At 45.9% G+C, this 268,809-nt stretch overlaps 5 protein-coding genes across 11 annotated transcripts; 3 read left to right on the forward strand and 2 right to left on the reverse strand.

Moving 5' to 3' along the window:
• The first annotated feature begins 709 nt into the window (after nucleotides 1-709).
• Nucleotides 710-55,262, forward strand: LOC119170472 (transmembrane protease serine 9-like). The gene is made up of 12 exons (XM_075888140.1): nucleotides 710-843; nucleotides 4,578-4,905; nucleotides 7,441-7,555; nucleotides 11,226-11,361; nucleotides 13,119-13,258; nucleotides 15,142-15,375; nucleotides 15,724-15,816; nucleotides 40,116-40,552; nucleotides 45,770-45,902; nucleotides 53,082-53,223; nucleotides 54,409-54,551; nucleotides 54,983-55,262. Exons 2-12 carry the CDS (start codon nucleotides 4,631-4,633, stop codon nucleotides 55,214-55,216), a joined length of 2,082 nt encoding a protein of 693 aa, XP_075744255.1. The 5' UTR covers nucleotides 710-843; nucleotides 4,578-4,630; the 3' UTR covers nucleotides 55,217-55,262.
• A 2,675-nt stretch (nucleotides 55,263-57,937) lies between these two features.
• Nucleotides 57,938-113,590, forward strand: LOC119181193 (short transient receptor potential channel 3). 2 transcript variants are annotated; one of them, XM_075890411.1, is made up of 13 exons: nucleotides 57,938-58,108; nucleotides 60,890-61,162; nucleotides 67,427-67,684; nucleotides 79,932-80,128; nucleotides 86,207-86,340; nucleotides 88,352-88,548; nucleotides 96,901-97,074; nucleotides 99,454-99,988; nucleotides 101,650-101,905; nucleotides 102,916-103,147; nucleotides 107,396-107,575; nucleotides 108,747-108,815; nucleotides 111,578-113,590. In XM_075890411.1, the coding sequence occupies exons 3-13, from the start codon at nucleotides 67,523-67,525 to the stop codon at nucleotides 111,764-111,766; spliced, it is 2,325 nt and encodes a 774-aa protein (XP_075746526.1). In that variant the 5' UTR covers nucleotides 57,938-58,108; nucleotides 60,890-61,162; nucleotides 67,427-67,522; the 3' UTR covers nucleotides 111,767-113,590. The 2 variants fall into 2 exon arrangements, with proteins under 2 accessions (XP_075746526.1, XP_075746527.1); XM_075890412.1 differs by lacking the exon at nucleotides 60,890-61,162.
• A 25,918-nt stretch (nucleotides 113,591-139,508) lies between these two features.
• On the forward strand, nucleotides 139,509-185,765 carry LOC142761614 (monocarboxylate transporter 14-like). 6 transcript variants are annotated; one of them, XM_075890413.1, is made up of 8 exons: nucleotides 139,509-139,740; nucleotides 142,330-142,565; nucleotides 150,692-150,742; nucleotides 152,342-152,436; nucleotides 158,103-158,342; nucleotides 159,289-159,432; nucleotides 167,657-168,649; nucleotides 185,327-185,765. In XM_075890413.1, the coding sequence occupies exons 5-8, from the start codon at nucleotides 158,114-158,116 to the stop codon at nucleotides 185,464-185,466; spliced, it is 1,506 nt and encodes a 501-aa protein (XP_075746528.1). In that variant the 5' UTR covers nucleotides 139,509-139,740; nucleotides 142,330-142,565; nucleotides 150,692-150,742; nucleotides 152,342-152,436; nucleotides 158,103-158,113; the 3' UTR covers nucleotides 185,467-185,765. The 6 variants fall into 6 exon arrangements, with proteins under 6 accessions (XP_075746528.1, XP_037277578.2, XP_075746530.1 ...); XM_037421681.2 differs by lacking the exon at nucleotides 159,289-159,432; XM_075890415.1 differs by lacking the exon at nucleotides 152,342-152,436.
• A 9,014-nt stretch (nucleotides 185,766-194,779) lies between these two features.
• On the reverse strand, nucleotides 194,780-209,196 carry LOC119159922 (monocarboxylate transporter 3). The gene is made up of 4 exons (XM_037412719.2): nucleotides 209,059-209,196; nucleotides 207,763-208,099; nucleotides 197,947-198,482; nucleotides 194,780-194,957 (listed from the first exon to the last, which is right to left on the reverse strand). Exons 1-4 carry the CDS (start codon nucleotides 209,171-209,173, stop codon nucleotides 194,800-194,802), a joined length of 1,146 nt encoding a protein of 381 aa, XP_037268616.2. The 5' UTR covers nucleotides 209,174-209,196; the 3' UTR covers nucleotides 194,780-194,799.
• A 21,414-nt stretch (nucleotides 209,197-230,610) lies between these two features.
• Nucleotides 230,611-243,467, reverse strand: LOC119181277 (monocarboxylate transporter 12). Its single transcript, XM_037432514.2, has 7 exons — nucleotides 243,336-243,467; nucleotides 242,146-242,283; nucleotides 241,004-241,198; nucleotides 240,105-240,248; nucleotides 238,218-238,560; nucleotides 234,698-235,227; nucleotides 230,611-230,851 (listed from the first exon to the last, which is right to left on the reverse strand). Exons 2-7 carry the CDS (start codon nucleotides 242,246-242,248, stop codon nucleotides 230,685-230,687), a joined length of 1,482 nt encoding a protein of 493 aa, XP_037288411.2. The 5' UTR covers nucleotides 242,249-242,283; nucleotides 243,336-243,467; the 3' UTR covers nucleotides 230,611-230,684.
• Between the last annotated feature and the right edge of the window lie 25,342 nt (nucleotides 243,468-268,809).

A 268,809-nucleotide genomic window follows, 5' to 3' on the forward strand; every position in this document is an offset into this window, starting at 1 on the left:
CGAAATGTAATAATGGTAACAAATGCTAGGCTTAATAGCAATGATTACGATGTATTTACAAACCATACAGTAGTGTGTACTAATTTCAACCCCGTGGCGTTCTTTACCATTCACCTAAGTCTAAAGCCAAGCATGTTCTTTGAATTTCAGCACCTTCAAAACGGCGCCTTCGTGAGTGGAAATGAAATCCATGCCTTTTAACTACTTTGACTCATAAAATCCACCGTGGACTCCTTTAATAGGCACGGGCGTCAGCGTAAGCGAAAGTACTACTAACTGTTTAGACGATATGATAGTCTGCATATGCCCCAACACGTGTTTTGGAGCACAAAATTTTCTTTTCCTTCTATCGTGCCAACAACAGAGCGTGAACAAAAAGGGGTCACTAGGGCAATCGATAGCAGCAGAGTGTTGCAAGGGCTTGCCAGTTCCCGACGTTATCGTTGGCAGGAATGCATAGAATCCTAATGCGAATCAGTTTCCAAATGGCAGCATGTGTGACTTATCTGCGATGTACGTTCCAGTGAAAAGGGATAAAAAAAAAGAAATCACTGAGACAATACCTGCATGACTTATATCTTCTGAAGCCGTTAACGTCATCAGCATCAAATTCCGGCGATAAGTGGGAATGTGCTTATGGCAGGTGGGCTCCTAATTGTGCTTTACGTAGCCTATCATCTCATCATAAAAGAATTGCGCAATTGCTATTGTCACTAGGATATAAAGGTGTCCGAAGAAATATTGCAGTTAGGTAAAAAGCCTTCGATAAAATCTATACGCAGCAAAGAAAGGTCTCTTCTTTCAAACACCAGTTCATACTGTGCCGGTGTAGTCAGACGTACGGTAAGTGGTACTCAAACTGAAAAAATTGGCATGCTTGATTTCCTTGTCCGCATTATTTGGCTTGGTAACTGAGCTCTGAGACAGAATAGCTTAAGAAAGTATTTGTTATTTAGTGGTACAATAAATGTAGGGTGTACCAGCCTGTTATATATGTTTGTTTATGCATATGGCAGGTCATGCTAAATAAGAGCATTACTCTGCGATATGCTGTTTGCATAAGTGTAAATACAACAATGCACTGTCGTTTGGTTTGTTCCCACGCTAACGCTGCTTCCTGGGTTATACTGAGTAATTTTGCTTCATACTTAATCACATGATTTCTTTTTGTCACGCTTATCAGGAACTGCAGTGCCACTTGCAACGTAAGTTCCTAAGTAAAGGAATCGCTTTCGTAATGTTTGGTTTCGAACTAGCACCCGTGTGGGCTCTGTTGTTCATTATCGGTGCACTAGAGTGCTTTGCCCTATTTTTGTATGTCCACTATTCTGAGCGCAAATATCATCAAAGGACAAACTTCCGGCATCACATGTAACAATATCTGAAGACACACAGTTGATCTTCATTTGATCTTTAAGCTCAGTGAATATGTCATGTACAATGGTTTTAGTAGTTCCAGGCCGACGTGTGTGTGTTCGGACAACTCACTCTGCATTCGGGGCATTACCGGCGCGCTGACAAGTATAGGTTGCCAGAGAAAGTCAGTTTATATGCAATTTTAAAGAGGGCGAATTGAACTACCCCAGGGAGTTTCACAAATTCATCGACAAAATAATGCGTCAGATTCAACACAGCGAGATTCACTGCAGCTGCAGGGTCTGAAAGCGACACTGTTTATCGACGGACACCATGAGATACGGGATGTTGGAACAATACTAGCGTTGTAGGATCTGTGGCTTCTTTTCCGATAACTTATTTGTATGTCCACCAGGATCAAGAATGGACAAGATGACCACTCAATATTAATTTGATATGGCGGCACCCAGATCGACGTAGCGAATTACGGAAAGCACAAGAGCATGCGATGATAATTGCAAAGTGTTGGATGTTTTTCCTGTTGTCAGGAAGGCTAGTGGCAGTATACTTGTAAGACGAATACCTTTTTTAAGGACGTCTTGTTGGTAAGAAATACTGATAGTGCAAGTCATGACACATTTTAGTCTGCGAAGGCGTAAATGTGCAATAAGCTAATGTAAAATAGTTGTAAAAGATATAGCGACCAACATTTGCCCAGTGGTAACCTTTCTGGCACAATGAACTTTACTTAGGTCATATCAGTGGAGTGCGAAATTAAGATAAAGGTGTAAGAGAGAAGGAGAGAGAGAGGGAGAAAAATACAGAGAAAACGCAGAATAGTGAAAAAGAAATAGATAAATAGTCAGCTTGAGATTACACAGCACCGTCCCGCACTGTTCTTTCACCAGCGCTCGGGAAGTGTGGTTGTCCTTAAAGCACAAGAGAGCTTTCGTGGTCTTCCGCGTATGCGAGACCACCGGCCAAGGTTCCAGGACCTTTTTTCTGAGAGTTGTCGTGAATCCAGGTGACGGAGCTTGGCTTCTATAGTGCGTCGTTGAGATTGGTACGATGTGCAGTGGCATACAATGTTTTCAAGCGTTTCCTCGCAGGCACTGTTTTGCATGCTGCTCTGCTGGCCAATCGAATGAGACAGGAATACGCATTCGTAAATGCCACGCCCAACAACAGTGACACAGCAAAGTTTCATGGTGTCGTCAGAGCCCGAATGGCAGAAGAAGTTGCCGATACGGGTGACTTGAATACAGGTGCGCGTTGGACAAACCCTGCGTATTCCATTGTGCAAGCGTGATACGATGAGCAAGTGATTGTAGTAGCCACGCAGCGTCCATTCTCAAGGGTGGTATGGGCGTCCGCAGCTCTTGTTCATCAGCCGATCGAGCATCTCCATCCGCGCGGTCATTGCCGGCAATTCTGCAATGACTCGGCAGTCAATGAAAAACAATATCGTGTCCATCCTCGAGCGCTTGGTGATAGTCGTGCGTTATCGGATACTCTCATCGCTAGTGTAATCCGTGCCCTAAAGCAAACCGTAGTGTCTGTAGGGCTGACCTCGAGTCACACAAGATGGCCCGTTGATTAAGTTGCCGCTGGTCACTGTACATGACCGCATCTTGAAGCACTGTGAGTTCTGCTGCTGTCGGTGTCATGATATGAGAGATCCTATATTGTAGCGATACGTTACCAGATAAAACATTCGATGCTCCTGTAAAGCTGTTAGAATTAGTGGAGCCATCGGTGCAAACATGCGTGTGGTCGATGTAAGTTTCGTCCAACAAACACAAAGTCAACTGCTTTAGGTCTAGCGATCACATACGTGCCTTCTTAGCGATTTCAGGAACCAGTAAGCGCAGGTCAGGTTTATGGATTCACCACAATGCAGATGCTGGATGCATCGCAGGTTGGAAGCCAGACGGTAATAAGTCCGTGTCGTTTCGTCTAAATATCGCAGAATGAAGGATGGGGCCTCCTCGATAGCAAACTTGCTTAAACTATGTGATTGAAACCTTGATAAAGGCTCAATGAGCGCTCTCAGCGCCTCAACAATGGTATTCTTTGTGACCCACTCTTCTTGTGTGATCGCGATATTTTCAACAGTCGATCAGCATCTTAGAAGGCCAAGACATGTCTGAGGTGCTCAGGTCTGAACGTTCTGTAGTGCACAGATGTTAGTCTTGCACGTGTTGGACAGGGAATAAAGGCTGTACCTGAGAATTCTGAGAAAGAGGGTTGTATGAAGCTGCAGCGTTGAGCACATGGAGGGGCCCCATGATCTCACGGCAATGAACCTAAATACACTCTCGATGCCAATCAGCTTTTTCTTCAGATATGCGACATGCGGACGGCAGATTTGGTCACGATCTACGATGGCACCTAGCAGTTATAGGCTGCTCCTATATACAATTCACTGGTCATTGTACACGGGGTAGAAGGACAACGGTTTGCGTGTAAACGCCCCCGCTGCACATTTGTTTTTGCAGTTGTAGTCAAATGTTGCTAACAAAGGTATGCCAGTTTCAATGTCACCACCTTCTGTATTCTTGGGCTGACTTGAGGCCGTGTCAGGCCGTACGCCCAGATGCAGATATCATCAGCGTAGAGAGAAAATTTGGTCAAGACTTTGTCATGTAGCTAAGAATGATAAATGTATATGTTAAGAATCTGAAACACGTTTTGTACCTGTGCTCGTAAGAGAATACTTAAGGCAGTCCTGACGCGCAGTACATTGTTAGAGAGGCCGTCTGTCTAGTGACAAAAGCAATGAAAACAAACGTTTTGTGCTTTCGCCCTCAGAACACCAATCAAAAAGGGCTAGCTTGAAGCTGCTGTTAATCGAAACGCCATACGTCAAGCTTGCATGTTATGCATATGCATTTTGACCTGTTCAGTGCCCCAGAGAAGCCTACAGTTTACCCACCAGCAGTGGAAAACTTGCTGTGGCTTATTTTTCTTATAAAGGAAATAGTTGTGCGCCCGATGGTTCCATTGTCAAAGTGCAAGTTACGGGCATTATGCTAAGGCTGATCTTAGACATAGTGACATGAGCATTATCAATAAAGCAGAAAACTGCCCCCCCCCCCCCTTCTCAGACTGAACACTGTGAAATGATATTATTTCTCTTATATGAGATTTTTAGTAAAAAAAAAACTCACTGTTTCTTTTCTAAACGTACTGTTTTCGTAATAAACGTGCATTTCATTTAGAGCAAGAGAAATCTTCTGCAGCCCCTTCAGCAGCCCACAGGGCCACTGGAAAGATGAGTCCTGTCACAGTAGTACTCGCTATCTTGGCCGTCGCCTGCTCCAACATGAAGGCGTCGGCATGGATCAATCCTGATGGCTGCGGCCAGACGCCTATAGCCCCACAGCTTGAAAACCGCGAAGACAGGGTGGTGGACGGCCAGGAAGCCGTGCCCGGCAGCTGGCCTTGGCACGCGGGACTCCACAGCAGCCCTTTCTTCGAGAGCTACTACTTTTGCGGTGGTACCCTAATTTCGGACCGTCACGTTGTCACCGCCGCCCACTGCCTCGAGTGAGTGTAGCTGATAGCTGAAACTTTCATTGATGGAGTTGTTGGCACGGAGCCATGATGAAAATTACAACATTAAACATGCCAGAGAAATCAACTTAGAAGAGTGGCAGTTTGGGCTAGTTGGTACGAGATGACAATAGTTGTAGCGCGAGAATAGAACGACGTCAAAGAGTAGTGTCCTTCTTGTCGCTTTGTCGTCATTCTGTTCTCGCGCTATTACTATCGTTAAGAGAAAACAAGCCGACAGACACGAATCCAAGATAGTTTACACGTGCCACAAGAATTTCATTGCTGTAAACGGTAATTGCTATAAATGGGTCGCACGAAAAAAAGTAGTACAGGTTAGGCTGTTGGGCAAAAACTGTAACCTCGGATTTCATAGACATCAGACACTAGTTACAAGAATGGCAAATCTGCTGATTTTTCGGACATGTTCTAGAATTCGGATGCTTTCGTGGCCCCTCTACAAGCCCCATAAAGCCAATGTATGACAATGTCTTTAGCTTGTGATGATGAAACTCTCCGAATTGGGAACTTTTTACTGATGTTGCATGTTTTAACGGAAGCCACCGCTGCACCGACCCCGTAGTGTATTTGAATAGATAGCTTTGCCGCTAAGTCGCGGTACTAAGCGGCGAAGCATATTGCAAGTCCGATGGGACGCTGGGGTACATTGAAGCTGTGACTGAAGTGGCACAATTTGAGTTTCTCGGTTTTTCTTCGTTCTTTTAAAGGCTTTCGCGTTCAGTTGCCTTCAATAATGAACACCCAATAGCTGGTATCCATCGTTATAACAGATAATGGCACACGCAGGCATTGTTATAAACAGGCTATTTCACCACAGAGAACATGCAAAAGTTCACGGTGCAGTGGCTTCTCAGCGCTATAAAAGAAAAGACGTATTGTCAAAAGCACTATCGTTATAAGTGGGTCTGACTTAGTGCAATGCTGCCGGTAATACTACTACTTGTACCACTACCACTGCTGCTACTGATACCACTACTGCTACCACAGCTACTGCTGCTGCAACTACTTCTACTGTGGTGAAACACAGTCACTGATCAAGTCTGATATGAATCTAGCGTTTCGAAAAGCTATAAGGGTTCCTTGTTGACTAAGTCAGTTAGCAAGTAACCCATGTTAGGTTGTTCCGAAACGTTGGATCATCACCAGACATGGTCAATGACCGTGTTTCATCACATCCAATGCCTGACCAGGCATACCTTCATCGAACTCTCTACTACTACTACTACTACTACTACTACTACTACTACTAATACTAATAATAATAATTCTTTGTACGTTTATGAAATTTCCATGTCGTCCTTGTTAAATCTCATTCTCCTAGCCCAGGTATCGGCGTACAGGCCCGTAGCTTTCTATTGAACATTCCGAGTATAGTCAGAGCCCCAGTCTTCCAAAGAAGACTGATGCATTTACACCTCATATGCGGATGCACCAACGTACCAACAATGCACAATGAACGTGCTCTGCAGAATGACTCCATCAGCCGGGCGACCGGTGATGCCGTGTTCGGAGAGTGTTGTCGCGTGTGCGATCTTTTCAGCTCCCCAGGCTTTCAGTTCCCCTGTGGTGCTTCGGTCACCTAGAAGGGGCTTCTGTGCACTTCTTAAATTGTATTTGGCTGTGCATTTGTGATTTTGGAAAGGGAGTTTGAGCGCACTGCAGAATGTAATTAAAATGACCTCGTGCGAAAAAAAAAAGACGACGTGGCCTCATGCATGCAAAAGAAATCTCAGTTCCCTTTTGAATGTTCTTGCAATCTGCTTGTCTTCAGTCTTTTCAGTGAAGGGCTTGATGCCCAGGCTAGGACAAGTAAGGAAATGCGCTTTGTTCAAATCCACTTGAAGAAACTCTACATTTACAAACTTTACAAAGAAGTGTTTACCTAAGGGTTCGTCTTTCCGCGTTTTGACACAATATTTATGAGATCTAACTGGCAATAAGGCCAATGAATATATCGGTGAAGTTATTAAAACTAATGTATTTAAATAAGAAGAAAGAAAAGTCGGCGAAAAATAACTAGCCGTGAGCAGGAATCGAACCTTCGACCTTCGAATAACGCGTTCGAAGCTCTACCACTGAGTCATCACGGCGGCTATGCACCCAGCCACTTTATTGGGTTTATATGTGAATTTCAAACGTGAAAGTGTCAGTCAGCGCCACCTGTAGCCATGGCGGCGAGTGTGGCACACTCTTTTTATGAGCCTGTATGGCGTCACACGGAACGTGAACCTATTACGAGCTGGCAGCTGACCAATAGTTCCTCGTATACAACCTAAGGGCACCAAGTATGCCAGTGCAAGACCCTCGTTTATGAATAAGGGAAAGAAGTGTATACCTAAGGCCTCGTTTTTCAGTGTTTTGATACTATATTAATCAGATCTAACAGACAATAATGCCAAGGATTGTACAGGGGAAGGTATTAGCTTGAACAGCAAGCTAAGTAGTTGCAAGCTAAGTATTTTTGATATTAGGTGAATTGATAATCCTCGTCTTGGTCACGTGTTGCAGGCACCATGCAGCCGCAAACACATTTGTTCACGTGGGATCACACAGTCGCAGCAGCCGTGACGTCACAGAGCAGTATGTGGGGGCCGAGCACCTCTGCATGCACGTTGATCCAGAGGTCAGTGCTTTTCTAGGAGGCGCATTCTGCTATTAGAAGTTTTTTCGTGTGCGCAGTCTCTCTGATGATATGATGATAATCTGTTTTTTTTTCTTCTGTTACCTCGACTGTTCCACTGTGCTGGATTGTACTGGATTTGCTAGCATTTATAGCTATTGCCAAGATTCATATCCATCCAGCTGAAGCCTGCAAGAACTAACGGTACATATCACGTTGCTCTTGGCGCGTTGTCATGCTTCGGCATTAAGCTTCAACAGCTAGGTCGTGCCTTAGTGCATCGGCATATCTGTGCAAAACGTTTTTCTGAACAGAATCGCACTGAGGGGAGGCCTCTGAGCGAGTCTGTGTGTTATCTGCATTATGATATTCAGTCTGTACTCTTCACTTCAACTTTCTTGGCCTCTGACTGTGTTTGCGGTCAGTTATGGGGCACCGTAAGTGGTTGATTATCAGGGTTTACCTTAGGAGGGGCGTATACCTTGATCCGTTAGGAATTTTTTATTGTGCCAGCAATTATATGGACACTCTCGGCTAGATTTTGCGCTGGCGTCGGCTTTCTTGTCATGCACCGTATGTGTATGCTTATTTATATATATGAAAATGCAAGAAAGAAATAATATCTAGAAAGAACACTTCCGCGCACAAAATCGAACATGGCACCTCAACGTCGTGAATGCGAGGCGTTGACCACTGATCCACCGAGAGGTACCTGCTAGGACGCTTAAATGGCAAGCTATTTATATCTACCAATTACAGCTGCTGGCAGGCGTCTCGGGGGTGGGGACTATCGTGTTTTCAGCATTATCAGCAAGATGGCGCAGTGGCGTTTCTCATCTCTCACGCGTACTTTAGCCCGCGGACATGAGGCGAGTGGACGATCTTTTGCGCGCCCTTATTTTCCCGGTGAGGAGGATCATACGTCTTGGCTGGCCTCGGGCTTCACTTGGAACGATTCTGTTGTGGTCACTGGGTGCACAAAGGTCACTGAAATTCTCGCACAGCCTTCGTTTGCGAACAGGGCGCGCTTTTCAGACACAGCGAAGTAACAACTGAGACGCTTATTCGCGTTCATGTGTACCTGTGTGTACGTTTCGTGCGTCATTTTTGCGTGAGAAACGCGGGGAACGTTTCTATCTGCTTGCCAGTCTGCGCATGACCTTCCAATTTGTTGCTATCGAGTTCATTGATTCGTCTTTGTGGCAGAGCTGCGACGTTCTTATTTTTTGTATGTCACCCTCCATCAGACGTACGACTTGGGAACCATCTGCTGGAGTGATCCAAGGGTGGTAAGACCACATTGTCTTTCAGAAAAATGGTGCCAAGTATACAATATGGGTCATACTTGGCTCTTTTTACTCTATCTAGGGCCGACATTGAATCCAGCGTATAGTGTGGAGGCCATCCTACCCTTGTTTTCTTCCAGATTAGGATCTCGTACGTTTCTCGGTTGAGAGACAGACCACAGCTGTGTGGGCACAGCTCACGTTTGTCATACACTTGTTGTGTAATAAATCTGAAGTTTAACATCCCGAAAACGACGATGTAATTATGGAAGATGCCGCAGTGAAAGTCCCCGGAAATTTCAACCTCTTGCGAATTTGCGATTCTTTAGGGTGCACCTAAATCTAAGTACACAAACATCAAACATTTTCGTGTTCATCGAAAATGCAGTTACCGTAACCGGGATTTGATCCAGCGACCTTCTAATTCGTGGTAGAGCGCCATAACCACTACACAGCTTCGCCGGGGCAACGCTTCTTCATTACTGGGAAGTGCACAAGTTGATAAGACACAAAGAAGGGAATAAGACAGCGCACATCTTGTTTCCTCTTTTGTGTTTTATCAACTTCTGTGCTACCTAACGATGAATAAGTTCCAACTCGCTTGCCTATCAGTCAAACCCTTTTTGTAGGACATCTTGTTGTTCTCCAATAAATCATGTGTAAGTGCACGATGTCAGCTCATCTGCTCATCTGCCGTGTCGATACCATTCATGGTGTTTAAGAGGAACACTCTCCTCATCGTTCTATCGAACAATATCGAAGGGATTGCAGAAACTCTGGGGTGTGTCTTTTCGCGGTAACTTGTTCACAGGTCCCGAGATTCCCCACGCCTATGGTGGGCGTTAGATCTGTCAAAACTTGAAGACATAGATGTACGTCCGGTGCCAGCAGCTGGTGTGAGCTTGCACGTTTTTAGCATCCCCTTCATTAAATCTGTAGTTCAGTGTACCTTTTTCATCTAGTCCTGGACTAGCACTCTTATTGATGATGTTGAGCCTAACAGTGACTGGTTGCCGAAGCGGCCCAATGCCATCTTTGGCCTACTGATGATGCCTCAAATCCAACATAGTGCTCCGTAGGTGAATTCCTTCATCCACGTAGGAAGCGAGACGAGTGCGCACCATGTGTTCGAAGTGTTCTCCGGTACACGACACTACTGAGATAAACTATAAGATCAACAATTCTGTACTGCGTATAAATTAGGAATTGCGAATCTATGACAACCTAAATGGTTCTGATACGTTATTTGAATGTTACGACATTGAAGAGTAATGTGCGTCATGGCGAAATGTCTTCGACGATTCGAGGAATGCTCGGTGAGGTTATATGTTATCGTTACGATAAAATATAGCTCTGTGGCAAATTCAAATAAACAACTTTCCAACGAACGATTCTTTTAAGAAGCGTGAGTAGTAAACACGCGGCACCTTGAAGTCACAGCACGCAGGTGAGTGTGCATCCCACAGCACTGGAGGGCAAATATTTCCAGGCCGCAACAGGTGCCTAAAGAGCTTCCTTCTAAAATAATACAAGAAGGCATTTCTGACACAAATTAATGCCAGTACCATTTCAAGAAATGTACACCGTTTATAAAAATCAGCATACTCGTGAAAGTAGATAATGCTTGGTTGTTCAATGAGGCATGAACAGAAGTAACCACGGGATACATAAGGGCTGGTCGGCTATAACGGTGTGGCCACCACTTGCGGTGAAGCACGACCACTATACGCGGGGACAACTTTTTGTTGCAATGATGGCAAAGCTAAAGGCGCGGAGCTACAGCACATGTAGTCCTCCGTGAAGAAGTCCGGCTCAACTCGCTTTTCCAATGCCAGCCATGTTAGAATAATACCGCTGCATAAAATTTGCTACGTCTTCTTACACAGCTATCTGTGAGGGAAATTAAACACAAGCTCCTTCGGCGAGTCCTCGGAATAACTGGCGGGCGACGAGCTGTAACCTAAAAAGAAAAATACTATGTTGTCTGCCAGGTGCACCTAAAACGTGCGACATCTACAGACGTACAAAAACGAGAAATGGCACTTCATGAAGCAAAACAAATAATATTATCTCCTTGGTTTGTGCAGCGTTTCTTTATAAACAGCACCCATTGGAAAATGAGGTAATGTTATTTTTCACTATCTTCACACGGGAAACACAGGCGCATTTGTGGAACTATGTTCTTCAGTGGTGGAAAATGCCCACTATAGTTTTATAGCCTTTCTTTTATTGCCACAGCAAGTTGTCTCCAAGTATAACCGAGCTGCGATTGGTGGCGTGACCTCGTCATAAACCCGGCTTCGAGTAAATATTCCGCTAAGGAAATACATGCTATTGCTTCGGTCGAGTGCTCGAAAACTTACCCCTTTCTCTATATGAACTTGCAGAAGGACATTGGGATCATCAAGCTTACCAGCAGCGTGAACTTCACGCACACAGTTCGACCAGCATGCCTGCCTGAGCCCGGGTCCGAACTGGCTGACGGCACGACGCTATTCGTTACCGGCTGGGGACAGACAGACGGTGAGCGTCTCTTCACGCAGTTTGACGTTGCAAACGCCTTGATATCACAAAGCGAGCTTTCTAGAATAGCGTTCTGCAGGTAAACGTCAACACACTACGTTCCCAGGGAAAGAGTTGTAGTCGCCACGCACGTCATGTGACACTGTGGCACCATGTTTTTCAGGCGCAGCTTTTTGTGTCTCATATGTTTTCAGTGGCGGCGTTATATGCAGCAGACTCTGCGCCGGCTAGCGCATATAAGGCTCGTTCGTTTCACCTGCACTTCATGAAATGGTTCACAGAAGCGCTGCACGCCGACATTCGTTACACGAGTTCGAAAAAGTGCAGCTGTTGCGCAAGGCAAGTTAAAAAATCCCCTGCACCTTCTCGCGAGGTAGTGACAAACCTGTGCAGCCCAAGATGGCGGTATATGCAGCATATGACACAGCCGATTGCATTCGTGTCTGTTTTAGTGACGTACAATAAGTACAACAGTGAAATTTTTCTGGTTGTTGCACATGTGACCCAAGGCGAGCGGGGTCATATTTTACGAATCACAACCTCCACAATCCGCGAGACAGCGGCCAGTATCACGGCTTACACAACATCTGAACGATTGTACTCGTTTTGGCAGCTCTTTGCTGCTGCACTTGCCGAAACATCCCTTGCACGAAGATGGTACCCAGACAGCACCGCGATGAACCAGTACAGAAAGTGCAGCGTGAATTGAATGGACCTATATATGCCGTCTTTGAAGGTGCACTGGTCGTATGTGCAGTTCTATGGGCCGTTTTCCAATAATCGATTCCACCTAGATCTAGGACCTGTCAGCAATCAGCCGTTTCTCGTTTTTCAGTCTTATCTTTCATTGAGATGATTAAATTCACGTTGTCACGTTTAGTCGTTACTTGGATATGAACGCATGCATGATCATTGTTGACTGCAGCGACCGAAGCTTTGCGCCACTAAACAGGTGATTCAGGGTCTGACACCCGCCATAGAGGAAGAAAAAGGTTAGGACAGAGCATTGCGCATTGCGATGGAAAGAAAGAAAGAATGCAAGAAAAAAAATGAAAGAAATGAAGAAGTAAGTATGTACCATCACCCCCAAGGGACCCTGATGGGATGCGAAGCAGCAGAGTGCGCACGGCGTCGACCCGGTTTAAACAGACGTTGACAGCGTGTTGGAAGAACGGTTTGAAGCGAAACTTGGTGTTGCGTTTGTTCAAGTAAACGTTTGTTTGAAACTCAAAGACATGGGAGGCAGCTTGGGTTTCGTGTATCGATGAACGACCCGAAAGAGTGTTTCCACTCGACTTGCGATAGACTGTTGCGGGCGGTGGAGAGGGTGAAGTGGCAGAAAAGTGTGTTGCGAGTGGAGGGAGGAGCCGGCAGCTGTGGGCGTTGCGGCGAGCATGCTGCTAGTGAGAGAGAGAGTGACATCGGCGCGCCCCTGCGAGGGAAGTGTACATGGTGAGCGTGATGTCAACGCGCAGCTGCCGTGTGACCTACTTGACGCCACTCCAACAGCTGCGGTGAGAAGAACGCGTTATGGCGTGTTCGTGCAGACGCACGTACGCGCGGGGTTGCATGCGTGAGTCAAAGAGCTGCTTCACATCTAAAAGTATACGTGAGGCAGGCCCACACCATTTCCCTATTCCCCTGCCAGTGTCCTCGTCTTATGTGAGCCTCTACAAGATATGATTTGGGGAGGGGGTGAGCACCTCTACGCCGTTTCATTCACTGTTTGCCGTACTTGAGCCACACTTCTTTTGCAGAGACGGATCCGTCATCACGAGCGGAGAGGCTGCAGCAGTTAATGACCAAGAGCATCGCCAACGAGCGCTGTGTCAAGGAATTCCACGAAGTACCGGATTATCTTCTTTGCGGCTCTTACGACTACGGTACACCGTGTCAGGTGCGATAGCGCAGATTCCCATCACATGCAGTTATCTTTCACATGCATCTGCTTTTTGTATTGTTTTGATACTTCAAAAGTTTTGCCATAGTAAAAGCTGGAATTACAAAAACACTGTAATGAATAAAGTTGTTAAACTGGTTTTTTTGAACGTCAGTGGGGTGGCGCCTCCCCGTCAGTCTGCTGGACCAATTTAAAGTAAATGTTTTCCTGCTACTAAACACGAAAATGAAGTTTACATGTCTCTAGTCAAAAATAAGGCTACCACAGCCTACGGCAACATAAAATGCAAAAGGAGGTGTACTATGTGGGCCGTGGCCGGCTCAATTCTAAAAGCCGCTTTACAGTAGCGCCATAATTTTTTGAATATTGTCGTTCTAGGCTACATGACGCAGGTGGCACTAAGTTGCTAAGAAAATGTACTAAACGCGTATTTTTCATGGAAACGCTCAATCTTCACAAGGGAATATCCAGAACGGGTGCTTTTTTGCCTATACACGCATTTTATGTAGCTCGAACTAACACGAGACATTATTACGATTGAATTAGTTCATGCACTGAGTTCAGGCTTTTGTCTTCCAATTTAGCGGTGCAAAATTATTAAGTGGTGCAATGGCAGGCTGAATTGCTCAGAAAAAAAAAGGCCAGAGTCTGAGCTTTTTCAAACACTAAATGTTTCCAAGTCTAAAATGAAAAAAAAAAGCAATATTGCAGTATCTCCCACTAAAAGGAATCATGTGTGGATGCCCAGCTGAGGGCGCTAACGCCTACACGGGTGGTGGTATTGGCGATAAATTTCATCGCAGTGTTGCGCAGGAGATAAAAAGCCGAAGTTGTGCGAAACACACCGTGATGAACCAGTGTTTTCTGCTGGAGCCTGACAATTGCTGCTAATGGGAAATGACAGGAAGGCGACTCCGATTCCACACAGAGAACCGCCGTCCGCTTTTAGTCACCGCGCACGCTGAGAATTTTTATTCGAAAATGCATAGGAGACATCTCCCACCAGCACTGCCTTGGAGGTCCAGATCCAGTGGCCAGTGAACGGTTGTGCAGCGTGAGCAGTCGTTTTTTTTTTCATTAAAAAAACTCGATAGCAGACGCTGCCTGCATCAGCTCTACGAGGTGAGAGAGGGGAAGGGGACGTGCATGCGCGATAACGCAATGAGTGTGTAAACGCCGCGGAGACAGATGCCTAGAAAACAACTAGGGGAGAGCGTGCGTAGGCTAGCAGACGCTGCCTGTGTCCGCGTCACAATGCAACGGAGGGTAGAGCTAGGAGAGGAGAACGCGGGAGGGCACTCCCCCTTTCTTCTCTCCTAGGCTCTACCCTAGGGATGCCTAGAAAGAGAGAGGGGGACGCGAGCGTAGCACAGAGGAGAGGGCGAGGAGCATGCATGCGCAGTAATGGTGGTTACGCCACACACCGGATTTAGTTCGATCATAAAAAGCTTTGCATTTAAAGGTCTGTGCGCACATTCTGTCGCTGCTCGCTGTCACTGCGTGCTCTTTCTGCAGCTGCAACACGCACCGATTCGGACGCTCCTCTTAGCTTTCACGAAATGAACTATACGGTTCATTGTTGCACCAGAGTTTTATTGCAATAACAAAATAAATGTCCTAATATATTTTGGAATTTTTTGGCCATCAGTGGCCCTTGTGCCACAAAGCACAATTCATCATCATCATCTATATAATTCTCTGTAGAGTGAGCTGTTGTGACAACAGAATTGACCACAACAAACTGATATTTTAGCGGGGGTGGCAATACTGGAAATACTACGATTGTGAAGCTCCATGCTTCGAGTGATGAACGTTTATAAATAATGTTGTGTATGCTTCATCTTTTGTAACGATTGTTTCCTCTCTATTCTCCTACCTAGGGTGACAGCGGGGGACCACTAGTGCGCAAGGGTGATGACGGTGCCTGGGTTCTCGAAGGAATCGTCCACAAGGGTGGCCAGCTGTGCAAGTCCTTTCATCACAGGGCCATGCGCTACATTAAGGTCTCGCACTTTGTCAACTGGATTGACGATTACATGCGAGCCGATGCCGAGGGGCGTGCCGATAGTTTCTGTGACATGGCGCCAAACTTTAAGCTTGACAGGGGTGTCGAATGATTGGTCGCGAAACATCAGAGATGAGCCTTATACACGATCCAATGAAAGAAGATACATCACAGCTCGATGGGAATATCTTGGATTGCTGCAAAGACCGCATTTGTACATAAGTAAACAGTCATTTCGTACACAGTTTTCTTGGCTTGTTTGTCCGCTTAGCTTGATTACACGGTAGCATGTCATGAAAGGCATACTATACCAACATTGATGCACCTCAACCCAATCTCTTTAACGTCTTGCCTGGGCAAACTGTTCGAGCATGTCATCCTGGCCCGCCTCCAAACCTATCTTGATGACCATGTCCTATATCGGGACTTAATGTTCCACTTTCGTCTGCACTTGTAGACCCAGGATGTCATGCTCCAGATCTCCGAGGATGTCTTCCACCTATCGCACCAAAAACGCACTCGAGCTACCATGGGTATAAGCGTAGCAGTTGTGAGTTTGCAGTGGCTGTAAATAGTGTTGGTGTAGATGCTTCAATGTCTAGTTTCATTTCAGATTTACGTTCCCCCACAGGGGCGCCTGCGCAAGTAGGCGTTTGGTGTGTAGCGACACCACGGACCCGAGCTAACGGGGGAGTTTTTACTCCCTCCCACGCCCAGCCGTGCGTGTCTTTGCCGTGTCCGGGGAAAAGGGGATCCTGGGGGTTGAGCCGACGCTGGGTGATTGGACCTTTAAGGCCCGCCGGCAGAGGCAACAAACCCCTTTGGCCCCGGCTTCACATAGACAGCACCCCTGGGCTGACCCACCCAGGGAAAATCGGCAGTCGCCTTTTCCTATCTCTTTCGCCCTACATCTTTGTCTTTCTTACTTTTTTAGTTTTCCTGTCTACTGCTCTCTTCTGCTTACTTCCAATTTTCTCGACGGCAAGGGTTAACCCTGTGCAAATAGCCTACCTTGGCCTAGGCGCATTGGGTTAGAGCAGAGTTGTACGGCTGACGTCTGCAAGCTTTCAGCATCCGCAAACTTGCAGCGTCCCCTCGTTGGGCTCCGTGGTGGGTGGCCGCCAACGCTGCTGAACAACATACAATTAGCATGCACAAAGCATTCCCTTTACTTAGTGATCGTGCCTCCTCAAAGCGGGTACGCACCGAAGATATAAATTTTTTCATCCGGCCAAGACAAATCTTTCCTCATTACCACGTTATACACTGCGAAAAAACTAACAAGCAAGCCAGAACTGTATCCCCCTTCGTAGTGGCTAGGTGCTTAACCGAAACTCTCGATGCCGGGTACAAGGTTACCAAAATGGCCAGGGGAGATCTACTCCTTGAGATACGTGACAAAGACCAATTCGATAAACTGAACACCCTCAAAACGTTTGGAGACACACCCATCAGTATTACGCCACACAGGTCCATGAACTCATCGCGCGGGGTCGTATCGGACGCAGATTTGCTTGACCTGACCGAAGCTGAACTTCTGGAAGGATGGAAGAGCGAGAACGTGACAAACGTACAGCGTATTAAGATAAGAAGAGATCAAAAGGAAATACCAACCAAACACTTAGTACTGACCTTTGCTTCGAGCGATTTGCCGGAAACCATTCAGACTGGGTATACAAAGACATCCATGAGGCCATATATTCCCAACCCCCGCCGTTGCTTTCAATGTCAGAGATATGGCCACGGCTCGCAAAGCTGTAGTGGCCGGAAAACTTGTGCTCTGTGTGGAGTCGTGGCCCATGCGTCCGACAACTTGCGAAGCACCTGCACACTGTGTGAACTGTGGCGGTAATCATGCCGCGTACTCACGTTCCTGTTCTTTCTAGAAAAAACAAAAAGAGATCATCACTTTAAAGATAAAAGAAAACATTACATTTAAAGAAGCAAGAAAAAGAGTCTCGCCATTTTATGGCCCCACATATGCTGATGCGGCGCGCCAGGGGGAAGTGTCGTACCAGCCCTCACCACTCCTTCGGCCTGCGCAGAGCGAGCCATTGGCTGTGGCGCTGCCCCTAAGGTGGCAGCAGTTGAGTCTACTCCGCCTACTATTGAGCAGAGACCAGAGACTCAAGGGTCCTCGGGTCTCAAGGCCTCACCTCGCCAGGCGAGGCCCAAGCTTCGAAAAACCAGCTCGCATGAGCGGGCATCCAGTGCCTCCGAGGAGGCAATGGATACGGCGACACCCCTGGTGCCGAAAGAGCGGCGCGCCAAGAGAACTAAAAAGCTCATAACAGGGCCTGATAATAGCCCTGTTACTTGAGCTCGACCTTTCAGCTTAAACAAGTCACTCCCTTAACGTACACACAGCACTTTTTTACTTCCAATATAGAAACACAAATTATACAATGGAACGTCAGAGGACTGCTTAAAAACCTCGACGACGCCCAAGAGCTTTTATACAAACACTCACCTCAAGTGCCTTGTGTACAGGAAACACACCTAAAATCCTCCAATACAAATTTTTTACGTGCTTACGTCATATACCGAAAGGACCGAAATGATGCTGTGGTGTCATCCGGTGGCGTAGCCATAATTATTAACCAAGGAGTAGCGTGTACACATTCACCACTCCAGACATCGCTTGAGGCGGTGGCTGTTCGAGCGGTACTTTTAAACAAACTCGTCACCATCTGCTTTTTGTATTTACCTCCCCACCACCGTCTTGAAAGACGTGAATTCCAGTCTTTAATAGACGAACTGCCTGAACCTTATTTGCTTCTTGGGGACCTAAATGCACATAGTGGACTGTGGGGCGATTCTCGCTGTGATGCACGAGGTCGCCTCATTGAACAATTTCTCTTCTCTTCCGGTGCCTGTTTGTTGAATAGGAAAGAGCCAACATACTATAACGTTGCCAAAAAAACTTACTCGTCTATAGACCTCAGCATCGTATCACTTTCACTCCTACCCCTACTGAAATGGAAAATCATAAATAATCTATATGGAAGTGATCATTTTCCTGTAGTGTTGAGTTCAAAAACAACATATGAATGTTCTCTACATGTTCCCAAATGGCTGATAAACAAAGCAGACTGGTAACAGTTCCACAACACTACACGTTCGAGTTGGACAGACATATGTAGGTTAAACAGAGATGAAGCTGTGCAGTACGTCACAGCTTTTCTAACTGACGCAGCAGCCAAGTGCATACCGCAAACATCTGGAATGCCCGGCAAACGACATGTCCATGGTGGAACACAGAGTGTCGTACTGCGCGAAAGGAACAGAACAGGGCATGGAGGTTGCTTCGGAACTCACCAACAGCCGAAAATCTCGACACCTTTAAGAAAATGAAGTCTCAGGGCAGGAGAACACGTCGGCAGGCCAGAAGAGAAAGCTGGCAGAAGTTTTTGTCAGGGATCAATTCATACACACAGGAGGCTAAAGTCTGGAACATGGTCGGTAGGATAGCAGAAAAACAAGTACACACACTTCCGCTCGTAAACACTCAGGGTGATACCTTGGAAGATCAGTCAAACTTCCTCGGTGCAGACTTTGAACGGGTATCTAGTTCGTCCCACTATACTGACACGTTCCAAAAATACAGAACAAGAATAGAAAAGCAGAAACTCGAACACAAATCCACTAGATACGAGGCATATAACCAATATTTCAGTCTAGCTGAGCTCCGAACATCTCTAAACTCCTGCAGTACTTCTGCCCCGGGTTCTGACCATGTGGTGTATGAAATGTTAGAAAACCTACCAGCCGAAACACGAAAAACCTTACTTTGTTCGTACAATGCTATCGTGTTTTCTGACACAAGCCCTACCTCCTGGAAAGAGGCTATTATTATTCCCATTTTGAAAGAGGGCAAGGACCCTTCTTCAGCTTTCATCAAAACAAACAAACAAAAACATGGTGCACCTGCTCTTCACGTTTATGAGACTCGTACCAGCTAGTTCGATGGGCTAGTGTGTTGATTGATTGATTTGTGGGGTTTAACGTCCCAAAACCAACATATGATTATGAGAGACGCCGTAGTGGAGGGCTCCGGAAATTTCGACCACCTGGGGTTCTTTAACGTGCGCCCAAATCTGAGCACACGGGCCTACAACATTTCCGCCTCCATCGGAATTGCAGCCGCCGCAGCCGGGAATCGAACCCGCGACCTTCGGGTCAGCAGCCGAGTACCTTAGCCACTAGACCACCGCGGTGGGGCTGGGCTAGTGTGTTATGATTGCTAGTGTATACATCAGGTATTCCGTAAAATGAAAGTTTATCGCATCTTACTATACCTTTTATAACGCGAAAGTGCTAAAGAGGCATGTCGCAAAAACTTTGGTCTCGTCATTGCCCACGAGCCAGGGCTGGGAAACGATCAAGGTCGTGCCTGCTGAATTTCGTGCAGCGCTCACGAGTAAGACGACGAACGGAAGAAGCGCATCAAACAGGCGCTGCTTTAAACTGATGTGATTTTGGGAAAAGCTAGAAGAAAAGAAAGAAGTCCATCTAGGTGTATTGGCAGACTGGCTGCCGACCCAATGGTCGTGGGTTCCTTCACAGCCGTGGCGGTCGCTTTTCGGTGGAGGCGAAATGATAAGAGTTTTCTGTACTGTGCAATGCCAGTGCATGCTGAAGAACAAAAGAGGGTATAAATGTTCGGAGCCCTCAATTACGGTGCCCGTCAGTCATATCATGGTTTTGGGAGGTCAGATAGTAATTTTAAAGAGCTGAAGAAGGGCCCAGGGAATAATCACATCATGCAGAACATCAACACCAGCACACAATTCATTAAAAAAAAGTGAAAACTGCGCCCACAATGACAAACACTGATGTTTTCATGTCATCATCCACTAACATCGTTATACACCTCTGCCTGTGCTCAGCAGGTAGTCACACTCTTTGTCCCATAATGAAACTCACGGTTGGTCTGTTCTTAGAATGTAGGGCACTTGAATAATCCCGCGTGCTAGCTGCACTTGGATAAGGTAGCGGTGCTCGTCAGATGTGTCTAACACCAATATTATTTGCAATGGTCTGCGAAATGCGAAGACCTAGTATCTGTCAGTGAAGGCCTGTGTTCACTAAGCCTCATGGCGATGCACCTTTCATTATGGCCTATAACGGCACGGCCGCAGGAACGAGCAGTCTGGTAGACAACGCCTACAGCACTGTCAGCTAAGTCATAGGCGTGTCTCCCGTGATAGATACACAAACGGACACATGGTTATCTCGCTGAGTCGGTATAGAAATTATAACGCATTTAAAAATCCTACACATGCATCATGTAATGCGAGCAGTCGCGCTAGACAACGGGAAGTGATGCGTGGGAAAATGTAGAATTCCACCAGACGTCATACCACTTGAAACTCACTGGAAGTGGATGGTCTAGAGGCTTAGCAACAAGAAAGCGCTGTGGCATAATTGATCACCATAATCAGCCACAGTGACAAAGAGAAAGAGAGCGATAAATGTAAAGGAAAGGCAGGGAAGTCAATCAAGCTTGAGTCGATTGGCTACCCTGAACTTGGGGGGAAGGTTAATAACATGAAGAAAAGAGATAGAGAGAAAGTAAGAAGAGTAAGGAAAGAATGAATAAATAGTCAGCTCGGGACCACACAGTACGGTCTCCCGTTGTTTTGTCACCAGCGCTCGTGAAGTCTGGTGTTCCTCAAGAAGCACAAGAGAGCTTTCGTGGCTTCGCGCGTGTGCGATATCATTGGTCGAGGTCCCAGTATCTTCTTTTCTGTAAGTGGTTGTGAATCGAGGAGACAGAGCTTGACTTCCATAGCATGTCGTTCAGACCATCGTTGAACTAGTATGATGGGCAGTGGCATAGATTGTGTTCAAGCGTCTCTTCGCGGGCGCAGATTTTGCATGCCGCTCTGGTGACCTTTAGGTGCGCGTATTGCCATATGGACGCGTATTGGGTACTTCAGTACTTCGCGAAACGATTTATGAATAACTTTAGCTTAGCGTCCGCGGAAGCTCTGCGGATGCATTCTGCCAGAAATTTCGAATGACCACGTGCGTCCGCAGAAATGCTGTGGACACCCAAGGGAAACTGTATAATTATGCCGTAGTGGGATCTTCAGAACCTCACTTGCAGTAGATTTACTAGGAGTCTATAAGACGTCCAATGCATGACAATTACTTTCCACTTGTTCAGCGCGTGAGTGCCGTCTTAGCGACCAGATCCGTTCACATAGATCAGTGAGAGTGCTATGAAGGCCACCATGACGACGACGCCAATGCACATCACTCGAATCGAGGTGCGCATAATGCGGATATTGTGGCAGTCATTCAGGCCAGTTGCCGTCTACTGAAGTTGTCACGTTGTCGAAGGAAGAGCAGAAGCAAAGAGTGCTTTTGTCTTCGACTCGCTCCTAAAGCTGGAAATTGAAGGGTACTTATCTGCTCGGTTGGAGGAGGCGTCACACACAACTGGGGTTCTTGTCGTACCTGTTTCGCGGATTGCTTCTGACATTTTATCAGCGGGGATCTTTTCTGCATGTCCGTTTTTCTTGAGAGGCCTTAAGCTTTTTACAGAACGGACAATTGTTTCTTTGGTTAAGAAAATGGCAACACCACCATGATCCTTAACTGATTTATTCGGTAGCGTAACTTCATCGCTACCATTTCGGAAATCAATGTATTCGTAAGCCTCTCACGTTGATGTTCTTGCTTCGGGAATGTATATCCTGCAATACCGATTATATCTAGCTTCGGAAACCGATGTGACGAGTAAGTGGAATACTCTTCTTAATAGACATCTGTAAGCAATACGGAGATATGACTGCTCGAACTCTCTCCATCTTGCTCTTCAACCGATGAAGGTCCTTGGAGAGTCCACTTCATTTTCGTGTTAATGGCAATCGACGCTCTCTCATTAGACACCAAACAGACTTCGCTGTTGTTTGAAATTGTTTTCCATAGTCGGTCCGACCAAATCGGAAGACTTACTCCGAGTTTGTGGTGACGCTTGGGAAAACAGGCATCCGCCAGTGATTTACCTTCTGCAATGATGGTTTCGTGAAGTTTATTCGTCTTTGAAGATTCAAATATGTAGCCGTAGATGAAATAAATGACTAATGCTTCAATCTGCACTAATTGCAGCCGTAATTGCAGAAATCAAAACAATCATTTTTTAACCAGAAAAAATAGCCAGTAAAGTCAAATGGGCAAGTTGAAGTTCTTCCTACGAATAGTCTGCAGCCACTTTGAAAATATGGAAAGGCAACCACTGGTAATCACCGCAGAGCGATGAAATTTGGCTAATTTAGCTGATGAAACGGAAACTGACACACAAAATGGTGCATCTACCATACACTTTGAAAACGCCCTCGATGAAAAGGTAATTGTTTTGAATTGTGTAAAAAAGGTAAGTATTCTCAATTTCCTAATTACTGCCGTAACGTTTTTGTACATATTGGAAAATAATTGCTGCCAATGTAACGGAAACGCCGCAGGTAGCATACAAGTGCCTCCTTTCTGTAATTTTTAAATAATATTTGACACATTTCTTGAAACGACCTGTATACGAGTCACGGACCTAATACGGGCCTCACTCAGGGCCGGGCCCAAGACGAGCCCGGCCCGAGCCCATGAAGTGCTCTAATTTCTTCAACGCGTCGAAAAAGTGGCCACAAACTCTTTGGGCGTATGAGAAAATTGCTTCTTCTCAAAGCCGCCTTTTTACCGCCGGTACGGTTTTTTTTCCTGTGCAATAAGTTTAATTCCAGCAAATATTTAAAACCTCCCTGAATTAGCCACGCTCTTAAGGGTCACGCCGCTTTTTTTTTTAGTTTGGCCACTACAGTCATAGGCTTCGATGACCACAAGAACATATTTATTCATCGATCAATAAGAATGCACGTTCGTCGTCGGGATAAAGATGTCTCACTAGGCTTCAACGTGAATCAATTTGTGTTAAACGCCACTATAGCTGTCAGACGCGAGTTATATAATCTCTGTTATATCTATGTATAATAAATACCAAAGAACTTCTGTAAGGAAATGTTTTTCTGTCGGGTTATACCGACTGCTATGAGAGAGGTATCAACCATGTTTTTTTCATTATTATCATCCTTGAACACCCTTCCATTTCTTTGAAACTGGCATAAAGTTCAAAGGTATCATACAGAAATTTGCAGTATGTCTTAGGTACCTTAATTTATTTCGCCTTCGTCACCGCTGCGTTTTCTTGTGTTGGCATGTACCGTTATCTTTCGAACATGCCATCCCGCATTTATTGCTTCTTAGAAAAACTACCTGTGTAGTTGGTCCTTTATTCATATTTCTTGGTACCTACTTTATTCATTATTCTTGGTTGGTACTTGTGGAAGCGGTATTCTGTAAAATCCACTTTACCACCTGTCCAACGATGATAGGTTGCGGTTATCGCAGTCCCTGATCACCCTTGGAACCAATGTATTCCCTGTATTAATACCTGCACCTTCACGCTCTTGCAAGTATAGTCAACCTGGTTGGCGATTTTAACCTTCCCGATATCGATTGGCTCACCATGAACCATCAATCACCCTCGTCCGACATTATTATTGATACTATGCTGACATTTAATTTCTCTCAAATTGTTAAAGAGCCCACTGTGAGGGATAAGACTCGTGTAATCACGGCAACTTAAATAATCGTTGTCGAGACTGACGAAGACATTTGCAACTTGAGTTATAAGGTTTTAATGCCACAAAAAAAAAGAAAAAAACGCTAATGAAGCTTGGCGTGTTACATGGCAACAGCGAAGAACTGCCTTAGGTACGAGCACGACACACGTTCTCGAAAGACAAGGTCTGACGCTTAGCGTAGTCCCCCACTGCACTACACAAGGTTTGAAAGACTTCACCGTGTGACGTCGAAGGCAGATGAGTCGATGCGTTGCGTTGCGTCTTACGCCGACATCAGCGATGACTCAGGCATGGTCGGAGCGGAGCGTGAGGCAGAGTCGATGTGTGGCAAGCACGTCCCGGACAGCCAGTAGTAGGCCCAGGTCTGGAAAATGCCCGGATCCGAGTACAACGGACCGGCGCCGGCTGCTGGATCACACGGTAGAAGGGAGCCAGGCTCGTGCGGACCACAGGCACAGGTAGGCTTCGGGACCACGACCCGACGAGCGCTTCAGCCTGCCACTGTTTCGTTCGGATCCTCCTTCTCGAACGCCCCGTCGTCGTCCTCCTCTTCTCTCTCCCCATGGCTTGGCTTGACTTTGACGACACGATTCCGCCTTTTCCTTGTCTCATCGTCATCTTCGTCGGCGCACGGCACAGCACAAACTCACAAACATCGCGCACCAGATGAACCTACCGCGCGTATCATGACAAAAGTCCCCCCTTTCAAAAAGTTTTTTTTTAAAAAAAACTGTCCAAAGTGCGCGGGAGACAAGACTTACGACAAACAAATGTACAGAACTGTTGCACCAAGAGAATAGTCTGTATGTGAGAGTCCCTAGGCATATGGTACATTATTACATTAATGTTGTATAGCTAGCATCTACACCTGTAGCCTGCTCATATAATCAGCACCTACGTTCTCTGATCCTTTGATATGCTCAACGCGAAAGGTGTACTCTTGCAATGCGAGACTCCAGCGCAAGATCCGGCTGTTCAAATGCTTGGCTTGAGAGAGGTATCGTAGCGGTTGATGGTCAGTCTGAACGACGAAGGAGGTTCCATAAAGGAAGATATGAAATTTCGCGATCGCCCAAACTAACGCTAAACACTCTCTTTCAATTGCAGAGTATCTCTCTTCCCGGGGCATAAGTTGGCGGCTGGCATATGACACCGGGTGAAGAAGACCCTCGTGTTCCTGCATAAGCACAGCGCCTATACACCTATCAGATGCATCTGTACGTAATACGAGGGGTTTCTTTATGTCAGCAGCCTTGACTACGGGCATAGATGCTAGAGCTTGTTTGAGGGTTTCAAATGCCTCTTCTCTTTCGGTATTCCATGCTAACTTGTTCTTTTCCATCTTTCTTGTCATTTCAGTCAGTGGTTTCGCTTTCTGGGCATAGTGAGATATGAGGTCTCGGTAATATCCCGCCAAGCCGAGAAAAGAGCGAAGCTGCTTCTTCGTTTCCGGTCTTGGGGCTTTAGCGATCTTCGCTATCGTGCTTTCTACTGGGCGGATTGTACCATCGCCGAGGTGATGCCCAAGGAAGATGACAGAAGTCATTCCGATCTCACATTTTTGAGGTTTGATCCGTAGGCCTGCTTCTCGGATCCTCTGAAACAACTGTCTCAATGTCACTAGATGCTCCTCCCACGTAGCTGTGGCAATTAGAACATCGTCTATGTAATGCACTGTGTTTGGAATGCCGTGCAGTAATGTCCTCATCAATCGTGTGAATATGGCCGAGGCTGTCTTAATCCCAAAAGGCATATAGAGAAAATGGTAGGGTCCAGATTGCGTTGAAAAAGCTGTTTTCGGACGAGAACTTTCCTCTAAGGGTACTTGCCAATAGCCCTTTGTAAGATCTAACTTAGAGAAAACCGACTTCGTGCCGACTTCAGCAAACATAATGTCAGTTCTGGGTATGGGTTCAGAATCGGACACCAGAACCTCATTAATGTGACGGAAGTCAATGCACGCGTGAAAGCTGTTGTCCGGTTTCTTAACCAGGACCAAGGGTGAGTTATACGGCGAATGGGATCGTTCAATAACTCCCAACTTCAGCATATCTTGAACCTCCTTCTCTACTATTTCCTTCATTGCAAACGGCAACGGATACTGTGACGTGCTGATTGGTTTTGTTGTAGTAAGCTCTAGCCGGCACTCTAGGAGGTTCGTCTTCCCAGGAACTTCGGAAAATATGTCTCGGAATTCCTCCAAGAGATTGCACATATCATCGCGTTGTGCTTCGTCTAAATTACTTCCGAGTGTGACCGACTCAATACCTTTCCCTTCATTTACTTTAAATGTAGGGAGGGGTGAATCCGACTCTCCTTCTTCGACTACAACGAACGATGAAGCTTGACTAGTGACTTCTGGTTGACGTTCTTCGTAGCGCTTGAGCATGTTTATGTGAAACATTTTCGTGGTGTGCCCAAGGTCCAACCAATAGTCGTGGTCATTCTTTTTTCCTGTAACCGGAAATGGCCCCTTACAGTGCATAAGAAGCTTGTTTTCCCTGGTTGGGAGCAATATAAGAGCCCGGTCACCAACTTTGAGCTGTCGGGTTTTGGAGGTTCGGTCATAATACTTCTTTTGCGAGTGTTGAGCTCGGGAGAGATTCTCTTGAGCCAGCTTCAAGGTGTGTTCAAGACGTTCTCTCAGATCAAGCACGTATCCGTAAGTAGTCTTGATATCTTCCTCTAGGTCTTCCCCTGTCCAGAGTTCCTTCAATATATCCAGGGGTCCTCGGACGTGCCGGCCGTAGATCAGTTCAAACGGCGAGAAGCCCATACTGGCCTGAGGTACTTCTCGATAGGCGAATAACAGAGGCGCAAGAAATCGGTCCCATGACTTCGGCTTCTCTTGGCACAACTTGCGCAACATCTGTTTCAAAGTGCCGTTGAACCTTTCGACCAAGCCATTGCATATCGGGTGGTAAGGCGTCGAGCTCAAATGTCGAATAGCAAGCAGAGCATTCACCTCTTCCATCAGGCCTGGCGTGAAGCAGGATGCTTGATCACAGAGGATCTCCCGTGGAAATCCTATTCGAGAGAACATCTCCAGTAGTCCATCTGCTACTGTTGCCGAATCAATTGCGGGCAAAGCCACCGCGTCCGGGTACCGAGTGGCGAAATCCACAAGGGTAAGAATGTACCGATTACCCTTCTTTGAAATCGGCGTCAGAGGTCCAATGACATCAACGGCCACACGTTCGAATGGCGTGTCAATCAAAGGCATCCGTCCAAGAGGCGCCTTGCCTACTTTGCCTTTGGGATATGTCCTTTGGCATGCGTCGCATGATTTTACGAATCTTCGTACCTCCTCCTGTACACCGGGCCAATAAAACGACTCCAAAACTCGGTCCTTCGTGTTCTTGATACCCTGGTGACCAGATATCGGTGATTCATGTGCCAAGTGCAACACATGGACACGCAACGCCTTTGGAACCACCGCTTGTTGAACTGATTTACCCGGAGTCAAGTGGTAAACGCGGTACAAGATTCCTTTCTCGAACATAAATGAGTGGTTTGTGGCTCCTTTACCGCGGATGAGGGTGTCGACTTTCGCCCTACAAACATCCAGCGACCGGTCTTCCTCTTGTTTTTGGCGAAATGACTCCTGTGTCACCTCTAAGTTTCCAAATTTAGCAGCCGTGAGCTTCTGGCGATGTCCTTTGCTTGAAACACCAACCATGACTGTGCTATTCGTCCCGTATCCGTCCTTGGATTTCTCTTGAGAATTCAATGCCTGATTAGTTTCCGACTTCAGGCTCGCTGACTCCTTCCACGTTGAGTCGGGGTCATTAGCGTCACGGGCGCCGGGAACATTTCCTACGATGACATCGTAAAGTGGCGACGTCATGCATTTGACTATCGCATTTCCGGTGAAATAGGGCGATAGAATCCGTACTTCTGCTTCCGGTACCTCAATGCAACTACCATCGGCCAATAAAATAGTGGCGGTAGTACCCGTCAGCGCATCATCGGGAACGAGGGAACGTCGCACAACCAGGGTGTTGCTTCCAGTATCCCTCAAGACTGATACAGTATGTCCAAACACTTCTCCCTGTAACACCGGCAAGTTTCGTGTAGCTGTTGCGGTGCGCGTTCGGAGTGCACTAGCAACATATTCATCTTGTGATGAATCATCGGCACATCGGGGCGTCTCGGACTTCTGGTCAGTAGACACGATGCAAGATGTCATTTTCTTTGACCCGCCGTTGCTTGGGCATGCTCTTGCATCGTGGCCGGGCTTCCGACAGTGCCCACAGAAGACTCGTTGGGGTTTCGTGCGGCAATCAGATGCTCTGTGGCCGGGTCGATCACAGACGAAACATCTAAGAGGAGGCTGGGTATAAGTAAATCCTTCTTGCTCCTTGGGAATTTTGTTTGCAGACTTGGTACGAAATACCAACAAGTTTGTTTGCCGCTGGGCTTCCAAGAAGGTGTCAGCTGCTTCTGCCATTTCTTTTACCGTCCTGCATTTCTTCTCCCTTAGAAAAAGTGCCAGGCGATCGTGGCAGTTATTCAGAAACTGCTCAGCTACAATGAGGTTGCGCACGGATGCAAAGTCCTTGTCCGTTTCCGACATTTCCAGCCATCTATCGAAGTAACTCTGTAATCTCGTGGCGTACTGTTTACCAGTTTCGCCGTCTTCAGGCTGGCTTTGCCGAAACTTTTCGCGATAGCCTTCGGCTGTGAAACGAAACCTCTGGAGCAAGGCCATTTTCGTACTCTGGTAATCCATTGAGTCTTCTGGCGACAGACGACCGAAGACTTTCAATGCTTCCCCACTGAGGCATAAACTAAGCGCTGTCGCCCACTTCTCCTCAGGCCACTCTTGACCAACTGCTACGCGTTCGAACCTCTTGAGATACGCATCGAGATCGTCACGCCCCTCGTCAAACACTGGAATCAGGTTGTGAGGATCGATCAAGCACGGGCGGCTTTGACTCCTCTCAGGTTCGCGGTCCCGCGCTGTTGGCTCTCGGCTACCTTCAACCTCAGCTAGTCGAATTCGCAGTTGAAGAGTTCTCTCTTCTATCTCCAAACGTTCCTTCGCCGCCTGCTTTTCCGCGGAACGCTCTTCACGCGCTTGCACAGATTCCTCATGAGCCCGCTCTAACCGCGCGTCTACCCACGTCTTTAGCTCGGCTCCTTGAAGCCCCATGCGTTCCGCTAGCGTTATAAGCTCTTGCTCACTCATCTTCCCTACAGATTTCAACCCAGTGCAAACGGCTTCGTCCTGTCGCGCGGACGCCAATTGTGAGGGATAAGGTTCGTGTAATCACGGCAACTTAAATAATCGTTGTCGAGACTGACGAAGACATTTGCAACTTGAGTTATAAGGTTTTAATGCCACAAAAAAAGAAAAAAACGCTAATGAAGCTTGGCGTGTTACATGGCAACAGCGAAGAACTGCCTTAGGTACGAGCACGACACACGTTCTCGAAAGACAAGGTCTGACGCTTAGCGTAGTCCCCCACTGCACTACACAAGGTTTGAAACACTTCACCGTGTGACGTCGAAGGCAGATGAGTCGATGCGTTGCGTTGCGTCTTACGCCGACATCAGCGATGACTCAGGCATGGTCGGAGCGGAGCGTGAGGCAGAGTCGATGTGTGGCAAGCACGTCCCGGACAGCCAGTAGTAGGCCCAGGTCTGGAAAATGCCCGGATCCGAGTACAACGGACCGGCGCCGGCTGCTGGATCACACGGTAGAAGGGAGCCAGGCTCGTGCGGACCACAGGCACAGGTAGGCTTCGGGACCACGACCCGACGAGCGCTTCAGCCTGCCGCTGTTTCGTTCGGATCCTCCTTCTGTTGTTGTTGTTGTTGTTGCCCCTTCGCACTGGCACATACCCACTATGGGGGATTGGCCATGAAATCTAGAAGTATCCTATATGAGATATATTAAAAGGTTTATCCTTAATGAAAAAACTAATGATGTAATAGAAAATAATAATTAACTAAAAAGGAATATTAAACTAAACAAATAATTGAAGATTGAATCAAGAAGAGAAAAGGTGAGGTAATACTACAGTGGAAGACAGAAATTTTGAGTAGACCAGACAATCGAGCTTATCTCACCCGGTCACAATCAAATGAATATGCAAATTTCATTCAAAATTAGACAAGTGTCTTCAGAAATATATTTAAGCAGGCATTATTATGACATGCGCTTTGATTCTCGAATGAAATTGCATACAGCATCGAATACGCTCCTGTGGCAATGTCCCAAGCTAAAGGCACCGAAACTTAGAACATTATCTGCAGTTAAATTTAAACCTACTGCTTGAAACGGAACAATTAAAAGTCTTTTCCTAATTAATGAATAGTTTTTACATGTTATAAAGTAATGCTCTATTGTTTCCGTTTCTTCACAGAATGGACACAGGGGGGATATCGCCAGACCAGCTCTGTGCAAGTAAAAGTTTAATGGAGGGACACGACATCGAAATTTGGTTAAAATAACTTCTAACTTTTTAGATTGACTCCACTGAGGTTTCCAGGGGTATGTTAGGTGCTGATAGTCCGTATATTTAGTAATATTTTCCATAATATCCGTATAAATAGCCCATTTTCTATATCTGATCGACACTATGTGTTCCGATTCTGGTAGTACCGAGATCACAGGGCCATCAAGTGTGGCTCGAGATAGTGAATCGGCTATTTCATTCAAACGTATGCCACAGTGTCCCGGGACCCAGACTAACTTCAGGAACTTCACATGAGGTGGAACTAATGTTTGTAATGTCGCTAGAGCTCTTGATTGTTCTGAAGCTGTGAGAGTAGTACACAGCGAAAGAGAATCAGTAATTATCATTGCACTCTCTTCGTTTGAAGGAAGTTTTCGTAGCGCTAAAATAATAGCCAGGAGCTCAGCTTCGAAAACCGGAGTGAAGTCTGGTAGTCTTACCGAGAATGACCAACCGAGGTAATCTGAGACGATTCCTACTGCTGCCTTTTCTTTATTCACAGAAGCGTCTGTGGCTATTATGTTCTTTATTTCCGCATGAGCTATGTAGTCTTCTAACCTGTCATTTAAGTAACTCGAAGATTGAAACTTAGATAGTGGGGGAAAAATTTCATCACATTCTATCGTAATATTGTGATTTAATGCTTTGGTTCCAATTACCGATCTGATATCCACCTTTATGCTTTCAAGTTTCTTTTGTACAAAAATAATCTGGGGAGTACGAAAGCGTGGCCAGTGAGCGAGGAAGAAGGCGTCGGGGTCACTAATAAAGGCATATGCAGACCGTCTCGCTGATAAGCCGTAAAATTTCAAGTATGTTTGTACTGTTAAGATACGGAATCGGCAAAGAATAGTTGGTATGCGAGCTTCCTGATATAGTACATTAATAGCGACATACCTGGGGAGTCGCAAACACAACCGTAACGCTTCTCGCTCTAATAGAACTAACGGTTTAATTTTGTACGTAGGGCCACCCGAAAATAATATACACCCAAATTCGAGTATTGGGCGCATGTACATTTTATATATCATTAATAAGGTGTGTCTACGTAACCCATATTTTCTGTTGCTCAACCTTCGCAATAAGCCTGAAGCTCGTTGTGCCTTTGCCACGTTATAGTCTATGTGAGGGCTCCAGTTAAGTTTCTCGTTATAAATAATGCCCAAATATTTGATAGACTCTACTTGTGGAATCGGTTCCTGATTATAAAGTACTGAAATTTGAATAGAATCTGCTATAGGGAACACCAGGAGCGCACTTTTACTTATGTTTAGAGACAATGAAATTGAATGCAGCCAAATTTCAAGAGAATACATGTACTTTTGCAATTTTTGATGCAAAGAATAAATGTCACTATCTGCAACGAAAAATGCAATGTCGTCTGCATAAATGTAGACAGTGATATCTCGTTCAATGGGAATTGAGCTCATCAACACATTGAATAACAGCGGAGATAGGACCGCCCCTTGAGGTACTCCACGTTGCTGTTTGAATTTAGATGAGTGACATCCATCCTTTGCACAATAAAATTCTCTCGATTTTAGAAACTCTGCTACCCAATCAACAATATAACGCGGAAAGTCACATTCGTGTAAAGAATTCAATAAAATTGAGTGCTCAACGCTATCATAAGCTTTAGCTATGTCTAGTGTTACTAGTACCGCGTATTGTCGTCTTTTTCGGGCAAGCTGTATTCGGCTCTCTAAGTCGGCATGAGCACACCAAATTGAGCATTCGCTACGAAAACCTATTTGAAATGGTTTCAATATTAGCTTGTCAGCCATCCAAACTTTTATTCTATTATTGAGAACTCTCTCTATAATTTTGATCAGGTGAGATGTTAGAGAGATTGGTCTGATGTTGTCAATGTTAAAACCTGACCCTTGTTTTTTTAATATGGGAATCACTGTAGCTATTTTCCAGTCATGTGGTATCCAGGCATTGCTTAAGGAATAGTTTATAAGGTTGAGGACGTCGCCGGGTGATATCTGGAATAAAATTTTAATCATAGGAACTGTTATACCGTCAGGACCAGGAGCCGAAGAGGGTAAGTTTCTAATTACGCTTGACATTTCGGACAATGTCACTTTTTCGTAGTCAGTCTTTATAGAGGACTTTTGCCAGTTGATTGTCAAAGTCGACGAAAATCTGTTAGATAAACCTCTTCCGATTGCCTCTAACGAATTAGTCATTTCTTCCGTCGATAACCTGTCATAATCAGAGTTAGCTAGAGACGGCAGAATTTTGCGCGATCTCATATATCGGAATAACGCTTTCTTATTTCTAGGTTTGGAAAGAAAGTCGAAATGTTTTTTGTCATAGTCTTCTTTAGCTTTAGCCACGGTGCGCTTAAATGTAGCAGCAATAAACTTGTAATCTGCCCAATTTTTGGGGGACTGATTATGAATTAGCTGCTTCCAAGCCGCTTGTCGTCGTCTATGATCACGAGAGCACTCAGAATTCCACCACTGGCTACAAGGCTTTCTCGTATCAGACTCAATAGAAAATTCTGCTTTTTTGAACGTTCTTTTAATTACCGCACTTAATTTCATGGCTTTATTTTCATCGTTGTCTTCAGTGGGGGTAGTCAAAGCAACTTCTAGGTCATTTTTAAATTTGGAATAATTGATAAAGGTTCGAGCTTGGGAGTAAGATGGAATAATGGGGCAAGAAATTTCAAACAGTACTGGTAAGTGGTCACTGTTGGTGGCGCAGTCTAGAGTAGTCCAAGATACGCTAGAAATACCCGAGCTTATAAAACTCAAATCTAAGGCAGAGCGGGATCGGTCTCGGATAAATGTGGGAGTTCTAGCGTTGAGGCATGATAAATTATGGTCTATAGACCAGTCCCACAAGCGTTGTCCACATTGATCAGTCCTAAAACCCCAACTAGTGTGGTGAGAATTAAAATCTCCAACCATAATTTTTTCTGTGCACCACGAACTAACAGCCATGTCTAAACATCGCGTGTCTTGTACACCCAGAGGAAAGTAAAGATTTACCAGAGAGAAGGGAGAGCATCCAGGCAAGGTGATGTCTAAAGCGAAAATTTCACATTCGGGGGATATACTTTTGTACGAAGTTTTGATCTTTGAACTAATTTTATTATTGACAAAGAACGCTAAACCTCCACCTTTGGATGGGCGATCCAGGCGAAAAGACCGGAAATTAGGTAGGTAAAACGAATTATGTGCTGACAGCCACGTTTCTTGCAGTGCAATAATGTCTGGATTGAATTTACAAGATAAATACAATAAATCTGTACTAGCTGAATGAATAGATCGGCAGTTCCAATGAAGAATTTTGATAGAACCTATCATTTTGACAGAATTGTTTCGGCAACTACCTTATCTAAAATGCTGTCTTTAAGAAAATCGCTCTTCGATAGGTTCTCCTTCTGGTATTTTTTGTTTTTTGAATGTTTTGAAGAGCCAGTATTTTTGGAGACAGGGGATCGAGTGCGCTTTAGGGATTTGATGTCCATGTCCATATCATCATAATCCTGATCATCCTCTAGTATGTCTTCACCTATCCTCTGGTTGTCTGTACAAGAGGGCCCTGCAGCCTGTACCCCTGAAGGAGATGACTCTGCGTCTGCTTCACTTGGTGGGAGAGTTACGTTGTCTTGGGAAGTATCCTTCATATCTCTTGGTGTCCCATATATTTGCGTCAACTGAGTGGCTACAATATGAGATAAGGAGTCACAAAGGGTGGTGGCCAGGCGATCTATAGCTTTCTCCATCGCTTTTTCAATCATGTCTGCAATGGACACTGAAAGAGAAGCTTCTAAAGTTGCATTATGTCGGGCTGCAACACCAGCATATCCCTGGGTTCTTGCCTGAATTTCAGCGATGGCGTCTTTTCGTGAACAGCGTCTGCGATCAACAATTTCCATAATTTGAGTCTCCCGCGCTTTGGCTGAGCAATTAGCGTTATCTGCGCAGTGCTGCTCATGACAAAGACAACACTTTTCTTCAGTACAATTGCATTCATTTGCAGTATGTGCCTCACCACATTTTCGGCATCTGGGAGCTGACCTACATCCTTTTAAAGTGTGTCCATAGCGCCAACATTTCTGACACTGGAGGGGACGAGGTGACAGTTGTTCGACTCTGAATATTAAAGGCCACGCCTTGATTTCAGTGGGGCGAATCGACCCGGCAAATGTGACAATTACAGACTCAGTAGGGATCTTTGTCTGTTCTACAACTCGTGAGCATCTATAAACTGCAATAGCACCTGCCTCAGAGAACATCTCTAGGACCTCAGCTGGAGTCATGTTGATGTCTACGCCTCGGACAATACCTCTGACGCATGCTAGGTGAGGAGGAATGAAGGCGCTCACCGGATTGGTAGCGAACATCGAGCATTTAAGTAAGTCTTTGACACAGAGCTGGTCAGGAGAAAAGCAGACAATGCCTCCCTTGCCAAACTGCCGGACCTCTGTGATGGTGTGATAGTGAGTTGTCGCTGCTTTGAGTTCCGACTGGATCACTTTAGGGTTTTTCATCTTAATGACTCCGTCGTTGCTTGGGACTAGGGCCACAGGAACGGAAGCGACGCCATTGCGTAGGAACTGGTCCACTGGTAGCTCCTGCGGTGAAAGAGAAGCAGACCAGAGATAAGTCCCTGGTCCAGGCGAAGAAAGCGGCATCTGTCTGGATTGACTAGCCAGAAGGGTACTAGCTAATCAATGCTAAGGCTTTAGATACGCCTATCCAAGAAGAAATTCAGTAGAGGCTACTCAGATTTCAGCCAAACCCCCAGAGCAAGCAAGCGTGCGAGCCTGACTATCAGCCTGACGCTCAGTTCCTCCTTCTCGAACGCCCCGTCGTCGTCCTCCTCTTCTCTCTCCCCATGGCTTGGCTTGACTTTGACGACACGATTCCGCCTTTTCCTTGTCTCATCGTCATCTTCGTCGGCGCACGGCACAGCACAAACTCACAAACATCGCGCACCAGATGAACCTACCGCGCGTATCATGACACCCACACGTGTACAGGGGTGTTCTTCAAATGTGCTTGACCTAATTTTTATTAGTGACCACTTTCCCGCAGATAAGGCCACTATTGAACTAAAGGATGACATATCCGATCACAAGATAGTATCATGCTCGATTCCCTTACAAAAGCGCATCAGGCATTCTAACTTAATTGTGTCTTATCTCGACTTAAGCAATGTGATGACGCTAATATACTGGACCTGTTATCACACGAACTTCGTTCATTCCAACGCCTTGCCGGTCATCCGGATATTCATATGAAAACCTTATGGCAGAAATTTAAAGAAATTGATTCGTATACTGCATATATCACTACGTACCAACTAAAAAAAAGAGGGAAAGAGTTCAATCCATGGATAAATTGAGACATTATTCATGTAAAATCTAAAGTAAAGCGCCTGAGAAAGTCTTCAAAACAAACATCAAATGTCATAAATACTAAGAACTTTACGGAAGCCATTAGTTCCATGAAGTCTCAAATTAAAGCAGCCAAAAACTACTACTTTTCCTGCAATTTACCCCAGTTTATAAATGATGCACCTCAAAAGTTTGGGAACTATTCAAATTCAAAAATAAAAAAAGATAGCAAATTATCTCCAGATGAAAGCAGAGAACGAGCTAATTTGTTCAATAACTCCTTTCATGCAGTATTCACGCCAGACAACGACGTCCGACCGCCTCTCGAAATTCATAGCGCCAACCCCTTTGAACCTGTCCGCTTAAGCGAAGCAGGTATATGTGACTTTTAGCTAAAAACAAAGGTTAAGAAACAACCAGGGCCTGATAATATACCCAATCAGTTTCTCACCCGTTACGCCGAACGGATAACCAAATATCCGTTCATTTTCTCAAGATGTCCCTAAGGAAATGCTCCCTTCCCAATGACTGGAACGTGCCAAGAGTCATACCAATTCACAAATCAGGTAATGAGGTTGACGTCACTAATTATCGCCCGATATGCTTGACAAGCACTGCTTGCAAAATACTAGAGCATATTATTCTTAAGAATATCACTACTTACCTTGAAAAAGAGCACACTTTGTCACCATTTCGTAAAGTTTCGTAAAGTTTCGTAAAGGCCTATCTACCGTTACGCAACTCACTGAATTTATACATGAGCTGTCATCGGCCATTGACCATCAAAAGCAGATCGACCTTATTTCACTTGATTTTTGGTGGATCGTGCTGGGTAAACACATCGCCTACAACCTGGAACTCCGATCCCGCACCCTGCCGTCGACCATGCAAGTTGACGCTGCCCAACAAACAATACCTCTCGCGGCCGCTACTTGCCCCGGCCCGGTTCATCAGCGAGACCCCCCGATCTTTGCCGGCACCGAAGACCAGGACGTCGAGGACTGGCTGTCGTCATACGAGAAAGTCAGTGGACCCAACAGGTGGGATGATGCTGCTAAGTTAGGCACTGTAAATTTTTATCTCACCGACGTGGCCAAGCTGTGGTATACGAACCACGAAACCGAGTTCGCGAATTGGTCCGCCTTCAAGGACACAATATGTGCCGTTTTTGGTCGTCCTGCCTTACGGAAGCTACGCGCCGAACAACGTCTGCGCACACGGGCACAGCAGCCAGGCGAAACTTTCACATCATATATAGAAGATGCGATCGATCTCTGCCGGCACGTCGATGCTTCCATGAGCGAGAGTACGAAGATACAGCACATTATGAAGGGCGTCGACGATGACGTTTTCCAGATGCTTCTCGCGAAGTCTCCTAGCACTGTGGCAGAAGTAGTGGCTTTGTGCCAAACCTATGATGAATTGCGGAGGCAACGAGCTCAGACGCAACGCTCATTCCAGACAATCCAACCAGTGACCGCACTGGACGCTATGACTGACCAGACAAACCTTCTCGCACAAATGAAAGACTTCGTGCGAGAGGAAGTGGTTCGGCAGCTTTCTCTGCTGCCTTTTGCTCAACGCCAGGACCTCTCGCACCAACAGCCACTGCGACACCCACCACCATTGACTCCCATGCTCCGACATGTGGTCCAGGAGCAGATTTCCGAGGCTATGCCGGTTTCACTGGGTTTCGCATCAAAAGTTACTAATTAAACTACAGGCGACAATAAGTAAACGACCAATCATACTATGGATTACCTCATATCTGACTGAGCGAACACAGTTCGTAAAAATAAACCAACAAACAACGGAGCTATCAAAAGTTACATCAGGTGTACCGCAGGGCAGCGTCTTTGCCCCTATTTTATTCGTTATATTTATTAACCATTGGCTCCAGCCTAATGGAACGAACATCAAGCTTTTCGCCGACGATTGTATCATTTAGAAAGAAATGAACTCTCCTTCGGACCAAATTGACCGTAGCAATGCCCTATTATCACTATTTATTTGGTGCACGAAAGAGCAGATGACCCTTAACGTAAAAAAAATCAGCTTCGTTAAGAATATTGCGTAAACAAATGCTATCATATTTTGACTACACTACTGACGACACACCGCTAACTTCCCTAATACAGCATAAGTACCTAGGACTAGTAAATTCTAATGATCTTAGATGGGAGGCACACGTTAACTATGTGACATCTTCAGCCTTAAAAAAATTTTTTTAGAAATACGACTACGTTCCGCACCACCTCACACATAACTCTTAGCCTATAAAACCCTAATCCGCCCATTATTAGAATACGCGAACTTAGTCTGGTTCCCGGCACCAAAGAACCTAATTAAAAAGCTAGAAGGGGTACAAAGAAAAGCGGTTAGATTTACCTATAATAAATACAGTTTGCTCGACTCACCGTCTGAACTAATTGCAAGAGCCGGGATATTAACATTATGAAATTGCGCTACAGTCGCACGCCAGAAAATGCTCTTCCAACTTATTCACAGGCAGCTAAACATCGACAGCTCGAGATTCATATCTACTTCAGAAACCAGACAGTCACGCCATAAACATTTACTAACTTTACAGGAATACCGTTTCAGCACCAACTGCTTCAAGTATTTCTTCTTCCCACAGTCAATTAGAGAATGGGATAGATTGCCCACTTGTCTGACTAATACTAAAGATTTGAATACTTTTTTAACTTTACTTGAAGACCACATTCGTGACACTCATAGCTGAAATGATGTTTTTTTTTTCCTATGCTTCTTCTCGCTTGCACAGTTCTTGGTTGCTTTTTGAATATGTCAGTGTTATCTGTGGATTACGTAGTATATTATTTTGGTGTATATCTGCCAGACAGAGGTTGTGCTTTTTTACTCTTCTTGTATCATCATAGAATATTTGTAGTCACGCATTTTCACATGCAAGTGCATCTATTGTGTATTTGGTTGCCCTCCTGCAATTGTCCCCATAGGGAGTGGCAGTATGTAAAAATAAATAAATAAATTACTAAATAAATTAAAATTTGAAATAAATAAAGCGTTTTACTTGATTAGTACAATCCACAGTTTTTTTTTCTGATCGTCTGTCTCGTGCGTCAAGACATCTTTCGACATCTTGTCATCGCTGTGTGTTTTTACTATTGATCATGTCTTGTGAATGCATACAATGGTTCTTGTAAATATGCTAAGCATGTTTATTTTGCTTACTAACTACAGGAACTTCTATCGTACATAGAGCTGATTCATTTATTCACTGAATTAACGTTTCCTGAGTCTTGATTTCTTTCGGATCGATTCAGATTATATACATTTCAGATGCAGGCACAGGAGACTGAAGAAAACAAAACGAGCGAGTGCTAGGAAGTTTGAAGGGCAGGATTTTATTAAAGGTAATAGAAATACATAAAGAAAGACGTAATAGGAAGACACTATAACGTCACTACATTACACCACGACGTGTGCAGCATACTTTTACGTTTCTGAAGCTCCTCAGGTTATGATTGGCTTGGCCATTACTACATCACTCGGCGCATAACTCGCGTTGTAAGACTCAGGGGCGTATTTCCTCGGGGAGTTACAGAAAGACAAGGAATTTTGCCAGCCCGTTGTATTTTTATTCGGGATACTATCTCTGGAATAGCCGGAGAAAGATTAGGAACCTTTCCAGGCCGCAGATATTGATATCCGGTGAGGTGATTCCACGATGTGCTATTGATACGTCTACACGATGCGGGAGCGTGTGTTTGCACGTGAGATAGGTGGGACGTGTGCGAGCGCAAGTCAGGGTATTTCCCGATGGTGACAAAACGTAGTCGTACAAAAGGCACACTTGAGTCAATGCACATTGGGAAAAACACAAGGTTGCGAGAGCTCTATTTATCATAGCGTTTATCAATAATAGACTAGCACGGAAACAGTTAGTTAGAAACGTCCACGTGCATTTTTACACCGTTGAAAGGCCCACGTGCCCGAGTGAAGGAAGGAAGGCGGCGCAGGAAAGGAAGATAGCCGTGGCCTTAATTGAGTGATGACTTGTCTGTGAGAAGGAAGTTAAAGAGTGATGATTGAGCAAGGACACATCGGAGGTGCCAGCGAAAACGAAGAAACGTAATTGCTTACTTTTTGTATCCATATATAGCATTTCACCCATATACTAAATCATTCGCAGCCAGGCTAACATCTCGAGTTTTTAATTGACGTTTATCTCTCTCTCTCTCTCTCTATCTCTCTCTCTCTCTGTAAGGCATTGAATGAAGGTTGTTATCCGCTTGGCCTCGAAGTGCAACCTTCTGCTCGCCATGCATTTTCTATGGCTAATCAGTGGCGGGCCCGATAAGGATTCGCATTACTGCTTCGTTGGATCGGCTGATGAAAGAAGACACACATTGTAGTTTTCGAGCAGCCGGCCTCGCACCCTGCAACCTCGTCGCTGTATTTCGCCCCAGCCTATACCCACGCGTGCTGTATTCGAACAGTCTATAAGTGCTGCGCGAAGTTCCTGTCTGTGGAAGCATTGGGCTCGATCGCTGCCAGCATGACTGTGCGCTTTCGCGTCGTCGTTAGCCTAGCGGCGACACTCTGGGCTGTTGGGGAAGTCCGGGCTGCACCTGCCCTCGAACAGTGTGGTCGGCCGTCCATCGATCCTCTGCTGCAAGGTGAAGACAGGATCCTAGGCGGCAACGAAGCGGCTCCTGGAAGCTGGCCCTGGCAGGCCGGCTTTCTGCTCCACCACAACCTGCCCCTCGAACGCCACTTCTGCGCAGGCGCTTTGATTGACAGACGCCACGTCATCACTGCCTCGCACTGCGTGCGGTAAGCTTCCGTAAGCAGCAATACGGATTTGCGTCTCTAAGCGAAGTCGTACAACAAACTTAAATATACGAACATGACAGACGAAAGCGTTCGTGCGCTCGCACAATTTCTCAGTGTGTGGTGCCGCTTCGCATGGTAAACCTGTAAGATAGTGTTCTTCGTTCAACTTGTTAAAGTAGTTCTTAACTAATCGCGCAAATGTGCCAATACTTATCTAATTTCTTTTAGATGCAGGGCATCTTATACTCGCGCCTTGTAGTGCGGCGTCCGCGCCGTCCGCGCCGTCCGCACCGCTTCTCGAACATTCGACAGCTGACGCGCGCGCATGCGCCGTCGCGCCGTCGCCCACTCTTCCACCATCTGTGCATCCCTTCCTCCTCTACACACCGCGCGCGCTTCACTCCTCCACCATCTGTGCACCCTTCCTCCTCTACACACCGCGTTCGACATCTACAATTCTCCTGATTCTCCAGTGGACGCGCATGTGGCGTCGCGCTTCGAGAACATTCAACAGCTGACAGTGCATGCGCCGTCGTGCTGTATATATACTCAAGGTCGGCGCTCGCTCGCTCAGTTGCCGCTCGTTGGTTGGTTTGTACGGCGCGTCGACGTCCAAGGTCGCGGTGAAATGAATTCCAACGAATCCACAAACACAATGATCGACGTCCCTTCGACCAGCGCCGCCCTTTCGCATACGTGTGTACGTGTTCACTCATTTAACACCCCCTCCTACAACCACGTTAACCAATTTAGCCATCGACCCAAGTAAGTCGCAATTTAACACCCCATTTCACAACCACGTTAACCAATTTAGCCATCGACCCAAGTAAGTCGCACTTTAACACCCCGTTAACCAATTATATGGTCCGCATCCTCCTCAGTGTTCCCCCGAGGGAAGCTGCGGGCAATTTTTTTTCTTTGCATTTGTTGTGGGGGTTGTGTGCATAAACTCTCACTTGGAGCAGTTTAGCCATCATGCATTTTTTTGGCTGCCGGAACCACCAGTTCGGAAACAATTTAGGGATCATAATTCGAGGTGCGTCCGCAATTAGAGAATGAGGGTCCTTTTCTCTGCACTGCAATGTTTTACCCACCGTAAGTTTATCCAGCAAAACGTAAACCGCTGAAATAAATAAAAATATTTGTATGTTATTTTCGCTTTTATCGTTATTACAAATGAACACTGAGAAGACTCATATAACCGGTCCAGATCAGCAAGACATATCGATAATATATATTCAAGCAAATTGTCGTTGGGAGATTTACGTTGGGTTAACAGTGTCATTTCATTCTATTTTATGCCTTATACAGTGGCAGTTTTTGCGTTGCAGAAGGGTCAGTTACCGCTGCCGCAAAAACTGCAGTTGTATTTTTTCATGGCATTTCTTTAAACTCGTCTATGCAACAGTTTCTGGATGTAAATGTTTCCTCAATGGAGATTTCTCAATGAAAACGCTTCACTGTCGGGTATAAGATGCTACACTTATAATCCACAGAAGCATCTTTTGTGAATTGTGCGATAGGCACCCGCATACGCTTTTAGATAAAGGGCCTATATGTGACCCTTATCATGGACGTAACGTGTCGATAAGAAATGCATTCTCCGGATGGGAAGACATAAACGACTGCCCTCGAGTTCTATTATATTCTGATAGTGGTCTCCTGCTTCATCAATAATTCAGGCTAACAGTGTTATTAACGATGATGTTGAGCTCGAATATATGCCCTTCAAGCTCTTTTTTGTTTTTCTATTTTTCGGACAGCATGGAATGTAACTTAGGCCGTATACATTCAAAGAAATTCAGAAAGGTGAATTCAAATTTGAATGCGAAGTACTCATATTACATAGCAGATCCTGAAAGATGTATTCCAATTATCATCTCTTTTGAAGTCACAAGTACCGCATTTTATCAAAAACACATAGCGCGGTTATCTTTTTAAACCACCGCCACTACAATATGATGATGTGACTTATACATGTTAATCAAAATTATACTTAGCAGAATTTCTTAAAGACAAGGTCTCTGGAGGTCAATGAAGATCGCTTTGTACATGCGTTGTGCTGTCAGGAAAGAATGCAAGATGCATGATAGCGAGGCTTACGGGCATTTAATGAACATAATTTGCATAAACGAGGTTCTAAATATTTCAGTAGAGGGCAGTCGAAATTCTGCATGCAATATGGTTTTCATAGATTGCGGGTTTGGTCCCGATCGGGGCGGTCGCGTTTCAATGGAGGTGAATAGGTAGAGGCCCGTCTACTGCGTGTTCCGTGCCCTTTAAAAAAACCCTAGATGGTCAAATTATCCGGAGCCGTCATGACGTGGCTCTTGTTTGGGGCATTAAATGCTACTGTGTAGCGTTTCCTCACTCAAGTGGGGGGCATGCCATGAGTCCCACCCATTGACAGACAATAGAGAGCGGAGGCACTGCGATGAACCTTGGCATCCCTCCTCTCTTGAAAGAGAACCCTGTGGACGCTTACGTATTTCACTCCCAAACAGAGAAATAAAAGGGTGCGCGACAGGCTTTGCACGTGTCGTCAGCCGTTCTGCGCAACATAACTTGTGTATTTCGCAGAGCTAAAGTGACAGGGGAGTTGTCCACGCTGTGCCGCTGCCACTACGCGGTATGCATCGATGGAATGCCACAGTGCGCAACAACGTAGGCTGGTGTATAGGTTGCTGAAAAAGCTCGTGCCCCTCTTTGTGGTGCTACCTGCGATTTGCGAAACTGGACGCTGTGCCCCAGCCAGTTAGAAAGGAATTTAGTTTTTATTGGCTGCAGTATGCTCCGAGTCACCTCTTCAACGACGTCATTGTTACTCCGCCTCCCCTTTAAAGAGTCAAAACTGAACTGCGAGAACGTTTCGACATACACAAATTCACTGTGTGTTTGCGTACATATAAACACATTCGTTACGATGTTGAGAAGCGCGAAACTGGTTCGTCTGATTGGCCGTATTGTTTGACGAATGGTGGATAAAATTTTGGTTATGCGACATCCTTATTATTCGCTTCACCTTGCCTGTAAAATAAAGAAAAACACTGGACCACATTGAAAAAAAAAAAACGTCACTTCTTTTTGATGAAAAAAAAAGGTGGACGCTTGGCCGTTCTTAGACATTCAGAAGTTACGGCGAGATGAAATATAGGCACAATAAAATTAATACTGTGGCAAACCTGTAGGCTACAGCGCAGTTAAACTCCGCAGTAAAGTGTCGAAATGGTGTGAAGACCAAGGAGGAGGGGCAGAAATAATGAAGCGACGCATTTTCATGTTTAGAACGTGCAACCACGAAGCTAGGCATTTTATTTCGAAGTATGTAGGCCTCAGTGGCAAGGGCGCTCGACTGCTGACCGAAAATTCGCTAGTTCAACCCAGGCCGTGGCGGTCACATTTTCGATGCAGGCAAAATGATGGAGGCCCATATACTGTGCGATGTAAGTGCACGTTAAGGAACACCAGATGGTTAAAATTTGCTGAGCCCTCCACTACGGCGTCTCTCATAGCCTTAACGTGGTTATGGGACCTAAAACGCCGCATATTATCATTTTATTATTATGAAGTATGAAAACGTTCGCTGCTTCTGAGGTAGAATGACACAAGTGTTGCCATTGAGCAAACACGAGTGAGAAAAAGATATTGCACTGCTTCCCCCATCGAAATAACGCGAGCTGCAACATTCACCTTGCGCAGATCTGCCGATGTTGCGGAGGCAGCACAGTGAGTGACCAGTCCTCTCGGCTAGCAGCTTGTTCAGTGCAAGAGCTGCACAATTCTTGTCTTATAAAGTGCATGCGCCGCGTAGTCTACATAAAGCACTGTGCCTTATTTAGCGTGAATGCGTCATTGCTGCAATGAAATCAGTACAAAGAAGTATTCACTAAAAACTAAACTTTCTTTTAGTTAGCCATCGGTAACACCGGGAAAGAACAAACTGTAAGAACTTTGGTACGCTCACTGATGGGACAGACCTTCTTGAGTAGTATGCACACAACAAGTTAGTGACGTTGGATTACTATTCAGTGCCTAATGGGTTTATTTTGAGGACGTTTTACTGAATTTAGTCGAAGTAAAGTGTAAAAAAAGGCTAACGAGAAATCCACATGTTCACATTTATGAGTAATTTGCAAGATCTGCCTTTCTTCAAGCCCATTCATTTTCATCCCATGATGTACGTACGATATGTGGCCGACCTAAGCAAAAAAAAAACAAAGAAAACGATCTAATGTCAAGATAGCGTTAGAAAAGAAATGAAACATGGAAAATTCACAAGAAAAAGTATAGAATGAATTGTTTCCAAGTTTAAAGAATATCATTGAAAAAAACCATGGTGCGTCAGTCAGTATGCAAAAAAGATTAAGAATTGCAACATTGCCTTCATTGCACCCAAGTACAGCGATAGAATCGTGTCCAAGTATTCTGTACTTCCCATTTTTAGTGGGTTGTCCTGAAGGACCTAAAAGATTTAAAGAGAAGCTCCCTGGATCCCGTACTTATGGGATCATATAGCGTAGACTAATAGAGAACCAAACAAACTACTGCAAGTGACCTACGTGAGCCGTGTGATACAAATGCATGTCACTATGACCCTGTATTAAAAATAATGGGCACTTTAAGAAAAAAGCAGATGATAAACCTGACTGTCGTCAATGTTTGGTTTCTTCATATGAAGACTACGTACACTTGATCCGTATTCAGCTTAAGAAACTTCAGTCGACTTCTCGAAGCATATTCAGAAATATCCAGGGCATATTCGTTGCCAAAATAATAAATAAACGCCGGTCGTCGATTCACCGACCTTTGTGAACGTTGTCACATCAAGCATTAGATACCTACGGTTGAAACATTCTCAAATACTTTGCTGTAAAGTCGCCTCCGCCGTGTGATGTGCTTGTCGTTGTCTTGTTGCCTGTCCTGCAACCACTCAATTTCGGGAGCTCTTCAGACACTGCCGCCATGTTTGTTTCACTGCGGCATTACCGTGTCGGCTCACCAATTTTCATTGATTACTAAATTGAGTGTCGATATATATTTTCAGCGCATTCATGTTTCAATTTTTCGGGCATTCGAGTCCCGGTGATGCCAGAGCGTTGTCAAGCTTGCCACATGCACCACCCTAAAGAACGTAACGAATGCAGAAACGTACGCGGTGACCCGAGAAGTGAAGTAATAACTAAAGACAAGCTCTCTCTCTCTCTTTCTGCATCACAGGTACTTCCCATCAGTGGTCCATCCACTGATTCGTATTCACCTGGGATCTCACCAAAGGGAAACCACCGACCCAACAGAAGAGGTGTTTGCTATAGGGCACATCTGTGAGCACAGGGCTTCGTACAAGACATACGTAAGTGCACACTAACGCGTCCAAGGATTGGGTGCAAATTTTGTACGTAGCTACTCAATCGCTCTACCGAGTTATGCTGAGTTATGCATCCTTACGTTCTGTGAGGATGCATAGCTCGGCGTATTGGTGCCAAGACACTGGCAGACAGACTGTAGTACGCTTATTTATCCGTGCCTCTCCTAGTCTGTTGTCGTAATCGCGCATTTTGCCTGAGCACAAGCTATAATTTGTTTTGTTTTATTTGAATAGAAAATAAACAAAGCATTAGTTGTCACCGTTACTTGGCGACGGGTGTACTCCTTTCTCCTTTATTGGTAAAAATAAAGAATTAACAATACAAAATAGCATATATACATATACAGTCCTACATAGGTGGGTACAAAAGTTATCTTAGGGCCAGAATAAACACGTAGCCGCCACGCTCACTCTTAACTGTAGTGAGTTCAGTATAGTGGTCCCAAATATTTGTTTCTTCGAGAAGAAATTGCACAGAGCGCCTTCATTGCTTTGGGATTCATTTTAGATGACCATGGGACTAGTATTCCATTCAGCCCAGACGTTCACTCGGAAGCAAGCGTATGGTGTTCCTGTTCGAATCACCTTCTGTGTGTGTCGTGTTTCGGACAGTCGAGCAGCCGGTGATAGATATCCTCGTCGTCGTAGCCACATGAATATGCTGATGATGTTGCACGCTGAATCCGAAGTAGGAAGAGCTTGTGTAAGCAGCTCCGAGTCACTTAGGCGATGTTGTTGTTGTGGTGAGTGCGAATTATTGGTCAGGTTGAAGTATAAGGCTTATTTTCACAGAGACACCTAGAAGGTGTTGGCATAGGTATAGGTAGGTGTAAAGATTTCTTGAAATTATTGCAATTTTTTGTTTATATGCACATACCCACAAAAACACACGTGTGGGCATAATAAGTAAATGGTGACTGAACGTCCCTGAAAAAAAAATGATATATGGCTGTGCCCCTGCTGGCAAGTCTTCATGGCTGAAGCTTAGGTGATCCCGACGAGAGAGAAAGTACTACAACGAGTCGCATTAAGTAGGCAGTGAATAAAAGAGTTCATTTATTTCCACTCTGTGAACGTAGGTGCTTAATGGAGCTGAAAGAAACACAATTTTGTTTTAAAGTTTTGTAAAGAGTGCATAAGAGTGCACATTTATTGCCGGTCTCGGTCTTGATCAGAATGCTGTTTCCAGGCGGGATGGTCATGGCATCTTTTCTCTATCTTTTATGCACATTATCAGTGGCCCCATAGTATGGTGAAACATGCTTGACATGAAAGTTTAGTGACTGCTGGATTTTAACGGCAGAGCTGTTTAAGGCAGAGGTAAATTTCTTGGGACTCGTCGCCCCACATTCTAGCCCAGTTGTGCGAGCGAACAGAGTTTAAAATTACCGGTCCTGTTTTTTTTTTGCCATTATCACCGAATCTGTGTTTCAGACACAGGCATAGTATGATTACTGAACCTCCAATGGCACGAGTTTATTCCTTTTAGTATAGCTATATTTTACGTGCAAATAATGAATAAAACTTACTACCGGATACACCGGTTTTCTTTTCTTTCATTACTCCATTCTTAAAGGAGCTTCATACTCTTGCCTATTCGAGCCTTTTGACATTTCCAACTACCAATCATTGATGTCCCGCTGGGTTCCCAACAAATGTATTTTTGCTTTTGTGCTTTGTTTTCTCTTTTTTACTCTTCTTTGCATATCTCTGAAGCAAGCAGGGCTCTTGAAGTTAGGTTGACATTTATATCGCGTGTATGTTTCTTATGAAACTGTATCTGATTGTTAATACATTCATGTAGTGACCCTTCTAGGTTCAACCGTATTAACAAACAAACAAACAAACAAACAAGCAAGCAAGCAAATAACAAACAGACAAGGCATGTGCAAAGCTAAGTTGGTGAGAGGGAAGCTTATAGTAGTGACCTCAGTCAGGTAGGATAAAGGTAATGACGTGAGAGAGTCAAAGTCGGTAGAGGGATGGACAACACAGATGAAGCGGTGTCGGTATCGAATCTAGTGATGCGGCGAAATGGGATGGCTGAAAACTGCGCTCGAACTGCTGGGGATCTCGTCAATTCGTTCTGGAATGTTCGACAATTACCGGGTTACAACTGACGCCACCTGTTCGACTGATTTGTCTGCCTTCGTGAAGTTAAGTCAGTAGAACCTGCGCCCAATTTTCCTGGTGTGTAGAAGTCGCCATGGCAGCTTTATTTGTTAGCCTACAGACTGCTTTTATTTTACCACCACAAAAGCGGTGATGATTGTTTGGTGATGCAAACATTTCATCATCATCATCATCATCATCATCTTCATCATCTTTATCATCATCATCATCCCCCGCGTGCGTTTGCCTTCTTTGAAAATTCAGTCAGTTACCCTTAACGACCACCGGTTATCCTGCCTACGGGCTACGTGTCTGGCCCATGCCCATTTCCTTTTCTTGATTTCAACTATGATGTACTTAAGCCCGGCTTGTTCTCTTATCATCTATGCTCTCCTCTTGTCTCTTAAGTTTACACCTATCATTTTCCTTTCCATCGCTAGCTCCGTCGCCCTCATTTAGGCTGAACCCCCTTTGCAAGCCTCCAGGTTTCTGCTCAGTATGTAAGTACTGGCAAGATGCAACTGTTATATACCTTCCTCTTTAATGATAGTGGCAAGCTACCAGTCATGATTTCAGAGTGCTTGCTAATTGTGCTCCACTCATTCGCATTCTTCTACTTGCTTCAATCTTGTAGTTCGGCTCCCGGTTATTACCTGTGCAAAGTAGACATATTCCTTAACAACTTCCAGCGCCTCTCCACGTATCACAAAGTGCTGTTTTGTTCCAGAATTGCTTCACATTGCTTTAGTTTTGTCCATATTAATTTTTGACCTATTTATCTGCTTTCAGTGTTCAGTTCAATAATAATGAACTGTAATTCGTCCCGTGAGTTACTCATTGGAGGGTACTAAGGTACTCTTCATCAACTCTTATCTCTAACTCTTCCCAGACTACTGTAAACACGCGGTGAATAGCATTGGAGAGATTGTGTCTCCCTGCCTTATACCCTTCATTGTTTGGATTCTTTCGCTTTTTTATGGAGAACTGTAGTGGCTGTGCATTCTCTGTAGATTCCTTCCAGTGTGTTTATGTAAAGTTATTCGATGCCCTGATTTCGTAGTGCCTTCACTACTGCTAATGTCTCGACTGAGTCAAACGCCTCTATAAAAGCTACGTATAGGGGTTCGTTGTATTCAGCAATTTTCTCTATTACCTGATTGATAGTATGAAAATGGTATATCATTAAGTAGCCAGTACAAAATCCTGCTTGGTCCTTTGGCTGAATGAACTATAATATCGTCTTGATTCTATGAGCTATTATTTTTTATATATAGTTCGTAGACAACGAAGAGTGAGCTAATCGTCCTGTATTTTTTCAAGCCTTTGACCTCTTCTTTCTTGTGGATTAGGATGATGTTGGCGTTCTTCCAAGATTTTGGTACTCTTCCCGTCAGGAGACACTTTGTATATAAGGTGGCTAATTTTTCTTAGACAATTTTTCTGCCATCTTTCAGGAGATTCGTTGTTAATTCCTCCTCACCGGCGGCTTTGCCTCTTTGCATTTTTTCTAGGGTTTTCCTTACTTCCCCTCTCACTTCTCATGTTGGTAGGATGTCGTTTTTTGAACTATTATAGTTTGTCTCAATACCATCCTGGTTCTTTTGACTTCTGTACAGTTCTCTGTAGAAGCCCTCCGTCATCACGACTATCCTATCCATAATTGTTATGACATTTTCTTTCTTGTTTCTCAATGCATATATCCTATTTTTGCCTATGCACAAGTCTGCATTCGCAGCTTTTAGGCGTCTGCCGCTTTTTACAGCCTGCTCAGTTCTTTCCGTGTTATACCTCCTGTTGTCGGCTACTTCATGGCTATTGATTAACTTCGAAAGCTTCAGTAGCTATATTTGTCAGTTCCATTTGAGGCCTTATACGTTTTTCGTCTCTTATTAGGATTTTAGCCTCCTGAAATAGTTTGCGAATTTCCATTCCAGTGACTGAGCCTCCAACATCAGTTGCACACTCTTTGATGGCGCGAGTAATAGTATCGTTCATTGGGTCAACGCTAACGTCGATTATCTCAATTAGCACCTCGAATCGATTCTGAAAGAAAACTCTGAATTCCTGTATTTTTACTCTCACCGCCAGTTCAATAATTGGCTTCTTGTGTATCAGTTTTTGTCTTTGCTTTTTTAAATCTAGGTGTATACGAGCTCTTACCGTTCCATGGTCACAGCTTCCAATCTTACCAACTACTTCTACTACCTGTAAATTGTGTGAGTGTACACGCAGAATGAAGTCGATTTCATTTTTAGTTTCGCCATTGAGACTTTGCCACACCCACTTACAGTTAGCCCGTTTTCTGAAGAAGGTATTCATAATCCGTAAATAATTGTGTTCTGTGAACTCTGCTAATAACTCCCCTCTGGCATTTCTAGAGCCGATGCCATATTTTCCGGCAGCCCCGCCACGGGGGTCTAGTGGCTAAAGTACTCGGCTGTTAACCCGCAGGTCACGGGATTGAATACCGGCTGTGGCAGCTGCATTTCCGATGGAGGTGGAAACGCTGTAGAGCTGTGTACTCAGATTTTGGTGCACGTTAAAGAACCCCAGGTGGTCGAAATTTCCGGAGCCCTGCACTACAGCGTCTCTCATATTGATATGGTGTCTTTGGGACGTTAATTTCCACATATACATCAATCATATTACCCCACTGCGTGGTCTCCGGCCTGTTTTTTGCCTACTTTGGCATTAAAGTCGCTTATAAGAAGAGTAGACTGTGTATTTACTTTATTAATGGCTGACTCTACGTCTTCATAAAAGCATTCAACCGTATGATCATCATGGCTCGATGTAGGTGCACAGGCCTCTACCACCTTCATCTTGTACCTTTTGTTTAACTTAATTATGATGCTTGCCACCCTCTCCCTGATACTAAAGTATTCTTCTATGTTGCCAGCGGCCCCGCCGCGGTGGTCTAGTGGCTAAGGTACTCGGCTGCAGACCCGCAGGGCGCGGGTTCGAATCCCGGCTGCGGCGGCTGCATTTCCGATGGAGGTGGAATTGTTGTAGGCTCGTGTGCTCAGATTTGGGTGCACGTTAAAGAACCCCAGGTGGTCTGAATTTCCAGAGCCCTCCACTACGGCGTCTCTCATAATCATATAGTGGTTTTGGGACGTTAAACCCCACATATCAATCAATTATGTTGCCAGCGATATTCTTGTGTATGAGAAACCTCAATCCTAGTTATTTTCTGTCAATTAATCCACGGTAGCACAGGACGTGTCCATTCTTCAGCACTGTATAAGCCTCACGTGTCTTCCTAACTTCGCTGAGCCCCATTACATCCCATTTAACACCATCTAATTCTTCGAATATCACAGCTAGACTATTCTCACTAGATAGCGTTCTAGTGTTGAAGGTAGCCATGTTCAGATTCCAATGGCGGCCTGTCCATACTCAGGGATTCTTAGCACCCTCCGCCACGTCACTGGTCTGACCACCGCCTTGGACAGTTGCTTCGCAGTTGCTGGTGACTGAAGGCCAAGGGTTAATTGATGTGTTCATGGGAGGTTGCGGCCAGGTACTGCGCCAGGGTGGCCAATCCTGCTCTGAGGAGGGAATGCATTGCTGGCAGCTGGTCGCCAGTGCGGCTGCACTCCAGACCTCTCTTTTATTATTTTTTAGCGATTCCTTTCTGTCGCATTAAAAAAAATACGATTGGGAATGGTTTGACATCTCTATTTGAACCAAATTGTGTCATGGCATGCTTAGCTGCGGCGCCATCTCGAGTAGATGGTCTGTTGCGCTTTATTAAGCAATGAAGAAAACCACCTGATCGTCTATAAGCTCCCAAATTCACCTAGCTCGTAGCTCGCCTCACCATTTTTTCTCTAATTGTCTGAAAATATGATTTCCCCATTAAAAAAAACCTGTGTGGTTTCGAACTTCTGACCTTGCGAGCTTGTGCCGGATTAGTGCCTTGAACGACCCTTCTTTCCACGTGTTTGTTCTCTCTTAACTTCTTCCTGTCATGCTCGATATTGACATTGTGGTTTTCAAAGGACCCGCAATGTCGGAGTTTTGCTGATTTTGAGTGGTCGCATTCCTACTTTGATGTTATCTGTAAACTGACCAGTTGCGCGCACCTCTTTTTCGACTAATGAGCTACTTCCATGTCATTCTTATGTTGAGCGTATACGTCGCGGGCGGTCGGAGTGCATGAAAATTAAACGCGGAAAGTTTGTATCTGCTAAAGAATGGACTGACACTGCCTTTAAGGCTATATGCTATTTTGCTGACGTTTAAGGGTAGTGGAAAAAAAACACTCTGGCAAATAGACATAGAAGAAAATAGTTGCCCTCAGACGGCAGTCAGCTATGCGTATTAGTAATTACATCAATGGTGAGCCTAATAACGTAAAATAAAAAGGAAGGTAAGGAGCGAATTATTTCTAGTTCTAGACAAACATTTACTTGACGGTTAATGCGTATGCCAAAGATTTGTGGGTAGTGAAGCCGCGTTTCAGTCATTTGCATGGTAATGAATGATTTTTCGTTATTCGAGATATATCGTTGTAGGTATTCTGTTTTTATATACACATTCGAATACTCACTCTTTCCTTGTAGCTGAGACGAAGTATTTAGCTGAGACTCATGACAATGTGCTTTCATTGAAGGGGCCACAAACAATACTAATGTCACTTCACTTAAGAATGCGTCTTTTAATGCTCAGTTACTTTTTATATAAACACTAGAGCACACAGCAAAGTAGAGACGTAAGTGCCAAAATGAATGTGCAAATATTATTTTAAAGAGAACATGTTATGTCTAGGAAGGATGCCGTGGGCTGTTCACCACAATTGAATAACGTCGATATAATTTGGAGCATGATCGCCGAGTGTCAACGTATAATACATATCGCGCAGAGGATAAAACTTTCTTTTCATACGAGAGTCTGGGGTGGATCCCGGGGGTGACCTCTTGTAGAGCCTTGCTGGACGTGGTGGCTCGCCGGACCTGGTTTAGGGTCGACCCCAGTATGTTCCCCACTTCCATCTCAGAAAGCCGTGCCTCCCAAAACCAAGAGTGCACACTTGGCTTTTCTGCGCAGAACGACATCGCCATTATCAAGCTCGAGAAGGACGTTTCCTTTAGCGAGTTTATCCAGCCAGTCTGCCTGCCAGAATACTCCCTCAATGACACCTTGCCCGAAAACACCGAGTTGTACGCTACAGGCTGGGGCAAAATTGACCGTGAGTATACAACAAGGAGGTTTAACCTCCTTGAATTTTTTTAAACCTCCTTGGCATACAGTCATGAAAACGTTATGCGTTGTATAGAATGGCACGCTTCATGGCAAATGTACATGCTTTACCTATTTACAGAGTCGTCAGAAAAATAGCAAAGCTGGCTAAGCGATAATGTAGATGATGTCTCACGTGCAACGTAAATTCTTAGTTAGGCATCACAAATACGGCGTTACAACGTTCGAATGCTCCTACTGAAGAAGGTTCGATAAACACGACACAATTTTGTTACCTTCTACATGCAATTATAAAGGATTCTCCAACACTTTATCAGCATGGTCTTGAAAAACGCTGCCGAACCATAGTCAATGATCCGGAGAACACGGGAACTAAGCAATATAGCCGAGCAGGCAGCCTCAAAATTACAAATTCAACCAAAAATCACTCGCTCTTCTCAAATAATCATCCCATAATTCAAAACGACTGCACCATCAGCCCAAAGTCAGAGGCTATCGCCTGATTTGAGTGTCGTGAGCTGCACTGCATGGTACCAAAGCCACCGCGGGATGCCGCAATGTTCCCGTGCTCTCTCGCGAAGCCACGCTTTCGAAGGAAAAAAAAAGTGGTTAAAGGCATGAAGCGTGCTGACGAATGAACGTAGATTCTTGCCCTCATCTCGTACCACCTTCCCCCTTCCCGTGTACATATAGCTTCCGGTGGGCTCATTGATGCGGCGTAAGGAAAGGAACCAGAGGGAGAAGAAAGTCGGGGATGTAAACCAGTACACAAGGACCGATAATCTTTCTATACGCTGGCGAAAGAGATGGAGGACTCTTAAATGTGGAAAAAGAGAGTGGAGAGGTGCTTGAAGCGTGTCAGAACGGCAGTATTATTTGAATGACTCAAAAATCTTTTTTGCGGAAGTCGATTCTTGAAGCAGTAGGATCGTTTATTATAGACAAATGGTGGTAGCCCGGTGAATTTTGGGACGTTAAACCGCACAAATCAATCAAGCCTGGTGAATTGCTGCAGAAATTCTTTAAGAAGACTTTGCGGTAGTAGTTATATTGTGCATGTAATACATCATTTATTTTGTTTGTAAAGATCTTACAGGAATGAAAAAAAATATTGCATTAGTGTGTGCAGCATCTTAGTGGGCTTAATCTACTTAACGGTGCATCGTACCTGCAGGAGACCAAGATGGTGACCTGGCCGACGTTCTGCGGCAGCTAGAGACACGGACATTGAGCACCGAAGAGTGCCAGAAGAGACTCACGGTCAAGCTGCTCGACACCTTAATTTGCACTGAGCACGTGGTGGGCTCCACATGCCACGTAAGAACAACCCAGCACTTAGGAGTCATTTGTGCTCTTAAATTATTATGGCATGACATTTAATATATGAAACTGTGTGAAAAACGTCAATATGTAGGCATCAAGAGTCGTGCTTTCGCACCTCTAAATGCTCCTGAAACTGTTCTCCCGGTTTTTTTGACATTCGCATTGAGTTTGTGTAAAAGACCAGTTTCCAAGTTTTTTATATAAAGGCAAAATAAGACCATAGTGCTTTCTCCAAGCTGCGTGCGACTGCATACATCTTAAAACTGAAGTGGGCTCTTCAACGCATAGCTATAGACGCGTTGAGAAGCCGTACACACGAATCATTCGTGCGTGCTGTTCACTGCATGCCCGGCGCACAAGTGGCCGTCATATTTATCAAATATTTTTCAACGTCTGTAATCTCACATCACGATTGAACGTTGTAGGGTGACAGCGGGGGGCCCCTGGTACGTCGAGACGAGAACGGCACGTGGTTCTTGGAAGGCGTCATCTCGGGCGGCCCGCGAGTGTGCGGTGACACGAAAACGCCCATGCGAGCGACGCGGGTGTCCCGCTTTGTGCGCTGGATCGAAGAGTACCGGCGTCGCGACGCCGCTGGAACGCTCGAAGACTTCTGCAAACCAAAGGACGTCAAAACGTCTGCAGAACCATCCGCGTGAGATCTGCCATCTCCACAAGTAATATTAAAGTGCGTTTTCTCCTAAACACTGTTTCCAGAGTGGCTTACTGTGTTAGTTGTAGGTATAATTGGCGGCTGGATAATATAGTTGACCGTTACCATCACCCAAGTTACGACGCAATGATAGTTACCTGATGCATAGCATTGTAGCCCGGAGACGTGCAAGGGGCACTTTGAAAAGAGAAACGTACGTCACCTAAATATAGGAATGATCTAAGGAATAATGAGATCAGTTTCATGATATCGCACGATATAGTTTAAAATATAACAACACACTCTATGACGATGCCGCCAATGCATATTGTGAACTGTGTAAACTAATCTATTTTTGCTTTGCGGTTAATTTATTTTAAGGCAAGATTACTCAACCAACTGATAGAACATACGTACTGATAAATTTTAAAATTTATCTAGAAAACGTTCGATTAGACAGCTTTAACCTTGTGCAACACTGCTGTTAGCATGCAGGAAATAAATAATAAATAAATCCTTCGCATGCACTAACGTAATGGTCTTAACAAAAAAAAAAGAAAGGTTTCTTGCTTTCTGGATTCTGATGTAAAAACACTGGCCAATAAATCACCTGCTCCTCCAGTTCCACGAATGTGTGTTGTACATGGTAATAGCACATTTGTATTAATATCAACACATACATGGCTGTCGTGTTATACGCAATAACGACGACTTTGATGGGAACAAGTAGCCTCTTTACGAGTGCTATGGGCCACTTCTGGTACTTTTCTCTGTAGAGCTCGTGCATGTGCTCAGTGAATGGAACAAAAATATATCAGGTGTTCAAAGTTATGCTTTCGTATGATTTTACTTAAAACTGAGATTCGAGAGAAACATCAAAACATCCTCTGTAGATAACTTGTACCTACAGGGAGACAAAAAGCGAGACAATAATTGTGGCTTTCAGTGGCACAATTAATTAGGATTCCATAGTTACCTTTTTTGTGACTGCAACAACGGGGCATAATCCTATTGAAAAGTTGGAGGCAGTGACACTTCTACACAGTTAAACTTGGAAGAATTGTCCTACCATGTCGATGATACCAGATATCCTACGGCAAAATTTTATTGTGCTCTGCATGATTACGCACTCAAGACAGTGAGTACTAGCGCGAAGCTCCTTCCCGATGGGCCGCAGCAGTTTAATGCGTCATTTAGTGTGATAACGAGTCGAAGGCACAGGCAAGGATGACAATGGTTGGCCTTTTACTACCGGCTGGCGAAAGCAATGCAATGACGCTTCTTCACATCGGGGAGGAGCATTGTGGCGATCTTCACCGCCTTGCATGCGTAATCAGGCACGGCAGAATTGAACTTTGTCGTAGAATATCTGGGAGCACAGACATTCCAGAAAAGTTCTTGCGCGTGCCATGGAACTGTGGAGAAGCGCAACTGCCTCAACATTTCAGTACAAATATGCCCGCTTGCCGGATTTACTGAAAGGTTAATTATTAAATTTCAGTTATTTGCGACGTTCACAGCGAATATTATTGCCTCACTTTGTGCCCCCCTGAACGCATGAGCTATCTGCAAAGGTGGTTTTCGTGATCTTCCCAGTGCTAAATTTCACTAAAACCATAAAGCCTAACTTTGAACACCTGCTATATATAGATAAACATCAGGTGCTTTGAACCCATCAGCCATGAATTGACAGGCCTGTTGCGGCTAATTTTACAGTCAATAAAATTATTGTTATAGAAGGCAAAGACATTGTGAACACCGGTGTTTGATTTTAGATTTTCGCGCAGAAACTTGAGCAAGTGAATGCGAGAGTAATATATCATTAAAATGTGCTCTCGGCATTCTGTAAGCGGTGGTTAACGTCATGTTTAATTGTTAATTTCGCGCTGAAACCTTAGACACTCAATATCACTTCGATATCACTGAAATGAGTGCCTTACATTAAGTTAATCATGTTTCTCTTTCGGAAATTTTTGTTAGACGACCATACGCTTCAGCTCTCACGGTAGCATCCAATCGTTATATGCACGTGCAGAGGGAAGTGCAACGAAGGTTGAACATGTCTGTTAATTATTTACTCCTTTGATAAATTACCAGTTTAGTAGTATTCAGGAACACAAGAGTACTTTCCGGCTAACTTAGAAGCAAAAAAAAAAGTTAACCAAAAAGCAGTAGGCCGTACAGTATAACAACTTACCGGTCCTTCCTGTTCTCTAATGTTCAAAGCTCCCACACAAATGCACGTGACAAGTGCTTTTGTTGTGTCAGCGCGCATCCTCGTCCGTCTGGCCTTGATAACCGTGACCTGTTAATCTCGGTGGCATTGAAACATGTCGAATGTCAAAAGGTGCACGCCTGAAAATTTGACCGATGTCGTGTACAAAAAAGAAAAAAATGTAAAATCATTTCAATTGGCCAATAAAAAAAGTGAGACCTGCTAAAGTTTTGACGCGTCAGCGTCACCTGAACTGGAAAGGTCAGTGCTCCGGGGCCCGCAGCCTTAAATACCCTTTCCGCTTCGGCAGATCTAACCGCACGCTACTCTGATGAGCGGCGCAGACTCGGAAGTCAACGGCTCACTCACGCGTTGCACTGACACGGGCGCGGCCGGCGATCGGTTCGGTCGGCGATTAATTAAACGCGTCGATGCGCGCCGGGATGAGGGATGTGGCCGGCAGATCCGCGCGACGCGTATTTGGGTCAATGCGCGCGATGGCGGCTCCTCGCGCTCTCGTTACGGCGCTGCGGGAAGCGCATCGTTTTGTGCACGTGTTGTTTCTCCGTTGGCGTCTACGTTAACTCATTCGCACGAACGACGCGCGAACAGATGAGACGAGTCCTTGGACAGCGCGGACGAGGTTAGGGCCGAGCCCGTCGCGGGTGTCTGCTACGACGCAAGGTAAGTAAACTAACCTTCAGGCCTGTCGACCTTGTGAGCTACCTGGGACCCTTTAGTGCTTCGGCCATATAAAGGACACCAAGAACGTGGATGAACGAAGGGGAAATAACAGGACTCGCTTCGCTTCTTTAGATGAAGTATTAATCTACTTGACGGTTAGTTTTTATTGGTATTGTATCAAGCTTATCAAAGACACCTGGAGGGTCTCTTATATAAGTAATTTGCACTCGAAGAAGTTAGTGAAGCGGTACTTTTGGATACCGAGTAATGCCGTCGGACAGAATGAGAAATCAGAGGAAGCTGCTAGCGGCACAAGTTATTGTTTCGTTTACCGCCGCAGTGTCATTTGCACATAACCAGGAAAGAATAAAAAGAAATGTTAGGTGGACTGTCCTTGGTTGCTTTTTTTCTGTTCTGACAATAAGCTCTTTACGCACCTTAACTAAGCATCTTCAGCGGGTTTGTCTAAAGGGACCCGTGCTCTTCCGCGCACACGCTACATGATAACGACGCCTCTCTGATACATTGTCACGCACGTGGATAGTGACGACCTGTGATAATAATGGCACTCTACCGTCTATGGCCTGGTGTGGCTTCGAGAACACTTTTTGGCCTTCCGTAACTGGGGGGAAGCTAGCGTCCCTTGAGACCGCGGCGACATAGTGGAGAACCATAGGAGAGTGGAGAACCATAAAACCATAGTGGAGAACCATACGCGAACCGACGGAAATCCGCGATCCATGATCTCAGTCCCCGGGCATTTCATTGAATAATCGCTGCCTTTCGGACCTCTTCTCTGAAAGACAGTGGCTGGTGAGCCATTATTTACCCAAGCACTGCGAGTACTGGACTTAAAGCGTCCAGTAATTGCAATGCACTTCTTGTTAACGTTGTGTGCATGTTGCTTAACAACAAGCGAATGGCGTTAATTAAGGGTCGCAAAAGAGCTATCACTTGCTGATCGGTGTTCCGCAAGTTCTCCATTGCAGCAGCTTGCTCTACAGAAGACGGCTTCTGCTGCGGCTCTTCTGCGCGTTGTGTACGCGTAAGTGGCGGCCACTCTTCTGTAGAGACTGGTCTGCACATTTGCTCTTTTCCAATGTCTGTGTTTGCCGTGCTGAAAACTGCAGCTGGCGATCTTTCCTGATGCGTCGACGTATTGCCCGAAGTTCACGCTGTCCGACGTGAAGACCTTGGATAGTGACGTCCTCTTCGCGGGATTTTTTCAGCAGCTTCTTGGTGGGTTGAGCTGTCTCGTACCATTTTCCTAATAGTAGATAATTCTTTCTTTATGTGCGGACATTCTTTCAAAGAAGCCTTGTGAGCACCCTGACAGTTAGGACACTTCAGTGTGGTTGCACTACGGTTGTCTTCCGCGTGTGGTTCGGCGCACCGGGGGCAAGCTGTGGAGCTCCTGCAAACACACTTTACATTTACATGGCCGATCTTCTGACGATTGAAGCACTGCACGGGTTCAGGAATAAACGGCCGAACATGTTGACAAAAGTGGCACACCTTCACGTATGCGGGAAGATAGCCACCTTTGAACGTTTCTCTCACACAGCGTGTTTCTCTCACACAGCGTGGGTAACTACTGCAAGCACACTTGCTTGATACCCAATAGGGCATTAATGATAATTTTTTTGGTAGTAGGCCAGCATTCACTATTCTATTTTCGTCATTCTTCTGAGAAGCGTAGTATCTGCTAAACACTTGCAAGGAATTTTGTGCCAATTATTCTTGCAGTGGCTCACGAAGATGAGGAATTACGGCTGAAGTGGGTATGCGCCACAGTTAATAGGCGAACAAGAACAAGCTTTTGTAATGGGTTGGAGCATTGGACGGCCAACTCGTTATACGCGGGATCATTCTCGTTATCTGGGCCGCCTATCCAGACAGTAGTCTGATTGTGTGCTCCACCCTCTTGTTAGATTGAATCCACATTCCCAGAAGCCTGTACTTCCGGTATGAGTACACCGGTCAGTGTGACTGTTAGTTTCACCCTATTGTTTTGTCTGGGCCTGCGCACCCTAAGTACTTCAGACTTTTCAGGGAGACATGACAGTCCTCTTGCTTTTGCGAACTCTTTCACACAATTGGCAGCCTCCTGTAGTCTTCCTCCTTTGAGTCCCAGTGAGCCCTTTGTCGTCCACATGGTGTCGTCATCGGCGTACATTGCATTCCGGATGCCATCTATAGCGTTAAGTTTCTCTGCCAGCTCGACCATTGCAATGTTGAGTACTATTTCGCTCTTTTCCTGCAAATTTATTGACTCTACCATCTGAGGGCTTCCTGTTAACACAGGAGTTGTAGAAAAGGAATTACAAAATATACACACACAAAAAGCAATGTCCTATGAAAATCAATGTTGCCCGTGGAATGAGCGAGTCTGGATACAACAAATTCTCTCAAGTATGCAGGTTCTTCTGGCACTTTATGCGAGCTTAGGGTGAGTTTTTGACGACGCCTGTTCATGCGTCTTCATGCAGCGCTTACTTCAAGCTGTACAGTGCGGTGAGAACACAATCGCATTGAGCACAAATTACTGAAAAAGACACTAGCGTTTACGGCTGCGAATGGGATCGGGAGAAGAATCAGCGCATGTTTCCCTCTGCCTATGCTTATTAGTACTTCGTGTGCCCTCTTTTCTTTTCCACCTCCCGTTCTTCCGGCAGGCTATAACGGTTCCTAACAACGAGTTGACTTTTGTGTGTGCACTTTAAAATCATCTTTTCGATTCTTTCTACTCTGAATCTCACTCTCTCCATTTCTCCCACTTAGTCGCAACCAGCTGCAGGTGCCACAAAAGTGAGCGGCGGGTCACCGGAACTTGTTGCGTATAACTCAGAGTGGATTTTCCATGTGCACCAGTGACTCGAGATGACGCTGTCATGGCGAACAGGTGGCAGCTGCACCTGTAGAGCACGCTTTTTTTTCACCATGTGTTCTTCACTCTACAACCACTGCATCGTCGCCGGCTGCTGCTACTTCAGCTGATTTAACTGGATGTGGCTGGCAGAGGAGGAGCTATGCTGGGCCCGACCTCATTATTCCGTAAGCATGGCGCAATCGGTTGATAGATTCTATGCCTTGGTGGATTAATATACATTTATATATATATGCATGCTTTGGGTGTGAACGAACACGCGCATATATAGATGCAGAAGTACAAGGAGCTGTTCTTGGCAATGATTTGAAATAGCTATCGACATGCTTATTGTCCGTACGGTTCTGAAATATCGAAGTTTGTGCCGACCGAATGACCACGAAAAAGCTAAGTATATCGAGAAGGCTGCTTCCAATATCAAAAAAACAATGTGAATGTTATATGTTGTGGCTTTTTCGCTGTTTCATACATATAGAATGAGCAACATGGGGACCGCAAGCTTCGAGAAAAAAAAAGCAACATGTGAACTGCGTTGAACTCTCTGATTCTGCGATAAACGATTCGCTACTTCATTGCTTGACTGCCTTTATTTATGTACGACTTTGTGCTCATCAAATACAAAAAGACGCGTATGTTCCAGTCTCGCATACTGAATGCTAAGTAATACAAAAAGTTGCGTCTACATAGACCGTTTCCTGAGCTCATGTTTTCAGCAGAACATCGTAGAGGTTGCTTGTATCAAAGAAATTTAGTTGGTCACGATTTGTCAAATTTACACTTGTTCGTTTACTCGGAAAACTCCTCTTTCGGTTCATTCAACCTTAATCAAATGTAGCGCATTTCTTTCAGACGTATAGCGTGTATTGACGCACTGTCTTTAAAAAGCGACACAAATAGCATTAGGCTCAGATTGGAGATGATATTTCGTCTGAGTGGTTGACAAATGTCGGCTTAATTGGAATATAATGAATTTCGTAGTGCTCTGTGATGGCCGCGTTGTGGATAACTTCCTCTCACGGGGTTACCAGAGTATGTCCGTATAAAAAGCGTGTGAAAGGGAAAATAATTTTTTTATGGGCAACTAAGTGCCAGCCTGCTTTAATTTGCAGGGCCAATGTTGATAAATGGAAATATTCACGAATTCAAAGACCATTGTGTGACACATATGCAGCCCGATGCACAAAATTTCATTTATTCAGTTTAGAAGTTGCTTGCTAACAACACAGCGGAGTCAAGCGTTGCCAACAATCTGGATTACGTTTCACCAAGCTGTGAAGTAGACCAAAGTGCTTTCTAAGACACACTAATATTATCATCGCTTAGACCAGCGTCATTGGAATAATTTTTATTGCACTACACGCAAAGGCACTATACAGCAAAGGCACTTCGTGTTCACTCTATACCTCGCTTAGTTTTTAGCGTGGAGTTGCTTAAGCCCTGAGCGCCATTAGGCAATAAATATCTGTATGTCCTCGTGCTCTGACTACGTGTAATAAAAACACGGCAGATCGCACATACCTTGAGAATCGATTCTTGGATTTAATAGAGTGCAAAAATATTTTGCGCTGTTTTTACACCCAAGCGTTAACCACCAACAAGCCCAACTTACGCTTCTAGAGCATTCTATATTTGAGGAATTTATTTTGTGCGAAGTATGAGGTATGAGGAAGCCAATCAATGAGCTAGCACTGAGAGGGAAAGTACAGGAATTCAGCGTGTCGCTGCAGAACAGGTACTCGGCTCTTAGTGAGGAAACCAACCTTAGCGTAGATACAATGAATGATAATCTGACGAGTATCATTATGGAGTGTGCAGTGGAAGTTGGAGGCAGGGTAGTTAGACAGGACACTGGCAAGCTTTCCCAGGAAACGAAGAACCTAATTAAGAAGCGTCAAACCATGAAAGTGTCAAGTACAACAGACGGAATAGAACTGGCAGAGCTTTCGAAGTTCATTATTAGACGTAAAGTATGCGATGTAAGAAGGTATAACATGGAGAGAATTTAAAACGCTCTGAAAAACGGAGGAAGCGTCAAAGCAGTGAAGAGGAAACTTGGGATAGGCAAAAGTGGGACGTATGCATTAAGAGACAAAGAAGGCAAAATAACTACCAATATGGATAGAATAGTTAAAATAGCGGAGGAGTTTTACAGAGATCTGTACAGTAGCCGAGACAACCACGACCTTAATACTATAAGAACTAGCAGTAACCCAGATGACACCCCACCAGTAATGATAGAAGAAGTCAGCAAAGCTTTGGAGAGCATGCAAAGAGGCAAAGCTGCTGGTGAGGATCAGGTAACATCAGATCTGCTGAAAGATGGAGGACAGATTGTGTTAGAAAAACTAGCCACCCTGTTTACGAGGTGTCTCCTGACGGGAAGGGTACCAGAGTCTTGGAAAAACGCTAACTTCATCTTAATACATAAGAAAGGAGATGACAAAGACTTGAAGAATTACAGGCCGATCAGCTTGCTCTCTGTAGTATACAAGCTATTTACAAAGGTGATTGCTAACAGAGTAAAGAAAACACTAGAATTCAATAAACCAAATGAACAAGAAGGATTTCGAACAGGCTACTCAACAATCGACCACATTCATACTATCAATCAGGTAATAGAGAAATTCTCAGAATATAACCAACCACTATACATAGCCTTGATAGATTACGAGAAGGCGTTTGATTCAGTAGAAATATCAGCCGTCATGCAGACACTGCGGAATAAGGGCGTCGATGAAGTATATATAAACATTCTGGAAGAAATCTACAGGGGATCAACTGCTACCATAGTGCTTCATAAAGAAAGCAACAGAATACCAATCAAGAAGGGTGTAAGGCAGGAGGACACAATCTCCCCAATGCTATTTACCGCGTGCTTCAGGAGGTTTTCAGAAGCCTAGAATGGGAACAGTTAGGGATAAGAGTTAATGAAGAATACCTTAGTAACCTGCGCTTCACCGATGACATTGCATTGCTGAGTAACTCAGGGGACGAATTGCAACTCATGATTACGGAGTTACACAGGGAGAGCAGAAAGGTTGGTCTTAAAATTAATCTGCAGAAAACGAAAGTAATGTACAACAACCTCGGAAAAAAACAGCGCTTCGAGATAGGTAATAGTGCACTTGAAGTTGTAAAAGACTATGTCTACTTAGGGCAGGTAATAACCGCGGAGCCGAACCACGAGATTAAAGTAACTAGAAGAATAAAAATGGGGTGGAGCACATTCGGCAAGCAGTCTCAAATTATAACAGGTAGATTGCCACTATCCCTCAAGAGGAAGGTGTATAACAGCTGTATCTTGCCGGTACTTAGCTACGGAGCAGAAACCTGGAGACTTACAAAGAGGGTTCAGCTTAAATTGAGGACGACGCAGCGAGCAATGGAAAGAAAAATGGTAGGTGTAACCTTAAGAGACAAGAAGAGAGCAGGGGACAAACGGGGGTTAAGGATATCATAGTTGAAATAAAGAAGAGGAAATGGACAAGGGCCGGGCATGTAGCGCGTAGACAGGATAACCGCTGGTCATTAAGGGTAACTAACTGGATTCCCAGAGAAGGGAAGTCGGTTAGGGGGAGACAGAATGTTAGGTGGGCAGACGAGATTAAGAAGTTTGCGGGTATAAATTGGCAGCAGCAAGCACAGGACCGGGTTAACTGGCGGAACATGGGAGAGGCCTTTGTCCTGCAGGGGACGTAGTCAGGCTGATGATGATGATGATGATGATGATGATGATGATGATGATGATGATGATGATGATGAAGTATGAGGATAGATTGCGGTTTTGTTGTCGCGTTACGAAGTGGCGCAAAAGATATGTGTAAATGCATGCACAGACATGCGTTAAGCAGCCACATATTATTTATAAAAGCAGTAGTTTATAGTTGCGTAGATGCCAACAGCAACATGGATATTAGCCACGCCAGAAGCGGTAAGCTGATCTGAAGTGCTGGTGCTCACGAGGATTGTAGCCATCAATATTGCTACATAAATAAACTTAAGCGGATGGTGCCTAAGTCAAGTTGACGTTAACTGATGTACAGCTGATGTTAACTGATGGCTGTATCATAGAAGTACATATGCAATGTTTATAAAATTGGATAGCCAGCACAGCGACAACAATTGACATTTACCGAACATGCGGGTCTATTTGAAAAGTACCTCCGAGACCCGGCGTCTGGGCTGTGTGGTAGAATAGTTGATTACCACGCAGAATGCCCGGAATTCAATTCCTGCTGGTACCTAAACATTTACGCATTGCTTTGTAGAGTCAACGCTGCCGATGTCCGTTTTTTTTAAACGCCCATGGGTTAACATTACCAATGTCCGTTCTCGTCGTTCCTGGGTTGATGTAAACTGTTGATCACCTGTGGCCCGCAAACCTGTGGCACATACCCACCCATGAGTATGTGTCACACGGTATTTTGACAATACCTATGTCATGACCAGCTAGTCATGTTTGCCAAATAATGTTAACCTCTCATACCAATTTTGGTTTACATAATGCATAAAGAGGTCAACACGACAACACGCTGACGTAGGCGGCTAAGTAGATAGAGAGACGCTCAAAGCCCCGCCGCGGTGGTCTAGTGGCTAAGGTACTCGGCTGCTGACCCGCAGGTCGTGGGATCGAATCCCGGCTGCGGCGACTGCATTTCCGATGGAGGCGGAAATGTTGTAGGCGCGTGTGCTCAGATTTGGGCGCACGTTAAAGAACCCAAGGTATGGAGGCGGAAATGTTGTAGGCCCGTGTGCTTAGATTTGGGTGCACGTTAAAGAACCCCAGGTGGTCGAAATTTCCGGAGCCCTCCACTACGGCTTCTCTCATAATCATATGGTGGTTTTGGGACGTTAAGCCCCCCATATCAATCAAATCAATTAAAGAACCCCAGGTGGTCGAAATTTCTGGAGCCCTCCACTACGGCGTCTCTCATAATGGTGGTTTTGGGACGTTAAACCCCACAAATCAATCAAAATCAGAGAGACGCTCAAATCGTCTGCCGGGCGCAAATAATTGCTTCGCACTCAATTTAAAACAAAAACAAAATGCAGAGGCTGTGTCTCGTATCGCATTCACACGTGGGGGCCGCTTTTCCGTCGATGGTATTGCCGATGGTACCATCCTACCATCGCTTGAAGTTATTCGCAGTCACCTTTAATCCGTTCAAGCAACCTTCATGTGTCAGCAGTCTTTGATTTTCAACTTACATTTGCGGGCACCATAAACCTCGCGTGTTAGGCGGCAAACACGTGTTGTTTTTTTTATTCAGCGCTCTTCTAACAACATTTGGAAAAATATTAGGCAGCGCAGTCACGTGAATACGCATTAAAATTTTATTATTTTTTGATAAACACGTGTTATTTTTTTATTTAGCGCTCTTCTAACAAAATTTGGAAAAATATTAGGCAGCGCAGTCACGCGAATACGCATTAAAATTTTATTGTTTTTTTGATAAATGCTACAAATTTTGTGTGAAAGTTTTTCTCTAGAGCCAGCATTTCAAAAGTTTATTAGGCAATTTTAGCTAATTGCTAAGCTTGGCTGACCACAAAAACATTCTGACGTGCATATGGCTCAGAATAATACAGCGCTACCCGGAAAGGCGCAGCGCTAACGTTTATTTATTCTTAATTGGTTATTTTTAGTTGATGCACCCTGTGGAAAAGGGTCTCTAAATACTAAAGGGTGTACATTCAACATTTTTCGAACGTTGGTTTGCAATGCCCTACAGATATCCTGTATACCAATACATCTCCGAGCATATGTATGTATAGGGCTCAGGAAATGCTGCTAAAATATTTCACTTTGATATTCAGGCGAATTCTCTCATGGCCCAACAACTGAAATTAACGTTAGTTTGACGTCCGGCTACAGTAGTAATTCTGGTGACTTCAAGCAGCAATCTGACAAGCTGTGATAACATCAGGCACTGATAGCATCATAATGGCTGCTTGTACATCATCAAAACATGCAAAATGGACACTTGGGCGCCACCAAAAGAACCACAGTGCGGAGCAGCTGTGTAAAGGTCCCAATATTTTGGGCGAGTACGCGACGAGAAGTAAATATCGTTTTTTTTTACGCCAGGCTACAGTAGGAACAGAAAGCTTTCAAGAACATACTCTAGTTACTTTTTCCGGGTGCTTTCAGGCTTATGAGTTAATAGATTTTGTAGGCTTTTGGGGGTTTGGCCTTTCATTTCAAGCAAAAAATACTGAAAATTTTCGTGCAAGTACACCTTTAAAGCAGGTAGTATACGCTTATTGTTTAAAATGCTCAGTGATCAGAGCTCGCATATGCAGGTATATGTCTTCAGGTGTGATGATAAATCTCGTGTTACGCGTTCCCAGCGTCTCATCTTACGATGATACGGTGATGTCATCTGCTGATCTGACCACCACCTAATAAAGTAACACTCCTGTCTTTTCAGACCAGGTGAAAAGAAAAGTAAACCTCGGAAAAAAGGCAGCTGCTTTGGTGTCCAAGCTTGCCTGATAAAAAAAGCGCACACCAACCACATTAAGAAATGGACAACGCGGCCTTCGAAGGCAGTGGTGCAGCTTTGCACGAGCCTGTAGTCCGACGGCGGGCTCTGATACAAAGAAGCTTGCGCCTGCAGCCAGAGGAGCAGCGGTTCCTGGATGCAGTGCGGGATGGCGACATACTCGGATTGAGATCCGTTATTCAGGTGAGGAAGGTATATGATCATTTCGAGAGAGGCTAAAATGGACTATGATACTGTTACAAAATTATTGCAAAAAATGGACATTACTTTTGGCAACGTCCTAAACGTCATACCATTGTCTGCAAAGAAATTTGCTAATTGAACATGTTGGAGATATTTAGATCTGTATCTCCCGTGAAATTTGGAGTAGAGCCACGCAAGCCCAGGAAGACAACCGCAATTTATATTGGTCTGGCATGCTTGTGAAAGCAGTGCCGCCATTAGCCAAATTAGAAATGTCCAAAATTCGCATTAATTAGGGATTGTAAAATATTCATTCCGGCTTAATGCAGCAGTTATAAACGGAATGACTTAGACGTTCCTACTCTTTTGCAGGTAAATTCCTCGGTACACACTTACGAAAAATTTGCCGAGTCCACCAGTCATATATATCTCTGTAGGCGTTCTGAGGGGGGGGGGGGGATGCGTGATTATTGTTGAAAGCCGATGCGTTGTTACGAATGAACCGCTATTACACCAGTTTTCTTTTCCCCCGCCTGCGTTCACGAGCGAGCGTCGTTGCTTTTTTTTATGTCGAAGCTATCTATGCGGTTTAGTCCAGCGGAGTTCAAGGAGCTACATCTTGAAAGGGTGAATGGGTGGCGAAATGTTTATGGCATTTTCTAATTACCTGTTGTGCTAAGTTATAGTAAACCTTTTACAATGTTTAAACAATTTGTGTGTAAACAAGAAATGTGTTATGTCTATACTGTTGTGAGACGCGAGCGCAGGCATTGAGTGAAACACGGCTAATACGCACCTCTCGCATCAGATGGGCGGCCTATCATCCTCAGATCAACGGTATGCTTGTAGCGCGAGAGATCGGCTGTGTGGCGGCCATCCGGATGTGTTCTATTTGTTCAGGTTGAGTAGGGCTGACAATAAGAAGTTCGTGTACGCAGACGTGGCAGAAGTCCTGACCACGTAATACCCCGTCCATAAGCCTCTGAAATCTTCAGCAGGCGTTTCCGAGTCCGAATGTCATGCGAAGTAATACGAACAAGCCAAAAGGTGTTGCTCTTATGCCACTGTTATCAGGCAATATACTCTAACAAAGTCCACCTTGAAAAATATTGTAGTGCCATGTAAATTCTAGTGATGTCATGAATGAGAGATACAGATTTGCGGTCCGGTACAGTTGCTCGGCTTAGGACCTTGTAATCTCCACATGGAAGCCAGTAATATAATATAGCCTTAAGAACCGTGTTCACTGTAGATGACCATCGGCTTAATGACGACTGATACGCAGCTCGAGCATGTGCTACAACGCTTGGCGGGCCCGGCTGACAGCTGAGAGATGAGCCTAGACTTGTATAAACCAATCCTCGAGCTCTGTGGGCCAAAATGGGGCATCTTCAATTCGACAGCAGACACAGCAGGCACAATGGAGTCACTTCGCCTGTTTAGTTTGAGTCAGCACTCTAGGACGCAAGCGCAGGCAACGAGGAATTAATTCACCAGAAAACCACGAGTCCCAAATAATAACTGTGTTTTAGGGGCGAAGCTCCTAAAGCCGTAGGTTTGTCCATGCATATCTTTTGTGACCGCTTTGTAACCACCTAGTTGTATGACTCACTCAGCAGGTGGCACTAGTGTGAGTTACAGACAGACAGACAGACAGACAGACAGACAGACAGACAGACAGACAGACAGACAGACAGACAGACAGACAGACAGACAGACAGACAGACAGACAGACAGACAGACAGACAGACAGACAGACAGACGGACGGACTGTAGGACGGACGGTCGGACGGACGGATGGACAGATGGACGGACGGATCGAGGCGTGAATGGATGCATGAATGGACGTACGGATAGACGCACGGATCGATGGAGGGACGGACGCAAGGATGGAATGTATCTCATAGCCAATGACTGCATCGTGCAACACATGCCTTCCAAATACGCACTCAGATGTATCCATATGCAACCTGCCACGATTCGAGGGACGTGTGAAAACTTTGTGTTTGCAAACTTCCCACTCCAGCCAGTACAAGAACCTCTCTCGCTTCAATTCACAGACCATAAAGCCGTAATAATGAAGGAACCTCGCAATCCAGCTGCCATGAAACGAAGAAATGAAAAGAACAAATGAAGAAACGAAACAATGAACCAACAAGAATAAAAAAAAATGCCAGGCCTGCGCAGAACGCGCAGCCCAGTCACAGCGAAAGCTGGAAGAGCAGCCTTTGAGATCCTTTTATAGACACTCTTTGGGTAACTACTACAAGCTTTCTTCTTGGTACCCACTGCGCCTTAAATAGTCATAATTTTTTCATAGTAGCCCAGCATTCACTATGCTGTCATTTGTCAATCTTTGGAGAAGCGCTTTATCCACTGCACACTTGTTAGGAATTTCATGCATTTTAGGGGCACAGCTCCTTAAAACGGCACCCGTTCGTCCCCCGTAGTATGTAACAAGTATAACATTTTGACCTCCAAGGTGGTGCCGGTGAGAGACTTCTTCTGTGCGTTGGTGAACAATAAAAAATAGTGCTCAATGTACATGTCAATGGCTGCTAATGGGGAATGAGAGACAGGAGCATTCGGATTTTAGTTAACGCGCAGGCTGCGATCACCATTAGCAGCCATTGGCATGTACATTGAGCACTATCTGACAAGAAAGGGTTGCTACGCTATGCTCGCTGGGTGTAACCTCCTTAGCTTTAGAAAGATTTAGCGAGCGTTGAGCCGCAGTGCCATGAATACAATGAACTTGTATATACCATGAATGATCTCGAGGTGGTTAAAATGAGAAGTAGATACGAAGCGCAAGCCGTAAGAAAGTAAAAGCCGAATTCTCCGCCTCTCATTTCCCAATAACAGCCATTGGCATGTACATTGAGCACTATCTGACTGAAAAAGTTTGCTACGTGATACTCGATGGGGGTAACCTTCTTGGTTTTCGAAAGGTTTAGCGAGCGTTCGGCCGCAGTGCCATGAATACAGTGTACTAGTATATACCATGAACTCGAGGTGGTTAAAAGTGGGAAGTGGACCCGAAGCGCAAGCTGTATGAAAGTGTGCGTGTGCCACCACTCGTTCCTTGGAATGTCCTTGGAATGTCCACTGAATGGTGGTGCTTCTATATGGGGAATATATGATGAAAAGACGCGAGATGGTAGTACTTGGAGTGTTGAATAGATGGATGAACGGACACACAGACAGATGCATGGATGGACGCATGAATGGACGCAGGGGCGGATGCATGGACGAACGCGGGTACAGACGCACAAACATATGCACGTATGGACGGGCGGATGGGCGAATGCACAGTCACACACAGACGGACGCATGGATAGACGGAAGCAAGAACGAATGGACGGACGAATTCTTCGCTCACTCTCCATCATTCACTCCATGGATATGCTGCCATTTTTTTTCTATGCAGTGCCTGATGACGATGAACAATTATGCCTGAAGTGTATATGCGCCACAGCTAATAGGTGATCAAGAACTAAGATTCTAATGGGTTGAAGCATTGGACGACCCACTAATTAAGCAATTCCCATTGTGTGACGCCTGGCTGTTCCTTTGATCTTCTAAAGTATTTTATTACTCATATTAACGCGATTCCTTTCCGGATATCAAGCCTGCCTAAGGCCAGTTTAGAAATGAGTTCCAAGCACTGGCGTGTCTCAGTGGTAGAATACTGGGCGGGCACGCAGAGGACCTGCGTTTGAACTCCATTGTGTCATTGGTGTTTCTTTATTTGCTGCGTTTCTTTAGGGGCAAACCTCCTTACGCCGTGGGTCGTGCGTCCCATGTATGTAATGTGTAGTAGTAGCCACCTCTCGTTTAGTGCTTAGAACGTCCAATGGATGGCGGTACTTGTATATGATGAATATATGATGAAAACATGCGAGATGGCGGTACGAGTGTTCTCTAGACATGCGGATGGATGCACAAACGGTCCCACGGACGGATGGTCACACCGACGGATTCGCGCATGGGCGGATGAACGCACAATAAAAAGCATGGATGAACGCATAGACGGTAACACAGATGGGTGCACGAGCGAACTGATGGACGCTTCGCCCCACTCATCGTCATTTACTCCGTAGATATGCTGTGATTTTTTTACTAGCAGGCGCAGCCAGCGTCGGCATTGCGAGGTGAGATTGGGGGAGGGGAGCGACAGTTTTGCGGGTGTCTTCCTGGGCTGGCACGAGACCTGAGACACGAGCATACACAGGGGGGGGGGGGGGGGGGTACGGACGGCGCCTCCACGGAGGCCGAAGCGTGACATCGTCTGCCGAAGGAATGCTCGGCATTTAATAATCGAACGAAGCTCTGCCGCCATTGGGAGCACATGCACTTATGCTAAAACTAACGGTTCACGTATAGCTTTTTTAAGTGTGAATACACTTTATAAGCGACCCCAAACCATTCACCGCCGTCGGCGGCGTCCGCAGTCTTCTCTCTATCTTTAAAAGAAAGAGGACTTGGCGGGCCGCAGTGCGACGCTCTACCAAATAAGCCACGGACGCGACGCTGATGTCGGTGTCAGTAACGCGCCTTATACCCCCTCCCCCTTCGCTCGCTCCTCCGCTCTCCTCACTCGCTGCAGCTGCGGGCGCACCCCTCTCTCTCGCGCGCCGGCCTTCTCTCTCAGTCTCCCGTCGAGAGCGGGTCGTGAGGGGGAGTAAAGTTAAAATCCGTTGGCATTCGCCAGTGAGTTAACGTAAACTACCCCGTGAGATCAAATTGTGATTCCCAGAAACCATTACACCATAAAGGCACCATCGTGTGATTAATAAATATAATAGTGCGAATTAATAAATACCCCTCATAGCATCACCTTGTGTATTCACACTTAACCATGTTCACCCTCGGGGAAATGCTTGGGAGTTTTTTAAAGGGCCACTCAATGTGAAACATGTTGCCACAAAAGTTTTGCGATTCGGTTTATTACGAACTGAGAAAACAGTTTTTTTTTAAGCGGCGCGAAACGACCCGTTTGACCCATTTTCGTGGCGCGTAAAATGGCCCATTTCCGTGGCGCGTAGCCTTGCAAATGTAGGTAGACGTGATCGTGAACGCATAATCTAAGCACTGCGCTTGTTAGCTTAAAATTATCAAACCTGGTGAGTGGCCGAGCTGACAAGCGCAATGCTCAGATGAGGCGTTCACGATCACGTCTGCAAAATTTGCAACGCTACGCGCCACGAAAATGGGTCACATTTCGAGATGAACGCTGCTCCCTCTTCCGCTTGCGGGCGTGCGCCCTGAGAATGTGGGCATGACGTGTGCGTATGAATGGAACTACGTACACGGCAATGCAGTAACGTTGGTCTTCTACGTAGACGATTATGATCTGATGTTGCCTACAGTGGTACGTGACATGGCAAAAATTATTTAACACGACTTGCGTAGTTTATGTATTTGTTGTTTGAAGGGAATAACAGATAGATAATGAGATGCAATAAATGATTGGGAGCGTTATTTTTTTCTTCATTTGTTCCGCCGTGAACTGCAACGAGATGCGGGGCTAACGTGCCGGCGTTTCGCATGCGTTCGTGTCCCCGCGGTCAGCGCATCGAGCAGACGACAGCCGTGAAACGCTCCTACGCGTTCGCGCACTGATTGTGCTGATCTATTCTACCACGTCTAAGCCAGTGTTTTGAAACCATCCCGCAGAAGTAGGCAGTAGACCTCAAAACAACGATGGTAAAAAAAAATGGCAGATCCCACGTACAGTGGGAATCGATGATATGCGAAGCATGAATAAGAATTGTTGACATGTCACTTCAAAATCAGCACAACGTTACAAGGTGGAGGTAAACTATGCCGTACATGAATTCCGTGTCATGATTATCTTGTTTGGATGTGTCGTTTACCTTCGTCAGCTATTCACGTCACCTGATACCAAATTTAGTATATGTGGAGCTCGCAAAACGGCTGCGAGCACGCTATGAGTGTGGTTTGTTGTCATATTCTTACATGACACGCGTGTTGGGATTATCATGTTTGCGCCAGTCATTATATTGTCATCCATTGATGTCACGTAACAACTAATTTGGTATATGTGCAGCTAGAAAAGCGGCTGCAAGCGCCTCATGAAGGGCCAATATACTCCTGCGTAGCATTGACGCACGCGCATGCTGGCCACAGCGACGCTACGTTAGTACATAAAACGCGAGCACTCCATAGTCTCACGCCAGGCGCGACCAGCGTCCGTCGCCGCGGCCCGACGGCAACCGGCACGAAATACGACATGCTGCATTTCGCGCCGATGTGTTACCTAGACAACACTGGGTCTCCCTCTTTTCGTGACGGAGGGACGCCGGACGCGCTGAAACGCGCATGCGGCAAAGCTACGAAGTGCGCCGCGCGCCTGCGAGTAGGTGGCAGGACCGGCGCCTGGCGTCGCAACGCCAGCGTGACGCGACGAAAATAACGCCGGCGAGCAGGCGCACCGCTTCACGTCGAAATGTATTGGCCCCATGCTGTGGCATGTAGTCATGTTCTTATATGACACGCACTCATGATTATCATGCTTGCACCAGTCACGTACCTTTGTCATCCATTGACGTCACGTAATACCAAATTTGGCATATGTGAAGCTAGCGAAACGGCCACGAGCGCATCATGAGTGTAGCATGTAGTCATGTTCTTACATAACACGCATGTCGTGATTATTATGTTTGGATGTATCATTTACCTATGTAGTCCGTTCACGTCGTATAATACCGAGTTTGGTACATGTGAACCTAGCGAAGCGGCCGTGAGCGCATCATGAGCGTAGCATGTTGTCATGTTGCTACATGACACCCATCTTATGTTTATCATGTTTGTATCAGTACCACGTCTTCGTCATTCATTCACGTCCTGTAATACCAAATTCGGTATAAGTGAAGCTAGCGAAGCGGCCCCCAGCGCATCATGAGCATGGCATGTAGTCATGTTGTTACATGACACGCATTTCATGATTATGATATTTTTCATACCTTTGTCATCCATTCACGTACTGTATTAGAAAATTTGGCATATGTGACGCTATAGCGAAACGGCCGCGAGCGCATCGTGAGCGTGGCATGTTGTCGTGTTATTACATTACGCGCATGTCATGATTTTCATGTTAGAGTCTGTCGCTTGCGTTTGCGATGCAATCATGTCATACCATATACCAGTTTTGTAACATGCCATGTGAACGAAACCACCAAAAGAGTTGCAGGACCGTGAAATGTTAATCATGACATTCATGACATCCGTGTCATGATTTTCATGTCGCGACTAGTAAAATTTGTTTTTCATGCAGTCATGGCATGCCATACCAAGATTGGTATCGTATCATTATCAAAACGGCCAGGAGAGCTAAAAGACGGGCGGCTAGATATATAGATACGGTGAATGTCGCCGAAGTTCGCTATGACATGCTTCGCATTTAAAAAAAAAAGAAAAAAAAAAGAACGCCGCTCACGTGCATGGGGGTGGGACTTGTTCGGGCACGTAAGGCGCACGTGACATCTTGGTGGGATTCCAGAGAGGGCAAGAAAGAGATTAGGCTTGCGAAGGCTACGTGAAGGAGCGGCAAGGGTTTTGAGCTAGCCTCCTGTCATTCTCCTTCAGCGCCGCTTCAAAAAAAAAAAAACAGTTTTCTCATTTCGTTAAAAAAACTGATTCACATAATTTTTGTGGCAAAATGTTTCTCATCGGACACCCAAAAACTTCCATGGTCTAACTAAAATTTGGTATGTGGCCTTGTGAGTGGCCCTTGAAGTGCCGAAACCGTGATGGGGCACCTGTCAATTTGGAATGAACCCTTTCGGAGACTGCAGGCCAGTCACATCTGATCAAACAACGCAAATGATACGTGTGACAAACGGTGTATTCTAGAATCTATTGGTGATCGTCACTAGAAAGAGTTTTAAAACTTTGACTATAAAGTTCTTCACCGCACGTAGAGAGCCATTGTTTTCAGTGTATTTGATTCAGAATTATGATTTTCTCGTTATAATATTTCTGCAATAATCTTTCAATTTCTTAGAGACGTTATAGTGGTTGTCATAAGCTAGATATTCACACATTTTTTCGAATATTCTGGAGTTCCTTTGTGTATCGCCATTGCTTTGAAGCCTCGCTACCTGTTTTTTCTTTCTCGGGACGGCTTTAAGCTCTCCCATAGTAGAGCACCCTGTGCTCTAAATCGTTACCCCCTTTTTCTAACCCCCCCTCGCTACCTGTGAGACGTACGGGATGGCTTTATGCTCTCCCATAGTAGAGCACATCGTACTATAAATCGTTAATAACTTCGCGGCCGCTGGACGGAACGAGTGATTGGCCCTCCTAGGACAAACTGTTCACCTATGTGGTGCAATAGGCACCACACACTGACTAAAGAGAGTTGCGTGGCTGACATTGCCCCATTTCAGTCCGTGATATTCGCCCTTATAAGGGCACGCAGAAGGTAATTGCGAGCGCGCGTCCCCCGTTTATCGCGACCACAATCCGCTGACAGATGCAAGGTGCGAGAGGCGCGCATCGCGTTCCATATTTACTAACGCCATCAAAAGGGTGCTCTTTTTTAAAACGCGAAGCATTTTTTAGTGAACTTCGGTGACTTTAAGCGTATCTATCTATCTATCTATCTATCTATCTATCTATCTATCTATCTATCTATCTATCTATCTATCTATCTATCTATCTATCTATCTATCTATCTATCTATCTATCTATTTGCCTGCGACTTTTAGCTCTCCTGGGCCGTTTCGATAATGGTATCGATACCAAACTTAGTATGGCATACCATGACTGTACGAAAAACATATTTGACTAGTAATTACATGAAAATCATGACCTGTATGTCATGAATGTCATGATTTACATTACATGGTGATGAAGTTTTGCGGCGATTTCGTTCACATGGCATGTTGCAAAACTGGTATGGTATGGCATGATTGCATGACGAACACAAGCGACAGGCCCTAACATGAAAATCAAGACATGCCTGTCATAGAACGACATGACTGCATGCCACGCTCATGATGCGCTCGCGGCCGTTTCGCTAGCGTCACACATACCAATTTTGGCATTACAGTACGTGAATGGATGACGGAAGTATGTGACTGGTGCAAACACGATAATCATGAGATGCGGGTTATGTAACCACATGACTACATGCCGCGCTCATTATGTGCTGGCTGCCGTTTCGCTAGCTTCACTTCTACCAAATTTGGTATTACGGGACGTGAATGGGTGGCGAAGGTATGATACTGGTGCAAACATGATAAACATGAGATGCGTGTCATGTAACAACATGACTGCAAGCTACGCTCATGATGCGCTCGCGGCCGTTTAGCTAGCTTTAAATGTACCAAACTCGGTATTACGCGACGTGAACGGATGACTTAGATAAATGACACATCCGAACATGATAATCATGGCATGCGTGTCATGTAACAACATGACTAAATACCACACTGATGATGCGCTCGTGGCCGTTTCGCTCGCTTCACATATGCCGAAATAGGTTTTGGATGACAAAGGATGACAAATGGATGACAAAGCTATGTGACTGGTGTAAACATGATAATCATCAGATGCATGCCATGTGAGAACATCACTACATGCAACAATCAAGGCGCCAATACATTTCGACGTGATGCGGTGCGCGTGCTCGCCGGCGTTCATTTCGTCACGTCGGCGTTTCCACGCCTGGCGCCGGTCCTGCCATATACTCGCAGGCATGCGCCGCGTTGCGTTGCTTTGACACTAGCGCGTTTCAGCGCGCCCGGCATCCCTCTGTCACGAAAAGAGGGAGACCCTGTGTTGTCTGGGTAACGCATTGGCGCTGAATGTCGCATTTCGAGCCTGTTGCCGTCGGATCGCGTGGACGGACGCTGGTCGCGCCGGGCGTCAGACTATAAAGTGCTCGCGTTTTGCTAACGTAGCGTCGCTGTGCCCAGCGTTTACGCGCGTAAACGCTACATTGGAGTATATTGGGCCCGTCATGACGCGCGCGCGGCCGTTTTGCTGGCGCCACCTATACCAAATTTCGGGTTACATGACGTCAATGGAAGACGAAATATATGATTGGTGCAAACATGATGATCCCGACACGCGTGTCATGTAACAACATTACAACATAGCACATAGGTGGTGCGTCTGCGATGTATGTAGTAATAGTAGTAGTAGTAGTAGTAGTAGTAGTAGTAGTAGTAGTAGTAGTAGTAGTAGTAGTAGGTAGCCAGCTCTCGTTTAGTCCTTGGAATGTCCGCTGGATGGCGGTACTTGGAGTGTTCGCTAGATGGACGGATGGATGGACACATGGACGAATGCAGGGAAGGACGCACAGATAGATTGATGCACGCATGTACGGAAGGACGGATTGATGGACGCATGGAGGGACGGACAGGCGTATAGACGGGCGCACGGACGGATGCTTGGACCAAAAGATGGACGCACGAATGAACGCAGGGATGGAGGCACGAACTGACGGATGGATGCACGGTCGGATGGACGCATGGACAGACGCATGGAAAGATGGATGGATGGACGCACAGGTCCACGAACGCACGAACGGACACACGCACGGTCGCATGGACGGACGCACTGATGAAGGACAGCGCGGACGAACTGATGGACGCTTCGCCCCACTCATCATCACTCAGTCCATAGATATGCTGCGATTTTTTTAATCCAGTGGCCGTGACAACTTTTTCTAAACACATTGGCGTGCCTTGGGTTCATAATTATTTTTGTCAACAGGTCCTCATCAAGTATGAGGCCCTCAAGACGGATTTAAGCTCTACCATAGTAGACTACCAAGTATTCTAAATTGTTAACAACTTTTTCTAAACACATGCGCATGCCTTTGGTCCTTAGTAATTTTTGAGAACAAGTCGTCACAAAGTATGAGGCCGTCGAGGCGGCTATATATGCTCTCCCGTAGTAGAGTATCAAGTACTCTAAATCGATAACCACATTTTCTAAACACATTGGCCTGCCTTGAGTCCTTAATAATTTTTGTCAACAGATCCTCATTAAGTACGAGGCCCTCGAGACGGCTATATGCTCTTCCGTAGAAGAGTACAAAGTACTCGAAATCGTTATTCACTTTTTCTAAACACACGATGTACTTAGTTTTGTGCCGGGATGCTGCTGAGGGGATGGCTTAGTGCTTTCCCATAGCAGGGTACATCATACTCTTAATCGTGGAACATTGTTTGTGAACAATATTTGTGCTACGGTCGGTGGCATACAGCTCATTATGGCAACCAATCTGAAGTGTTCACCTTTAGTGTTCATTCGCGTGTTCTTATCGTTGTGCATGAGTATGCTGCCAATAGTTGTCGGGGTCTAGCAATTGAAGTTGACGTTTTCTGGTGAGTTATGCAAACACGTCATTATTTTCGTACGAAGTTTTTTGCCTTCGCACCTTTTCATAACTAGAACTAATTCGCTCCGTTACCTTCTCATCTACTATTATACGTGATTGGGCTAACCATAGATGTAATTACTAGTACGGCTATTTGTCTCCCGACTGAGGGCCGCTGTTTACTTCTATATTTATTCACCAGAGTTTTAATTACTGCTCCAAAGCGTAAAAGCTGGCGAGCAGATAATGTTTTCGTGGTATGCTGCAATGTACTGCATGCCGCGCCAATTAGCACCTCAACTTAATTCACCGTGAGCATGTAAGCGCAATAATATTGCGCAGCGTGCTACCACACCAATTCTAATATTTCGTATTTAAGACATGAAAAAAGTGCTCGTTCTGTCCTTGGAGGTGGGGTCACCAACTACGTAGCAAGCGTGTGCGACACGTATTGGCCATATTTAATAATGGCATGCTAGTGACTTTCGGAGATCGCGTGTTGCATCATTCAAATATTGCGCTGTACACGAAACGGAACCGCATTTTCCTAAGTTTGTGTAATCACGCCTTCAGATCAGGACGCATAAGAACTTAGGATTTCGGCGGTAACATGCAATCTACCGCAATGTGTCGTCCTGCTGCACAATTGGGGCGACGAAAGCCTGAAGGAAGCGCTTTACTCGCGCAATAACAACGCTTGCACTAGACGAATGTGAAAAGCGTGGTAACGAAAAATCCGTGTGACACCATAGTCGAATATTGGAGACTTTCCGTGACAGCTCATAGTTACACAGCGTAGTGCGAAGCCCACTCGTCTTCACTCTGGCAGAGTTGTTTCATGAGGTTCATACTTTATGAATGCTTTATGTGTACCATTGAACAACGCAGGCGCATCCCTTGCTGGACGTGAACTGCTGCGACATGCGTGGTCTACGAGCACTCGAGGTGGCCGCTCAGAACGGCGACGTCGAGCTGAGCGTCGAGCTGCTCAGGCTACGCGCCCTGGACGCGGACCACGTGCAGAGCGCCCTGCTGGTGGCCATACAACGCGGAGACATACGCCTCACACAAATACTGCTCGACGGGTATGTACCGTAGAAGGGCTACAAGCTGAGTGCAAGTATTGACATGATTTCATACGGCGACACGCATCTGCATGCGTGGTATGTTCTCAACTGCCACGAAAAGGACAGATCATTGAAAAAATATGAACTATCCGCATTAAATGAAACCCGAACAGCGGCAGACCACACGGTGGCTCTACAGAAGTTATACCATCATCTTGGTGATGGTATTGTGTACACTGTCTAGTCAGCACCATTGACAGGTTCGTGCATCCTTTTCGGCAGTTATGCACATACATGAGTCCCTGGCTATGGTCATAGGTGGACGGCGTGCAATGTACCATCGCGAAGGCTTGCCACTGTTCGGGTTTTATTTCACGCGGATAGTACGCGCGTGGTTTCACAATACAAGCGGTCATCGTTTGCATAGATAAGGGGTAGGCAACTTGCAGCCCCCAGCACGGCATATGAACCCCCTCCCCCCTTAAACATGCGCCATCGAAATACAGAGCGTATACAGAGTATACAGCACCAAAATTTTCATTGAAAGAGTTTTCTTGCTTCTATTCTATAGTTTGGTGATTAACAACACTGTGGTATGCGTGCTGAAAATAAGCATCATTTCTATTCCAGTTTTGTATATCGTTATGATCCATTCGCCGAATATTCCCCTTCGCTTGCAAAGACACCCTAACGGTTTGCCCTGTGGCTGTGTCGGCTTCACGCCACTTCGTCTTGCGCCCCAAAAGCTTGGCGGCTCTTGGCCAAAATAATTTAAGCTCATGCGTAAACATCTAACAGCTTTCAGCGTGCCAGCCTACCGGAGAGGTGTGTGGCTGCGGCAACTAAGTACTTCGTGAGCGTTGGTTATTCGTTGACGTCATTGATCCATTCATGCTGGTAAAATGATTATTGCAAGAAAAAATTGATGTAGCTTGCTCAAGGTCAAGCAAGCCGGGTTCTCAGTAGGACTGGTGAGCATTTAAACTATCATGGCTTAATTAAAGTTTTACTTTCTGACTTTGATCATTTCCACACCTATAGTGTGCACAATTTTCCTTCCTTTCATTTTTTGTGCTTCATTTTTTCTCTCACCTTTCCTTTCTTTTTATGTATTTCTTTATCTGTAGTCGGTCTTCAGGCTTTTACCGTTCACTCTTTTTTTCTCCCTCTCACCACTCATTCTGCCCACCTGCATTGCTTCCACCCCGCCCTCACGTCTTTCCTCTTCATCGTAACTTTTCTTTTCCTTCCCTTTGCTGTACTGTACTACACTACGTTGTATTTGATTATATTAAAAGATATTATGCTATATTTTACACAAAATACTCCAGGGCACTATTCTGTGATCTGCTAGCGTGACGGGTTATCCTAATTGTTACGACGCTCGATTTCCTACAATGTTCATGCGGGATCGAATCTCACCTCGCCTAAATTTCGTGTCTTTCTGCGTCATTCTTTCTTTCTCTCGCTGTGCTAGTTCTCTCACCCATAAGAGTGATTACATCGCAAGGCAGAGCGATCGGCGCACATGTTCTGAGAGCTTGGCACAAAACGACAACGATAAGACCAACAGTTTCTCCGTGTACGAACACAGATTATGAGCAAGACTCCTTAAGCAAGGGACGCAAACGACTACGTACCTGATCGCGCTGATGGCTTTCATGAAGGTGGTAAGGCTGGGTAGCGTTTTTAGAAGCAGTACCGTTTTGTAGTTCCGCTCGCGAGCCAGCATGCGTGGTTGACGCGTTAAATTATGGCGCTGAGGCTCCATTTTGCTTCACTTGCTGTGGCTGGCGGGATCGGATGCGGCAGTGCACCGTTGCTTTAAATGAAGCGTTGCCGAAACTAATCGCAGAGGTGAGGTACCCTCAAATTCAAAAGTTTTCGGGATGTGCAGTGCGTGACGGAGCGGCGGAAAGCTGCATTGCTGCACCGATACCATGACGTGCAACAGACTGTTCAGTATGCCGGACACGGTTTCCGAGATTTAATCCAGCAGTGGCGCGTTGTCCTAATGTGCCGCTGCTGATCACCGATGCCGCGTATTGTAGCCTCGGCTCCACGCCGATGTACAGTGGCTGGCGCAGCAATGCAGTGATCCGCCGCTCCGCCACGCGCTGCACATCCCACAGGCTTTTGCTGTTTCCAGTACATACCGCACCGAGACGATCCCTTACGCGAGGAATAGCCGCTTGTGACGCATTGCGAGTTTCTCCGTGTGGAGCCCTAGAATAAGGGCTTTACCCACGGAAACCTTAGTATGTCGTTTCAATAAAAGTTTATTCCTCATCCGTGCTCTCTTTTTCAGTACTGCGTGCTTGATTTGCGAACGCGCGAGGTATTAAGCAAGATAGGACTGCAGCGCTGACAGTTCTTGCGTCAGTCGTCCTGTCCACTTCAGAGAGCAAGCGTGTACTGCAAAATTGGCCTTGCTCTGGAAACGCTGGGGGGAGGGGGGTGAGGGTCATGCAGGAAGAGAAAAATCACAGCATATTCACGGAGTGCATGATGATGAGTGGGGCGAAGCATCTGTCAGTCCGTCTGTGCGTCCATCTGCGAGACCGTCTATGCGTCCGTCCATGCACCAGTCTATCTGTGTGTCCATCTGTCCGCCCAAGCGTCCGTTCAGGCGTCCACCCATCCGCGCGTCCATCCGCCCGTCTGTTCATTCATGCGTCTACTACTACTAATACTATTACTACTACTACTACTACTACTACTACTACACACGTCACGGACGCACGACTCATTGCATAAGGAGCTTCGCCCCTAAAAAGCAAGGAGGCTGCATTAAGTCACACAAGGGAAGGCCACCGTGTCGGCCCAACACATGGTCAAAATCTCAGAGTGTGCGGTATGTATTTGTAGTATCGGCGGTGATTCCTTTTCAAAACTCCTGCTTGAGCCGGCAGGTCTGCGCCGAATGAGCACTCTTCGATTAAAATCTACCGGGCGCCGCACTCTGATGTCTCGGCAAGTTCAGTATACTTGCGTGATCTAACCGGGAGAGCTCACGTTTTCGACCGACGCTGCAGGTTTCAGAACAACTTTGCTTGCCACAGCTGGCTGCGTGACGTCATGCTCTCTCTTTTTTACTTCCTCCTTCGGAGTATTGACTGATAGGGCAGGGAGCATTGACGGCAAAGGCGGAGTGCAGGCCTAAGAAGGTTCACTACTAATAAAACGATGAAAAGATCTTGGGCCAGTTCACGGTGATTCTGGCGTTTCTAGTACCGATGCCATAATCTCCGACTGCCTGGTCTCCAGCCTGCTTCTTCCCTACCTTTGCATTAAAGTCGCCCATCACTATAGTATACTGTGTTTTTACCTTACTCATTGCCGATTCCACGTCTTCATAGAAGCTTTCAACTGAAGCGTCATCATGGCTGGATGTAGGCGCGTAAGCCTGTACTACCTTCATCTTGTATCTTTTATTCAGTTTAATTACGATACCTACCACCCTTTCATTAATGCTATAGTATTCCTCTATGTTGCCAGCTATGTTTCTGTGAATTAGGAACCCCACTCCCAGTTCTCTTCTGTCAGCCAAGCCCCGATAGCAAAGGACGCGCCCATTTTGTAGCACCGTATAGACCTCATCTGTCCTCCTAACCTCACTGAGCCCTATTATATCCCATTTAACACCCTCTAGCTCTTCGAATAGTATAGCTAGACTTCCCTCACTAGATAAGGTTCTAGCGTTAAACGTTGCCAAGTTCAGGTTTAGGTTATCAGTGGGACAGAGTCCTGGCATTTGATTGGAATGCAGCGATGGTATAGTAAAGATAGTTTAGAAATTCTTCTGCTGATGAGGCACCAAGCGTGCCTGGCCTCTTGTTTATGATTGGCATAGGATCCATTTTTGTGTTTATATTTGTGTTTTTATTCGACTCGTGAACAAAACAATTTAATTAGCAATGACTATGGCCCATATTCAAAACCAACCTCGGCCTTACCTCACGTTTTCCTCAACTTCCTGTACTCTCTACATGCGTTTCGAAGGCACAAAAATGGTAACAGGGCGAAAGATAAGGACAAGAATGGTTTATGACTACTGGTCCAATTTGTTTATCATGCGCAATAAATGTTTAAAACCGATAATGAAAACTGGAGGAAAGGTTGAGGTTGGTTTGTGAATACGGGCCTATGCACCCATAAGTTCTTATGTAAGAGTGGCACCGACATGTCAAGGCAAGCAAGTTGCTTGTGGCTGGGCGTGGCACAAGGTACAAAGGCATGTGAATTTATGCACACGTTTTGTACTAATAACATTGTTTGTTTACGCAATAATAACTGGTTTTTCTCCACAGCAGTGCATTGTATTTTGTCCAGCATACCACTCGAAAAAACAATCATAACAAATAACCAATGTGTTCAAATGCCTTTCACAAAACACCACGGAGATCGTTTCAAAATTACTCATACATCATACGTCATTCAATACATCTAGATTTTTGTGATGCGCAGCCCCTTGGCATGAGCACTCCGTGTGTTGTTGAGTTTCCTGCGCTCCATAAAGATGAGTCATAACAGTAGTATGGTGTTCAGCGCAGGTTATCAAAGACACCTGCAATGAAAGTAGGCTGATTCAGAGGTGTGTCGCGGAGAATTGCGCAACGATGTTCCACCATTGCGCCTTACGCGCAGGTGCACGTGCAATACACAGCGATGACTCAAAGCACGTCTGTCAGCATGATGCATGTTTGCTCGCGCTGGTGGTTTATTTTTACGGGAAAATTATTGGCGCCGCAGTGAAGATGAACAAATCACGTACCTGGCTCATTACCGTTAGAACAGATGATTTGCTGTTTGTAAAAATTCTACTGCCTTTCCACCTACCTCAAAGCCGTTTTTTCAGCTATGCTTGCTTTCTGAAAAAAAAAAATAGCGACCACTGCATGGCATTTATTCGAAAACCTTTCAGATATATGAATTTCACAATTTTCACGTTTTCTTCATTTGTAGCCGCTTCTTGCATTAATGACAACATTCCGTTTTGTACGCTTCTGATTGGTAATCAGTTTGAACTCACCCGATGGTATACTATTTTCAGGATTTAAACATATGATCGTATGGTCGCAAAGGCTATGTCCCACAGAAAGCTTTTTCTTTTTCAACTACTGCTGGAGTTCTTTCTTTGTCAGATGCTCTTGTTAGAGGTGCTATTTTACGACTTTTTTTCGAAGAGGGAGCCTCGAGGAAGAATGAGAGTCGAAGAGAGAAAGCTGTATCCGGTCGGTCACTGTGTGCCCCCCGCCCTAAACGAGCGAGCCACCGCTTGGGCCCTCGAGGGCAACCGGGGACCTAAATATGAGCTTTTTGGTTGCGCGTCAGCGTTCTTTTAAGAGAATGTGCCCATTTCCCGAAACTGCCCCAGTTTTGTTGCGAAGCAAGATTCATGCGACCATGTAAACTCTTGTTGGGATTGGTTAGCCTCGGCTTGCCTGATTGTTCCGTATAAGCCGTTTTCCAATTGGTGCGAAACAGTGGTCTTCCACGCTGTCCACGCACCTGTGGATGCTGGAAAACCCTATTTAAGCAGCGACTCGGGCTCTTTTTGGAGTGAGCGGATTTGGGGTCAACAGTGCATCTCACCACCTGATACCAGTCATGCAAGCCGAGGGGTATGCCATCATTTTCTATGTTTTGTATTTTTGACTCAGTGCATTGTGTAAATTCAATTTACAGTAGAAATAAGTGCTCCCCGAAATCATCTTGTCGACTTGTCATAGCTTGCCTGTGCCGAACTGCTCTTGCACTTCTTCGTCTCGATGGTATTCAGATGGGTCTAGCTTAAACGATCCAGAAGTTTCGCTGCAGCATGTATTTAGAAACTTGAATTCTTAGTAAGAAATACTATTAATGGTATTACTAGAAGTTGTACAAATAAAAATATTAGCATTGCTTTAATAAGAAAGCAATAAATGGTTGTCGGATGCCAATGATTTGAGCTTACGCTTTATAAATTTGTTCAGTACTACGCGCAACACTGTCTCAGGCACCGCTTTGGTTGCTCGAAACCTTAAGTAAAGCTAAAATCGAGACATCGCTTTTCAGAGCTAGAGGATGACCAGTCCTTATAAACTTTTCTTTCAGGGCGCATGGACCATGCACTGTGCCAGTGGGCAACATGACACCACTCATGGCAGCCGCTATCACAGGCGACCTTGAGATCACCAAAATGCTCCTGGATAGAGGTCATACCATTCAAAAGCCGCACGAACCTGGATGTGAGTTGAAGTGTGCAGAGTGAAGTGAAATGCCTTGATAGGAAATACTTATGCAACGGGTGTTGAATGCGTCTGAGATGACAAGAGTACAAGTTATCTCCGGTATCACCATTGAGGGGGCGGGGGATTGAAGTTGGGGTCCGTTGCCACTTTTTTCTTGGCTTCCATTTTCTTCTCTGTTGTCGCGAGCTTTGCCTTCGGTTTCAGCTCGAGCGCAGTGCGCGTCGATGCGCGAGTGTCAGAATTATTTTAGATTAATACACCACACGAGTAACAATACATCTTGATAAAATGTGCGCATGATATTGAAATATAAAGCTGCGCGACGTTAAATGTTTCACTCCTAAAAGTGGCCGAAAAGAAATTTAAAATCAGATAAAATGAAGTGGCCCTCATTTGATGACTGGCCACAGTGATAGTTTTCAAGTGATTAGCCTCTAGCGAGCTTCAGTATACCACAGCGTGTCTCGCAAGGCCATTGCCAGAAGAGCTGTCGAAGAAGCACGGGTGTTCCATTACTACTCATAACAAGCATGTGTGCGGAGTAGTTAATGCAGCACCGAAAAGTTCAGCTGTGCTGAGTGGTGCAACACAGAAGAAATATTTTTGCTCCTAGGTTTTGAAGCTTCAGTGTTAGGAGCCGTCAGCCCAGGGGCCTATTTACTGCTGCTATCAGACCGACACGATAAGTCTTCGCTCGTCGTTTAGGGCTGTGCTGGAAAGAGCTACACACCAGTGGGAGAGGGGTAGATTCACTATTTTAGGTTGGCTGAAGTTTTTAGGGCCTTCGCACGTGAATGGGTAAACTTTGGTGGACATATACAAAGGCGACGTTGGTCACGATACTTCCCTGAGTAAAAATTGTAGCAGACTGCCAGGTTCGCGAATGTATCAGTCTGGAGCTGGCCCCAAGCAGCCACATCTGTTTGGTATATTTGTGTGAGTAGTGTAATAGCCATTGTTTGTAGGCAGTGTGAAGGGAACTGTAGTAGGTAGTACGCAATGGCTTTACAGAGAAGCCTTCGTGATAGTTCATTATGCCTACATAAAATGTAGGCCACTGACAAAGCGAACGGGCTGAATAGAGCGCCATTATTTGTATGTTTACGCTGCTGGTAGACGACGCACCACATACTGTCACTGCTGAAGCGTTCGCACTGTCGTTTGTGGCTTTCTCAAACCGGTCATATGTAAACGCCACAAATATCATCAATATCAGCGTGTAAAAGGTATTGCATCTACTTATTTATTGAGGTATCTCAGGCGTTGTGCTACCTTGCGTGCGTGTTCGCATAATCTCACCAATAAAACCACGTATGCGCCGACATTAAAAAAAAACAAAAATCACACAGCGTCAGCGCTAAAGCACAAGAAAAGAAATACACAAAACGTGATGATAGCTTCAGCATTGCATAATAAAAACTAAAAACTGGCAAGTGGTTGAATATTCTACAAAATGCAATATTGTTAACTCTGTGATAAAGAAAAAAGAGTCGAAGAAGTCATACTATTCTCTGTAGGTGTTCGAAATACAATTAAAATGTCACTAGAAAGGCGCGTGGCAAAGAAAGAGACTACCACTTTTATCGCAGTGAAGTATTCTAACCAAATGAATACAGCACATCATTAGGCCAGGGATAGCATACGGACAACGGGACATAAGGACATTGTTTTACAATGACAACAGGGATAAGAACTATACGACCCTCGTAGCGGGTGTTGACTGTCGTGTCCTTGTCCCCGCTATCCCTTCGAAAAGTGTGGTACTTCACTATTCAGCATAATGATCAGTCAAATACTTGCCTACATATCGACCTTATTGTCTACTTTCCATTCGGAGAAAGGATTCCTTGTTCAGAGAAATGTTGACAAGAAAGGAAGGCAGGTGAACATTATGGCGTGGTCCTTGAAAAAGAAAAAAACCTCTGAAGCCTGTGTCCTGCATGTTCCTCCACAATCTTGTGTTCATGATCTTTACATGGTGACACAGAAATCATTTCATCCTTTGCAGGTCGTTGTGCCGAGTCCTGTCGCGAGCAGGCGGCCCGCCATGGTGAGCGGTTGTCTCAATCGCAGTTAAGGCGCAACGCCTTCCGTGCTCTGAGCAGCCCCGTGCACATCCTGCTCACGTCTGACGACCCCGTGCTCACCGCGTTCACGCTCAGCCGAGAGCTTCGCGAACTGGCACAGAGCGTGCCCGAGTTCCAGGTATGTGGTTCGAGAAGATGTGCTGAATGCGTTATTGAAGACTATGTGTAAACGTTGCAGATCGAACTTGAGCTTTCCTAGTTGGCGTTAGTTTGCTATTGTATTATGAGAGAACTTGGTGCCAATCATATAAAAGGCCGACAGTGACCTGCCGAGCTTTGGAGATGTAGCGGCAACATAAATGTAAAATAAAAAGAACCGAAAAACAGAGTTGTGAAGGTCGTGGGTTACACTTGGAAACAGAAGCAGACGACACAGAATGGGAGAAAATAAAAGGGAAAAGGCAAAGCAGGAAAAATGAGGAAAGGCTGAGAGCGAAAAGAGAAAAATGCAGACACTGTCGCTAGCGGATGTGTTCGCCCTTCAGTTCTTCTATTGTCTGGGCAGGCTTACGTAATCTTGCATATAACAAAAATTCGCACGGCTAATTTAGTATGCCGATGCGATGATGTTATTTTCGGGCATCGGCCTGCTCTACAGCTTCCAATATAAACTGAGAAAGACTAGTCCGTATCACAACCCTTTTATTTTAAAGGTTACAGTTCATATAAAACTGGCTGTCGTGATTGCGAAAGTATATTCGAAATGTTCGGGACTATCTGCTTGGTACATGTACATGACATGATCACAGCAATGACCTTATCATCGTGTCTTTAGTTTTGATATGCCGCTAGTGAAAGTGTTGGATCTTAGTAAGTAGAGTCAATACAGTGGAGCAGAATGGTATATCTTAATTGGACGTGTGCGGGGTGTCACTTTAGGCATTAGCTCGCGCATGTTTGGCACGTCGCGTTCACCCCATCTCTTTCTTTTATGCTTAGGCTAAAAGCTTTTTTGTGTATTTTGCTGTTGTTGAGAAAAAGCTAAAGATACATCGTATTTCTCCCTGTGGCTGCTTACTGCACGCTCTCTTTCTTTTCTTGGTGGTTTTTTAGTGTCAGTATATGTGAATATGTAGTGACTAATATCGACTATTCTCGTGCTATTTTCAGACAATCCTCCTAAAATAAAACAAGATGAACTTTTCTACTACGCACAAAATCATTCATTCTAGATTGTGAAAGAGAAAGAAAGTAAAATAGTTTCTGATAAATTATAGGCATTCATGACGGCTTCGTCACAACCAGAGTAACAGCAACGACGGCTAGGTAATCATTTACTTGATGGTCTATTGCTGCCACCCGCGAAAGCGGGCGGCAGCAACCGACGCAGGAAACACAACGCTCGGGGGAACACCTCGCGCTCGGCTCCTCTCGCTAAAGGCGTGACCCAATGCGGCACATATTCTTTTTCCTCTCAACAATGTGATAAACAGGAGAGTATTGCAGCCTGCAGACTCCGTTTACAGTGTATTGCACTCATGATTGAAATAGCTGGACCAACGCATGTTTTACACAAGCATATGGAAGATATCGCGGTGAACGTATCAGCACGGTCTTTCAAAGAACTTTATTGTTACCATCCTTGCGCGCTCACAGGCTCGTTATTTCGGGAACAATAATGGTGCATTAGAAAACTTTGCAAAGCCATTTACTACGATTGATTGATTAATTGATATGTGGAGTTTAACGTCCCAAAACCACCATATGATTACGAGAGACGCCATAGTGTAGGACTCCGGAAATTTCGACCACCTGGGGTTCTTTACCGTGCACACAAGTCTGAGCGCATGGGCCTACAGCACTTTCGCCTCCATCGGAAATGCAGCCACCGCAGCCAACACGTCTGTCGCTGAATAATCGAGGCCACTCAATTCGTTGTGCAACAAGTGTCCGTTTCCTGGGCATTACCATCGACAACAAGCTATTATGGCGACGTGCGGTTGATGGTATAGTCACTGCATCAGTGCAAAGGTTGAACGCTCTTCGTCGCATGGCAGGGGTCTGTTGGGGCAACAATCCTATGTCCATGCTTAAATTGAATGATGCGCTTATAACAAGCCGCATTCTCTATCAGCTGCCCCTGATATTACCATCACCAAGCCAGTTCGAACGCCTAGAGGCAGTGCATAGAAAGGGTCTTCGCTTGCGATGGGAGTCCCTCAGGCGGCTTCAAACACGAAGGTCACCAATGAAGCCGAGTCTCTTCCGCTCCGCCTTTTGGCATCTCAGGCCTTACTGACGCAGCTGTCAAGACTGAGTGAGTCCATCGCAGGCACGGCGCTTCTCCGACGGCTAAGAGCAAGAACTGGCTCACATTTCAACGCGGCACTAAACACATTTCGATATTTAGGCTTGAAACTGCCTAAACGGCGCCCTATGGACCCGCCATGGTCTTTTGTGGATGTTGCGTGTAACTTCAGCATACCCAATCTACCAGCGAAGCGCACCATTCCAGCCGCGGAAGCAAAATTTCTTGCGCTGGACCACTTGAGCACCATGTACCGCAGCCACCTACAAGTGTACACCGACGGATCAGTGTGCACACAAACGGATAGCTGCGCAGCGGCTTTCTGCATACCCTGTCTTGGCGTGCCATGGTCGGGCCGCTTGGATCGCGTGGTTTCGTCCACAACGGTAGAAAGCGCTGCAATCACGGCGGCTTTGCGAAAATTGCGATCCTTTTCTGCACGAGATGTTGTAGTGCTGACGGACTCGAAATCGGCGCTACAAAGATTGCATCGTGGCCTACCTCAAGAAAAGTTCACCAGGCAATCTCTGGCGCTAATCAAACACCTAAATGGCAAGAGTTTTAATATAAAGTTCCAGTGGATCCCATCCCACGTTGGCATTGAGGGCGATGAAAAGGCTGATGCCCTTGCATGCGAAGCACGTACATCGTTTCCAAAAGTAAGAACTCCCAAGACTTACCAGAAAAACAAAGATGTGATACGCAATCATTTCAAGGCAATCTACAAGTTTCCACATCAAGCATGTGTAATTCATGGACTTTCTCGTGAAGAAGCGACGCTGTTGTACCGCATAAGAACCGGCTCCACATACACCCCGGCCTGGTCATTCAAGACTGCGAGATACGCTTCCCCGTTCTGTGCCTCCTGTGGTGGCATCGGGGATATTGAACATTTCATTTGGCTTTGCCCACAGTTTGATGTGTAAAGAGCAGCGATGATCCGCACCTTGCGAAAAGGCTGTCATAGGCACCGGACGGTTGATGACGTCATCTTTCCTGAATGACCCGCGGCAACTAGGAGGAACGTGCAACGAATTTTGTTAGTCTTCCTGCGAGACACTGGGCTGTCTGACACGTGGTGACATTTTCCAAATTCAGGAGATGCTCAGGCGGAACAATTGCCGGCCATGCAGGCCAGGCTAACCCCGCCTACTGCAACACCACCACCACCACCACCACCACCACCACCACCGGAATTCGATCCCACGGCCTGCAGGTCAGCAGCCGAGTGCCTTAGCCACTAGACCGCCGCGGCTGGGAAATTTATTACGATGATATAGCGCCACGGTTACGCATGAAAGGAGGACAACAAAAATGTGTGCTAACTTTCAACTCCACTGGTTGAAAACTGACGTAGTCGTTTAGAAAGCCGCTTCCAGGAAACACTTTGACAGGAGTCACAGAACACTAATTCTGATGATTCATTCAAACCATCTGTACGCTTCCAGTTAGCTTTTTATAATGAACAACCATATGGAATGTACTTGCGACGCATGGCCGATGCAGCGCAACATGGAGTTGGACGCAATGTTCATGGCGTGTGGGACATCAAACTAGCAGGCCATCAGACTGCTTTCATGATATACGCCAGTGCGTGCTTCTTTAATTCATGCTGGAAGCTAAACTGTGTGACTAAAAATCTTTTATGACATCGCACAAGCTAATACAACCATAAAAAAATAAACGCAATTCACACATGTTATGGCGAAAGAGATATGCGATGATTTGATTGATGATTGATTTGTGGGGTTTAACGTCCCAAAACCACCATATGATTATGAGAGACGCCGTAGTGGAGGGCTCCGGAAATTTCGACCACCTGGGATTCTTTAACGTGCACCCAAATCTGAGCACACGGGCCTACAACGTTTCCGCCTCCATCGGAAATGCAGCCGCCGCAGCCGGGATTTGAACCCGCGACCTGCGGGTCAGCAGCCGAGTACCTTAGCCACTAGACCACCGCGGCGGGGCGAAAGAGATATGCGTTCCACGGACTTACTAAGTGAAACAGTACAGAATCGCTTTATCGTTTGATCGTCATGCAAGTCGAGCATCACAAAAACGAAACTGCGAATATAGTGACTCGACTTGACGCAAATACCACCTGGTGCATGTGACCCATGTTTTTTGCGTGGTATAAGTTCCTTATGGAGTCGAACAGGCACGTTTACTTTGAAGCTGCTTTTTAGTTTTGCGTTAACTCGTCTTGACTTACTATTAGCATTTATTTTTATATAACCTCGACAATAAGTTGCCGTATAGCTTTTGAGTCTCTCAAAAAGAATCGAAATTACTGGGATCTTTTTCATGAATGACAAAAGCAGAATGCTCAGTTTTAATGAGCTCGCCGCCCACATGAACAACGAATGTCAGGCTAACCTTCGTCTGTCAATGCGTAAAGGGAAACATAGAATGTTGCTGCACGTTTCATGCCAGTCTATAAATTGGAGGTCTTGAAGACATTGTCACGATTAGGCCCCATCACATGACATCATATTCTGTACTTCAGAGTGATTGACTAAATTAAAAGAAAAGGAAGGTCGATTCACCAAGAGGTCATCTCAGGCTTTTATAAGAAGCGGCTTCAGTTTTCTATGGCTTCTTTTTTCCTGCTAATGAATATATTAAATGTAACCACTTGTTCGTTGCTCTTCATTAGTTTTGAACTGATCGACTGAGGCGTGTTGAGGTGAAAGCGCCGGGAAGAAATCGTAACTGATTAGCAGGCAGCAAGCCAGGGGTCCGTTATAGAACTGCACTGGCTGGCTCCTTAGGACCTTAAGAAAGTACCTTGTCCGTCTTTAGGACTGGAGATGGAAGGCTAGCTTTTTAGGGGTGAAGCTGCTTAGGGTGTGAGTCGTTCGCTCCTCTGTAGTAGTAGTAGTAGTAGTAGTAGTAGTAGTAGTAGTAACAGGAGTTGTAAGTAGCCACTTCTAGTTAGATATAGGAATTGCTCACTGAATGGTGTTTTGCGTATACCATATGTCCTGGGAAATAATATCACTAGGTGATGTTAGTAGTTTTCGTATAGTTGTCCATTTCATACAGTTGACAGACAGACAGACAGACAGACAGACAGACAGACAGACAGACAGACAGACAGACAGACAGACAGACGAACTAACGGACGGACGGGTGGATGGACTAGCACCTCCTCTATTTTATTAATGCCAGTCAGATGCGCCCGATCGTGCTGTTCACCACCATCTCCTTTAGCCCTTTCCTGCTCTCGCCTATCACCTGGCCTTCGCCAGTGATTTGCAGTCTAGAGGAAGGGAGCCAGCCCTTCATGCATAACCTCACGGGTGGCGTCTTGAATTTCTCGTTATCACAATGATAGCGGTTACGCGGGCTCTTTAAATCATACGATATTTTCAGATAGCGTGTCGCTCTTCTTGGCGCTATGTGGACAACCAATTGGGACGCGTCATGGTGACGCCGCTGTGAGTTGGCATCACTAGCGCTGTGAGGTGGCGGTGGCAATGCTTCCAGCCACAAAGAAGAAGAATTAAGAAGAAAATCTGACAGACGTTTGACATAGGAGAAAGACAAACGCCTATCGCGTTTCTGTGGAAAAGTGCTCGGAATCACGTTTGATTCATGCAGCCCTACCTCTCCTGCGGCGTCGCATCACGGACCACTCTTTGGACTAAGGTGGACCGATGTCTTCCGTTGAAGAGTGCGTTTGTATTCCATGAAAAGAAATAAAGGAGTCGTTGCATGGACAGACAGACAGACAGACAGACAGACAGACAGACAGACAGACAGACAGACAGACAGACAGACAGACAGACAGACAGACAGACAGACAGACAGACAGACAGACAGATGGACGACTGGATAGACAGATAGACAGACAAACGTACGGACGGACGGGTGAACAGGGCAGATGAACGCAAGGACGATTGATCAGACAGACAAACGGATGGTTGGATGGACGGACGCTTCAACCTACTTATCATCATTCACATCGCGGATATGTTGTAACTTTTTTTATATATCCCCGGCACTTCAAGGTGCACAGGGGGTCTTTGCAGGCGCCACTCCGGGCATAGCGGTATGGCTGTGGGTGAGAACATCCAGGAGATGGAATGCTGTTAGCCGAAACAACTCTGGAGAATTGTGCCTTCGCGATCTTTCCTGTGGCAGATCTCATTTGACCTTTTGCATATATCGTATGCAAACCAAACTCATAATTTATGGACGGGAAGTTCGACAGGCACCAATGTGATTTCATCTTGGTGAATCATTGTGAAGTTCAAAACTTTACACGCCACGACATCTACGGGCTCCGATTATCAAGCTTCAATGAAACTTGTTACGCCAGAATCCCTTGGTAAGTGGGCTATATTCTGTGACTCCAAGGGGGCCCTGCAAGGCTCGCCAAATCTACGACGTGGGAACTACTATCAGTTGGTGTCCTAAATCAATAAAATCATTCATCGCGTCACAAACCAAGGTCATGACATGTTCTTTCAATGGCTGCCTGGTCACTGTGGTATCAGTGGTTATCACCTCACCGACAACGCTGCCCGATGTCCCCACGATGGAGTGCCCACACTGCTCAAACCTCTGTCAATGGACGACTCTGCAGGAGAACTTTTTCACATCACTCATAATGCCACACCTCTGCAGTGAAATCTTCCACTGAGCTTCACTCAACGCCCACAGAACCTTGGTTCATTACTCCAATTACAGCTGCCATCAAAGACATTGTGGCGTGACACAACAATGCTGTGTCGCCTGTAGGTTGCCGTTGTCTTTACCAATTCATTCAGTTATCGCATTGTATGGCTGACTCCTCCAACATTGATAACTGCAATTCTGTAGAAACTCTTGAACATGTCCTGTGCCATTGTCCCGACCTTGAAGAAGATCACCGGCTTCTCCAGTATGTCTTAAGAAGACTTGATGATTGACCATTTGCTTTAAAGAATATCATAGGTGCATGCCCTTCAAGTACATCAGCCCGGAAATCCACATGAGCCCTTGTAGAATACTTGAGGGCAACATCACTGAGCGACCATGCACTGTGTGTGGTGTGTGTGTGGCGTGAAATATCCATCGCCTGCTCTCTCTCTTTTTTCTCTATTTTACTCCCTTATTCCCCTCTGCGCACGTGTAGGGTAGCAAACTAGACTTAGTCTAGGTAACCTCCTTACCCTCCTGATATTCCTTCTCGTGCTCTCTCTTTCTTTCTCTCTCCGTGTCCGTCCGCCACATTTGAGCAATAACTGAACAGGCAAATTTAGAGTATCACGCATAAGATGCAATGATTTCTGTGTATGTTTGGCACGTTCTTGCAAAGGCAGGGACAGTGGTTACTCAACGCTCAGGCACTGTGGCTACGATGCTCAGCTGCTGAGTCGAGCATATAAAGGCTAGGTGCCCGTTCACTTCGACATAGGTGCACGTTGAAAAAGTCATTGAGGTCGAAATTTGCGCAGCCCTACTTGTGGGCGGGCCTCCTAACCATATGATGATTAAGGCGCAGAAGCACAGTGATGGTTATAAAAACGGTGATTAACTTCTAGGTTTTCACTTGCGATAATCCCAAATCCGAGAAAGAACGCCGAATCCGAGAAAGAAGGTGACATGCGTCCACATTTGAGCCACTCTAATAACGCGCTGGCTACTTTCATATTCGTGCAACAGCACGGAAAACAGTTGAAAAAACCTACCATTTACATTGTATAAAAGCGTAAGCTTATTAACGAGTACGCTAGAAAGGGTGACCACAAGGAAAACATAGCTAACATCGTACGTGTACACTCCAAGTGATGTAGAACGAGTTAATAATCGAGCGTGTTTCGCAATTCATAGTATTGACAGGTGGCTACGAAGCTTAATGGTCATGCAGTTGTTTTTTTGATATGTTGAATGATTTCTTCTTCAAATTCCAAAATATTTATTTTTTGACGTTCAATGTTCATAATATTTCGAGAAAAAGTGCCCAATATGTCATTTTTCAATGACACGTAGTTTAAGCCGACTGAGTTGGAAGATGTCGCTTGGCGAGAAGCTGTCGCTGAGCCGTGACGAAGCTCTGTATACCGCATTTCATTTAGCGGAGCCTGCTTCCGGGTGCATCAAAATGACCACTACGGTGTTATATCTTCTATTGATTCGCAGATTATTCCAAGGGGTAAAACCTGCGAAGAATTCATTGGAAGCTGTAGATCACAAGCCTAATGGGTTTCTTGTTCTGGTGTTTGTACGCAGAATGAGTACGAGGAGATGGCGGAGCAGTGTTCGCGCTTTGCGGCTGCCATCCTGGGTGCTTGCAAAAACACCGAGGAAGTGGAGACGGTGCTCTCGCAACCGGAAGGTTTTCCGACAAACAGACCTTTCCGCTTTCCCCGGCTCTCTCTGGCAATCCTGCTCGACCAGAAGAACGTGAGTATAGGCGAGACCTTGATGTGGTGCTCCGCTATCATTCACACAGGCACTGCTCGCTACTAGAATGCCTTAGTAAAATAATACCTGGACACCGCAATAAATTGGAAATCGAGCATTATTTGATCTTTTTGAAATGCAGATATATTTTGTGGTTTGTTACACTTTGTAGCAATTGATGATGAATGCGCACTGTAAACGTGGTAATGACTGAACGAGGGGCTCAATCCTATCTTGGCAAGCGGGCCTCAGTCCTAAAACATTGTCCAACAAGGGCCGGGAGAGTGCATGAAGTCGAAGCGGGAGATGGGTGAGAAGGGGTATATGTTTGAAAAAAACTGTCGCCTAACATTTTGATATGAATGAACGCCTTTCGCATACCTCATACATTGGTCATATCCGCAGAGAATCAGATGTAGATTTCGAGGAAGACATTGACAGTCATCTTCATGCACTGAAATTCTGAAATATATATAGCCTAGCCATACAATTTTTTTTGGTATGCAGTGATCTATCAATTAGATAGTGTACTTCTACGGTGCATCTGAAAAAAAAGTCACAGCATATCCACGCAGGAAATGACGATGAGTAGGGCGAAGCGTCTGTCCGTCCATTCGTCCGTCCACCTGTCTCTCTGTCAACTATACGAAATCGACAACTATACGAAAACTACTAACCTCATCTTGTGATAATATTTCCAAGGACATATACACACAACGCCGTCGAGTGAGCAATTCCTAAAAATAACTAGAGGTGCCTACTTACTACTACTACTACTACTACTACTACTACTACTATTACTACTACTACTACTACTACTACTACTACTACTACTACTACTACTACTACTACTACTACTACTACTACAGAGGAGAGAACGACACACACCCTAAGGAGCTTCGCCGATAAGAAATGCTTAATACCGCTCTCTATCGTCGCTGTAGCTCTCCCTACAAAACGTTATTGATCGCAACAAGTGACAAAACAAAAAAAATAACATTAAGCAATGTTACGAAAATTTATTTCTCAGGTTGCCGTGGGCCGCTCCTGAAACGTTCCCGGGCTGTATGCGACCCGCGAGCCGCGAATATTTTTGTTGAGAATAGCACTAAGTGACTTAGAAAGGAAAATGTGCTTGTACCAGAGCGGCCCGGGCAATAAGAAACATTAGGCACGTTGCTAAACACCGTTTCCAAGAGGTGTACTAGGAAAAGTCCGTATGAACTAAAAAGCTCTTGCCTATATTACACACCATCTGGCAACAAAAGGAAGCACGTGAAGTGGCTCACTGACTACTGTATGAGATAGGTGTCCTATAAAAAAAATACGCTTTCTCTTTTAAAGTGAATTTTGGTGCCATACTGTCCACAAAGCACTGCGTACGTACGCGACGACGTATATTTGTGTTATAATCTGTTAAATAATTGAGCAAAATAAACGGCAGCTTCAGAATTTCTCTTTTTATATGCGCTTCATTTGCCACTGCGTGGCTATTAGTGATACCTCGCACTTCGTGACAGAAGCCTTTGGCATTTGCTTCGAACATTATTGCCTGCAAGTTTCAGTTGCATGTTGATATGAAATAATACACTGTGTCAGTATATTAAAAATTCCACACTTAATATACCTTGTAGCACCTACTACCTAATAACTTGATAGCAGCCTAGAAAATATTTTTAAGTACTTATTTTTGTATGCTGTGGTAGTTAAGATGTTACGGTGATCGCCTGTTAACCTCAAGGTTGCTGCTTCTATACTGGTCTTGGTGGTCATATTTCGATGGGGGAAAATGCTCAAAGATACTGTTCTCCGCAATGTCAGTGTGCTTTAAAGAGAACCTGGTGGTAGAAATTTCCAGTGTACGCCCTAAAAGTAGCCCTTCATAATCATGTGATGGTTTCGCACGTAAAAGCTCTGAAACACTATTAACAGTTACTGTTCCACTATGCATTTAGGCTCGCTGACTCACATTTGCAAGCGTCACGGTGTGATGTTTCATTCGTAATTGCAGAGTTATTTAAAGTGCATAATGTTCTGTCTCGCTGCTGGTTCGGTTTTTGTAACGACCTCGTAAACACGTTGTCTAACGGATCATTGATGGGATGAGTAGGTTGCTATTGCTTGTGGACGAGAGGGTGTCACGTAAACGATGTCATTAGGAAATTATTTGCCTTGTTCTAAGATTTAGAGACACCACTATTTCGGTATTTCCGGCTCTGCTATTTTATATATCTCTCCCGAGTGCGTTCAGTACAGCAGCGAAATGCGCTTCTGATAAACACCAGTACGCGTTAATATATTGACAACATTCGGTACTTTTTTTTCTCCATATTACACGTAAATGTAAGCGTATTTTTTGTTGCCTTCTTTTTATTTCAGTTCGTGGGGCACGCGAACTGCCAGCAAGTCCTACGTTCGCTGTGGTACAAGGGTCTGCCAGGCTGGCCGGCATGGTCCCCAGCTCGAAAGGCCGCCCACGTCGCAGGCCAAGCACTGGCCACTCCTTTCTTGAGTGTCGCCTACATCTTCACGCCAGAGCCAATGCGCGTGCTGAAGCCACTGAGGGTGCCGCTGAATCGCTTCGTCCACAGCTGCACTTCGTACGCAACCTTCCTGGTGCTCCTGACCATCTCACTATTCTACGGTCGGCGCGACAGCCTCAAGTTGCGCGTGCTCTGGTCTGAGATTCTCGTCGGCGTCTGGGTAGTCGGCTACGTGTGGGAGCTGGCGCTCAGTGCTTGGGCACTGGGTCCTCGCGTGTTTCTTAGTTCCTTGTGGGCCTTGTACGATGTATGTATGTTCGGCCTGTTTCTAGTAGCCGAGATACTCTGGTTCATCGTGTTCGTCTCTGCCCGAACGCTCCAGGAGAGCATCGACCGTTCCCAGTGGCCGTGGTACCACCCGTACCTCATTGGTGAGTTACACTTTCGTGTCAATATAGAACTCGCGCATTGTGAACGTCCTTTAATAGTTTAATCACATGTTTCTATGCTCTACCCGCCGTGAATTAAATGTATTACATGCTTTATAGCTACCACGTATCTCTAAGGTCTTAAAACCGATGTTCTGTTCTCACTCCTTTACTAGATAGTAACGTTTCTTATAACAGCGAGCTTGCTCATCACCTTAGTGCAGAAACGTCTCAATGGTGACGCTTCTGGTAGGAAATGAGCGTTGTCACACATTGTTAACACAAGTGCCTTGTATTAATATTTCGAACTTCGTCATTGGATGCAATTTGAAAATATCACGTGCAGTAGGAAAGAAGTTGGAACTGATATGGTGCGGAGGCACTCTAAGTTCGAAGCCTATCAATTCTAAAAGACTAATCGGCCTATTTCATTTCGTGTCAGATTCGACGTGTGGCGTACCCGAACTAGAAGGACGCGTACACAAGAGCAGAAAATTTGGCGAAAGTACATGTTGCGACAACAACCATTTTAAAAGAAAACCAAAAATACACGTGCGTTTTGCATGATACAGCACATGTGATAGCACAGATGTGTACGTTACGTAGAACAGCTGTCTCATGCAAAATGTCACTGTCTGTGCTATATCGTGTGTGGCCCATGTGCGTTTATGTGTACTTCTTTTACTCTTTCATTTCGAGTAGAAGTTTTCAGTTGCCAGTACGAGCATGTGTAAGCGTAAAATTTCCTACTCAGCGTACACGTCTTTCTAGGCTAGATTCATCTATTTTCCGGAGAACTGATGTTCTAAAACGCATAAACCAGTACGCTTTCTCAGCATCATTGTGAGCTTCATTGTACCTGTAAATTATCTTAGCCAACACGGGAAGCATTTGTTGAAAGTGCATTGTCGAGGTTAACATGGGGACACCGTAACTAATGTGAACCGTTTTTACAGCCATGCCCTGTAAACGAACATTTCGGAATCCACAGCATAAAAGATGACAGACTAACATTCTGTTAGATATTGACAGGCAGCTGATAGGCCGGTGCTTTGGCTTGTGTGGAGCGCTGGTGACGTTTTCAGACTTTCCGGTATCTGAACATAATTCACTTAAGCAGTACGAACCACCTGTCACAAGAAATGATGATATGTTTTTCAAATATTTCGGAAGTTGTGTGATTGTTTTTTATGACTATCACATCAGGCAGGTCACACTGCCCATGTAAACTTTGTTTTTTTTTTGCTAAGATGACCGCAAATCCAAAAACCTGAACACCATTCAGTTGTGAAAAGTTTGTGTAGATTGAAAGAGACCCTGTAAAATGACTCGTTCAGTGACCAGGAGGTCAATTTTGGTTTAAATAGTCTTAATGATGTTACTAAATTTTTGTTGTATATAGCCGAACTCGTGTTGCCACCGGGAAAAGTTCAGATTACACTATTCGCCACGTACTGTACACGTGAGGCAGTGGCTGCAGTCAACTTTCAAATTACATGCCTTGCGTTGTCAGAGCTGCTTGCCTATAACAGCAATAACGGTTATGCCAATAGGTTCCGCTTATGTACACTCCGTATATTTTGTGCGTCATAATTTGCGTCGCTACGGGAACTTGGACGATCTGGTTAATATTTTTATTATGCGGAGCTGATTCATGCTCGCAGGTGAGTCCCTCTACGCCATCGCCACGGTGCTCGCCTTTTGCCGGCTGCTACTGTGGTGCCAGATACTGCAGACGTTCGGACCTCTGACCGTGTCGCTGCTCTACATGCTTCGCGACGTGGTTCGTTTTATGCTGCTGCTGGGTATCGTCTATTTCGGCTTCGCAGTCGGCATGAGCTCCATCTACAAGAACTACGCCGGAAATGAGGCCACGCTGTCTAATGGAACGACATTGCATCAGCCCCCAAACTTTACAAGGTACAAAAAATGACAATCCGTAAGTGATACGTACGAAATAGGGTCGATAGTAATTCTCACACCCCCTCACGTTTTTCATAGACCCTTTTTACGAGTGCAGTTCATGTACTCACACGTTAGATCTCATAGTCACCAGCGACCTGCAGATATTACTATAAGAAAAGAGACAGGCTAGTTGACCCACTTTCCTGCGAGTGGCAATGAAGATGCGCATTGCGATAAATACCTATTCGGTGTATGCGAATTCAAATTTGTCACTTTTTCTTATTTAGCTATACAGATATGTAGTTTAAAAAGTATAAAGAATGTAAACGTTTCAGAACTGTGACTATTTAACAATCAGGATGTTCTGTGCACTATTGCACAAATGTTGCTATGGTAGCAGTTAAAAAATTATTTTTGATTCGTTCATACAGCCGACTGAAATATTATTTGTTGGACGTTTCACTTTTCGATAGTTGTAGATCAAGTGGACTAAATATCTGCTCGTTTCATGGCTCATAGCTGCCTTTTTAGTGCTTATTTCACACCTGCAATCTCAGTAAGCATAAATCTCGACAAAGGTGCTTTATTTCTATTATAATTTTACTCTATCCACTAAGGAATTACTCAAGCTCGTTTTGTTCATGTAGTAAGTGCACAGCGAGGTTTTTAGAATTGATAAGCTCACTTACAAAAAGGTATATTCAATGCGCGTATGATGTTACGCATTTTCTTACATTTATAAAAGACAAGATTTCTGATAATATCATGTAACAAAAGGCCAGGTGCACAATCTGCAACATGTAGGAGTTTTTTATTTGTATTTTTTTCTCTACTCCATTGCCACCTCGATTCCAGTCCTTGCAATAAGTCCAACTTGGTGGCGGTGCCTCATCAACCGGGGCGAAAATAGCGATGACCACAATGAAAGAAATCTTTAGAAAAGTTCGCTTGTGGCTATCAGTTATAAACCGATTGCTAAAATAGCCATGCGTACAGCTTACGGGTGGAACCTGTTTCACACACAGTCTTGGCCGTGCACTCAAGTATCTCTTCTGGGCCCTCTACGAGCTTGGAACACCAGAGATCGCTGACATTGTCGTCTCCGGAGACGCGACGCGCCCGGGAGGCAAGATCGTGACTCACAACTTCACCGAGTTTGTCGGATACGCCCTCTGGGGCCTCTACCACATCATTTCGGTCATTGTGCTACTCAACGTGCTCATCGCCATGATGACCGACAGTTTCCAAAGGGTTCAGGTGGGTCTTCACTTGAGTTGCCAGATCCGACTGAGCACCCAAGCAAATATTCATCACGAAAGAAGCCCAAAAAGTGGCGTGACTTTAGAGAAGAAGCCGAAAAAAAAGTGAGAGCAATAAATTTTTTTAGTTCTTCGCACTATTCTAGCTATAATAAAAATGCCACTCAAACATAAAGGGTTGTTGAAGAAATCAGCTAATTACGTTGTACAGAGAAAATGTGCGCAACTATGAGCAAAGGCACATAATTACTTTTTGACATTGCTTCCAGGGTAATAACTGTTAAGTGGAGTGCATGGTTGCCACGGCATGTTTGAAATCACTTGTTGGTTCCCAAACTTGCGATTCCAAACTTCAACACTCAGCTACAGGATGTCATCGACAAACACTATATTAGTGAACGACAAAGATGCTATTAGTAAACGCGATGGTCACTAAAGCAAGTATATTTTTTAGAAAAATGCAATTAAGCGGGCAGTAGAACGCGACAAGTGACGGAAAAACTCTACAAGCGACCCTGCGAAAAGAGAAGGCCACATCCAAAAGTCAATGTCAATGGTAACCAGAAAATATCGGATAGTCGTGAAGGCTAAAAGCTGGTCTGTAAGCCACTTGACTTGGTCCCTGAAGACCACTACATTGGAAGCATACGACGTTTGCAATACATAGAACATATGAGGTCATACTTAAACATACGCAAGTAATACTGCAAGAGTTGTAGTTAACATAAAATCAACTGAAAGAAACAGCATGCAACGTTCGCAGTAAAATACGTTCTGAAATGTATAGTGCGTCATGAAAACAGTTTAATACTAAAATTATGTAAATTTGTGCTTATTAAATTCCCTTTTATAGCAGCAACTGGTGATTCTGTGCTTCTTTACTGCTTGAATAGATGGTTCATGAGAAGGGAATTTTTTTCAATTTTTTTATGCGTGTTACTTATAACCAGATGATAACATCAAACAGTGGTTCCTGATATATTTATCTTTGCTGACATTGGTTTTTTAAATTATTTCACAGCTTATGGAACAGCCTGAAGTAACTATGTTGATGAAAATTTTTGTGCTCCTTAAAGCTGTATGGGGCCTATTCAAAATCAAAGCCACGCGTTACTACACTTTTCGCAAGAAGAACTTGTGACGTACTGAACGTCATTTAATCCGCCACTGTGGATTACATAAACACAAGAAATCCATAAACTAGAAAGTTGACATTAAAGTCTAAAAAGATTTTTTTTTCAGTGTGTAGCACCTGACACCAAAATGAACCTTGTACCTTCCCTTTGAAATCATTGGGTGCCAGTGATACTCACGTTCAAGTTGCATTGTGCTGCTCGTGACGTGCCGTGACGTGATGTGAGCGCGCTCACTCAATGTCCGATTACTTTCCGTGTTTTTTTTTTTTGTGAAATCTCCTAAGCAAGAGTGTTTCTGCTCACTAAAGCCAAGTAAAGTTAATTTTGACATTGGATGCTACGTTACGTGCCGTGCAGTTCTGTCATTGGAAGTATGAATGGGAAGTGCAATAAAGAAGCCGTTACAGTCGCTATCAAAAGTATATACATTTTTTTTTATTTTTGAGCGAGTCAAAACACCGTTATGAAAGAACATCCAGAGCTCCCATAAAACTAAGACCTCAACTCGACTGAGAAACAGACCTTCGTGTTCCAATACTTTTTGCAGGGCGGTTTGAAAGCCTTAACGCTATAGGCGCACGTTGCGCGTGCAAGTGCAGATCAGTCACCAGGAACCTTTGTCTTGTTGGCGTACAAGTTTTAGATACTTAAGCGCCATTGTGCGATTCCTGCGCAGCACATAAACGAACTCAAAGACGTCGCACCACAGGGAGATTGTCATTTTCAAGGTCCATTTTGTTCCACTCCGCTGCCGGCGTAGTCCTGTGGCGACAGCGTTGTAATACTGATCTCGATATCTCGCGTCAAATACCAACCATGGATACTTCTTTCCTTCCGAAGCGTAATGCTCGTGTCCCACGCGTGTGGTCACGGCTCGCAGAGGCGCAAGTGGTTCTAGTTATCCTGAAGTGCTGTATCCCCCACTGCCATGCTTTTGTTAGCCAAATTGTTGTTCCCGCACGTAATTCACCATAGTTTCATCATTTCAAGTTTTCTGTGAGGTCATCTTTTCCTTGGCACACAGCAAGCTGGACTGTACCAACGATGGACGGTTCCTTTGATGAGCTGAAAATACACGTATTTCTCACCAAACGTCATTTGCGTTCGTACAGTAATATTTCAGTATTCCTTCTTTAAATGTGTACTTGTAATATACGTCTGAGTTATATTTTGGGGTCGAAAATGATATTGCTTTTCACTTGCACAAGTGCGTCACGTTCCTTTTGCCTTGCCAATCTAGCGTCACAGCTGATTGCACCATGAATAGGACTGATTCTGCTGTTTCAGAACTCATATAAATGTTGTGTGTTGACCCCGAAGGCGCTCATCGTCACTTTATAGATAGAAATCAGCCGTCTGATACAGTTTTCTTATTCCCGTACGCTGTGCTATTTATAGCGGAGCTGAGTTAAAAACTGCATAAGCAATTCTAGCTCATTTACATTTAATAGCATGGAAATTTGGACCAGTTTGTTTGAGTAGATTCTTGGAAATATTACGGTGCGCGAGAAGACAAACGCCACGAATCTCTTTTCACTCTTCGTTTTAACGCGATAGTGTTAGCGAGCTCGTGTCGCAGAAAACCCGCGCCGGCGTCAGCCCCGTTGGTTGTGAGTGAAAAATCGTCTGTGCGTCTGTGACCGAAAATTCAAGGTACCGAGATAGCCATGGGAGGCCGCTACTTGTCCACGCGTGTGCACACGATCACACTGAATAAGCCGCGCATTCGAAGAAAAAAAAAGTGCTCAAGGTAGGCGCGGTAGTTTTGTTGCCCCCACCACCCCTCCCCGCTTAGCTTCCAGTGCTTTCGTCGGGGCTAGAGAAGAAATAATGCAATTGCATCATCGACAAACTTTTGAAACTCCACTCGTACTGGACGAATTCTTGAAATTCTTGCCGCGTTGAATTCGTGAGGCGATAAGCTCTTCTTGTGAATTCATTGCATTGTCACTTGATTTGATAATTGATATGTAGGGTTTAACGTCCCCAAACCACCATGTGATTATGAGAGATGCCGTAGTGGAGGGATCCGCAAATTTTGACAACCTGGGGTTCATTAACGTGCACTCAAATCTCAGTACACGGGCCTGCAACATTTCCGCCTCCATCAGAAATGCAGCCGCATTCCATTGTTACTTGAAAAAGTGTTTCAGGTCCCCTTTAACGCACTTTGTTTGACAGGTGTCACGATGAACTTCCGGAGCCCTCCACTACGGCGTCTCTCATAATCATATAGTGGTTTTGGGACGTTAAACCCCACATATCAATCAATCAGGTGTCACGATGAAAACGAGCCCATTCGGCGATTTGTAGGCGCATTTGGGAAGCCTCAAGCTACGTCGAAAAAGGCTGGGATAGTGCAGCAATTGCCGCTAAAAACACACAAGATCTTTCAAACAGCTCTAAAAATAGACGAGTATGCCCATCTAGCGGAATACATATCATGCCTTTCCAGAGGCGTTGATCAAGCAAACAGCAAACGATAGATAATGCGCTGCTATCTGTGAGGCATTGTGAGACCCTTTATCGCCTCCAAGATGGCGAATGCACGGCGTGTATCTTGGAGGCCATGCGACTCTTAACTTTAAATCAAAAACCTGTATGTACCATTCGCGCACGCGCACTAGTGCGATCTACTGTGTGCGTGATGTGTGCGTGCGTCTGTGTGTGTGTGTAGCACAACATATTAATAAGTATGCAGTTAGCAGTTGAAGGGCGCTATAGGAACCGGATTTCGCTATCGCGTTCAACTCTTAAAGGTGAAGCTTAAGGGCCCCCAATTTTTCACGTATATCGTGTGTGCGCCAAATGTTTCCAAGAAGGTCTTTTATATGTGTAGGCCACCCGAAAAAAATATTATGGCAAACCACTTCAGTGGGCGCACCCTTGTTATTGTTATGACGGCAGACTTATTAGGCTGAAACGAATAAAGAGAAATTATAATAATATTTACACAAAAGAACCTTTGTTACTGATTGACGGATCGATCGCTGTTCGTGGGTTTTGTATACCTCCTTTGTTATTAGTTACAACTAAACATTCCAGGTTTTTGCTGCAGTACCATTAATATCTAAGCCGTTGACAAAAATAAGAATAGTACTTTCACGCAGGGCAATGCCTATACGGAGTGGATATTCGCCCGGTCATCGCAATGGATCTCGTACTTGGATATCAACGCTGGCGCCCCGCCTCCTCTCAACTTGTTTCCAACAGCGAGGTGCTTGCGCCTGTGCTACAAGATGCACTTTGCCAAGAAAGGAATGCGCAAGGGGATTACCACGTCCAGTCGGGTGCGTTACACTTGCCACCTTAAGAACGCAAAGAGAGCTGGCCGGTATACGGACGGGTGGTGTTTTTTTTAAAGAGAAATGCAGCCCTTACTTGTTTCTTGAACTGAATCTAGAATGTCGTGAAAGAGTATCCCGTGCTCAGGGTGCGTGGTACGCGTAATCATCGTTGTGCATACGTCATACGCTGGCCACGTTTTCGATTTGCGTTTCCGGCTGCTATTTATTGATTTCGTGTAGATCGCAACATGGTTCTTATCAATTTAAGTTAGCAGGATATGAATGCTGTCTTGAACCATGTGTTGTGCGCTTGTACAAAGCCAAGTACCCAAGAATTGGGTACACAATTTTCACACTAGAAAAGTCTGCAAAATTTATAAGGAATAGACTTGTAATGGCAACAGTGATTACACGATTCTTCCAGACGTCGCTGAACCTGTGATACCATCAATTTAGGGCAAAACAAACCAAAAGGTGCAATTTCTTGCATTGAATACATCTGTATCAATATAGAAAAATTAAAAATTCCAGTTAATATAAACAGTCTACACTTCGCGTGTTTTGTTTAGGGTTAATCCATGAACTATATAATTTGGGTGATTTAGCTTGTCTAATAAAAAGGTTCGCAAAAATGGGAAACAAAACTTTGAGACTATAACGTGTGATTTGATCGTGCTTTGCAATCTTGACAACGGCCCTGCAGCAAGGAATTTTTTTTTTGCAATTCCAAGTGGGGACACATGTCCTCACTGAGGAAAAATATTATCTGCTGCTTTTTATTTGTCAGCCGTGACTTGCCATGTGTATCAACATTTTACATATGTTAACTCGTTTCTGAATATTCTTACGTAGACTCTTTGAAAAGTCGAGGTTGGCACGATTGTCTGTAAGACATTTAACGTGTACCATTAACGAGATTTATGTATGTGTTGAAATTCGCAAAGACTCACGACAAACATCAGAATGTAATCTATTTTCCTAGTATAGGGTTTACATGAATGACACCGTGCCCGCTTAACGAAAGCCTCTCGACGCTTGAAAAGAATGCAACACCCGACGGTTTGGTTACAAATGAAAGTGATTCACTGTGACGCGCAAGCAGCTGTCCAGGTCTCAAATGCAGGCTAAGCGGTGTTTACTGTATGGCAGCTGACTCTCATTCTTTGACTTGTAGCGTTCATCGTGCTTCCACGACTGGGAGTTCGACGACGCCTGCGGTACAGGTCGGCGCCTTTCTTACCAGGTATGCAGGAGCATTTTTTACGGTGGTGTTGCCAGTATTTACTTTAGACTACATGCAAAGATTAGCAAACGTGACTCGTCTAACATATCGTGGACTTAAAATATAAATTTAACAATAATTGAAGCGCGCCAGGGCTGTAAGAAAGTTTGATCGACGCATGCACCGCATCAAGTACCCGTATCTGGCTCTGAATAATAATATATGCCGTATAAACCGGCTTAAAGTTCGACCGATTTTGTTTAAACTTAAAAGCTGATGCTGCGGTTCCTAGTTTCGGCGAATCCCACGTATTTTGGGATTTGCTTTCACATGAAGCATGTGGTGGCAAGCAAGCGATGGTAGAAGCATAGTGAGCGAGATGTAAGGAAATGTCAATACAGGGATGTGAAAACCTCGTGCGCACCGACATATGTTGAACAGTCACATATGATTTCTATTACCAGTAGTTTAAGAGTTGCGTAATGATGACAAGAGCGACGTCGATGTCACCAACACCAGAAGTGGTAAGCTGATATGTACCAATAATAGCGAAAGTTGGGCTAGTAGTAGTAGTATCCTGATATGTACCACTTATGCTTGCGAGAAGGATAGCCGTGGAAAGCGCTCCGTGGACCAACTTTGGCTGATGACACTTCACGAGAATGGACTTTAACCCGATGTGACACATGCATCATAGGAGTACACCACATGTAATTTTAATTATTGTGATAGCGTTAAAGAGCTCGTTCCCAGAAATTCCGGCATCGGTGCTTATGTTGGCGTATTTGGGTGTTATCCAAAAATCATAGTCTTATGCATGACCAAAATTGAGAACGCTGCAAACAAAATAAATGAAAAAATTCCCTGTCAGGGTGGAGATGGAACTAGGGTCATGTGGGTCCGAGTGGGGATCAAACCCAGGTTGTTTGCATGGCAAGTGCATGTTGACCACATGCCCACTCACGCGTCTTCGTGTGAATAGAGTGAAAATAACTACCTGTTTTTGTAAATGCAGTGATGGTAGCTTTCGTTCTTCACAAAAATGCGCGTCTTGTGTGCGTGCTTCACAGTTCAACTTCAATTATTGAAGTAATAATGCATGGTATAAGCGCCCATTGCCAGTGGCGTCAGGACATGTGATGATCATTATGAATTCGTAGTTTAAAGCCGCTCACCCACTACTAAAGGTACACATGCTGCTGAACCTATTCCCTCAGGGCACTGTAGCGGCTGCATGGCAAGTTTGTAAAAGTTTCGTGCACTAAATGCTTGAAGTACGCACTAAAAACAGGATATCTTTATCGCTTTCAATTCCTAGAGGTGAAACTTTAAAGTGTCCTAATCTTTTCACGCGCCTGCAACTCCAAATTTTTTAATTAGATAACCAACACTACGACCGCACTACTGACTTTTCATTAGCATTTCCTTGGCATAGGTTCTTCCCGAATTAGTTCAGGAACCTGGCATGCATGGCTTTGAGAAATACCGAATTGGGACGCAGAATGCTTAGGTTTGATTTCTTATGTGAAGTTGATATTTATTCTTTGCAATCTTCGTGTCAACGTTTCCTGTGTTAGTTAATTTCATGCACTCGCACTTGCATTACCAGTGTATGTTCTCGTTGTTCCTGAGTAGATATAAACAGTCAATCACTTAGGGCGCACACCCATATCTTGCGGCCTATGGATTACGAGCTTGTGCAACATGCGTCTGAACGAAACGGTTTACAAAGTACGCGGCGGGATTTTTACCTTATTCATGTCAAGACCAGTTACACATATTCTGCAAACAAGCTTACACTGCCATGCTATTTTTTTATTAAATGTATGTAAGGAGAGGTTATGCTATTTTTTTGGTTGACCCCAAGTTACCAGGCGGTCTCAATAGCATTCAGACGTAGGCAGCTAGCTAGCTAGCTAGCTAGCTAGCTAGCTAGCTAGCTAGCTAGCTAGCTAGATAGATAGATAGATAGATAGATAGATAGATAGATAGATAGATAGATAGATAGATAGATAGATAGATAGATAGATAGATAGATAGATAGATAGATAGATAGATAGATAGATAGATAGATAGATAGATAGATAGATAGATAGATAGATAGATAGATAGATAGATAGATAGATAGATAGATAGATAGATAGATAGATAGATAGATAGATAGATAGATAGATAGATAGATAGATAGATAGATAGATAGATAGATAGATAGATAGATAGATAGATAGATAGATAGATAGATAAATAGATAGATAGATAGATAGATAGATAGATAGATAGATAGATAGATAGATAGATAGATAGATAGATAGATAGATAGATAGATAGATAGATAGATAGATAGATAGATAGATAGATAGATAGATAGATAGATAGATAGATAGATAGATAGATAGATAGATAGATAGATAGATAGATAGATAGAAACACTTAAGGTGCCTACAGCTCATGAAAAATACCTCGAATTTTAAAAGGTGGAAGCGAGCCAGGATTATGAAGTGCCTCAATATTTTTCTTTAAACACGCAACACCAGACACCCCTCATAAAATAAAGAAGTTCAACGATTTTTCATGTTAAATAATTAACATCGCAGCTGCTAAACAATTTTACTTTATCGTTATGCGTTTTAGAGTGCCCCACAATAAACTTTTGTGCCGGGGACGCATCGCTAACGAGAAATTTCTCTGATCTCACTTGAATCACCCTAATGAAACAAATAGTGTGGTATCAACAGTGTGGAATTTCCCACATCACTTTTTGCCTTCGTGATGGTTTCTTGCAGGACCTGGTAGTCGCACTGAGCAGGCGATATCTTCAGCTGCGAGACATCGCTGACCGCGAACTGTACGACGTGAACAGGTCGTCGTCTCGCACGAATAGCCGCATCGAGACGACGCTGTATGCGGACAGTGCGGAGCTGCGTCGGCAATCAGTCATGCTGAGGAATCCGTCCAGGACCAGGCGCCCGTAGACGCAGAAGAAACTCACACTCGCGCTGCGCAAGTCTTACTGAAACCTGCCATTTGAGACCAGTCCTATAAAGTCCGGACCTGCACATTTCATCAGGAAATAACTAGGTCACTCATGAGACCGTCGGAGCACATCGTCATGGAGGAAGGAATCCTTCCTCCATGCATATCGCCACGGAAACCGGTGCACAGGGTTGCCGTTGCGTAGATCTTGAAGTGAGTAAAAGCTCTAGGTTAATGTTTCCAAAGGCAGAGATTGCGTTTATTTTTATTCCTAAATGTCTATCCAAATAGAACAGCAGCGGTTTTATAGAGAACAAAGTTTAATGTTGACTAATAAAAAAATTGTAACTTTGCATACGCGAAAACAGAAATAACAGCAATATTTTCGCTTATGTTCAAGCCACAGGTAACTCAAAATGCACTATTAAATTAATAAACGTTCAGTATTCATGCACCTAGCTCATGTGCAATGACGTTTTTGCCAGATGAAGAGTAATTTTTTGAACATTCAAGCCGATAAGTCAGTAGCAACATCAGATATTAAAGCAGTTCTCCCTTGAAGCCGGCTGCTCATTTTGATTAGCAAGACTACCAATACATCATCCGAGCTTCATGTAGTGAAACGTGCTTGAAGACGACAAGTGTCGCTTGATTTTGCAACGGATGTTTGTTTTCGTCCATTTTACACATGAGCACGAAGTGTGCTTCAGCATTTGAAACTGGCGCGCAGTGTCTCGTAGATAGCGGGCCACGTAAGCAGCGTGTAGGCATTCACCGACATGCTTGTGGACTCGTCACTGTTTATTTGGAGGTGCGACGTGTCTTGGGTAGGGATGTCTGCATGCACATTAGCCTGCTGACCGGGCAAGGACGTGCGTGCGTATCGGCCAGCACGGCAGAAAGCTTTCAAAGCATTACGTAGTACGTCGTCCGTATTTCTTACAGTTTTATCTGCATACTGGCCGCTAAATGTTCCAGTTACAATTTTGAACTTGCTGGAATGTAGCCATGGAGCCTACGGGAAATTTTCGTCGCCGGTGAGGGTCGTAAAAGTTCCAGTTAGGTGCAAAGTAGCCACATATGGCAATCCTGAGCGAGCAGACGTGACCATCACGGTGGCGTCCGCATGAAGTTCTCACGACTCTTGCTTGTCAACGGCGACTAAAATGACACTACTGGACACCGATATGGCGGCGAATAATGCTGTAACATACAGCGGACAATGCCGGAGGGAATTTTTTCATAGAAGAGATGTTGACCAAATGCTGGCCCGCTGATAGTGAGGGTGCGAAAGGTTATATTGTTTTATTAGTTTTAAGGCTTTATGTCAGCCGGAACGGTGATATGCTTTCTTTACTGCGTGTACAATATAGCGGACGTCAGAAAGAGGGTCACTGATGGTCACGCTTCCGCTGCGAGGTCCGTGCAAGGGGAGCTGAGTCGTCTTTCTGAACATTCATAAATATTCTTCGCGCGATTATGGTACTTCTGCCATATTCTCTCCACCTTCGCCATCTTCTCAGTTAAGCGCACTGAACTAAAGAGAAAGAATGAGTATTTTGTTGAAAGTGTTTGAGAAGAGTGTGCAGTCCAAGAAATGCCACGGTGCATGTTTGTGTGGATCCGTGATCTATTAGGACAGCTCACTTACAAAAGAGACAAAAAGACGGCGAAAACTATTATCAAGGCGGGAATTCCTTTAAATTTTTTTTCATAAAATAAGAGCACACATATGCAGTGTGAAAACACACAATAATGCACGTCACGTAAAATTTTGTATATATGTCTACCTTTCTTTTCAAATAAATTGCATTTCAATTGAGCGTTTGTCTACGTTCGTCACTGTAACTTATCTTTTGTGCATGTTGTTGCACAAAAAATACAAAAGTACAAAAGTGTTGAGTGTTCTAGTACATCAGTCGACGACATATTGTGGTCTACTTGCTTAAACAGCACTTAACACACCAGCCAAGTCTGACCATGAAGGGGAGGGGTCCTAGTGTTTTCTCGCAAAACCCATGTTAAGGATATAAGGATTGCTGAATTCTTTATCTCTTGAGAATGGTGCTCCGTGGGTCGTACTAAACCACATGTACTTCATAAAGTACGTGTGGCGGATGGGGCATTTGTTAAAATGATGAATTTTCAAAATTATACCATCCGGTTTTCATCACGGCAAATAATAGAGCAGCTGCATATAAAGAAAGATTGATCTCTTCAGTCGGCGACTTTGTAACCAGCCAAGCAAAGTAGACAGTATTCGCGGACTGAAAAGCGAAAGTTTAGGGGCGAAATATTGCGCGTAGTGTCATTTCCAGCGTTTTCATTTCATGTCTTTTAAGCGTAATGTTGATTCGTGCACTTGCATGCAAGCGACCGTCAACATTAGTGGCGAGATTTGTAGCGTGGGTATCTCAGGCACTTGTTCACAGCAGTCGTTATACTAATGAAAACAATGTCGGATATCGAGAGCGGTGTGCATTATTCAAATTATAGAGAATATCAGTGCATGATTGTCGACCGACCAATTGATAAGAGCCGACGAGGTACAGCCGCAAAGTGAGACATTGTGCTTATACGCGATGTGAACTGTCCAGTGTGACGTCATCCGTGCGCTAGGCTGTTATGGGACACGGACCAAACTCCGCGTGCTTTTTTTGTCTTTGCTTTTATGTACTTTTTAAAGGCGAAATTCTTAAATGCCTCACCACTAATTGACCATGGGCGTGAGATGAGTTAACACGAGTCATGCCGAAAATTATCATCTGACAATGTGACCATGGCCTGAAAATTTGTCTTGTTGCACACTGCCATATCCGTTTTCTAGCTACATGCGGGTATCGTTAGTTTCTTGTTTTGATGACTAAATGCCTATCTGCTGTATGACCGTCATACTTGGATAGCAGAATCAAAGCTATCACGCCAAGGCTTGAATGGTGCGCTGTTTGGTTACTTAGCGAGAATTACCGCGGCTGATAGCAGTTGTGTTGATAGACTGGTTGCGGAACAGAAGCGCGTGGCTAGTGCTCCCGATGAGTGAGCCGCGTTTACAAGTGCAAAATAAAAACAGTTGTAAGTGGTTGTAATTCTTCCAAATGCGTGCTTAACGTTGGTAAATGTGGTGACAAAATGATAATTTCGTGTAATTTTATCAGACCACAGTTCTAAAAAAATGATGCTTAGCTTCACTGCAACTTATCCAAAAAACCAAGGTTGTCTATAGAATTTATGCACACTTGAACACCTGCAGGTACGTGTCATACCTGATAATTCATGATTAAATTTTGGCCACCTCGTTACTTTTTAAACGAGGTGTGTACTTAATGAAGAAATAAAAACGATCATGATCGTTTGTGCCGATATCACTTGTGAAAGTCGATATTTTCGTACACAAAGTAAATACAGAAAGATCAGTCGGTCCTCGTTAAAGTATTTTTTTTCTTCTTATCTTGATTGCCTCATGAACGCCTAATGCGCGGACATCATGCACTTGAGCCCCGCCACTGTGTGTATTGTGTCACCTCAGCGTTATGGCCAGATATTAGTGTGCATAGAAGCGTTGCAGTCTTGACCTTGGTGGTCAATTCTCTTGCATCGAGGAAAGACTGTAGGGCCAGCAGAGACGCTGCGAGGAGGCTCTCACACTGCTCAAACTCCAGAGCTTGTCGTAGGAGCCCCTGTTGTCGCGAAATACACCTGCTTTGAATTCGGTCGAAGTTGGCAAGGTACTTTCGTGGCACGCACACGTATACGCAGCACAACAACCAAGCCGAGCTGCATTCACTCAAGAACATAGACGCAAATAAAAATGACAGTGGTTCGAGAGAGGAAGTTTCAAAAAGAGCAATAAACTGCGAAGTCATGACAGAATAAGCTCTAGTATGAGTTCATTGTTACGCATAGGATGGATGGTCGGAAAATTTTGTTGTATGTCATGAGGTGTGCAACTGAGTGTGCAGGTCCGTCTGGACAGCCCAAATGAGCCCCGACATAATGGCTTTTGACAGCAGATTTTGTCCCTGCCTCGTAATGGAGGGGGGCGGGAGCGATTCAGGGAGAGCCGTTATTCTGTTTCACTCTCCGGAATTATGGTGCTTTGAATTCCTTGAAGTAGTGTGTGTCAGAGCTTCATGAGCATTTAAGTTCTGCCCTAAGCGTCTACAATCGTATACGATCCTCAAGTTACGCAAAGTTTGTCAAATATAGTTGATAGAAGGCTGCACAGATATTATGAAAAAAGTGGGCGAGAGAATGGAAATTCTGTACATCACTGAACAATTGTTTGCTTAGGGCAAGACAATGATATTGATGTAAAAGTCATATGAGAATATTAACATACATTTCGTCCAGTGTTTATCATTTGATATAAGCAGAAAAGCCATTAGGTCCGAGTCTCAACTTACCGATGATCATATAGGTTCACAAAATGTTAGCCGGAGAGAGGCCATTCTGAGGAGAATCCAAGATATGGCGACGCTGCGAACACGAGCACCGACTTCAGTGTGTTCAAGTAGCCGTTCTCTCCACCTGCGAAAAACGTGACCGCGCATACAGCCAGGAAGCCATGTACTTGAAGCATGAGAATAAAACAAACCGACAGTACAGTGAAGCTAACAACCGCGATGAGGGTCTGCACACGGGTCAATTTGTCGGACAATATTGGGATAGCCATGCAGATTCCCGCAGATAGAACCGACGCTAAACCAAGTGACCAGAAGTAGCCAAGTTCTTTCCGGAGACAGTTCTTTGTCGCGGGCGTAGTGTACGATGGTACCGCAAAACAAAAGCATGACTTTAATCATTGTTGAGAAACGGCGGACCGATCCCGCCGAAGCCACCACTGTTGCGAAAGACGGCGACGCCAACACGGCCCCGGAGGCGCCACTGCTTTCAACTCCGCCGGGAAGGTCACCAGCCGTTTGGTAGCGTATGTTTATCAGCTCGCGACTGCTTCTGCGCAGAGCTGATAAGACGAGCGGACGAGACGACGGTGAGTTAAACAAGGTTTATGTACAGCATATATACAGAGGCGTTACAATTTCGGCACTGGGGCCGGCAGAGACTCGAAGAGCCGAGCTCCTCTCTCTAACACATAGGTCAGCCTTTCGCCTAAAACCGCTGACTCACACACATGTCGGCACTCCGACACGGGGACGCCTCTCACATAGGACCGCCGATCGCGACACGCCGCAGGGCTTCTTTTATTTACACCGGGTCCAACCAAAGTGTCCAATCAGAAGTGCCGCGGGTCGTCCGGGCAGATTCCGCCAATGGGGGTCGCCGCGCCATGCGTCAGGCCACCAGACATGAGGACGCCGGCTCGCTGTCACGTGCGCAACTGACTCAATGCACGTGGGCCACAGATGCGCCGCGCGTGTTCACGCCGTGGAGTTGTTCGCGCCCGGCGGGCTGCGGGCTGGCCTTGACCCAGATTGCCTGTTTCAGAGGCACGGACGTTTGACGAGGACTCGCTGGCATAACAGCACCCCCGCCGCCAGACAATGCACCGGAAAGACGAGCTGCTTCCACGGGGCTCGGATGTCAGGTGCGCTCGTTCGCCAGGTCCCTCCAGGTTCGCCTCCAGGGCCATGGGGAGAATACAGCTCCAGACTGTTCCGGGAACACATCCCATCATTGACGACGGATCCCCGCTCCACTGGCTTGTCGCCACAACTTGCTGGCCAACTTCGCTCGTCTCTTCTGACCATTTTCGGTTTCAGCACTTGTCGATGGTTCTGCAACTTGCTAAGAACGGTTCGACAACAGACAACACACGACACAAGCAAGTGCCCTCGGTCACCCGACAGAACACCAGACAAAGTATAGTACAACATATACCTATCTACGTGTTTATCGGAATTTTGTTCCCTCTACATCAAGAGGCACATGTGGGACACAAGACTCTTTAAAATGACAACTCAATTTTTTTCCCACGTACAACAACGTAACGAATTTGAATACCACAAAGTTGGCCCCTTGAGATCACTCTGAACGAGAGCGCTCAGCCCAGGTCGTGATGAGATCAAAATTTTGCCCCGAATCGCCAGCCAGAAACCGAAAGGTTGAGAAGTTACTAGCTGGAACGCACTGCTCAATGCACCTGCATTAGCGTTTACCTTTCCTTTATTTTTTTTTTCTTTAGCGAACGTCAAAGTTGCGCTGTGGAGCAACATGCTCCACTTCAGTAACCGGCCACTTTTAGGCGACGATACCTATGCGGCACCAAGAGCGGCTCACACTTTCGACGTTGCACAGGGGAACAACGATACGGCTTGCTACTGATTGACTCCTCACCGCTTAGCTCGATATCGTGTTCGATCACCGTCGTGTCTCCGGGACGGTCCGACAACACATACCCAAACTCGGAAACAATCTTTCTCAGGTCCTCTTTCACAGGTCCTCCTTCACTTACGCTAGGCTCTAGGTTTATCTGCTCCCGGATTACTTTCGATCCCCCTTCGATCACCTCACTAGAACTCAAATTTTCTGCTTCCTCTTCCTCTGAAGCCTTCAACAGCTGATTTACGACCGCTTGATGTTGAACATTGGGTTTCATCAAGTTGTAAATTTTGTTCTGCCACCTTCCTAATTTCACTTCATAATTTGTATCGCAAGGCTTCGATAATACTTTGGCGGGCCCTTCCCAATCAACCTCAAGCTTGTTCCTTTTTGGTGGCTGCAGCAGCATTACCTGACTATCAACTTCAAAAGCGCGCTTCTTCCCCGATTTCTCGTAGTGCTCCTTCGACAGCACTTTTGCCGCGTTTTTCTGGCTTTCCACTAGCGCTTCAATCGAGAGATCCTCACGCTGCCCTCGAATGAGCGTCTCTCGATCAACTCTCGGCAGCTCGCTCCAACTTTCCGCTACAGGCGAGAGCGTTGCAACCCTCTCGCTCTGACTCAATGGCGCCACGTCGTCTCCCCCAGTGCATACCGCGCCGGCCGCTCCCGCGACGGGCCGCTCGCGTGACTGCTCACATGACTCATGCGGAAAATTTCCCTTCTGGGGTTCCGTCGACCCGCCGACAAGGTCACTTGAGAATTCACCGCATGGAACGAGGTCAAGCTTCCGCGAAAGCTTTCGCGCTTGCGATCGCGTGAGAGCCATGCACGCTAAGTTGGGGAAGAACGATTTGCCATGCTCTTTGAGAGGCTGCTCCGAGTTGTTGGAGAAAAGATAAGAAAAACGACCATTCAGCGCGGCAGACACAGCCGCTTCGGTGCAAAGCTTACCGAACGGGCCTTCAATGACAACGGTGGCGATTGGTAAGCGAACACTCTGCTCCTCGGCGACTTGCCTGATCCACGCGCATTCTCCTGTGAAGTCATCCGGAGACACCAATGAAGGATGGACAACGTCCATGGTTGCCGCTGAGTCTCTAAGTGCTCGGCACGTTTTCTCATTGACCCTAATTTCTTGGAGATACGGCTCCAACAACCGCATGTTTTTTTCTGATTCTCGGATCGTTGCGAAGGCAAACTTTTCCTGACAGTTTCTCGCGATGTGCCCTTCCTTTTTACAGTTGTAGCAGATTAGCGGCTTCCGTTTGTTTTCCGGTTCTAATGCCTGTGTGGTAGAAACCTCACTCGATTTCTCCGCTTCTGTTTGCCCTTCCCCTACAGTGTCCTTCGTAAGAGACGGGTCCCTTTTGAAATTACGGTGCGGAGCGGGTTTCCGTTGATCAGGTTTCTTTGAAAAGCCCTCTTTTCTTTCATCCTTTTCAACGCGCACTGCCCTGCTATGCAACTTTCGGCGAGTATAATACTCCTCAGCTAACTCTGCTGCCTTGTTTAGCTGTACTTCACCAAGTTTGTCCTGCAGCCAAAGTTTGACATCCTCCTCGATGCAGCGGTAGAATTGCTCCAATGCAACGCATTCCACCACTTTATCGCGGTCGTCATAAACACCTTCGCCCTTGAGCCATTCAATCAAATCGGCTTTAAGACGAAACGCGAAGTCAACGTGTGACTCATTCCCCTTTTTAGCATACCGGAACCTTTGCCTGAAAGCCTCGGGTGACAACTTATAACGTCTCAAGAGCACTTCCTTAACCTCGTCATAGCTCTCAAACGCTTCCCTCGACAAGCAAGTTATCGCGTCGGACACTTCGCCGGGAAGAAGAGCTAGCAGGTTCCGCGCCCAAAGAGACTGCTCCAAAGCATTTCGCTCACAGACGTGTTCAAACTTGACGAGATACTTCGCCATGTCCTCGCCCACTACGAACGGTGGCAGTTGATCCCGAATTCTAATACCGCTGACCTGAATCGTCGGAGAAGCTGCGCTAGGCGCCTGCGAACACTGTAGGGTTGCCAATTCTATTCGTTTCATCTCGAGGCGCTCCTGTCTCTCGGCCTCCTCGCGCTCGCGACGTTCGCGCCTTTCAGCTTCTTCACGTTCGCGAGCTTCTCGCCTTTCAGCCTCTTCACGTTCGCGAGCTTCTCGCCTTTCTTCACGTTCGCGAGCTTCGCGCCTTTCTTCACGTTCGCGAGCTTCGCGCCTTTCTTCACGTTCGCGAGCTTCGCGCCTTTCAGCCTCTTCACGAGCTTCTCGCCTTTCAGCCTCCTCACGTTCGCGAGCTTCTACTTCTCGCCTTTCAGCCTCCTCACGGCGTGCTTTAATATCCACCCAGGCCTCATCGACTTCCTCAGCCGACACTCCCTCATCCTTCATGATCTCAAGGATCGCTTGCTTTCGTTTCGCACGGCCCAAAGTAATGCCGAGTTCCTCACAAATTTCGATGAGTTCCTTCACTTTAAGGTTCTCCATCGTTCACACTAGCCTCTTGCTGTTTGCCCCTGTTAAGAATCTACTTGCCGTACCCACTATAAGCCTACTAGCAAGACGCGCAAGCAATTTTAACACTGCCGTGTTTACCACCTCCGCATTAACTTTGGTTTCAAAGCACTTCAACTTGGCTTGAAACGATCAAAGCTCACTTCAATGCTTCACACAGCCCTTTCTCTAAACTACTACAACCTGAGCTAGAGTAGTCTGGTGAACTGAGGGGAAAACATCAGGCACTCACCGCATCGATGTCGCTGACGCCGGCCGATCCCGCAGCTGCCAACGACTGTTGCGAACGACGGACCGATCCCACCGCTGCCACCACTGTTGAGAAACGACGGACCGATCCCGCCGAAGCCACCACTGTTGCGAAAGACGGCGACGCCAACACGGCCCCGGAGGCGCCACTGCTTTCAACTCCGCCGGGAAGGTCACCAGCCGTTTGGTAGCGTATGTTTATCAGCTCGCGACTGCTTCTGCGCAGAGCTGATAAGACGAGCGGACGAGACGACGGTGAGTTAAACAAGGTTTATGTACAGCATATATACAGAGGCGTTACAATTTCGGCACTGGGGCCGGCAGAGACTCGAAGAGCCGAGCTCCTCTCTCTAACACATAGGTCAGCCTTTCGCCTAAAACCGCTGACTCACACACATGTCGGCACTCCGACACGGGGACGCCTCTCACATAGGACCGCCGATCGCGACACGCCGCAGGGCTTCTTTTATTTACACCGGGTCCAACCAAAGTGTCCAATCAGAAGCGCCGCGGGTCGTCCGGGCAGATTCCGCCAATGGGGGTCGCCGCGCCATGCGTCAGGCCATCAGACATGAGGACGCCGGCTCGCTGTCACGTGCGCAACTGACTCAATGCACGTGGGCCACAGATGCGCCGCGCGTGTTCACGCCGTGGAGTTGTTCGCGCCCGGCGGGCTGCGGGCTGGCCTTGACCCAGATTGCCTGTTTCAGAGGCACGGACGTTTGACGAGGACTCGCTGGCATAACAGCACGTATACTTTAGCACTGTTGAGAAACGACGGACCGATCCCGCCGAAGCCACCACTGTTGCGAAAGACGGCGACGCCAACACGGCCCCGGAGGCGCCACTGCTTTCAACTCCGCCGGGAAGGTCACCAGCCGTTTGGTAGCGTATGTTTATCAGCTCGCGACTGCTTCTGCGCAGAGCTGATAAGACGAGCGGACGAGACGACGGTGAGTTAAACAAGGTTTATGTACAGCATATTTACAGAGGCGTTACAATTTCGGCACTGGGGCCGACAGAGACTCGAAGAGCCGAGCTCTCCTCTCTAACACATAGGTCAGCCTTTCGCCTAAGACCGCTGACTCGCATACATGTCGGCCCTCCGACATGGGGTCTCCTCGCTCATAGGAACGCCGATCGCGACGCGCCGCAGGGCTTCTTTTATTTACACCGGGTCCACCCAAAATGTCCAATCAGAAGCGCCGCGGGTCGTCCGGGCAGATTCCGCCAATGGGGGTCGCCGCGCCATGCGTCAGACCACCTGACACGAGGACGCCGGCTCGCTGTCACGTGCGCAACTGACTCACTGCACGTGGGCCAGAGGAGCGCCGCGCGTGTTCACGCCGTCGAGGTGATCGCGCCAGGCAGACTGCGGGCTGGCCTTGACCCAGATTGCCTTTTTCAGAGGCACGGTCGTTTGACGAGGACTCGCTGGCATAACAGCACCCCCGCCGCCAGACAATGCACCGGAAAGACGAGCTGCTTCCACGGGGCTCGGATGTCAGGTGCGCTCGTTCGCCAGGTCCCTCCAGGTTCGCCTCCAGGGCCATGGGGAGAATACAGCTCCAGACTGTTCCGGGAACACATTCCACTTTTGACGACGGATCCCAGCTCCACTGGCTTGTCGCCACAACTTGCTGGCCAACTTCGCTCGTCTCTTCTGACCATCTTCGGTTTCAGCACTTGTCGATGGTTCTGCAACTTGCTAAGAACGGTTCGACAACAGACAACACACGACACAAGCAAGTGCCCTCGGTCACCCGACAGAACACCAGACAAAGTATAGTACAACATATACCTATCTACGTGTTTATCGGAATTTTGTTCCCTCTACATCAAGAGGCACATGTGGGACACAAGACTCTTAAAATGACAACTCAATTTTTTTTCCACGTACAACAACGTAACGAATTAGAATACCACATAAAGTTGGCCCCTTGAAATCACTCTGAACGAGAGCGCTCAGCCCAGGTCGTGATGAGGTCAAAATTTTGCCCCGAATCGCCAGCGAGAAACCGAAAGGTTGAGAAGTTACTAGCTGGAACGCACTGCTCAATGCACCTGCATTAGCGTTTACCTTTCCCCCTTTTTTTTTTCTTTAGCGAACGTCAAAGTTGCGCTGTGGAGCAACATGCTCCACCTCAGTAACCGGCCACTTTTAGGCGACGATACCTATGCGGCACCAAGAGCGGCTCACACTTGCGACGTTGCACAGGGGAACAACGATACGGCTTGCTACTGATTGACTCCTCACCGCTTAGCTCGATATCGTGTTCGATCACCCTCATGTTTCCGGGGCGGTCCGAAAACACGTCTTCAAACTCGGAACCAATCTTTCTCAGGTCCTCTTTCTCAGGTCCTCCTTCACTTAAGCTAGGCTCTAGGTTTATCTGCTCCCAAATTACTTTCGATCCCCCTTCGATCACCTCACTAGAACTCAAATTTTCTGCTCCCTCTTCCTCTGAAGCCTTCAACAGCTGATTTACGACCGCTTGATGTTGAACATTGGGTTTCATCAAGTTGTAAATTTTGTTCTGCCGCCTTCCTACTTGCACCTCATAAGTTGTATCGCAAGGCTTCGATAATACTGTGGCGGGCCCTTCCCAATCAACCTCAAGCTTGTTCCTTTTGGGTGGCTGTAGCCGCATTACCTGATTATCAACTTCAAAAGCGCGCTTCTTCCCCGATTTCTCGTAGTGCTCCTTCGACAGCACTTTTGCCGCGTTTTTCTGGCTTTCCACGAGCGCTTCAATTTGGCTTTCCACTAGCGCTTCAATCGAGAGATCCTCACTCTGCCCTCGAATGAGCGTCTCTCGATCAACTCTCGGCAGCTCGCTCCAACTTTCCGCTACAGGCGAGAGCGTTGCAACCCTCTCGCTCTGACTCAATGGCGCCACGTCGTCTCCCCCAGCGCATACCGCGCCGGCCGCTCCCGCGACGGGCCGCTCGCGTGACTGCTCACATGACTCATGCGGAAAATTTCCTTTCTGGGGTTCCGTCGACCCGCCGACAAGGTCACTTGAGAGTTCACCGCATGGAACCAAGTCAAGCTTCCGCGAAATCTTTCGCGCTTGCGATCGCGTGGGAGCCATGCACGCTAAGTTGGGGAAGAACGATTTGCCCTGCTCTTTGAGAAGCTGCTCCGAGTTGTTGGAGAAAAGATAAGAAAAACGACCATTCAGCGCGGCAGACACAGCCGCTTCGGTGCAAAGCTTACCGAACGGGCCTTCAATGACAACGGTGGCGATTGGTAAGCGAACACTCTGCTCCTCGGCGACTTGCCTGATCCACGCGCATTCTCCTGTGAAGTCATCCGGAGACACCAATGAAGGATGGACAACGTCCATGGTTGCCGCTGAGTCTCTAAGTGCTCGGCACGTTTTCTCATTGACCCTAATTTCTTGGAGATACGGCTCCAACAACCGCATGTTTTTTTCTGATTCTCGGATCGTTGCGAAGGCAAACTTTTCCTGACAGTTTCTCGCGATGTGCCCTTCCTTTTTACAGTTGTAGCAGATTAGCGGCTTCCGTTTGTTTTCCGGTTCTAATGCCTGTGTGGTAGAAACCTCACTCGATTTCTCCGCTTCTGTTTGCCCTTCCCCTACACTGTCCTTCGTAAGAGACGGGTCCTTCTTGAAATTACGGTGCGGAGCGGGTTTCCGTTGATCAGGTTTCTTTGAAAAGCCCTCTTTTCTTTCATCCTTTTCAATGCGCACTGCCCTGCTATGCAACTTTCGGCGAGTATAATACTCCTCAGCTAACTCTGCTGCCTTGTTTAGCTGTACTTCACCAAGTTTGTCCTGCAGCCAAAGTTTGACATCCTCCTCGATGCAGCGGTAGAATTGCTCCAGTGCAACGCATTCCACCACTTTATCGCGGTCGTCATAAACACCTTCGCCCTTGAGCCATTCAATCAAATCGGCTTTAAGACGAAACACGAAGTCAACGTGTGACTCATTCCCCTTTCTAGCATACCGGAACCTTTGCCTGAAAGCCTCGGGCGACAACTTATAACGTCTCAAGAGCACTTCCTTAACCTCGTCATAGCTCTCAAACGCTTCCCTCGACAAGCAAGTTATCGCGTCGGACACTTCGCCGGGAAGAAGAGCTAGCAGGTTCCGCGCCCAAAGAGACTGCTCCAAAGCATTTCGCTCACAGACGTGTTCAAACTTGACGAGATACTTCGCCATGTCCTCGCCTACTACGAACGGTGGCAGTTGATCCCGAATTCTAATACCGCTGACCTGCATCGTCGGAGAAGCTACGCTAGGCGCCTGCGAACACTGTAGGATTGCCAATTCTAGTCGTTTCAACTCGAGACGCTCCTGTCTCTCGGCCTCCTCGCGTCGTTCGCGCCTTTCAGCTTCTTCACGTTCGCGAGCTTCGCGCCTTTCAGCTTCTTCACGTTCGCGAGCTTCGCGCCTTTCAGCTTCTTCGCGAGCTTCGCGCCTTTCAGCTTCTTCACGAGCTTCTCGCCTTTCAGCCTCCTCACGGCGTGCTTTAATATCCACCCAGGCCTCATCGACTTCCTCAGCCGACACTCCCTCATCCTTCATGATATCAAGGATCGCTTGCTTTCGTTTCGCACGGCCCAAAGTAATGCCGAGTTCCTCACAAATTTCGATGAGTTCCTTCACTTTAAGGTTCTCCATCGTTCACACTAGCCTCTTGCTGTTTGCCCCTGTTAAGAATCTACTTGCCGTACCCACTATAAGCCTACTAGCAAGACGCGCAAGCAATTTTTCACCCTCCCGTGTTTACCACCTCCGCATTAACTTTGGTTTCAAAGCACTTCAACTTGGCTTGAAACGATCAAAGCTCACTTCAATGCTTCACACAGCCCTTTCTCTAAACTACTACAACCTGAGCTAGAGTAGTCTGGTGAACTGAGGGGAAAACATCAGGCACTCACCGCATCGATGTCGCTGACGCCGGCCGATCCCGCAGCTGCCAACGACTGTTGCGAACGACGGACCGATCCCACCGCTGCCACCACTGTTGAGAAACGACGGACCGATCCCGCCGAAGCCACCACTGTTGCGAAAGACGGCGACGCCAACACGGCCCCGGAGGCGCCACTGCTTTCAACTCCGCCGGGAAGGTCACCAGCCGTTTGGTAGCGTATGTTTATCAGCTCGCGACTGCTTCTGCGCAGAGCTGATAAGACGAGCGGACGAGACGACGGTGAGTTAAACAAGGTTTATGTACAGCATATTTACAGAGGCGTTACAATTTCGGCACTGGGGCCGACAGAGACTCGAAGAGCCGAGCTCTCCTCTCTAACACATAGGTCAGCCTTTCGCCTAAGACCGCTGACTCGCATACATGTCGGCCCTCCGACATGGGGTCTCCTCGCTCATAGGAACGCCGATCGCGACGCGCCGCAGGGCTTCTTTTATTTACACCGGGTCCACCCAAAATGTCCAATCAGAAGCGCCGCGGGTCGTCCGGGCAGATTCCGCCAATGGGGGTCGCCGCGCCATGCGTCAGACCACCTGACACGAGGACGCCGGCTCGCTGTCACGTGCGCAACTGACTCACTGCACGTGGGCCAGAGGAGCGCCGCGCGTGTTCACGCCGTCGAGGTGATCGCGCCAGGCAGACTGCGGGCTGGCCTTGACCCAGATTGCCTTTTTCAGAGGCACGGTCGTTTGACGAGGACTCGCTGGCAGAACAGCACACTGCACATTGTGAGCTTCAAGTCTAACACCAATCGCAGGGTTGCCTGTGGTGGCTACTATTCGCCAAATTGGTGATTTCGAGAGGCCCATGGCAACCTAAAATTACGAATGGCGACGTGGCAAGTTGTGACGAAATTTTACTTCTGCCTCGGCTGAGTTATTCTTTGTGTGCTCAGTGTCCTCAAATCAAATGCGTCACATTTTTTTCTAATTTTTGTAGATTGAGACCTTGCAGTGGAAGGCACACATTATGCGGAATTGAGTATGCTTGTTCTGTTCTTTTTGTGTATCGCCTCAATTCACCCCGATCCTGTAGGCATTGACGCTCTGATGCACCGCTAGCAACCTCCCAGCCAAATTTAGGTCAGTGGACTGTTTCACGTGCCACGAGGCGGTAGTGTTACAGTAAGTTTTTTTATGTGATTTAACAGGTTTTAGCTTCTTGAAAGTTCACTTTTGAAGAGGCTGGGTGACAGTTATGCTGCGTGTTCCAACCACAGCACAAATTTTCTTGAAGAGCTTGTCGAGTTATCCACTGCTGTAATGCCCCCAATTTGGTATGTAGAGTTTAAATTTGCTATCAACACGCTTTTTGGGCCAGTCAAAAAATGGAGTTCTTTAGGCAACCTTCAGAAGCTTCAGAAGCTGCACTGGGGCTAATGTGTTTGCAAACTTATTTTTGTTGTTTTGTAAATTAAGTTCTTTGATTATCGGACACACCATCTGACTGCAGTAACATTTTCGAAGTCTGCAGGAAGGCTACGCACGCCGACTCCATGTTGTTTTAGCAGCTGTTGCGCCCTGTATTCACTACAAATCAAACCATCACAAACGTTTCTTATGTGACGCTAGCATTTAGAAACGATGATGCAGCATGCATGCCCTTTTTCCGTGTCCCCGTGGTGAAGCGGCTGATGTGACTGGCATTGAAAAACTTCAAGATGATTGGAAAGTCGCACTGTAATTTTTTTGACTACACTAGCCAAAATATGTACAGTGGCGACTTTTTTGGCAAAATTTGAAGGAAAATGGCGACTTTTGGCGGCTTTTTCTCGTCATTTGGTGATTTTTACTCGAACGTCAGTGGCAACCCTGACCAATAGTGAACTTAAAACCGCTTCGCGTAAATATAGGAAAGAAATCTTAAAAGCATTGCTTGCGAGGTGTATGCTCGAGAACTGAATACAGCAGATGAAGGCACACTGTGACCAATTCTTATCGGTCGTCATAGAAGAATTTAAACATTCCTGAAATTTCCTGCAATATCACGAAGGTTCCCTCCTTACCTTTGGCTCAAAATGACAGGCTAAAATTCCCCGAAAAAGGGAAAATTCTCTGCACGGAACATCACTGCGCGATAAGGCTAACCTAGGTGTGGCTAATCTAGGTGGAACGTTGAAAAACACAAACGATCAAACGCGCAGACATTACAGGAACACTGTTCACAGAGCCGCCATCGATGGCATGCAAGGCCAATGTTGAAGGCCTTCCCGAAGGTCATACGTACATGGAATGAATAGAACGCGTTCACGTGATACGTGCGCGATTTCACGAGCGGAAAGCGCTGCTTTAGACAGGGAGCCATCGATAACAATGACGCCAAACTCGCCCCCAGCGACGACACGCATGTCCCTTGAGCAAAGTGTTCGCTTAGACGTGGTAAAATCGGCGTTTCCTCTGCGTTGGGTGGATGGCGTTCAAAACGTGCGCATTTCCAGGAAGTTCCAAATTTCAGTAAGGACACCTATTGTTTTCACTTTTCTAAAGGAAGTATTATTGCAGTTTCGATTAAGAAGCATCGGAGTGATATTCGATTAAGTTCTCTAGTATTCATAATATCCGAGGTTAAATGTCTCAAAACTACAGTATGATAATGAGGTACGCCGCAGTGGAGGGCTCCGAAAATTTAGACCACCTGGGATTCTTTAATGCGCACCACCTAAATCCAAGCACTTTGACCTCATGACATTTTCGTCTTCAACAAAAATGCAGCCGCTGCAGCCGGAATTCGCACCCGTGAGATGCGGGTCAGCAGCCGAGTACCTTAATAGACCTCCGCGGCGGCGCTTCGGTTCGTTCTCCTAATATAACTGCATTGATTGCAGTTTTGCTGGGTCAGACTACTTAAGTACTACTTTTCGGTATTCCTCAAGATTAGATTATTCATTCTCGACGTGGCTTGTTTGCGACACTAACAAAGTTGAAATATAAGCGCCCTTTTGGTGATATAAACGGAATACCGAAACTAAATATAGCTCTAGGCACTCGCATGCCAATTTCCAACGCTCGTTAAGAAGCATGAAAGATGTTTAAGAAGAGCCTCGAGTACATTTAAAACTTGTTCATTGCACGCTCAGCACAGCCACTGAGCGCGCTTGCATATAAATTTCCAATCTATGAAAACAGCAATAGCCTATATTTCTTTCGTTTCTGCACCATAAATTTAGGTTAAAGTAATCGTTAGTAAAGAGCCATGGTTGGTTGAACACCAGAAAATGACTCTTATTAGTATTGTAAAGTGGGCGATCTGATACCAGATGAACGGAAAAACTAAGAAACATAAAGAAAAGGCATGTGCTTTCTTCGTCTTCTCGATTTTTTAGCTCGTGTATTCAGTTGACCTGTACGGCGGACATGAATAAAACCAGTAGCAATTGTAATGATAAGTGTTACGCTCGCATAGTGTTCCGACAGCATACAAGTGCGATAGGTGGCGTGAGGCAGTGCACAGACAGACTTCTGTTTCTGGCCAGCTGCTATATACAAAGTTGTCAGACTACTGTGTGCCGCTGCGTCACAGTTGTAGTGCGACGGGTGCTTAAAATTACAGGCGTGTTCGTTTGATGGTTATCATCATCATCAGCCTTACTACGTCCACTGTAGGACAAAGACCTCTCCGTGTTCCACCAGCTAACTCAGTCATGTGCTTGCTGCTGCCGCCTTATACACGCAAACCTCTTTATCTCATCTGCCGTCCTAACTTTCTGTCTCACCTTAACCTGCTTGCCTTCTCTAGGAATTCAGTCAGTTACCCCTAACGACCAGTGCTTATCCTGCCTACGCGCTACATGCCCGGCCCATGTCCATTTGCTCTTCTTGATTTCAACTATGATATCCTTAATCCAGGCTTGTTCTCATATCTACTATGCTTTCCTCTTGTTTCTTAAGGTGACACTTATCATTTTCTATTTTCATCGCGAGCGGCATCGTCCTCAATTTAAGCTGTACCCTCTTTGTAAGTATTCAGGATTCTTCTCCATAGGCAAGTACCGGCAGGATGCAGCTGCTCTATTGATTGATTGATATGTGGGATTTAACGTCCCAAAACCACCATATGATTATGAGAGACGCCGTAGTGGAGGGCTCCGGAAATTTCGGCCACCTGGGGTTCTTTAACGTGCACCCAAATCTGAGCACACGGGCCTACAACATTTCCGCCTCTATCGGAAATGCAGCCGCCACCGCCGGGGTTCGAACCCGCGACCTGCGGGTCAGCAGCCGAGTACCTTAGCCACTAGACCACCGCGGCAGACGCAGCTGCTCTATACCTTCCTCTTGAGTGATAGTGGCAACCTACCAGTCATGATTTGAGAGTGCTTGCTAATTGTGCTCCACCACATTCTTATTTTTTTAGTTACTTCAACCTCGTGGTTTGGCTCCGTGGGTATTACCTGTCCTAAGTATACGCAGTTTTATACAACTTTAAGTGAACTATTACCTATCTCGAAGCGCTGTTCTCTTCCTAGGATATTGTACATTACTTTCATTTTCTGCAGAGCACATTTAAAACCTACATTTCTGCTCTTCTTATCTAACTCAGTAATCAAAATTGCAATTCGTCGCCAGAGTTACTGAGCAATGTAATACCATCGGCGAAGCGTAGGTTACAAAGGTACTTCCCATCAAATCTTATTCCTAACTTTTCACATTTTAAGCATGATAGTGTTTCACCTTATAATAACTGGAATATCTGGGGTTTACCGTCCTCAAACCACGACGCTGCGGTCTGTGGTATGCATGTACTGTCGTATTTAAGAATTGCGCGCGTCTCTACAAAAGTAGTTTTGAGATAGAATGCCCTATTTCAGCTGAAAAGACCGTGGTTTGAATCGCAGCTCTAGACGATAGATTCTGATTCTTGGTATCAATTGTTACAGCGGTATTGCTTTGCCTTTGTTTTGTTTTAATCTAGCTTTGATTGTGAGGTATTGCTAAAATAAAGTAACGCTTAATGTCAGATTTGAAAGTGAGCGCATTTATGGTGACCTGAAGTAATGGTTTCTATTATTTACTTTTACTAAGGTAGGTTATGACTAGAATGTTGATTTTGGTCATTATTTATTACTTCAGGTATTTGTTCGCCAATTCAGTTCTACGAAGTACTGAATTTTCATCCACAATGTCACTGTCACACCTGTCCCGTTAATTAGGGAGGCGATCGCCGGGCTAACTCCAAGAGCCGAAGTATCGGCCCCCCGAACCGCACCACGAAAGCGTGGACAATTTAGAAGTGGTCCTTATTGGTGCGCCAGCGGACGCCGGCTGTGGCCCAAAGAACAAGTCAGAGCCGAGAGTTGATAAACCAACAAAATTATATTCTCATTAACGGCAGATCAAAAACAATACACACGTATGCACACTCCACAATAGTTACATACAATACGTCACCAAACAGACAATGTACTACACAGTACAATCAACCACACTTGAAACAACGGACACAGACAACAATACGCACTACAATGCAGTCGCATGCATTGAACAACCAAGACACTTAAAGACTAAAGAGATATAAAACCTATTCAATGCAGTCGCATGCATTGAACAATGCAGTCGCATGCATTGAACAACCAAGACACTTAAAGACTAAAGAGATATAAAACCTATTCAGTCCAAAGTCCTTGGAACAAAAGTCTGAATGATACTCTTCCGAGAATCACTCACTCAAAGTCCAGCGTTGTTGTCGTTCCGTAGTTCTCGAAGTTTCTCTTCCAGGAAACCTCGCGTCCTCAAATGGCCACTCTTCAAACTTCAACTTCTTCGCCGGAAATCCGTCGGCTTCACACACGCAGCTGTTGCCCGCGTCTTCGCTCGATAGCGGTAAACCCACGCTCTTGCCTGTAGCTCGAGCCGTCCCTACGGACCAAAAACTTCGCCGACTACACGGCGGACTCTCTACGCACTCTGGCGCTCACTTCCGTCTCCTCCTGTTCTGTCACTACGGGCAGAACCTTCGCCGACTCCACGGCGGAATCCCTACGCGCTCCGGCGCTAACCTTCCGTCTTCTCCTGATTTCTCGTCTCGGCTGCTCGGTTAAATACCTTGCGCGCGACTTTCCAGATCTTTCTCGTCATTTCGTCGGCGCGATACGCAGCGAAGGCTGGGGAGAGGCGAGACGGTTTGTCTGCCCTCCGCGTCGGATGACTCAGCTCGGTCTGACCCCGCCCCGTTCGTTCGAGAAAAATCGCGGTCTTGCTGGGCCGCCGATGTGGGGTGAGGAGGATCGTCTGCGAAGCCGTGCTTCTGCGGGGAGAGCGCGCGCCCGGGAGCCCTGGATGTTTGCTTTCTTTTTTTTTTTTCCTTTTTACCTCGCGGCGTTTCTGCCGCCCGTTGTCGCAAGTATTTGGCGGCGCGCTCTTGTTTAGCGCTCGTTCTGTGACACTGCCCCCCACTTTAAGAATATTATCTCATAATATTCAAAAACCACACAGACGAGCGCGAACAGTCACCACACATTCTCACAGACTGTAACACAATCCGTCGCTCATGACACTTCACATTCATTATATATCACTCAATACAAACGTACATTGTAGTTCAATTCCACAACACATGAAATATAACCACAAATATATGCCTACAACACTTCATCACACATTCTAAACAATACAAACGTACAAAGTTCTGTCTATCCAACAATTATACAACACTATACATCACACCATCGCACAGAACACTGACTCACTCGACATACACTTGAGACACAGGATAACAAGAACATTAACTCAACATATGTCACTCAGCCCTGCCGGACACATTCTGATTCCACCTCAGCACCTATCTTGAGTACTTCGAACAGCGCTTGCGCCCCTTTTTGCGGTGCTCGCTCGATCTATTCTTGTGTTTCCACGTTCTTTTTCGGCGAGCCCTTTCCCACGACGATATCTGAGGCGTCGTCTCAGCCATCGTTGTCTCTTCCGACACCGTTAACGCGTCATTATATTCGACGGGTCCCGTCTGTTTATTTACCCGCTTGATCATGCCTCTACATTTTGCCCGGCTGGCCAACTCCGTCTCCTTTACACTGTCAGTCGGTTGAGGTCGTGCCGACGTACGTCCGGTTGCTCGGCCCGTGAACTGATTCGACACGATCGTCTTCTCCTTCGCTGTCTCTTGCGCCGCAGCTTCACCTTGGGCTATAGTGAGTTCCGTCACGGGATGTTCCTCCACTGTATCTCGCGGCCGCTGTGTTGGCGAGGGCTCTATCTTCGGGTCTTCTCCCAAACATTCTGGATCACTTGGCCCTCGCGCCCCGTCGACGTTTCCGATGACAAGGTCATACAGGGGGGTCGTCATGCATAACGCAGTAACCTTCCCGCTGAAGTACGGGGTTTCAACCTCAATTTCTGCTTCGGGAAGCATACGGACCGTACGGTCAATTAGGCAAACCGGTTTCGTTCTGCCTGTCAACTCTCTTTCCCGTACCAAATTTCTCCTCACGATAACCGTGGAGCTACCGGTGTCTCTTAGAACCGTAATCTTCTTGCCTGCAATCTTTCCAGGAAGCGTTGGCATTCCCTTCGTAACACCGGTTGGCTGTTTTGACATTACAGCCCCCACAATAGGAATTTTCTCCCCATTCTTCAACTCTACGAATCCATCAGTGACGGCATTATTATCAGATTTCGGTGCTGCTTGCACACAGGATACCTGGTGAGTTTGACTCACTCCGTTCCGACATGCATCTGCTTTGTGCCCAGTCTGACCACACTTGAAACATTTTACTGCCGTAGGGCTCGTAAAGATCGTTCGACAATTTTTCGCGCGATGACCTACTCGGTTGCACAGAAAACATCGCTGCATGCTCTCTGGTGCACGCTTCCTTTCTTCGGGAACCAATTTCTTCGAATCATCGGGACACTCCTTCTTGACCTTGGCCAAATTAGTTCCACCTTGCGCTTCCAAGAATTGATCAGCCAATTCAAGCATTCCTTCAAATGACTCCGCCTTCCTCTCTTTCAAATACAGCGACAGGCTTGGGTGGCAACTAGTAAGAAATTGTTCTTTAATTAGCAGCTCTCTAAGTTCATCGTACTCCTGTGCTGTCCCTGAAAGTTCAATCCATCTGTCGAAATAATGGCAAAGTCGGGCGGCATACTGCGTAGCTGTCTCACCATCAGCTGGCTTTCCTGTCCGAAATCTGTCCCGGAATCCTTCCACGGTAAATCTAAATCGCTTCAGCAAAGCAGCTTTCACCTTTGCATAGTTGGCTGCATCGGTCGGCGTCAGCCTACCGTACACACTGAGCGCTTCACCACTCAAGCAGGTACTTAAAGCAGTTGCCCATTGATGTTCCGGCCAATTCTGGCTCTTCGCAATCGTCTCAAATCTGTGGAGGTACGCGTCTAGGTCGTCCTTCCTTTCATCAAACGCTACGAGCAGCTTGCTTGGGTTCAAGCGGAAGCCGTGATCTTCCCGTTCGCTGCTTTCAACTCTAGCTTGGACGGGAGTTTCGCTTCGCTGTTGCAAACGGAGCCGCTCGAGTTCAATTTCGTGCTGCCGCTGCCGTTCCCTTTCAGCCATCTCCGCTTCTCTTTCTTCTTTCAGCTGGCGCTCCCTCGCTTCTCTTTCTTCTCTCGCCCTTTCGGCTGCCAACTTCTCTCTCTCCAGCTCCAACTTCAATTGCTGCTCTCTTTCTTCCCTCAGCTGTCGCTCTTTTGCCTCTCTTTCTTCTTTCAGCTGTCGCTCCTTTGCTTCTCTTTCTTCTCTCGCCCTTTCAGCGGCCAGCCTTTCTCTCTCCAACTCAGCTTCTTTTTCCGCTTTGGCTCTTTCGACCGCCAACCTCTCTTTTTCCAGCTCGGCTGCTTTTTCTTCTTTGGCTCTCTCTTTTTTTCTTTTTCCTTCTGGGTGACCCACTTCCGTAGTTCGGCGCCAGAAAGACCCATCTTTTCACCAAGAGCAACTAACTTTTCGAGATCCATTGTGTCTCGCAACTCGCAACTAAAACCTTGCCGCGTGCAAAAAGTATCTGCCCAAATCAGTCTATCGGAACACTCCCCTGCACTCGTTAACGAGAACACTGAACAACACACAAAATCGTTCCGATAGCACTATCAACAACTCGAGGCTCTTTCTCACTACTTTGGACACACTGATCACCAAAAGGTCCTGTCGCGGACGCCAGATTAATTGTCACACCTGTCCCGTTAATTAGGGAGGCGATCCCCGGGCTAACTCCAAGAGCCGAAGTATCGGCCCCCCGAACCGCACCACGAAAGCGTGGACAATTTAGAAGTGGTCCTTATTGGTGCGCCAGCGGACGCCGGCTGTGGCCCAAAGAACAAGTCAGAGCCGAGAGTTGATAAACCAACAAAATTATATTCTCATTAACGGCAGATCAAAAACAATACACACCTATGCACACTCCACAATAGTTACATACAATACGTCACCAAACAGACAATGTACTACACAGTACAATCAACCACACTTGAAACAACGGACACAGACAACAATACGCACTACAATGCAGTCGCATGCATTGAACAACCAAGACACTTAAAGACTAAAGAGATATAAAACCTATTCAGTCCAAAGTCCTTGGAACAAAAGTCTGAATGATACTCTTCCGAGAATCACTCACTCAAAGTCCAGCGTTGTTGTCGTTCCGTAGTTCTCGAAGTTTCTCTTCCAGGAAACCTCGCGTCCTCAAATGGCCACTCTTCAAACTTCAACTTCTTCGCCGGAAATCCGTCGGCTTCACAGACGCAGCTGTTGCCCGCGTCTTCGCTCGATAGCGGTAAACCCACGCTCTTGCCTGTAGCTCGAGCCGTCCCTACGGACCAAAAACTTCGCCGACTACACGGCGGACTCTCTACGCACTCTGGCGCTCACTTCCGTCTCCTCCTGTTCTGTCACTACGGGCAGAACCTTCGCCGACTCCACGGCGGAATCCCTACGCGCTCCGGCGCTAACCTTCCGTCTTCTCCTGATTTCTCGTCTCGGCTGCTCGGTTAAATACCTTGCGCGCGACTTTCCAGATCTTTCTCGTCATTTCGTCGGCGCGATACGCAGCGAAGGCTGGGGAGAGGCGAGACGGTTTGTCTGCCCTCCGCGTCGGATGACTCAGCTCGGTCTGACCCCGCCCCGTTCGTTCGAGAAAAATCGCGGTCTTGCTGGGCCGCCGATGTGGGGTGAGGAGGATCGTCTGCGAAGCCGTGCTTCTGCGGGGAGAGCGCGCGCCCGGGAGCCCTGGATGTTTGCTTTCTTTTTTTTTCCTTTTTACCTCGCGGCGTTTCTGCCGCCCGTTGTCGCAAGTATTTGGCGGCGCGCTCTTGTTTAGCGCTCGTTCTGTGACAGTCACCACGCTCACCTGCTTACGTACACCTTGTGATCGCTTTATCGAAGTTTCCAATCAAATAGCTTTTTTATTTAGTGTCGGGGGAACTCTGAAAGTGCAGACAGAACATCGTTGCCCTTGCAGTATTAAGACTTTAGCGATTTCCCACCAACCGATGGCCGTGTAGAGTTAGTTTTAAGGGCGAAGCTCTTTAGTGTGAAGGTAGTTTCCTCCTTTGTAGCAGCAGCAGCAGCAGCAGCAGCAGTAGTAGTAGTAGTAGTAGTAGTAGTAGTAGTAGTAGTAGTAGTAGTAGTAGTAGTATGTAGCTACTTCTAGTTTATTTATTGCTTAGTAGATGGCGGGGCGTGTATATGCCCTTGGCAATAATATCATAGTTGGCATCAGTGGTTTTCGTACAGTTGACGATTGCATATAGTTGACGGACGTACGTATGGATGGATGGATGGATGGATGGATGGATGGACGGACGGACGGACGGACGGGCAGACAGACAGACAGACAGACAGACAGACAGACAGACAGACAGACAGACAGACAGACAGATGGATGGACGGACGGACAGGCCGACAGACAGAAAGACAGACGGATGGACAGACCAGAAAGTCAGACGGACGCTTCGCCCCACTCATCACCATTCACCTCGTAGATATGCTGTGATTTTTCATTTTCAAGCAGGCTAGCGGTAGGCGAACGCGAGCGTATTGTGTCATAATGAGTAGTAGACGCATGTCGAATCTCACGATCGCTTGAGTCTTGGAGACCAGGCTTCATGTTTTTACTGCATCCCATGCAGTGGCACTGAAGATACGTACGCTTCCTGTATATTTTATTCTGGTTTACTTCACATTGTGCGGCTTTTTTTTTTTGTAGCAATAAGTAACAAATTAGGCTAGATTTAGAAAATAAATGTAAACTGCTACAGGTTTACAGGATAACGTTAGGATTAAAAAGAAAGCATCTACAGCTGTGATTTGAACCCGGGCCATTTTGGGGGGAAGCGGGTATTTTAAGTGTGAATACACTTTATAAGCGACCCCAAACCACCACCGCCGTCGGCGGCGTCCGCAGTCTTTTCTCTATCTTTAAAAGACAGAGGACTTGGCAGCCGCAGCGCGACGCTCTACCGAATAAGCCACGGACGCGACGCTGATGTCGGTGTCAGTAGCGCGCCTTATACCCCCTCCCCCTTCGCTCGCTCCTCCGCTCTCCTCGCTCGCTGCAGCTGCGCGCGCACCCCTCTCTCTCGCGCGCCCGCCTTCTCTCTCAGTCTCCCGTCGAGAGCGGGTCGTGCGATGGATGTCCCGGAGGCAACGCTACCATCTGGATATAAGGCGCGTTTATTGACACCAATATATATATATATATATATATATATATATATATATATATATATATATATATATATACTGGTTTTTCTTTTACCCCTGCACCACATTGTGGAAGCCGTGCACCGCTCTTAAAACTATGACACAATCCTGACCGACAAGAGCGCCAAATGCGGATTGAGCCAGTTTGTGCTGCACTTTTCGAAGCTCGTTCCGGGTAATCCTCTGTTCTAGTACATTCTAGTGGAAGCTTGAAAAACGGCTTTGCACGTCTACACATTGAGTTGATCAGAAAATCAAAAGTATCCTTACTTGTGTTCGTACTGTTATTGTGAACTGATCCTATCGGCATTTTCGGAGATGTGTTTGCCTTCCATACGCAAAGAGCGTGGGCCGCACTAACTCTAATATGGCGTGACGGTGTGAACATGTCTCGAACGCCCATAAACTGATCATACAGCTGTGATCATACAGCTGTAAAATAGAACTCCCGGGATTTACTTGCCATACCCACGTGTGGTTACGGGGCGTGCTGTAATAGATGACTGCACAATAATTGAACCCATACTTATGAAAGAGTTCAAAACATTCTTTAACGCTTTTTGCTCTGGTACCGTCAATTGACGACACCACACGAAATTTCCGCTAGCACCTTGAAAACAATACCAAAGCTGCCTACACTTGGAGGAGTACTTTTCCAACGATCGCCACTGTGATCGCCACCACCGTTGTGTCATTTTCACGATCTATGGAGACGTGAAGAAGAAGCTTGAACAAACTCATGAGTCATGACATTTAAAACTACGAAATCCTAGCCGATCCCCCATAGTAGGTATGTGCCATATTCTGTAAAGGTCCAAGAAACAAACAAACAAACTATTGACTAACTCTATCGGTAGACAAGAAAAAGTGCTGGAACAAAACATCCATGACGACGCCTCCTTGAAGCTCCTGCATGCAACTTGTGACGTTGCTAGACTTAACAGCGTCTTTTAGGTTCGGCACAGTTCCTTATCGGCAGAAATTTATTTGATCACCTACCTAAGAAACCAGAGACTTAATATGGCGGGCAGCGTGGCCAACAATAGAGTTAACAGAACGTAGTTAATAGTGTATCAGTCTAAACATACTCAGCGTTGAATAGCAGTGTTCCGTTACTGGGCAATTTCCTTTAGGAAGCCAAGGATTTATTTTATTACAATTAGTTCGTCTCCGTGGATATGCAGCTGATGGGGTCAGGATCTGAATTTGTCACCATCAAACTTAGTACCCCAATACCTGTTCCGCAAAGGTAGCACAAACAATTTGCCGGATTCTTATTTTAGTAGTTATAGAATATAAACCTCTAAGGCATTCACCAGAATGCAAGATACATGAACAGATGAAAAAGGCGCAGTATCTATTTAGTTTTCAATGACCAAATGGAGTTTTCTTTGCAGGGGCGCTGAAAAAGTTCAGGGTGGTTGCGTTGTGTATGGCACATAAAATGCGGCCATTCCAAATATTTTAGTCCACCTAGGTGGGCTAGGGTGCTCGGCTGCTGAACCGAAAATCGTGGACTCCATCCCAGCTGTGGCGTCTAATACCGCCTACATTAGAATTATACAGCAATGAACTCATGAGTCTTTACATTGGCCCAACCATTGTTCTGGATTTAGGCTTTCCGTCATCAAGCCTTCCAATAGTGTGCCCATAATTTTAGTCGTTCATAACGTCGATGGACATTGATAACGGCCATTTTTTTCAAATTAACTCCCATACATCATTCATTGGTCATCCTCTCCCCTCGAAAAATTGCTGAGCGGCTACTGACTCTGATACCAGCTTTTCTGCATATCTACAAATGTATGCTTTCAGTAATGCTTCATCTTGCATGCAGCGTTTATTGACGTGCAACAACACAAAGAACACAATCAAATGTATAATTATGCAAGCTTCGTGCATTCGACGAGCTTCCGGACGCCTCGCGCGCATACAGGCCGTGCACTTCCCGACATATACCTTGCTTTTTTTTTAATTGGTGAGGGAACAATGGCACAGATGTTCTGAACAAGGCGGCTCTTGGGGGCGATTTCTGACGTTAGTCATACAACGCAGTGGTCCACAGCTGTCGGTGTCACTAGGTCGCTACAGCCCCAGCGGCGCGAAGACGAGCTACGGCCGTGTTTGTAGTGACTCGCGCGAGGACCGAAGGTATGCCGCGGCTATCGTACTGACCGCCTTTCAAGCTATGATAGCGTTCTGACCGCTTGACCCGAAAGCAATGGAAGGACGGCGGTGCTTTTCTACTCGCCACCGATGCTGCTAGTGGCCAACGGATAGAGGGAGAAAGTGAGCTGCGTAAGTACATCGATTGATGCTTTTCTAACACACCGCGAGCGCTGTAGCGAACGTATTGCAATGAAAGCTGTATAGCGAATCGCGTGAAACCCCTTATCTTGCTGAACGTTGTTTGCCTTGTTCCGTGTAAATTCCGTGTAAATTTCTCTTCCGTGTAAATTTCACGCGTGCCTTCATTTCAGCGGCTAAAAGCGTTGACAGCCTGATGAATTACCTCAACACCTGCAACATACCAAATTATTCGTCGTCGAAAAAATGCACAGTATTTAAATCAGCATTACTACCTCACGTTGATTGTATTTCTAGCCGATTTATGACATTGGAGTTACTAAATGATTAGATCCTGTTACCATTGGCCTGAACAGCAGCAAAAATCCTAATGGGAATCAGTGAACATGAAGACTTGTATGTATATTGTTGCACTTTTCAGTGATGAATGTGTATGGAGAGCTCTGGTTAGAATTTACGTATATTAGAACACATGAAAGCTGTTATGTCTGTGTCTCTGCCACAAAAAGCAAAAAACAAACAAACAACAACGTTTTCTGGCACCAGGCATCAGACGTGCTATATTGCAATGTTTAGAATAAGGGCCGATTCTGAAGATAATTTTTGTGACCTTTTTATCCTATAAAGTGTATGAACACTAATCATCATAGGCTTAGCGGAAACATAGACTTACTATATTCATTAACTCTATATGAAGTGTATTGTTCTTATTCTGTAGGGAGTGTATTGAAGAAAACGATAGGGCATCATAAGTTCAATGCCTGTTTATGATCGACAGGATATGGTCAAACCAGGTGTAAAGCTTTCCGTTAAGAATAAATTTATATTAATGGAAACTTGCTGGTATATGAGTCAATTTATACAGAAAACTAACTAACTGACTGCTTCTGCTGTACCCGGCATGGTGCAATTGTCGTATACGAATACGCAGAATTGAAGTTTTTTTTTCCGTAATACCAAACGCCTTGGCTTCTACGGTGGCAGAGTGTACGACTTACATATTTATTGAATGTCATGTTGATTCGGCATTGAGGTACTCATGCCATAAAATTGTCGGGTGGACAATACTTGCATTATTGCAGCACTCACACTTGTGCTTGCATGACATATCTATTTCACCTATTATAATCCTCTCCAACATAAAAAATATAGTCCCCAACCTATGAATAAATAAAGTGGAATGACAAACTAATAGCCTGGTATTTCAGGCAACGTTGCATTCCACTCATACCGACAGTGACTGAGTTCTGGGGTAGTGTACTTCCTATATATATGACACGACCACAACACAGTCCAATAGATAGTTTACATAGAGTACAGCTTCGATCGTCCTCACTTAGACCTATTTCATGTTTGCATACAGAGCTAGGCGCCCTCGACTTATATAATGAGATGCTTGTAACGACTTCACGATGTGTATGCTCCGGCCAGCCTGAAGCTCGTCGCCGCTCTCAATGATCCCGTGAAAACAGGCAGAGCAGCGGCAAAGCTGCCACCGAGCACAACGTGTTGGGGAGCCTCGCGCTTGCGTTGTAGGCTTGTTTAGAAAAAGTGGGTATCGATTTAGAGTACTATAGGTACTCTACTATGGAGGCGCTTGGCTCGTTGGCAGCTTTGCAGCAGATGTGCCAGTTGCCTCGCGATCACAGAGGGTCGTGGTGAGCTTCAGGCTGGGTGGAGCATATGCACCGTGACTCAAAGCACTCATTATTCGTGGGGCTTATCGACACGATCATTTTGTTCGCGAACTCTATTACCTTGCGAAAAAATAAATAATTGAAAAAAGCACACAATGAGATGGCCACAGCCGTAGGTACTGGAGCCATTAACAATATATTTTACCTTGTTTTTGTTTGCGTTTCTTGAAAACGAGAACACTGATAGTAAATGAGTGAGTATATGGCGACAATCCAGGGCGCTTAAAATAAAAACAACTGATGAAGGAGGTAGAACGTTGCGTACATGAACAACAACCACAAAAGCAAATAAACAAAAAGTAACATGCATAAAGGCTTGAATACCCTAAACTGTTTCATATGCTTGCTATCGCTTTACAGCATGTGTCCTTATAAAACTTCTTTTCGTTAGAATTTTTTGCGGAAGACATTTCCTTCATTAGAAAAGTGAAAACGAAATAATAATTCCACAACCTGGAAGTTTACTCAGATGATGGGTGAAGCCCAGCTACAAAAAAAAAATTCAATAATTCAGAAAAATAGAGTATGTTTATAGCTACGGGAGTGGCTGATAAGCCATATCTAAAAAAAGGTGTACAGAGGTCTCAACAACTAAGTTGTTATGATCACAAAGTTACAACAGTAATTTCGGTAAGGCGCATAGTGCGAATATCTCTGACCTATTTTGATTATGATAAAATATTTCCCCTTTCTTGCATTTTTGGCGATATTTGTAGCAATACTCAAGCGCCAAAACTGAGCTTTATTGAAAACGTCTGTTATTTTTTTTCGCCACTTCGCTCGCAGCCGTTTTCGAGACTTGAAGCGTTTACTATCAAGAACACGATCCATCGCTAAGCATACGGAGAAGGAAATACAAAGGAAATAATTATACAACTTGCAGGTGGCGGCCAAATGCTACGACCTCGCCGCTATCACAACGGCCTAGCCACAAACAAACGGTTTCCTGTTGCACGCTCTCTGGCGAAGGCAAGATATTGCGATGACGCTTTTCCAGGGACATTCGTTCACGAGCAAGAAGAGTGCTGTGTTTCTGTAGCAAACAAAACGTGGGTTTCCAGTGAACATGAAAAGCGATTATGCACCCAAGATCGCCTGTGAGGCCTGATTGGAAACTGAGTGAGTTTATAAATCTTGGGTTGTTGGCGATATGAAAATTGTTTGTTCAAGCTTTTGCATTGCTTATTCGTGGAACCTGTCGTGTAGCGTTCGCTTGAACTTTGTGGCAAACGATAGAAACCGGGAAATTTCGAAGGTATTGTTTTTTTTTTTGCGGCGTTATTGCGCTGACAACAGCGACACTAGGCTTTAGGTCACAGTGAGAATTCTTCAATACAGCTGCACACTGTCGTACTTCTCCAAAGCCACTTTAACTCCAGACATATAGAACCGCGCAGCCGGTGTGATTTGAGGGCCTCACACAATGTCCATAGCAACTATGGGTCGCTGTAACCTTTTACGGCATGACACCACAGCTGATACTTAGCAACGCAACGTTGTAATGTGTCGAGTGACAGCATCGGTAAAGATATCACAGCTTGGAGTGCTGTCGCGGCGGCAGTGAGACCTGTTATGCATCTAAACGCGTGCCTCATGAAAATGTTGAGGTTCAGACGCGCAGAATGTCAGAAGTCTTAGTAATATTTACTAAGCATCTACGAGATCTGATGCATGCATGTTGTCGTAGTTGTAAATGACACCCGACATAAACGCTCGCAAAACGCGCACTCTCTCACTCACACTCACTCATTCACACACACACACACACACACACACACACACACACACACACACACACACACACACACACACACACACACACACACACACACACACACGCACGCACACACACACGCACGAACGCGCGCGCGCGCATGCGCAACGTATCTATAGTAATGCAGTGACTGTGCAGTGTGGCCACTTTCCTCTGCTAGAACGGTGCTCTGCTGTAGTCGAGACGCGTTTTTCAGAATGTCTCACAGATGGCACACAAACACACGCAAACACACAGGCGCGCGCGAACGGTACATACAGGTTTTTGATCTAAAGCAAGAGTCGCATGGTCTCCAAAATACATGCTGCGCCATCACCATCTCGCAGGTGATGAAGAGTTTCGCAATGCCTCATAGATGTCAGCACCATATCTAGTGTTCGCTGTTTGCTTCATATCGTTCTCGCCCTACGAAACCCAAGGTCTACCTTTGTTCAAACAGATTCAAAAGCAGCCTACCGAAATTTTTGCAAAGGCTACATTGGCCCCATTGCGCATTGACTTCTTACACAACTCTCGTCCTCACGCTCAGAGGGTGAATGGAAACAGCTAATATGTATACCTGGTCACTGCGGAGTTAGAGGCAATGCGCTCGCCCATACCTCAGCCCGAGAATTACTCTTCCGGACCTCCGACCCCAGCATATCGCACCCACCCTCGGCTTTGCGTATGGACCCGCTCCTAACACGGACAGATATTCTAGAACATCAAGGACTCGAAAGACGGAAACTTCCGCCCCCGGGGCCAAAGCTCAGTAAAGAATCTCAGGTGGCGTGGCGTCACCGGCAGACCTTGTCTTACCCCAATCCATGCATACTGTCCCAGATAGATCCCGACACATACGCACCGCAGAGCAGGTTCTGCGTCACTAAAACAGCCACCCTGTATTACATGGTATAGGGATGCCCACACAATCCACCTCTACAACCCAAAGGACAGCACAACACTGTATGGTGGGAGGCAGCTCTGTCCAGCTCGGATCCGAAGACTCAAGAGGCCCTCAAGAGACGAGCGAGGACAGCGGCCCGTGCCATTGGGATACCGGGCTAAGGAGCCCACTCACCGACATTCCTTCCTCGGTCACAAATAAATGTTTTATTCTCTCTCTGTTTGCTTGGTCAAAACCTCTGGAAAGGCATGATATGTTTTCCGCTTGATGGACATGCTTCTTCATTTTTAGAGCTGTTTGAAAGTTACTGTAAGTTCTTAGCGGCGCTCGCTGCACTATCCTGGCCTTTTTCGACATAGTTTGATGGCCTCCCAAGTGCGCCTACAAATCACCGAATTGGCTTGTTTTGGTCGTGACAACTTCTTCTTGTTCTCTTTTACCTATTGACTGTGGCACATAACCATTATGAGAGACTGGCCAAGAATCAAGTGGTTTTAAAAATTATTGTTTAGATTTAGCATAATGGAGATATAATAGAAAGATTGCCGATAACCTAGGAAAGTGTGGTGCTTGATCTAACGCATACAATTGTTTAAATAAAGTAACATATTTATTCTTAGAATAGAGCAATATTATATTTCATACGTATATAATTTGGTGGACACGTTAAAATAATGAAACAGTATAATTACTCAGCCTTTCGCTACGTCACATTTATGTAGCGTTTTTTTTTTTCGGAGCAGCTGCAAGTAACGTCGTGGCTTTGTGGTGGGACACCTGCTTTCCACGTGAACGGCTCGGGTTTAATCATCAATGAAACCGCAAATTTTATTCGTTATTTTATTTGCTTCTTACTTTGTTTTTCGCTCACGGACGTTTTCTTTTTTTTTTTTTGCTCACAACCAACGGCGCCAACGCCGACAGCGGAATTTCAGCGAAATGAGCTCTCTAACGCTATCGAGTTGACATTGCGACTTTTTTGTGGCGTATGTCACTGCTGATATTTTCGTTAAGAGCACGCCTACATACGCCGTTGCACACCTGGGGCCTTGCGCGCCTGCTTCGTTTTCTAATCTTTGAGCCTTGGAAGTAATTTTCACTTTCTAACGCAATAGCGTTCAAGAGCTCGTTCCGCAGATAATCCAGTCACCATTAGATTTGACATCGGCGTCGTTAGTTTTGAGCGCAAATCAGCATTTTGTTCGTGACTGAGTAATCAAGAAAGATTCAAATGAAAAGTAAATAAATAAATTCTGGTCGGATACAGGAATGAACCCAGGCCGTCTGCGGGGGAAGCTACTGTTCAACCATAGTCACAATATTTGTTAAAAATGCATGGGAAGAAAAAAACACTACGTGAATGGTATGATGTTAAGGGAGCCTTCCAATATACATCATATATTGCGTGGCCGAAGCGTAGCATCACGCCAGGCGTCAAGAAATTTGAATGGAGCAGCGAGTGGGTGTTTAAAACACCACCCATTGCAAACTGCTCACACACAATGAATTATTGTCAGCAGCAGAACGACCAACAAAGTACATTTGGGTGGCATCACAGTTTGGACTGACACGTCGTTTTCACAAGAACAGAAATTGTTTTTTTAATAATACAGATACTGAACCCTGGCACTGGCGTGCAATCAGTATTTTTTCAGAAAATTTCACTGTATCAAGTAAGATAGGAAGTCTAATTTTAGTATATAACAGCTTTGCCACTGCAACTTGTTCTAAATATGTTCACTTCTGTCCAAAGGGCAAGTAAACGTGGTATCTGATTTTTCTATAGTCTGATATTATATCTTATTTGATTTCTGTCACGTTTTATCCGTGTTAAGTCTAGTAGGAGGCTCACCTGCAAAAAGAATAATTATGGCCTAGTGGGCACTTAACAAGTGTGCATGCATGCAAGCCATTCAGTGATGCTGAATGCCACTGTCATCCAAGCAGTTGGCTGGGCCACCATCTTGTTAGGATAGCATAGTAGCCTAACATCCTTCTTGTCAGCGATGGCGTGTTCTCGATGCTATCTGCTTTGCCAGCTGCGTGAGAACTGGAATGGGACTTAAGGTGGTCGCTGCCAACTTAGCTGTCTATTTAGCTGTCTGTTTAGCCGTCTATGATCAGTATTTGAACACAATCCTGCATGTCTACGCGATGAATAGCTCGGAATGCGTGACGCCGTTGTTGAATATACTCAATGCAAGCATATATGCTATTATTTACGTTCCTATTTCCCCCTTTCTGTTCTTTTAGTGACATCCCTCTTTCTCAACCTCACTTTCATTTCCTGTCGCCTGGCTATAGGCTATTTTACGCTTGGTTTTTAGTGCCAGCGTATTGGGCTGGGAACCTCGGTGTCTAGTATATTTATCAAATAAACCTGTGCTACGGCTGACATATGCGCATGAAAATACTTGAGTTGCGACATTCACCTGTTCATGGCATTATTAATGGCACAGAGTTAAAGAGCTGTTTCGCAGAATTTCTGGCGTCGGCGTCGTTTGTTGTGAGCGCAAAAGCAGTATGGTCTAGGAGCAAAAAAAAAAAATCTAGAAACATGCAACCAAGATACCTCCTAAACTTTTGGTGGTTTTAAGATTTGAAACAAGAATTTTTGCGTAGCAGGAACCTGTCCTACCACAGAGCAATGACATTGTTCTTAATCGCTAAACAAAAATAAAAGACTGTAGATGAATGGTATGCTGTGGGGGGAGTCTGCTTAACCCATGTTATATTACGCGGCATAAATTTATATTCGCGCCACGCATCAAAGCCTTTCAATTTCACAACGAGTGGGCGTTTTACACGCTTACTTAGTGCTCAGAAAGAAAGCAGAGCATTCACAAAATGAGCAGCTGCCTATGTTTGAGTGTTGCCTTAGGACGGCTAAAGCGCCCTTCATGATTGTCAAAAGGAAAACTATTGTGCAGTGGGCACTTGGTAACTGTACTTGCAGTGCGAAGTTTAGGATAGTTTGAAGCGGCCATTTTGTCGCGTATATACATACGCATCTCCGAGGCAGGCTTGCTTCTTGCGCCAAGAACTGAAATGGGGCTAACAGTTGAGAAGGCGATGCGCAATGGGTCTGGTTATAAGTGGCCTTCTGCTCTTAAAGGTGAAGCTCAAGCGTTCACAAGGTTTTTAATTCACGTTGTGCTGCACCAAATTAAGAAGACATTTGTATAACAGCTCATGAGGGGGGGGGGGAAGGGGAGTGGGCGCCCATTTGCCTTACGTCAAATCATTGATACATAGCTTTCGTACACATAACTTTGCCTGCGCCATGCAAAGCGATGACTTGAGATGACCGAATACAACAGCGAACAACATATGTGTCCCCTATTGTGCTCCTTACTTGAACATGTTGTCTGTTTTAGAACGCAGGTTGTTACGTGCTCAAAACTGAATCCGGTTTTGGTGCTGTAGTTGCCCAGCGCCGTCGCCAGTGTCTATTACCGGTGTTCTTCAGCAGCTATCACGCACAATCAGAAAGAGTAAAAAAACTAAGAAATAGAAGAACCAAGGTTTAAGCGGGAATGGAATCGAAGAAGCTTGTGTGGCAGTGGAGTTTTCTGCCCCCGAACTACACCTGTGTGCCTTGAAATTATTTAGAAAATGACCCCATGCAGGCTTAAACCATTAGGATGATGAACAGAAAAGATTTCTAATACCAGTGGTGTGTACATTTTTTATTGATATAATATAAAGGGAGATGTTAGCGCACAAGTAAGACACCGGCTACTCTTTAGCTCTTGAGGGAATATTCATAATACGTCTTAAAGGGAAAAAAGAGTGGCACTTGAAAAATAGAACACCACAGCACACATGCAAAACCCACTGATACGCACTTGTCAAACAACATCAAGAGACAGATACAAAAGTGTTAGGAAGTCAATGAATAATGCCTATGATAATGTATTTAGTTGATATCCATTTCCACCGCCACAAAATAGCATTGCACACCTACTGTTCTTATGGAGATGTATTCACTCTTGTGCACATAACAGTCAGCACGTCATGTACTTCAACTGAGATATGTAATGGGTGTCCTATAATGCTGTGCACAACAATGTTATACAAATGAACTTTCAGTTAATTATGTCTTGTTCCTTGTCAGTGATGGTGCTGTCTTTAAAAAACACTTTAACGCTTTTAAAGCGTTCGTCTGTAAAGCTCCGGTTCTCCATGGGCCCAGAAGTTTCTTGATACTTAAAGGTCTGCGATTTAAGGTCAACAGTTTCAGTTTAACACGGTTTCTCAGCATGTCATCATGTAGGCAGTTTATAGGAAGGTGAAATATGTCTTCATCTACAAATTCCACTTCGCATTCATGAGTTTTAGCTCTGCCAAGTCTGTGTAAAAATGCTTGGTGTATGCGATGCCTAGCCTTAACCAGTGAATAAGTGCCTCCACACTTTTATCTTATGGTAGCATAATTTTGATTTCAGTGAATGTAATAATATAATATAAATCATATCTTCTTGTACTTTGGCCAAGCCAAGTATTGTTCCACATTCTTAATGTTGTAGCCTTTATAACACTACGCAATTCATCTTTCAACATTGGTTAATAAACAGTAACATCTTTACAATGTGATTGTCGTGCCGCTTCATCAGCAGCTGTATTCACTGGAATGCTTCGATGGCCGGTATCCACTGGAATTTGATCTCATGTTGCGCCTGGCTTGCTTTAGTGAGCTCTTAAAGTGTTTCGTAGATCATACAATCACTAATTGCTGTCGTGTTTGTACTGGAGAGTGATGCTAATGCGGTCTGGAAATTGCTGAAAAGTACTTATTTTCTCGCATCTCCTGCCGAGTTTATAAGCTTGATATAGCATACAGAATAGCGAATAGATCAGCTGTTGCAGATGACGTCATGCAACATACTTTAAATTATTCCTTAATATTGAGCTGTCGTATAATAAATTCTGATGTTTAAGAGATTGGGATACCTGAACTATCTGTGTAAACATGTATGTACCCTGGACACGGGATGTGTATCTGATAAAGCGCTGATTGTTGAGCAGCTTGTATGAACATCTCTTTGTGATCATACCATCTACTGACAATTCAATGCTTGGTATTGTAAACAGCAACAGAGGATAGTCAACTTCAGAGCTCCAAAGTTCATTCCTCAGTAATATATGTATATTATTCTGTTATTTTTTATTAGTCTTAGGGCCAATGGCTGGTCTTTGTGTTGCGCCTGTAAGCAAAAAAAAAAAACTGGCGGCATGTTTTGATTGTTCGTATGACATGACAAGACATGTTTGTACATGTTAATAGAGAAATACTTATAAGGGACGCAGACTTAAGGGCTTGAGAACTGTCGACCACTAGAATATTTATTCTGAACCTGAATGCAAATCTACCGATGAAACAAGCTCGGCCTCTTGTAAAGTATCCAGATCAGTGTCAACGTTGGGAAAAACACACGTCTCTTCAAGAGTTGTTGTGTAGGCGCAGGTAAACCATGGAAAAGCGAATGGAACCATTTTTAATTTTAACGAGCACTACAGGTGAGACCCACACACTTTGTCAAGATCGAATGACGTTGCGTTAAATATATATCACCCACCTGTTCGCTAATGCCTTGGCGTTCTTCTGTGGAAACACGGTATGGTCTTCACCACACTGGCGCATGGGAGCCGGTGTCGATTTACTGAAGAGTGGTAGAAGGTAGGCCACGTGCAATATCAAAAGATTTGCGGAGCCGGTACAGCCGGCCAGAGAACATCAGATTGTGGAGAAGGCGATATTCTGGCTGTGATCGATAAATGAAATACATCGAAAGTCGATTTATCAGAGTGGTTAACGGCACTGACGACAGTGAGGTTACTTCGGAATGGTTCTTTCTGCACGATAAAAAAATTGTTCCTTGTCGATGGGCTGCATGCATACAGGAGATTCGCCTTTGAACGGTTCGATGGGTACGGAAAGGAATTGTTGAGAAAAAAATAACTGGCTCCATTTGAATTCGAGAGGGTTAAATAAGGAATAAAAAACGGTTCCCGACTTAGAAAGAGGCCTGGTGAATCAATGAAGGCTACTTAATCACACCCCGTCGGAAAACACAGGAAGCAAAACAGCTGCTTCAGTGAAATTTCGGTGTGTTCTCTGGCAACCAGCTTGTGTGTGGCTTTATTTGTGTGTTCGTAAGTCTCGCCGAACAACCCAATGAGCTGAAGTTCGAATTGGGCAAAATCCATAACGGCGTGAATATGCGATACAAAAACCTAGTGAAGTTTGATGTCATGATATCAAGAGGAAAGGACAATGAACTCAACCATACAGATGTCCTCCGTGACGCTGAGTCGGGCAGTTCAGGTGGCTATAGGCCAAACAGGTTCTCCATTTGCTGCACGTAAGCAGGTACTTTCAAGTGGCGTGGTCACTTTTCGAAGCCTGCGGCAAAGTTTAGCGTCTACAACCGATACGGTAGCACCGGTATGTAAAATAGCTATGCATGGACGCTGTCTACAAAAACTTCGACAACGTATGACGCCAAAGTTCCAGGACTTGAGCGGTTTGATAGCTCAGTTCTTACCTACTGAACTGCGGCAGCTAACTTCCCTCATTTTCAGGAGCTGCTGGCCGTCGATGCATGGGGGACAAGGAGTGACGACTGGGTAAAGGTGAGTGACGAGACGAAGTTGCCAGATAGAAACGTTAAGTCGAGCTTGACTTAGGATCCTTACTTTAGTAACGAGAAGGGAGTTGGTCAATTTATTTGCTCTGTGATTGGGCGTCTGTGTAGCCTGGCACGTGACGACAGCAGTGTTGGGCGATATGGCTAGGGCCACCACATGAAAAAAAAACGGCCAGTTATCACGCGTTCGCCAGGTATTTTCAGCGAGGGGCGCCTTCTACGTGGCGTATGGCTGAGTCGAGGCTGTGGTGCAATGAGAGCAGCCCGTGTGGCGGACAACTGAGATAGGAGCGGGAGCATGCGGCAGTTCATCGAACGGTGAGGGCTGGTGTCGCTACTGCCTCGTTACTGCCTCAGCATAATTAAGAGGCGCGGCGACAACGTGCTGCTGGAAGGGCACAGGTACAGCCTCAGCAACCTGTTCCTGAATCTCATGTTGCAGTTGCTGTGACTGCGGGAGCTCTTGGCGCTGAGCACACACCAGGAGAGAAAGCTGACCTGCGACCTTCTCAGGCACGAAGCCTTTCATTTGTGCGCGAAAGTATGAGTGGTCAGCCATAAGGCACAGTGCGGCGAGCGGTTTGTTAGGCAAAGATGGACGATAAGAGAGAGCCCACCAAAATTTGTCGTAGCTCTGGCACAGAGCTGCCACTTCAGACATCGTGCCAAAAGACTTGCAATGAGCATCTGAAACACGTTATCGTCGACACGCTTGATAATGGGTGGGACCTTGGCACTTTCTCTGATGCCTGCAGAGATCGAGGATGTGCTCGATATAGGCGGTAAACGCTTCACCTGTTTCTTGTGCCCTTGTACGCAGACATTGCTCGGTGCACAACTTACGCATGGCAGGGCGACCTAAAACAGAGGATATTGCCTGCTTGAAAGTGGACGTTTTTAAACTCTTATTCGTGGTTTGTATACCCCAGCTTCGCCACATTAGCCAGGTAAAAGTTCACAGTGCCCAACTTAGCAGCGTCTATCCACCTGCTGCATCCACTAACGATTTTGTAGAACGACAGCCAGTCCTCTACGTCCTGATCGTCCGTTCAAGTAAATATCGGGGGTGTCACTTATGAAGAGGGCTTGGGCAGGCGGCGGCCGCAAGAGGTAGCGCCTGTTTGGGAACGTTGGCTCGCACGGACGGTGGCCGTGTGCGGAATCGTATATCCAGGATGGAAATGGTGTGGTATCCGGCATTATCCATCACATGTAAAGGGGGCTTACTTAGCGATCTGAGCAAGCGGGTGGTAGCTCAAAAAGTATGAAGGTGGACCCAGATGGTCGTGCTCGAGCACCGATCTTGTGCGTTCGTCTGGTGGTAATGATAGGTGAGCCCATCATATCAGTCTCCCATTCTTCATTAAAAAGTTAACAAAATTGGTGCTCCTAACCTTCAAAGTACTGTGTTATTTTGTCTATGAAAGAAAACTGTATTCTGAGACTAATATTTTTGTTTTGTCTGCATCGTCCTGCATGAGATCATAGCTTCGTCATACAGTGCAATTCGTATACTTCAATCACTGAAAACGAGGTCTTCTTACTTCCGGACCGTGCCGATGCCTGTGTGTTCGTTTCGTTTCAGTGAATTAAGCATGGAGCCGAGAACGCAACGGCCATTCTGATTTCCGGTTCGACGGCAACATTCTGTCGGCTGCTTCCCCTCCAAAAGCGGACAAGGTAGGAACCAAGCAGCTGTTTTGATGCATAAGGGCAGGAAACAATGGAAACAGATGCCAAAAATGCGATTTTTTCTTTGCTTTCTCCGCGCTTTTGTCAGCTGCGGAGTCCTGTCAGGTCGGCATGTATGAACCAGTTGAACGTACATTCACGCGATCGTCCAGTAATCTAAATGACGAAAACTGAGAAAAAAAATGCGAGGAAAATAAAAAAGACACAATCGTGACGCCCCAACACAGTGTGTTGCTGAGCTGGTGGGCTCATTCAAATAGTAGATTAAACATTGTAACCGGTAAATGCAACTAAGATATCTCATATCTTAATCGCTTACACCTGTAGGTTTATGCCACAGGAGCGAAAGAGAGACACGCCTGAACGATAACCGATGCCAGCCCGGGACGTGAGCCGTGGCTTCACGTGCAACGGCTTAGTGCCTTCTTTATTTTCTTCTGTCGCCATCGCGCGCTCTCCGGTTTGCGCGCCACCCGAACGAGGGCGCTACAGGGCCCCCCGTGTAGACTGGAAGTCGGAATGTGACATGCCGTTTGTGGTATTCCAACGAAAGATCAGTCGTAGATGAGAGACTTTCTAGGGCGGTTTCCAGGTACGCCGGCTTGAGTCGGTCCAAGCTGACTGTCTCTTCACGGCCGTTCTGAAGCAGAGTGGCAGTTTTGGGGGTGCGGTGAAGGACGCGGAATGGTCCGTCGTAGGCTGGTGTCAAAGGTGGTCTGACCGCGTCGTGGCGCACGAAGACATGTGTTGCAGTGGCCAGATCAGGGTGGGCGAATATGGTCTTGTGTTCGGAAGGTCTGGGTGGAGTGGGCCGGAGGTCTTGAACGCAGTCGAGGAGGCGTTGTAGGAATTGCTGTGGCTGGTCTGGTAGCTTCGTTGGCGTGAAGAAGTCTCCCGGAAGCCGTAGGGAAGTGCCATACACCAGCTCTGCTGTTGAGCACTGCAGGTCTGCCCGGATGACAGCTCGTAAACCTAAGAGCACCAGTGGCAAGGCATCAACCCAGGTGGCTCTATTGAGGCGGGTAGTCAAGGCGGTCTTCAGTTGTCGGTGAAGGCGTTCCACCATGCCGTTGGCGCAGGGATGATAAGCCGTGGTACGGCAATGTCTGGCTCCGAGGATGCGATTAAGGCAAGTAAACAGCGAGGACTCAAACTGACGTCCACGGTCTGTTGTCACGGTGCAAGGACAGCCAAAACGGGATACCCACGTAGAAATGAAAACACGGGCGACTGTCTCGGCTGTGATATCTTGAATTGGAACAGCCTCTGGCCAGCGTGTGAAGCGATCGACCATGGTCAATATATAACGGTACCCCTGAGACACTGGTAGAGGGCCCACAATGTCTAGATGAACATGGTCGAAACGACGGCCTGGTGGAAGGAAAGGTTGGGGCGGCGTCTTAGTATGACGGGAGACCTTTGTCATCTGGCAGGGCAGGCACATGCGCGTCCAAGCGCGCACATCACCGTTGATTCCGGGCCAGACATAGCGCTGGGTGAGAAGACGTTGAGTAGCCCGAATGCCAGGGTGACAGATGTCGGGTAAGGAGTGGAAAACGGTGCGTCGTAATGAAGCGGGAACGAAAGGGTGGGGAAGGTCAGCTGAGACATCGCACCACAAGCGCTCAGATGATAATGGATGAGGCACCAGGCGTAGTCGGAGAGAACGGGGGTTCTCCCGAAAAGCGGCAAGCTCTCTATCATTCTGCTGTGCCGAGGAGAATGAGGCCCAGTCGATGGTTGGCGGTGGAGAGTCAACCGCGGCTATACGAGAAAGGGCATCTGCGGCGGTGTTGTCAGCTCCTTTCACGTGGCGGATGTCAGTCGTGAACTCCGATATATAAGCCAGATGGCGGAGTTCACGGGGCACGTACTTGGATGAGTTAGTGCGGAAAACATACGCCAGTGGCTTATGGTCAGTCAGCACGTAAAACGAGCATCCTTCCAGGAAATGCCGAAAGTGCTGTATTGCAGCGTAGATGGCTAGTAGTTCCCGGCCAAAGACGCTGTAGCGGGTCTCAGCAGGAAGTAGCTTCCGAGAGTAAAACGATAAGGGTCTCCACTCGGAGTTAATGCACTGCTGTAAGACGGCTCCGACGGCCACGCTGGATGCGTCCACCATCAACCGAGTAGGGGCGTTGCTGCGTGGATGAATGAGAAGCACGGCGTTAGCGACCGCTTGCTTAGCAGCAGCAAAGGCGGCCTGGCGACCAAGGAATGGCAGAGGACGGGCCGGCGGTCGACCGAAGGAGGTCGGTGAGCGGTCGTAGCAGTTCGGCACAGTGTGGTATGAAGTGCCTGGAAAAATTCACAAGCCCCAGGAATTGGCGTAATTGGCGCAGTGTTGTAGGCTGAGGATAATCCTGAATTGCTTTAACGTGGGACCGGAGAGGGCGTATTCCTTTGGATGATATGTGATGGCCCAAGAACTCGAGCTCAGATGCGCCGAAAGTACACTTAGAGGCGTTCACAACAAGGCCGTACTGCTGAAGACATTGGAACAGAGCGCGTAGATGGTGCTCATGATCTTCAGGTGTGCGGCTGGCGATGAGGACATCGTCAAGGTACGCAAACACAGTAGGAAGACCCCGTGTGACCTCAGAAATAAACCGCTGGAAAGTTTGAGCCGAATCGCGGAGTCCAAAAGGCATCCGCACGTATTCAAACAACCCAAAGGGCGTCGTGATGGCGGTCTTAGGTATGTCGGCGGGCTCGACAGGAATCTGGTGGTACGCCTTAACAAGGTCCACTTTGCTGAAAATTGTGCAGCCGTCGAGGCGCGATGTAAAATCCTGGATGTGAGGTAGAGGATAGCTGTCGTGGACGGTCTTGGCGTTCAACGCTCGATAGCCCCCACAAGGACACCAGTCACCAGGATCACGCTTTGGCGCCAAATGCAGCAGGGAAGCCCAAGCGCTTGACGACGGGCGGATAATGCCGAGCTGCAGCATGTGGTCAAACTCCCGTTTAGCAATAGCTAGGTGGTCTCCGAACAGGCGGCGTGATCGAGCGGCTGCCGGTGGACCCCGGGTGACGATGTGGTGTGTCATTGTATGTTTAAGCGGCTGAGTGAGGTTGCACGGTTTAGTTAACTCCGGGAAACTCGCCAAGATTTTTTCGAACGGTGAGGAAGGTATCAGCATGCGGATGGCCATTGGAGCGATGTCGGACAGGACTCCCGAGATGGAGAGACGAGTCTTACCATCTATGAGGCGGCGCCGCCGTACGCTGACGCCCAAATCGAAGTATGAGAGGAAGTCCGAGCCCATGATCGGTTGAATCACGTCTGCGATGACGAAAACCCACCGGAAAATGCAGCGAAGGCCGAAGTCGAGGGTGAGAGATCGGAGCCCATACGTTGCTATAGGCGAGGCGTTGGCAGCACGAAGCACTTGCCCCTGTGACTTTGAACGATCAGCCTTAGTCGGGGGCACAACGCTGATTTCCGCGCCCGTATCTATAAGGAACCTGGCGCTCGATAGCTAGTCCGTGACCATGAAAAGGCGGCTGGGACGAGAAGGGAGATCACACGCCGCCGTCAGTGATCCCGGCAGGCGTTTCCCTGTCACGAACATGGGAGTGTACACTTCGTGGCTCGGTGTCGGAAACGCCGGTGGTACCAGCAGAGGGGTGGAGGGCTGGGACTCCGAGCATCTCGTGTGCGTGGAAGAGCTCGACGACCGGAGCGAGGCGAACGAGTCTCCTGTAGGGGGCTCCGGAGTGCGGCAATGGAGGCGGCGAGTTCGTCGATGCGGGCCTCAAGGCGCGAAATCGCTGTGTCTGCTGGTGGTAAGACAGCGTTGACAGATGGGGAGATCGCTTCATGTACCTGATCGGGGAGCTCCGCCAGGCGGTCGAGATTGACGTCGCCGGCCGCCGCGAGGACGAGGCGGATTGGCTGACAAAGGCGTTGGAGGAAGAGCTCGCGAAGCAACGCTGAGTGGGCAGAGACGTCGTGTTTCCAAGAAGCTGTCGCATTCGGCGCAGTAGTTGGGAGGGGCGCCTGTCGCCAAGGTCCCCCTCTGCAAGGAGCTGCTGTAGGCGGACGCGTTCCGAAGGCATGAATCGTTCCAGCACCTTGGTTTTAAGGTGCTGATATGGCGTAGTGTCCGAGGGGTTGGAGAGGACGTCGAAGAGCTCGCTGGCAACGTCAGGAGGAAGGACGGAGGCTACGTGGTAGTAGCGTGTCGTTTCCGAGGCGATGCGGTACAGGGAGAATTGCGCCTCGACCTGATGAAACCAAAGTTGCGGGTCCTGTGGCCAGAAAGATGGGAGACGCAGTTGCACGGCCGAGACGTCCTGCGGACGTGAGGCTTGTTCGGTTGAGGGTCCATTCGAGTCAGTCATTGTCTTCGTCCGGGTCACCACTTGTAGGCTTATGCCACAGGAGCGAAAGAGAGACACGCCTGAACGATAACCGATGCCAGCCCGGGACGTGAGCCGTGGCTTCACGTGCCACGGCCTAGCGCCTTCTTTATTTTTTTCGGTCGCCATCGCGCGCTCTCTGGTTTGCGCGCCGCCCGAACGAGGGCGCTACACACCTGAGTAAGTTAGGATTCGCTTCTTGCGATGGAAAACCTCCAAGTGTTTCATGCTTCAATTATTGCTTCTATCACGAGGCAAGGTTACCCAAAAACTACATATGTTGTGCGTACCTTTGCCGCGCATGTGCTGCTCTTATACCAGAGCTACACCAGATGCATTTCGCACTTCACTGTTTCATGACATGAAACAAAGCTATAGTGAAGCTCCATTTGAGTACACGTACACATGAGCGCATTACATCTGTTGGTTTGACTTGCATCTTCGGCGAATATTAAAGCCACGTTTTTAGTCCTCGATGGTGTTCGATTACGTTGCTAATAAATAAAAAAATATATCGCGCTTGGTTCACCGGTTTGTCGCCATTGGTAAACCATGCACCTTTCTCTGCACTTGTAACTTGTGAATAGGGTGAAAGACTCGGGGACGTTGAAATTAAACAAAAGAACGGAATATACTTACTCAGAATTTTCGGTGATATTGCGAAAAACGTAAGTATAGACGTGATGACTGCATTTTTTAGTCAACCCTATAGTTAGTGAACACATTGCTAGCGTGATAGCGTTACAGAGCCCCTTCAAGTTAAAAAGGAAAGTTTGACGAATTGGTAATGAGCACAATAGTGCACAGTTACTTGCACAAAGAAGGCGGAGATCACAAGAAGTAGGAAGACTAGCAAGGTACCATATTTCGTCTTTTTCCTGTCGCTGTAACACTAGTAGTATTATATTACTAACATACTCACATAATGTTGTTAGATGGCCTAAAATTATGATACGATTATGAGAGACACTCATGTGAAAGGCTTCGAAAATTCAACCATCTCGGCTCTCTAACGGGCCCATAAGCTTAAGTATTCGGGTCTCTAGCATTCTCGCCTCCAACGAAAATGCGGCCACCACCACCGGGATTCAATCCCGCGACCTACGAGATGCAGTCAAGCTCCATTAAGGTTTAGGTCACCATGGCGGGTCCAAGTAATTGTGTGCTATCGACTTCATATACATCTAGTCACAAATTCTTATCAATGCATCTTAAGTGACCCCTCTTATTATATATATAAAAACCACAAAGCACAAACCATGTTTTCTTTTTTCCTCTACTCTCTGCAGTTCCGTCAACCATGGCCGTTCCTTCGGTGTCGCCCTCGAAATCCGGCTTGCAACCGTCTCCTGCATTCATTGACAGCTGCTGGACGGTTCCCATAATCACGGGGTTCACATGTCTCCTCATTTCCATTCCTCAAACCAACAGTGGTCTGCTCTTCGTACTGTTCATGGACACGTTCGGCGTAGACCGGGAATCAGCCGCATGGCCCAAAACCATTCATACAGCAACGACCAGTGTGATGGGTGAGACATACTTGTGCGCCACAACAGCAATTACAAACGACGCTGCATAAGTTTCAATTAATTGTGGTTTGCATGGCCCATGTCTTAGTTATCTTGAACTTCTTGTCGACGCCAAAGAACTGCCTATGGCAGGTAAAACATGTATTTTGTCTTTCTGTTTGATTTAAATGTAATCGAGGCGAAGCCAATTTGCATTGCACAAGCTGAAATACTTGGTAGTTGGTAGTGGTTGGCGCAAAGTCTTCAAATATGTGAGTGGGTAATTTAAATAATTGCAGTTGTTTGGTTTGGTGTTTTACTCTCTCACATGTATTGGAACCTTGTGATTGCAGTCCATGAGCTCACAAAGCATGTCATCTTCGTTCAAACGGCCCCTTCGTTCAAATGACTTCATGGACTAGAAACATTGGGCCTGCCGTATAGCTACGAATTTCGCAGGGTATAATAAGCCGCCTGGCACGAAAACAAAATGTGGCATTAATAATAAAGTCCGGGCATGATTTACTGTAGGATTAGTATATCAAGTAAAAGTGCATATGCCGATATATTTTCTGTTAAACTACTGCAAAGTCTATCTATTGTGTTTATTAGGGGTCATTCCTGTTTGGCGGGGAAGAAGCAGAGAGGCAGAGGAGAGCTCTAAAAATAGAAAATTGTAGGGTGGTGTTTAAAATAATCTAAAGAATTTTAAAGTAATTTCTCTTGCAACTGGTGGAGTAAAGTTATCGTTATATCCACACCAAGAGGGAATGAAAGTAATGAAAAGGGTGTACCAAACGAAGTGAACGAAAAAGCGGAGTACCCAACGTTACTTAATGAAAAATGAGGAAACTTAAACGCGAGGTTTCTCTAGAAAAGAGAAATCCACAAGTGTTTAGGCATGCTCTGTGTAGCGTACATGTATGCCGGTGGTGTTGTCACTGATGCTAAGCTGTTTATTTCAAAGGTTTTGCGTTAGGAGCGATTCAGCACGAGGTGTCCATTCACAGCACAATTCTGGCCGGCGCTATCGTGTGCCCTCTGGCAATCATCGCCAGTGCCTTTGTACCGAACATGACTTGGATGTGCGTCACATTAGGACTTCTCTACGGTACGTGCTTCTATACGTGTTGCGATGCCACTTCTTTATGTCTTAGAATGAGATCATTTGTGCAAAAGAAGCTCTTTTTGTGCACTCAGAGAATATGCCCAGCACACGGGACATTCGTTCAACTTCAACTGGACGTTTAAAATTTGAAGCGCTTCTACTTGTGGGTGTTCAAAAGAAAATGTTAGTCATTTCCTATTAGCTTAGCTTGTTAGAAGTTAGTGATCTTTCTGCCGGCAGCGCCGGTGTTGTACGCAGGAAACTTGGCGCCAGTGAGAGTACAGAAATTCGGACCTCGAAAAAGAGCCGATCACACGCGTATTTCTGAGCGTCATTTTTCATTAGTTGATGCTCCTTCGATCGTGGACTTATTAGCGATTGGCTGTTTCTGACAAAGAAAGCTGAACTTTTTAGATGCAAAGCAGTTATTGTGTAGCCTGTGTAACGCTGTCCGTTCGTGTCTTCGTGCCGATGTGCTGCACCACGCTACCCTCGCCGCAGGTGTTGGGGCGGTGCCAGTAGGCCACGTCTCCCCTTGCAGTGAGTGGTGACGTCACTCTCTCCCTCGCCTGCCATGCGCTCACCGCATGTCACCTCTTTCTCACTTCACTCTCTCCACGGCTCGCAACTTGAAGCGCACATCGGGCGAACATTCTTTTGGCCCGCTTATCTGCGATGGTGAGGACGCCGGAAAGCGAAGCTCTTCCTCCAGTCAAAACATGCGCGGAAGCAATTTGGCCTAACCCAACCGTCGCCGGTTTTGCGAGGGTTAGCAGAGCCGACCGCGTTCGCGAAAGGCCACGTCGCGCCTGCAACACCGACGAGGCGCAAACCAGGGAAGCCGAATGCAAGCATCGGCAGCGGAACACCAACGACTCTAACGATCACGAGTCAAAAACGCTGATCGCGTCCGTACGCAACGCTACTGTTTGGAATCCTGTCAGGCCTCCCTATGGGAAGGTGTCGTTACTTTGTCGAGGTTACTTGCTGTTTCCTGCGATATCATATGAATGTCGCTTTTCACTGTTTCACGCATGACTTTTTTTACGATTGGTATCAGAAGCATCGTAGTACGTAACATGTCTTACGCTTTGACCTGCAAGGTGGTGCTGGTGGGAGATTTCTCCTGTGCGTTGTTGAACAATAAAACATTCGCAGCGTGTGCGTTAACTAAAAGCAGAATTCTCCTGTCTCTCGTTCCCCATAAGCAGCCATTGGCATGTACATTGAGCCCTATCTGACAAGAAAGGGTTGCAAGGTTATACTCGCTGGGCGTAACCTCCATGGTTTTAGAAAGGTTTAGTGAACATTGGGCCGCAGTGCCATGAATACAGTGAACTAGAATATGCCATAAACTCAAGGTGGTTAAAGGTGGGAAGTAGACACGAAGCGCAAGCCGTAAGAAAGTGTGCGTGTGCAACCTCTCGTTTAGTCCTTGGAATGTCCGCTGGATGGCGGTGCTTCTATATGTGGAGTATATGATGAAAAGATGCGAGATGGTGGTACGAGTGTTGACTAGATGGACGAACGGACACACAGACAGATGCACGGATGGCCGCATGGACGGATGGACGCATGGACGGACGCAGGGGCGGATGCATGGACGAACGCAGGGCGGACGCATGAACAGACGCACGCACGGACGGGTGGATAGACGCATGGACGGTCACACAGATGGACGCATGGACGGACGGAAGCAAGAACGAATGGACGGACGGATGCTTCACCCCACTCTCCATCATTCACCCCGTGAATATGCTGCCATTTTTTTATTTTGCAGTGTTGTAAAAGCTCTGAAGTGGCAGAGCTTCATCGCGTTCCGTCGTTTCGGCAGCGTGAACCAGTAACTCAGCGTCTACTTCATCGGTGGATGCACCAAGCATAGCGCTTGCGGGCTTGCGGGTAATTGTTGTGCAGTAAGCTGAAAGGGAAGTCTTAATTGGTGTGTCTGTGTTTTGTGGAACGTAAGCATCTGTAATTTATCGCCCGCAAGAGCCGTGGCATCGGTGTTTCCACATGTGCCTGTGTGAGTGTCTTACTCGGGTGTCGCAATGTGGGAAGCTTGGTGATGTTCTGCGATATGCGCTGTGCTGTGCAGCCATAAGAGTGATGCAACTGCGAAGAAGGCGTGAGAATAAAGTGTCCGACAAAACCTGCTACGTGACACAGTACGAAAGTTAACAAACAAGGTGGGGAGAATATGCAACTTTCTATGTATTATAAATGGAATGGTAGTAATTCGGTGGGTGTGTGGTTATTCATGTGTCACGGTGAATTATCTACTACGTGGCGTAAGTGCTTGTTTCATGCTCGATGCACGAACTTATTGCATGAAAAACACCATGCGAGGTTCTTAAAACCGCGAAATGACGCACGCTATTTATTATTGCCGCATGAATTGTTATTGGTGCAGCGATAACGATTAACTACGATCAGTTGCATCGATCATGATTGTTACTGAGGTGACACCGCTAAAACTATTGTTGAGTGAAAAAAAAAGAAAGGTGTCGTTTTTTAGAGCATTGTACGATACTTGGATATCTTATCGGGAAGTCTTAGTTTTCTTTACCGTTTTATTTTTTGCATTTCGCCTGTATTTTGTGCATGTGTTGCGTAGTGATAACTTGTTTATATTAAATTAGAGTCCCGTGAAAGAAAACATAAAGGATGTATTGCACTCTCCTGTGAAAGCAAAGTCTGGTATACTCAATTCACTCCCATTCACTGAAAGAGAAAACCTTCTTGCCAGCACGGACACACCTTCGTACACACTCTTTCATAAAAGGTGGTGGCCTCTGTTCCAGCAAAACCGGGTCGCGTTTTGAAAACGTTGAATATTCAAGCACTGGGATCATGGCAAACCATCCAGTGCACGTTGTCAAACCGAAAAAAAATACAAATTCACGTACAGCTTTTACTCACCGCCATTTAGCCGTGTACATCACTTTGTATGCAATGTCGCCCACTGTTAAACACAATGTGCGCTACACGCGTTTATTTCGCTGAAAGAAGACTTAAAATCAAACATTGGCGTTTGCCTGAACCACGATGACAAGCACGGAAGCACGAGACGCACAATTGGTATTTGTGGCAGCACAAGAAGCAAAACTTATGAAGACAATCTCAGATCACTTCTCCATTTTTCACTTTCAGTCATAGTTGGCATAGTTACAGCAGATGGTGAAGAAACGTGGTAGAGAAAGTTTCGTAAAACAACATGAAAATTGTAAACGACCATATAAAATTTGATTTATGCCCCTGCATCGCCTTCAAAACCGCAAAAAAAGGGTTCTTTTCTTTTAATTGTTACTTTACTGTGGCATTATTGGTTTTAGTACCGCTACAGGTGCCGCGCAGAAACGTTACCTTCGAGAAATATACATTACTTCTTCATGGACTACAAGAAGAGCGTGGTGGGGGGGGGGGTGCGATGTAAACAATAGGTATATTTATAAGCTGAAGCTGAACTCCGTGCCCTCACAAGTTTTCTTATCGAGCTTTGGTTTCTTTATCTCAATATCGGTGAAGAATTGCAAGACACTGGTTTTATGCGGGAAAATTATTGTCCTCGTTTGCGAACTACTTTTTTGTAGCGTGGAGGCATGGCTAATAAGGACATTGTTGCCTGGCGGCGGAACCTATATTTATTCTTAGGATCTCACCGACCATACGTAAGTACGAGCATCATGCCCCTAATGTCAGTCTGAGCATCCTACTGGCGTAATCCAACGTAATCCAATCGTTTTTTGTGCACATTTTGTCCTTCCTAATGATAAACATAGTATACACTGATTCAGTAACATGTATTTGCGAAACGTTTATTCTGCTTTGGCGTTTCGGTGGTGGGCTGGGGCCAGCCTATATTTTGGTGTTTTCTTTAACTGGGACACATTCTCAGTTAGCCAGTGCAGTGTAGCAACATGTACTCGCCTGGTTTCCCCACTGTTCGGTGGTGGGCTGGGGCCAGCGTATATTTTGGTGTTTTCTTTAACTGGGACACATTCTCAATTAGCCAGTGCATTGTAGCAACATGTACTCGCCTGGTTTCCCCAGTGTTCATTGCTTTTCGTCGCATCTCTCTCTAAAAAATTCCAGTGGAAACTCATGAGTTTTATTGATTGTTATGGGTCGTTTCTACGCAAATTTGTAACATCCGCGTTAACAAATGTCTTCGGGGGTTTCTGTAAAACTGGTATGAATGAAGCCATGACGAATGGCCTTTGGGGACAGTGGTACTTAACAGGATAAGGGCACCTTGCGACGACAACAGGACATGGGTCGTTAATAAGGCAAAGCAGACTTCATAAAGCAGAGCGATGACTACAACAGCGCATACTGTTGCCAACGATTTTAGAAAAACAATGCACTTCCTAAATCACACTTCAAGCCATAGCCAAAGAAAAGCATAGCCATGCAAATGGAGCAATTTCAAAGAAATTTCATACAAAACTACTGGCAAGTACTCATTACTAAGCTAAATTCGCTGAAATATACCTTAAGAAGACTCAGACGCAAAACGTGATAACATAATGCTTGAAAAGGAGGACAAGCGGACTGACACTGCACTGCCGTCACTTGGTGTTTCAAGTCAGAATATGTTGAGCTATTGAACGCTGAACGTCATCGTGTATAGTAACATTATCAAGTAACAGTGCACTGTAATGATATTACATCTATCAGGCTATTTATATCTGCGATTGAGTATCTCACTATAGGAGCTTGTTTTGTATACACAAATTGCGTATTTGATTTCATGACAAAATAAACCCCCTCTGACTGTGCCTCCGACTCTGGGCAAAATAACGCTTTTTACAACAGCTGAAACATTAATAAATGTTTTCACAGTGTACACACTTTTTCAAGTTTCTCCCCAAATACTCTCATTGTTTCCTAACTAACAGAAAAAAAATGATACAACCCGTGTTTTTTTTTGTGTTGATACGGGCTCTATTGTTTGCAGGTGTTGCATAACACGAAAAAGTTTAGGAGAAACTAAGCACCATGATACAAGAAAGTGCAATATGCTTAGTTTAACATGATGGCTAAAAATCACAGAAAGCCTACAAAAGTGATGAGTGGTTAAACACCGGCGGCTCATAGAAATAATCGGGCAACAAAGAGTGCTACGCAAATTACCACGAGAAAACACACAGCACGAATTGCACTCCTTCTGCATATGAACCACCCACAATCAATGAACAAAGCACGCACGGGCAGGGGGGCCGTTGGCGGCTACATCGAAGCCAAGTGGCTACTTTTCGACCCCATGACGAGACGGAAATTTCAGGTTTCTGCCTTGGCTACCTTGAACTTTTGTTTTGGCGTATTCACTGGACATTCTTCTTGTCATTTTTATATAAAATACTAAGCTAGCCTATCAACTAAGCATTGTCTTTTGAGCTTTTGTGGCGTGTCAGATCAAGCATGCTCATGTCTTCCCTTCGTGAATAGTCAGATGCTAATCGAGACACCTCAGCGTAATGCGCTGTTCGTGTAGAAAGATGGAGCAAAAAAGCTTTTTCTAGCCTAGTCAGCGTGTGTGTGAGTCAGCCTACTCCATGTGTGGGACCGGTCAATAATCTCGTGCTCTAACAAGTTTCAAATAAAATAAAAATAGACAAGGTATACACTATGGCTAGCAAAATGCAAATGTGACGTCTGGAAAATAGCTATAAGACTTAAGTGTAACTTTTGGAAATCGAACTTATTAAGTCGTGCATGTGAGCAAGCGAGTGGCTGACACGCTGTTCCCATGGCTTGATATCTATGCTGATACGAGTCAGTTTATAATTTGATGTAACAACGTGCAAATATACACCGCAAACATACCGACACAGGCTGTGTTCCGATTCTTAGACAGCACGTAGACAGTCTATGCAAATTGCTTAGAAGACAGCACCGAGAACATGCTGTCCGAGAATCGGAACACGTCCGGACAGCTTTCAGGTGACGCTGTGCCACCTCGTGTCGAAACAAAAACCTAAAATAAACGAAAGTAAGAGTTGTAGTTCCTCGCTTATTTCGTATTAAAATCTAAAAATATTTAAACGTTACTCACATTGAACTACCTACTGGAGAATCGTCTGCTTGTGTGCGGATGACCATTCCGGCGAGATCCAATCTATCTCAGTGATTCGCTGAGCCGCCATCTTGTTTATACAGCAAAGTAACCTGCGTCGTATTTGTCTACAATGCGGTGTTCTCGGAGCTGTCTATTTTGCCGGCTACGTGAGAGTTGGAATTAGACTTCAGATGGGCGCCGTCCATTTAGCTGTCTATTTAGCCATCTACGGTGAGTATTAGAAGACTCACAGATGGAGGAAGAGACGACAAGGCGCTGTACTCGCAACTAAGTTTTATTAAAAGGAACGTACACATATATCAAGCAGAAGATCCAGTCACATGGCACACCATGGCGACTGCGCGGCAGGGAAAACAAGATATTTTTGGACTGTCACGCATATTTTTGCAAGTAGGGGTGATCAATATTTCTTTTTCGCCTTTCTAGCTCTTGGGTACTTACGCATGTGTCGATTTTTTTTTTTTGTAAGCAGAAGCTTCTTTGTACCCTGTTTGCTCTGTCACGCAGTCCCCATGATGTGCCATGTGAGAAGGTCTTCTACCAGATATATGTGTATGTTCCTTCTAATAAAATTTAGTTGGGTGTTCAGCACCTTGTTGTCTCTTCCTCTCTCTGTGTCTGTATATTTGTGCTGTTTAATGCATTAAAGTATAAACCATCGGCTAGCCCAACTTTCGCTTCTAGTCCAGTTTATAATGCTGATGCACTGCATGCCTTCTCTTGTGAACTTCACAAAAAGGAGATCAGTGACAAAATAAAGCTCGACTAGTTGTCTAGAACTAGATATCATTACATGAAGATGGGCTGGCATTATGGTAACTACTCATGATTATTGACCTGTGACTTGAATCATGACCTTCATGTGCCTGGTTAACCTCCCTGCATTATCTCTTGTTGTTCTTTTTGTTCTTTTCCTCCCGCTTGTACGATTATAGCTGCTATTTACCGGTTGGCATAACGGTACTAATTTCCTCATCCGTCTCTAGCAGTCACTCTATTCTGCATACGCAATAAACCTTTTTAATGTTTAAAAACATGGACCCTTCAAGACATTCGCTTTTGTCCTCCTGTGTGCCTTAATAGCATCGGGGGACAACAACAACTTTAGAAAATAGCCCTGCTGATTTTCTACAGCTTCCTTCACTTATTTGGCAAAATATATTCAAATAAATGTTGTTTTAGCTACATAAAAATTATAAAACTTACTTCTGTACTTTACGCACCTTCCTTTTATGGGAAAAATGAAAGATGGGCTTTCCTTACCTTTGAAAAGAACTCGAAAATTGATTTTAGTTTGAAGGTTAAGAGCTGGTAAATAATGTGACCAGAAGTTTTTTGGGGTACAGCGCTTGCCAAACTTTATATGCAACCTTTATACGGCTTTATATGCAACCTTTATACGGCTTGAAGACGAAAAAAAAGCTAGAATTATGTGTTCTTACTTTTATCTTAATCCTGATTCAAAACAAGATTACTCGTTTATAACTAAAACTATTTTATAAATAGCGCTTTTCTACAATTTTCTTTGAAAACTTGGCGATAACTGAAAGTGGCTTGGCTACTTTGGCTGCTCTTAGGTTGAGTTCTGGCTTCTTGAGGAAACCACAATATGGTCACCTCTGCCTGTCCTGCTCAGAAATATTACTAAATGGTGGCTTTACAAGCAAACACTTGTATTCCAGGATAAGCCCCTGTGGCAAGCTCGAAAGTACAAGTAGAGAATGCTTGTCGTCATACACAAGCATTGGGGCACACACATAAAACCTGGCTTACAATACCTTGTATATTTTGACAGCCGCTGTTAGAGGCCTGCGTTTGTAGATGGAACTTTTTTGTTCAGATGTTAAACTTGCTCACGCGTGAAACAAACAATAAATAGCATATAAATGCGTTTTCAAGAAAATAGACATGCGGAAAGCAACCAAGTTTGATGAGGTGAAACGTGGTATTGGCCTGAAAGCATACGTAAATTTCTGTAAAGGCCTTCGATCTAGAGTGCGCAAAAGAGGAACTAAACGCAAAAGAAACTGTACTCTGTGAGTGTAAGGAGACAGTATATCTAGCCGAGGTTCTTATTATTACAAACAATGAACTTTCTATTGAAATGTGTGGTAGGTAACACGTTCCTTCTTTAAACCTTTTCAGGTGCATCGTACGGCGCACTAGTCATAGGGACGGCGGTGTACGTCGTTTCTTACTTCTACGAGTACAGAGGCTTTGCCATGGGCATCAAGTTCCTAGGCGTTTCATTGTCGGGAATCATCGGTCCTTCACTCCTGTCGCACCTGGCGTCAGAACACGGTCTGAAAGGCTGCTTTCTTATTACGGGAGGCTTGACACTGCATCTCATTCCTCTCGCCTTTATGCTGCGCTACGCGAAACCCGTGAGGTGGCAATGTTGCAAACGCCACGACGCGTCTGACAAGGCATTGAAGGGGGCAACCACAACCTTGTACGGGACGACAACTGACGTTCAAGAATTCAGTGGAAATAGTTACACTTTAAAAAGTCTAGTGTTTCCATGTGATACAGTGTTGCCAACTTGTGATGGGCCAGTGGGACAAAATTCACTCTCTGCCGGTTCCAAGAATACCATTGACACTGTGAAAAATACCCCAGTGTGCTCTGCGAATTCGATGGAATCGCCTACTGCACCGCTGGACTTTCTCGCTCAAGCCATGAAGGTTCTTCGATCGCCATGTTTTTATGTTCTATTGGTGGCCATGGTGGCAGCAGACTTTACTCTTCCGCTTTTCGGTTCCACTATTGTAGACTATGCGGTTGACAAAGGCATTACGTTCAACGCCGCCGCTCAACTTGTGGTGTGTCAGTGCTTGGGAGGCTTCGTGGGACGCCTCGTGATTCCCTTGATTACTGACAAGCTGGCGCATAGTCGCTGCCCCATCACCGCCATTAGTTTGGCACTGTTGTCGCTATCTTTCTGGGTATTTCCGCACGTCACAAGCTTCGCGGCAGTGGCGGTGGTTACATTTGTGATTGGTGCACAGCAGGGCTACTTGAACGCCTTCAAGTCTGTCCTCGTGGCGGACTACCTCGGTGTGCACAGCGTCGCTGTTTCCTGGGGACTCATGGGTGTTGCGTTGCTTCCTCTGGTATTCTGCGAACCTTATATCGTAGGTAAGTGACTTTCATAATTTCTTTTACCTGTACGAGCTGCAAATGTAAAACTATGATTTAGGGTACAGGCGAACCACGGTTGGCGTTCTTGTTTTCTGGGCCTTTTATTTATAAGAACGAGGTATTGCGTTCGTGGTAATTGGTACTGTAGCCACCTGGCAAGTGCACTTTCTCTAATTTTCAAGGAAGAGGCATTCTACAAACAATAATTGACACTACAGTAGCTTTAATAGTGCACAATACCCAATTTGTATGAAGGAAAAAATGCATCCAACGTTACTTGGCACAAGATCAGCCGGGCTAATGTAGTTTCGCAGCTATTTCCTTAATATATTCGCCTGCCATTTTTTATGAAGAAGTTGCTTAATCTGCAACAAAAGCACAAAACAGATGCATGAAAGTGGCTAAGTAAACTGACTCAGGAAAAGAAATCGGCAGTGGATCACGTTAGCTTGGTGTTTCCTGTATTACAGTGGTCTCAAGTTTAACTCTGCAGTCAGATGTCAGCTTAAGGCCGGTGCACACCGGTGACCAACAGTGGTCGCGTGACCAGTTGCGACTGGCGACCAAGGAGTGACTGGTTTATGGGTCATTTTTTAAAGGCATTTGGAGCCAGAAATTCGAGAAAGATAAATGTCGATCAGCGATGCTAGTGATATCTGGAAGCAGTTTCTGAAATCTACTTCGTGTTCCACAGTTGTTTCATAACACGGTGATTACACAGGTTGCCTCGTGGAAGGAAGGCTTGAAACGATTTATGTCTGTTCAGCTCACGGAAATTCCTAAAACAGTCTTTAGTGCATACGTGCTGTTCCTACGTACGCAACAGCATCTTGCAACACCCGAATTGAGTTGCACAAGCACACCAGTTGTACAACGAAAGCAGAAGTATCGAGCAAACATTGGTGCAGGGGACTAAGTGGCATTATAAACGCGGAATCAGACTCCGTATTTACACGAAATCTGCTCGAGCTAAAGAGCCATGTATGTTGCTACTTGCTTTCGATAGCTAATGTGGCCGCTGCTCTATTCAAACAAAATGGCAGGCATTTAAACATGGTGAGATATGGTGATAATTTGTTTCGAAGATGTATGCTTGGTTCTTGCAAAGCGGCTGCCAGATTGTAGCGCCGTAGTAGCAACAATACCTGCATCAATATATGCACAAAAACTCAAACACACAATGCTAGCCGCCATCGGTGCTTTCGTTACTAACGCGCAGTGAACTTGCATAGATCCAGCGTCTCTAGCAGTGGCATCACGAAAAACAAACCACAGGCTGTGGCCTCCGCGATTAGCTCTGTTCACGCGCATTCACTGGAGATGATTGTTCACGTGAATGTGCTGTGGTGGTTTCCAAGACGATAGTTTGAAAACGCTAGCGCTTTGTAAAGACAACGGATTCTTGGGATACTTGCCTAAGAAAAATATACGCACACAGTGGACATCAAGCACTTTCGTACAGTACATTTCAACTGGTTTTGATATGTGGGGTTTAACGTCCCAAAACTACCATATGATTATGAGAGATATTTCAACAAAGCAGAACACGCACAGACATACAAAACTCTTACAAAAAGATTTTTATACATATGTACATACATAACAAACACAAGTCACAAATTAAATGTGAGTGTGCACTTTTTACGTATTTAAATGGCATTTCTGTTGGCACTGAAAAGAGATCAGCCTACCGAGACCAGGCAGGCCGAAAGACATGTTTTAAGCGTGAGTTAGAGACCAACACAGAAGCCGAAATAATTCCTCCTCACTGAGAAGGAACAGATAACAGATCACTGTACAGTCACTCCAATATCGGGAAGAAAATGTGACGACGACAGTCCGCTGCAACCGCTTAGTGACGATTGTGCCAAAGGCAAATAAGCACCAGCAACAATGAGAGGACAGGGGAAGGGAACGACACCCAGATGAAACAAAGCGGTTACTCCGAGATGGTGAAATACAGCATCACGGCCCTCCAAAAAACACGAGTGATTACACATTGCCTCATAACATGCTTATTTGTTTCCCGTAGGGAGTAGCTCGGGCATGTGGCCGACTGGGCTATTCTCTGCCTTGCGAGGTGGTCAAGTGTAGAAAGCACACCCCACCCTAGCCACAACATTAAGTCCCGGGGGTGACCAGGTAGAAAAGATGCCGCCAGTGCGTTCGAAGAGACACGGCTGGAGCGAGTGCGGTGGGCCGGAGAAGCTAACGGTAGCAACCAACAAAGCGTCTTTTGTGTCAACAGTCGGATTGTTCAACATATCTAACCCAGGACAGGTCGACTGGACATGGCGATAACATGCCACAGCTGTTGCATAAAATACAGGAAGTCTTACTGATTATGGACTCCTGTTAAAGTATATATGAGCAATAAATGCTGTAGATGAGAGTCTAGAAAATAATATGCGAGAGATCGTGCGGGGGATTTCTCCCTCTGTACAAGGCGCACAGAAAGCGTATGCGGTCAGAAGCCGGCAACGTATGGATACCTAATGGAAAGCAAAGCATCCCTGGCGACGCTGATATCCTAATGCCACATGAAAGATTACCGCAGTGCCACCAGACCAAAAAGAGGAACACAATGCCGACTGCAGTGATCGTACGATACGCAAATGTGATTGCGCCACGTGACAGAGATACCAAGAGCGAAATCAAAATACAGCCTACACAAGCTATATGCACGCAAGACGTGGAAAGTCAAATCCCGTGCGTCTTGGATTTTTCGTCTTACTTCTTCGAGAGCGTTTAACCAAACGGAATCACAAATATTGTAGTGGTTGTATAGGATACCTTAAATACGAACGGAAGCAGCTGTATGAATAAGAAAAGCGGCGCTAAGTCAAAAGTTTGAAGCGCCAATGAACAAATACTTGGATGTGGAGGAGTTCAACGCTGCACCTGAAATGTCATCATACTGAACGTATAAATGCAGGCTGTGTGAAAGACTATCTTCGTCTGAAAGGTGCAGCTTTATCTCATCGGCGAAAGCTGTTACTTTCACATGGGCTGTTACTTTCACATCTTCCAGAAAGCGAAAGACCTCAGATGCGCGAATGCGCGTCTAGAGCACACAAAAATGGCTCAGTGTTGAGCACACATATCACAAGACCCAACGTGTAATGGAAAAAAAATCACAGCATATACACAGAGTGCATGATGAGTGTGGCGAAGCATTCATCAGTCCGTCCACGCTTCCGTCCGTCCATCCGTCTGTGCGTTCATCCATGCGTCTGTCCGTTCATCCGTACGTAAGTCTGTTCATCCGTCCGTCCATGCATCTGTCTGCCTGTCTGTCCATGTGTCTGCCCATCTAGTGAACAATCCAAGTACCGCCATCTCGCATTTTTTTCATCATATATATTCGTAATATAGAAACACCACCATACAGAAGACATTTTAAGGACTGAACGAGAGGAGGCACGGCCGGACTAGAGGAGCGGCACGCGCGCACTTTCTTACGGCCTGCGCGTCGTGTCTAGTTCCCAGCTTTCACTGCTGCTAGTTCATGGCACTGCAGCTTAACCCTCGTTAAACCTTGCTAAAACAAAGGAGGTTACGCCCAGCGAGTTTAAAGCGGCAACCTTTCCTGGTCACATAGTGCTCAAAGTGCGTCCTTCTGTTACTAGTTTTTTTTTTAGTAAGCATCAACTTCAAGGCGTACAGGGGCGAAGCTACTTATGGCGTGGCTTGTACGTTCCTTTGTCGTAGTGCGTAACCCATGGCACATACCCGCATACCAGTGGCACGTACTTGCTCTCGGACAAATATCTGCATGTCCACATGTTACGAAAAACGTAGCACAGCGTTGTTATCACGCTCTCGGTGTTAAAAAACCGCTGACAGCAGAAATGGCGCACGTACTCTCGTTTAGTCCTTGGATTGTATGCTGGATGGCGGTACTTGTATATGATGAATACACGAGAAAAAGAAGCAGGATTGCTGTACTTGAAGTGTTCATTATATGGACAAACGGAGTCATGGATGGACAGACAGACAAGCAGACAGACAGACAGACAGACAGACAGGCACCCGGACGGACAGACGAATGCGAACGCACGGACGCATGCATAGACAGACGCATGGACGTACGCACGAACGGGTGCACGTACGGATGTACTGACGAAAGCATCGAGAGATGGACGGACGCTTTGCCCTACTGATCATTATTCATTCTGTTCATTCTGTGGATATCCTGTGACAATTTTTATTGGAGAATAAATCTTCGATACTCGTTTCTGTAGGTTATTTCATAAGAAATAACTATCTTTCTATTTATGAATAACGTGCGGGGGTTTTCTCCTCAATTCGTCAGCCTTTCAATGTCGTCAGCCTTTCAATGTATTCACAATAAATAAATGAGGAATACCTCACCTCAAAAAAAATTCAAAAGAGTGCGCGCGTGCCACTCCTCTACAGTCCAGCCGTGGAGTTGGCTACCTACTATTTCGAAGACCACTGCTACATACATCGCGGACGCACGACCCACGGCTCAAGAAACTTCGCCCCTAAAAGACAGCATTCTCCCAGCCAACCAGAACTGATGTGCTTTTTCTACCAAAATAGGTTGACGCAAAAATTCGGTCTGCCGACTCGTCTGGTTGTCACCCGAAACGGCTAAAATCCGACCAGATCGGCGGTGACCACAAATATTGATCTGTTTTCGGTGTTTATGTTTGTGCGCATTGTCAAAAAAAAAATGTTGCGCGTGTCTGACGCTCAACCTCAACGCGTAAATATTTGTGGCGTGTTTTTTATGCTACAAAAGGCATACATATATATTTCTAAGGAACGTAGCATTCATTACGCTGCACTGACAGTAAAACGCTATGCACAAAAAAGCAGGTGTTCATTGCGTTTTGCAGGGTTTTAGCAAAGCTGATATGGTGGTGACACCTACCCGCCACCTTGCATTGTACATATTATAGCCTTCGAGACTGCGCTCACACGCCGCGCACTCACTTTATTGAAGGACATCTTTTAGTTTTGCAAGATTACTGCCAGATGGCGCTCATAAATCTCCCACAGCGCCTCTAGAATTTTGTTCACCTATTTTCTCGCACAGAAAATCAAATAAACGTTTTATTTACTTCCTCCTGACGCAGTATTATTCTCTTTCAAGTATAGTGCCCTATAATATACTAGTTCACTTAATTTCGAAGATATTTGGTGTGAAACATGCAGATGCTGTGCTACATTTAATGAAGCTCTTTGGATGGCGTTGCGACGGCACACGAGGCGCGTGGAGCAAGTGAGGTTTGAACGAGCTGGTACGCTTTTGCAGCGTCTGCGTGCCCTCTTTGACTGTAAGAACGTTTTCCAAGCTGTTGGCAGAGCATCCAAAGGTACAGCTCTCTCGTCCAATCAAGACTGTAGGGAGAGTAAATTGTCACTGAAATATTTTACCAATCCAGTTTTATTTTCCAAACTACACTCACATAAAATGAGAACATTGTTACTAATGACTTTTTCGAATTGTGCAGGGTGTATTACTTATTAGCGAAATTAAACAAAGAAGGCCTGCGTGGAAGCATACCCGTGGAGGTTAGCTGTGAGATGGTGACGCGCCGCCTTTCGTATGCATGGAATTGCCCATGTTGGTGCGCGAGATGCCTCTCAAGCTGTGTTACCAACTTACCCATGGGCCAGCGTTTGAATGTGCGCGCTTTTTTTTTTAAGTTAAGCGAATAGCTTTAAAACGTTCTTGAAGGGCTTCTCATTGAGTGTGGGTACAGTGCAAGTGTGGGTGCACTTATTGAGAGGTCCTGAAAACTGACCCAAGTGAGCGAGCGAACGCTTTATCAGTGAAAAACGCCGGGAAAAGTACTACCTCCGAAGAAGCATTCTTGTGGAAAAGGCCTGGATCAGACGAAACAGATGAACGATTTTGACCTCAGTCTTGTGAAGAGTGGTGCATGGCTTTCTCGAGAAACGCAAAACTCCAACTGTCACAAAAGTGGTGCAGCGTTTCGAAAAATTCCAGACCTGCGCGGAAGGCGCTACATAGTCACAGTGAAAGCTAGACGAGCAGCCTTTCAGAGCCTTTTCTAAACACTCGTTGGGTAACTGCTGCAAGCACAACTGCTGAGCACCCACTACGGCATTAATAATAATCACTTCTGGTTAGTAGGCCGGCTTCGTTATGCTATACTTCGTCATTTTTTTAGAAGTGTGGCATCCGCTAAGCACTTACAAAAAATTTTATGCCAATTGTTCATGCAGTTACTGATGACGATGACATGTTATGGCTGGAGTGGGTATGCGCCACAGTTAATAAGTTATCAGGAACAAGCTTTTGTAGTGGGTTGGAGCATTGGACGACCAACTCGTTACGCTATTTGCATTGTGGGACGCCTGGCTGTTTTTTGATGTTCTAAACACTTTATTACTCATACTGAGGCGATTTCTTTGCTGACATCAAGCCATGCTATGGCAACTTTGCGAACAAGTCCCAAGCGCCGGCGTAGCTCAGTGGTAGAATACTGGGCTGGCATGCAGCGAATCCGGGCTCGAGCCCCACTGTATTCTTGGTACAAAGTTTTCTATTTAGTGCAGAGTATACGGACACCAGTGGCGGCGGCGGACAACTACAGCGCTGCGTGTGACCAGAGTTGGGATCTCATAACAGCTTTCACTGTAAAAGGATGAGACGCTACCGATCGTGTACACGACGACAATGCTGAGGTTGTCGAAAAAATGGCAGCATATCCACGGAGTGAATGATGGGGAGTGGGGCTAAGCATTCGTCCATCCATTCGTTCTTGCTTCGGTCCTTCCATGCGTCTGTCTGTGTGACCTTCCATGCGTCCATCCACCCGTCCGTGCGTGCGTCTGTTCGTGCGTTCGTCCCTGCGTTCGTTCATGCATCCGCCCCTGCGTCCGTTCATGCGCCCATCCACGCATCTGTCGGTGTGTCCGTTCGTCCATCAATTCAACGCTCGAAGTACCACCATATCGCATCTTTTCATCATATATTCACCATACAGAAGCACCAGCATATAGTGAACATTCCAAGGACAAAACGAGAGATGGCACACGCACACTTTCTTACGGCTTGCGCTTCGGGTCTACTTCCCACCTTTAACCACCTCGAGCTCATGGTATATACTAGTTCACTGTATTCATGGCACTGCGGCCCAACGCTCGCTAAACCTTTCTAAAACCAAAGAGATTACGCCCAGCGAATATAACGTAGGAACCTTTTACTGTCAGATAGTGCTCAATGTACATGCCAATGGCTGCTAATGGACAACGAGATACAGGAGAATCTGGCTTTAACTTTCTTACGGCTTGCGCTTCGTATCTACTTCCCACCTTTAACCACCTCGAGTTCGTGGTATATACTAGTTCATTGTATTCATGGCACTGCGGCTCAACGCTCGCTAAACTTTTTCTAAATCTAAGGAGGTTACACCCAGCGAGTACAACGTAGCAACCCTTTCTTGTCAGACAGTGCTCAATGTACATGCCAATGGCTGCTAATGGGGATTGCAGCGTGCGCGTTAACTAAAAGCCGAATGCTCCTGTCTTTCATTCCCCATTAGCAGCCATTGGCATGTACATTGAGCACTATTTTTTAATGTTCAACAACGCACGGAAGAAGTCTCTCACCGGCACCACCTTGGAGGTCCAAATGTTATACTTTTTACACTCTACAACGGCTACGAGGGACGAACAAGTGCCGCTATAAGGAGCTTCGTCCCTAAAAAGCTTTACTTAAAGTGCAAGAAGCGCTCTCTGAACGCCCTTCTCATAGAATCGACGCACATATTCTAGTCGCCGCTGGTAACTGTGCGAAATAGCGGAGCTCCAATGACAGCGCCACGTCAATCAATACATTTTGCGTTCAGGTCGGGATCATTGAGCACTATAGTGAAAGGAGGCAAAAGTGAAACAGAAAATTTTCTATTTGGTCAAGTAATCTACATAGTGACTTCTGAGAAGTTAAAATGCATTATCTTCAGATAGACTGTTTCAATGATTCATTCCTTAATTTCACCAGTGACTGAAGTAAATATCCTTATACACGTTGCAGAACCAATTTTCGAAAAACTCCCACCAGAGAAGAACTCATAGGCCGCGGCGACGATAACATGAATTGAAAAAGCCCGAGAAGTTTTATTGCAACGCGGGTCGTCCCGCCCGTAAATAAGCAAAACAAATCAAACACGCACTAAGCGTCATATGCTGCAAAGATCAGAAGATAGTATTTCACACCTACTCTTCACAGACAGGGCCACCTGTCGAATTAACAGACGCGAAAAGCGCGTAGGAAGTGCGCCTCCTCAGGATTGGAGAAAAGCGCCTGTACCTTCCACAACGCTGCCAACAGCTTCATAAACGGAGTATAGTGCACCAGTAGACGCTCTTGGAAGGAGCAGAGTTACGCATAATAAAATGAGGCGTTTAGAAGCGGCACTCGTTTATATAACAGAAAAACAGTCACGACAAGTGAAGTAAGTGGTAATGGCGGAACCAGCCTGTGCACCGATGATGATGATGATGATCATGATGATGATTCCACAGCCATGGCTCGTACCCGCTTAGGGGGATCGGCCAAGAATCGATTACTTAGTTCAGTGAGATTCTTTTTATTCAATATTAAAACCATTCACCGGAGAAAAAAAGAGGAAAAAGAAAAGACACCTCAGGCAGAATGAAAGGATTGAAATAGCTGTTTGTCGCTCGTTCAGATCAGATAATCATTTATTACCTTGATTAGGAATTAGCATTGTTAAACAAATCTCCTGTTTATGTTGGAGAATTTTTGCAGGAATAATAATCACTCAATCAAAAGATTAATTCTTCTACTTTTATTAAGGTACTTGCAAACTGCATAGAAAACGTTCTCGTGGCCGAAGCCCTGATCAGAAGCACCGAAGGAAAGTATATTTTCTGTTGTGAATTTCAGCCCCAGGCTAGCGAATGGGCGGACTAAGAGTATTTTTTCGAGCAATTTGTATTGGCGACATGACAAAAAATGGTAACCTATGGTTTCTGATTTTTAACAAAAGTTGCATAGCGGTGATATCGCTAGACCAGCCCTATGTGAATAGATATTTAACGGGAGGACACGAGATCGAAATCTGGTTATTATTGTTCCCAGCTGTCGTGTAGGACACGAATGAATTTTCCACAGAACTTTTAAGTGAGTAAATTCTGGTGTTGGCATTACTGCTTCCATAGCATCTGCACGAAGCGAAAGTTTTCTGTATCTTGTCGTGTCTTGTCTTGTCTTGTCGCCTAGAAGATCTTGGCTCATACCCACAAGGGGTTGGCCACACTGTACCTTATAATAGATATTTTTTATAGAACGCTTGCTAAAAAGAGAGAAATTAGATAAGAACAATAATAATGTTCCTTTGAAAAAACGTGAAAAAGTGCAAAAGAATTCGATAAACCAGCATATATATTGTCTCGAGGTTGTGATACACGCAGCACTTGAGAGGAAGCACGCAGGAGTCAGGGCGGTGTCAGGCGAACTGTTTATTGGGCGAACTTGTGCCCAGCAAAACAGGGCCAAACACAACTCACAGCAACAGCGGCGTGAACAGTCGTCGGCCGACGGAAAAAAAAAGAAGACCCCCAGTGGCGCACTGCGCCGGCTTTTTATACACGCGTCGTAACGCGTTCCAGAGTGGCATACAAGATAAACGCGGCCTGCGTTGCGCTTAACAGAAAGTGATAGCGTCTTCCTTCGTAAACCAAAAGAACCGCACGTGTCAGTCTTTTATACACGCGTCATAACGCGTTCCAGAGTGGCATACAAGATAAACGCGGCCTGCGTTGCGCTTAACAGAAAGTGATAGCGGCTTTCTTCGTAAACCAAAAGAACCGCACGTGTCACTACCCCCCTCTGAAAAAACATCGTCCCGATGCTAAAGACAGAACATAAGAGAGAGTACATGCAATAAATTACATTAACAATGCGTCACAGCTAATCAGCGCGCGTAATAAGGTTTAAGTCGCACCACGTGTACGACTTCGGGTCGTGCACGGCGTCGTTGGGATGACGTTAAGCCATAGGGCACGGCCTCATAGTCCAGTTCACCACGACGTCGGACTACCTTGTAGGGTCCAAAGTAGCGTCGCAGGAGCTTCTCAGACAATCCCCGTCGTCGTATCGGCGTCCAGACCCAGACAAGGTCGCCGGGTTGGTATTCGGTGGGGTGTCGTCGAAGGTTGTAGTGGCGCCTGTCGACCGTCTGTTGGCTCTTGATACGCAGGCGGGCTAGCTGTCGAGCTTCTTCAGCGCGATCCAGGTAGCTGGCGACGTCGAGGTCTTCTTCGTCGGTGCCGACCGGTAGCATGGCGTCAAGCGTCGTTGTTGGGCTCCGTCCGTAGACGAGCTTGTATGGAGCAAACTGCGTCGTTTCCTGCACGGCCGTGTTGTACGCGAAGGTTACATACGGGAGTATGGCGTCCCACGTCTTGTGCTCGACGTCCACGTACATGGCCAGCATGTCGGCGATGGTCTTATTTAGACGCTCGGTGAGGCCATTCGTCTGTGGGTGGTACGCGGTGGTTCGGCGGTGGCTTGTCTGACTGTACCTCAAGATCGCTTGCGTTAGGTCAGCCGTAAAGGCCGTACCTCTGTCGGTGATGAGGACCTCGGGGGCTCCGTCGCGGAGGACGATGTTCTCAATGAAGAACTTGGCGACCTCGGCGGCAGTGCCCTTAGGCAAGGCCCTTGTTTCGGCATAGCGGGTGAGGTAGTCAGTCGCTACGACAATCCATTTGTTGCCAGAAGTTGACGTCGGGAACGGCCCCAGTAAGTCCATGCCGATTTGTTGGAATGGCCGTTGAGGTGGTTCGACGGGTTTCAGAAGTCCGGCTGGCCTAGTTGTTGGCGTCTTGCGTCGCTGACAGTCTCTGCATGTTTTTACGTAGTGGGCGACGTCGGCAGTGAGGCGAGGCCAATAGTACTTCTCTTGTATTCGTGACAGTGTGCGGGAAACACCAAGATGTCCGGCTGTCGGGTCGTCGTGTAATGCTTCCAGAACCTCTGGACGTAACGCTGAAGGTACCACGAGGAGGTGGTCGGCGCGGAGCGGCGAGAGGTTCTTCTTCAGGAGGACGTTGTTTCGCAAGAAAAACGAAGCCAGTCCTCGGCGGAATACTTTCGGCACGTCGGCGGTCTTGCCTTGCAGGTAGTCCATGAAGATCTTGAGCTCTGGGTCAGCTCGTTGGCGTTCCGCGAAGTCGTCGGTACTTATGGGTCTCAGGAAAGAGTCGTCGTCCTGGTCATCCTGGGGCGGCGGATCGACAGGGGCGCGAGACAAGCAGTCGGCGTCGGAGTGCTTTCGTCCGCTCTTGTAGACGACGGTGATGTCAAATTCTTGTAGTCTGAGACTCCACCGTGCGAGGCGCCCTGATGGATCCTTCAAGTTAGCTAGCCAACACAAGGCGTGGTGGTCACTCACGACTTTGAAAGGCCTGCCGTACAGGTAGGGGCGGAACTTTGATGTAGCCCAGATGATGGCAAGGCATTCTTTTTCTGTCGTGGAATAATTAGCTTCTGCCTTCGAAAGTGACCGGCTAGCGTAACTGATGACCCTTTCAAGTCCGTCGGTCCTCTGCACGATCACGGCGCCGAGCCCTGTGCTGCTTGCGTCCGTGTGAATTTCGGTGTCAGCTTCTTCGTCGAAGTGCGCCAGTATTGGCGGCGTTTGCAGGCGTCGCTTTAATTCTTGAAATGCCTCAACTTGCGGCGTTTCCCATTTGAAGTCGACGTCGGCCTTCGTAAGGTACGTCAGTGGCTCGGCGATCCGCGAAAAGTTCTTCACGAAGCGCCTGTAATAAGCGCAGAGGCCAAGAAATCGGCGTACTGCTTTCTTGTCGGTGGGTGCAGGAAAGTCGGCGATCGCAGCTGTTTTCTGTGGATCAGGGAGCACTCCCGACTTGCTGATAACGTGGCCAAGGAACAATAGTTCCTCGTAGGCGAAGCGGCACTTTTCTGGCTTCAGGGTAAGTCCCGAGGCTTTGATTACCCGAAGAACAGCTTCAAGGCGCCGGAGGTGCTCGTCGAAGTTGGAAGAAAATACGACTACGTCGTCCAAGTAGACGAGGCAAGTCTGCCACTTCAAGCCTGCGAGTACTGTGTCCATAACCTGTTGGAACGTCGCAGGCGCCGAACAAAGACCAAAGGGCATGACCTTAAACTCGAATTGGCCGTCTGGTGTTATGAAGGCGGTCTTCTCTCGGTCTCTCTCGTCTACTTCAATCTGCCAGTAGCCGGTTTTGAGATCCATCGACAAAAAAATTGCCCGAAGCTTCCCTCGGGGGAACACTGAGGAGGATGCGGACCATATAATTGGTTAACGAGGTGTTAAAGTGCGACTTACTTGGGTCGATGGCTAAATTGGTTAACGTGGTTGTGAAATGGGGTGTTAAATTGCGACTTACTTGGGTCGATGGCTAAATTGGTTAGCGTGGTTGTAGGAGGGGGTGTTAAATGAGTGAACACGTACACACGTATGCGAAAGGGCGGCGCTGGTCGAAGGGACGTCGATCATTGTGTTTGTGGATTCGTTGGAATTCATTTCACCGCGACCTTGGACGTCGACGCGCCGTACAAACCAACCGACGAGCGGCAACTGAGCGAGCGAGCGCCGACCTTGAGTATATATACAGCACGACGGCGCATGCACTGTCAGCTGTTGAATGTTCTCGAAGCGCGACGCCACATGCGCGTCCACTGGAGAATCAGGAGAATTGTAGATGTCGAACGCGGTGTGTAGAGGAGGAAGGGTGCACAGATGGTGGAGGAGTGAAGCGCGCGCGGTGTGTAGAGGAGGAAGGGATGCACAGATGGTGGAAGAGTGGGCGACGGCGCGACGGCGCATGCGCGCGCGTCAGCTGTCGAATGTTCGAGAAGCGGTGCGGACGGCGCGGACGGCGCACTACAAGGCGCGAGTATAAGATGCTCCGCATCTAAAAATACTTGGCGTTGTAGAGTGTGTCCAGAGCATCGTCTATCCGTGGGAGGGGATACACGTCTTTCTTCGTGATCTTGTTCAGGCTACGATAATCGACGCAAAAACGTAGGGTTCCGTCCTTCTTCTTCACCAACACCACGGGTGATGCCCACGGACTTGTAGACGGCTGAATGATGTCGTCACGCAGCATTTCGTCGACTTGTTGCTTGATGGCCTTGCGTTCCCGTGCAGAAACTCGGTAGGGGCTCTGACGGAGCGGACGGGCATATTCGTCGGTTATGACGCGATGTTTCGCGAGAGGGGTCTGACGAAGCCTCGACGACGACGAGAAGCAGTCCTTGTATTGGTGGAGTAAGGCTTTGAGCTCCTTTTGTTGCTGCCTGGAAAGGCTTTGATTGACGTCGAAGGCGGGCGCGGACACTGCTGTCGACGTTGCGGCTCCCTGAGAATCGGTGAGGGCGAAGGCATTGCTCGCTTCCACAAATTCGTTTAGATGTGCTACCGTCGTGCCCCTATTCAAGTGCCTATATTCGTTGCTGAAGTTCGTCACCATTACCTTGGCTTCGCCGTTATGAAGCTTGGCTATGCCTCTTGCGACGCACATCTGACGGTTTAGGAGCAGGTGCTGGTCGCCTTCGATGACACCTTGTAAGTTGGTAGACGTTTTGGTGCCGACGGAAATGATGACGCTCGACAGTGGCGGGATGATTACCTGCTCTTACGTCACATTCAAGGCATTGTGAGCGACGTTGCAGTCTGACGCCGTTGCATTATCCGTGGACAGCGTGATTGACCTGGATCTTAGGTCGATGACTGCGCCTTGCTGGTCCAGGAAATCCATGCCTAAAATGACGTCTCGCGAGCATTGCTGCAGGACCACAAAATTCACAGAATACGTCTGGCTGTGAATCATGACTCTTGCCGTGCAGGTTCCAGTCGGTGTTATAAGGTGGCCCCCTGCTGTTCGGATATCCGGTCCATCCCATGCAGTCTTTACCTTCTTGAGCTTAGCTGCGAAGAGACCACTGATGATAGAGTAGTCGGCGCCGGTATCGACTAGGGCGGTGACGCTGTGGCCGTCGCTGATCACGTCGAGGTCGGTGGTTCGTCGTCTGGCGTTCCGGTTAGGTCGGGGCGTCGGATAACGGCTGCGTCGGCTTGGTCCGGTGCTGCTATGTCGCGTCGGCGGCGAGGCTTTGTCGTAAAGACTCTGCTCAGGCGGCGTACTGCGACTACGTCGGGAAAGTTCGTGCGTCGTGGTCGTCGTCATCGGCAGCGGCGGCGGCGGCGGAGGAGGATCTTCGGCATTGCGTCGTGCAGCAACCGCACCTCCATCGGTTGCTGCCTTTAGTTTCCCGGGTAGGGGCTTGGGGATCGGCCCCGGTTAGTGCCGGTGTACTGGCGGCGATCCGGGGAGACGTAGCGGACAGGCGAAGGTGAACGGGATGGTCGTCGTTGTTGCCACTGCGATCCGGCGATGTAGTCGGCGATGTCGCGAGGTCGCTCACCTGGGCGCGGACGCGGCGCGTTCACGTCGAAGCCACGCAGTCCCATCTCACGGTACTGGCAGTAGCGGTAGGTGTGCCCGGCTTCGCCGCAGTGGTAGCATAGTGGGCGGTGGTTCGGGGTGCGCCAAACGTCAGTTTTCCTCGGCGAGCGCTGGATTACTGGCGAGCGGGAAGGCGTCGGGGGTGGCGGCGGTGGCTGGCGACGAAACTGCGGAGACGTTGGGTCCTGGTGTTGGCGAGGAGCGGCGACAGGTCGTCGTGCAGTAGCGGCGTAGGTCATCGCCTCCGGTTGGAGCTGTGGCCGTTCAGGAACGCTCAGTGAGCACTGTAGTTCCTCGCGGACTACGTCTTCGAGAGAGGCGACTTGGGGCTGAGACGATGGCAACATGCGGCACAGTTCTTCACGAACAATAGTGCGTATGGTCTCGCGCAGGTCGTCGGGGCAGAGTCCTCGGACTTCTGCGACGTCTGGCGACATCCGCCGATCGTATTGGCTGGTCCGCATTTCAAGAATCTTCTCGATGGTGGTAGCCTCGGAGAGGAACTCTTGTACCGTCTTTGGCGGGGTTCTGATCAGTCCGGCGAAGAGCTCCTGCTTCACTCCTCGCATAAGCAGGCGAACCTTCTTGTCCTCAGACATGTCGGCGTCGGCGTGGCGGAAAAGTCGCGTCATCTCCTCTGTGAAGATCGTTACAATTTCGTTGGGGAGCTGCACCCAAGTTTCAAGCAGTGATGCGGCTCTTTCCTTTCGCACGACGCTTGCAAAGGTGCGCAGGAAAGCAACGCGGAAGTCGTCCCAGGTTCGAAGCGTTGACTCGCGGTTCTCGAACCAAGTCCTTGCGGCGTCTTCCAGGTAAAAATATACATGACGCAGCTTGTCGTCCGGGTCCCACTTATTGAGGGCTGCGACGCGGTCGTAAATGTCAAGCCAGCTTTCCGGGTCTTCGTAGGTCGATCCGCGGAAGGTAGGCGGCTCTTTGGGCTGGTTGACGGCCACGGTTGCCGAAGACCTTGCTTCCGTCATCGTGGATGCCGGCTTCGTAGCAGCCTTTGTTTTCTTGTCCTTGTCGGGGAGCGGCAGGTATTCGGGCGGTAGTCCTTGTTGTATTCGGCTCACTCGAACGACCGGGTCAGCGTCGTCCTCTTGGCGGCTTGGGCTCGGCTCACGGCTGGACGGGGGCGTACGGTACATGGACCGAGAAGCACCTCCACCAGATGTCACGAGGTTGTGATACACGCAGCACTTGAGAGGAAGCACGCAGGAGTCAGGGCGGTGTCAGGCGAACTGTTTATTGGGCGAACTTGTGCCCAGCAAAACAGGGCCAAACACAACTCACAGCAACAGCGGCGTGAACAGTCGTCGGCCGACGGAAAAAAAAAGAAGACCCCCAGTGGCGCACTGCGCCGGCTTTTTATACACGCGTCGTAACGCGTTCCAGAGTGGCATACAAGATAAACGTGGCCTGCGTTGCGCTTAACAGAAAGTGATAGCGTCTTCCTTCGTAAACCAAAAGAACCGCACGTGTCAGTCTTTTATACACGCGTCATAACGCGTTCCAGAGTGGCATACAAGATAAACGCGGCCTGCGTTGCGCTTAACAGAAAGTGATAGCGGCTTTCTTCGTAAACCAAAAGAACCGCACGTGTCAATATAAAACAAATTAGCAAAAATGAAGGAGGGGGACAAAGAATTCGATATATCTTGTGGCACCGAGCAACCAAACGTCGTCTTGTTCACAGCCTGAGTGATACCCTCTGCATTTCTAAGTAGCCCTTATCTTCTTCCCTACTATAAGTTTATCGTTATGTTCAACAGCTGTGCGCTGAAGCCATCCTTCGCGTGCGCTGGAGACAAATACGCATGGATGTTCTATTCGCGTTTGAACAGTGAACCATTTTAAACCGAAGGTAAGGTGTTATCACTGGACGCAAACAGCTTTCTCGCTGAGTGACGAGGTCAGTCACACAACACGTGTGCATTATCGATCTGCTGTTTCGATCACGTACGGCCACCTAACCTGCACGCGCTCTTTGAATCTTCCGTTTCCAGTATAAATGCCTTGTATTCATATATAGAATCTTTTGTCGTACGCCTCCCTGGTCTCAGTACTGTGAGTGACTGTTTTTGTAGAAGTCATGAGGTGCCTCATCAATATGCATGGTTGTCATGGCATCCACTTTAGTGTATTTGTTCATGTGTTGTAGCCAGCTGCTTCTGTCTTATGCAGGTGCCTTCCGGGATGCGAGGGGATCGTACGACAATCTCTACCGAATGTGTGCCGCGGTGGACCTGTTCGCAACACTGATGGTGGCTGCGCAAGCCTGCTTTGACGCCAGGATGAGAAAGAAAAATGTACAAATGCTTTAAACGACCTAAGTTTAGAAACATCCGCAGATGTTTAAATAGGTGTGTTTAGCTCATGCAGTGGTCATGGTATTTCCCAGTTGCATAGATCCACTGAAAACGTGAAGAAGTGCGCTCAGATGTATGGCTGAGTGATAACCTTTTACCGCTCAAAATAGAAGAATGTCAATACAATTAACCTGATTGAAAATTTGTCTTCTGTCAACATTATTGCTGAAATACTATAGACAAACTAAACTGTCATGTGCACGCATACTGATTCAGTGGAAGGATTCGCGGACGAAATAAAAAATTATTTTGCAGTTGTTATTCTCTTTGTTTCACACACACACACACACACACACACACACACATATATATATATATATATATATATATATATATATATATATGTATATATATATATATATATATATATATATATATATATATATATATATATATATATATATATATATATATATATATATATATATATATATATATATATATATATATATCATCAGCCTGACTGCGTCCACTGCATGACAAAGGTCTCTACCATGTGCCATGTTTCGCCCGTTAACTTGGTCCTGTGCTTGCTGCTGTCAGTTTATACTCGCAAACTTCTTAATCTCATCTGCCCACCTAACTTTGTGTCTCCCCCTAACCCACTTGCCTTCTCTGGGAATCCAGTTAGTTACCCTTAATGACCAGCGGTTATGTTGTCTACGCGCTACATGCCCGGCCCATGTCCATTTCTTCTTCTTGATTTCAGCTATGATATTCTTAACCTCCGTTTGTTCCCTAATCCACTCTGCTCTCTTCTTGTCTCTTAAGGTTACACCAACCATTTTTCTTTCCATTTCTCGCTGCGTCGTGCTCAATTTAAGCTGAACCCTCTTTGTAAGTCTCCAGGTTTCTGCTACGTAGCTAACTACCAGCAAGATACAGCTGTTATATACCTTCCTCTTGAGGGATAGTGGCAATCTACCTGCCATAATTTGAGAGTGCTTGCCAAATGTGCTCCACCCCATTCTTATTCGTTTAGTTTCTTCAATCGCGTGGTTCAACTCCGCGGTTATTACCTGCCCTAAGTAGACATGGTCTTTTACAACTTGAAGCACACTATTACCTATCTCAAAGCGCTGTTCTCTTCCGAGGTTGTTGTACATTACTTTCGTTTTTTGCAGATTCATTTTAAGACCCACCTTTCTGCTCTCCTTGTCTAACTCCGTAATTATGAGTTGCGATTTGTTACTAAGGTTACTAAGGTACTCCCTATTAACTCTTATCCCTAACTGTTCCCATTCTAGGCTTCTGAAAACCTTCTGTGCGCACGGGGTAAAAAGCCTTAGGGAGATGGTATATACGTGCTTTACACCTTTCTTGATTGGCATTTTGTTGCTTTCTTTATGAAGCACATCGGTAGGAGTTGACCTTTGTAGATTTCTTCCAGGATCTTTATATATGCTTCATCGATACCCGGATTCATCAGTGTCTGCATGACTGCTGATATTTCTACTGAATCAAACACCTTCTCGTAATCTATGTATAGTGGTTAGTTATATTTTGAGCATTTTTTATTACCAGATTGATAGTATGAATGTGGTCGATTGCTGAGTAGCCTGTTCGAAATCTTGCTTGTTCCTTTGGTTGATTGAATTCAATGTTTTCTTAACTCTGTTAGCAAGTACATTTGTAAATCGCTTGTACACTACCAAGAGCAAGCTGATCGGCCTGTAATTCTTCATGTCCTTGTCATCTCCTTTCTTATGCGTAAGATGATGTTAGCATTCTTACAAGACTCTGGTACTCTTGCCATCAGTAGACACCTCATGAACAGGGTGGCTAGTATTTCTAACACAATCTGTCCTCCATCTTTCAACAGATCTGATGTTACCTAATTCTCGCCAGCAGCTTTGCCTCCTTGCATGCTCTCCAAGGCTTTTCTGACTTCTTCTATCATTACTGGCATCAGTGTCAATATAGATTTCAAATGGACACGCCTCGTGTCATTTCTCTGTAACATCTTTGTGGTGGAGGTGCTAGGTACTCCCCTGTTTTCATCACGAAGCTCCGCAACGGCCGAATCATCATAGGCCCAACCATGTCCGGGTTCAACAACCATCGTCTTACCACCTGCCCCTTCCGTGACTTTTACGTACGTCGTTCTACCTCCTGCTCGTGATCCCGGTGTAATTTCCCGTCAGGATGGCGTTGACGTCGACAAATGGATCAACCGGTACGAACGGGTGAGCGAAAGCTGTGGGTGGGATCCGACTCATATGCTTGCCAATGTGCATTTTTACTTTGATGGCCCCCCGCGGGTGTGGTTCGAGATGCACGAAGCAGATGTTTCAAGTTGAAACTCCTTTAAAGAGAAGATCTGCGATCTTTTTGGCGACACCGTTGGGCGGCATATCGCTGCGCGGAATCAATTGGCGGCTCGTGCACAGATGTCGACGGAGTCGTACGTCGCGTAAATTCACGACGTCATCGCCCTATGCCGCCAGACTGACGAGCACATGAGTGAGTCTGAGAAAGTTGCTCATGCGCTCAAAGGTATAGCAGACGAGGCCTTTAATCTTATAGTGTACAACAAAGTAGCCACCATCACGCCATAATTAAAGAGTGCCGGGGGTTCGAAGAAGCCAAGAGCTGCCGTATTACTCAGCGATTCACCCGGCTGCCCAACACGGCCGCAACCTCATTGTGTGAAGCCGCCCACCAGTTCCCACGTATGACAACGTCACGCGCATTGTTAGTCGGGAAATTGAAGCCGCCTGTCCGGCTCCTCTTCAGCCACCCGTTTTCGCAAAGCTCGCCTTTGACCAACAACAGTCGTCAGTGGAGTTAGTAAAGGCTGTGGTGAGGCAGGAGTTTGCGAACCTTGGGCATCCATCAGTATGTCCCTTGATTCGCCCTGAAGTCCCGATTTACTCCTCAGGACACGCTCACCGTTTACCTCCAACAATGCCCTTCCGCAACCCTTTGGAATGGCGAATACCCAACGACCAGCCTATTTGTTGTTTTTCCTGCCAGCAGCCTGCCCACCTTTCTCGCTATTGCCGCCGCCGTTGTTCAAACCAACCACGTCAGACCTTCTGTACCTCTGCGTACATACACCCGACAACCCCTCGACGTTCAGCCGCTGCACCTTTCAATTTCTATTCGCCGTCATCTTACGAACCTTCCACTGACGCCCCTTTGCCAGTCGCCGCTACACTGACGCCCGTTCGTCCGGTCGCCGCACCTCCTGCTCCCCGTCGTCACTACGTCGCCAATCCCGCTATCCGCTTCCTCGGCGCTTTTCCTCGCCGAGCTTCTCTGGACAATCGCAGCAGGAAAACTAGACATTGCAGCTTATAGAGGTGAAGCTGCAATACCAATGACGGCCGCAAATCCTCTAATGACGCTTCCCACGCACCACAGCCTGCTTGAAGTACAAGTCGACCATGTTTCTTTGACCACCCTCATTGACGCAGGTGCGCACCTGCCTATTATGAGTGCTTCTCTACGCCGCCGCTTGCAAAAGATTATGACGCCGTCTACAACCTAGGCAATACGTGTTGCCGATGGCGTTATTGTACCAGTAATCGGAATGTACACTGCTCGCGTCAGCATTGCCGGTCGTCACGTCGCAGTTTTTTTGCCGTGCTGGCCTGTTGCCCTCATGACCTCATACTTGACCTTGATTTCCTTTCGACACACTCGGCCTTAATTGACTGTTTGTCTGGTACCCTCAGCCTCGATATTTCAATCTTGGCCGACTACTCTGCAAAGTCCACCGGCCGCATGAGCCCAACAACTTTCGTTTGCCTGCCACCTTGTGCCGTCACGTACGTGTCTTTGTTATCGGCCCCTCCCGTTCCTGGTGGTTATTATATGATTACACTGACTACTGACGTTCGGCTGACGCGCAGTGTTACTGTGCCCCATACCATCGCGACCACAGCGGATAACTGTGTGTTTCTTCCGCTCCATAACTTTGGTTTCACCCCTCAAGTGTTGCCTTGCCAGATGTCTCTAGCCCAGCTAACTGCCATAACAGAGGACGATGTCAGCGTTGTCGTTGTATCTGCTCCTGATCGAAGCGCAGTCTCATGGTCCCCCAGCTCAGACGATGCTATTTTTGGAAACATGATTGGATCAGAGCTTTCGCCTCACCAGGCCGACGCTCTCTGCCAGGTTTTGACCTCCTACAGTAACATTTTCGACACCGATGATCGTACCTTGAGCCAGACCTAAATTGCCACTCAATGAATCAACACTGATGACTCTGTGCCCATTCACCGTCGGCTGAACCGCGTGTCAGCGTTCGAGCGAGAAGTGATTCAAAAAGAAGTGGCCGAAATGCTTACGAAAAACGTAATCGAACCATCATCGAGCCCTTGGGAATTTCCCGTGGTGTTAGTAAAGAAAAACTGCTCGTGGCGTTTCTGCGTTGATTATCGCCACCTCAACAAAATTACCGAAAAATACGTGTATCCTCTACCACGCATTGACGATGCCCTCGATTGCCTCCTTGGCGCCACCTTCTTTTCATCTCTCGACCTCCGATCTGCCTACTGGCAGATTGCTGTAGATGGCATGGACCTGGGAAAAACCGCCTTCGTTACCTTTGACGGTCTTTACCAATTCAAGGGCATGCCCTTGGGTCTCTGCAACGCTCCAGCGACCTTCGAGATAATGATGGACACGCTCCTACAAGCGTTTGAATGGTCGACATGCTTGTGTTACCTGGACGACGTGATCATTTTCTCACCTACTTTCGCGGCCCACCTTGAACGCCTTTCGACCATTCCATCCATAATATCGGCAGGCCTGCAGCTCAATTCCTCCAAGTGCCACTTCGGTCTTCGTCAGATTACCGTGTTGGGTCACCTTGTTGACGCTGCAAGCGTACAACCAGACCCGGCGAAAATACGCGCTGTAGCAAACTTCCCAGTCCCACGCTCTGCCCATGATGTTCGCAGTTTCGTAGTCCTCTGCTCCTACTTTCGCTGGTTCGTGAAAAACTTTGCGGCACTCATACGGCCACTCACGAGCCTTCTCAAACAAGACGTTTAATTTTGTTGGGATCCTCTTCAAGCTGACGCTTTGTCTCAGCAAATCCCCGCTCTAATGACACCTCCAATTCTTGCACATTTCGACCCCCATGCTCCTACAGAAGTGCGAACAGATGCGAGTGGTCAAGGAATTGGTGCAGTTTTGGCGCAAATTCCGCAGGGCAACGACAGTGTAATCGCGTATGCGAGCCGTCTGCTTTCCAAGTCTGAATGAAATTACTCTAAAACAGAACGGGAATGTCTCGCCCTTGTCTGGGTGGTTTTCGAATTCTGTCCTTACTTGTATGGCTACCCTTTCCGTGTTATCACAGATTATCACGCGCTGTGTTGGCTTTCTTCTCTGAGGGACCCCAGTGGACGACTTGACCGTTGGGAATTACGGCTACAGGAGTATTCCTACTCGATTGCTTATGAGTCAGGACGTATCCATCTGGACGCCGATTGCTTATCCCGCTACCCTGTTGGCCAGCCCGACGAATCAGACATTGAGCCTAGCCTCGGCGTCATGTTAATGTCCCACTTTTTTCAGATTGGTGATGAACAAGGTCGTGATACTTCCCAGCGACAACTTATTGACCATCTCGAATCTGCTCCGAACGACGCGTTGCTTCGCATGTACATCCTCCTAAATGGCACGCTGTACCGTCGTAGCGTCCAGCCAGATGGCCCTGAGCTCCTTCTTGTCGTGCCGAAACATTTGCGTTCAACCGTGCTGCACGAGCTTCGCGATGAGTTAACTGCTGGTCATCTGGGTGCATCTCGGGCGTACAAAAGTGTGCGTCGCCGCTTCTTTTGGCGCGGTCTCTCCAGGTCCGTTCGCCGTTACGTGTCCTCCTGCGATAAATGCCAACGTAGGAAGCGACCTTATGCACCCCCGGCTGGACTTCTTCAACCAATCTCCATCTCAACCGAACCTTTCTTCTATGTTGGTATAGATCTTCTCGGTCCTTTTCCTGAGTCTAAATCGGACAACAAGTGGGTCGCCGTTGCTGCAGGCTACGTGATTAGGTATGCCATCCCTCGAGCGCTCCCCACCAGTACCGCTACTGACGTTGCGGACTTTTTGCTCCAAGATGTCGTTCTACACCATGGCGCTCTTCGCCAATTACTCAGTGATCACGGCCGCGCATTTTTGTCCCAAGTAATAGACGATCTTCTGCGTTCTTCCTCAACGCAGCACAAGTTGAGCACCTCCCAGCATCCCCCAAAAAATGGCCTTACCGAATGCCTAAATCGCAGCCTCATGGACATGCTCGCGATGTATGTTTCCTCCGACCACCATGACTGGGACCTGGCATTGCCTCACGTGACCTTCACGTACAATTCTTCGCGCCACGGCACCACTGGTTATTCACCCTTTTACTTGCTCTATGGTCGTGATCAGACGTTACCACTCGACAACCTACTTCCAACCACTACAACACCGTCCACCGAATATGCACACGATGTCATTGCTCGTGCCGACCACGAACGTCAGATCGCCCGCTTTAGACTTCCGGCTTCGCAAGCCACCCAAGACCTGCCTCGTGTGGTTTTTATGTAATGGTATTAAGGTCATGGTTGTCGCGGCTACAGTACAGATCTCTGTTAAACTTCCCTATTTTAACTATCCTATCCATATTGGTAGTTATTTTGCCTTCACTGTCCCTTAGTGCATACATCCGATTTTTCCTTATCCCAAGTTTCCTCTTCACTGCTTTCACAGTTCCTTTGTTTTTCAGAGCGTGTTCAATTCTCTCCGTGTTACACCTTCTTACATCGGATACCTCACGCTTAATAATCAACTTCAAAAGCTATGACAGTTCTATTTTGTTTGTTGTACTTGAAACTTTCATGCTTTGATGCTTCTTAATGCGATCCTTTGTTTCTTTGGAAAGCTTGCCACTGTCCTGTCTAACTAAACTGCCTCCAACTTCCACTGCACACTCCGTAATGACACTCGTGAGATTATTATTCATTGTATCTACGGTAAGGTTGGTTTCCGCAATAAGAGCCAAGTACCTGTTCTGAATCGAGACTCTGTATTCCTGTACTTTCCCTCTCAGTGCTAGCTCATTGATTGGCTTCTTGCGTATCAGTTTGTCGTTCCTTCTTCAGGTCTACGCGAATTCGAGACCGTACCAATCTATGGTCACTGCGTCGTACCTTGCCAACCACTCCCACATCCGTCAGGATTCCTGGGTGTGCACTCATTATAAAGCCTATTTCGTTCTTATTTTCGCCATTAGGACTCCTCCACGTCCACTTACGGTTTCCTCGTTCTCGGTAGAAGGTATTCAAAATCCGTAAATTATTGCGTCCTGCAAATTCTACTAGTAGCTCTCCTCTGGCATTTCTAGTACCGATGCCATAATCTCCTACTGCCTGGTCTTCAGCATGCTTTTTTCCTACCCTCTCATTAAAGCCTCCCATCAGTATAGAATACTGTGTTTTTAACTTACTCTGTGCTGATGCCACGTCTTCATAGAAGCTTTCCACTGAAGCGTCATCATAGCTGGATGTAGGCGCGTAAGCCTGTATCATCTTCATCTTGTATCTCTTATTGAGTTTACTTACAATACCTACCACCCTTCCATTATTGGTATAGTATTCCTCTACGTTGCCAACTATGTTTCTGTGAATTAGGAACCCCACTCCTAGTTCTCTTCTCTCAGCCAAGCACCGCTAGCAAAGAATGTACTCATTCTGTGGCACCATATAGGCCTCATCTGTCCTCCTAACCTCACTGAGCCTTATTATATCTCATTTAACACCCTCTAGCTTCTCGAATAGTACAGCTAGACTTGCCTCACTAGATAAGGTTCTAGCGTTAAACGTTGCCAAGTTCAGGTTCCAATGGCGGCCTGTCCGGATCCAGAGATTCTTAGCACCCGCTGCTGCGTTGCAGATCTGACCACCGCCGTGGTCAGTTGCTTCGCACCTGCTTGTGACTGAGACCCGTGAGTTAATTGACGTTTGCATGTGGGAGGTAGTGGCCAGATACTGCACCAGGGAGGTCAATTCTTCTCTGGTCAGAAGGACTGCCTCTCTGTGAAAACAAACTGTCACGTGGTCTCTTATGTGTGAATTTCCTGTAAATATTTACCTCTGAATAATTTGAATCAGGGCATGTTTACTTAGCTTTCGCATGACTTTAGGCTTTGCTTGGCTCTAGTAGAAGCAACATTCACGCGATACTCCAACCACTCTGCGACGCAATTTACTCGAGTTGCCTCCATTTGAAGACGCGGGTGCCATTTTTTAAAGGTGCACCCATTACAACAGCTATGAAACATACATTCACGTGTTACCTCATGGAAGCGTAGAGGACCATTCGCTGGTTCACAAAAAGAACATTCGTAGGCTAGTGGGTGCTTAGCAATTGTACTTGCCGCAGACATTCCAGGATAATCTGAAACAGTCAATGTTACGTGCACATTTGTTCGTTTCCTTACGGAACTGTTGAGGCAAGCCCAGAGAACCGCAGTGAGTCTAGCAATGGAGGAGGCGATGCGCATGAGGTCGCATTACACTATCGCGTTCTACTCTTGAAGAAGAAGCTCGAGCGTCCTCCCATTGTTTTTCCATGCACTGTGTATAAGGACAAAACAAACGCAAACTATAATGTGTACGGATTGTATAAATGTGCGACACCAGTGTTTATCACAGCATTACTGCTGATGGAATGGGATACATATTTCGAGAATTTCTGGTTGGTCTGTCATTATCTTCTCAGCACTAGTCTACTCCTATCTTTTAGTGAAGAAATTAGTAGTGGGGCTTCATAAATTGTTCTAGCAGAGAAGCACAATATGTTTTCGCGCAGGCAGGATGAACGAATTTTTGTTTCGTCTAGGCTTATACCACTTTTCTGCAAAACCGAACTGTCTCGAGGTTCCTTATGTGTTGAATCCTAGTAGGCGTACGCACAGAAAACTAAAGGCTTTTCTGGTGATTCCTTCAAATTTCTTGCGGAAGGAATTTAGAGAATTGGTTACTATGCTGTTAGTTTTCTATGCGTGTAGCGCCAAATCGCATATGCCCAATTATTATTTTTTTCATGACGAGCTGTGTAGGTAACCTTGTCGCACAAAACATTGTGGTGTAGCGTGGTCACTGCTCTTCATCGGTATTAGCGCTTTCAATCGTTTCACTGCCAATCCTACTTAAATGCGTACTTTCCATTCACTGCAACATGTATTGTGTTCACGCTTGAGTACGGACTTGTGCTGTGCTGTAAGTTGAGCAAGTGAGAACTGCGGAATCATCACGTGAGGTATATTCATTACGATATGTGGAACGAAGTTCAGTTCTTCTTCTCGCAATCATCGTTCGTCCATGTACCGATTCTGCGCCTGCGATCAAGCACAGCGAATATGGAGAATGTGATAGCTGCCGCCAAATTGATCGCTGCTAGCATCCAATAAAATCCATCGTAGCTGCCTCTTCCATCCCGGAAGGATCCTGGAAGAATCAAAAGAGGGAAGAGTAGTGGACAACTTAAGAACAAAATAGATCGATGGCAGAGCGCACTATGGTTAATGCAAGAAGAGGTGCACAGGGTCTCGCGACCCAATGATTTAAATAAGGTGGTCGCTAGGAACTGCGTCATCTTTAGCGTAATGGCACGGAAGCACAACAAGCTACAAAAGGAAACACCACGATTCCTTAGATATCTGCGAAAAGCAGAGAAACAGTTTCATGATAAGCATTTTGTTCGGGGAAGTATGTCATACAGTAGCTAACGACCACTTTCCCTACACGGTGACTCAGCGGTTATATCGTGTATCAGAGCACAGGGCCGTGTATACCCTGAACACCCAGCAGACGCAGCGGAATATTGGTGGGATGGCAATGCAATTCAAGTCTTGAAGAAGGTTGTAAGTGTATCCACAGTTCATATTGGAACATCGGAAAAATTAATCGCAAAGGAAGACTGAACAGCATGACCGCTGGCTGACAACTGGTTGCTTCATTCGTGTCAAACAGGAAAGCAAAAGGGAAAAAAAACAAAAAAACATGCGCGCGCAACCTATGCACGTGACAAAAGACTAAGTTGTAGCATCGTTACGTTTCCTCCAAATACACCAGCTCGCAAACGAGTAATTAATCGACAGTGCGCTAACACAGGTGTCACCATCTTCGCCGATATCGAAGGCTTCCGCTATTTCTTTTATGCAACCTACCACAATCCGAGGGACGTGCATAGACTCAGTGTTTGCAAACTTCCCACTGCAGCGAGTGCAAGAACCTCTCTCGCTTCATTTCACGGACAATAAAGCTGTAATAATGAAAGGACCTTGGAGTCAAGCCGCCATGACAACAAAAAAAATGAAAAGAACAACAAGAACAAAATGAAAGCCGATTTTTATATATACGTATAACCTTACTTTTTTTCTAATGATGTAATGAGCTAAGTTTTCACAGAAGAATTACGATTTGCGGATGATCTCCTGTCTCGACCTTCGCCCACTTATCTTCATTCGCTCCGTGCTTATGGCGTGATTTCTCACGCTTTGCTAAAACGACATGGTGCTGCCACCTACCAATAGCTCTGCGTTCTAGAAATATTTCCGTTTCTTGATATTACTTTCTCTGCGATCTCGTCATGCGTATTTTTGGACGTCGTTTCAACACTGAAAATGTGTCACTGAAGTCTTGGTGAACCCTGGCATAAAACACTTTCGTGTTAAAATATGATATCGCATGAGAAGTCACATTTTCTTGACTTATATTCAAATTGCATATCTGAAAAGGCAGAGCCAGGCCGCGTCGATAATCTCCCTCGCTCGAGCCAGTGCTGTCGCGAGTCGGTCTGCTTGCGAAGGTTGCGAATTTCAATAGTCACTTTTACCGCAATTCCAGGTGCTATGTTGTGAATGATGCGGTGGATTAGAAGGATCTACCATCACGGAGCTTGTCAACGCCGCCTTGCCACGGCGGGGAGTAGATCATTCTTTTTTGCAGAGGTGGAAGAGCAATAAAAGAGGCGTGCATGGCTGGTGATATGAAAGCGACTACCACACAGGTATCATTCTAAGAGCATTTGGTGGCTATTAGAAGGCGGAAAGGGTGGTAAGTGGAGGTTTTTTTAGGGCTTTATCACGCGTCAAACGCTGCATCAAGCATGCAAATTGTTTAATGGCATTATTAAACATGTTGGCACAATTTGCGCAAGAACTTAAATTCATGAAGGTGCCACCGTTTAGGCATTGCTACAAGTCATGGTGGTTTCGCATAAACGACAGCTGTCCCAGGACTTCATAAATATGCGCGCTCCTATTGCTGACTGGGAATGAAATGAAATTTCTGCGATGTTATTTTTGAGAAAGAAACTGTATTTTCTGATGCGAAGACACTGGAAACTCTGTGTATGTGGTTTCATTCTGTGGAAGGAAACATATTGCAGCGGACTATCGGGAAATTATTTATAGCATATTGACGGAGAGAATGACGATGAGTGGGGCAAAGCGTCCGTCCATCTGTCTGTCTGTTTGTCGGTCCGTCCAGCCGGACAGACAGACAGACAGACAGACAGACAGACAGACAGACAGACAGACAGACAGACAGACAGACAGACAGACAGACAGACAGACAGACAGACAGGCGGGCGGGCGGGCGGATGGACGCACAGACGGACATATGGTTCTACAGACGGTCGCACAGACAAACGCATACACGCACACACGGACGAATGGATGGATGTACGCACGGATTGACCCACGGATGAACGGATGCCGGGCGATTTGTGGGGTTTAACGTCCCAAAACCACCATATGATTATGAGAGACGCTGTAGTGGAGGGCTCCGGAAATTTCGACCACCTGGAGTTCTTTAACGTGCACCCAAATCTGAGTACACTGGCCTACAACATTTCCGCCTCCATCGGAAATGCAGCCGCCACAGCCGGGATTTGATCCCGCGACCTGCCAGTCAGCAGCCGAGTACCTTAGCCACTAGACAACCGTGGCGGGGTGACGGATCCCGGGACAGACGCACAGGTGTACGTGCGGACGGATGCGTGGACGGATGGACGCACGAAAGCACGGACGGACTGATGGACGCTTCACCCCACTCATCTAGCTGAGACACCGTTTTTATAGACATGCAAGGCAATGCGACTGGCTACTACGACGACTACGACGACACGGGACGTATGACCCATGGCGTAAGGAGCTTTGCCCCTAAAGTGCCGTGGGTATGCATTTATTATAACTGGTTCCCGTTCGTCTATTGAAGCATGCGAACTAAAGGGCTCAACAAACAAAAAAATGAAAATTCATTGCAATCATACCACAAAAACCTATGAATGAGAGAAAATTGTGTTGCAGACATTTGTAAACCAGGCATATGTTGCCTCATCGTGAGTCGCCATGTAGGCTGTACTGGCGTTTTTCGCGTACATCATACTCATGCATATGATATACGAGTGGTGGACATTTACGGCACTCACCTAGGATTGCAGGGCTCGCCAGACTAAGTGGTATCATTGTAACACCTGTGATGCCAGCGCAGGCCGCCGAACGGTCGACGCCCAGAATCTCAGCAATGATGACAGTTCTAAAGCACAGCAATGTTCCTTTGGAGATTCCGTGGATAAGGGTGAGTGCCGCAACACCCTCGTAGGCGTACACTCGCGTCGTCGCAATAAGCACAGTGGTGACTAAGACAAACGCCAGCACGTAAATTGGAATGCGCAAGCGCGTCCGGATGTCGGCCAGGAATGGCACCGCCACGCGGCCGATGAGGTTGCCTGAAGACGCAAATGAGATAAGTGTCTTAGCGATATCCAGAGGGATGCCTTTATCGATGGCGTAGTCCACAATTGTCGTGGAAAACTGAACATTACTGTAATCGTCTATGATGATGACCGCAACAATGACGTAGAAAGCTGGCGTGACGAAGAGTGCCAGGGCGTGTTTTACGGAGCAGCTCTCAGGTAGCGCTGGCTTGCAAGTAGGTCGCAACTCTTGAGCTCCTTCTGCCTTCCTGCGATAAACAAAATTTATTCGTAGGGATTCTGCAGGATGTCCCACTCGTGTCACTTGAAGTGCTTTTAAACTACTTTCTGCAATATTACGTATCAAACTATTTGTCCCAATTATTTACCTACGAGGCTATGTCGCTCACTGTGTTAGAACCTCGGTAATACCCTCATGGTTCGTACAAACTATGGGCTGCGACAAAGTTTACTGTGGTCCTCGTGTAACCTTATCAGGCTGACTCAAATGTAATGAAGTACGGCTGTGGGGAACCTATTTAGGCACGCGATACTTTATAGAGACTTATAGGCTACCGTGTAATTTGAACAGGTGCTACCTGCACTACCGCGGGCAGCACCTGAACACACGCCAGTCGCTCACGGCTCTGGAGTACCTAGCGTGGACATTTCCACCCAGCTGCCACTTTATCTGCCATAAGTAACGCGTGGAAACATCCGCGATTGCGCGCGGCTATTTTGGAGGCCCTTTGAGCCCTAATGTAATTTATGCTGTTGACGCCACTTTTTTTTAACTCCCGATGCATCGGTGTGTGGTGCTGCTCTCGAGGCAGTAGTGCTGTACTGTGTTCACACCTTCCTGCAATATTCTCGCAATCAGACACCCTTTTATGGGGTGTGGGAAGGCTGAAAGAGGAAGGGCACGATTCTAAAGAAGGAGCAAGGCCTCGCAGTGTCAACATTCATGACTGTTGGCTGGCTTTCCAATTTGCATCGGACGCTCAAGTTTTAGGCAAACTTCCCGATAGTGCCAGCATGGCTCTAATGTTCCCGGTGAACACCTTCCTCACTACCGCGACAAGAAAGTAACGAAGGAGAGTGTTTCTAAATATTTCTCTCCTTCTTATATCGGGTGCAAAGTTTCCTTTAGGTTCTTTTCGCCACAGTACCTCATTGTCATGCAAAAATGCGCATTAAGTGTAAACCTAGCTACTAACTTTGTGGTTGCAACACACCTGGTTCCACGCACGCACCATATACCTACTAATACCAGCATGATCAAAGACGCCTAAAAATCTTATTTACAGCCACGCAGAACAGTTCGTGATATTACCACAACCCTGAGAAACAATGAGTGAAAGTGTTTGCTAGCTTTCTTTTGTTGCATACTGATTTTTGATGTTTTCTGGTGATACGAAGTTTCGATACTACGAAAACTTTCCCTTGCCCCACGAGATTCTTATCGCCGAGGTTTCACTGTTGGTTAAATATTGCACCCCAAGGTAATGGAAAGTAAGAAAATTCACTATTTCTTTATTTACCAAACGTTCCACTTTGGCAAAATAAATGCACAAATTCAATCACACTTTCGCATGGTCAAGAAAAAAACAGTAATTACAGTATCTTTGTCGTTACAATAGGATCGTCATAAAACCATTGTGGCCACCATTTCAGTTTCATTGGGTGTGACGTGGAAATACATTCGTGCTCTATTTGGGGGTTCAAAAGGCCAGTTGTGCCAACTGCGGCGCATTTCGTGCCTCTCACTCCGCGCAAACTGGGTTGCTCCAATTTTCGGTCAGGACACGTTCACCGGGGCCCAGTGGACTACAGGTAATCTCTATACACGCCCTTGTAAACGCGTCGCTTACGATTTTTTTCACTGTAGGTCTGCGCGAAACTCGGCCATGAGACCGCATCTTCTGCAACACCCGAGACTACAGGGTATTTCGTTTATGACGAAAGCGCGTCCACTTACTCCTGCCATCCGGAACGCGTAATGCTCTCAGCCGCATTTTCCAAATGGTTTCATTAGAGCTGGCCCGGCGTCATGTGGATCAACAATCTTAGCTAACTTCAGGCTCTCCAGACTTACCAGATAAAGCCTGTGAGGTGCAGAAAACTTTAAGGAGGGAAAATATTATAACCGTCCAAGATGTAAAAATCAAGAATCTGCTTTTCATCATCTACTCACCTTAGGCTAATGCACAACAAACATACTACGAAACGTGCCTCGACGTGCCACTGCCACTCACCACCGTCATTTTTTTTCTCTTCGGGTCATGCCCTCTCTGGTTTTGTTCGCCGCCCAAAGGAACTACAACAACATCATGTGGCATTTCGTCCAATGACACCAGAATTTGTGACGTCGCGATGACGTCACGAACTTTGGTGATCTGTGGAGTTATCTTGGCGACACACGGGGACGTGATCAAGTCATTTTTTCTTTGCAATACTCACCCCCGAAGGCACGGGATGGTAGCCGCCACCGTTCTAATTCCCCGTTTAAAGACCTGAGGCTCTTGCCTCATTAACTAAGGGGCGATCCTGTGTTTGTGCGAAAACATTTTTACCTTCAAGCAAAAGTGGACAGTCCGTCTGAAACACATTGTACCCCCCGTGAAACAAATAAACAACGTATACTTCAGTGTTTTGGCAGCGCAGATCAAATCATATAATCTCGTTGGATTTAAGTGTGACCCGTGACATTTTCAAAGAGGCTTTGCTACTTTACGCGACCGGACCCATCAATCATTGATGAATTTCGCGAACCAAGCGGATCAGGGCACCTTTTTATTGGCATTTTATTTGCGTGTGCACTCGTGCTCAATATGAGTGCAACGCTCAGGCTTTGATTAAAGCGGCCCCAAGCCTAATAAGAAGAAACGTTGAATTGGTTCAGAAAGTAGCACTATACGAGAGAGTTTATTGCACCAATTGTTTTTATGCAGGCGCCACTTTGTAGTGCTGGCGCATTTCAAATACAGACAGCGTGTTGCAACTGATAGTGACCACGACTGTACTTACTTATTTTTTACCACTGTCCGTGATTTTCTCTTTCTTATCTCTTCTACTTTTTCCATCCTGTTATCTTTCTTTCCCCAATCTCGTTTTTTTTTATTCTAAGGAGTTGGCAGAGTTTGTGCCCTTCCAGGGGGCAGTCCTGAGCCTCATTTTTTTTCCTATTTCGTCTATGTCGTGTGCGTTTAATGCAATATATAACAATATTGTCACGGCGTCGTGACGTGGCCGAAGACAGGAGACTTCGTGTTCGGGTTTAACTGTTTATTTAGGCGAACCTGTGCCCGGTAAACGGAAAGTCCAATTACAGCAGCAGTCTCGCACAGATAGCAGTCTCGGACTGATAGCGGCGAACGGAGCGTCGGCCTTCGATCAACAACAACTGACAAGCGGCGAAGCGCGTCGGCATTTTATACTCTTGCCGTCGAATGTTCTAGCGTTATCACTAGCGGTGGCCTAGGTTCCAGAACAATCTGTACCGTTCGCACAGTGGGCGTGATCTTATCGAAATGATCTACTACAGTCTGGAACCTTCTGGAAAACTGCAGGCGCGGTTTGCACCGAGAATCGTGTGGTGTTTTGGGACGATAACAAAAACTTGGGAAATGGAACGTGGCATTGCCCCCCTCTGAAAAAAGGCATCGTCCCGATGCTGTAACTAAAGATGAAAGTACAATAATAATGCAAGAAAGTACAATGAATAAATTACGATACAACAATAATACAAGAACACTGTTCCAGTTTGTTAACGCGCATGAAACGGCTTGAGGCGTGCGACATGGACGACTTCAGGTCGCGATCGGCGTCGTTGAGAGTTCGTGATGCCGTCGGGGACAACCTCATAATCAAGTGGGCCGAGACGTCGAACCACCCTGTACGGTCCGAAGTACCGTCGCAGAAGCTTTTCACTTAGTCCACGTCGGCGTATCGGCGTCCACACCCAAACACGTTCACCGGGCTGGTATTCCACGAAGCGTCGTCGAAGGTTGTAACGGTGGCTGTCGGTCGTCTGTTGATTCTTGATACGGAGACGCGCAAGTTGTCGGGCTTCTTCGGCGCGTTGAAGGTACTCGCTCACATCGAGGTTTTCATCGTCGGTGACGTTGGGTAACATGGCATCGAGCGTCGTTGCCGGGCTCCTTCCGTAGACCAATTTGTATGGTGATATCTGCGTCGTCTCCTGCACCGTCGTGTTGTATGCGAAGGTCACATACGGAAGAATGGCGTCCCACGTCTTGTGTTCGACATCGACGTACATTGACAGCATGTCGGCGATCGTCTTGTTAAGCCGCTCGGTGAGGCCGTTGGTCTGTGGGTGGTACGCTGTCGTCCGGCGGTGGTTTGTTTGGCTGTATGCCAAGATCGCTTGAGTTAAGTCGGCAGTTAATGCCGTTCCTCTGTCGGTGATAAGGACTTCCGGGGCGCCGTGACGTAGGACGATATTTTCGACGAAGAACTTAGCTACCTCGGATGCACTGCCTTTTGGCAGGGCTTTTGTCTCGGCGTAGCGGGTGAGGTAGTCCGTAGCTACCACGATCCACTTGTTTCCGAAAGCCGACGTCGGGAACGGCCCCAGTAGGTCCATACCAATCTGCTGGAAAGGTCGGCAAGGGGGATCAATTGGCTGCAGAAGTCCCGCTGGCCTTGTCGGCGGTGTCTTGCGTCGCTGACAGTCCCGGCATGTTCTCACATAACGAGTGACGTCGGTGGTAAGACGTGGCCAGTAGTACCTTTCTTGTATCCTCGCGAGCGTGCGAGACACACCGAGGTGCCCTGCCGTCGGATCGTCGTGCAGGGCCTGCAGGAGTTCTGGTCGCAGAGCTGAAGGCACCACAAGGAGGTACTTAGCTCGAAGCGGTGAAAAGATTTTCTTTTGTAGAATACCGTTTCGTAGAAAGAACGACGCAAGTGCGCGCTTGAATACCTTCGGGACTTCAGCGGCCCTGCCTTCGAGGTATTCTATTAGGGCCTTAAGTTCCGGGTCGGCCCTCTGTCGTTCAGCGAAGTCGTCGGTAGTTATCGTTCCTAAGAAAAAGTCGTCATCCGGGTCATCGGGTAGCGGTTGGTCGACAGGCGCACGAGAGAGACAGTCGGCGTCGGAGTGTTTTTTGCCGGACTTGTAAATGACAGTAATGTCATATTCTTGAAGTCTCAGGCTCCACCGTGCGAGGCGACCTGAAGGGTCCTTCAAGGTGGCTAGCCAACACAATGCGTTGTGGTCGCTCACAACTTTGAAGGGCCTGCCGTAGAGGTAGGGGCGAAATTTCGACGTAGCCCAGATGATGGCGAGGCACTCCTTTTCTGTTATGGAATAATTTGCTTCTGCTTTGGATAGCGATCGGCTGGCGTAACTAATAACCCTTTCAAGTCCGTCAGCCCTCTGCACAAGAACGGTGCCAAGACCTACGCTGCTTGCGTCAGTATGTATTTCTGTCTCGGCGAATTCGTTGAAATGGGCAAGTAACGGAGGCGTCTGCAGGCGATGTTTAAGCTCCTGGAAAGCGTGTTCCTGCGGCGTTTCCCACTTAAACTCCACGTCGACCTCGGTAAGGTTAGTGAGAGGATCGGCGATGCGGGCGAAGTTTTTCACGAACCGCCTATAATAGGCACACAGGCCCAGAAATCGGCGCACGGCTTTCTTGTCAGTGGGCGGCGGGAAGTCGGCGATGGCGGCTGTTTTCCGTGGATCGGGACGAACTCCAGACTTGCTGATAACGTGCCCCAGAAACAAGAGCTCCTCATACGCAAATCTGCACTTTTCTGGCTTCAGTGTGAGTCCGGAAGTCTTGATGGCTTGAAGTACAGCTTCAAGGCGCCGAAGATGCTCGTCGAAACTCGAGGAAAACACGACGACGTCGTCCAAGTACACAAGGCAAGTCTGCCACTTCAATCATACCAGTACTGTATCCATAACGCGTTGAAAAGTTGCAGGTGCTGAGCAAAGGCCGAAGGGCATCACCTTAAACTCGAAGAGGCCGTCCGGTGTTATAAACGCTGTCTTCTCTCGGTCTCGTTCGTCGACTTCAATTTGCCAATAGCCAGTCTTGAGGTCCATTGACGAAAAGTACTTGGCGTTATGGAGCCGATCAAGTGCATCGTCTATTCGTGGGAGAGGATACACGTCCTTTCTTGTGATTTTGTTAAGGCGGCGATAATCGACGCAGAAACGTAGGGTCCCATCCTTTTTCTTCACTAACACCACGGGGAATGCCCATGGACTCTTGGACGGCTGGATAATGTCATCCCGCAGCATTTCATCAACTTGTCTCTTCATGGCCTCACGTTCTCGCGTCGAAACCCTGCACGGACTCTGACGGAGTGGTCTGGCATTTTCTTCGGTTATGATGCGATGTTTCGTGATTGGGGTCTGCCGAATTTTCGATGACGACGAAAAGCAATATTCGTATTGCAGGAGCAGGGCCTTGGGCTGTTCTTGCTTATCGTTCGGAAGTCTGGGACTGACGTCGAAAGCTATGGGAGGGGCTTGGTTCCTCTGAGCAGGTTCCACAGAATCGGCGAGGGTAAAAGCACTGGTGGCTTCGACAATTTCTTCGATGTATGCGACCGTTGTTCCTTTGTTCACATGTTTGTACTCATTGCTGAAATTCGTGAGCATAACCGTTGCTTTGCCTCCACGCAGCTCTGCAATTCCTCTTGCGACGCAAATATTTCGCGTGACCAACAGATGCTGACTGCCTTCAACGACGCCTTCCAAGTCAGGTGATTTAGGAGCGCCGACTGAAATAATGACGCTTGAGCGAGGCGGAATGGTGACTTCTTCCAGCACATTCAAGGCATGGTGTCCTGACGGCGTGCGCGGCGGTAGTGCTTCTTCTGTGGATAACGTTATCGACTTTGTTTTTAGGTTGATGACAGCACCATGGAGGCATAAGAAGTCCATGCCAAGGATGGCATCTCTGGAGCAACGCTGTAGGTCTAGGAAGTCTGTAGGATAAATACGGCCGTTAATGGTGACTCTCGCTGTGCAGATTCCTGCAGGCGTTACGAGATGACCTCCGGCTGTGCGGATTTCAGGGCCTTTCCAAGCTGTCCTAACTTTCTTCAACTTTGCGGCGAACAACCCACTGATGACAGAATAGTCGGCTCCAGTATCGACGAGAGCAGTCACACTGGGGCCGTCGATAAGAACGTCGAGGTCGCTAGTTCGTCGTCTCGCATTACAGTTAGGGTGTGGCGTCGGGTCACGGCTGCGTCGGCTTGTTCCGCTGCTTCCATGTTGCGTCGTCAGGCCACCTTCGGTAAGTGAGCTTTCGCCGTCAGGGCTTTGCCTAATTGGCATTGTGTTCGGAAAGCTCCGTCGCGGCGTCGTCGTCGTCGGAGGATCTTCGGTAGTTCGTCGCACAGCAACCGCACCTCCACCGGTTGCTGCCCTTAGTTTCCCGGATACGGGCTAGGAGACCGGCCCCGCGTTGGGCCGGAGTACTGCCGGGGGTGCGGTGACATGCGGCGGCTGGGCGACGGCGAACGGGAAGGACTTCGGGGTGTCTATTGAGTTCCTGTCAGGTAGTCGGCGATGTCACGTCGCCGTTCCCCTGGCTGCGGACGTGGTGCATCGACGGCGAAGCCACGCAGTCCCATCTGTCGGTACTGGCAACGGCGGTAAGTGTGCCCGGCCTCGCCGCAGTGGTAGCAGAGTGGGCGGTGGTCAGAGGTGCGCCAAACGTCGGTTTTCCTCGGCGCACTGCGCTGGCCCGCTGGTGAACGGTAGGTCGTTGGTGGGGGTGGTGGCGGCGGTGGTGTTTGGCGACGGAAGTGCGACGGGGTGGCGTTTTGGCGTGGACGGGGAGGAGCGTTGTGGCGCACTGCAGTGGCGTAGCTCATAGTTTCTGGCTCGGGCGGTGGTGTTTCGGGAATTCGAAGCGATTGCCGGACTTCTTCTCGCACAATGTCGGCGATCGAATCTACTTGAGGCTGCGCCGAAGGCAACAGTTTGCGCAGCTCTTCCCGCACGATCGCTCGGATCGTTTCACGCAGGTTTTCGGAGTCACTGGTTTGAGCAGCAGCGCATTCTGGAGTCAGGCGACGATTATACTGTCTGGTGCGCATGTCAAGGGTTTTTTCGATGGTGGTCGCCTTGGATACAAATTCTTGGACGGTGTTCGGTGGATTCCTCATTAGTCCCGCGAAGAGCTCCTGTTTGACCCCTCGCATGAGGAAACGAACTTTCTTCTCCTCAGGCATGTCTGGGTCAGCGTGACGAAATAGGCGGGTCATCTCCTCTGTGAAAATTCCAACCTTCTCATTTGGTAGCTGAACCCGGGTCTCTAGTAGAGCAGCGGCCTTCTCTTTGCGAGCGACGCTCGCGAACGTTTGCAGGAATGCGCCGCAGAAAACATCCCACGTTCGGAGCGTGGACTCTCGATTTTCGAGCCAGGTCCTTGCGGTGTCTTCCAAATAGAAGAACACACGACGCAGCTTTTCGTCATGGTCCCAGTGGTTGAAGGCGGCCACACGGTCGTATATTTCAAGCCAGGACTCCGGGCCTTCGAACGATGACCCATGAAAAATTGGTGGTTCCCTGGGTTGATGAATGACCACCGTGGGCTGGGACGCTGCGGTTGTCATTGTCGCTGCAGTCGCGGTCATGGCCTTGGTCTTCCGCGCCTTGTCTTGTAGAAGCCCGTACTCCGGTGGTAGCCCTTGCTGTCGGTGGCTTGTTCGCTGCTCTTGGTTGGCGTCGGTGTCTTCTCCGCGACGTGGGCTGGGTTCACGGCTTGACGGGGGCGTCCAGTACATGAACAAAGCAGCACCTCCACAAGATGTCACGGCGTCGTGACGTGGCCGAAGACAGGAGACTTCGTGTTGGGGTTTAACTGTTTATTTAGGCGAACCTGTGCCCGGTAAACGGAAAGTCCAATTACAGCAGCAGTCTCGCACAGATAGCAGTCTCGGACTGATAGCGGCGAACGGAGCGTCGGCCTTCGATCAACAACTGCCAAGCGGCGAAGCGCGTCGGCATTTTATACTCTTGCCGTCGAATGTTCTAGCGTTATCACTGGCGGTGGCGTAGGTTCCAGAACAATCTGTACCGTTCGCACAGGGGGCGTGATCTTATCGAAATGATCTACTACAGTCTGGAACCTTCTCGAAAACTGCAGGCGCGGTTTACGCTGAGAATCGTGTGGTGTTTGGGACGATAACAAAAACTTGGGAAATGGAACGTGGCAATATTAATAACAAAATCATAATCACCGCAATAATAATAATAATAATAATAATAATAATAATAATACCAAGCCTGCTAAAACTTTTGTCTTTTAAAAAATAAAATAGACTGATGTACCATCCACATGTTGTTCATATCTAAACTTAAACAGGCTCAAGTAAAAACGACCGATGGGAGATTACAACCGTACGAAAACATCGCCTCTAGAAATGTTTCCCGAGTGTCCGCAATTACCTACTGCGCCTTAGTGCGCATTTTCAAATGAAAAAATGTCAATAATTTCAGATAAGTTCAGGTGGTTAAATCTGCAAAGCTTTTGGTACACCTGTCAAAGTATTCACCCTTCATTTATGACGTTGGCGCTCCGCAAGTCATCCGGTCCCGATTTCCGAATCTCGGCAGGATCCGTTTTCTGCCACTTGCATGCGATGGACATCGGCGAAGAGTTCCCGGCAAGCATGACGATCGGGATGGAGTGCATCATAATCCCGCCGAGCAAAAATAACCCGCCTTGAAAGCCGTATGTGTCTACCAGGGCAGACAGTATCAGCTGTCCAACTATTCCGGCTACGGCCCAGCCAACGCCATAAAATATTGAAAGAGCCGTGGCCCTGTACTTGTAGAAGTAGAGAAGGATGTAGATGCCCGCAGACGTGGTGAACAGTCCCATTCCGAAGCCTGCGAAAAAGATAGATATTGCCCACAAATATGCGGATGGTAGGGAGTATAGCGTCTAAGATGACCATGTTCTATGAGAATCTCCTCGTGTTTAGAGTTCTAGGGGCTGGGGTGATGGAGCTTCCCAGGAATGACTTGTCATCCATGATTTCTTACCAACACCAACAACGCCAACGATACAACTACCACAATATATGCTTCACTTGAAAAAGTTCTTGTCGCCGCAAAGGTGAGTCAATGGAGTACGACGACAACAAGCTTGAGTTTCATACGATGTAAGGCTCCGTTAGCATCTTATCTGGCACAGAGAGAGAAATCACCATTGTGCTCTGACTTCATCGCAAACCAACCAGTGAGAACTGAACGTACAAGTTTAACAGTCACCTGCTGATCTGTGTCCAGTGAAAGCTCACATGACCGCACCCTGCCGAGCAGTGCGGAGTTTCCACGCTGCCCCCTCGCTAAACTGTTACCTTCGATCACTGTACTTTCACTGCACCAGGAAAGACAGCTGGAACGTCTTCTCTCAATTTGAGCCAGGAACGCGAGCTTGTGCACTTTGACTCGCGCGTAAGACATACGATGCTTGGGGCTATGCTTCTGGTTTGAACTTTAAACCGGACATCACGGTGTTAACAACGGCGATGGCAGAAACGCACCCGTACTGTTCACATAACTGTCATCGCAATAAAAAGCACACAATATTGGTGGCGTTGAAATGTTTAGTTTCCAGAATGCAGGCCCTCCCATAAAAAAGACGAGGAGTTTGCATCGAAAGGAGCAAGTCTAGCAGACGTGTTTGCACTGCTGATTGCTCTGTTTTTCTGCGCATATTGCTACCGGTCTCTTAGATTAGCGCAACTGCAGGAAACTCACATGCTGTACAGAAGAATCTCGCGCTATGTAGTTAGAAGAGCGGCAAACCATGCGTAACAAAGTGTTTAAAAGCTTGATCTTACCATGAATAGCACCGAACATTATGCTCATACATGTGATGTTAGGGGAAAAAGCCGCAGCAATCAGTGCCACACTGTTGAGTATGGTGCTAAGCAGAATGATGTGGTAGATTCTCATGCAGCGTTGTAGCGCGAAGATTCCAAAGCCTGAAAGAAATCGAATGATAGAGAATTTCTTCTTCCAGAAAAATATAACAGTGTACACGTCACAACATTCATGCATATTTTAAAGTTATTAAATTTGCATTATTGTTCTTAGGGTATTTTTGTTTTTGACGCCTTAATGATAAGCTTCCTTTCGGTAGCAGCTGCAGTGGTCTATTTCAAAAGCATGCTGATGTTTTGGAAGAAGAGTTGTTTGACCCGACAAACCTTTCAAACAGCTTGAGTCGGTCCTCCAGTATGAAGTGATAGCGATACCAATAGCCTCCCCCCCCCCCCCCTTGCTCAACGTTTTACTCTAACACGACTCAGAGTGACTACGTTTTGGCCACGTTCATTTTCACATTTTTAAAAGCTCTTGAAGCACGTAAAATAAGTATTGAGAAAGCTGGCCGTCCCCAGAACTCCATTTACCACCTCACGATCCGAGCCGCTCCTGGCACGTTTTGAACTATTCAGTAGCTATCTAAGCTAGCAATCTTCATGCTGCTGCTCATAAGAGTTAGATAATATGGCAACTCAGAATGGCGCCACTGTTCTGCTCAATAAAATTAAAGGCTTATCTGCACATATCAAGCTACATGACGTTTCATAACTCATGCATTTCCTTTCTTCAATACGACGGTTTCTTACGTATACGCTAACATGTAACGCAATTGAACTCATCTTCATGCTCACATTTATTTTGCCGCAGTGGGAGGGAAGCAGGACACCTATATAAAAAGTGCAAAAAATACCAAAACCACGTTTTATGGAAAACAAAAGGATAGGACACACCATAGAAAACTTTTTCTTATTTTAAATTAACCGAAACTGTGTTCTGAGGGAATATCTGTCTCTTCAAACAATCTGAGAGAGAGAGAGAGAAAAATAAAGAAAAAGGCGGGGAGGTTAACCAGGGCTGAGCCCCGGTAGGCTACTCTGCCCCAAGAAAGGAGAGAGTGAAAGGAAAGATATATAGGAGGAAGAAAAATCACTGACTGGGCCGACATGCAACAGTTTCACATCACAAACGCTGAAAGAGGCCAGTGTCTGAAAAAACGCAACAACTCTTTCGTTGCGTTTTGGAATCGGTATGGCAGTGTGATCGCCCCATTACTTTCTCGACAGTGAAATCCCTTCTGTCTAGTTGATTTGGAACACTGCGCAGGTGAAGCCTCTCGTTTGTATATGCCCGGAAGTAACATAAAAGGTGTTCAATAGTTTCATCCACGGCGCAGTCAATGCACTCCGTGCTGTCGGCCATCCTAATCTTGAATGCATTCATGAAGGCCACGCCCAGACGCTGACGGCACAACACTGTACCTTCCTCCCTAGAAAGACCAGAGGGTAGCCGCAGTCATAGAGATGCGTCGAGAGAATACAGTCGATGACGTGCGAACTGTGATGACTGCCACTTCTGGAGTGTCATGTTTTTTGCCAGCTTACTCAGGTATTTAGCCGCGTCAATCCTAGATATAGGCATGGAAACAGGGTTTGTTTGTACGTGTGCATTTCTGCCTGCTTCATTGGTGAGGTCGTTGCTGGAGATACCACAATGACTTGGTATCCACTGGAACACAGCGTTATTTCCTTGTTCGGTCGCATAGTGCAGCATTTCTCTGATCTCCCACACCAGTAGTTCGTACGACCCGCGACGAAATGCCAACGAAAGACATTGTACATCCGCCTTGGAGTCGCTGAATACTGCCCATTGATTAGTCGGTTGCTGCTTGATATAATCGACGGCACCATGCAGGGCAACAATTTCCGAACCAGTCAATGTGCTCACCGTGACAGAGTTTGTAAGGGATGTTGATGCGTCGTGATTGGATGACTGTAGCACCGGTTGAGCTAGTCTGGGTGGTACAGCCATCCGTGTATAAATGGATTCTGTCAGCATAGAAGTTGTGCAAACAGTCCAGAGATGCTTGCTTCAAAACCCAGTTATAAAGGACTTTTCTATTTCTTCTTCTTGAAACGGAAAGGCACACTTCGGGTTGTCGTAGGCTCAAGGTGGACGGTGAACGCACCAAGGGTATAAAACTGGATGGTAGCAAAGTGCGGTGGGACCTGAGTACCTTGGAGAACGATGCCTGTGGACGTTGTTCTGGCAGAAATGTTAAATCAGTCGATACTGTCCGTGAAACGTGCAGAATATGTGCTCTCAGCACGTCGGTTGTGACGTAGGTCGTAACCGGATGATGCCGAGTCAATATAACTGTTGGAGCGGTTGGAGTAGTTCATGGTAGGCCGACAGGAACACGTGGTACCTGTGCTTGCATGTTCTGAAGTGATCGAATGTTTGACTAACAAGTTTTCGTAAGCATACGAGAACTGTAGCGCAGTACACCAATAAAAAGTGCTTGGTATAGCTGTAGCATGGAACTCAATGACGAATCCCATCTTTTTCTAGGGATGACTTACAGAACGTGGGCAATAGATACTAGTTTCGCTTTCAAGTGAGTCTCGTCAGGGGTCCAGGAGAGGTCACGGTAAAAAATGACCTAGAAAACGATGGCAACGTTTGTAAGAGATGGGCTGGTCATTAATGCTTACCGGGTAACTTGTCATCGCCTTGCGCGTGAAGGCCACCAGTGCCCCTTTTTTTGTTGAGATTGTTAGACCATGCGTGCGAAGATAATCAGATGCCTGCTACCCTGCCCTCTGCATGCTTGCTCGAACTTGTAGGCGTGTCAATGCTGGTTCCCAGACACAGATTTCATCAGTGTTTACTGAAACGCTGACTGTTTTCGGGAGAGCTCCCGCCAGGAGAGCTTCTGCCAAGGATCGGTTAAAACGAACTGGGCTCAAAACCCCGCCTTGCGGGACGCCACGGCACGTGGAGTGATCTGAAGCTGGGCCACCTTCAGTATGTACAAAAAAAGAATCTTCGTGTCAGGTAGCTTCAGATCGATCAAAACATTCGCCCTTTCTGTTCAACTAACAGTATGGTGTCTAATATAGCTTGATGGTAAACGTTGACACATGCACCTCTCACACAAATAGAGCACAAGTGCTATTCGTTTCCTGAATTTCTGCTGTTCTACTGATGACACCAAATCCATGGCGCTGTCAATCGATCAACTGCCTCGTCGAAATTCTGCCATGAATTCGGGGTAAATGTTGTGCCCTTCAAGGAACCATTACAGGCGAGTCAGAAGTATGTGCTCCATCAGTTTCCCAACCCAGCTGGCGAGAGCTATAGGCCGGTAGAATGCGAGCACTAGAGGGGATTTTTGTGGTTTTAAAAGTAGAACAAGACGGCTGCGTTTTTATTCTTGAGGCACGACCCCATCTTCCCATGACTGATTAAATAAGTTTAGCAGTTGTCGTCTAGTTGCTTGGCCTAAGTGACGCAGAGCCGTATACGTCATGCGATCGGGCCCTGGTGAAAAAGAACGCTTACGTAGTGTCAGTGTAGCTTCTGGCTCTTTCATAGAAAATGAAGCATTCATACTTATATCTCGTGGTCTGGGCTATTCACATAAAAGCATATTGAAGATTAGGACTGTCCCGTCGGTGATGTTCGCGCAAAAATCCTCTGCAACGTCAATTTCAAGGTGGTTTATACGAAGTGCGAGAGCATTGAAGGGACACCGTTACATGGCGCCTGAGCGAAGACCCTGTAGAGTTCTCCATACACGAGAAAATGGCTTCCGTGGAACTAATGACTCACAAAGGCTTTTCAATTGTTCATCCTGCAACTTGTCTATTCAGCGCTGTATTTTTTTTCTGGAGTCGCCTTGCTACTCTGAGATCAGGAATCGACCTGGTATGCCTATATCATCTCTCTGCGCGTCTACGTAACGCCCGAAGCCTGTCTAGTTTGATGTCAAGCTCCGTGCGCTTCTGTGGTTGTGTGAAGCAGCGCGTACAATTCTGCATAGCATCTGCAATTACTTCTTTTAAACCACACGAGGAATCATTTCTACGCGTGTCCTCCACTTGATCTTCATTAAGTGTCTAGTCAATATACCAATAGAGGAGAGATTTGCCTATGATCTAGCCAAAGCATACTTAAGAATAATAATTGCTGCTCTTTAACGTCCCACAACCACGCAATGATTATGAGAGGCTGTTGTGGAGAGCTCCGGAAATTTCGACCACCTGGGTTTCTGTAACATGCACCTAAACCTAAGTGCACGGAACTGAAGCATATTCGCCTCCATCAAAAATGCTGCCGTTGTGGCTAGCATTTGACTCCGCGACCAGCGGGTTATCGGTCATGTGACTTAGCCTCTAGAACAGCACGGTGGGTAGCCAAAGAATATATAAATAAATGTTGGCCGCTATCAAGCTTAATCTAGTATAACGGTTTAAGCCATTAGGCCCTAATATACAGAAATTAGATTCATTTATACATCCTGAAAGATCCAGCCGTGGTGGGTGGAACTAAAATTTTGCGACGAGTGCACGTTTTCCGGTTTTAGTACAACGGCATATTGCCTGTCATCCTTTTTAATGCCTGTATTTGCGGTGAACCTATTTTGTACTGTATAGGGTCCCCCTTAGGAATTAAAGCTCGCGAATATATTTCTATAGTGAAGAAAGAACAGACAGAAACAGACAAAACGCCTGTTCTTGAAGCAGATGGATAGTTCTATAGATTATCCGGCTTCTTTCCCTTTTTTTGTGCTACCTTTTCGCGCACTAGTGCTGGGGTGCCACGTTTCTGTTCACTCAGCCATGATGCGGCATTGCGAGTTGCAAGGTAAGCTGCGAAATCTTTCTCGAGTGCCGAATTGACAGCATCGCGTCAATTGGTCTCGGCTCCTGACCGGCTTTATTTGATAAGTGGCGAGACATGATTGGGGGCTGGCATTTCCAAAGCTGTAGCTTGCCTGGATATCCTTCCCACATATCTCGGGAGGGCGGCATTGACTCTGCGGTGGTGGCTGGGCATCTGCACACAATGAATTCTCTGTCAGAATTGCCAAACATTCTTTGGGGCGGTACAGGCTCTACCATGCTTGAAAATTTTCGTTAAGGGGCACCTAAACCACATGGACATATGAAGCTGATATGAACAGAGCTTACAGCCTCTTCTATCCGTGTGTTTTCGGTGCGCATCAACCAAATTTTCCAAACATGAAAGCAATCCAACTGGCTCTACTCGACATCTTGCTGGCTGTAACAGCGAAGTTTTAAAACCGGCTGGTGCTTGCCCTGTCGAGGTGATACATTTTTCTGCAAAGTGGTTGGATACAATATTGACCTGCAAAATATGTAAAGCCACCTGTTGAGTCTACGTGTCTCCCCACAAGTACACCCATCTTCGAACAGTTGTAGTTAGAGATCGCTTTCTAGAAAAGTGAACGCTTCAAGTCGGCTTCCTTTGGGGTCTTCTTCTCTGAGGCTCAAGGGTTGGACGTTCTCTTACTCAACGAATGACTGTAGTGACGCCGCAGGGATTCATCTCTGAAGTGGGGAAGCCCGTCTTATCAGCAGCATTAGTACTTTCTGTAGAAGGGGAGTGTCCAGGAGCGTATACACGTTCAAACGATGGGGAGCGGGCGAACAGCATCTCGGGCTGATGCAGGTCGCAAATGGCCTAAGCCTATTGCAATATTGTTCTAGCATCGCATTCCGATGCACACTCATGGAGCTGTAGCGTTCTATGGCATCTGGGGTCACTTAGACCAGCAAATACGTGCACCACGTTCCCTGTCGAGGTGTCTGTAGTCCATTTGTGGCATCGTTAAGGTGCCCTTCATGATTTCACTCAGATAAGGAAGGGTGACGGAGGCCCGCGCTGCACTGGCGAGGATGCGAGTCTCAGAGCCCTTAGATGTGGCAAACAATGGTTAGACAAGGAGGTGGTCGTAGATATTGGAAGGAAGACGAATGGGAGTTGGGAACTTCGCTCATACACCATTCAGACAAGGACCAGAGTCTGTCTCATTCGTAGGAAAGATATGTCTTTGCAGCATCGCAAAGGCGGTTGAATGCCACCAATAATTTGTGATTTTCCTGCCAGGCATAAAGAAAACAGAGCGGTTTGATGGCATCCACCATACATCGGCGTCACCTTGGAAACCTCTGACCACGGGTAGTTCTCACAGATCCACGAAGGGTGATGGGCTCTGTGATCACCCTGAGGTTCTCGCGGCGAAACAGTCTGGCTTTTTAGCTAGTGAGGATATCGCCCTCATTGCACCCATTAGGTGGTCTAGTGAGGTGCTTGTATAGCCAGGAGTCGTGTCCGCGGAGAATATGGGGACCCCGATACTCACTGTTCTGGTCGAGATCGCAGAATTGCATGACACCATGCACTCAAATTACTGTGACAGGCTTGTAATGGTGCTTATGACCACCACTGCGTATACATAGGTGAACCGAAAGAAGAGCCACTAATAGTGGCCGCGGAGTAGGTGGTTGAAGCAGCAATAAGAGTGGTGGTATCACAAGTCAAGTAGCTGGATCGGCAGTCTTTTGACGCTCGGTTGTCGACAGGTGTCTGGGAACAGGAACCATGCCACGGAAAGCATGGACAGAGTTCTTTGGCAGAATAATTGCGTGCTCTGTGTTATCGAGATAATAGATGGAAGCACCGGTATAGTAGTACTGTCGAGCCACCAAGGAGGCCAGAATGCCACCGTGGGATGGTGCTTGCAGCAACCGCAGGTTAGCGGATGCCGAGAAGGCCTGGATCTCATCCTCGAACTTGGCTATCGAAGTGCAATGTGAGCGGTCTGCATGGCCGCAATGTTTCGTGACTGTACTATTATAATGTAATGACACATGAAAATAGACACACTTGTTTTCTTGTACCGCCATTTGTTCTTCGACTCCGTCTTTCTCTGCTCCGCGCTAACCAAACTCGTATACGTGCCCGAGCATCGCTTTTGCTTCCTTGAACTGTTTATGCTGCAATTATATCTTTGGGGGATCACCAACTCTCTAACTTCGGTTAGGTTATTGGACATTATTTTTGCCTTCAGCATGCTATGATTTTAAACATCAATTATGGTACCTCTTGTTAGATCATCAATCACTTGTTTACAGTATATTGGCATCATGACCTCCGCCGCATGTCCATTTATTCCCAAACCTACCCCTTCATACCTGTCCTCGAGCACATGTTCCCCACTACACACTCAAGCGAAAGTCTAAAGGGATATCAGCAGAAACTATCAGGTCTTTGAGGAGGCTCTTTTTAGCGATAATCAAGGGACGTAAACAATACATAGTCTATAGATTGATAGCATGTACTCTGAGAACATTGATGTCCTTCATTTACCAACCTAGGTTTACTATTAGAGGACAAAATCTAGACCGATATTTTATTTTTAAATGTCATGCTAAAGTAACCACCTGTATCATGACGGATATTAAAACGTATTTTTTTGTATCTTATAGACAATCGTTCACTGAATTTCTGTAAAACTAGGTTCGTGAAATGTATGGCCCACTCTGAGAAGAATGTATTCACCCTTTACGATTTAAAATTTTCATACTGCGAGGTATATGCTAAAATGTATGACGTCCTGACTACTAATGAGAGAATTTGAAGATAGCCTCGCCACCCGTATTTGTTTTCTTGCGTTCTTTTGCTTGCCAACCGTTGTCTAGCGTCAGATGCGGCACTATCGGAATAGTGAAGTAATTATTTACTAATACAGAAACGCTTTCTCTGCAGCGTCCTTTAAGCTCAGTCGTCTGTACGACAGTTTATATGGACCTCTTATATAGACAGTGTTATCATCTCTATTGTACATGCCTTCCCAAGCAGACTTCATCCGGATTTTTCCAAAATTCTGGTGTCGAACGGAAGCGAATATTAAAAATCTGTAAAATACGCGAAAAGGTGTCCACGTTTGCAGGCGTTCTTTTTTGGTTACAGATCATGCTTTTATAAGGCGGCTATTTAGAGGCACTTTGTTGCGGCCGATGGCACATTTCCTCTATGTGATGCAAGCAGTATAACAAAATAAAATTATATGGCTTTGTGGGCGAAAAATTTAATATCACTAAGACGCACATTATTCGCGATTGATTGAAATAAATCAACAAATAAACAAATAAACTCACATTGAGCGTATGTGAAAGCGTCTGCTTGTGTGCAGACGGCCATTCTGGCGAGATTTGATCTATCTGAGCGATTCGCTGAGCCGCCATCTTGTTTAGACAGCAAAGTAGCCTGCATCGTAATTGTCTGCGATGCGGTCTTCTCGGAGCTGTCTACTTTGCCGGCTACGTGAGAATTGGAATGGGACTTAAGATGGCCGCCGTTCATTTATCTGTCTATTTAGCCGTCTACGGTGAGCATTGGAACACAGCCTCCATTGAGGCGGCCCAGTAATAAAAGTGGCGCAAGTTCGATCGCGGCCGTGGCTCTCGATATTCGATGGTGATGAAATGCTCGAAGCCCATATAATGTGCAATGCAGCACACAGTAAACAAAGCGATCAAATGTCGCAAGCAAGTGCGCTTCTTTAGGCAAGCACAACGGCAATTGCTGCGAAGTTAACACAGCGTTTTATTTATTTATTTATTTATTTATTTATTTATTTATTTATTTATTTATTTATTTATTTATTTATTTATTTATTTATTAAACGCAAAGCATTTTTTAGCGAACTTCGCCGACTTTGAGCGTATCTATCTATCTATCTATTTATCTATTTATCTATCCATCTATCTATCTATCTATCTATCTATCTATCCATCTATCTATCTATCTATCTATCTATCTATCTATCTATCTATCTATCTATCTAGCCGCCTACGACTTCTAGCTCTCCGTGCCGTTTCGATAATGGCATCGGTACCAAACTTGGTATGGCACAACATGACTGTATGAAGAACATATTTCACTAGTCATATGATGAAAATCATGACATGCGTGTCATGAATTTCATTATTTACATTTCATGGTCTTGCTGCTCTAGCGGTGGTTTCGTTCACATGATATTTTCCAGAACTGTCATGGTATGACATGATTGCATGGCGAACACAAGCAACAGACCCTAACATGAAAGTCATGACATGCGTGTCATGTAACAACATGACTACATGTCACGCTCATGGTGCGCTCTCGGCCATTTTACTGGTGTCACGCATACCAAATTTGATATTACGGTACGTGAATGGATGACGAATGTATCTGGTTGGTGCAAACATGATAATCATGAGATGCATGTTATGTAACAACATGACTACATGCCACGCTTATGATGCGCTGGTGGCCATGTCACTAGCTGCACTCATACTCGCAGGCGCACGCTGCGTGGCTTTCACGCATGCGCGTTTGAGTGCGTCCGGCGTCTCTCCATCTGGAAAAGAGGCAGACACTGTGATGTCTGGGTAACACAGTGGCGCCAAATGCAGCATGTCGCATTTCGCGCCGGTTGCTGTCCGGCCGCGCCAACGGACGCTGGTCGCGCCGGTTGCGCCTGGCGTCATACTATAGAATGCTCGCGTTGTGCTAACGTAGCGTCGCTGCGCCCAGCGTGAGCGCGTGTCAACGTTTCGTTGGAGTATATTGGACCCTTCGTGATGCACTAGAGGCTGTTTCACTAGCTCGACATATACCAAAATTGGTGTTACGTGCCGTCAATGGATGATAAAGGTATTTGACTGGTACGAACATGATAATCATGAGACGCGTGTCATGTAAGAACATGACAACATACCACGCTCGTAGCGTGCTCGCTGCCGTTTTGCTAGATCCACATATATTAAATTTGGCATCACGTTACGTGAATAGTTGACGAAGGTAAACAACACATCCAAATATGATAATTATGAAACGGAAATCATGCACGGCATAATTTACCTCCACCTTGTAACGTTGTGGTGAATTGAAAGTGGCATATCAACCATCTTCATTCGTGCTTTGCATATCATCGATTCCCACTGTACGTGGGATCTGCCAATGTTTTATGTGTTTTTGTTTGTTTGTTTCTTTGGGTGGTTGTTTGTTTGTTTGTTTGTTTGTTTGTTTGTTCGTTTTTTTAGCGTACTTCCCATGCCGATCGGTGCTAGAAAGAGAAGCAGTTCATGCATGTACACTGCACAATGGTAAACAAGGTGTTTCAGAAAAAATATAGGTTTCATTGGTTGGCGAGGAAGACAAGAAGGTGGTTACAGTCAGTTTTTTTTTTTTTTTGCTGGAATGAACAGAAGTGCTTCAATTTGGAACTTTACCTTTGAAACTATGGTCGACATGCATTGTCCTGTAAGTACGTAACGTCGCACAGTCTATAAGGCTGTATCTTAAGGCCTCACTATGACGCCTTACTATAAGGCAGTACTATAAGGTAGTACTATATGCCCTTACTGAAATTCGTTAGTCTTCATGTGTAATTGAAATAACTGTAATACTGCTACAGTGGTACATATTTATTAAGAACGTTCAACTGTTTTGTCTGTAAGCTGGTTGCTTATGACATGTTGTATGAATGCACACGACTAAATGCTTCTTGGCATCAATTATATGCTTAGACTCAATTTCAGAGTGTGATGAAGTAAAAGTGTTGGTGGTGAACGTGTGTGAATTAGCTTAATTCGCAATTAATTAGGCAGCCAATCTGCCCATGAAAGCAAAAGAACTGGATTGGTTATATGTTCGTGCTGCTTTCTATGGCAATTCTATCAAAAGCTCGAATCTTATTCGAAAATGCTTCCAAAAGCCAAGCTTTAAGCATACACTTGTGCTACAAAGTAAAACATCTACAAGCAGAAAGAGGAACGTGTGGACAGGTGATCAAGTGAATGGGCGTACTCCAGATGTGAGCATGATCACTAAAATTTCGAAATTGATTTAGCCCAGGGACTTGCCCGACAGATGGCTAGCCAAGGTAAAAGCGTTCTCTGGCCAAGCTGCCTCCTCTCTCGTGGCGCCGAACCGGTCCATGAAAAGAACAAATAGCAGCCCGAAGCAAGTGGATGGCATGCATATCAGAAATCCCCCGGCCGCCATTGCTGCAGGAACACCCCAACATCGGTCCATGTTGGCCAACTCGTCAGCATGTCCAGTGTCGGAGCTCTGACGTGGAGTCTCAGGCATTGGTAACTCTCTCCAGGCGCCACTGCTGCAGGGCTGGCTGATCTTTATTTAAGTATGAAGGAAGAACAAGATTAGTAAAGACAGAGATATCAACCGGTCTATAATCACTGTTAAAATACTTCCCATTAGGGCAAGTCATGTGGTAGTTGGAAAGTGAGAGGTATACAGAAACTGAGAGAGAAGTAGAGAGAAAAAAAAGCAAGGCACACGCTCATGCCTAACAGCCACGGCATCTGTGCTTGTCTACAACTATTTCCGGAAATTTCATCTGTACTGACTTCTTAGGAGTATAATCAAAACGAATGCTGCTAATATTAGCCTGTGGTAAATATGAACTACAAATCACAGACACTGTCCAAATATTGTGCCAGTAAATCATTTATACAGATCACATTGCAGCACGTATATTTGGTCTTTTGCAATTCCATCAAATAATATGAAAATGACTTGTCTAAATATACTAGCAAACCTATTTTTTATTTGACACTTATCACTCATTACTTGATGATTAAGTAGTGGGATAGGTTTTGCAGTGCTCAATTTTTATTGATCAGCCACAGCCGCCAAACTAAGGCTGAGTATTTTGCGCGAATCTATTCGGCCAAAATACTCTCAAAAGCTAGATACCCCTCAGTGGTTATTTTTCTGTAGGTAACCTTGACCAGAACAGAAGCTAACAAGTTACGTGGGTAATGACCATAGAACATTTAAACACATGAAGCAGACTGCCTTTTAGCATTAGGTTATACTTAACAGCATATCGGAACATTTAGTGCGCATATGGGCTATGCGGATGCGACGAATAGATTACTAGTGGGAAAACGCTGGAGACAGCGAATCGACAGTTCAACCCGATTCGATTGAACAGCTAATCAAACTTCAGGATGTGCTCTTTGTTTTTCCATGAATAAATTCTTGTCTATTTTTCGTATGTTTAGGAAAACACTCGCATTACCACTGAAAACTCCTTAAGAGTGTTCTATCACGGCAGATACAAACTCATTTACAGTGCATTCAAAAGGCCGGTATTTTCCGTGGGATCTGGGCGGCGCTAACCGTAAGCTTGTTTTGGATTTTCCGTGATCGGAAGCAAATGCGGAAAGAGTGCTAACGCTTTTTCTCGGATATTTATTATTCATTAGTGGTGCTACTTTAACGTCAAAACGGTAACGAGGTGACAACCATGACGACACATCGCATAACGATCGTGAGAGAGTAACAGAATTGGCGCACTGCCTTTTTTTTCTTGTGGGAATCGATTTCATGCGAAGTTCTCGGCGAGTAATTGTCTGTTCTGCATTATTGCACTATTGAGCCAAGCGTTTAGAAGATAGATTGACGCGTCTTTAGGTGCTGTAGATAAGTGGACATCGTAGACTTACCAGGTATGTCGACTAAAATGGCGTTTAACGGGTAAGTTATGGTTTGACGTAACGACAACACTCACGTTTGAGAACAGACGTCGGTATTATCCAATACGAAGCGCAAATTACGGTTCGGTGATGCGAATACCATACGTAACATTCCTTAACGTATTCACTTGGGGTCAATCAATGCTTAAATATACATTTTTGTATCACCTGAATACAAGTGCAATGTTTATTGGAGCGCTACAAAAACGGAGCCAACACCGGGAGCGCAATTGAAGTTAACCTCACGTTACGCCTGTACCATATGAGTACATTTACTACGCCTTGTGCATTTCATTGTCATAAAATTAGAAGCCAGCATTGCAATCACTATTTGCGTTGCACTGACATTATGGCAACATTACGTTTTTTAATAAAACAGTTTTAGGACCAATCGGGGCTATGTGGTATATTACGTGACTGCAACACAGAATGCTTGGGTTCAATTCCAATTGAGTTCCTCACTTTTGTTTGGTTCACTGGAGCACCCGAATATAGTTGGCTAGATGCATAGACAGATACGTAAATAGAAACACGCAAAATGGTTCACGTTCGCTAATGAATTATTCACATTCGAAAAAAACTTCCACCTAATTCTTTGTTAGAATTCCACTTCATACAAAGACCCTGGCATTGCACACAAACACCAATTGCAATAAATACCAGCACTTTTACTGCAATTGAAGGTTTAAGACTGAAGCAGTGGTATAGCAAGATATAAAGAACGGCATAGAGACCTTGAGTATTACTTCTTAACTCTAGGAGGTGGCCGAATCAGTGGGGTGGTGGAATAAGCACTCTAGCCATGGTTTCTGTTGCTTCACCATTTTAAAATAGTAGCAAGCGCATAGATAGCACCACTTCGTTTCATCTTTTTCTTGCTTTTCATGGATCTCCCCGTTGTAATAAATGCAATATATTCTAGCATTTATCCCCCAAAAAACATATTTGTGATGATATGGAGGCTGCTAAATGACGACACTCACGCCTTTGAAAGAGAGCTGCACGGTTTGAGGTAGTCTTTAGACCACACTCATGGAGAGGCAGACATGGCAAACCAATAGCACAGGCAGTTGTATGCCAGCAGTTCAGGCGACATTGTTAGCTAGGCTGGGATGAATGCTGGATCTGCCACATGTGCACTTAGTCTGTTGATTGGTACAAATGTTTGCGACAGGAAGTCGGCGCTGCGATGAAGCCTTACGTATACTAACGGATGCATTGAGGTCGATGAAACAACTAAAATGCTTCTAACGCACACAGAAAACTGTCGTCAAATGTTGTACTCATGGCCCATCAACTCTGAACATTTGGACATGTTGAGCAATAAAAAAATCCGTGCGCCTCACTACAGAACGTTTATCGTGCCTTGGTACATGTTGCACGCTTAAAACATGTGTTCGATGAGTGCGGGAAGTCAATAAATGGCCTACTCGGCATTCCAAAACAGATCACTCGTAGTGACAGTGGGAAAATTTCACTAACAGACGTACACAACTGACGCATGTGCTGACAGCCAACTAAACAAACATACAAGCTTATACCCACGTTGTAAGAAACGCGTGTGCCGTAGGACGCTTACAAACAACTCACAGGACCCCTTATGCAATGGTGTTTTGAAGGCAAGAAACCTTTTCTCTGTTTTTTTTTCGTTATTGTACTATTCATCACTCTTTTGATGCTTTATACCCTATCACGTCTTGTTTTCAAATCTCCAAGATTGGCTCATCTTAAGCAGCGACGACGTCTGGTCATTACGGGGTGATAAGCCACGATGACATAGCTTGTCACACTAGTGCGCGAAACAACCACGACGGTAGAAGGAGCAAAACAGGTGAATGAACATAACGTCACGCATCTATAGCATAATGTCAGTTAAAACGCGTTCCATTCAAGTTTTATAAATTCGTGGACATCAAATGTAAATTAAGAAAATATGTCAATGTACAAGTTCACCCTGTTAGATGTTTATAGCGCAGGTTACTTGTACGTTGTTGAATTTCTCTAGTTTAAAAAAAGCGCCAGCTTTTGTCGGAACACGCAGCGTAGCCCCAGCGAAAGCTGGAAGAACGGTCTTTGTGAATCTCGACGCAACTTTCTTAAATTGGTGCATTTCCCTCTTTCGCTACCCACACTTATATGAACCTTACAATTCCTAGACGTTCAGTCATTGCACCCTCCATTTTTTACTTGCCATCATCTCGCGAGCCTCCACGCACTGATACCGTTTCACTGAACCTGGCTACTGGCCAATTGCTGTAGATGACATGGATCGAGAGAAGACTGCCTTCGTTATTCCTGACGGCCTTCACCAATTCAAGGTCGTGGCCTTTTCTCTATGCCACACTCCAGCGACTTGGCCGTTGGGTGTTACACCTACAGGAGTATTCCTACTCGGTTGCGCACAAGTCTGGACGTCTCCATCTGGACGCCGATCGCTTATCATGTACCCTTTTGATCAACCCGGCGGCACAGCCATCAAGCCTAGTGCCAGTGTAACGTACATATCCGAATTTCTCCATACTGACTATGAATAATAGGGACTTTTAGCTGACCGTATTTTGCCTAGCGCTCCGCTAAGCCAGTTGGTGGTTACGCCACTGCGCATGCGTTATATGGTCCACCGCTGAGCGTGTGAGTGGACCATGGAGGAAGGAAAAGACTTAGGAGAGGCCCTGACGTCACTCTTTCTGAAGCCGTGGGGAAGCTGGAAGTAGGCCATCTTCACTGGTCAAATTCTCCTCTCTTGTTTACATCCGAGTGTAAAGCAGAAGGCACAACTCTCTCGCCGGCTCGGAAAACACGTGGGCTGCGCAGTGTGCGTGTCGTAATGATCCGAAAACGGGGCTCAAGACTCTGTGCCAGCGCGATACCTTCGGCAAAATCATTTCGTCCGAGTATTAACAGTGAGTAACGGCTCGCCGACAATGAAGCAAATACAAGAGAACGCGCGCTAGATTCACTGACAACGGTGAGTGTTTTCACGTCATTAATTCAGCAACTGTACAGAAATCACGATCGGTCGTGCGCCTCCTTCTACGGTTGCATACCGACACGAGGCTGACGCAGCGCCCGGCCAATGGCCCATGTTCCGCGTGAAACTCACCGGCGTCAGAATTCTGCGACCATGGTGACTTTGAGCACGGTGCGAGTGACACTTGAACGCGGTCGCTCTAACGTTGAAATTACAATGCGGGGGGCGAGTATAACAAGTGGAACAGAAAAGGTGTTTTATTACGCACATGCAAGTTCTTACTGTACACATACCGAACACGAAACTATGTATGTGCACATGGTCCACATTGCATCTTGCTGGGCACAGCCGTTTCGTCCGTTGCCACAAGCAGGAGCATTGTCTAACCGTCACTGACCTACAAGGCGTCCGTCGTCGTTCCGCTTCGTCATGGTGCCCAACGCAATTTCGCTGTACACTTCAAATGCTTCATCCACATCATCCGCCGCACGACAATTGGATATGCGCTGTTCAGGCCCCGTGGTGGACGAAAGGTTTTGTAAACGTTGCTAAGAATGCAGTAACTGCCAGTAGAACACTGCGCAACCAATAACGCGGCGCAGAGCACGGATATTGTCCGCCACGGCTCAGCACGAGACCTGCGGAGGCACAGATGCCGCCGCCAGCCGCGGCCGCTCACTGCTTGACCAGCCACACTGCGCAATGCGTAACCATATCAACGCCGTGATTGTGCAAAGTGAATATGGCCGCCATGATGTGGTGGTGGTGGTGGTGGTTAGAAGAGGAGGAAGGCGCCTAATTTCTGCAGCGCGGTTGGGAGCACGGCGCAGTGCCTACCATGATGTCATTCCCTCTACACTTTTCACATAGCGCGATGCCTGGGCTTGCCCTCTCCTATTTTTCTTTCCTCCGTGAATCGGACCGTCGTAGCGAGCGAAGGATCACGAAGGAAATGACCAAAATGGCAGCATCTTGAGCCGGGAGGGGGGGGGGGTTAAATGAAAAGAAGAGAAAAGTGAGCCCCGTAACTGTCTCTCAGGGGAAGGCCACCACAACAGTAGCTAACGACGGGTGGCGGTAAAGGAGGGATTAAAATGATAGGATTACAAGGTAAAGAGATAGAGAGAGAGGAAGGAGAGGGCGAGGCGCAGGGAAAGCGAACGATGGAAGTTAGAAGAAGATAGGAAAGATGGAGACGGTCGCTGCAGTCCGAGGACGGGGCACCACTGGCGAGAGCTTTTGTCGGCGACAGGAGATGGCGCAGGGGTAATCCAGTCGGCCAGAGCTACGCTGTCGTCGTCGTCGGGGACCGGCGTCAGAAGTTGGCGAAGGACCAGCCCAGTCGGCCAGAGCTGCACCGTGTCTTCCACCAGGTAACGGACGTCACCTATGAGACCATTCCTGCCTCTCAGACCACCCTGCCTAAAACCACACCCACTGATGTAGTGCACGCCAGTAGCCTAAAACTCTACCACCTGCCTTCTGGAGACCGTAATTAATGTGCACCGAGACGGCACTTTCACCGCCGGGGGTATTGCTACGTAGGTGACATATCCGCGATCAGACATCTTGCCCGCAAAAGACGACGAGGAAGAGGCTGGTCTGTTCGCTGTGCGTGCTGTCCTCCATCTTGGTTGATGCTACGCTAATCGGTGGGAGTACAGCTGGTAAATAGCCACGCCTCTGTCATTTTCTCTTGACAACATATACAAGTACCCTTTAAAGTGACCTACCACATGGTCAACAGTTTTTACGTACACTATAAGAAAACAAGAGTAAACAATTCACAGCACCATCACCCTCTTCGGTCATTTAGTTCGCACCTCCTGGAAGATAAGAGCAGAAAGAGAGAACATTTCTGCAACAGTTACTGCACCCTATTGAAGCGCTTTTCGGTTGGCTTCTGCGATTACGGCACTGCCGTATAGACTTCATACTCTGAAGTCTTGCAGACACGTAGCGCCACCTGTCAGTGCAGTTTTGGGTAGTGCAAAGCCTGTATTTCTTGCACAGTTGGCTACGCAATAAGGTCCAACTAGCGTGTGCGAAACAATGATTGAGCTAAATAGTAAGTGTGTTTGTGCATTAAATACTCAGAAAAAGAGCTACGAATTTCTCACTGCTAGTAGGACACGACACCAAACCGCCTTGGTGGTTCACTTGCCAGAATGACGGCGAAAACAGGAGCAGACGCGACAACTCCACCTTCTACGAAGAAAGACCTCTATCAATGCTACTGTGACGTTGTGAATTACCAATAATGTAAAGGCTTCAGTTTGACCGAAATCCGTAGGTCTCGCGAAGCAGAATGGTGAGAGCGCTGGATACGGACTGTTGCAACCATGTTGGGTAGGCGAATCATTCGCGTTCTCCATAGCCTGTCGCATGAGAAAGTGCGATAATGTACGTGTCCTGTTGTTTCGAGTAGCCGTGACTGAAAATTGTGGCAAGTTTGGTTATGAAGCTTAACAAAGCCTGTGACCGGGATGCACGCCGTCCTAAATGCAGAATGGTGTCGCCTGCGACAAACATCGCACACGCCGCGACCACCGGTAATATTAAGTGGTCGTCATCACACCACATTGTGCACGTAGGCTTTGGAGGATCTAAGTTCCGGCTTTAACTAGCAAATGCTCAAATGTATGTCATGCAGGAAAACTACCAAATGTTGGTGGTGACCACAATCAGATGTTTTAGAGGCGAAGTTCCTTACGCCGTGGGACAGTCTTTCCTTCGCCGTAGCCACCTCGTTCAGTACGTTAAGTGATCTTTAGAAGGCGTTGGTGGCACTCACTTCATAGAGATACATGGTGAAGGCTAGTGGAACGGAATATTAGTAGATGGCACTAGCGCAGCATAGTAGACGAATTAAAACACGAGATGGCGCTGCGGAACTTGCTCCATTCAGAAATATGGGCGCGCATAGCGTGATAAGCAATCACAAGATGGCACGCGTGCGCGCGTCTCTCATAGCATGGAGGCGATCATTCGAGATGTTTCGATTCAGTGCGACGGGAGTCCGCTAGGGGTGAAAGCTATAAATTGCGCTGCTCTTGGTGCACTTCCTCTTTCACTCGGCGTGGCTGCGACATAAGGAACACAAGGCGGCGGAGCGTTGGGTGCGGAAAGTGGCTGCAGCGCGAGGTCGCAGACCAAACAGACTTACAGTGAAATAGACAGACAGACTTACAGACAAACACACAGACAGATGGACATACAAACATACGGACGAACGGAACAGAGGGACGGACGGACGGCTGGACGGAGGATTCGTGGTTTACTAGTGAAACCCTCCGAAGCTTTGTCCCACTCACCACCAATCACTCCGTCGATATGCTGTGATTTATTTTTGGCCGTTAGCCTCTGCGTTTGCCGGAGCTATCTCGGAGGCCTCGGTTCTGCCTATCTCTGTACACCGAGGAAAATGACACGCATACATCCACATTTGCAGTATATACTCATTGAAGACAACCGTAAACAGAACATTCTAGGACGCTTAATAAAATGAGTATCGAACGAACACGGAGTAACTTGGACCATGTCCACAGAAGAAACCCTTATGGGGTGCAAAGCATCAGCTGTGCGCACGGCGTTGACCCGGTTGTAACGCGCGTCGACGCGGGTGCTGGAAGAGTGGTTTGAAGCGAAACTCTGTGTAACGTTTACTCGAGTGAACGACGTCGTCATTCGAGAACGCGCTCGGCTTCGCTAACCATCTAATCACTTCGGCCTAATCACTTCGGCGGAAGTTTCAACGGGTGAAGGAGCGTCGTCTTGCGGTGTCTTCTCCATCGCAGATAAACGAGCTGAAAGAGTGTTACTACTCGATGTGCGCTCGAGAGTTGAGAGTGGTGGAGAGGGTGATGTTAAGGAGAGGTGGCACGTACAGACAGCGTGCAGCGTCACGTTTTATCAACTGCTCAAATCGGGGCAACACATTTCAGCTTTCACTGGTCAACAATTTGTACGGAGTGCTTGGGTGGCAATCTTTTTTTATTTTTTTGTTACCTCACTTATTATCTTTAGTGCACTAGTAAGATGCTACGATTATACTTTCCCGATACGTGGCACAAACCTTCACACGAGTTTACGAAGTACCGTAGCAGCCAATGATCGACGATAGTTTATGTAAGCGTTAACCATTTCGTCTACGGAGTACGGAAGTTGTATGTGGCGTCAGGGCTGTGTTGGTACTCGTATTTATCACGTACTTGTTAATTAACACAGTAAAAATAAAGCCCTAAAATAAAGAAAAATGGTACTTACGTGCAATTTTTTTTCTCGCTGGCTGTATGCGTCAAAATAACATCCTTTCTGTGGTTTCTGAAAGGTCTGATAACTGGAATGTAGCTGTAATGCTGGTGAAGAGCTTTCAGTAGATCATCACCATGATATGGTTTTAGGCGGCGTGATGCAGGGGCACTTGCATGTTCAGTCGTCTTTGTCACGAGGCACTTTAGTTCACAGCGTAATCTTAGCGCTGCATGTCCGCATGCAGGGCTTTACTTCCGGCTGAGCAAATCGACAATCCATGCATGTCACCTCGTTGCAAGCTGAGCAGCGGTTATTCTTGCGTCATGGCTCAGTACACTCGGAAGTGGTCCCGAGCTCCCGGCTTCAAGAAAATACGTTGCGCTTTCTACAACCAAGAGGAATCTGTATGCTTTATTGTGCCTCCACATCATGCAATTCCTGTAGGGAAGTCGATTATTGTATTCAGATTTATCGAAGACAACGTTTGCTATCCGGTAGCTGATCAACAGTGCCAGTCAGTACTAAGAACGTGTACTGCTAATGAGCAAACTATAATTATTACCAACATTGTTCTGCGATGAAAACATGGTAAGAAATTAAGCCCGCTTCACACTAAGAGTGCCTAGCCTGACGAAAACTTGCTTGCTTGTTTGCTTGCTTGCTATTGCTTGATCCTTACTTGTGGCTCTAACACACTAACCGGAATTGGCCAATAAGACGGCGGTTAATGTAAGTAAACGTGGGGCTGGGCCGCCTTCTGTGTTTTTTTGTGTTCTTTTTCTTTTCCGTTGCTTTCTCTTTTGTTCTTTTTTATTTATGTTTACTTCTTCTCTCTCTATTTCTTTCTATTTCAGTTTTTTCTTTTCACTTTTCCTTTTTTTCTCTCTTGATAATTCATGTTTGCTTTGTTTTTGTTGTTCTAATTTTATATGTGCTCTTACCAGCGTTCAACCAAGCGCAATTGTTGTCTTTGTGCTGATGATATAATAAGTGATCATTATCAAGGCCCTTGAAGAAAAAGACGTGGAAGACGTTTCTTCGCCGCAAGTGCGTGCTCACTTATTATTATCAAGGCCCTCGAAGATCAGGAGCAAGAAAACTTCTTTGCACGAGTGCACGCTCAAGCTTTGCATAGAGCACACAGCAACCCCCCCCCCCCCATTCCCTGATGTGCTCCGCACTAAATTATGTTTACTTAGCAAAAATAAACCAGAACCAGTCTTGGTTAGCCATCATAAACCAACTTAGCTGACTCGCACTGGCTGCTCAAGTTATTGATTAGTTAGGCTAAATAGCCGATGTTAGCCAGCGATAGCTATTGATTGCTCATTGCGAATATATACTATAGCTGAATTCTGTTGTGCATGTGCCTATTATAAAAAATGTCACATGATAACTCTAAACGGAATTTGTGTGAAAAAGGCGTAGAGCTTGCTAAAAGGCGTGAAAAGAAGTTCTGGTTTCAAAACGTGCTTGAACTCCACAACCGGCAAAAATTCCCTGAGTGCACCACCCGAGTATTCGTGCATTCTAGATGCGCTGCTATACACGTCATTACCTGACACTATCAGATAATGTTCTCGACGCTGTGCATCACGGGATGCACAAGCATATTACGGTTGTGGTTTCACTTACATCGTAAAACGTACGTGCTACGGTAAAAGCAATGTCACGAACGAAACACGAGTGCAGTATTGAAAAGCGATACTCAAATGGGCTTTTATAATGTCTCTGGTAAATAATTAGTGCCATATTACTCGTGATTTCGAGATCATCACCTTCTTTTACTGAAATATTGTTTAACACAGAAAATAAAGCGCTTCTGTTGAAACGTGAATTATGTAGCTTCACTAGTAGGGCTTTTGTGATTGACAGAATGTCTACGCTTTCTTTTTGTATGGATCCAGGCATCGTGTCCAGCGAAGAGGAGAGCGGCCATCAAGCTAAGAGTGGCCATGAGGCGGTAGTAGCCATCATATGATCCAGCAACGTCCCGGAATAGTCCTACAAGTGTAGTAGAACAATACATAAACAAGGAATGAAGGAATTGTTCTGGTGACATCTTATCACACGCCAAGCAGAAAAGAATAAAACTCAGCAATATAAACCTATCCAAGATAATCAAGGACAATGGTCGTAAACGACATATTCACGAATAATGACTCTAGCAATTCGGGGTTACGAAGCGGAAAATTTCTATTGATCTCTCAATAATCTAGGTAAACACTTATTGAACGGACACTCAGAAGCGGGTATCCGGTTCGTTGAACTCCGTGTAGATTTTAGGTTAAGTCGTAATGTGAACGACAGGGACAATAATAAAGACATAACAATTCAGAAATAAATTGTTCACACGCAAGCTGCATGTTCGAGTATCCAATAAATTAGTGACAGGGAAGGTGAGCAGTGGGATGTAGGTTGATGTAGGGATCCTGCGATGATGGGATTGCTTTAACACAAATGCCAAATGCGCAAAGTTGGCGTGTCACCTTTGTTGCATACATCAGGTTCATAGGTGCACTCCCTTAGTTCCTGAAACGTAGTAAACCTTGGCCTCAATATGAGAAGCGCATTTCTAGAAACTGGCATAAGGAAAGTCACTGGTGTCTTTTTTTGCCGACTTCAGTAAGCTCGCAAGGATGGTGAATGTTAGTCATTAAGAGGTCACGCATGCTAGTGACGTTGAGTGTTTTCGTCAATATGTTATTCAGAATAACAATCACCACGTGTTAACGATAAGAAAAACATAACATAGGCTGAAGGAGGTTAGGCGACTGTAAGAGGTACCCGTTACCATCAGAAAACAATTTGCATTAACATGACTATTGGCACTGAAGTTGCAGTAAATCAAAATGTCATCGTGTTCGGCATCGGAAGAAAGGCACATTACGAAGCAAGAAAGGTGCTGATACTTAGCCAATGCCCGTCTTTCTTGCGACTACACAAGGTCACGCACAACTCGTTCTTGCGAATTAGCAGACAGCATAGAAGACCAGTCAATTTATTGTGCAGAAACGGCATGTTCCAAAAAGTTGCATCAGCATTCACTGATGAACCTTTAGATTTGTACTGATGACATTAGAATAAGTACATATTCTAAAGAACGTAAACATTTCTGTAAGGTAAATGTCGTCTCTAAGACTGACACGGGCGTATGTCTTGAAGGCTGATGAACCTTGAGTCTGGACCAACTGAATGCTTTGTTTCCCAAAAATATTTGAAGACAACATACGTAATCTCGTAGAAGAGAACGGCGTTTAAACGCAGCTGCGTGAACTCCTAATCTGATGGGTTCAAAACCAAGCGATAACTACTTTTGAACCAAGTTCAAAACACGTTATCGAATGAAACAGATCTTGAAATAGACAGCATATAATGTTCGTCGCAGCACTGAATTCAAAGTTTGTTGAAAAAGTGATGAACACCTGACAGACAGAGGGTATTGAGAATGTGAAATACAATATTTCTAAGCATTTGTGCATCCTGTGGTTGCTTGTAAGACTGAGACGAGCGTAAAAAAAGCTAAAATAAAACGATAAAGGTCTTCTAGAAAGTTATGATGCTGCAGCCTTCATGGAAGATGCTTATGGTACTCATACTACTTTACTTCAAGCTAACCAAGTAAATACTGGAGTTTGGAGTGTAGTGTAGTTAATATGACCGCCACCGAGAATGCAGTGTAAATCGATGCAGTACAAGATGGAAACGCACATAGAGTTTGTGCTGCCCACATGTGCGGGTGGAAGTCGAGAGACGTGCAAGCTGTCACCGATATTTCAGTGCTTTTTCATGCGTAGAGCAGCTGCAACCAACTTCGTTACACTAAATTCTCCATGATTTTCTCTTCTCGTTTAAATTCTGCTATCACAATTTTCGGGTAAGCTTGTCGTTTTTCCACAGAAGATTACCGGGCTTTCAATAATTTACATACTTTTGCAAACATGCGTTCGGTTACATACTATTCGTTTTACGGTTCCCACTCGTTGCTAACTTTGATAGTCGTCCTCATTTTTCAAGTCACCGTAGTACGTTCTTCATATACCTCTAATTATTTGTTTCATTAGGCACATGAACGCGAAACTTACATGGTTTGTTTTGAATTTGCCCAAGACTACTCGAAAACGAAAGCCAACTTCTTACTGTTCTGTTTTCTTTCCCTCCCTTCTGAATCTGTCTGTATCCCATGTGGTGCTGCACAAACTTCGGTATCGGTCCCCCACTGGCCACTCGACCAATTAGGACATGACATCATATCTGATGTCACTGTATCTGGTGCTCTACTGGGGTTCCAATGATGCCCCAATGATTTTACAAATTTATGAAACAATTGTGACATCAGCGTAACAGGAGGTTTCGCATGATTTGTGTTGACGCCGACGTTGACGACCGCCAAGGCCTATAAGGAATTCTCTTTGGCCTTAATAAAGGTATAGGTGTTTATACCTTTCGCAATGTTTTATTCTCATCGGTCATGGCTATGAGGGTTTGGGCCAAGTCATTTTTCATGTTTACGTACCATCCACAAAGGCTTATTGTTGATTACAGGGTGTTATTGAACTGATAACAAATTTAGCACAGTATTTAAGCTACTTGCATACCTCAACCTCCAATGAGTAACATTGCCTTGAAATCGACAGCGTATTACATTCATTAACACATTTTCAGGTAAAACAGATCCACCAGTGGTTCGTCTTGGCAACACCAATAGCTTTTCACGTGCGCATTGTCTTCTATACTGGGGAGCCCTTGAAGTGCTCATCAAAGCGCAGCATGTACACGTTATCACCCACTGCTAGGCCATACCTCAAGGTGAATGCCGCTGATGCCCTCGAGTGTCTGTGCAGTGACCTCGTCTCTTATCTACATACTTGTTTTTTTTTCGCATGTTATCATGCTCTTCCTGCTGCAATTATCTTTTTTATTTTATTACGTTCATCTCAGACTATAAAAATGTGAATTCATTAAATCTATGGCTACGTAATGTCGTGAGATAGATGGGTCGACTTTATGTGATGTTGCTATGAACACAAGTGGAAATGTGTTTGCTTCAAGTTTTACGCAAGCATGTACAGTGGTGCATGCATGAAACATTTGATTGTGAATGACGTCGTTTCCGTGTGTGATGTGACTCGGCGTGAGCTGATAGCACCCACGCAAGCTCCAACGCGCAGGGCAACCTACCCGTTCTACCACGTAAGCGGGAATAACAAGTCAGAACATTGATAGGAGGAGGTATGGAAATGCACAGTGAATATAATAACTGTCTTTTTCTTCTCTTTTCTGTGTCTCACTTCACCGTTATTATCCTGTTATCTACGTGATTGCCGAGCAAAATTGACTTTTTTCAGCCAGACCATCATCACTGCGATCCTGTGTGTTTTGTGAAATAAGGATGATTCAAATCAGACATCAACACTTTCTAATGTTAAAATCCGCTATGCATGGCTATTGGCGTTAATGTTTATCCTCAAAAGTACACAACCTTAATGAGAGGCAAATCTCATGTCACTTCACCCACGAAGAAAACACCGAAGGAAGAGTTGCGCTTCAAAACCAAACCTCAGGCCCCTGAACCAGCAACGTATACGCTCGCGCTGGCATTCTCAGGTTCCTTGCGTTTTCCATTCTGGTGCTGAGGAAGAGTACTCGGGCAAGTAGACAAACGAGCCGACGAACGCGTCCGATGCATACTCGTGCTAAATTTCACCGCCAAAACAAACTTCCGCGTGGTTTGTCAAGGAGTATTTGTTCTTTCCTTATCATCACGCGGAGATGCACCGCGAAACTCGCTACACTGGGACAGGAAAACTTTCACTTTAAAAACGTGATTGCTAGAACCTAGCCACTCACCTAAAATTTTGGGGCTCACCAGAAGCGCCGGCGTCATCAGAATACCGATCATACCGATGGCAACAGCAGTCCGCTCGACACCGAGATGTTCCGCCAAGAGGACATACTTGATGCACATTATGTATCCTTCTGACGCTCCAATCACGGTAGACAGTGCAAGAGTGGTCCACCAGGCAGATACGTATGGCATTGCTACCATGCAGCAACACAGCGCCAGGAAGCTCAGAGTATACAGAAAGTGGCGCATGAACGGGGAGAAGTCTGACTGAAGAGGAACCGCCACTCGGCCCGCAACCTGTCCGATCGCGCTGAACGTTACCAGGTGCTTGGCGTGGTCCTGGTTTATGCCTTTATCCATACCGTAGTCCACGATGGTTGCTGAGAATTCGGTGTTCGTGTAATCCCCGACCACTACAGTCACCAGAAGCACGTAGAACGATGGCGCGTAGAAGAGCTCCAGGGCTTGCTTCAGGGAACAGCTTTCCGGGAGCATCTTCTTTTCCGGCATAATTAGGCACTGGTCTTCTAGACTTCCCAAACAGATAAAAAAAATACGACAAGATTAAAGTTAAAAAATGCAGAACATTCGGTGAAACGCCCAAATGGGAAGTCACTTTTGTCACCCAATAATTAATTCATCATCGTCGGTACGGCAACAAAAGATGGCACCACACTCCTGTACCAATAGAAGCGATTCAGAATCGCATCATATATGAAGAATGTATAAAATACTATCAGAACAACGTTCGAAACGCAGTGCCAATGTGTTACATCAACTGAGTGTCTGTTTGAGAGCAATTAGAGTACATGTTTACTCCTTCCATCAGAGATAAAATATTCAGTACGGAATCTGTATTCCAGAACGACTTAAGAAGCGTGGAGTAACCAGTATATTGTGGCAAAAGGGTGAAACCATCATTGGAGCGGCTGTTTAGAAGTACTGCCAAGCTCTTACTAGAGATGCTATGTTTTTGCAGTTGTTATATGTATGGCTAGACAAGCAACGTCACTAATTCATAAGCGATGTGATATTTGTTGCGTGATAATAATTGACGCGGATTTCGAGAGGGCTGGTGGGCATCTGGCGTAAGCAGCAGTTACGCTGTTTATGGCGAAAAAAAATATCCAATGACTAGATATTACCTCAAGTTGAGTGATTTTACGTTAAAAACAGGCTCGTACATCATAGTTTTTTATTACACTCCGTAACAATCCACGCACAAGTTTTGAGAGCATGGTAGAAGTGGATAGCGTGAGGCACATGCTTGCTGCTTCATATATGATAATTGCTGTTCCCACTGTATGACGCTACAAAAAACTTAAGAGTTTTTTTTTAAATTGAAATCGGTTTATTTTGCCATCAAGACAAAACGTGATAGCTGAGGAGCCCGTGGTGAGAACTGTCTTTTGATAGCTTGACAACGCTGTGGCCACCTACACACAAACTGCCACATAAACAAACAAACACCTGAGCGGTATTGCACTCGCATACAAAAGCAAAGGACATAAAAACATCTCACGTCGCAGAAAGCAGTAATACATAGTAATACAGAACTAAACAATACAAATGCATCAGTACGCAGTAGAAAAAAAACGTTGCAGTGCCATTCCGCGATTGATGTGACGGATGCGAAATTAAAGACAGTAAAATAAAACATAAGGTACAGCATATTTAGGATTCAAGGTCAACATGTTACGAAGTATAATGCAACCACATTCGGTTAATGCTTTATTCGAAAAAAAATATTGTGTTTATGTAGTAAGTTAGGTACTTTGGCATACAAAGTGTTCAAGAATAGCTCTAGTGGTATGTTGTAAAACGATGTTGTTTTTAGCTGAATCGTTTAGAAGTCGTGTTAATTATTTTTTTATTTTTGATAACTATACTGTTTTTTATACCTTCGAACAAGCCATTTATGTGCTTCCAGAGATATTTTGGTGTGTTCGCGTTTTGATAAACAAGAGAAATGGTCGCAAGAAGAATGTGTTCAGGGTTATTTCGCATCTGTAGGCTGCAGATGAACGATTACCTTCATAAATTGGGGAAAAAAAACTAAAAAAAGCTGGCCAAAGGAGCTACTTCCTTCGCAATGCTGCCGTCTTGATACTTACAGAAAAATATGATGCACGATTATGCGTGGAATAATCGTAATGGTAATTTATTCACACTAATTTTCCGACGCGGCCTGCACCGGTTGCGGCCAAACCGTTACAATAGCACACTTGCTTGGGGAGTGGGGGTCTCTAGGGCCAACTTGGCATAGTTAGAAGCGCTTCTTAGAAGCCCAAAACCTCAAGAGCAAATCTTGGCCATCTGCGCGCCTTGGACAAGATCGATAGATTACACATACCTGTGCCCACGTAATAGTAGCCGGGTGGCGCGAGTGGACATCAGCGTCTGCACTGAACTCCCATACAGTTGTATTATCTATCACTCACCCTGAAACATTTTCCTCTTGCGCGGGGTGAAAAACAATAATAATCAGGTATCTCAGAAGCCATGCGTTATTGGTCACTAAAATCATCTGGCTGCAACCGGAAGTTCGCAGTTTACAGAACTGTTTGCGTGAAGCAATTTTGCACATTATATGCATTTTCGGCTCAGAGGTGGTGTAAATACGGGCCGCAAATGCTGTTAGATTAGTGTATTTTCAACTATCCTGGCGGCAGTCTTCGCAACACTTGAACTATTGTTGTTCCTATCCAGCTAATGGTTTATTGGGGTTCCAAGCAGAACGTTGTGTTCAACTTGTTAAGCGTGGAAGACTTTTTTTTATTGTCGCAGAAACTTTCTTGTGCTTAGAACATTTATTGGCTTACATTTAATTATCAGGTATACTTCCATGTACTTCTTCAGCTTTGAGCATCCAAACCAGCAGCAATCCTATAGCGGATATTTCCCGGGTTATCTCCGGAAGCGTGATATTGTGGGCCTAAACTAAAAGAATTTTGTTAGTAAAATATTTTTAATTACGTTGCTAAATGTGTCTTCATTAAAGCCTGATTTATAACAATAAGTTATTTCCACTACATGAAACATGGTTAAGTTTAGGTCATTGTGCACTGTATATACTGCAAGTACATACTCAGCATGTCTCTTCCACGTGCTACTAATGATTAGTATTTCTGTCCCAAAAATTAGCGTGTTGGCCTTGAAGAAGTTCGCTCATTGTAGCGCAATGATACAGCTGTGCGAAAGACTCCTACCCATGTAGTTTCTTCCTTTTAGGATTATTCAATGCCGTACGCGAAAACCCGTCACAATCCCCTATTTTTAGCACAATGTGGCAGTCCATCTTGATACTGGATTCATAATTACCAAGGAAATAGGGTAATGCCAGCGAGGCAATACGAGGGAAACTCTCCCACTTGAGCGACCATCGGGTTGGAACGCCGTCGCGTGGTCAGCATTTGTATTGCTGCTAGCACTTAGAAAACAAAAAAGAAATCTCTTTGAATGTTTCAGCGCCGTTATCGTCACCTCTGAATAAAGGAAGAGAACAATTGCGGGCTACTTTACCTTTGTTTGCTGCCAGTGTTGTTGGTGGCGGCTTCATAACACGTCGACTCGATATCCCTTTTCAGCAGAGGTTCTGACTGTCCTTGTTTTCTTGAAAGTTGCAGTGGCCAAGGGTTCTTGGCTAGCATAACAACGATGGTGGCGTTTAGCAGTACTCCTCCGTAGACAAGAAGAGCTCCACCTATATCATAAAGTTCAACGAGGCCAGCCAACACAATCTGGCTGATGACTGACGACGCCCCATAAGCGATGAAGGCGAGTGACGTCGCAATGCCACGGTACTTCTCGAAGTGGAGGAGGGTGTACACGGTGGCTGATGTCACAAATACTCCATGTCCTAGGCCTGCGTTTTACAAACAGAAACCACGATTATTATGGCGAAGTTTACGAAGCTGGCAGATTTTAATTTATTTCTTCATTGATAGAAGTGAGCAGACAGTAGCTAAACATGGCTACCGTTTTTAAATTGTGTTTAAAGTAGGAGATGAATGCTAATTAAACGCACCAGTTATGGCGATTGTTGGCAGATTGGGAATGCTATCATATAAAAAAGTACGTTCACAAATAAATTATGGTGACGACGTAAAAAATCACCACCGATGTCCAACACAGAATATTTACATGTTGAAGAACCATGGTCATTCATTATGTGTGTAGCGAATGATCAGTGCCATTTTCATGTCACGCGAAAGGCCACACACCTCCAGCCCTTCATTAAGATATTTCTAACTTGGTGCCACTCTACACGTCTCCGACAACGCTTCGGTAACGTTCTACACTTTGAAGTATGTCATTCAAAATAAGTGTGCTTACCTGATGTAGCGTGAACCCAACTAAAAACAATTATTACCTTAAAGCTACCTAGTCAAATAACACAATTATGCTAGATGGCGCAGTGCGCTGAGCTATGGACCCGTTTTACTGCGTGCACGCCTTTTCCTTTGTTAAAACTCCAAATGACACAGAAGTTCCATTTCCATGAAAGATCTAATCTTGAAGTCCTATTAACAGCACTAGAAAACATGTACAATACAAAAGACAGACACAGCACTGATAGCCTTTATTATTGAATGATAATCGTCAAAGTGAATGTGTACCCATTCGCCCGTCGTGGTGCTTTACTTCAGAAGTCTTTGCAAGCTGCTGAAGCCAACATTTGGAGAAAATAACTCGCCTTCGTAAAAGCCAAAATGAATGCGGCCTTCACGAATACAAGTACACGTATTGAAACACTGCCTCCCGCGACACTCTGTGTCCAACGGTGTCTGACTGTTAGGAGCAGGTATTATTTTTATCAAGCACAAATATTCTCTGGCTAACATAAAAAATAATACATGCCAAAATGGCTCTGCCCTTCTCACGCTCAGTTTTAGACTTTTTTACTCATTCGACTATAGCAGTAATCATGATTTGTTATGTATTGAGCCTACGTGTTGAGCTTCATTTGGTGCAGAAACTTCCGAAATTCAGCGAAGAAGCGATTTTCTTGTATTCAGACGCCCTAAATAGAGTGTAGTATGGCTATAGACTATCTTTTAGATCTTATTTCACTCATTAATCGATGATTAATAGTAGATAATAGAACTGTGCATTGCAAGGCTCGTATTTATCACATTCAGGTTTGGTTTTGGTGTAATACATAAAAGACGCACCGACATCGTAAGTTTGGCATATATTTTTTAATTATGAGAAAAAACTGCAAATATAAAATTTTCAAAACAAAAGCCACAACGGAATGCTACTAATATGTTCTAACTGGGCCTAACAATACAACTTTCACGCCTAACTTTGCAATGCATTGTGAGATGGTGGCTCGTAGTCTTAATAGATCAAATTGGAAATATAAAACAACACCACATACAATTCTTCCTTTGTGACAGTCCTTACCATGCATCACTCCAAGTGTCATTGACATCCACAAAATGTTGGAGGCAAATGCCGAAAAAATGAAACCCGCTGATGTCAAAATAGTACTTATCAACACAATGTAGTAGGTCTTGATGTATTGTTGAAGGCCGTATACAGCTAGCCCTGCAAAATAGAGGCCATATAGGTAAGAATTAGTCGTTTTCGCAAAAAAGTTGTTTGCTTCAAGTTGTTTATTTTTGCGAATGAGTTTTTCAAACCTCTGGGGCTGAATTAGTTCTATAATCTATGTTTTCGTTATAAACAGTTGCTTTACCCAAAGGCTGGTAGCGCAATGTTACTACGCTGCATCGTTTCATGAGGGAGACATTGTAAATCATAATTACTGATGTATTTTCGCCTTTAATCTTTATGATCAGCTTTTTCTAATGCCCTAATAAAGCAAGTCAACGTGAAATGCACGTCCTCTAGGTATGAATGTCGAAGGCAGGAGTAACATTGACATAAGGGTGGTGTACGCTGTGGTAAATAAGCGTGTTCTTTGAGCCGCCATTATAAAAAAATGTTCTTCTTTAGCCCTCAAGAACATCGAAACTGCAATACCGATTAGTTTTGTCGCATACTTTTACATGCCGTAACTATTAGCACGATTTGTTGCAACCTGACGCTACTTTTAAAATTACACATTCCGCATATTGTATCACAATGTATGGCATACACTTATCATGACACAGAATCAGACTACATTGCTTAATTTGTAAGTTATCTGCTGAAACTTAGTTCTTGTGAGCAGTGGGTGCTTATTAGAGAACTATTTTAAAGCAGGAATGTCCTGCGTGTTTCAATAACGTGCTCTGTACGCAAGCGGTCAAACGCGTTATGAAATATTTGCAGGGCCTCAAATAAAGGACATGGCTTGCCTGAAACGTGGCTTAGCACAGAAGCGATGCTTTTTGGCCAGGACGCTGTCTGTCTCGATATTTCGAATTCCTCCATGAAGTAGACAAGCAGGAGGCCGAACCATGACCACGGCATGCACACCATGAATGCAGCCGCGGCCATAGCCACCGGTACATTCCAGCATCTGTCTTGATGTTCGCTTTCATCTGTTCGGCCTGAGGTGAGATGGCAGACCATCGGTCAACAAATGTGATCAGTTAGTCGCAGTGTATAGGGTGACCTATTGAGCGAGGCTTGGCAACACTTGGAAGGGAACTGTTTTTTTTAATTATGACATCATCGAAGAAATTTTCAGTAGCACCTACAAGAAAGTGAGCTTACACACAATATACCTAGAAGTAAGTGAGCTTACACACAATGCGAGAAATAAAGAAAAAAGAGAAATTCACAGAGATGGAGAGGCCAACGACAAGCTCTGTCTTGCCTCTGCGTCTCTGCGAATGGAGTACCAAGTTTCGTGAAACGAGCGTACAGTCGAGTTTTCATTGTAGCCGCTGTTTGGACAGATTACGAAAAGGTGTGCGTGAAGAGTGTGGATAGATTTAAGTTCCCAAAAAGAACAGAAAAAGTGACGCTTTTTTCAGATTATCCCTTAAAGATACTAACTGCACGGGCTCCTTCCTATGGTCCTAACACTCCATGCTTGGTGGTGGATGTTGTTACTGACAGCGCTTCCCACCTATCCCATTTGATGGGCTATTCTAGTGCAGGACAGATGTCGTGTCTGTACGTTATGCCATGCCATATCATCCGTCTGTCGACACTCATGTGTGGAGTAGCTTTTACATCCGTGCTTACACTGTAAAACAGAAAACGCGGTACCTCAGCCACGTAGATCTTAACTGTCGCCTAAGAGTGACCGGAAACATAAGAAAACACAAGCATGCATGGAATGCGTATGTCTGCAAAAGGGTGCTAACTAGGGGGTTGAGCATGTGTACACCAACAAGTGAAACAGCTTTACTGGCAGATAAGTGACGTGCAAAATAGGTTGTTTTGATGCAGCTCAGCGCTAGCGTTTGGAAACTGTCTTCCTGATTCGTAGGAAGCTAAGTGAAAGAGGCAGCATGCATGTAAACTATTCGTGAAAATTAAGACAAACCATTTAGATTTGGTGTTCCAGTGCTGCGAAGCATTGTCGTGGCTGCGTGTTCATTGTCGGCCCTCTTCGTGATCTTTTCCGATGCCGTACTATTACTTTCCATTATGAGCCATGGTTAGCGGCAGCTAGTCCTTCATGCTGCAAAAAGACACTAAAATATAGCCACATCCTTACAAAAGTGGCAACTTCAGAAATAAATTTGATAGTACTAACAAACGTTTCAGTTCATCATGAGAGCAGATTGACTTTCCTTCATGAGAATTCAGAAGCCGCAAAATTAGAGGAGAAAGAAAGGAAATCAGCGGATGTAAGTAAACAGGCAATGAAAATGAAATTGCTTGGAATGGTAAAAATGAAATCAATTTGATATTCCACAAAGTTTGTAATCAACATACTTCGAGACTACCGACGTTTGAAGACGTCCAAGAGCCTGTACACTTCCCCATGGTGATGATTTAGGACGTGCAGCAAACCCTTGCTCGAGCAACAACTAAAACAATACCTGAATGCTAAAAAAATCTCTACCTTAAGTATATGAGAAAGTTAAGAGCTATGAATGGTTGGCCATCTCTGAATTGTTTTAATCGCATCAAAACTGTTCAGTCGCTTTCAAATAGAAGTGCAAAGTTGTTTTAAAATTTTGCCTATATATGCAGAAAAGAGGTCGCCATTGCTTGTAGCAGGACCCACTATCAAACTCACTATCTTTCAGCTGCCAAGCGCAACACCTTTCCAGCTATCGTAGCACAAGCCTGTAAAAAGCCGGGTGTCAATATTTCGAGCCCCAACAGCAGGAAATCGGTCACTTCTGTCTAGTTTGTGCAACCACCTACACGACCTGTGGAAATATGTTAATAAATGCAGTTCGACTCTTGCAATGTTAACGTAGGTGTTAGGCGGTCTTCAACGTACTTTATTAGTGCACATTTCTTACACAACACCAGTTATTATTTACTAATATAGGATACAAGCGTCATAAAACTGTACTCGTTCTGCCTGTCAAGCTTCACAAGACTATTTGTGAGATAACTCTCACTCAAGTGAATTCATTTTTTGCATAGCCAGTCAAGGAACGTCAGCTGATTCAGAAAAAAGTAATTACGAAGTTTATATTAGATTCATTAAAGCATAACGCTTTTGTTAATTAGGCATTAGGTCACTGTGCAATAATTAAAATATATTAAACATACCTTGTTCGTGCAACAGCAGCGTAGTCAGCTGAACAAAGCCGCATTAGATCAGTGAGCGCACGGGCACAGACGCAGATGGCTTACCGGCGTCCAACGAAACCTGTTATTGGGTACCATGCATTACACATTGCGATGCTCGAGAGGCCGATAAGCGAGTCGGCTGCTAAATAAAAGCCCCACCGATAAGTCGATAACGTGCTCGTGTCGCGATATAGAAAGCTGAGGGAGTACTGCTTCCAAGGACTCTTCGGGATCAGGGCACGACTATTGAAAAGCACGTTGCGTAAAAGTGTCGCAGTGTACATGCAGTGGGTATCAATTCATGAAAAATGCCAGGTCTTTCAAAGCCATCGCTCTCGCTCTGATAGAGAATTCGCATACATGCTGCATTCAATAGCGCACAGTGCATTTCGTGACGTTGAGTACGATTCGACTGATCCATGTCGTTTACCTAACAATACAGACACACATTGGTGCCCCTGATTTTGGGCAGTGAACTCATACCTTTTTCGGCAAAAAAACTTCATCAGAAACTCCGACAACGCTGTTCAGAGAAACGAAATGCTATAGCAACGACGAAATGTTCACTGTGTAATTTATGCAGTCTCTACATTGGCAAGGACTGATGCTGCCATGGCAATATGACTGACTGATTGATTGATTGATTGATTGATTGATCGATTGATTGGTATGTCTGGTTTAACGTCCCAAAACCACCATATGATTATGAGAGACGCACGACTGATTGATAATGAAGATGTGAAGTCCCTGTGGATATATAGCAAGTTTGCGGCAAACGCGATTGTACGCTGGACCCATCCGGTCGACTTCGGCCTCCGTGCAGACGCTCTGGAGTTGAAACAACGGTGCTTTGCCGGCTGTGCCTCGGTGTTCCTTTCACAAAATTGTTTGCCTTCCGAATTGAAATGCAAGGCAGTGCTACTTGCGATTGTTGTAGAAGCGATGAAACGATAGCGTATACGTTCTTTGTCTCTGCCCTAGCTCCAACGAGCACAGACCGCCACTAGATGCTGCGTTAGCCCGTCTTGGTGACATAGACTTGTCAGAACAGTCACTTCTTGAATGCCGAAGCGATCCGCTTTCGCACAGAAAATCAGTGAAAGCCTTTGCGAACATTTGCGTGGTCGTGGCCTATTGCATAGGTTGTAGCACCCCCGCTTTTTCAAATATTTTTTTCCGCGCGTCCATTTATCTTTTCAATTTCCTTTTCATCTTTCTTCCCCATTAACCCTCCCCTTAGTGCAGGGTAGCGAACTGTATGTTACAATTCTGATTGGCCGCCCTGCCTTTTTCTCAATTTATTCTGTCTTTTTTTTTCAGCTCAAGTGGAAACCAGCCAGCACCACTTTGTTCCGGGTGAATCATTCTGTGGTGCTGTGATTCTGTGGACGAAGCCAGATCACTTTTTAAAGCTGGAACGAAATTTGCGTGCGCATCACATTAAGGGTCCCATTCCCGGCAACGTTGGTTCAATTTCTGACACGACAAACACACGACATGTTCTGTACTCACAAGTAAACTTTTTTATGCAAAATACGTCCTCTATGTGCAGCCAGCATCGTCATGCGATAAACATGACACGCATGCCATAATTATCGTGTATGGACGTGTCATTTACCTTCGTCGTCTATTCACGTCACGTGATACCAAATTCGGTATATGTGGAGCTAGCGAAACGGCCGCAAGCACGCCATGAGCGTAGCATGTAGTCATGTTTTACATGACACGCCTGTCATGATTATCAGGTTTGGATGTGTCATTTACCTTCGTCATCTGTTCGCGTCACATAATATCAAATTAGATATATGTGAAGTTAGTGAAACGGCCGAGAGCGCATCTTGAGCGTGGCATGCAGTCATGCTATTACATGACACGCATGTTAGGATTATCATGTTTGCACCAGTCGTGTACCTTCATCATCTATTCACGCTACGTAATCCCAATTTTTTATATGTGAAGCTAGTGCACCATGAGCGTGGCGTGGCGTGTAGTCATGACTTTCATAATATGCATGTCATGATTTCCATGTCAGGGCCTGTCACTTATGTTGGCCGTGCAGTCATGTCATACCATACTAGCTTTGCCATGTGTCATGTGAACGAAACCGCCGCAAAAACAGCAAGGCCTTTAAATGTAAATCATGACACTCGTGACATACGTGTCATGGTTTTCATGTTATTACTAGTCACTTATGCTCGTCATACAGTCATGTTATGCCACATCAATTTTGGTATTGATATCATTACTGAAACAGTCAAGAGAGCTAAAAGCTGTAGACAGACAGACAGACAGACAAACAGACAGACAGACAGACAGACAGACAGACAGACAGACAGACAGAGATAGAAAGATAGATAGATAGATAGATAGATAGATAGATAGATAGATAGATAGATAGATAGATAGATAGATAGATAGATAGATAGATAGATAGATAGATAGATAGATAGATAGATAGATAGATAGATAGATAGATAGATAGATAGATAGATAGATAGATAGATAGATAGATAGATAGATAGATAGATAGATAGATAGATAGATAGATAGATAGATAGATAGATAGATAGATAGATAGATAGATAGATAGATAGATAGATAGATAGATAGATAGATAGATAGATAGATAGATAGATAGATAGATAGATAGATAGATAGATAGATAGATAGATAGATAGATAGATAGATAGATAGATAGATAGATAGATAGATAGATAGATAGATAGATAGATAGATAGATAGATAGATAGATAGATAGATAGATAGATAGAAGCACTTGTGAAACTCAGATTATTAAGTCTAAATGCTATGAGCATTCCAAACATTCATCATAACATGTATGAATGATCAATATCCGGTAGCCGTGGAATAGAAAGATGAAACGTACATAACATATTAGTCAACATTCCGCTACATCCGAGAGTGTGTACTATTGTGGTTTAATAGTACACACTCCCGCTTGGCTGAGTACGCGCAAACAGTGCGGATGGCAATGTTCTATGCAGTGATATCGTGTGGGGCCTTATTGTGCAAAGCGTACTGGCTATCAATACCTGGCAATCAGACAGTCCCGCTTCACTATGACGGCAGCATTTCAATGAAGGCGAATAGCGAGGAACTCTTGGGTTCTGGGATTTCTGCTCGCAATAAAGAACAATATATGGCCCAAATTTGGAAGCCCGCCGCTACACCATGTCTCAACCGGTAGCCTACGGATATGTAGTACGTACAACTGTAGAGTACGCCAGAGGTATATGGGATCTACACAGTTGAAAGCTTCTTGATGAGCTAGAAAGGGTACAGCGAATGGCAGCCATGTTTGTTTATTCGTGTTACTATAGGATGCAATCCGTGACCACATTACTTCACCGGGCTAACCTTCAGGAGCTGTCTACGTGCAGGCATACGGCACGCTTAAAGTTTTTGTATCAAATTTGTATCAAAACGTTATATACAAATCCAACTTTGTATTTGCACCCCGCTGCCCGTGTATCAAAGCGTATCAATTGTCCGTGTGTTAATATACCTTATGCCACGAGAATTGATGTGCTCAAGTTTTTCTTTTAGCCTCGTACAAATATTTACTGGAATAAGGTCGACAGTGCTGCATTTGTTAATTGTGAGTCAGCTAAAGTTTTACCGTGAAAGCTGTTATGAATTCAGAACACAGGGCAGGCGCGGCGCCGTATGGTTGTCCATCGATGCTGTCGCCGGTGTCTGTAACCAGTACCAAAGGAAAAAGAAACTTTGTAAATAAAAAAAACGCTAATGACACAGTGGGACTCAAAGCCGGGTCTGCTGCGGGCAGCACTGCTGTGGCTCTGTGGTAGAATTCTACCACTGAGCCATAGCAGTGCTTGTAACTTGATTCTAAACGAGCCTTAGGCAGGCTTGATGTCGGGAACGGAATCGTGTTAATATGAGTAATAGAGCGTTTTAGAACGCCAAAAACACAGCCAGGTGTCACAAAATGTGAATTGCGTAACGAGTGGGTCGTCCAATGCTCCAACCCATTAGAAGAATTGTTCTAGGTCACCTATTAACTGTGGCGCATACCCATTTCAGGCATATTACTTTATCGTCGTCAGGCACTGCTTAAAACATTGCACAAAATTGCTAACAAGTGTCTAGCGGATACCACTCTTCAAAAAATGACGAAGGATAGCACAGTGAATGATGACCTACTACACAACATGTGTGACTATTTGTGGCGAGCGTGGCCTCAGTATTGTGATTGTATAATCCCAAAGGGTGTTTATAAAATGCTTTGAAAGGCCGCTCTTCTGGCTTTCGCTGTGACGGTGCTGTGCGTTCAGCGCTGGTCAGGCGTTTTTTCAGCGTCGTTTCGAGCTGATTTGTACATAGTATTGTATTTTCTTATTGTATAATGTTCATTCCCACGCCTGTAATAGCCCGCTCGGGATTAAAATATTCTAAATAAAAATGGATACCAATGATTGTGCATAACTCATGCCAAGCACACCACGCGTGCTTTAGCTGTGTTCCGCGCAACACATGGACCACTGGGTCATCTACTGGGGCCGCAAAAGTGCCTCATGTGTCCTTCTTACGAGACCAAGTAATTCTGGTCTATAAGCTTTGCATCAAGTAGCTATATTTTACACCTCACAAGGAAATGAAATAAGCAATTAACGAATCATAGGTGGATGAGTTGGGAACCTTTATTGCGAACCTTTATTATTTTACTAGAGCAGCGCTGCATGCCTCTGATATTGCATACGTTATGTTAAAGGCTGTTTCTCGCACTAGACTGGCCAAAAGAGATAATTAGTGTATCAAGGACATTGAATGGGTAAGATACGTGGCTTCACCTTCGTTTAGTCGTTGTACTGTTTTTCGAGGCCCATTTCTTTTCAAGGCTAAACAGGCCAGTGAGTGTAAATGACAGCGAATATGTGATGACGAAACGCGCACACGAATCTCGTGAACACGCTTATACGCCATGACGACCTAGTTCTCTGTTACGAGAGCGTATGTCAGCATGCTTAGAATAATAGTCTATTGCCAATTTGAAAGCCTAATTACGTTTTGTTTGCTGAGGAGTACCGTTGAACCTAAATTCAACCATGAATAAGTAATGTGTACGGCATACCCTTGATGACTGACCTGAAGGTGTGACAATGATGTAGCATATGGGGAGCAGGACAAACCGACGTTCATGATGCAGGATGCGAAGTCAAAAAAAAAGGGGGGGCGCCGACCGAAGGCGTTGTTTAGAGTGGATCAGATGGGTGAGTCGGTTTGGGTTGATAAAAACAGGAATGTTGGCGGATCCGGCTGAACTTGTGGCCGGGTCTCTGAATGTCAGACTACAGCAATACAAAATGGCACTCATAGTGGTGAACACAGCCTCGGCTGCTGATCATCTGACAAGTGGTGAAGTGCGTCGGCATTTATGCATGTGCCGTCGAATATGCTAGCGCTATGGCTAGCGTCCACGTAGGTTCTAGAATAATTTGTAATGTTCGTGTCGTGCGCGTAATGTTAACCACATTACCTTCTCCAGTCGGGAAACTTCTAGAACACTGAAGGTGCGGTTTGCGCTGAGTATCATGCACTTTCACTGTGATGGGGCCGGAAGTATTGTGGCATTATGATGGCGTTCATTGGCAACGCTTTTTGATGGTCAGTCGGCATCTAAAGAACGCACCTCGTGCAGAGCATGCGGTGCTGAAGCCTCTCACGCCTGAGGGTATACAAAGCCGTCCGCTAAATTTCGAGAAATCCGTAACCCAGCAGAGAAATTTTGACCCAACAACTTTATGGTACCATCTGATCCACTCTAAACAACGTCTTCGGTCGGCGCCCGTTTTTTTTTTGACTTCGCATCCTGCATCATGAACGTCGGTTTGTCCTGCTCCCCATATGCTACATCATTGTCACACCTTCAGGTCAGTCATCAAGGGTATACCATACACATTACTTAATCGTCGATGAGTTTAGGTTCAACGGTACTCCTCAGCAAACAAAGCGTAATTAGGCTTTCAAATTGGCAATATACTATTATTCTAGGCATGCTTACATACGCTTTCGTAACAGAGAACTAGGTCGTCATGGCATAAGTGTGCTCACGAGATTCATGTGCGCGTTTCGTCATCACATATTCGCTGTCGTTTACAATCACTGGCCTATTTAGCCTTGAAAAGAAATGGGCCTCGAAAAACGGCACAACGACTGAACGAAGGTGAAGCCACCTATCTTACCCATTCAAGGTCCTTGATACACTAAGGCCGCGTTCCCACTCAGCATTCCGGCCGCCGAAAGTGCTCCGAATCCGGTTCGGCGGCGGCGAGATACGCCGAAAGGGCCCTCTCCGCGCCGATCGCTCTCGGACAGATTTTTGCGGCGTCTGCCGCCGAATCGGTCACTGCAGACCAATAGGAGCGCTAGTCAAGGAATTTTGAAAAATGGCGGCGAAGCCCTACTCACTTGTTATGACGCAGTGCACGTAACTGAATGTTGAAACCAACGGGAGTTTAAACTACTCTGTGCCCACTTCGCATCCGTATTTCGTGGAAGAGGTGACCGAGCTTGCTGTTGGCGTGACCGAGCTTGTTGCGGTCTTGCAGAGAAAAACGAACCCACCAACGCCGCTGGCGTCGGTGTTTTTTCTGCTCTTCGTGTGCCCCGCCACGGTGGTCTAGTGGCTAAGGTACTCGGCTGCTGACCCGCAGGTCGCGGGTTCAAATCCCGGCTGCGGTGGCTGCATTTCCGATGGAGGCGGAAATGTTGTAGGCCCGTGTGCTCAGATTTGGATGCACGTTAAAGAACCCCAGGTGGTCTAAATTTCCGGAGCCCTCCACTACGGCGTCTCTCATAATCAAGTGGTGGTTTTGGGACGTTAAACCCCACATATCAATCAATCAATCTGTTCTTCGTGCATTACAAGACAGCCACTTGCAAGCAAAGTAAGCAGTACTGTCTTTCCTTGCTTCTTGCGTACGAGAATCGTCGAAGTATACACCACCGGATAGCATAGCGGCGTTTGCGAGCCACGACAACAACCGTGTGACAGCGCATCCATCCCATGTTCGCCCCTGTTGTGATCCCACCTCCGATCACCAGTTGTTGTGATCCCGGGGTGCTGTGGTAGCGTGGTGTAGCTTCGGGTTGAGGAAACGACCGCTTACAAGATGGGGATACGAAAAAACAAACAGGTTTATGGCACTATTTACAAATATTTACAGCATGATGTTAAGAGTTCACAAACCACGAGCGTGGTGGTTAAACCTTTACTTGGTTCAGAGCCTTCACAAACTACGAACGTGGTGGTTGAACCTTTACTTGGTTCAGAGCCTTCACAAACTACGAACGTGGTGGTTGAACCTTTACTTGGTTCAGAGCCTTCACAAACTACGAACGTGGTGGTTGAACCCTTACTTGGTTCAGAGCGTTCACAAACTACGAACGTGGTGGTTGAACCTTTTCTTGGTTCAGAGCGACGTCCTGCACTCTGCGGCGCGGTTATAAGCCCTCTCGGGCTCCTCCTTCTTCAGTGGAGCACCAATCACATACACACACAACAGGTGAGGGGTACGAGCATGCACGGCGCACGTGAACAGCCAATTTCGAGTCAAGATCACTGCACTTAAAGGTGGCGCCAGAGAGGCTCTTGCTCGTCGTGTATGTCGCTGGTCGAGGGGTTCCAAGCTTCGGACAGCAGACATCAAACGGTCCGCCAATCTGTCCGCTCAATTAGCAGGGCACTTTGTGACGGCGGTCGCCCTTTCTTCAAAGGAATACGCTGTCTTTGTTGTCCCCTCTGGAACGGCTTACAGCTTTGTGGCGACATGACGTCTCATCCGCTGGCTAGCAGGGACAATACCTGGCGGGCATAGGCATTCGGCGAGACGGCTACTTGTTTGAGGATTAAAAGAGCGCCGCTCCCCCGTCAGCTCTCGACGCTGGTTCCAAGAAAACCTGGGTTCCAGGCGTGGGAACGCGGCCCGGCTACGCTTCTCAGCGACAGTATGGCGCCTACCGATGGCGGTCGTAACAGCTTCCCCCTCGCCAGATGAGTCACGGAGGGCAGCGGTCAACACTGCTGCTCGCAGGGACGACGAAAGGGTCAGTAGTTGGATGCCAAGAACTGGCCTTCGCTTGTGGCATGGTCCGGGTGATCGCCGAATCTTCGACAGCATCTCTGATACTCGACCACATGTACAAGCAAGCACTCGGCCCCCTTCGAACAAACCAAGCCAAAAGAGGGATAGCAAACCAATTTTAATTACTAGCTTTAACAAAAGCTCACACTCAGAACTCTCAGGATTCACTTGTGCTGAGAAATCAAACGTGCTACCTTAAAATTTTGCATACGATGCACGAAAAAACTAAAATATCAATTTTGTTACACCAAGAGCACTCCAGAATGGTTTAGAAAGAGCGGCTGAGCGCGTCCGCGTTTCCATTCAATTTGCTCTTTACAATGCCATAATTATACTTTTGAAGAATCAAGCTTCGCCCTACAAGGCGACTGTTCTTTGATGTCACGGTTTGAAGCCAAGTAAGGGGAAAAATGGTATGTTCTTACTTTAAATTTAGCCCCTTTGAGATAACACTGCCACTGATGAATGCCCTACACAAGGCAAGCGCACTCATTTCCTGAAGCGCAGTACGTTATCTCCTGTAGCCCAATTTCTGGCTCAAGTAAAGTGCAGCTTTGCTTGTTACCACTGTCGTCCTGACATAGAACGGCACCTAGGCCTCGATCTCTCACATAACACCGAACCATTAATTCTCGGTAGTCAACAGAAGCTTTCAAAACCGGATGACGACCAGTATTGCCTCTTCACTTAAGGCTGCCTCCTCCTTTTAAGCACTGATTACTTTCATCGGTTCTGTCCCGCTGAGAGCATCGGTTCGGTTCCGGACTCAGCGAGCGCTAAGATTGTTCCAACGTCAGTCTTTGTTTACGTGTACCAATAACCGTCTACTACTGAGTCATTAGGCTCACCAGCCTCCCGAAAGCTTAACCTAAGCTGTGACCTAACGGTCTACCTCAACGGTTAGGGAAAGCTTGATGATCTTCTCATGGTCACTCGATCAATCCTTCTTCAAAGAAGGCAACAACAAATAAGTAACAAACACTGCCTTCTAGCAGGTTTGTTCGGTTAACGTTACCAGCCTTTGCAAGCGCCTTTGATAAAAAAAAACCACAGTTCTTCAGAGCGTTTTCAATTATTCTCATTCCTGCAGCGCTGCAAAACGCACGGCACTACTAACCAAAAGCTTAATCCTTCACAATTTGTCCAATTGCTCATCCTTACGTTATGTTGTAATTCTCTGTGTACAACACAAAAATAATCCTAGGTGCGATACGCATTAATATCACCTCACAATAATGCACAGGTTTTATGCTGAAATTGTGCCCATATGACTTTCAATTCTTAATGCGCGCAACGACAACTCCACTGTGTCGCGCCAAACTTCATCAATTTATGAAATCATTCGGTTTATGCAAACATCTTCCTCAAATGCTCATTCACGCCACATCCCCATGGCAGTGAAGGCATACGATGTCGCACTAAACCTTTGAAAAAAAACTAGAAAAATGACAATTTTCTGTTTTTACCTTCTCGATATTTTCGCATTATTGATTAAAGCACTTCTAGTTCGGCGGTTTTCTTTCTGCAAACTTTACATCAAATCTTGTAACTTATACACAATTAAAACGACTCCAACATGAATCTTCAATGTTGCACTGAATAACGATACTTAGCACACGCGTGCAACAATTACTCAAACTGACCATGCCCCCTTTTCTATACTAGATTTGCCTGAATCGCACACGATGGGGTCGCGGTCCCTGTGGTTTTCGAACAGGCCTGAGGCTACTAAACACACGAACGTTAGGCTGTGTCCTGCCGTCACGCCTCATTCTGCACTTCGGCCGGCTTTCTTCGGTAATGTGAAAGGCGTACCAGAAGCAGGGGGGAAGCCTGTGCCATTTTTCTTTTGTGTTCTCCCCTACGCGGTATTCAGCCACTCTGCCCTCTCGACTCTGACCCTTCGGCAAAGGCCGCTTTCCCGAAGTCGTCGAGCTGAACCGCGCGCTTCGTTGGGGTGACGCACCTCCCTTTCTCCCTCCACACCTGGCTCGCCGCTTGTGCCTCCAGGAACAGCCCCATTGACGTTTTCTTAAACGGATTAGTGGCCTACCCTTTCGTCTTTCGCGGGACGGTGTGGGACTAGTCCTATGCTTAGGTAGTGCCGAACGCTTCCGCTTCTTTTTTTTTCGGCGATGTTTACTTGCCTCTTTTCTCTCGATGCCATCATCATGTCGCGTCGTGGCCTCAGAAGTTGGGAAGCTCGTTGGAGCTTGTGCTACATTTTCCCCCACGCTCAAACATTTTATACTCGGTGTCACGACGGACTGCCGGGCCAAATTATCTTTGTTAATGCTGATGAAACCATTAACTGGGCCCTCTCCGATGGCATCGCTGCTCTGCTGAAGCGTGGCGCTCTTGCTCTCATCAGCCACTGCGCTAACCATGCCTAAATTTGACAATGTCGAAAGGTCCCCCTGAGGCACGAAGAAGGTTTCCAGCCTCTTACTGGGCCCATTAGGGCTGCTGGCACCCTCTTCATCCACGCAAGGAGCGTCCTTCGACATCGTCCCTACCTCGAGACTGACCAAGGGCTCGTTCTCGACATGCTCTAGATTGACGCCTTCGAGAATTCGCGGGCCCTTTTCTGGCGCAATCTGTTCCGTTCGCGCTTTATGAGGCGCCTCAACTTCCGGCGCTTTGCGACGCGCCTCGCTTTCAGCCTCTTGTGCGAGTCTTTCTTTCTTTTTGCTAACAGAAGTTCCGAATCTTCTGATCAGCTCTGCTTTGATAATTTCATAGTTGTTCGCGTGCTGCTCACTGAGTCGCGCAACAACGTCCGCTGCCTCGCAGGGCAGAACCGTGCGTAGCTTCTGAGACCAGGTGTCTCGCTCACACTTAAGTTGACTACACTTTCGTTCAAAGAGTCTGAGATACAGGCCCATATCCCATGATACCTCATATGGCTGCATGTACCTAGACATCTCGAACTCTGCCTCCTTTTCGAGAAGTACTCCTCGCTGGGGTCCCAGCCTCTTACTCAATTCGTTATCTTGTTTGAAAAACTTTAGCTTGAGGCCTTCTCTTTCGTCTCCACTCTTTCCTTCCATCTGAGCTGCTCTTAATTTTCTTTCGATGATGAGGTCCCATTCTTCACTTAGTTCCTCATCATCAGCCCCCAAATCATTAATCGCTTGAATGATTATGGGTTTTCGTGCCAAACCCTTTGTATCGATCCCCAATTCCTCACACAACAGCAACAAGTCTGACTTCTGCAGCTCCCGTAAGTCCATGATCGTACTGAGTTCTCGCTACTTCCAAAATAACTTTCCGAAACGGCGAAACTGAGTCTTTCGGCAAAGTTAACTACCAGTTCTAAAATTTAATCCTCTTTTAGAACCTGGTTCACTCAAAGGAAAAGCCAAGCACTCACCCATACGTGATCCATGTCTCGAGCCAACTGTTTCTCTTGGGCCGACTGTTGTTGTCACTTGTAGCTTCGAATCCCTCCGCTGCCAACCAGTTGTCGCTGGTCGAGGGGTTCCAAGCTTCGGACAGCAGACATCAAACGGTCCGCCAATCTGTCCGCTCAATTAGCAGGGCACTTTGTGGCGGCGGTCGCCGTTTCTTCAAAGGAATACGCTGTCTTTGTTGTCCCCTCTGGAACGGCTTACAGCTTTGTGGCGACATGACGTCTCATCCGCTGGCTAGCAGGGACAATACCTGGCGGGCATAGGCATTCGGCGAGACGGCTACTTGTTTGAGGATTAAAAGAGCGCCGCTCCCCCGTCAGCTCTCGACGCTGGTTTCAAGAAAACCTGGGTTCCAGGCGTGGGAACGCGGCCCGGCTACGCTTCTCAGCGACAGTATGGCGCCTACCGATGGCGGTCGTAACACCCCGTAGTAGATGGCATATTCGGCGGCGCGGGGCGCGTCCAGTGCGAACAACGCTGCGTTTCGGCGGCAGGGAAAGTTCGGTCGCTGTAGAAAGCGGATGTTTCAGCGTGAACTAGGCATAATTATCGCTTTTGGCCAGTCTAGTGCGAGAAACAGCTTTTACCATAACGTATGCTCATATCATAGGCATGCAGCGCTGCTCTAGTAAAAAAATAAAGGTTCGCATTTAAAAAATCATATAAATATAGACAACTTATGTGAACGTTTAAGGGACAAAGTGACCCTGAATCCATTCATCGTAACAGATCTATTTCTACCTTGCTTTCCCAAATAGAACGCGGCAAAGGCTACATCTGCTAAGAAAGAACGAGCTGCGTGTAATCGGTAGTAGTTGTCGTAGCTTCCTCTTGTGTCCCGAAAGTACCGTGTATCAGCAGAAAAAACTAAAAGCTTAGTAGAATAAATCTATCTTGCGAAGGTCAAGCTATCGAAACAAGTTGCATTTTTCTGTGCAGCAAGATAGGTGCAGTTCAACGTTGAATGACCGGCATTGAGAATTCTGTCAGCTCTAATTCTAAGAAAAATTTTGTCGGCAGATTTTCGCCTTTTATTGCCTAATAGAAGATACCTCTTCCTAACAGTTCGACATTTCATTCTCCTACTTCCAAAGTTTTGGATACATTTGAATGTCATATCAAATCTATATCAACGAGATGTATAAAAAAGCTAGGCAATCATTGCACTGTTTATTGTCATCGAATGATGCACAGGACCACAACACAGCAGAGCACCTTAGGCAGCACCCTCATTGTTAATTTATGAACTAACCCACCAATACCAGGCAAGAGATGCATGACTTTAGACATCGCTTACAACTGCACCCTAACAACGATGCTCAACCAGAGTATTTGCATAGAAAAGTTTTATTGGTGTAGTAGAGCAAGGAGCCTTACTTTCGGTGAGTGTATTCATCTATGGGAACCACAGTACAGCGGGGCCCCTCCGTAGTTGTTTAGTGGCTAAGGTACTCAGCTGCTGACCCGCAGGTCGCGGGATCGAATCCCGGCTGCGGCGGCTGCATTTTCGATGGAGACGGAAATGCAGTAGCCTTGTGTGCTCAGATTAGGTGTTCGTTAAAGGACCCCAGGCGGTCAAAATTTCTGGAGTCCTCCACTTCAGTGTCTCTCATAATCATATGGTGATTTTGGGACTGTAAATCTCACATATCATATCATCTGATAAGTGTGCGGCCTGATAAGTGTGCGTCATTATCCCCCTTCGTAACGAGCACAAACTCTATCGTTTTCTCGAAGGGGTTAACGTTTTCATGTGACGTCTCCGTGCTTTCAAGCCTTAAAAGCAGACTTGTAAACTGCCGTGGGTGCAACATCGGGCCTTCCTCTTGAAAGTTTCTACGCGCAACTATTTTTCGCTACTCCCCCTCCCCCCCGCGCACCTTTAAGCACTCTATCTGGTTAGTCCTGAACCCATCTTTTGATGCAGCATTTTCCGAATCCATTGTTCGCTCATTTACGCGAGCTCTTCGATAAGACATAACTGACAAAACACCAGCATGTCAGTCTATGTAGCAGTACATACTACGCGCAACAGGGACATCAACGCTGCAGCCTTATCAAAAGAGCCGCAAGTCGCACTAGTCACGGGAAGAGTCGAAAGACTTTCGCCAAAGTGAGAAGCGAGAGAAACAGTTTATATGGCTTCGACAGACACAGTGTCCAAAATAGATAACGCTGGGACTATGCTTTCCCGAAACCAGTTTTATCATGGAAGAAGTCCTCGAAGCCGTGCTCATTTTTCGGATTGAGGCGTCTACGACAGCTCCCTTTTCTCGCGATATTGTTATTTCAATCACCTGGACAAGATTCTCAAGCTTCGCCTTTAAGTGTCGAACGCGAAAGTGATACTGCTTACTACAAAAATTTGGTGCGTGAAATATTTTCGAACTTTCTATGCACATTATGGGACCTTAAAAGAATAAGCACAGTAACGTGTCCGCTTTTTATAGTGGGTGACTGGCTCTAAACCATGAAGTCATTATAAGAATAATGCTTTCGAATGGCCGATGGCAATGTGCGCTTCTACCCCGTGTTAATATATAGTGCAATATTTCTGTTGTATTGTAAAGCATGTATACAGGACGCGTGCGTTTCTAAAGCTTGTGTGTTTCTTTCACTGCATTTGCAAGCAGAGTAAGTTATTTTAACTCTATCTTCTACTCTGCATTTGATGTATTAGTGTCGCACGCTGTGAACTTTTCGGCGGACTGCTTTTTGTTTGTCAGGATGAGGGCACTGTATTCTTTCATAGCATACAGTGTTGACGAAGAGGGGCGGGTAGTACAATGTGATTTTATATGGTATGATTTGCCGTGGCACCTAATCAATGTGTATGTCTAGGGATCCACCACAGCGTACTAATTTATTTGAAAGTTTGGCTACCTTGGTAGATTCTCACCATAACCTTGTGCTCATGGAGGGGTTTCAACACATACGGGACCTGATCGCTTTTAAATTTCAGCCTATCATATTTTTTGTGACATTTCGTGCAAAACACAGCCCATTTTCTTTTCAGATCACTGCATTGTTGTGGGGCAACAAGTAGCGACATTCGATCGCACTTCAGACCACAGTGGGAACTCTAGAAACTCAAGACCTGAAGTGTGAGCGACCAGGAGTTTACTTATCGCATCCGAGTAGCACTGCGGGCCTGTTTGTCAGCCGACATGCCTTTGTTTGCCTGGTATTTTCTTTAAACAGGAAGTTCTGGCAATAGCTACAGAAAATAGATATGTGAGGAGCTTTTACAGAAATTTAGAACAAAAGATGCTTTTAAAGCAACATCTACAAAAACTACATTAATTTGAGCGTGAGGCTCCTGGTTGTTTTTCAAGTGAATGCACTAACGGGAAAAACGCACTCCAAAGGTAGGACGCTCTGCGTTACATATATACCTATAGGTATCATGTTAGATCACGCAACAGTCCCATTTTGCATTCATAGGGGCTCACACATCAAGCCTTACTTGCAGAATATCGCAACGCTAAAATAAAGTTTATACCACATCTTTATTCGGAAGGATTATTGGTCAATATTTTCAGTGAAATTACGTGAGAATTTGAAACCTACTACAAATATATACAAAGCGCCTCTTCTGAAAACAAAAATGAACATCTCGTGATGCAGTTTTTCTGATTTGTAAGATCTGCAACTGACGAGGAATGTGGATTCATTAGTGCACCAATCAACATACAAGATATATATAACTGGCCACTGAACAGTTACCATTGACAAAAACGCCAAAACCTAATGAAATGTCGGGCGAGTTTTACAAAACAGTTGAATCGTTACTGTGCCTTGCACTCCTCGACATTTTAAATTGCGACAGTTTTAATCTAGAGACGCTTCCTCGATTATTTACTAAAATTCACACTCTTCTAATCCCAAAATACTCAGATAGCGAAAAACTTTCTAACGTTAACGGCAACACACTGATTACATTGTGCAACGTTGACTACAAAATTTTTGCGAAAGTGCTTTCAAACAGACTTGAACTAGCAAAGTCCATAATTATCAGTGCCCATCAGACCCCCTGTCTTAAAGGTCACTCAATGCAATATAACATATACATATTGCTCGCACAGTAGTGAAACATTGTTCACACTCATGTGAACAACTGGATACTACAAGTAGACTTGGCGAAGGACTTTATCGGTTTCGCCATTCTCTTCCGTTTTCTCTTCCTGAATACGCCAGTGTTGGCTCTGCGATATTTAAGTGTGTTTAAGGGTGTGTTGGCTCTGCTATATTTAGGGCGCTGCGGCACTGCTCGTTAGAATTACTGTTGATTTACGTGAATTTATTAGCTCAAAGCTTAAAAACGAATTCGTTTTCATTGATCGCCCGTCTTACTATGGCAAATGTCAAGACAGAATTTTTCCACACAAAAGCAACAAAGCTTTCCTAGCGGTGTCACTCATTTTTCTGCGGCTCCGCTTTCTACCGAAACTCGCACGGTCCCTTATGCACCCGCCTAAGACGCTCCTTCTTCCTCATATTTCTGTTCCCATTCGATTGTAGTGACCATTACCGCCTCTACGGTATCGAAACAGTCACTTGATCTAGCGGCCGTGGTATCGGTCGCCGCCGAACGCGGTCCCCTACTGCTTCCACGAACACATTTCACGCTTTCCGCCGTCCGCATCGCCTTGCAGTGCCCCAGGTAGGGCGACGATGACATGCAGTGACGTCAATACGTGCTGCCACGTTACGTAATGTCATTATTACGCCACCGATTTTGTCCATCTGCTACTATTTGATAACGTGAAGCAGCGATCACGTTGCACAATGGTAGTTTTTTTTTCCTTCGTTCCTGTTCACGCCAATGGTCAATTTGTGAAGTTTTTGGGTCTCTAAGGCTTTATCATTAATAATCTTTCGCGACTTTACGGACAAAGCTGGTTTTTTACACAGCACACGCAGTTGAAAAACGCTGGTAGATTTAATAATTCATGTTCATAATTAGTCAAATCACCAGCACATTGAACGTCTCTTTCCTATTGGGAAATGTAATTTGAAGACTGAAAATGGGTTGCAGCGCGTATCCACTTTCTCACCATCGTAATCACAGTCTAACCGAAATAACCTTAATGAACTTGTTCTTTTTTGTCAAGTGTGAACAACAGACTTCGTCACGCAATTTTAAGCAACCTTTCTTTTTTATTAGCCGGCTCACTCTAGACCTGCTACTATTTGACACGCATTTTCTATAAGACTGGCTTAATAGTATTTCAACAGGTACTTCAGTCATACACACTTCATATTCGTTGATTAGTTGTGTGAGTGATTTGGGAAGCTATGTTGACATTGATCCTTTTGCTAAACGTTTTTCAACTGAAGAAAGGTTACCGAACCTAACATTTCTGTTTCAGGGGCCGTCTGACAAGAGCACGCATTGCTTGCGTCTTCCAACGCGTCGCGTTAGGAAAGCTTGGTGATCTTGCACATATATAAAAACCAGTGCTGTGTGAAGCACTTGATAAAGAATTGAGGACCAATTGTGCAGTAGCTTCATGGGAAAAAAATTACGATGTCATCCCTCCCAAAAAAAAAACACGAAAACGCAGCAAGCGCCTTCCAGAATAACGACATACGGCAAATGAACAAAACGTTATGCTTCTGTTCGGCAAAGGGAGGCTAAAGGGGGACCTAATTGTTGTGATTTTCGATTGCACTTTTCCGTGTCTTGCAGAAAAGAAGAAACAAAGCAAAGGAAACCACGACAAAAAAGTTGATTCCGCTGAGCATCTTATAGAAGTTGTCGTAGGAACCTCCTTTGTCTCTGAAGAAACCTGCAAGGACAAGTATGTATCACTCAGTCACGAATCGTATCTGCGCGTTCATTAAAGTACCATTTTGACGCAATGCATTGGCGACACGCAGCAGGCAACAATTATGTAAACCAAGTGCCAAGAGCTTGACACAGTGCGTCGGTTCCCTTACTAAATGACAGTGCCGTGCGTGCCTTGGCAATTGTGAGCATTATAATGCATCCACGTTTCAAAATACCGTGTCTTCGGCATGGCTTGCCGTCAATACCACAACGCTTACGCATTTCCCGCTTTTATAATCACTATGGTTGCTTAATGAACATTTTATATGGTATACCCTCAATATTTCATTTCATTTCATTTTCATTTTTATTTCCTTAAGGACCCCACTCGGGGGTATTACATAAGGGGTGGATACACAGGAAAAGAGAACATTTGAACACGTTAGTTTTCGCAGCATAGGTGATTTGTAAGATTTGTCGCGAAGGATGATGGGCAGGTGGTTGAAGCAATGGAGCAGGGAAGGTCGTTCCAATCCTTGACGGCGCGCGGAAAAAAAGAAGCGGAAAAAGCGGCAGTTCTGTTACGATAACGGGACACTTGAAGTGGATGGCTTGTGCGGTGTGAGATGTATGTCGGGGGGATGATGTAAGGAGCTGCATTGAGAGAAGAATGAAAAAATTTATGAAAGAGAGAAAGGGTGGCGATACGGCGGCGAACAGAGAGGGGTGATAAACCGGATTGTGCTTTCAAGGATGAAATAGTGATGTCGTATGAGTACTGGGAGTGAATGAATCTAGCGGCGCGATTTTGAACAGATTCGAGGTCGTTAATGAGGTATGTTTGGGGCGGGTTCCATATGGGGGAGGCATATTCGAGTTTCGATCTGACGAGGGACTGATATGCTAGCAACTTCACATGTTTTGGTGCATGACGTAGGTGACGCTTCAAGAAGCCCAGAGTTTTATTTGCCGATGAAATGACGTTAGTAATATGCGCATTCCAAGTGAGATCGCAATACAATGTGACACCTAGATACTTGTAGGATGGTTGTGATTGTACAGGGACGTTGGCGATATGATATGAAAAAATGAAAGGATTCTTACGGCGGGTAAACGTAACAAGTTTGCATTTGTTAGGGTTAAGAAACAAAAGCCAATTATCGCACCAATCTTGAATGTGGTTAAGATCGTTCTGGAGAAGATTTTGGTCGTGAGTGTTAGTTACTGTCCGATAGATTACACAGTCATCTGCAAACATGCGGATTTTGCAGGATACGCTGAGGGGTAAGTCGTTTATGTATATCAGAAACAGGAGGGGGCCAAGAACTGAACCTTGAGGTACGCCTGATGTTACTTTGAGGTAAGCAGAAGATTTACTATTGACATGCACAAACTGAGAACGGTTAGTTAGAAATGCTTTGATCCAATTTAGTACACTTGGGTCTAAGTTTAACTGAGATAGCTTTAGCATTAGTCTTTGGTGGGGTACTGTGTCGAATGCCTTTGCGTAATCTAGAAAGATTGCGTCAGTTTGTAAGTTGTTGTCAAGGTTAGCATGCAGATCGTGAAGAAATATTGCTAGTTGTGTTTCGCAGGAGAATCCTTTCCTAAAACCATGCTGGCTGGGGTGAAAAAAGTTATTGGAATCTAAATAGTTTACAATCTGAGAGTAGATGACATGTTTCATGATTTTGCATGGGACGCTTGTTAAAGAAATGGGACGGTAGTTCAATGGACAGTTCTTATCACCTGATTTGTAGATGGGAACGACCTTGCCCATGTTCCAGTCATCTGGAAGAAGGCCTGTGGAGAGCGACTGCGCATACATCAAGCACAGAAATGGGGCGATGGTGTTATGGATGTTTTTTAACACTTTTGAGTTAATATCGTCGACGCCACCTGATGAGGACAGTTTCATGTTTTGAATAATGCTTGAAATACCACCTGCGCAAAAAACAATTGAGCCCATAGAGGATGTCAACAGCACCGGGGCAGGAGAGGAAGGTACGCTAGATTCGTTAGTAAACACAGATGAAAATGCGCTGTTAAAAGCATCAGCACATTGATCATCTGAGAGTATGTGACCAGAATCATTAGTAAGGTGGATGGTGCTGGTAGGCCGAGGGTTCACTATCTGCCAGAATTTACGTGTGTTATCTGTTAGCATGCCTGGTAAATCCTGGTTCAAAAACGTATATTTTGCGTTACTAATAGCGGTAGTATATTCTTTTTCGGCTGCGTTGTATTTCGCCCAAGCTAAGGGCGTCTCGTTTGCTTTTGCTGCGCGAAAAAGGCGCTTTTTTCTATTCGCTAGTTTCTTTAGTTTGTTTGTAAACCAGGGTTTCTGCGGCGTGCTACGGAATGATGTTGTGGGGATAAATTTGCTAATTAATTTATTGATCTTATTTTTAAAAATATCCCAATTATTGCTCACAGATTGGGAGTGAAAGCTATGTTCGAAGTCTGGAAAGAAGTGTTTGAGTTCTTTGTTAATGGCCTCATAATTACCTTTATCGTATAAGGTAATTGTTTTCTTGAGTTTGTCGCGCCGCTTAAGAGGGAAGGAAAAAACTGCATGTATTACTTTGTGGTCACTAATTTCGGGTAGGTATGAAATGGACGATAAAGAATCTGGGCGGTCAGTTAGTATTAAATCTAGGATGTTAGCACAGCCGCCTGATATGCGCGTGGGCTCTGACACAAGTTGAGATAAGTTAAAATTCTAACAAACGTCTATGAAATCTTTCGTTTCGACATCGTATGCCGACGAGGGTGCAGGGTTATGCCAATAAATTTTCGGGAAATTAAAGTCCCCAAAAAGTAAAATGTGAGCGTTAGGGTAGGTGGTCGTGAGTGTGCTCATTATATTGTTTAAATCACGTGAAAAACCTGTATTGGTGCTCGGTGGCCTGTAGCACACCCCGAGTAGGAATGTTTAAGGGGAAGCGTGGCAAATTAGCCACAGAATTTCAAAGGCAGATTTTATGTTAACAGCAGAACAGGGTAGTTCTGGGCCAACAGCGATTAGCACACCCCCGCCCCGGCCGCGTTTGCGGTCGGTGCGGAATAACTGATAATCGGGTAAATCCGAAAGCACTTCAGCGTCAGTAACTTCATCGGTTAGCCACGTTTCTGTTAGTACCAAAATATTACTGTTGGAAGACGCCACAACGTTTGACACGAGTTGGCACTTCGGCATGAGACTACGAACATTAGTAAAGATAACAGAAAAAGAAAGTTCACGACGTGTTTGGATTTGGCGGTGGTGTGGTTTATTCTGCGGGCGCGGTGATCGCTATGCGACTTCTATAACCGATTGTGATCCGTGGTCAAAAATGTACTGTTTGGAACCCATATACAAAGTTTTGAAACGGATCTGAAATTTACCCGATTTCTGCTTAGCGAAAGCAACGAGATGACGGCGGGCAGTACGAACTGAGAGGGAATAATCTTCGCCAATGCTGAAATTTGTTCCTTTCAATTTTTTGGCATTTGAGAGGGTGTTTTCTTTGGTTTTGTAGAATGCGAACCTGACAATTATCGGGCGGCAACGATCATTGGTGTGGCGGCCGAGGCGATGCACTCGGTCAATTTCTTTCGGGTCAATTTTTATTTTCAAGTGTTTCAGACAGTGGTTAATGATAAGTTCTTCTGTTTCAATATTTGTTTCTTTGGCGTTAGTATCTGGAAGGTTATAGAAGATTAAGTTGTTGCGGCGTGACCGGTTTTCTGCGTCATCCAGCCGTTTTTCAAGTTCGGAAACTAAGTGCGTGGTTGCGGTAGTTTCGGCTTGAATTGCGGCAATGTCAGCTCGTATGGGCAAAATATTTTGGTAATGGCGTTCTAGTTCGGTCATGCGCCTTCCTAGATCCGACAATGTTTTGTCGGTTGTGAGAAGTTGCTGCTTTACTTCTTCAAAATCGGATAATAGTTTGTTTTGTCCAGCGCTAATCTTTCCGAGTTCTGCGAGAATTTCATTCATTTCCGGACCAGGGTTAGTTTCAACGTCACCACATAACAACAAGAGTACGGAGTAAACGGCATATAAACACTCGGCAATGATAGCGACAAGACACTGTGGGCCCGGCAGCTGGATTAGAAAGTAATCACTCGATTTTTTTGCGTAAAGACTGCTGTGCTTACTAACCTGCATTGTTGGGAGGAACGGGTAAGCGAACTGCATTGTGTCACAGCTGCCAAGCCCACAAGCTGACGCCGGTGACCGTTCGCGATATATAGGTGCTCGGAGTGGTGATGTTGACTTCGATGGGGCTGTCGAAGGTGAAGTGGGGGAGGAGTAGTCAAGCCACGGCGCTGGCAACAGCGTCGGAGCGGTAGCGGAGGGGGGCGGGACAGTGCCTGCTTCGCCATTGCCAGGCAGGAAGGTGCAGTTTGATGATGGATCCAACGAAGTGATTGCCAGGCCGGGCATCAGCAGGCGAGCGACAGTTACAAGGAACACCTGCATTGTTGGGAGGAACGGGTAAGCGAACTGCATTGTGTCACAGCTGCCAAGCCCACAAGCTGACGCCGGTGACCGTTCGCGATATATAGGTGCTCGGAGTGGTGATGTTGACTTCGATGGGGCTGTCGAAGGTGAAGTGGGGGAGGAGTAGTCAAGCCACGGCGCTGGCAACAGCGTCGGAGCGGTAGCGGAGGGGGGCGGGACAGTGCCTGCTTCGCCATTGCCAGGCAGGAAGGTGCAGTTTGATGATGGATCCAACGAAGTGATTGCCAGGCCGGGCATCAGCAGGCGAGCGACAGTTACAAGGAACACCTGCATTGTTGGGAGGAACGGGTAAGCGAACTGCATTGTGTCACAGCTGCCAAGCCCACCATTTCCATTGCCATAATTGCCATAACTCCTCATAAGTCTTTGCCATCAAAGAAATGGTCCAAACATAAAGTCCTATGTTCACAAATGACATTACAACTATTCACTACACTAAATTTTGACTTACCATAATTTACTGATAGCCCCAGTCACTGAATGTCTTTGCATCACGCGAGCATGATGCTACCGCATGGACGCTAACGTAATGAGGAGAGATGTTTGTGCTAATATATTACAAATAAATTCTATTGGGTGTCAACAGTGCCCTTACTGCTACTTATCCATAACAAAAAAAAATTACGTACCAATGATCCCCGGGTTGGCCAGAGATAGAGGGATTATCGCCAGCCCACTGATGCCCCAACAAGCTGCCGTCCGTTCGGTGCCAACTTGATTGGCTATGACTACGCACTTGACGCACCTGATGAAGCCCGTCGCCATGCCGTGTGTCGCAAGTACGACGGACAGGCCAGCAATATCCATCACATGAGGCAACACCGCCAGAGAGATGGAAGAAAGTAAGAAAGTAACCACATAGACCGATGAACTGCTGTATCTCACGTAATCGGCGATCACTGGTAGCACACCGCTCCCAATAAACTGTCCGAGAAACCATAGAGTGACTAGCTGTTCGCTGGCCTGCATCGTTACGGCCCTATCTTCACCATATTCCACAGCCGTAGCGAGAAAAACAATTTCAGTATATTCTCCTGTAACAATCGCTAACACCAAAATGTAAAACGCTGGCTCCTGTAGCAAGGATCGAGCGAGTCGTAGCGAGTAGCATTGATTCGGCGTGGTCATCTCAAGTCGGCAAGTGTCTGGTTCGGGCTCTGAGCAGAGCATTGCTGTTTCGTGCGCTGCTTTCGAAAGTTGTTTATGCTCTTTCTGAGTACTCGAACAATTTATAAGCGACGTTTTCCGACGGCATATTGTATATATTTCTGCGTAAAAGGAACCATTTACTTCTACACACGGAAATTCACGTGAGTATAGGTTTATGCCGGTAACATTGTTGTTAACAACAGCGAATTCTTGCCTATGTTCATTCTTTTCTTCTTTTTCTGGGACAGTCACTGCCTTATCCGATTGCATGAACGTCGTTTGTTTGAGCACATGATTTGAGGATTAGCAACAATATTGGCAATAAACTGCGACGGCTTTCTTTGTAGGGGGCTAGTAAATCTTATCCGATGGGCTTCCTTCAAGAGCATACAAAGTGGTACAGCATGCATAAGTATCCCCCCGAGTATGACCAACGCTCCAGTGAAGCCGTACGTGTCCTGAAGCCTTGACAACAGAGCTTGACCCGCCATGCCAGCTGCTCCCTGAGCGCAGCTAATGAAGGACTGGGCTGTGGCCCGGTACTTGTCGAAGAACAGCATTGCATAGATGGAAGCGGATGCCATGAACAGCTTGACTGTGAAACCTGACAACAAAATATTGTCACCCAAGTCAGGAAACTGCCACGAGTTCTTGCAATTCTTGCGTGAATGGCGTCACCACCTGGTACTGCGACCAGAGCATATATAAGCCCAAAATTTTCTTATACCCGGTAGCTTAATTCACTGTTTTGCTAAAAAACAGTGCAGCTAACATTTACCGATAAAAAAGTATTTGAGCCTAAGCAGATGACGCCAAAATCTTTGTCGTCATGGCGATTGGTGCAGGACATTCAAAGTAGTGTTACCACCTGCCTTTTCTGTGTGTGCTTTTCTAGCATACCAGGCATCGTACCGTGGTAAAGCGCATTGGAATTATGAATAGGTTTTTAATTTATGTCAATGATTTAGCTTCTCTTATTCCTGAAAATGTGTCCGTGCGTTTGTTCGCGGATGATTGCGTCATTTTTAAGCAAATTTCCTCACCGAGTGATCATGTGGCTTTACAAGATGCACTTATCGCTATCGATAACTGGTGTCAGAACGGGGGCATGCAGTTAAACACTAACAAAACTGTGCTTCTGCGCATCACCAGGAAGCTACGTCCTAGTCAATTCCACTATACTCTAAGAGGCACTAACATAAATAATGTAGACAAATATAAGTACTTGGGCGTCACACTCTCAAGCAAATTAACTTGGTCGACCCACATAACTGATATTACCACTTCTGCATTACGTAAGCTATGGTTTCTAAAAAGAAACCTAGCATCTGCACCCTCGCGTACTAAAATTCTAGCCTATAATGCCTGTGTTCGTTCTAAGCTTGAGTATGCTTCTATTATCTGGGATCCGCATACCAAGAAAGATATTATGAATCTGGAACGTATTAACAGAAAGGCTGTAAGGTTTATTTTTGGCAAATATCGTAGGTTTGATTCCCCGACCACCTTAATGCAATTAAACGACATTTCTACTTTAGAAGCTCGGAGAAAGTTCAGTCGTCTTTCCTTTCTTTACAATTGCTTGTGTGGTATTGTAAAAATTGATCTCCCTGAATGTGTTAAATCGCTCTCAGTACGACGTACTCGTCATGGTCATGAACATGCTCTAACCCCAATTTTTGCCCGATCAAATGCTTTTAAATATAGTTTTTTTCCTAGAACTGTCGATGACTGGAATTGTTTGCCGTGTGACATCTTTCATTCTAATAAGTTTCTTGGTGACCTTGAGCGTCACCTTCTTTCTTAACCTTTTGTTTCTTTTGCATTGTTGTCTGTTGTTTTCTACAATTACGTTTTGATGTATCCACTCCTGCTTGGGCCAGCACATTGGCCTGCAGTATTGTGAAATAATAAAAAGGTATGCCACTAATATGTGAAAAATTCTCCTTTGTTTTACCTCTTGAGTGCCACATTCAAGCAGCAGCGTCATGTGGTGATGACTGTAAACGTGCTAGGCGGAATACCCTGTACCATGCCTGTACATTGAAACTTCTGAACAGAGGTCTCACAAATAAAAAAAACAGAGATAGATTGTTGCTTCACGCAGCCCTAACACACCCTCATGCTCAGAGTATTTCTTGCTTATCAACTGCTTTTCTGAACTTATATTGTATGCAATACACATGCCCATCTAACAATACAGTCAAAATTTATTCTGGTGAAAAGCATTTCCGCAGCAAATTATATCCCCAGTGAAGCGGCAGAAGATAACGTCGCAATAAAACGTGAGAATCGCGTGTTACATGCTATTTAAGAAGAATTCTTAAGTGCAGATAATCTGCGCCGATGAATGAATAAGTACAATGGATAAAAAGACATATGTACTGCACTTGCGTCCATGTTTTACATGACTCCACCTGTCTTCTCAAGTAGAATGCCCAGAAGAACGCTATAGTTCATGTATATAATTACACAAGCGTGC

The sequence above is a fragment of the Rhipicephalus microplus genome, chromosome 3 (assembly GCF_043290135.1).
Source record: "Rhipicephalus microplus isolate Deutch F79 chromosome 3, USDA_Rmic, whole genome shotgun sequence".
NCBI classification, from domain to species: domain Eukaryota; kingdom Metazoa; phylum Arthropoda; class Arachnida; order Ixodida; family Ixodidae; genus Rhipicephalus; species Rhipicephalus microplus.

Coding starts and splice junctions, on each gene's coding strand:
- LOC119170472 (XM_075888140.1), top strand. CDS start 4,631: ATGAGTCCTGTCACAGTAGTACTCGCTATCTTGGCCGTCGCCTGCTCC. Junction 7,556..11,225: donor GCATGCACGTTGATCCAGAG/GTCAGTGCTTTT, acceptor ATGAACTTGCAG/AAGGACATTGGGATCATCAA. Junction 11,362..13,118: donor CGGCTGGGGACAGACAGACG/GTGAGCGTCTCT, acceptor CTTCTTTTGCAG/AGACGGATCCGTCATCACGA.
- LOC119181193 (XM_075890411.1), top strand. CDS start 67,523: ATGGACAACGCGGCCTTCGAAGGCAGTGGTGCAGCTTTGCACGAGCCT. Junction 67,685..79,931: donor GATTGAGATCCGTTATTCAG/GTGAGGAAGGTA, acceptor TGAACAACGCAG/GCGCATCCCTTGCTGGACGT. Junction 107,576..108,746: donor GGATTACCACGTCCAGTCGG/GTGCGTTACACT, acceptor TTTGACTTGTAG/CGTTCATCGTGCTTCCACGA.
- LOC142761614 (XM_075890413.1), top strand. CDS start 158,114: ATGGCCGTTCCTTCGGTGTCGCCCTCGAAATCCGGCTTGCAACCGTCT. Junction 158,343..159,288: donor AGCAACGACCAGTGTGATGG/GTGAGACATACT, acceptor TTTATTTCAAAG/GTTTTGCGTTAGGAGCGATT. Junction 168,650..185,326: donor CTGCGAACCTTATATCGTAG/GTAAGTGACTTT, acceptor TGTCTTATGCAG/GTGCCTTCCGGGATGCGAGG.
- LOC119159922 (XM_037412719.2), bottom strand. CDS start 209,173: ATGAGAATCTACCACATCATTCTGCTTAGCACCATACTCAACAGTGTG. Junction 198,483..207,762: donor GCCAACGTCATAAATGAAGG/GTGAATACTTTG, acceptor TGTTTATCGCAG/GAAGGCAGAAGGAGCTCAAG. Junction 194,958..197,946: donor GGCGAGCCCTGCAATCCTAG/GTGAGTGCCGTA, acceptor TGATTCTTCCAG/GATCCTTCCGGGATGGAAGA.
- LOC119181277 (XM_037432514.2), bottom strand. CDS start 242,248: ATGGAAAGTAATAGTACGGCATCGGAAAAGATCACGAAGAGGGCCGAC. Junction 241,199..242,145: donor TGGAACACCAAATCTAAATG/GTTTGTCTTAAT, acceptor ATCTCACCTCAG/GCCGAACAGATGAAAGCGAA. Junction 235,228..238,217: donor AACACTGGCAGCAAACAAAG/GTAAAGTAGCCC, acceptor CTGTTTGGGAAG/TCTAGAAGACCAGTGCCTAA.